The sequence below is a fragment of the Ovis canadensis genome, chromosome 6, assembly GCF_042477335.2.
Source record: "Ovis canadensis isolate MfBH-ARS-UI-01 breed Bighorn chromosome 6, ARS-UI_OviCan_v2, whole genome shotgun sequence".
NCBI lineage: Eukaryota > Metazoa > Chordata > Mammalia > Artiodactyla > Bovidae > Ovis > Ovis canadensis.
The window spans coordinates 96,170,690-96,459,047 of NC_091250.1; the positions used below are offsets into that span (position 1 = coordinate 96,170,690).

The window sequence follows — 288,358 nt, forward strand, 5'->3', positions numbered from 1 at the left end:
CTAAAATGCCCAAGTCGTAAGTGCATATTTTGGTGAATTTTGTGACAAATATACATCCATGTAAATGACACCTCAACGTCACTATCACTGAATGCCTGAACAATGGTGAGCAAAATTAGAAGAAAATGGCACAATCTACATTCAACATTATAAAACTTCACAATGCAAGGCATCAAGTAAAAGTGATCAGGTATGCAAAAACACAGAAATACATGGCTCATACCACGAAATAATCAATAAATAAAGGCAGAATCAGAAAGGATAGATATTAGAAAACAAAGACTTTAAAACAGCTATTATAAAAATGTTTAATATGCTCAAGAAGAAGTGAGAAATACGAATATGATGAGAAGCCAAAAGAAAGGTTTTTAAAAGAGAGAGAGGCTAAAATGAAATTTCTAGAAATGAAAATTAAATCATCTGAAACAAAGAATATACTGACTAGATTAAGAGCTGATTAGATGCTATAGAAGAAGAGATCAGGAAACGATCAGAAAACACAGTTATAGAAAATGTCTAAACGAAGTACAGAAAAGATTAACAAAAACATAAAATAATATATAGCACCTGTGGAACAATATCAAAAAACTCTAACATGTAAAATTAGAGTCCCAAAGAGAAAGAGAGATGTGTGAAGAAATAATAATAGCTATAAGTTTATCAAAATGTAGTGAAGATAAGCCCATATGCAAAAAAAAAAAAAAAAAATCTGTGGAACCCAAGCAGAAAAAATATAAATAAAGAAAACCATGCCAAAGTAATTACAAATTGCTAACAAAACAAAGGTTAAAAAAATCTTCAAAGCAATCATAAATAAAAGGTAAATATAGAGTAATACAAACAAACACAACAGCAGAATTCTTATGATAAAATATGCAAGCCAAAAGAAAAGAGAGAAACATCTGAAAATGTTGAAGTAAACTATTGTCATAGAATTGTATCCCCAGGAAAATTATCTTTTAAAAATGAAGACAAAATAGAGAATATTAGAGATGGAAAAAATACTTCACATAAATAAAAGCTGAAGTGGTCCATCAATAGCAGATCTGCATGAAAGATATTTAAAACAAAACAAAACAAAACAAAACAAAACAAAAAGATTTTCACACACTAATGAAAAATCAGAGGAACTTCCCTGGTAGTCCAGTGGTTAAGACTCCAAGCTTCCACTGAAGGGGCGTGGTTTCAATCCCTGGTTGGGAAACTAAGATCCCGCATGCTGCGTGGTGCAGACAAAAGAAAAAATAAGAGATTGTCAGATTGGATTTCAAAAGCAAGACACCTACCAGACATTCTTTCACGTGCATCTGTGCAGCATCCTAAGTTGCTTCAGTCGTGTCTGACTCTTTGCAACCCTTCGCACTGTAGCCCACCAGGCTCCTCTGTCCATGGGATTCTCCAGGCAAGAATACTGCAGTGGCTTGCCATTTCCTTCTCCAGGGAATCTTCCTGACCCAAGGATAGAACCTGAGTCTCTTATGTCTCCTGCATTGGCAGGAAGTTTCTTTAGTACTGAGCCTCCTGGGAAGCCCATTCTTTCATGTATAAAGATATTTTTAAAAAGTTAAAACTAAGACTATGGAAAACTAGTACCATGCAAAAACTAATAAATGGAAATCTGGAGTGACTAATATCAGACAAAGTGCAATTGTGGCAGTGATCACTCTATAGTATATACAGATGTTGAATTATAAATGCTGTACACCTGACACTTTTATAATAATACTAATGAAAAGGATAATCCATCCAGCAACAGCAGAAAACAAAATCTTTTCAAATGTACACACAACATTCACAAAGAAAAGACCATATTCTGGATCGTAAAACATGTCTCAGTAAATTTAAGGGAATTTAAATCATATGAAGTATATTCTCTGATCATAACAAAATTAAAAATAGAAATTAATACCAAAAAGATTCCCGGAAAATCCTCAAACCTTTATAAAATAAATAACTCAAGTCAAAACTTAATCATAAGAGTAATTAGAGAACACTATGAACAAAAACAAAAATGAAAATATATGTGTGGGATGCAGCCAAAGCAGTACTTAAAGGGAAATTTATAACTTTAAGTGCTTGTATTTAAAAAAGTCTCAAATCAGTTATCTAAGATTGCATCCTAAGAAACTACAAAAGAAAGAGCAAATAAATATAAAGCCCATATGAAACTTATACCTCAGTAAACCTGATAAAAATTTCTTATTCTGTGTTCACTTTGACCCGATAGTTTATCTTAAATCATTTCTTTTTCCTGTTGTGTTTCTATTCTTCATAGCTATAGATCTTTTTGTTGTTGTTGTTTATAGTAAATATTTTTATTTATTTATTAATTTTTATTTTTTTTTAAATTTTTATTTTTACTTTATTTTACTTTACAATACTGTATTGGTTTTGCCATACATTGACATGAATCCACCACGGGTGTACATGCGTTCCCAAACATGAACCCCTCTCCCACCTCCCTTGCCATAACATCTCTCTGAGTCATCTCTGTGTGCCAGCCCCAAGCATGCTGTATCGTGCATCAGACATAGACTGGCGATTTGATTCTTACATGAGAGTATGCATGTTTCAATGCCATTCTCCCAAATCATCCACCCTCTCCCTCTCCCTCTGAGTTCAAAAGTCCGCTATACACATCTGTGTCTTTTTTGCTGTCTTGCATACAGGGTCATAATTGCCATCTTTCTAAATTCCATATATATGTGTTAGTATACTGTATTGGTGTTTTTCTTTCTGGCTTGCTTCACTCTGTATAATCGGCTCCAGTTTCATCCATCTCATTAGAACTGATTCAAATGTATTATTTTTAATGGCTGAGTAATACTCCCTTGTGTATATGTACCACTGCATTCTTATCCATTCATCTGCTGATGGACATCTAGGTTGTTTCCATGTCCTGGCTATTATAAACAGTGCTGCGATGAACATTAGGGTACATGTGTCTCTTTCAATTCTGGTTTCCTCGGTGTGTATGCCCAGCTGTGGGATTGCTGGGTCATAAGGCAGTTCTATTTCCAGTTTTTTAAGGAATCTCCACACTGTTCTCCGTAGTGGCTGTACTAGTTTGCCTTCCCACCAACAGTGTAGGAGGGTTCCCTTTTCTCCACACCCTCTCCAGCATTTATTGCTTGCAGATTTTTGGATCACAGATATTCTGACTGGTGTGAAGTGGTACCTCATTGTGGTTTTGATTTGCATTTCTCTAATAATGAGTGATGTTGAGCATCTTTTCCTGTGTTTGTTAGCCATCCGTATGTCTTCTTTGGAGAAATGTCTATTTAATTCTTTGGCCCATTTTTTGATTGGGTCGTTTATTTTTCTGGAATTGAGCTGCAGGTGTTGCTAGTATACTTTTGAGATTAGTTGTTTGTCAGTTGCTTCACTTGCTATTATTTTCTCCCATTCAGAAGGCTGTCTTTTCACCTTGCTAATATTCTCCTTTGTTGTGCAGAAGCTTTTAATTTTAATTAGATCCCATTTGTTTATTTTTGCTTTTATTTCCAGAATTCTGGGAGGTGGATCATAGAGGATCCTGCTGTGATTTATGTCGGAGAGTGCTTTGCCTATGTTCTCCTCTAGGAGTTTCATAGTTTCTGGTCTTACATTTAGATCTTTAATCTATTTTGAGTTTATTTTCGTGTGCGGTGTTAGAAAGTGTTCTAGTTTCATTCTTTTGCAAGTGGTTGACCAGTTTTCCCAGCACCACTTGTTAAAGAGATTGCTTTTACTCCATTGTATATTCTTGCCTCCTTTGTCAAAGATAAGGTGTCCATAGGTGTGTGGATTTATCTCTGGGCTTTCTATTTTGTTCCATTGATCTATATTTCTGTCTTTTTGCCAGTTCCATACTGTCTTGATGACTGTGGCTTTGTAGTAGAGCCTGAAGTCAGGTAGGTTGTTTCCTCCAGTTCCATTCTTCTTTCTCAAGATTGCTTTGTCTATTCGAGTTTTTTTGTATTTCCATACAAATCTTGAAATTATTTGTTCTAGTTCTGTGAAAAATATCACTGGTAGCTTGATAGGGATTGCATTGAATTTGTAAATTGTTTTGGGTAGTATACTCATTTTCACTATATTGATTCTTCCAATCCATGAACATGGTATATTTCTCCATCTATTAGTGTCCTCTTTGATTTCTTTCATCAGTGTTTTGTAGTTTCCTATATATAGGTCTTTAGTTTCTTTAGGTAGATATATTCCTAAGTATTTTATTCTTTTTGCTGCAATGGTGAATGGAATTGTTTCCTTAATTTTTTTTTCTACTTTCTCATTATTAGTGTATAGGAATGCAAGGGATTTCTGTGTGTTTATTTTATATCCTGCAACTTTACTATATTCATTGATTAGACTCTAGTAATTTTCTGGTGGAGTCTTTAGGGTTTTCTATGTAGAGGATCATGTCATCAGCAAACAGTGAGAGTTTACTTCTTCTTTTCCAATTTGGATTCTTTTTATTTATTTTTCTTCTCTGATTGCTGTGGCCAAAACGTCCAGAACTATATTGAATAGCAGCAGTGAAAGTAGGCACCTTTGTCTTGTTCCTGACTTTAGGGGAAATACTTTCAATTTTTTACCATTGAGGATAATGTTTGCTGTGGGTTTGTCATATATAGCTTTGATTATGTTGAGGTATGTTCCTTCTATTCCTGCTTTCTGGAGAGTTTTTATCATAAATGAATGTTGAATTTTGTCAAAGGCCTTCCCTGCATCTATTGAGATAACCATATGGCTTTAATTTTTCAATTTGTTAATGTGGTGAACTACATTGATTGATTTGCGGATATTGAAGAATCCTTGCATCCCTGGGATAAAGCCCACTTGGTCATAGTATATGATCTTTTTAATGTGTTGTTGGATTCTGATTGCTAGAATTTTGTTGAGGATTTTTGCATCTATGTTCATCAGTGATATTGGCCTGTAGTTTTCTTTTTTTGTAGTATCTTTGTCAGGTTATGGTATTAGGGTGATGTTGGCATCATAGAATGAGTTTGGAAGTTTACCTTCCTCTGCAATTTTCTGGAAGAGTTTGAGTAGGATAGGTGTTAGCTCTTCTCGAAATTTTTGGTAGAATTCAGCTGTGAAGCCGTCTGGACCTGGGCTTTTGTTTGCTGGAAGATTTCTGATTACAGTTCCAATTTCCGTGCTTGTGATGGGTCTGTTAAGATTTTCTATTTCTTCCTGGTTTAGTTTTGGAAAATTGTACTTTTCTAAGAATTTGTCCATTTCTTCCATGTTGTCCATGGAATTGGCATATAATTGCTGATAGTAGTCTCTTATGATCCTTTGTATTTCTGTGTTGTCTGTTGTGATCTCTCCATTTTCATTTTTAATTTTATTGATTTGATTTTTCTCTCTTTGCTTCTTGATGAGTCTGGCTAATGGTTTGTCAATTTTATTTATTCTTTCAAAGAACCAGCTTCAGGCTTTGTTGATTTTTGCTATGGTCTCTTTTGTTTCTTTTGCATTTATTTCTGCCCTAATTTTTTAAGATTTCTTTTCTTCTACTAACTCTGAGGTTCTCCAATTCTTCCTTTTCTAATTGCTATAGGTGTAGAGTTAGGTTATTTATTTGACTTTTTTCTTGTTTCTTGAGGTATGCCTGTATTGCTATGAACCTTCCTCTTAGCACTACTTTTATAGTGTCCCACAGGTTTTGGGTTGTTGTGTTTTCACTTTCATTCATTTCTATGCATATTTTGATTTCTTTTTTGATTTCTTCTGTGATTTGTTGGTTATTCAGAAGTGTGTTGTTCAACCTCTATATGTTGGAATTTTTGATTTTTTTCTCCTGTAATTGAGATCTAATCTTAATGCATTATGGTCAGAAAAGAGGCTTGGAATGATTTTGATTTTTTTGAATTTATCAAGTTTAGATTTATGGCCCAGGATGTGATCTATCCTGGAGAAGGTTCCATGAGCACTTGAGAAAAAGGTGAAATTCATTGTTTTGGGGTGACATTTCCTGTAGATATCAATTAGGTCCAACTGGTCTAATGTATCATTTAAAGTTTGTGTTTCTTTGTTAATTTTCTGTTTAGTTAATCTGTCCATAGGTGTGAGTGGGGTATTAATGTCTCCCGCTATTATTGTCTTATTTTTAATTTCCCCTTTCATACTTGTTAGCATTTGTCTTACATATTGTGGTGCTCCTATATTGGGTGCATATATATTTATAATTGTTATATCTTCTTCTAGGATTGATCCTTTGATCATTATGTAGTGGCCTTCTTTGTCTCTTTTCACAGCCTTTGTTTTAAAGTCTATTTTATCGGATATGATTATTGCCACTCCTGCTTTCTTTTGGTCTCTATTTGCGTGGAATATCTTTTTCCAGCCCTTCACTTTCAGTCTGTATGTGTTCCTTGTTTTGAGGTGGGTCTCTTGTAAGCAGCATATAGAGGGGTCTTGTTTTTGTATCCATTCGGCCAGTCTTTGCCTTTTGGTTGGGGCATTCAACCCACTGACGTTTAAGGTAATTATTGATAAGTATGATCCCATTACCATTTACTTTATTGTTTTGGGTTCAGGTTTATATACCCTTTTTGTATTTCCTGTCTAGAGAATATCCTTTAGAATTTGTTCGAGAGCTGGTTTGGTGGTGCTGAAATCTCTCAGCTTTTGCTTGTCTGTAAAGCTTTTGATTTCTCCTTCATATTTGAATGAGATCCTTGCTGGTTACAGTAATCTGGGCTGTAGTTATTTTCTTTCATCACTTTAAGTATGTCTTGCCATTCCCTCCTGGCCTGAAGAGTTTCTATTGAAAGATCAGCTGTTATCGTTATGGGAATCCCCTTGTGTGTTATTTGTTGTTTTTCCCTTGCTGCTTTGAATATTTGTTCTTTGTGTTTGATCTTTGTTAATTTGATTAATATGTGTCTTGGGGTGTTTTGCCTTGGGTTTATCCTGTTTGGCACTCTCTGGGTTTCTTGGACTTGGGTAATTATTTCCTTCCCTATTTTAGGGAAGTTTTCAACTATTATCTCCTCAAGGATTTTCTCATTGTCTTTCTTTTTGTCTTCTTCTTCTGGGACTCCTATAATTCGAATGTTGGAGCATTTCATAATGTCCTGGAGGTCTCTGAGATTGTCCTCAATTCGTTTTTCTTTTTTCCTCTCTGATTCACTTATTTCTACCATTCTATCTTCTATTTTACTAATCCTATCTTCTGCCTCCGTTATTCTACTGTTTGTTGCCTCCAGAGTGTTTCTGATCTCATTCATTGCGTTATTCATCATATATTTACTCTTTTTTATTTCTTCTAGGTCCTTGTTAAACCTTTCCTGCATCTTCTCAATCCTTGTCTCTAGGCTATTTATCTGTGATTCCATTTTGATTTCAAGATTTTGGATCATTTTCACTGTCAATATTCAGAATTCTTTTTCAGGTAGATTCCCTATTTCTTCCTCTTTTGTTTGGTTTGGTGGGCATTTCTCCTGTTCCTTTACCTGCTGAATATTCCTCTGTCTCTTCATCTTGGTTATATTGCTGCGTTTGGGGTGGCTTTTTATATTCTGGTAACTTGTGGAGTTCTCTTTAATATGGAGCTTCCTCACTGTGGGTGGGGTTCTATCCGTGGCTTGTTGAGGTTTCCTGGTTAGGGAGGCTTGTGTTGGAGTTCTGGTGGGTGGAGCTGGGTTTCTTCTCTCTGGAGTGCAGTGGAGTGACCAGTAATGGGTTATGAGACGTCAAAGGTTTTGGAGTAACTTTGAGCTGCCTGTTTATTGAAGTTCAGGGGAGTGTTCCTGTGTTGCTGGAAAATTTGCGTGGTATGTCTTGCTCTGGAACTTGTTGGCCCTTGGGTGGAGCTTGGTTTCAGTGTAGGTATGGAGGCATTTGATGAGCTCCTATTGCTTAATGTTCCCTGAATTCAGGAGTTCTCTGATGTTCTCAGGCTTTGGACTTAAGCCTCCTGCTTCTGGTTTTCAGTTTTATTTTTGCAGTAGCCTCTAGACTTCTCCATCTATACAGCACTGATGATAAAACATCTAGGTTAAAGATGAAAAGTTTCTTCACACTGAGGGACACCCAGAGAGGTTCACTGAGTTACATGGAGAAGAGAAGAGGGAGGGGGTAGTTAGAGGTGACTGGAATGAGATGCAGTGAGATCAAAAGAGGAGAGAGCAAGCTAGCCAGTAGTCACTTCCTTATGTGCGCTCTATAGTCTGGACCGCTCAGAGGTATTTATGGAGCTATACAGGGAAGAGGAGAGGGAGGAAGTAGACAGAGGTGGCCAGGAGGATAAGAGAGAGGAATGAAAAGGAGACAAATCCTGCCAGTAACCAGTTCCTTAGGTGTTCTCCACCGTCTGGAACACACAGAGATTCACAGAGTTGGATAGAGAAGAGATGGGGGAGGAAAGAGACAGAGGCCACCTGGTGGAGAAAAAGGAGAGTCCAAAGGAGGAGAGAGTGGTCAAGCCAGTAATCTCGCTCTCAGGTAAAATGGGGTAGTGAAGTTTGGGTTTTTAAATGTACAAAATTGACAACAAAAAACAAACAGCAAAGATCAAAAATCTAGAGTAGAGGTTGGATTTTCAAAAATACAATATTAAAGAAAAGAAGTAGAAGGAAAAAAGAAAAAAGAAAAAAAAAAGCCGCAAGAATTATTAAAAAACACCAACAACAACCACACAAAGACTACATATGGTGTTTGTCTTAAAAAAATAGAGTCTTTTTTTTTTTTGAAAAGTAATAGTCGGTTATAGAAATAAAAATTACGGGAGAAATAGAATACAACAGTTAAAAAAATAAGTTAGAAAAAAAAAGAAAAAAAAAAGGAATGATTGTAAAAATAGTAAAGATATTTCTGGCCCTTCTCTGATGTTGTGGGCAGTGTGGGGTCACTTCCAAGGCATTTTCCTCTGTTTAACTTCTTCTGTTTGCTAGTTTTTTAGGCTCACTAGTTCAGTCACGCTGTGGGGAGGGGGTGATGCTGCAAACAAATAGCACTGTCATGTGCACACAGTGTCTCAGCCCCACTGGACCTGTCCCTTCTCGAGGCACACAAACCACTCCGGTTCTACGATGCTCAGCCGGGAAACTTCTGAGGCCAGCCCTAGGCTGCATGCACCTCCCTGGTCTAAGCCGCTCAGGTTCGGTGCTCAGATAGCCCTCAGAGGCACAGATTTGGTTGGGACTGTGTTTTGTGCCCTTCCCAGGTCCAAGTAGCTCAGGAGTTTGGCAAGCACAGTCGCCGTGACTTGTCGCCTTTTCTGCCTCTGCTGCTCAGTTTTCTGGGTGTACCGCTGGTGCCCCTTGTGAGGCAGGTGGTGACTGTCCAGCACCCCCAGAAGTCTTAGCAAAGAAGCCTGCTTGCAGTTTGGTAGGTAAAGTCTCTCTGGGGCTGCAATTGCCCCTTTCCAGCCCTTATGGCTCTGGCTGCCTGTCCCCAGCGGGGGATGGTCTGCAGCTGGCTATTTCCATTCTGTCCTTTGTTCTGTGCGCGGTCCTGGTGGTGTCTTATGTTCGAGCTTTTCTCGTGGTAGCTATCTCACAGTCTGGTTTGCTAGCCCAAGTTAGATCGTTCTGGTTACGCGTGGGGTGATCCTGCCTGATTCTTACAAAGCACTGCAGCCCATGCCTCAGGCGCTTCCCTGACCTGCCCCCACTTGCTAGTGGTGGATGCAGGTGTCTGTGCTGCTTTTCCACTGGGGGAGTTACTGTTGGGCTTGTAATCTGTTGGTTTTAATTATTTATTTATTTTTCCTTCCTGTTATGTTGCCCTCTGTGTTTCCAAGGCTCACCACAGACTCAGCAGGGAGAGTGTTTCCTGGTGTTTGGAAACCTCTCTTCTTAAAATTCCCTTCCCAGGATGGGCTTCCCTTCCCGGGACAGAGCTCCCTCCCCACCTCCTTTGTCTCTTTTTTCATCTTTTATATTTTTCCCTACCTGTTTTTGAAGACAATGGTCTGCTTTTCTGCTTGCCTGATGTCCTCTGCCAGCGTTCAGAAGTTGTTTTGTGGAGTTTGCTCAGCATTGAAATGTTCTTTTGAGGAATTTGTGAGGGAGAAACTGGTCTTCCTGTCCTATTCCTCCACCATCTTAACCGCTGAATACTGAGTTTTAAGGCAGCTTTTTCACCCTCCTCTTTCACTTCCATCAAGAGGCTGTTTATTTTTTCTTCGCTTTCTGCCATGAGGGTAGTGTCACCTTCATATTTGTGGTTATTGATATTTCTCCTGGCAATCTTGATTTCAGCTTGTGCTTCATCCAGCCCTGCATTTAACATGATGTCCTCTGCATATAAGCTAGAGTGAGATATTGTATATTCTTGCTGATTTTTTATGTCTAATATTTTTTTTTTAATTGCTAAGAGGAAGGAGGCTGATGAAGTCCCTAATACTATTGAGGATAGTTTTATTTTTTCCTTTCAGTTCTATAAGGCTTGCTTCATGACTTTTGAGATTCTGTTGTTTGAAACATACCCATTTAAGATTATCATACTTTTCTTGTGGAATGGCCTCATCAGTATGAAATGTTCCTCTTTGTCTCTAGTCATTTTCTTTACTCTGTAATCAAATTTGTGGTTACGTTATTGTAAAGTAATGTTTGCATGGTAAATAATCTTTTTTTCCATTCTTTTACTTTGAACTGACCTATGTTACTGAATTTGTGGTAAGCATTTCTCATAGTTTCATATCATTATAGAATTCTACTCTGCCAATACTTATCTTTTGGTGTATTTTACCATGTGTATTTTTACATTATGTCCTTACAAAGAAACAAACATGCATCTGTATATTTACAGAAGCTTTATCCATAATCAACAAAAACTAGAATTAGTCAAAATCCCCTTCAGTATGTGAATGGATGAGGAAATGGTAGCAAATGTATAAAATGCATTACCACTTAACCATTAAAAGGAAAGAGATATCATGCAACCAAATGCATCAATGAATTTAATGCATATTGCTAAATATTATAAAAGGTGGTGATCTGATAAGGCAACATAATTTATGATTCCATTTATATGATATTCTGAAGAGCCAAAATTATAGGAATTCTAAAACAATCATTGCATGCTAGGATTTGGGGATGGAGGTTTTTAATACATGAATCACTGGGAATCTTTAAAGCACTGAAAGTGTTCAGTATTGTACAGAATTCTTTAATGTCATTATGTGACACTATGCTGTGGTAAAGCCCATAGTACTTTACAGCACAGAGAGTGGACCCTAAGAATTAAAATTTTGAAAAAAAAAAAGTCTTTAAAGAATGCAAAATGGTACAACACTTTGCAAGATAGTTTAGCAGTTTCTTACAAAACTAATCATACTCTTACCATAAGATCTAGAAGTTGTACTTCTTGATATTCCTCAAATGAGCAACAGTTTTGTCCATACAAAAACCTAATGACAGTTGTCCCTACCACCTTTTTTCATATTGCCAAAACTTGGAGACAACCAATATATCCTTCTGTAAGTGAAGAGACAAATAACTGTGTTATATCCAAACAACTGAATATTATTCAGTGCCAAAGAAATGTTGAATATATGACATTATATGGTTGTCAAACATTCCATGTATAAAAACCTTAATGTAAACTTTGAACATTAAGTGATAATGACATGTGACTGTAGGTTCATCCTTTGAAATAAATGTACAATTCTGGAGCTCAATGTTGACAGTGAGGATGGTTGTGTATGTGTGAGGTCAAGGGACATGTTAGGAACACTGTGATTCTCCTCAATTTTCCTGTGAATCTAAAACTGCTCCAATATCTCTTTAAAAATTCATTAAGGTGTTTAAAGAATGCCAGTTGAAAGTTAGCATGTGACAACAAAATTTAACTGTACCACAGATATGTAAAACAACTTCCTGAAGCGGATGGGGAAAGGTGCTGATCTAAGAAACCTGGCAAATGAGTAGATTCTGAGAGACTAAATGCAAGAGGAGCTACAAAGAAGCTTTGTGCTATGGTTAATAAAAGTTTTGTCCCCTAGGATAGCAATTCTGATGTTGTTGTATGTGCATACTACAGTTAAACAATTAAGTAAAAAAAATGTGAGATGGTGGAAGCCAGAACTTTTACTCCTAGAGTGCGAATTTATAAATAAGAGAGGGGAAAGGGCTAGGATTATCCATGTGGCAATGGATTAACTTGGAAACATCTGTGTAAACTCATGTTTAGCTTAATACAAATACAAATGGTTGCATAAAACCAATACAATATTGTAAAGTAAAAAATAAAAATAAATAAAATTAAAAAAGAAAGAAAGAAATACTTATAGATATGCAGCTATATACTGGCTTGTATACTGGTTGTTAGTGTTAGTTGCCCAGTCGTGTCCATCTCTTTGAGACCCCATGGACTGTAGCCTGCCAGGATCCTCTGTCCATGAAATTCTCCAGACAAGAATACTGGAGTGGGTTGTCATTCCCTTCTCCAGGGTATCTTCCTGACCCAGGGATTGAACTGGGTCTCCTGCACTGCAGGCAGATTCTTTACTGTCTGAGTCATCAGTGAAGTCATCATATACTGATTGATAGTAGACATATATATCAATATTTCCTTCCTCTCTCAGCTTAGAGAGACTTGAAGCACAGAGAATGCACAGCAAGGGAAGCCCATCAAGGAACACACCTGTTTTCCAAATCGTGTTTTTTTTAGTACATTCTCAATGAAATAAATCAGTTGGTAATAAACATCCTTGATATGTTGTGATGAAAACACCACTTTAATTTTGGTCTTCCTCCAATCACACACATACACCCAGTCTATGAGAAAATTTTAGATAAACTCCAACTAAGAAACTCTACAAAATACCTGGCTAGTATTCCTCAAATCTATCAACGTTATCAAAAACAAGAAAAGTTGAAATTCATCGCAACTGAAGAGACATGATCAGTAAATATATTTTGGTAACCCAGATTAGTGCAATTGACATTGTTTTGCTAGTCCAGCCTGAAGGAGATCAATCCTGGGTTTTCATTGGAAGGACAGATGCTGAAGCTGAAACTCCAATACTTTGGCCACCTCATGCGAAGAGTTGACTCATTAGAAAAGACTGTGATGCTGGGAGGGATTGAGGGCAGGAGGAGAAGGGGATGGCAGAGGATGAGATGGCTGGATGGCATCACTGACTCAATGGATATGAGTCAGAGTGAACTCCGGGAGTTGGTGATGGACAGGGAGGCCTGGTGTGCTGCGATTCATGGGGTTACAAAGAGTTGGACACGACTGAGCAACTGAATTGAACTGAACTGAACCCAGATTAAATCCAGGAATATAAAAACAACAATAAGCAACAAATAAGGAAATCAAAATAAGCTATAGGTTTTAGTTAAAACTAATGGATGAATAACTTAAACTGCACAATAATAATTAAGATGTCAAGAAATGGGAATACCAGACCATCTGACCTGCCTCTTGAGAAACCTGTATGCAGGTAAGGAAGCAACAGTTAGAACTGTACATGGAACAACAGACTGGTTCCAAAAAGAAAAAGGAGTAAGTCAAGGCTGTATATTATCACCCTGCTTACTTAACTTATATGCAGAGTACATCATGAGAAATGCTGGGCTGGAAGAAACACAAGCTGGAATCAAGATTGCCAGGAGAAATATCAATAATCTCAATTACACAAATGACACCACCCTTATGGCAGAAGGTGAAGAGGAACTAAAAAGCCTCTTGATGAAAGTGAAAGAGGAGAGTGAAAAAGTTGGCTTAAAGCTCAACATTCAGAAAACAAAGATCATGGCATCCAGTCCCACCACTTCATAGGAAGTAGATGGGGAAACAGTGGAAATAGTGTCAGACTTTACTTTTGGAGGCTCCAAAATCACTGCAGATGATGACTGCAGCCATGAAATTAAAAGACAGTTACTCCTTGGAAGAAAAATTATGACCAACCTAGACAGCATATTCAAAAGCAAAGACATTACTTTGCCGACTAAGGTCCCTCTGGTCAAGGCTATGGCTCTTCCAGTAGTCATGTATGGGTGTGAGAGTTGGACTGTGAAAAGGCTGATCACTGATGAATTGATGCTTTTGAACTGTGGTGTTGGAGAAGACTCTTGAGAGTCCCTTGGACTGCAAGGAGGTCCAACCAGTCCATTCTGAAGGAGATCAACCCTGGGATTTCTTTGGAAGGAATGATGCTAAAGCTGAAAGTCCAGGACTTTGCCCACCTCATACAAAGAGTTGACTCATTGGAAAAGACTCTGATACTGGGAGCAATTGGGGGAAGGAGGAGAAGGGGACGACAGAGGATGAGATGGCTGGATGGCATTACTGACTCGATGGACGCGAGTGTGAGTGAACTCCGGGAGTTGGTGATGGACAGGGAGGCCTGGCGTGCTGCGATTCATGGGGTCTCAAAGAGTCGGACACGACTGAGCGACTGAACTGAACTGAACTGATGCTTTAGGAAACTGAGTGATGAATATATGAGAACTCTGTATTATCTTCAAAATGTTTCCATAAGTACAAAATATTCTGAAAATTACATACCCAAAAATTTGGAGAATGATTTAGAGCACAGATTGAAAGGAAACAGAAGTCAAGTGTCTGCTATAATAATCCATGCATCAGGTCATAGTGGTCTGTCTAGGAAAAAAAAAAAAAAACAATAAGGATGGAAAGTTGTAAACATCTTACAGAAGTATTTAGGAATTAGAGTAAAAGTGATTAGCTGTTTACTGGGATATAGTATACATTGTCAAGGAGTCAAGCACTGCATGCAGATTTTTATGACTAAGTGAATATTAGCAAGTGAATCTTGAGCAATGATTTAAAACTAAATGCATTTAAAGAGTTGCCTTACTGTTATGTTAAAAGAAATAGCAGATGAGTGTTTGGCTATGGTCTTTGGTTTTTGTGGTGGGTTTACATTTATTTACATCATGAACATATGCACAAATGATAAGTAATTTTTTTAACTACTTACCCTCATTGAGATGGTTAACATATTTTGAAATTGTTTCCCCATTTAGATGTTCATACATGGTTTCCCTGTTTATGTGTGAGTGTGTGTGTTAGTTGTTCAGTCATGTCCATCTCTTTGTGACCCTATGTACTATAGCTTGCCAGGCTCCTCTGTCCATGGAATTCTCTAGGGAAGAATGTTAGTTGGTGGACGATTCCTTCTCTAGGGGATCTTCCCAACCTAGGGATCAAATCTGGATCTCATGCATTGTCGGCAGGTTCTTTATCATCTGAGCTACAAGGGAAGCCCTGTAGCTTCACTGCTTATAACTCTGAGATAAAAAGAAATAAGAATTTTTATCCTGCTATTGTGTGAAAATTGTATAAATCTTAATTATGTTGAATTGATTCCTCTTCAGGTCTACTAGGTCTTTCTACTTTCCTGTCCATTCTGTTAATTTTTGAGAGTTTGATATTGAAACTCCAACTAAAAATCTTAACTTACCTGCTTAAAAGTAATTGTAATATATAGTGGAACTTTATATAATTCTGTTCTATATTTTCCAAGTCTCCTGTAAATGTATTATCATACTTTCATTCATTAAAAAATAAAAAAGAAAGAAAAACAATATTCAAGTGTAATACAAAAATTTTTAAATGAGTATTGAAAACTCTCAGTATTCTTTCTGAACTTTACATGAGATTGCATGATAAATGATTGAAATGTTACGTGCATTGTACTTCCACTATGGTGTAAGTTGAGTTAAAACTATTTCCACTCTGCAAGGAAATGTGCCCCTTGCTACAGATTTAAGAGCAATTATTATTAGAGCAAAATGTCTTGATCAATTTCATAGACATAAGGTAAATTTTCTGACCCAAACAAACACATCAAAACCTAATGACTTTATTATAAAATAAATTATTCATTCAGTTCATCATTTGAATCTCAACCAATTCTTCTGAAGTAGATTTGTCATCACACATCTCTGGCACAGCTAGTGCCAGAACTAGTAAAAATATACTAATGTTATGATGGAAAACTGCAGGGATCTCAGTCACATCTGATTCTTTGTGAACCCATGGACTGTAGCCTTCCAGGCTCTTCTGTCCATAGGATTTTCTTTTTTTGTTGTTGTTGCTTGTTTTTGTTTTATCTTTTAATATAAATTTATTTATTTTAATTGGAGGTTAATTTCTTTACAATAATGTATTGGTTTTGCCATACAATCTGCCATGGTTGTACCTGTGTTCCCCATCCTGAACTCCTCTCCCACCTCCCTCCCCATACCATTCCTCTGGGTCATCCCAGTGCACCAGCACCGAGCATCTTGTATCATGCATACAACCTGGAATGGCAACTTGTTTCACATATGATAATATACATGTTTCAGTGCCATTCCCCCAAATAATCCCACCCTCGCCCTCTCCCACAGAGTCTGAAAGACTATTTGATACATCTGTGTCTCTTTTGCTGTCACATACAGGGTCATCGTTATCATCATTCTAACTTCCATATATATGCTTTAGTATACTGTATTGGTGTTTTTCTTTCTGGTTTACTTCACTCTGCATAATAGGCTCCAGTATCATCCACCTTATTAGAACTTATTCAAATGTGTTATTTTTAATGGCTGAGTAATACTCCATCGTGTATATGTGCCACAGCTTTCTTATCCATTCATCTGCTGATGGACATCTAGGTTGCTTCCATGCCCTGGCTATTATAAACAGTGCTGCGATGAATATTGGAGCACACGTGTCTCTTTCAATTCTGATTTCCTCAGTGTGTATGCCCAGAAGTGGGATTGCTGGGTTATATGGTATTTCTATTTACATTTTTTTAAGGAATCTCCACATTGTTCTCCATAGGGGCTCTAATAGTTTGCATTCCCACCAACAGTGTAAGAAGGTTCCCTTTTCTCCACACCTTCTTCAGCATTTATCGCTTGTAGACTTTTGGATTGCAGACCTTCTGACTGGCGTGGAATGGTACCTCATTGTGGTTTTAATTTGCATTTGTCTGATAATGACTGATATTGAGCATCTTTTCCTGGGTTTGTTAGCCATCCGTATGTCTTCTTTGGAGAAATGTATATCTTGTTCTTTGGCCCATTTTTTGATTGGGTCGTTTATTTTTCTGGAATTGAGCTGCAGATGTTGCTAGTATACTTTTGAGATTAGTTGTCAGTTGCTTCATTTGCTATTTCTCCCATTCAGAAGGCTGTCTTTTTATCTTGCTTATAGTTTCCTTTGTTGTGCAGAAGCTTTTAATTTTAATTAGATCCCATTTGTTTATTTTTGCTTTTATTTCCAGTATTCTGGGAGGTGGATCATAGAGGATCCTGCTGTGATTTATGTCAGAGAGTGTTTTGCCTATGTTCTCCTCTAGGAGTTTTATAGTTTCTGGTCTTACATTTAGATCTTTAATCCATTTTGAGTTTATTTTTGTGAATGGTGTTAGAAAGTGTTCTAGTTTCATTCTTTTACAAGTGGTTGACCACTTTTCACAGTACCACTTTTTAAGGAGATTATCTTTTCTCCATTGTATATTCTTGCCTCCTTTGTCAAAGATAAGGTGTCCATAGGTGTGTGGATTTATGTCTGGACTTTCTATTTTGTTCCATTAATCTATATTTCTGTCTTTGTTCTAGTACCATACTGTCTTGATGACTATGGCTTTGTAGTAGAGCCTGAAGTCAGGTAGGTTGATTCCTCTAGTTCCATTTTTGTTTCTCAAGATTGCTTTGGCTATTTGAGTTTTTTTGTATTTCCATACAAATTGTGAAATTATTTGTTCTAGCTCTGTGAAAAATACCGTTGGTAGCTTGCATTGAATCTATAGATTCAATCTATAGATTGCTTTGGGAAGTAGACTCTTTCACTATATTGATTCTTCTGATCCATGAACACGGTATATTTCTCCATCTGTTAGTGTCCTCTTTGATTTCTTTCATCAGTGTTTTATAGTTTTCTATATATAGGTCTTTAGTTTCTTTAGGTAGATATATTCCTAAGTATTTTATTCTTTTCAATGCAATGGAGAATGGAATTGTTTCCTTAATTTCTCTTTCTATTTTTTCATTATTAGTGTATAGCAATGCAAGGGATTTCTGTGTGTTGACTTTTATATCCCTCAATTTTACTGTATTCATTGATTAGCTCTAGTAATTTTCTGGTGGAGTCTTTAGAGTTTTCTATGTAGAGGATCATGTCATCAGCAAACAGTGAGAGTTTTACTTCTTCTTTTCCAATTTGGATTCCTTTTATTTCTTTTTCTTCTCTGATTGCTGTGGCCAAAACTTCCAAAATTATGTTGAATAGTAGTGGTGAGAGTGAGTACCCTTGTCTTGTTTCTTGTTCCTGACTTTAGGGGAAATGCTTTCAAATTTTCACCATTGAGAATAATGTTTGCTTTGGGTTTGTCATATATAGCTTTTATTATGTTGAGGCATGTTCCTTCTATTTCTTCTTTCTGGAGGGTTTTTATCATAAATGGATGTTGAATTTTGTCAAAGGCTTTCTCTGCATCTATTGAGATAATCATATGCCTTTTCTTCTTCAATTTGTTAATATGGTGCATTACATTGATTGATTTGCAGATATTGAAGAATCTTTGCATCCTGGGATAAAGCCCACTTAGTCATGATGCATGATCTTTTTTTTTTTTTAATTAACATTATTTATTTATTTATTTATTTTATGTCCAGGTTTGATGCATGTATGATCTTTTTAATGTGTTGTTGTATTCTGATTGCTAGAATTTTGTTAAGGTTTTTGCATCTATGTTCATCAGTGATATTGGCCTGTAGTTTTCTTTTTGGGGGCATATTTTTCAGGTTTTGGTATTAGGGTGATGGTGGCCTCATAAATTAGTTTGGAAGTTTACCTTCCTCTGCAGTTTTCTGGAAAAGTTTGAGTAGAATAGGTGTTAGCTCTTCTTAAAAGTTTTGGTAGAACTCAGCTGTGAAGCCGTTTGTACCTGGACTTTTGTTTGCTGAAAGATTTCTGATTAGAGTTTCAATTTCCTTGCTTGTGATGTGTCTGTTAAGATTTTCTATTTCTTCCTGGTTCAGTTTTAGAAAGTTGTACTTTTCTAAGAATTTGTCCATTTCTTCCAAGTTGTCCATTTTATTGGCATATAATTGCTGATAGTAGTCTCTTATGATCCATTGTATTTCCGTGTTGTCTGTTTTGATCTCTCCATTTTCATTTCTAATTATATTGATTTGATTTTTCTCCCTTTGTTTCTTGATGACTCAGGCTAAAGGTTTGTCAATTTTATTTATCCTTCAAAGAACGGATACAGCTTTTGGCTTTGTTGATTTCTACTATGGTCTCTTTTGCATTTATTTCTGCCCTAATCTTTATGATTTAATTCCTTCTACTAACCCTGGGGTTCTTCATTTCTTCCTTTCTAGTTGCTTTAGGTAGAGTTAGGTTATTTATTTGACTTTTTTCTTGTTTCTTGCTATGTCTTGCTATGATCCTTCCCCTTAGCACTGCTTCTACAGTATCCCACAGGTTTTGGGTTGTTGTGTTTTATTTTCATTCATTTCTGTGCATATTTTGATTTTTTTTTATTTCTTCTTGATTTGTTGGTTATTCAGTCAAGCATTATTCAGCCTCCATATGTTGGAATTTTTAATAGTTTTTTTCTCCAGTAATTGAGATCTAATCTTACTGCATTGTGGTCAGAAAGGATTCTTGGAATGATTTTTTTTTTTTTTTTTCACCAAGGCTAGGTTTATGGCCCTGGATATGATCTATCCTGGAGAAGATTCCGTGTGCACTTGAGAAAAAGGTGAAATTCATTTTTGGGGAGTGAAATGTCCTATAGATATCAATTAGGTCCAACTGGTCTATTGTATCATTTAAAGTTTGTGTTTCCTTGTTAATTGTCTGTTTAGTTGATATATCCATAGGTGTGAGTGGGATAGTAAAGTGTCCCACTATTATTGGGTTATTGTTAATTCCCCCTTTCATATTTGTTAGCATTTGTCTTACATATTGTGGTGCTCCTATGTTGGGTGCATATATATGTATAATTGTTAAATCGTCTTCTTGGATTGATCCTTTGATCATTATGTAGTGTCCTTCTTTGTCTCTTTTCACAGCCTTTGTTTTAAAGCCTATTTTATCTGATATGAATATTTCTGCTCCTTCTTTTTCTTGGTCTCTGTTTGAGTGGAATATCTTTTTCCAGCCCTTCACTTTCAGTCTGGTATGTGTCCCTTGTTTTGAGGTGGGTCTTTTGTAGACAGCATATATATGGTTCTTGTTTTTTTATCCATTCAGTCAGTCTTTGTCTTTTGGTTCGTCATTCAACCCATTTACATTTAAGGTAATTATTGATAAGTATGATCCCGTTGCCATTTACTTTGTTGTTTTGGGTTTGAGTTTATACACGCTTTCTGTGTTTCCTGTCTAGTGAAGATCCTTTATCATTTGTTGGAGAGCTGGTTAGGTGGTGCTGAATTCTCTCAACTGTTGCTTGTCTGTAACGATTTTGATTTTTCCTTCATATTTGAATTAAATCCTTGCTTGTTACAGTAATCTGGGCTGTAGGTTATTTTCTTTCATCACTTTAAGTATGTCCTGCCATTCCCTCCTGGCCTGAAGAGTTTCTATTGAAAGATCAGCTGTTATCCTTATGGGAATCCCCTTGTGTGATATTTGTTGTTTTTCCCTTGCTGCTTTGAATTTTTGTTCTTTGTGTTTGATCTTTGTTAACTTGATTAATATGTGTCTTGGGGTGTTTCACCTTGGGTTTATCCTGTTTGGAAATCTCTGGGTTTTTTATCTCATTTATTGCATTATTCATTATATATTAGCTCTTTTTAAAATTTCTTCTAGGTACTTGTTAAACCTTTCTTGCATCTTCTCAATCCTGTATCCAGGCTATTTATCTGTAACTCCATTTTGTTTTCAAGATTTTGGATCATTTTTACTATCATTATTTGGAATTCTTTATTAGGTAGATTCCCTATTTCTTCCTCTTTTGTTTGGTTTGGTGGGCATTTATCCTGTTCCTTTACCAGATGGGTATTTCTCTGCCTCTTCATCTTGTTTATATTGCTGTGTTTGGGTGACCTTTCTGTATTCTGGCAGTTTGTGGAGTTTTCTTTATTGTGGAGTTTCCTCACTTTGGGTGGGGTTGGACTGGTGGCTTGTCAAGGTTTCCTGGTGAGGGAACCTTGTGTCAGTGTTCTGGTGGGTGGAGCTTGATTTCTTCTCTCTGGGGTGCAATGAAGTGTCCAGTAATGAGTTACCAGATGTCAGTGGGTTTGGGGTGACTTTGGGCAGTCTGTATATTGAAGCTCAGGGCTATGTTCCTGTGTTGCTGGAGAATTTGTGTGGTATGTCTTGCTGTGGAACTTGTTGGCCCTTGGGTGGTGCTTGGTTTCAGTGTAGGTATGGAGGCATTTGATGAGCTCCTGTCTATTAATGTTTTCTGGAGTCAGGAGTTCTCTGGTGTTCTCAGGATTTGGACTTACACCTCCTGCTACTGGTTTTCTGTCTTAATTTTACAGTAGTCTCAAGACTTCTCCATCTATACTTCGCTTTCAGAAAGTCCCTTGATCCGGCTTATACTTCTCAAGATCTATAGGCCCCTTGTTATGTAGCCGGTGCTAACTAAAGGGGTTTAATCTATTGAACCCATCACTTCCAAGGCAGTTCCCTCTGTTTTTGCTTCTTCTGTTTGCTGGTCTCTTCAGTGTCTCATTTCAGCCCTGACACATGGGGGCGGTGGTGGTCACTTTTTTAGGCTCCCTTTTTCAGTTGTGCTGTGGGGAGGAAGGAATGCCTAAACAGATATCACTGGTGGCTGTGGGGAGTGCTCTCAATGTCTCAGCCACACTGGGTTTGCCCCCACTCCCGGTGTTTGTGCTTTCCCTATCTACACTGCTTAGGCTCTAGGTTGCTCTGCCAGGAACTGTCTGAGGCTGGCCCTGGGTTGTATGTACTTCCCAGGTCTAAGCCACTCAGTTTCAGGTACTCAGTAGTCCTCATAGGCGCAGATTCAGTTGGGCCTGTGTTTTGTGCCCTTCCCAGGTCCGAGCAGCTCAGGTGACCAAGTGTTTGGCAAGCACAGGTGCTGCGACTTATTACCTTCCCCACCCCTGCCACTAGGTTTTCTGGGTGTACAACCAGTGCACCTTCTCAGGCGGATGTTGACCATCCAGAATCCCAAGAAGTCCTGGTTAGCAACTAAGCCTGCTTGCAATTTGATAGATGATGCCTCTCTGGGGCCATGATTGTCCTCTTCTAGCTCTGGCTGCCCTCAGCTGCCTGTCTGGTGGGGGATGGGCCAGTCCTCAACCCTCAGTGGGCTAGCTCTGCTCAGTCCTTTGTTCTGTGAGTGGGCCTGGCAGTGTCTTAGGTTAAGTTTTTTCTCTGAGAAAACTATCCCACAGTCTGGTTTGCTATCTCTTTAGTTCCCTCAGATTACCCTTGGGTCATTCAGGCCCTGTCCTTACTGTAAGCAATGCAGCCACACCTCCTTGTCCATCCCCTACTTGCTAGTGGCAGAGGCAGGCATCTGCACTGCTTCTCTGCTGGGAGTTACCATTGGGCACGTAATCTTTGTGTTTTAATTATTTCTTTATTTTTCCTCCCAGTTATGTTGCCCTCTGAGGTTCCAACGCTAGCCACAGACTCGCCAGTGAGAGTGTTTCCTGGTGTTTGGAAACCTCTCTCTTTTAAGATTCCCTTGCCAGGACAGACCTCTGTCCCTACCTCTTTTGTCTTTCTTTTTATCTTTTATGTTTTTCCTACCTCATTTCAAAGAAAATGGGCTGCTTTTCTGAGTGCCTGATATCTTCTGCCAGCATTCATAAGCTGTTTTGTGGAATTTACTCAGCATTCAAATGTTCTTTTGATGAATTTGTGGGAGGAAAAGTGGTCTCCCTGTCCTATTCCTCCACCATCTTAGGACCGCCTTGTCCATGGGATTTTCTAAGCTAGAATACTGGAGTGGGCTGGCCATTTCCTTCCCCAGGGGATCATCCCTACCCTGAGATCAAACCCAGGTCTCCTGCCTCAGAGGCAGGTTCTTCACCATCTAAGCCACCAGGGAAGCCCTAGGAAAAAAATAGAACTCCCTTCAATTACGAAAAAAAAAAAAAGAAAAAAAAGAAAAAGCTATAAAGCTGACTATCATTAAAAACACAGGTCTCATTACTTAATTTTAAACTTTTTGGTTAACATTTTTAGTGAGACAGATGCATCAACAATATGACATAGATAATTTATATGACACAATTCTCTCACAGTACCTGGACTTGCAGATGTTACTTGATAATACTTTTTTTTTTTGCTTTGGGGAGTAATAAGTTCTCAGTTGTAAAGCTGATGTCAGCAAACGCTATGACTTTGATCTTCATAAGGTTATGCCTTAAAAATTTATGGGACAGCTATATATGAAATCAAAATCAATGTACTATTTTCTACAGTGAGGCAAAAATGAGTTATCAATATAAAAGTGTGGAACACTATAAAGGCTGCAGTCTCACGTCACTATTCTTATGCTTTCTTTTAATAAACTGTTCATGCTTTTTCCTTACAGTTTATGATATTAAAAGGACTCTTCTGTAAAATTACAGCAATAAATTTCACCTTATGCTGGACAGATTTTATTTCTTTTCTATCTGACATCCTGTTTTGCAAATAATAAAGACATGACAAAATTGAGTAAAGATTTATCTTGCCTTCATAAAATACAATAACTGCCTTACTTAGTTAAAAAAATGGCAATGTAAAAGCAGAGCTAAGTTTAGATCATGTTGCTATTATTTATCACAACCCAGAGATAAGTGTATTAAGGTAAACCAAAATAGTTGCTTTTATTATCACTGAATATTTAATTCCTTGTATTTCAAGATAAAGTGGATTTCTTTATTACTAGCATTTGGCAAAAGTTGTTAATCAGTTATTTAAAAAAAATGCATTGTTTACTACCATCTGCTGTCACATCTGTTTTACAAATCCATGGCTGCAAAGAGATTATATATAGTTTGAACACAGAACATATAGTTTTCAATGTATTTTGAAATGCTAAACAAAGATTTTTTTTAAATGGTATCTAACACCTAAATTTTCAGGATTTTTGTTATAACACCAAAAAAATCACTGAACCATGTCTTACTTCTGGAATAAACTTTCTTATATATGTTCTGATTTTATTTTTTATAATTTGTTGACTTTTGTACTCAGACCAAAATAACAAACCATCATTTATCCCCCCTTAACTATCTGATCATTAAATACTATTACTAAACATTGGTCACTAATACCAGTAAAAGTCCATCCATTGTTGCTCATTGTTTCTCATTTTCAATGATACTGCTCCCATTTTCTTGGGGTTTTACATGCCTCCTACCTGGTTTCTCTGCCTTTGGTTAATTCGGTAATTATCACAGTCATATTGATTTTACACTAGTAGTTTTATTTTCCCACTCTTCTGCTTCAAAAACCTCCCAATAAAAAACCTCAAACTTCTTATTTTGTTGAATGTTATTCATATATGACTATACAATTTATTTACTCCTAATTCTCACTCTTTAACTATAATGACAAGATATAAACCTCTCTGTACATAATTTAAATTTCTCTGTACTTCTTCCTTGTAAAAATATTTAATTCCTTATTCTGCAAGCATTCCATTTTCACTCTAACTGTTCACCACATAGACACTGCCTACTTCCCTCTCTTCTACACCCAGCATATTTTATACCTGTTATGCCCACTTTCTTGAAAAGCTTTGTTTTATGAATTATAGAATTCACCACTAAAGGGAGACTTATTAGGTACCCACACTCATCCATCACCCAGCATAGCTTGCAATCATTGCTTTACACATGTGAAAAATAAATCAGTTTTTTTTTTAACTTCATCTGTTTTACCTGATATTACTTTCAATCAACACTCTGTGTATCATAATGCTGAGACACAGAGCTGTAGTTCTTTGTAATTCAGTCTGCCATGAAAAAGTATGATATTAAAGGCCACGGAATAACACATGAACTAGCAAGTAAAGAACTTATTATGTCTCACTAAGGTCTCACTAAGGAGGCCTATTTCAAAACAAAACATTGTGTTTTATAAATGGGATAAATTTCCAGGATTTAAGTGAAGGCCACCTAGTTCTGAGATCTCTAGATAATGCTGCCTAATCTCCCACAGTAAGGTCACTTCCATCAGTAATCTATAATATTGGCCTACAAAATCTTATATTTTATAAAGATCCCAATTTTTTCCCCCACTGTGTCCACAACCCACACATTCTCTCAAAAACTTCTGACCAATTTATATCCCTGCTAAACTTGACTACTTTGTCTTTCAGATTCATCCAAGCATCCCCTCATAGCCTAAATCTCTTCTCTACATGTTCCCTCTACCGATTTTGCTCTTTGTCTCTCCTGCGAGGATAGTGCTTCCCCCTTGGTGTTACTAAATATTGGCTAGATTCTCCTGGCTCAATACCTACCAGTAAGTCCCAAAGGTTGAGTGTGGGACTCTTTACTTATCATTGCTATTTTCACAACCCTCATCATAGGTGAAAAGATAAGAATTAAGGTTATAGTTGTCTAATTTAGAATACTAACAGTATGTAGAAATTAATAATTGCATCTCTGTGAATTAGTATTTTACAAAACTAGTGGCAGAATAATTAAAACATTTTCAAATGCTAATATGTCCTTAAAATAAGTTTTAGACTTAAAAACAGAGTTTTAATTAACTGTCTATGGAAGTTCTTTGCAATGTCTGTGCCTGTCCGTCAAGTCTGCAGAATAAGAAACATTCATGTTTTCTATTTGGAGCTTTCAGTACCTTTAAGAATTGTTATTGAAATTAATCATTATGTAACATAATGAAGTTATTATTTTCCTTCCTAATTAAAATGTTTCAGTGAAGCTGTTGCTTCAACAGAAATGACAAAGGAATTTAAAACTATCTTTTTATAATCTAAATATTCAAAACACCTCATATTAAGGACCAATTTAAGATTTGTAGTTCTCTTCAGTATTTTAGTAGTAGACAAATTTGATTGAATGTGGAATGTGAATTAAAAAATAAAACAGATAAGATCTATGTGTCAGTAAAGCTTATTACAGAAATAGTCTCAGAGTCTTCCATTAAGAGGCAACACCTGCTTTAGTTTAAGCTCAGGTTTGTCAGTGTAAATTTAATATAGTGAGCAACTAATCCAGCAACATGCATTTATATAAAACATGATCCATGAAAACCAATTATGGAAAACGTTGACTCTGAAATATGCATGTCTCTGTAAAGCTTTGTTTTTCATTTTGAAACAAATTTTTCTTGGCAAGAATGTCCTATGATTTTATTTAAAGGCAAAACCTTACAGATGTTATATATCCTCATTTTCACTTTATTCTAAATTTTAGTTTTAAAATAAGATGATGTCTTCCTAAAGAAAATTAACATAATTGCATACCATTTTAAAAATGGATAGGAGGAAAAAAAAAAAAAACAACTTAAAGAACTTGCATTTCTGGATCATTCCTGAATAATAGTTATCATTTCACTCCAAATAAAAATAAGCAAGTATAGTTATTTTTAAACATAGCCCTGTTCTGTACTTGAATCTGAGTCTTTAGAAAAAAAGAAAAATATATAATGATTAAATGAGACATCTTAAGCAATTTAGTACACACGTGAAGCATATTTAATACTTAAACATCCACTTTGGCTCTATATGTGCTCTGTAGAGGGCTGCAGTTTTGATCCAGCAACTCTGTTGCATAGGGATCCTACTCCCCGGATTGTGTAGGCCAAGGGCAGAGTCCCTAGTGGCTTTAGGTAGAGGTCAGCTGGCCTACAGGAAGGAAGTAAATTATGGCTCCCCCCTTTGAAGCAAAGGAGGCAGTCCTGACAATCTTTGAGTTGCCTTTAGGGTTTGTTCTTTCCTTTGTCTAGAAATAGTGATCTTTACAGCCAAGTAGCTCTATTGTCTCATCTTGTAAAATCCAAAATATCAGACAACTTTCCTTTTTTCCTTCGGATCTCCTTTTCATGCAATCAAACTAGTAGTTTTCCTGCTTTCTTTATCAGATAGTTAGTTGGCCATGTTCCTAATCTCTTCTGAGTGTGCTTGCTCATTTTCTGCATTATTGATAAGCTGAGAATTTCTGAATGTATGTTCTAGTTCCTTTTTTATTAATAATTTGGTCTTCAGGTTACTTCTCTCTTCTCACATTTTACTGTAACCAGACAGGAGGGACCATGTTATTCCACTACTTTACTTTGAAATCTACTCAGCTAAATATCCAATTGAGTTTCTCACAAATGCTACCTTTCAGAAAGTTATATAATAGGAACACATTTCAGTGATTTTTTTTTCCTTGTCGATTTAAACAAGCATTGCCTTTCCTCCAGTTTTCAACAACATGCTCCTCATTTCCATCTGAGACCTCTGCAAAATCTTCTTAATATACATATTCACAACCATTCTGGGCATGATTATTTATGTATTCTCTAGGAAGGGGGAATCTCTGGAGCTTTCTCCTATTCTTTGAGTTCTAACCAGAATTGCTTTTCAAATTCCCTTCACAGCAGTATCACATTCATCAGTTCAGTTCAGTCACTCAGTCGTGTCCAACTCTTTGTAACCCCATGGACTGCAACATGTCAGGCCTCACTGTCCATCACAGATTCCTGGTGTTTACTCCAGCTGATGTCTATTAATGTCCATTGAGTCGGTGATGCCATCCAAACATCTCATCCTCTGTTGTCCCATTCTCTTGCCTTCAATCTTTCCCAGCATCAGGGTCTTTTCAAATGAGTCAACTCTGTGCTTCATGTGGCCAAAGTGTTGGAGTTTCAGCTTCAGCATCAGTCCTTCCAATGAATATTCAGGACTGATTTCCTTTAGGGTGGACTGGTTGAATCACCTTGCAACACAAGGGGCTCTCAGGAGACTTCTCCAACACCACAGTTCTAAAGCATCAATTCCTTGGTGCTCAGCTTTCTTTATAGTCCAAAACTCATATGCATACATGACTACTGGAAAAACCATAGCTTCAACTAGACAGAACATTGTTGGCAAAGAAATGTCTCTGCTTTTTAATATGCTGTCTATATTGGTCATAGTTTTCTTCCAAGGAGCAAGCATCTTTTAATTTCAGGCTGCAGTCAACATCTGCAGTGATTTTGGAGTTCAAAAAACATAAAGTCTGTCACTTTTTACACTCTTTCCTATCTATTTGCACGAAGTGTTGGGAATAGATGCCATGATCTTAGTTTTCTGAATATTGAATTTTAAGCCAACTTTTTCACTTTCCTCTTTCATTTTTATCAAGAGCCTGTTTAGTTTTTCTGAGCTTTTTCCCATAAGGGTTGTGTCATCTGTATATCTGAGATTGTTGATTTCTCCTGGTAGTCTTGATTCTAGCTTGTGTTCATCCAGACCAGTGTTTCTCATGAGGTGCATATAAGTTAAATAAGCATGGTGACAATTTACAGCCTTTATGTACTCCTTTTCCTATTTGGAACCAGTCTGTTGTTCCATATCCAGTTCTAACCTGACCTGCATACAGATTTCTCAAGAAGCAGGTCAGGTGGTCAGGTATTTCCATCTCTTTAAGACTTTTCCAGAGTTATATCTATTACTTTGGGCAAGAATCCCTTAGAATAAATGGAGTTGCCATCATAGTCAACAAAAGAGTCTGAAATGCAATACTTGGATGCAATCTCCATAATAACAGAATGACCTCTGTTCGTTTCCAAGGCAAACCATTCAATATTACAGTAATCCAAATCTATGCTCCGACTGGTAATGCTGAAGAAGATGAAGTTGAATGATTCTATGAAGACCTACAAGACCTTCTAAAACTAGCACCACCAAAAGATGTCCTTTTCATTATATGCAACTGGAATGACAAATTGGAAGCCAAGTAACACCTGGAATAAAAAGAAAATTGGCCTTGGGATACAGAATGAAGCAGGGCAAAAGCTAATAGAGTTTTGCCAAGAGAACACAGTGGTTATAACTAACAATCTCTCCCAACAGCACAAGAGAAGACTCTACACATGGACATCACCAGATGATCAATACAGAGATCAGATTGATTATATTCTTTGCAGCTAAAGATGGAGAATTTCTATACTGTCAGCAAAAACAAGACTTAGAGCTGACTGTAACTCAGATCATAAACTCCTTATTCTCAAATTCAGACTTAAATTGAAGAAAGTAGAGAAAACAACTAGACCATTTAGGTATGACCTAAATCAAATCCCTTGAGATTATACAGTGGGAGTCACAAATAGATTCAAGGCATTAGATCTGTTAGCCAGAGTTTCTAAGGAACTATGAACAGAGGTTTGTGATATTGTACAGGAGGCAGGGATCAAAACCATCCCCAAGAGGGGGAAAAAGGCAAGATAGTTGTCTCAGGAGGCCTTATAAATATTTGTGAATGGAAGAGAAGCATTCTGGGAGGTGGATCATAGAAGATCCTGCTGTGATTTATGTCGGAGAGTATTTTGCCTATGTTCTCCTTTAGGAGTTTTATAGTTTCTGGTCTTACATTTAGATCTTTAATCCGTTTTGAGTTTATTTTTGTGAATGGTGTTAGAAAGTGTTCTAGTTTCATTCTTTTACAAGTGGTTGACCAGTTTTTCCAGCAGCACTTGTTAAAGAGATTGTCTTTAATCCATTGTATATTCTTGCCTCCTTTGTCGAAGATAAGGTGTCCATAGGTGTGTGGATTTATCTCTGGGATTTCTATTCGGTTCCATTGATCTATATTTCTATCTTTGTGCCAGTATCATACTCTCTTGATGACTGTGGCTTTGTAGTATAGCCTGAAGTCAGGCAGGTTGATTCCTCCAGTTCCATTCTTCTTTCTCAAGATTGCTTTAGCTATTCAAGTTCTTTTGTATTTTCATACAAATTGTGAAATTCTTTGTTCTAGCTCTGTGAAAAATACCACTGGTAGCTTGATAGGGATTTCATTGAATCTGTAGATTGCTTTCAGTAGTATCCTCATTTTCACTATATTGATTCTTCTGATCCATGAACACGGTATATTTCTCCATCTATTAGCGTCTTCTTTGATTTCTTTCATCAGTGTTTTATAGTTTTCTATATATAGGTCTTTAGTTTCTTTAGGTAGATATATTAAGAAAATAAAAGCAAAAATAAACAAATGGGATCTAATCAAAATTAAAAGCTTTTGCACAACAAAGGAAACTATATGCAAGGTGAAAAGAGAGCCTTCAGAATGGGAGAAAATAATAGCAAATAAAGCAACTGACAAAAGCTAATCTAAAAAACATAGAAGCAACTCCTGCAGCTCAATTCCAGAAAAATAAATGACACATTCAAAAAGAGGGCCAAAGAACTAAATAGACATTTCTCCAAAGAAGACATACGGATGGCTGACATACACATGAAAAGATGCTCAACATCAATCATTATTAGAGAAATGCAAATCAAAACCACAATGAGGTAGCATTTCACACCAGTCAGAATGGCTGTGATCCTAAAGTCTACAAGCAATAAATGCTGGAGAGGGTGTGGAGAAAAGGGAACCCTCTTACACTGTTGGTGGGAATGCAAACTAGTACAGTCACTATGGAGAACAGTGTGGAGATTCCTTAAAAACCTACAAATAGGACTGCCTTATGACCCAGCAATCCCACTGCTGGGCATGCACACTGAGGAAACCAGAATTGAAAGAGACACGTGAACCCCAATGTTCATCACAGCACTGTTTATAATTGCCAGGACATGGAAACAACCTAGATGTCCATCAGCAGATGAATGGATAAGAAAGCTGTGGTACATATACACAATGGAGTATTACTCAGCCATTAAAAAGAATACATTTGAAGCCGATTATAGAGAGTGAAGTAAGCCAGAAAGAAAAACACCAATACAGTATACTAACACATATATATATGGAATTTAGAAAGATGGCAATGATAACCCTATATGCGAGACTGCAAAAGAGTCACAGATGTAAAGAACAGATGCTTGGACTCTGTGGGAGAGGGAGAGGGTGGAATGATTTGGGAGAATGGTATTGAAACATGTATCCTATCATGTAAGAAGCAAATCGTTAGTCTAGGTTTGATACAGGATACAGGATGCTTGGGGCTGGTGTACAGTGATGACCCAGAGAGATGATATGGGGAGAGTGGTGGGAGTGGGGTTCAGGGTTGGGAACTCATGTACACCTGTGGTGGATTCACGTCAATGTATGGCAAAACCAATACAGTATTGTAAAGTAAAAAAATAAAAGTAAAAATAATAAAATTAAAAAAAAGAAGAAGAGAAGCAAAAGTTAAAGGAGAAAAGACAAGATACATTTGAGTGCAGAGTTCCAAAGAATAGCAAGGAGAGAAAAGAAAGCCTTCCTCAGTGATCAATGCAAAGAAATAGAAGAAAACAACAGAATGGGAAAGTCTAGAGATTTCTTCAAGAAAATTAGAGATAGCAAAGGAACATTTCATGCAAAGATGGGCCTGATAAAGGACACAAATGGTATGTACTTAACAGAAGCAGAAGATATTTAGAAGAGGTGGCAAGAATACACAGAACTATACAAAAAAGGTCTTCATAACCTGGATAATCATGATGGTGTGTTTACTCACCTAGAGTCAGATATCCTGGAATGTGAAGTCAAGTGGGCCTTAGGAAACATCACTAAGAACAAAACTACTGGAGGTGATGGAATTCCAGCTGAACTATTTCAAATCCTATAAGTTGATGCTGTGAAAGTGCTGTACTCAATATTGTCAGCAAATTTGGAAAACTCAGCAGTGGCTGCAGTACTGGAAAAGATCAGTTTTCATTCCAATCCTAAAGAAAGGTAATGCCAAAGAATGTTCATACTACCGCACAATTGCACTCACCTCACATAATAGCAAAGTAAATTCAAAATTCTCCAAACTAGTTTCAGCAGTACATGAACCATGAGCTTCCAGATGTTCAAGCTGGTTTTATAAAAGGCAGAGGAATCAGAGATCAAATTGCTAACATCCATTGGATCATAGAAAAAGCAAAAATTTCAGAAAAACATCTATTTCGGCTTTTTCACTATGCGGAAGCATTCATATATATGTTTAATTGACTGTAAAAGCTTACATCTTCAAATACTAGGAAAGGAAATGAAGAAATATAGTCTAACCTGGGTAAACCAAGACATAAATATAAACATTATTAAATATGCTATTTAGCATATTAAAATATTGTTTAGAAGAGGCAGTGTGACAGTTCAAAGGAACTGAGGTTCACAGTGGGACTGACAGGGCAATGAGTGTTGGTGGTGGGGGTAAGGGATTCCTGCTTTTAGACACTAGGCACTACCTTAATAAAAAGAAATAAATAATTTAAAAAGAAAAAAAAAAGATTTGGGGCCAAATATAAACTATTACCATAACATAAATAGCAACTAACAAAACAGAAAATATAGGTATTAATAGAAGAAAAATCACTAATCATCACACAATCCAAAAATAAATAGTGTTCAAATTTGCTGCAGGTTTTGCTTTTTGTTTTTCTGTCTTTTCTCCATGAAAATATTTTTTTTCTTATTTTTACATAGCTGTGTTCATACAATTGACTATTCTGAATTTATTTATGTATTATCATAGCAAAAACATTTCCCCATGATCATATTATAATTTAAACATACTTTCAATGGGGTGCACTATAGCAGTATTGAGTAGCTGTATTATAACACTTTAAAAATTGAAATACAGTTAATTTGCAATATTATTTTCAGGTTTACAACATAGTGAATCAATATTTTTGTATATTATTTCCACAAATTTATTACAAAATGAAATCTTTGTTTCCCTATGCTGTACAATATGTCCTGATTGCTTTTTTTTTTTTTCTTTTAAATGCATGGTAAAACAAGGGAAGGCTCTTAAAGTTTCTTTTGTAAAGTATCACAGCTCAATTTTAACCTTTTTAGAATTTTTGGCTAAAGCTTGTAACCAAAGATGGCTACATCTACCTTAATAGAGTGCAGAAGTATACTCCTCTCTCAGTGAAGCACTGCAAGTCACAAGGCAATATGTGGGATGTAGGAATCTTTTTCCAGATACAGCAGATAATAATTTATAAGTATATGCATTGCTTTGGGGGACAATTCACTTGTTTTCACTAACCACTTTCTACCAAAAGGCGTAGTACTTTGAAAATCTTGTTCAAGTCTACTTTGTGTATCTTGGGAGATTTTCTCATTTATGTTGCCCCCCAAAATCATTACATTTAATGTCAAAATAGCTTATCCATGAATTGTTATATTAAATAAGACTTTTTCTCATTGTTATTTTAATTTGAACCATTTAAAATGTATTTTTCCTATTTACTCATTAATAAACAAATAGCTTTTAAAGACTTTAACTAGGAGGCAATATAAAACGTGAAAAAATAAATAAGAAAGTATCCCTCTTTTTAAACAACTGCCCATAATATAAGAGATAAAACATACTCGGGTAGTGTCATTTCTTATGAAATTTAACATAGTAGGTGGTATATATAAGTGGTTTGATTTTATATAAAATGGTTTGATTTTGAATGTAATGAATTTAGGCCAGTATTCCTCCATTGATTGAGCTGAGTAGATTTAATCCATGTGGTTCTTTACTATTCTCTGAATATACCTCCTGAACCAGAAAATCTCATTCAGTAATATGAATATGTATGTGAAAGAAAAATTTTCTATCTGGCGATTTGTTACTTAATATAGATATTCTGAGTAAATATAAAAGTGTCACCCTAGTAGCTCAGTTGGTAAAGAACCTGCCTGCAGTGCAGGAGACTTGAGTTCAATCCCTGGGTTAGGAAAATCCACTGGAGAAGGGAATGTCTACCCACTCCAGTCTTCTGACCTGGAGAATTCTATGGACTGTATAGTCCATGGGTGTCACAAAGAGTTGGACATGACTGAGCAACTTTCACTCACTCACAGATAAAATATTTCAAAACAGATGAAAAAGTGATTAATATACTTCTGATTGGCATAAATACTGGTTTAAAACAAAATGTTTTCTTTTCAATTTTCTGAAGATAAGCTTTCAATCATGTTAGATGGTGGATGCATTAAAGCACCAACACTTGAGATCTCAAAAAATGACACATGGTTTAATTATTCTGAAGTGCAGGTGGTTGAACAAAATTATTGCTGCTAAAATCCAAATATATGTTTCATTAAACTAATAGAAGCACTTAGAATTTGATTTTAGTTTCAATATTTGTGTGTCAAAGAAACTTCTGCCCTTCTGACACCAATAATGTTACTAAATGAATTATTAATGTCAGACATTTTATGAAGTACTTTTTAAATATTTAATACAGCTCCTGTGAAACAGTCTAGCTAGTTCATGGTACAGACTAAAGATCTTCGGTTTAGAGAGTTTATGTAATTGAGAAAAACTCAAAAGGCTAGAAGCCAGAGCTTACCTTCTGGTCTGTCTCTTCCAAAGTACATGCCCCTGCTCAGTTTTGCTTAGTTGTGTCCAACTCTTTGAGACCCCTAGACTATAGCCCACAAGGCTTCTGTGTCCATGGGATTTTCCAGACAAGCATACTAGAGTGGGTTTTCATTTGCTTTTCCAGGGGATCTTCCTCACTCATGGATTAAACATTCATCTCCTGTGTCTCCTGCAGTGCAGATAGATTCTTTACCACTGAGCTGCTGAGGAAACCCCCAAAGTAACATACTAAATATTTATGTTGCATATCATGAGAAATGCTGGACTGGAAGAAACAAAAGGTGGAATCAAGATTGCCGGGAGAAGTAACAATAACCTCAGATATGCAGATGACACCACCCTTATGGCATAAAGTGAAGAGGAAATTAAAAGCCTCTTGATGAAAGTGAAAGAGGAGAGTGAAAATGTTGGCTTAAAGCTCAACATTCAGAAAATGAAGATCATGGCATCCGGTCCCATCACTCCATGGGAAATAGGTGGAGAAACAGTGGAAATAGTGTCAGACTTTATTTTTTTGAGCTCCAAAATCACTGCAGATGATGATTGCAACCATGAAATTAAAAGACGCTTACTCCTTGGAAGAAAAATTATGACCAACCTAGATAGCGTATTCAAAAGCAGAGACATTACTTTGCCGACTAAGGTCCGTCTAGTCAAGGCTATGGTTTTTCCTGTGGTCATGTATGGATGTGAGAGTTGGACTGTGAAAAAGGCTGAGCACTGAAGAATTGGTGCTTTTGAACTGTGGTGTTGGAGAAGACTCTTGAGAGTCCCTTGGACTACAAGGAGATCTAAGCAGTCCATTCTGAAGGAGATCAGCCCTGAGATTTCTTTGGAAGGAAAGATGCTGAGGCTGAAACTGCAATACTTTGGCCCCCTCATGCGAAGAGTTGACTTATTGAAAAAGACTCTGATGCTGGGAGGGATTGAGGGCAGGAGGAGAAGGGGACGACTGAGGATGAGATGGCTGGATGGCATCACTGACTCAATGGACGTGAGTTTGAGTGAACTCCAGGAGATGGCGATGGACAGGGAGGCCTGGTGTGCTGAGATTCACGGAGTCGCAAAGAGTCAGACACGACTGAGAGACTGAACTGGACTGAACTGAACTGATGGTTCTTATGTGTATCTTATGTGTTACATAGTTTGGAAGATGAATAAACTGGAAGTTTGGAAGCTGGCTAGTAAGAGACAATTAATAATAATTAATAATTTTTAAGATATGTGATAGTAACCTGAATTTTAAATTTTCAGTACATATTGATTAAAACAAAAATGTGTAGCTTTCTGCATAATAAACTGTTAAATACAAGTATAGTGCTATTCTAAATGTTCTTTTGGGTTTTTCTGTAACATCGTATGGAAAAACTCTAATGATCATTTTTGCCAACCCAGTAATAAAAAAATTTAGTACTGCTGTTACAAACAGGTATCAAAGAGAACATAAACAGAGAGCATTATATTATAAAGTTAGAAAATTAGTTAGAAAATTATGCAAGAAAAAATTGGATACTCCAATATTATGGAATTATAAACATCATTTTCTGCAGATTTTCAAGGGATTTTAACTTAATTATTAACATTCAGATGATGAATTTAGGTGTAAATTATAGGAAAAGTATATATTATCACTTTTGTTGTTCATAAATGCTAATAAAATGAAACTTTTTATATGGAGTTGATAGGATTATATTATATAATTAATGTCAAATATATCACACATTTTGAATTCTGGCTTTCTTTTCTTGAATTTTAAATGATTCCTAACTTGTATACAGGTTTCTGACTTTCCTGGGTTTATAATTGCAAAATAAGTAAGTAAAATATAACTCCAATTCTATATTTGAAAAACTGTAAATAGATTGTCAAAGTTAGAATCCATTGTATATTTTGGTATTTGAAATATTGTCAAGATATTTTCAATTAAAAACAAAAAGTTAAAATCAACAGGTGTTACCTGAAGTCAAAAAACATTAAATATACACAAATGTATTAATATTGTGTGAAACACTATGCACAAGACATGTATTAACATATTTAAAAATAATCATTTAAAAATGTAACAAGTGATTAATATGTTATATAGCTAATGTCACAACCTGATGAACAACATTAAAATAAAAAAGACTAGTAGAAGTTAAGAAAAAGAAATGAAGGCCATACTGGGCACATACATGATTATTTTTCTTATTAACATTTTTCCAACCAATTTTTTGTTTGTTTCTTGCATTGCATGTGAAATTTCTTTCAGCAATAACTTCAGTTAACATATTTTATTGATATTCACTTTCAGACACTATTTTAACAGATACTGAGGATATAATAGTTAACAAAATAGGAATGTGATGTCCAGTCACAGGACTCTGCCATTCTAATACTATAATTGTGACTGTTGTACTTTTATATTAACACAGATAAAATTTTATTCTACTTCTTCTTTAGAAAATAAAAATGTCCCTTCCATTTCATTGTGTTTTCATCTACTATTTTGATACTAAATGAGAAAAAACTGAATAAGAGTATATTCTGAGTATATTCTAGAAACCATCCTCTGAACATTAAGGAAGATCATACATAGCATCAAATATAATGCTGCATGTAAGTTAAGGTTAGGTGACATCTATTTTCCTTCAGCTCAGTTCAGTTCAGTTCAGCCGCTCAGTCGTGTCAGACTCTTTGCGACCCCATGAATCGCAGCACGCCAGACCTCCCTGTCCATCACCAACTCCCAGGGTTCACTCAGACTCACGTCCATTGAGTCGTGATGTCATCCAGCCATCTCATCCTCTGTTGTCCACTTCTCCTCCTGCCCCCAATCCCTCCCAGCATCAGAGTCTTTTCTAATGAGTCAACTCTTCACATGAGGTGGCCAAAGTACTGGAGCTTCAGCTTTAGTATCATTCCTTCCAAATAAATCCCAGGGTTGATCTCCTTTAGAATGGACTGGTTGGATCTCCTTGCAGTCCAAGGGACCCTCAAGAGTCTTCTCCAACATCACAGTTCAAAAGCATCAATTCTTCGGCACTCAGCCTTCTTCACAGTCCAACTTTCACATACCTTCCTTATGCAACTGCAAAAAACCGTACAAGACATGGCCACATATAGCTAAGGGAGAACAAAGAAAGGTTAGCAGTGTTGTCAGTCTCTAGTACATCTTCACTATCAAGGAATTAATACAAATTGCTGCCATGATCTTTGAAATCTTTTCAAAAAGATTATGCATAAACATAAATAAAACATAAAATTAATGTCTTCTCTTAAAGCAAAACTTAGCTCTACTAGGCTTCCATCTTTTGAATACTTCCTGGATTATCAGGGGGCTTCCCTGGTAGCTCAGCTGGTAAAGAATCCACCTGCAATGCGGGAGACCTCAGTTTAATTCTTTGGTCTGGAAAATCTGCTGGAAAAGGGATAGGCTACCCACACCTGTATTCTTGGGCTTCCCTGGTGGCTCAGCTGGTGAAGAATCCGCCTATAATGCAGGAGACCTGGGTTCAATCCCTGAGTTGGGAATATCCCCTGAGAAGGGAATGGCTACCCACTCCATTATTCTGGCCTGGAGAATTCCATGGACTGTATAGTCCATGGGGTTGCAAAGAGTTGGATACAACTGAGTGATTTTCACTTTCACTCTGATTATCAGGTGTCATATGATTTAATCACAAAAAATCAGAGCAGGCAGAGATTGGTCACAAAGCAGCAGGCACAGTTTGCAGCATAGCAACAACACCCTTGACTGAGGATCTGCTTTCTTGCTCTTCGGGAAGAAAGAACCCTACTTTTGAATATCAGTTTTCTCCAGGCCTTGGGCTAAAGCTATTACAATTAAAATTTCCCGTGTGCTTTTTACCTTCCTAAGATCCAGGAGAAAAGAGGAAAACTTTATATTTGTGTTAAATCTTGTGTTACTTGAAAGAAAATTACTGCAAATAAAGATAAAATATTTCTTTACCAAATCCTGATAACCACTTAAACTGTCTTGTCATGAATTTTAAATAAAATATTTTAATATGTGCAAGAATAAATACAATAATATTCAGTAATGGAATTTGTACTTAATGAGTGACATCTATTTCACATTTTAACTTTTTCAAAATTAAAGAGTAACAAAAAATTTAAGAAATCTCTTCTAAAACTACTTACTTAGATTTTTAGTTTAAAACTCTTATTAAATAATAGGATGAAACTTTTTAACCTATGTTACAGAGAAAGGGTACTTTATAATTTGATGTAAGCAATGGGAACATTATTTTGTTACTATTATAACTCAACTGTGCAAATTTATGATTGTATCATAAGATGGAACGTGTTGAATTCACGTGTTCTCCCTGACATCATTTAAATTGATGCCAAGTTTGGAAACTTGTCATTAAGATTGCAATAGTATATACTTATGTTTAAAACCTCACCAAAAGAGTGAGTTTTATATGACTTATTTATTTATTTATTTATTTATTTTGCCTTAAAACCTATTATTGCAATTGACTAGTGAAAAATGCTACAATAAAAGAGATGCTTTTGTAATTTGTTAATATTTCATTTAAACTGTTTCAGGAATGAATGCTAAATGATAAGAAAAAGCTGTAAGGATGTATCACTGAAAAAGAAAGAACACAATAGAAAAAAAAATATTCTTATCTATATATAAATAATGGCTAAGCTGTTGTATCCTACTGTTCCTGATAAAAGGAGAGGTCATTTTTGTGCATATTTTCTGACAGAATGAGGACGTTCATTTTATCCCTGATTAGCTGAATAATGTCCAGTGGCATTTTCTCCATCGATGCAACATAGCAATGACAGCCTCATCTGCTGTTCATCCTGGCCTTCTTCCCACCCACCCCTTACTACAATCCCTCCCTCAAACAGACTTAAGGAGATCAGTATGTTCCAAAGTCTAAATATAAACTGCAATTTTCTTCTGGCTTACAATACTAAAATGAGACCATTTTCATTAACATTTCCACCTACATTATGCTTTTTAAAGTGTGCTTTTCTAAGAAAGTTATTAAATCTTATAAGAATTAATTCCTCACTAGGTGAAATTTTTGTTTAGATAAGATTTAATTTTAATTATACTTTACCTTGGTTGTATATTTGTATATATAAACTGGATCTATGTTGCTTTTTTATCTTAAATATATTTACTTAATTTAATGTATAAATAGCAAATATGGCTTTGAAGGATATTTGTAAGAGGAAAATATATGAAATAATATTAACTTAATGATAAGCTAAATAACCCATTGAAAACATATCTTTTAATTTTCTTTTTACATCATCGATACATATAAAAGGCAACCTTGAGAATCTTCAGTTCAGTTCAGTTCAGTCCAGTCGCTCAGTCATGTCTGACTCTTTGCGACCCCATGAATCTCAGCACGCCAGGACTCCCTGTCCATCACCAACTCCTACAGTTCACTCAGACTCGCGTCCATTGAGTCAGTGATGCCATCCAGCCATCCCATCCTCGGTCGTCCCCTTCTCCTCCTGCCTCCAATCCTTCCCAGCATCAGAGTCTTTTCCAATGAGTCAACTCTTCTCCTGAGGTGGCCAAAGTATTGGAGCTTCAGCTTTATCATCATTCCCTCCAAAGAAATCCCAGGGCTGATCTCCTTCAGAACATACATAATAAAAGTAAACACATTGCTTTCACCAAAATGAAAAATGTTACTGTCTTGAGTTATAGTGGAATATAGCCTGCTTTCTTAATAACATCATGTAATAGCCATTTAGAACAAAGGGTCTTTCTGTATAGTCTGAACAGCTGCAAGAAATAGATGAAGTGGTCACATCAGGAAGGGAAAGATAGCCTAATACATTTCCCAAAATATGTCTCATGGTTCATTAGTTGTATTGAATGTTTCATGTATGGCATCACAGGTTGTTTTTGTTTCTATAGATTTAGAAAGTACTGTATGAAACAAACTCAAACGCATTTCCTTCTTTTTACTTGATTTAATAGCAGTATTTAATGTGCATTGTGGTTCTTTCATACTTCTAAAATCTAATGAACACGAAACATTTTCCCCAGAGGAGCCCATAGAACTAATTCCCTAACCACATATTCTTCTGGGAAATAATAATTTAATATATCTTAGCATTCTTTAAAATAATAAAGAACAGCAAAATAAATGGAAACTTGAGAAAGAGAGTTATAGTTAGCACATAATTCAATTGATTTCCGAAGTAGAAACTTCATATATTTCTTGTTGTTCAGTCACAAAGTCATATCTGACTCTTTGCGACCCCACAGTTTGCAGCATGCCAGTCTCCTCTGTCCTCCACTATTTCCTAGAGTGTACTCAAATTCACATCCATTGAATCAGTGATGCTATCTAACCATCTCATTCTCCACTGCTCCCCTCTCTGTTTGCTTTCAATCCTGCTCATGATCAGTGTCTTTTCCAATGAGTCTGCTCTTCAGGTGGCCAAAGCATTGGAGCTTAGCTTCAATGCTGGGGGCCAACACGGGAGATCCCACCAATGGCAAGGTCATGCAGAAGAGTCTGGCGGGTAAGGCAGGATCAGAACTCTAGGGGCTCTCTGATTCCACCCATGGCAAGGTCATGCGGAAGAGCCTGATGGACAAGGCAGATCAGGACTCAAAGGGATCCCCTAGATCTGCTTGAGCATCTACCCCAGAATCAAAATCTGTCTGTTTACTGTTTGCTATATTATACTCTTGACATTAATGGAGAGATATCCCTGACCACCTTTCTTTGGAAAATTAACTTAGAGCTCCAGTTAATAGTCTCTTGCATATAAAAGGAGTGTCTTAGCTCAAACCCCTCTGATGGCTCTCTAACTTGCTTGACAGGTTTACCCAGACTTTTACAACTACACATGTGATTATTCACAGCCATGAGAGGCACTGGAAGCTTAAAACATCTTAAAGATATAGGGCTTTTTAAAGAGCTAAGAATTATATTGGTGAAGGGTTTCATTGTTGTTAATATTTGCCACCAGGCCTCCATATCCTTTCTATTTTAGGCACCTGGGAGGATATTAATCAATGTAATTGGGACGTAGAAAGAGGAATATAGTAGTTTTGATATTAGCAATACTAGACTTTTGAGTTAATGAATTCTCTCTTTGTTATAAATCATTATACTCCTTTTTATGTAGAAATGTAACTTTATCATTTTCCAAGGACAAAGCAGATTTCAGAAAAACATCTTAAGGGGAAACAAGTTTTCTGGTTAACTAACCTTTATCAAGAAAGATGGGGCCATAAAATGTTAACAAGGCCTCCTGGCCAGAAGATGATGTAAATCACCTAATACCTGTGTATACAGATAGGTATGCAGAGAGGAAGCCTGGTCTCGATAAGGGTCAGAGCTGCTGACCCTGAATGACTCTGTTTCTTACATTTATCTCTATGTACATCCCAAAGTATAAAAACTTCCCTGAAAAATAAAGTGACCGACCAGTTCCATGAAAACCTGGCTCCCTTGTGTCAATTCTCTCTCTCTCTCTCTCTCTCTCTCTCTCTCTCTCTCTCTCTCTCTCTCTCTCTCTCTCTCTCTCTCTTTCTCCCTCTCCTTCCCTCTCTTTTTCAGGCTGATACCTTGGAGCACAGAGGCTCTCTGCATTCACTTTTTTGCCTGGGCTTCTAAGACTTGACCGGGAAGGTGCTCTGTGTCTTCACTCCTTCAGGAGACTGAGATGGTGCCTGCGGCCTACATGAACAGAGCAAGTCCCTCGTCTGGGGTTTTATTGGCTTTCTGTGTAAACCAAGAAATATCAAGCCTCCATTCTATACTCTCTCTCCCCTCCCCCATTGCTGACGCGGTTCCTCCTGAGGGAATCTCTGGATCCAACCAGGGCTGGTCCCCAGTAATTCAGCATTAGTCCTTCCAATGAATATGTGGTGTTGATTTCCTTTACAATTGACTGTTTTGCTCTCCTTGCTATCCAAGGAATGCCTAGGAGTCTTCTCTAGCAGCACAATTTGAAAGCATCAATTCTTCACTGCTCAACCTTCTTTATGGTACAACTCTCAGCTCCATATGTGAATGCTGGAAAAACCATAGCTTTGGTAATGTGAACCTTGTCAGAAAATGTATGTCTCTGCTTTTTAATACACTGTCAAGATTTGTCATAGCTCTCCTTCCAAAGGACTCTCAAGAGTCTTCTCCAGCACCACAGTTGGAAAGCATCTGAGGGTCATTTCTGTTTTAGCCCAGCCACTTCATTCTTTCTGGAGCTATTAGTAATTGCATTCCACTCATTCCTGGTGGCTCAGTTGGTAAAGAATCTACCTGCCAATGCAGGAGACACAAGTTCAATCTCTGTGTCAAGAAGATTCTCTGGAGAAGAAAATAACAATCCACTACACTATTCTTGCCTTGGAAATCCAATGGACAGAGTAGCCTGGCTGGGCTATAATTCACAGGGTTATAAAAGTTTAGAACAAAGCTTAGTGACTAAACAACAAGAAGAGTCTGGCCTACAAGAGATACTTAAAGCTTTCCAGGCTCTGCAGTGAAGGGCACACAGGAGAAAGGAGGGAGTGGATGAGGGTGTCTATCCACCATATGGAACACACCAATGACCAAGATAGTGCAAGTTCATTATTGAATGCAAATATGACATAGGAAACAATTATGGGTTAAATTGTCTCTCCAAAGCTCATGTATTAAAGTCCTAAGCCCCGGAAACTCAGATGTCTTTATTTGGATGTAGGGTCTTTATAAAGGTAATCTAGTTAAAATGAGGTTATAATCTAATTCAACATGACTGATGTCCTTTTAAAAAGAGGAAAATTGAACTAGAGACATTCTTAGCAAGATCATGATGTGAAGAAACAAAAGTAAAGACAACTGTCTACAAGGAAAGAGGCTTGAAACAAATCCTTCCCTCATTACCTTCAGAGAAATTCAACCTAGCTAACACCTCAATGTTTAGACTTCTGGCTTCCAGCTAAGATAATACATTTTTGTTAGCTAAGCCATGTTATCTGAGCTACTTCGCTATGGTGGCCCTATGAAACTTGTACAGAAACTCACATCCCACTTTATGCTATTTTATTTAGGTCTACATTGTGAGCAAGCACATATCTAAGTTAATAAGTTTTTTCTTCATCTACTTTAAGTGTTGTAATATTTCATAATACAATTAAATGTTTGAATTATAAACCATTTCCTTTTACTCTATGAGGTTTCTGAAAAGTGAAAGTGAAAGTCTCTCAGGCCTGTCCAACTCTTTGCAAACCCATGAACTATAGAGTCCATGGAATTGTCTGGAGTACGTAGCCTTTCCCTTCTCCACGGATCTTCCCAACCCAGGGATTGAACCCAGGTTTCTCGCATTGCAGGTGGACTCTTTACCAGATGAGCCACAAAGGAAGCATTGGGTTTCTAGGTAAGTCAAATAAATCTAATGGTAGAATATCCATTTTCCTTTGATTATCAGTTTATTCTCTAGCTGAATGTTTGCTTGCTATGTTCTTTTTAAATTGCTGGGTGATTTGTATGTCACTAAGCTAAAATAAAAATTTCCCCAAATTCCAGGAAACATAGAGTCTAATTAAGCTATGTTACAAGCAAATAAATGAAATATGATTAAAAAAACATAAATTCAATGTGAATAATTAAAAAAAAATAATAAAAAGAAAAAGGGATAAATTTCTGTAGTAACAAAGAATGATGAACAGGAATTGCATTTATACATATCAAGAAGAAACTGTAAGCTTTCACTTTTTAAATGTAATCATTGAAAAAGAAATCAATGGTGTATCTTAAGATTTAGTTTCACTCTGCTGGTATTCTTTTCACATAAAATCTGTGTATGTTAATGTATATGAATTAGTTTTGACTCAGAGTCTATAGGCATGTTAGTATTATGGTGATTCATAGTATGCATTTCATTTATAACATTGCTGTTAATGATTGATTATAAATAATAAAACAGTCCATAATTTATAAAAATATAGTAGTAAAAATTTTCCATTGACATGCAACACAATTGCACTGTAATTTAAAGCCAATCTGAATTACAGATTTAATGTGTTAGATTCTACACTTAAATGTATATATATTTATATTTTAACACATGTGGGGAGATGATACCAAAATAAAATAAAATATACTCAAAATCCTATTCAGATAACGTGCCATATAACATGACAATTCATATTACATATTACACTGGGTGTGTGTATTTAAATGACAAGTTGAAAGTTATCAAATAATAAATTCCAGTAATTCTTGGGAATGTAAGACAGGCTTTATAAACACACACAAACACATCAGTACTGTTCAGTTCAGTTGATTTCAGTCGCTCAATCATGTCCGAATCTTTGCAACCCCGTGAATTGCAGGCCTCCCTGTCCATCACCAACTCCCGAAGTTCACTCAAACTCAAATCCATCGAGTCAGTGATGCCATCAAGCCATCTCATCCTCCATCGTCCTCTTCTCCTCCTGCGCCCAATCCCTCCCCGCATCAAAGTCTTTTCTAATGAGTCAGCTCTTCACATTCGGTGGCCAAAGTATCAGAATTTCAGCTTTAGCATCATTCCTTCCAAAGAACATTCAAGACTGACCTCTTTTAGAATGGACTGGTTGGACTTCCTTGCATTCCAAGCAACTCTCAAGAGTATTTTCCAACACCACAGTTTAAAAGCATCAATTCTTTGGCACTCAGCTTTCTTCACAGTCCAACTCTCACATCCATACAAGACCACTGGAGAAACTATAGCCTTGAAAAGACAGACCTATATTAGCAGAGTAATATCTCTGCTTTTGAATATGCTATCTAGATTGGTCATAACTTTCTTTCCAAGGAGTAAGCGTCTTTTCATTTCATGGCTGCAATTACCATCTGCAGTGATTTTGGAGACCCCCCCACAAAAAAAAAAAAAAAGTCTGACACTGTTTCCACTGTTTTCCCATCTATTTCCCATGAAGTGATGGGACCAGATGCCCTGAATTAGTCTTCTGAATGTTGAGCTTTGCACCAACTTTTTCACTCTCCACTTTCACATTCATCAAGAGGCTTTTTAATTCCTCTTCACTTTCTATGATAAGGGTGGTGTCATCTGCATATCTCAGGTTATTGATATTTCTCCCGGCAATCTTGATTCCAGCTTGTAATTCTTCCAGCCAAGCGTTTCTCATGATGTATTCTGCATATAAGTTAAATAAGCAGAGTGACAATATACAGTCTTGACGTACTCCTTTTCCTATTTGGAACCAGTCTGTTGTTCCATGTCCAGTTCTAACTGTTGCTTCATGACCTGCATATAGATTTCTCAAGAGGCAGATCAGGTGGTCTGGTATTCCCATTTCTTTCAGAATTTTCCACAGTTTATTGTGATCGACAGAGTCAAAGACTTTGGCATAGTCAATAAAGCAGAAATAGATGCTTTTCAGGAACTCTCTTGCTTTTTCCGTGATCCAGCAGATGTTGGCAATTTGATCTATGATTCCTCTGCCTTTTCAAAAACCAGCTTGGACATCTGGAAGTTCACAGTTCATGTATTGCTGAAGCCTGGCTTGGAGAATTTTGAGCATTACTTATTACACAGGTATATAATTTATAGTAATTCTTTTATAATAGTTTAACTTTGGAGATGAGGATAGGGTAAACCCTATGGCCAAGAGGAGGTACCCTGCGTCCGAGGCCAGGGATGGCGGCCAGGAGGAGCTACTCTTCATCCGAATTCAGGAGAGCGGCTGAGAGGAGCCACCCTGAGTCTGAGGCCAGGGGTGGCATCCGAGGCTAGGGGTGGTGGCTGGGAGGAGTAACCCCACACCCGAGGCCAGGGCGGTGAATGGGAGAAGCAACCCCACTACGAAGGAGCGGTGGCTGCGAGGGTGGAGGAGGGCCTAGAGGAGCCATCCCACATTGAAGGTCAGGAAGAGCGGTGGTGAGGAGATACCCCTCATCCAAGGTAAGGAGCAGCGGCTGTGCTTTGCTGGAGCAGCTGTGAAGAGATATCCCACACCCAAGGTAAGAGAAACCCAAATAAGATGGTAGGTGTTGCAAAAGGGCATCAGAGGGCAGACACACTGAAATCATACTCACAGAAAACTAGTTAATCTAATCACACTAGGACCACAGCCTTATCTAACTCAATGAAACTAAGCCATGCCCGTGGGGCAACCCAAGACGGGCGGGTCATGGTGGAGAGGTCTGACAGAATATGGTCCACTGGAGAAGGGAAAGGCAAACCACTTCAGTATTCTTGCCTTGAGAACCCCATGAAGAGTATGAAAAGGCAAAATGATAGGATACTGAAAGAGGAACTCCCCAGGTCAGTAGGTACCCAATATGCTACTAGAGATCAGTGGAGAAATAACTCTAAAAAGAATGAAGGGATGGAGTCAAAGCAAAAACAATTCCCAGCTGTGGATGTGACTGGTGATAGAAGAAAGGTCCGATGCTGTAAAGAGCAATATTGCATAGGAATCTGCAATGTCAGGTCCACGAATCAAGGCAAATTGGAAGTGGTCAAACAGGAGATGGCAAGAGTGAACGTCGACACTCTAGGAATCAGCAAACTAAAATGGACTGGAATGGGTGAATTTAACTCAGATCACTATTATATCTACTACTGTGGGCAGGAATCCCTCAGAAGAAATGGAGTAGCCATCATGGTCAACAAAAGAGTCTGTAATGCAGTACTTGATGCAATCTCAAAATTGACAGAATGATCTCTGTTCGTCTCCAAGGCAAATTATTCAATATCACGGTAATCCAAGTCTCTGCCCTAACCAGTAACGCTGAAGAAGCTGAAGTTGAATGGTTCTATGAAGACCTATAAGACCTTTTAGAACTAACACCTAAAAAAGATATCCTTTTCATCATAGGGGACTGGAATGCAAAAGTGGGAAGTCAAGAAACACCTGGAGTAACAGGCAAATTTGGCCTTGGAATGCAGAATGAAGCAGGGTAAAGACTAATAGAGTTTTGCCAAGAAAAGGCACTGGTCATAGAAAACACACTCTTCCAACAACACAAGAGAAGACTCTACACATGGACATCACCAGATGGTCAACACCAAAATCAGATTGATTATATTCTGTTTAGCCAAAGATGGAGATGCTCTATACAGTCAACAAAAACAAGACCAGGAGTTTACTGTGGCCCAGATCATGAACTCCTTATTACCAAATTCAGACTTAAATTGAAGAAAGTAGGGAAAACCGCTAAACCATTCAGGTATGACCTAAATCAAATCCTTATGATTGCATAGTGGAAATGAGAAATAGATTTAAGGGCCTAGATCTGATAGATAGAGTGCCTGATGAACTATGGAATGAGGTTTGTGACATTGTACAGGAGACAGGGATCAAGACCATCCCCATGGAAAAGAAATGCAAAAAAAGCAAAATGGCTTTCTGGGGAGGGCTTACAAATAGCTGTGAAAAGAAGAGAGGCGAAAAGCCAAGGAGAAAAAGAAAGATACAAGCATCTGAATACAGAGTTCCAAAGAATAGCAAGAAGAGATAAGAAAGCCTTCTTCAGCAATCAGTGCAAAGAAATAGAGGAAAAGAACAGAATGGGAAAGACTAGAGATCTCTTCAAGAAAATTAGAGATACCAATGGAACATTTCATGCAAAGATGGGCTCGATAAAGGACAAAAATGGTATGGACCTAAGAGAAGCAGAAGATATTAAGAAGAGGTGGCAAGAATACACAGAAGAACTGTACAAAAAAGATCTTCAAGACCCAGATAATCACGATGATGTGATCACTCATCTAGAGCCAGACATCCTGGAAGGTGAAGTCAAGTGGGCCTTAGAAAGCATCACTACAAGCAAACCTAGTGGAGGTGATGGAATTCCAGTGGAGCTATTTCAACTTGTGAAATGTGATGATGTCAAAGTGCTGCACTCAATATGCCAGCAAATTTGGAAAACTCAGCAGTGGCCACAGGACTGGAAAAGGTCAGTTTTCATTCCAATCCCAAAGAAAGGCAATGCCAATGAATGCTCAAACTACCAGACAAATGTACTCATCTCACATGCTAGTAAAGTAATGCTCAAAATTCTCCAAGCCAGGTTTCAGCAATATGTGAACCGTGAACTTCCTGATGTTCAAGCTGGTTTTAGAAAAGGAAGAGGAACCAGAGATCAAATTGCCAACATCTGCTGGATCATGGAAAAAGCAAGAGAGTTCCAGAAAAACATCTATTTCAGCTTTATTGACTATGCCAAAGCCTTTAACTGTGTGGATCACAATAATCTGTGGAAAATTCTGAAAGAGATGGGAATACCAGACCACCTAACCTGCCTATTGAGAAATTTGTATGCAACAGTTAGAACTGGACATGGAATAACAGACTGATTTCAAATAGGAAAAGGAGTACGTCAAGGCTGTATATTGTCATTCTGCTTATTTAACTTACATGCAGAGTACATCATGAGAAACCCTGGACTGGAAGAAACACAAGCTGGAATCAAGATTGCTGGGAGAAATATCAATAACCTCAGATATGCAGATGACATCACCCTTTTGGCAGAAAGTGAAGAGGAACTAAAAAGCCTCTTGATGAAAGTGAAAGAGGAGAGTGAAAAAGTTGGCTTAAAGCTCAACATTCAGAAAACGAAGATCATGGCATCTGATCCCATCACTTCCTGGGAGATAGATGGGGAAACAGTAGAAACAGTAGCGGACTTTATTTTTTGGGGCTCCAAAGCAACTGCAGATGTGACTGCAGCCGTGAAATTAAAAGACACTTACTCTTTGGAAGAAAATTTATGACCAAACTAGATAGCATATTCAAAAGCAGAGACATTACTTTGCCTACTAAGGTCCATCTAGTTAAGGCTATGGTTTTTCCAGTAGTCATGTATGAATGTGAGAGTAGGATTATGAAGAAGGCTGAGCGCCAAATTTGATGTTTTTGAACTGTGGTGTTGGAGAATACTATTGCGAGTCCCTTGAACTGTAAGGAAACCAACCAGTCCATTCTGAAGGTGATCAGCCCTGACATCTCTTTGAAAGGAATGATGCTAAAGCTGAAACTCCAGTACTTTGGCCACCTCATGCGAAGTGTTGACTCATTGGAAAAGACTCTGATGCTGGGAGGGATTGGGGGCAGTAGGAGAAGGGGACAACAGAGGATGAGATGGCTGAATGGCATCACTGACTCGATTGATGTGAATCTGAGTGAACTCTGGGAGTTAATGATGGACAGGGAGGCCTGGCGTGCTGCAATTCATGGGGTCGCAAAGAGATGGACACGAATGAGTGACTGAACTGAAGTGAACTATCTATATCTGTTTTGTATACTTTGTTTTCTTACTAAAGCTAATGTTTCACCAAATATCCTAAGATTAAAGGCAAGATAGATATGCAGATGATAAACGATAGTTGGGTGTATGGATAGATAGATTAAAATTATGCTTTTGAAATTTAAATTTTACATAATGCCACCATGAAGTGGTGTCAATATTTGCCTGGTGAATTTATGATCTCAATAAATATTGATTGCTAATATTAAAAATAATGTTAAAACTCATTTTGATAAAGGAGATGAATATTATGACTGGATTGGGAAATATCTCACTAGTGGTGAAGCAAAATAAGCTATGAAACTAAAGATATACAATGCAAGATTTGGAAATCCTGAATATATCCTTGACTATTTAAATCCAAGAGATTCCTGATAAAGCAAAAACAAATAATCTACTTGTATATGTCTTTTGCTTCAGTCACCTCCAACTCTTTGCAACCCATAGCGTTTTGCCTGCCTGGCTCCTCTGCCAATGGAATTCTCCAGGCAAGAATACTGAAGTGGGTTACCATGCTCTCTTCCAGGAGATTTTCCCCAACTAGTGATCAAACCTGCATCTCCGGCATTGCAGGTGAATTCTTTGCCACTAAGTCACCATGGAAACCCATCTAGTTGCATAATGGAACTCAGTTGCTGGTATTATATAGAATCATCAGTGAAGTTCTTAAAAATGCAAATACTGAGTCTTCACTTGATTATATTGTGGTAAAGTAGATTGAATCAAGCTAATAGTATATGTATCTTTATCAAACTTCTCAGATGTCTGTGTTACACACTAAAATTTAGAGAAAGAATCATTTATAAATAATGTCATTTATGTACATTTTAATGAATCAATTTATAATATTTATACATACATTTTCACAACTGGCTAAAATTTAAATTTAATTAAAATATAAACATTAATTTCACTAGTACACTGGAACTAAAAATGAAGAATTTCTTCTAATACTGAGATATCTTACAAAAACCAATCAAGGATTTATAAGATAAGTATCAGTAATTAAATGTAAACAGACTCTTCTTATATCCTCTGAAAGAGATTAGGGAGAATTGATATAAATTCTGCTTTTAATGAATGGTAGAATTCATCAGAAAGCCCATTTGGGACTTGTGTTATCTCTTTTGGAAGATTATTACTTATTATGTTCATTTATTTAAAAGATATTGGATAATTCATATCAATCATGTATTCTTGTATGAGTTTTGGCAAACTGTGTCTTTCAAATAATTGATCCATTTCCTTCATGTTGACATATTTGTGGACGTCAAGTTGTTCATAGTATACCTTTATTATCCTTTTAATTGCCATGTGACCTGTAGAGATGTTCCTTTCATTTCTGATGTTAGTAATTTGTGCATTCACTCTTTTTTTTCCTTATTTAGCCTAGTAGATATTTATTGAATTTATAGGCCTTTTCAAATTACAACCTTGTTTAAGTGTTCAATTCACTTTGGTTTAATCTTTGTTGTTTTCATTATTTAGAGTAGTTTTCTTATTCACTTTATTTATTTTTTAATTTTCTTTATTATTATTATTATTATTATTTTTAACTTTATAATATTGCATTGGTTTAGCCACACATCAACATGAATCTGCCACGGGTGTACACGTGTTCCCAATCCCGAAACCCCCTCCCACCTCTCCCCCAACACCATCCCTCAGGGTCATCCCAATACACCAGCCCCAAGCAAATAAATACTATTTGTTTTACTTTCTGTTGATTTCAATTTTAGTCCACCATACTGGTTGACTTTGTTTTTGTTGGAAGGGTTGTGAATGTAAAACATCAACACAGCTCCAAAAATAATAAAGAAGCAAGAAAAATGCTCAGACAAGTATTGTTGCTTCTCAATTATATCTATGACATTCTTAACACTAATTTCTTCCATCACAACCATTTCTTCTTTTAGTGACAGTCTGCTGTTGGCACAAGGAGAGAATGACTAATAGACCAATGCTACGTATTAGTGAGTCCAGGAGTAGGAACAAATAGACACACATACATGCATGTACATGTACACTCAGGCATTTGATCATTTGTTTACCAATAATGTATTCTTTGGAACAGTAGGAAAATGATGCTTTTATTAAATAGTGCTAGGTCTGTTGAATATACTTATGGAATACATCAGTGAATATCATTTCTACTTAACATCAGTATAAAAATTAAAAATAATTGCAGCTCTAAGTGAGACAGATACAACAGTAAAATATTTAAAATATAAAATAGAAATATATCTTAATTACTTGAGTGAAGAAAAGATGCTTTCCACTATAAAAACCACTAACCATGTAAGATTGATAAATTTGATTTCTCAACATTTTAAACTTTTGTTCTTATAAGAATATGAAAAAGGCAAGCCATTGATTAAGGAATTACACTTGTAATACATATATTCACAAAAATATTGAAACCAGAATATTTAATAAGCTTCAACCAGTGAAAGTGAAAACAACTGAATGCCCTCATCCCATCATGGACAGAAAAAGGAAACTTTTTTGGGGGGGATAGAAAACTTTTTAAATGCACTTTACAAAATAAGATATAAAATGTCCTCTCTCTCTCTCTCTCTCTCTATATATATATATATATATATATATATATATGCATGCAAATATACCAAAATTGATAACAAAAGATAAATATAAATTAAATGTCATGACATACACAAATTAAATGATATATAACACAGAAAATTAAAAATTAATCAAGATTTAGAAAGAATGCAGAGTAATTATGTTTATATGCAGTGAAATGAGAGTATAGTTGCTACAGTTACTTTGGATAATGACTGACCCTAGTTAGAAAAGCAGGACAGCGTTTGAGACCCATAGTACAGAAGTACCCCAAGTGGCCATTATCAGTAGAATATATATATATATATATATATAACACATTTTACACTGTAATTTTATACAAGGAAAAATGACTGGTTTTTGCAATAATAAACAGTATGTTAGTATCTCTCAGAAAAATGTCTGAGCAAATAATGTCAGACACAAAATCTATTTCTCTATGATTCATTCTTATAAAATGTTCAGTTCAGTCAGTCAGTTCAGTCGCTCAGTTGTGTCCAACTCTTTGCGACCCCATGAATGGCAGCATGCCAGGCCCCCTGTCCATCACCAGCTCCCGGAGTCTACTAACTCATGTCCATAGAGTCGGTGATGCCATCCAGCCATCTCATCCTCTGTCGTCCCCTTCTCCTCCTGCCTCCAATCCCTCCCAGTTTCAGGGTCTTTTCCAATGAGTCAAGTCTTTGCATCAGGTGGCCAAAGTATTGGAGTTTCAGCTTCAGCATCAGTCCTTCCAATGAACACCCAGGACTGATCTCAGGAAGAAGCAAATGTAATAAATGGTGATAGGAACTTGAACAGTTTGGGTTCAAGGAAATGATATGATCCAGGTTTGTGACATACAAGTAACATTTTATGTCTTGATATGTTGGATTGTTATGAGTGTTTTTACTCTAAATCTTCATTGAATAAAAATAATGAATTAAGCATTTTTCTTTAGGTATGTCATTGCTTCGATAGTTTATTTAAAAATACATTGGACTTCCCTGGTGGATCAGAGGATAAAGCATCTCCCTGCAATGCAGGAGACCTGGGTTCAATCCCTCGGTTGGGAAGATCCCCTGGAGAAGGAATTGGCAACCCACTCCAGTACCCTTGCCTGGAAAAATCCCACAGATGGATACGTCTGGTTGGCTACAGTCCATGGCACGCAAAGTGTCAGACATGACTGAGTGACTTCACTTTCACTTTCATAACATAAAACTAAATTAGAACTTAGATAAAAATAACTATATAAACTTGTGTGCTTAATCACTTCAGTCATGTCTGACTCTTTACAAGCCTATGAACAGTAGCCCACAACTCTCCTTTGTCCATGGGACTCTCTAGGCAAGAATACTGGAGTGGGTTGCCATTTCTTCCTCCAAGGGATCTTCCTGACCCAGGGATTGAGCCTTCATCTCAATTGGCAGGTTTTTATCACTAGTGCCACCTGAGAAGACTTTATACAAATATAACAGGAATCAAATAAGATTATAAAATAATGAGCTGAATGGTCAACTCAGAAAATTATTTTAAAAAAAGAAAGAAAGAAAAGTATCTCAGGAAATCTAAAATAGAGAAAGAAATATTTTTTTTAAAAAAAGGTAGGAGCAAACAAAAAAGAAGAAAATAGAAAACAGATTATTTGAGAAGATTAGCAATATAAAGATATAATTGACATAACCCAATACAGAAGAAAAACATTGGTTATAAGTATGTGGTATAGCTTGTACTGTCATTCAAAGAGAAAAAGAAAAAAAAATTAATATGTGATGCTGTGAAGAATGGCTGAAAAAAAAGGAGGAAACCAAAACAAAACCACCTAATTGTTTCAGAATATCACATACATAAGTCAAATTCATATTTATAAAGCCCTTTTACACAGCTGTATCACAGAAATATTCTCATACACTTTCTTTTATTGATTTTTCAGAATTAACATCTATTAATAATACATATTGCATTATTAATTACACTAATAATACATTAATAGATCCTAAATCTGAAAAATTAATTACAGCATTAATATATATTAATAATAGATCCTAACTCTGAAAAATCAATAAAAGAAAATGTATGAGAATATTTATGTGATATAGCTGTGCAAAAGGGCTTTATAAATAATTCTTTGTAACTGTCATGGAAAAAAGGAATATAGTTACAACAAACAACTATTTCTGTTTACTGAAGAATACAATGAATAAAGTTAATGAGCACATGAGATACTGAAAGATAACTATAATGTATAAAAATAACCAGAGAATGGTATCCAAAATGTATAAAAATAACTAAGTAACATAAAGACAACAAATATAATCAAATCAAAAGGACTTAAAGTCTTTTGTATTGACAAAAGAAAACAAACGAGCTAAAAATGTAATGCCATGGTGAAACTAGTTAGTAACTGGAAACATGAGAGAATGAAATATCACTTACAATACTGGGAAAAAAAAATTGAAAGCAAAATGAATGCCATCTGAGAACATACAGCACAAACAAGATATTTCCAGAAGCAGCATTTAAGGATGCATTTCAGAGTGAAGGAAGATAATTCCTGAAATATAAAGAAAGGATGAAGAAAGCATGAAGTAGCATGCATCTGTTGCTATTTAAATGATGCCTTGTATAAAATAATGACAAGAAGTTTATAAAATTTGAAAGTTTTCCATTTGTTTAAAATTCTTGCCAATATTTCAAATTTAAACCTTACAAAAAGAAGAATGTAAAATATGAATTTCAAACCAGAACAGTATAAATTTCAAAGGAAATGAAAAATTTGAATAAAAGAAATTAAGATAAACTCCAGACTCACAATGTTAGCTCATTTTAAAAGGGATAAAATATACAAATAGAAACTGTACAAAATTGAAAATAAAATAAGATGAGAGAAACAAGACCAAATACATTAACAAGCATTACAATTGCAAACCGTGTAAAATTGAACTGTAGTGCTGGAGAGGATGCTTGAGAGTCCTTTGGACAGCAAGGAGGTGATCAAACCAGTCAATCCTAAAGGAAATCAGTCCTGAATAATCATTGGAAGAACTGAGGCTGAAGCTGAAGCTCCAGTACTGTGGCCACTTGATGTGAAGAGCCAATTCTTTAGAAAAGACCCTGTTACTGAGAAAGGTTGAGGGCAGGAGGAGAAAGTGATGACAGAGGATGAAATGGTTGGATGGCATCACCCAACTCGATGGACATGAGTCTGAGCAAGCTCTGGGTGTTGTTGATGGACAGGGAAGCCTGGTGTGCTGCAATCCATGGAATTGCAAAGAGTTGAACATGACTGAATGGCTGAACTGAACTGACAGTTGCAAAGAGACTAAATGCAGAATTCAGAAAATTAAAAACAATTGTTTATCAGAAAATAAAATCCAGCTGCATTCTGGCTATCACACATACACACACCTAAAAATAATAATCCTTTAAAGCTGTAAATAAAAATATTTAAGTATATATTCTAGGCAAATATAAACGACCCCATGGACTGTAGCCTATCAGGCTCCTCCATCCATGGGATTTTCCAAGCAAGAGTGCTGGAGTGGGTTGCCATTTCCTTCTCCAGGGGATCTTCCCGACCCAGGAATCGAAACTGGGTCTCCCTCATTGCAGGCAGACGCTTTACCATCTGAGCCACCAGGGAATGGTAATAGAAGTCTTACATGACTGTATAAATGCCTTTAACATTTGCTTCTATGCACAACATTTATTAATAATGAATGGAGTCACACAGAAGGGGAAAAAAACAAAACAGTATAAACTTTTATGTTCCTTACATGATTGTCCTAAATATTTATAAAGCAAAAATTAATTTAACTGCTGGTTTGATGAAAAATAAACACCCAACTAATTGGCTGCCCTTCATGCAATAACCGAAAGTTCAAATTAAATATAAAAACAACTAGAACAAACTTAAGATTTTGGATGTCGAATTAAAGCTGCCAGTTTCTATAAAGCTGTCAAAACTTTAAAGAAGGGTTGATGAACTAGTGTTCATAAGTACAGAAGTTCTTTTTTTTAATAATGAAAATATTCTAAATTTTGATAGTGCTGTTGATTTTATCACTCTGTGAATACATTGGATACCACTGAATTATGTACTTAGTAATTTTATTCATATATTTGTGTATTGATTGCGCTGGGTATTTATTGCCTCGCAGCCTTTTCTTAAGTTGTGGAGAGCAGGGGCTACTCTCTAGTTGTGGCGTGCAAACTTCTCATTGAGGTGGCTTCTCTTGTGGGGCATGGGCTCAAGGGCACAAAGGCTTCAGTAGTTGCTGCTCCCAGGCTCTAGAGAACAACAGGATGAATAGTTGTGTCACATGGGCTTAGTTGTTCTGAGGCCTGTGGGATCTTCCAAGATCATGAATCCAACCTCTGTGTCCTATATTTGCAGGTGCATTCTTTACCATTGTGCCACCAGGGAAGTCCTGAATTACGTAGTTTAAAATGGCGAATACTATGGACTGTGAATTATAGTATAATTCAATAAAAGTGTTGTGTATACATAAAGAAAAATTTGAGGACAGGATTGGCATAGGATGATTTTCTGTTTTTCTTTGATTTCTAGCTTGAAATTAGGCCTCAGCTGCAGCCCTGTATGGGGCAGATATTTTACCCTGACATTTTACAGTGGGACTAAACTGCTCATATTTCTAACTTATCTCTGAAAGATACAGGCATGAAGCACACAACAATGGCCCAATGAAGGGGGAAAAAGAAAAACAAAATACACACACACACACACACACAGAGACACACACACACACAAAAAAACAGAGCTAGAATTTGAGCCAAGTATCAACCAAGAATTAAGAGGAAATAAAGACATTTTCTGGGCTTCCTTGGTGGCTCAGTTAGTAAAGAATCCTCCTGCAATGTGGGAGACCTGAATTTGATCCGTGGGTTGGGAAGATTACCTGGGGAATGGAATAGCTACCCACTCCAGTATTCTGGCCTAGTGAATTCCATGGACTGTGTAGTACATGGCATTGCAAAGAGTCAGACACAACTGATAGACTTTCACTTTCAAAGACATTTTCAGATAAAGGAAATCAAAAGAATCTATTACTGGGAGATGTACATTATTAAAAAAATTAAAGACATTCTTTAGATGAAGGGAAATCATATTTGAAGGAAAGTCAAATCTTCTTGAATGAATGAAGAATATCAGATATAGCATGTATTGTGGAAAATATAAATGATTTATATTTTCTCTTAGTTCCAGTAACATCCATATATCCTTTCAAAGCAAATTTAATAGCATAATGTATGTGTGGGCTTCCCCAGTGGTGCTGGTGGTAAAGAATCTGCCTGCCAATACAGGAACAGAGGTCCAGTCCCTGGGTCAGAAAGATCACCTAGAGGAGGACATGGCAATCCACTCCAGTATTCTTGCTTGGAGAATCCCATAGACAGAGGAGCCTGGCAGGCTACAGTCCATGTGGTCAAAAAAGTCAGACATGATTGAAACAGCTTAGCAGGCACATATGGATACAATACATAGGATGTAGATGGCATAAAAGTCAATGAGATTGGAAAACGGAAATGTAGGGTACCTATATTTCACATAAGACAGAAATAAGTAACTATTAATGCATTGTGACAGTGACAATCCACTCCAGTACTCTTGCTAGAGAATCTGATGGACAGAGGAGCCTGGTGGGCTGCTGTCCATAGGGTCGCACAGAGTCGGACATGACTGAAGAGACTTAGTATGAGTGCATGCATTGGGGAAGGGAATGGCAACCCACTCCAGTATTCTTGCCTGGAGAATCCCAGGGATGGAGGACCCTGGTGGGCTGCAGTCTATGGGGTCACATAGAGTCAGACACGACTGAAGCGACTTAGCAGCAGCAGCAGCAATGCATTATGAAAAGTTAATGATCCATTTTTTAAATATAAATTTATTTATTTTAATTGGAGGTTGATTACTTTACAATATTGTATTGGTTTTGCCATACATCAACATGAGTCCGCCACAGGTGTACACGTGTTCCCCATCCTGAACCCCCCTCCCTCCTCCCTCCCCGTACCATCCCTCTGGCTCATCTCAGTGCACCAGCTCCAAGCATCCAGTATCATGCATCAAACATGGACTGGCGATTTGTTTCATATATGATATTTTACATGTTTCAATGCCATTCTCCCAAATCATCCCACCCTCTCCCTCTCCCACAGAGCTAAAACAGAGGGAACAGCCTTGGAAGTGACAGGTGAAATAGATTAAAACCCTGTCATTAGTACCGACTACATAGGAAGAGGCCTATAGATCTTGATAAATATAAGCTGGGCCAAGGAACTATCCAAAAATTAACTGGCCCCACAATACCCACAACAACACCAGAGAAAGTCCTAGATATATTTTTACTATTTTTACACTCATCCTTTTTTTAAATTATTTTTTTTTTATTTTAAGTCCTCTATTACTCCTTTAATTTTCACTTTTATAACCTACTACCTTGCAAAAAAATAAAAATAAAAAAGGATCCATGTTTTAATACCTATAGCAATGAAGAAGGAGAAAAAGTAGATGAAGGAGTGAAAGAAGGAAGAACAAGGGAAAGGGAGGAGAAAAGCAGCAAATAGGTATATTTTAAAATATTAGTAATAATCACAAAAGTGGAAGAAAAGGAAGAAGAGACGCAAAACATGGGGTAAACAAAGGGAATTTTAAAATGGTAGCTGTAAATATAGCCATGTAAATAATTACATTTAATGTTTACAAAATTGTCAAAATGGACATAAAAGCTAGTTCCAACTAAATGCTATATATAATAAGTGTATTTAAAAAATAAAAATAGATGTTTTGAAAATAAAAAGAAACATTATATTGTATACAAATCAAAGGAATAAAGAGAATGGGATGGTTATATTAATCTAACATACGTTTTAACACAAAAAGTAGTTCCTGAGATAAAACACTTTTTGTAATGACAAAAGGACTAGAAGAAACGAACTTGCAAAAGTTATACTGAGTGAGTGAAGTCGTGTCTGACTCTTTGCGACCCCATGGACTGTAGCCCACCAGGTTCCTCCCTCCATGGGATTCTCCAGGCAGGAGTACTGGAGTGGGTTGCCATTTTCTCTCCGGGGGATCTTCCTGACCCAAGGATTGAGCCCAGATCTCCCGCATTTCAGGCAGACGCTTTAACCTCTGAGCCACTACCTGACTTCAAATCCTATTATAAAATTTTCTGAGGAGTATTAGTATAAAGCTTGACATATAAATCAATAGGCTAGAATAGAGAACCTAGAAGTAGATCCTCATGTTTATGATAATCTGATTCTTAGCAAAATTACCAACTCAATCCTATGGAGAAAGAAGGACCATTTCAGCAACTGTGCTGACATAATTGAATGTCCACCAAGAAGAATACAGAACCGAACAAAATAATACTTTTACTCTACCTTATACCATACCTCTCAAAATTGAGGTTAATTTAAATATAAATTAACTATAAAGATTTTAAAATAAAACAGAAGGTCCTAGTGATTTGGAAATATGTTTGGAAAAATTTGTTTCCAAAAAGTTTGGAAAAAATTTCCTGGAAAAATTGCAGAAGAGAAAAATCATGTTTGTTTTCCTTTTTAATTGATAAATTAGACCTCATTAAAATTGAAACTTTTGGGGTCATCAAAATATAGCACTTGAGAAGTTTTAAACACATGCCACATAGTGGAATAAAAATATTTACAGAGAATGGATTTGATGAAAATTTACAGTACATAGTTATTTACAATATATATTTGGGATATTTAAAATCAATAACATTAGTAGTAGTGTTAGTCAGTCAGTCATGTCTGACTGTTTGTGATCCCATGGACTGTAGTCTGCCAGGCTCTTCTGTCCTTATAATTCTCCAGGCAAGAATACTGGAGTGGGTAGCCATACTGTCTTTCAAGGGATCTTCCTGATCCAGGGATCAAATCTAGTTCTCCCAGGTTGCAAGGAAATTCTTTATAGTCTGAGCCACCAGGGAATCTCAAAATCAATAATAGCAAAAGAAAATAGTAAAAGAAAAAATCCAGTTAAATAATAGGCAGTATTTTAACAGAAATTTTATCAACAGATAGAAATGCCCAATAAGCACATGCAAAATTACTCAACATGATTAAGTTAGTTAAGCCGGTCAATCGTGTCCAACTCTTTGTGACCCCATGAATCGCAGCACGCCAGGCTTCCCTGTTCATCACCAACTCCTGGAGTTTACTCAAACTCACGTCCATCGAGGCAGAGATGCCATTCAGCTGTCTCATCCTCTGTCATCCCTTTCTCCTCCTTCCCCCAATCCCTCCCAGGGTCAGGGTCTTTTCCAATGAGTCAACTCTTCCCATAAGGTGGCCAAAGTATTGTAGTTTCAGCTATAGCATCAGTCCTTCCAATGAACACCCAGGACTGATCTCCTTTAGAATGGACTGGTTGAATCTCCTTGCAGCCCAAGGGACTCTCAAGAGTCTTCTCCAACACCACAGTTCAAAAGCATCAATTCTTTGGCGCTCAACATTCTTCACAGTTCAACTCTCACATGCATACATGATCACTGGAAAAACCACAGTCTTGAATAGACAGACTTTTGTTGGCAAAGCAATGTCTCTTCTTTTGAATATGCTACCTCGGTTGGTCATAACTTTCCATCCAAGGAGTAAGCGTCTTTCAATTTCATGGCTGCAGTCACCATCTGCAGTGATTCTGGAGCCCCCCAAAATAAAGTCTGCCACTGTTTCCACTGTGTCCTCATCTATTTGCCATGAAGTGATGGGACCAGTTGCCATGATCTTCGTTTTCTGAATGTTGAGTTTTAAGCCAACTTTTTCACTTTCTTCTTCACTTTCATCAAGAGGATCTTTAGTTCCTCTTCACTTTCTTCTGTAAGGGTAGTGTCATCTGCATATCTGAGGTTATTGATATTTCTCCCAGCAATCTTGATTCCAGCTTGTTTTTCTTCCAGTCCAGCATTTCTCACGATGTACTCTGCATATAAGTTCACTAAGCAGGGTGACAATATACAGCCTTGAAGTACTCCTTTTCCTATTTGGAACCAGTCTGTTGTTCCATGCCCAGTTCTGACCATTGCTTCCTGACCTGCATGTAGGTTTCTAGAGAGGCAGGTCAGGTGGTCTGGTATTCCCATCTCTTTCAAAATTTTCCACAGTTTATTGTGATCCACACAGTCAAAGTCTTTGGCATAGTCAATAAAGCAGAAATAGATGTTTTTTCTGGAACTCTCTTGCTTTTTCCATGATCCAGCAGATGTTGGCAACTTGATCTCTGATTCCTCTGCCTTTTCTAAAACCAGGTTGAATATCTGGAAGTTCACAGTTCATGTATTGCTGAAGCCTGGCTTGGAGAATTTTGTGCATTACTATACTAGTGTGTGAGATGAGTGCAATTGTGCAGTAGTTTGAGCATTCTTTGGCATTACCTTTCTTTGGGATTGGAATGAAAACTGACCTTTTCCAATCCTGCGTCCACTGCTGAGTTTTCCAAATTTGCAGGAAATGTGAAGTAAGACTACAGTGGGTCATTTCTTTTAAAACTCACTCTGTGAATGAGCAATACCACTTTCAGGTAGTTATCCAAGAAAATGTAAAATGTATTTCACAATAGATTCATATGAGAATATTCTTAGAAGCTTTATTTTAATAGCCAAAATTGAAAATTAATTTGTTATCCAACTATTGAGGTGGGAGGTGTGCTTACATGAAACACCCATAGCAAACTGAATGACTCTCAAAACCTTATGCTACTGAGATAAACTTTTTTCATAGAGCAAATATTGCATGTTTCCATTTATACAAAGTTTTTAAAATGGCCATTAATGTATAAATGGTCCTAACTAAATTAGTAAATGTGCTCATTTATTTTTTTTCAGCTTTAATAAATGTTTGAATATTTTCAATGTAGAAATCTTATAAATTGGTTATAAAGAAACAACAAAGTAGATATTTCTGTAACCAGATGTCATATATGGATTGCCAAACAAAGAAAACAGAATATTTGTTTAGATCTTGTCAATTTTTATCTGTAAGCAGCATTTAACGTTAACACTCTTGGCTGATACATTTTTTTAACTTGATTTTTAATAAATACATGGGCTCTTTCTTTGTTTTTTAAAATATTTTACCAATCCCATCACAATTTTCTTTGCTGAATGATCTTGTGTTTTTGACCATCACAGGAGTGTGCCAGAATCAAGAGATTTTATTCTCTTCTGTTTATAAACATTATTTTGGTGCATTCATTTTGTCTCTTGCTATAAAATACTAGGTATGTATTTTCAACTCACAGTTGTATGTCTTTTGACCATATCACTCTTCTAAATTCCAGAATTTTACTACTCAGTAATTCCATTTAGATGTTGAATTTCATCCAGAATTTATAATATCCAAATGCTGAGTCACTGAAATTTTCCAAAACACTCTATATCTGCAATCATCCATATTTAGTTCATTACAGTGTCATTATTCCAGTTGGCCAAATTAAAAAAACAAACAAACAAACAAAAAACCTCTTCCTTTATTACTCTTTCTTTTTCTCTAATACCCAGTTCTATATACTAGACTATTGTATTAAATCTGTCTTCAAAATATATTCAGAACTTGGCTTCTTGTCTCAATCTCCACTTCTAGGACCCTAGTTCTAGTTACCATAATTTCTGCCTGGATTTTCTGCACTTTCCTTATGGTTGCCTTTTTTTCCATCAAGTCTATTCTAAGAGCAGATAATCCCACTAAAACAGAAGGCAGAGAATGGTGAATATGTTATAACTCACTATTTGATATGAGTAAAAGCTCAAACTTTACTCCATGATTTAATTCTATTTCTCTTCTCTGACTTCATCTGCTACAACTCTCTCTCAGGCTTGATTACCTCATTCAAGCCATAAGGTCATATTTGCTATTTTAAAAAACTACTAGGGATATTCCTAAATGAGGGGAATTGTACTGACTGTTTCCTATGACAGGGAACAGTATCTGTTTTGATCCCTCCCTCCCATCTATGATGTCTGTGTACAAAAATTACATTTCAATGAGGCCAAGGTTAATCAGTTCATATAGTTCTGTAAATGTTATGTAATGTTAATGATAGCCATTACCTCTTTTTTTTTCTCTCATGCAATTTATCATCTCCAATTTACATTTAATACTTTAGTCAGTATATTAATAATTTCTTACCTGTTATTTAAAAAAAATCAACTCACTGGGAGCTGGGAATGTTGTCTATTTTCTTCATTAACATTTCCCAAGTGTAAACATCAAGGTTTAAGGTATAGAAAGTACCAATAAGTATTTCTCTAGTCACCAAGTTTAAATAACATTATTTAGTGTGTCTGTGTATTAAAAAAAATGAACTAAAGAATACACATTTTTTTAGCATGCAAAAGATATTTCTGTAATTTAAAGGCAAACTGGATCATTTAAGATTGTAAAATTAAATAATTGATATTAAATAGCATGTTCTGATAATAACAAAATTTGGATATACACTAATAACAAAGAAATATATACTTGAAACATAATTATACATTTGAAGACTCACAAACACTGTCATAAACACAAGAGAAGGCTCTAAACATGGACATCACCAGATGGTCGGCACCAAAATCAGATTGATTATATTCTTTGCAGCCAAAGATGGAGAAGCTCTATACAGTCAGCAAAAACAAGACTGGGAGCTGACTGTGGCTCAGATCATGAACTCCTTATTGCCAAATTCAGACTGAAATTGAAGAAAGTGGAGAAAACGACTAGACCATTCAGGTATGACCTAAATCAAATCCCTTATGACTATACAGTGGAAGTGAGAAATAGATTTAAGGGACTAGATCTGATAGAGTGACTGATGAACTATGGACGGAGGTTCATGACATTGTACAGGAGACAGGAATCAAGACCATCCCTAAGAAAAAGAAATGCAAAAAGGCAAAGTGGCTGTATGGGAGGCCTTACAAATAGCTGTGAAAAGAGGGAAATGAAAAGCAAAGGGGGAAAGGAAAGATATACCCATTTGAATAGAGAGTTCCAAAGAATAGCAGGGAGAGATAAGAAAGCCTTACTCAGCAATCAATGCAAAGAAATAGATGAAAACAAGAGAACTGGAAAGATTAGAGATCTCTTCAAGAAAATTAGAGATACCAAGAGAACATTTTATGCAAAGTTGGGCTCAGCAAAGGACAGAAATGGTATGGACCAAGCAGAACCAGAAGATATTAAGAAGAGGTGGCAAGAATTCACAGAAGAACTGTGCAAAAAAGGTCTTCAGGACCCAGATAATCATGATGGTGTGATAATTCACATAGAGCCAGACATCCTGGAAAGGGAAGTCAAATGGGCCTTAAGAAGCATCACTAAGAACAAAGCTAGTGGAAGTGATGGAATTCCAGTTGAGCTATTTTAAATCCTGGAAGTTGATGCTGTGAAAGTGCTGCACTCAATATGTCAGCAAATTTGGAAAACTCAGCAGTGGCCACAGGACTGGAAAAGGACAGTTTTCATTCCAATCCCAAAGAAAGGCAATTCCAAAGAATGCTCAAACTATGACACAATTGCACTTACCTCATATGCTAGTAAAGTAATCCTTTAAATTCTCTAAACCATGCTTGAGCAATACATGAACTGTGAACTTCCAGATGTTCAAGCTGGTTTTAGAAAAAGCAGAGAAACCAGACATCAAATTGCCAACAACCACTGAATCATCAAAAAAGCAAGAGAATTCCATTAAAACATAGTTTTCTGTATTATCGACTATACCAAAGCCTTTGACTTTGTGGACCAAAATAAACTGTGAATAATTCTGACAGAGATGGGAATACCAGACCACCTGACCTGCCTCTTAAGAAATCTGTATGCATGTCAGGAAGCAACAGTTAGAACTGGACATGGAACAACAGACTGGTTCCAAATAGGAAAAGGAGTACGTCAAGGCTGTATATTGTCACCCTGCTTAGTGAACTTATATGCAGAGAAACATCATTAAAAACACTGGGCTGGAAGAAGCACAAGCTGGGATCAAGACTGCTGGGAGAAATATCAATAACCTCAGACATGCAGATGACACCACCCTTATGGCAGAAAGTGAAGAAGAATTAAACAGACTCTTGATGAAAGTTAAAGAGGAGAGTGAAAAGTTTGGCTTAAAGCTCAACATTTAGAAAACTAAGCTCATGCCATACCATTACATCATGGCAAATAGATGGGAAAACTTTGCAAACAGTTGCTGACTTTATTTTTCTGGGCTCCAAACTTACTGTAGATGGTGATTGCAGCCATGAAATTAAAAGACACTTACTCCTTGAAAGAAAAGTTATGACCAACCTAGACATCATATAAAAAGCAGAGACATTACTTTTCCAACAAAGGTCCATCTATTCAAGGCTATGTTTTTTCCAGTGGTCATGTATTGATGTGAGAGTTGGACTATAAAGAAAGCTGAGCATCAAATAATTGATGCTTTTGATCTGTGATATTGGAGAAGACACTTCAGAGTCCCTTGGGCTGCCAGGAGATCCAACCTGTCCATCCTAAAGGAGATTAGTCCTGGGTGTTCATTGGAAAGACTCATGTTGAAGCTGAAACTCCAATTCTTTGGCTACCAGATGGAAATAGCTGACTTATTGTCAAGGACCCTGATGCTGGGAAAGATTGAGAGCAGGAGGAAAAGTGAACGACAGAGGATGAAATGGTTCGATGGCATCACCAACTCAATGGATATTAATTTGAGCAAGCTCTGGGAGTTGGTGATGGACAGGGAGGCCTGGTGTGCTGCCATTCATGGGGTCGTAAAGAGTCGGACATGACTGAGTGACTGAACTGAACTGACTGAAACATCTTCATAATTAACACTTGAGTTAAACTATAGCAATAAAAATTTTAAGTACTGTAAACTATGCTGTAAAGAAATGACAATTCTCAATATTTATATTTGTAAATACCTCATGATTCAAAGAAGAAACAATAATAAAATTTTAAATTAATTTGAGATCTCCCATGAGGGATATATATTTTGACTGCTAGTATCAAACGATTTATAAATAGTAAAAATGTATTTTTAAATGGACTTGTAGGAAATCACAAAAAGAATGACAAAATTAAAAACTGTGGCAGATTTTATTTCCTAAAGCTGATTGATGAACTATGTGTGCTTCCAACAATGTAACTGACTATTGGTGTTCATTTGCTTCCCTTGAATATCAGCAGAAACTTTGGAGTATCCATTTAAGTAGAGGATATTGGAATGATGCTAAGTCAATTCTGAGGCTTAGGATAGAGTTTCCACCTTACTTCTCACTCTCTAATGAGATGACTTGGGGGACCTGTGTGGGCATGTAAAAAAGTCCAAATACTTTGACGTTTCTGTGCTAATGAGATCACATGTAGACACCACATAAAGTAAATATTCCAAAAGAAATTCAGCTGTACTGGTCCTTAGCTCTTTGGGTTTTCTCATCACCAATTACCAGACTTGTAAATGAATACATTTTGAGATGATTCCATCTTCTGGCTTTCAAACCTCAACAGAAGATGCCAAGTAGTACAAAGACAAACATCCCCCTACTGTGTCCTGTCAAAATTTCTGGCTCACAGAATCTGTTAGCATAATAGGTATTTGTCAACTTAGTTAAAACTGGAAACTATATTTTCTATTTTCCTTTTTCATATATATTTCTTAGAGTTAAACAAAACAGGAAAATGGATAAGACTCAAAAGCTGGAAATAAAGAAACATAACTTTTCAAAGGTCTTAGGACCACATCAGAGCTAGACATAGCTAGATTTGGAGTCCAGAATCCAGGTGATATTTCAAACTACTGGCCCCAGCAGTTAATTGTGGATCAAGTCAGCTGCCAATTCTTTCACTGAAATTGCATCAAAAATAGCTAATTCCACAGATCTCTCCACCAGATTTTCTTTCATGGTCTCACTTTGAAAGCTAGACATGCACAGCTTCTAAGATTTCCCTTAAAGCTGAAATCAGTGCAACTGTTTCAATGCCTAAGAATATTATTGACAATAATTTTACCTTATCTCCCAGTTCTTGTCTATTTTATTTCATTTAGCCAGTTCCAATCACATTCATGTAATTCCTGATTTCTGTCATAAACTCTTTAGCCCTCTAATATTTTAAATAGTTCTGTGCTAATTGCTAAGTCATTTCCATTGTGTCCAACTCTTTACCACCTTATGGACTATAGCCTGCTATGCTCTTCTGTCCATGGGATTTCCCAGGCAAGAATACTGGAGTGGGTTGCCATTCCCTCCTCCAGGGGATCTTCTGGACCCAAGGATCAAACTCACATCTCTTATGTCTCCTGCGTTGGCAGGCAGGTCCTTTATGACTAGCACCACTTGGGAAGTCCCTGTCCTAATTAAGCACTAATATAATAATGAGTTTATTACATATTACATAAAAAATGTCTATGGCAAACTGGGTCAGAAAGAGCCCCTGGAGTAGTAAATGGCAACCCACTTCAGTATTTTCCTCTGAAAAATTTTATGGACAGAGTCTGGTGGGCTATGATCCATGGGATTGCAAAGAGGCAGACACACTGAACAACTGAGCATGCACATTCACACACACACAGTCAAAAATAAACCTTTTTCTAGCTTGTCTTAGAGACTGCATCACTGGAAAGGAGACTTTGAACATTAAAAAAGGCAAACAACTTATACTAGTATTTAACCTTCAAGGATTTTCATACATTCAGCATGGAGTTGGCAAAATATTTTTGCAAAAGATGAGATAATGCATATTTTAGATTTTATAGGCCTTATAGTCTCCATAACAACTACTCAACTCTGCAGATGCAGCGCTAAATCAACCATAGACGATACATAAATGAATGACTGTCACTGTGTTCCAATAAAATTGTATTTGCAATAAACTTTTAATATGACAAACTTGGTCCATGGACCATAGTTTGCTGAACATGGTCTGTAGAATACGGTTGAAATAAAGAAAAAGAAAGCAATCTGAAAATCTGTTCTATTTTGGATTCTACTTAATTTAAACTCACAAAACTGCTCTGTGGAAACCATATTTTATTACATATTTCTGTTGCAGCCATTCACTGCTTTCTAATTTGTATTACACATGCATTTTTCTTCTGACACTAAATATCTTAGATACTTCACTTTCACTTTTGAAATACGCAGCCCATTTCCAGCTAAAATCTAACTCCACATATCAATTGACAAATTACATATATTCACAGTCTCTTGTGTATCAGTTCATACCCCTCTGACTATCCTCCTGTATTTATTATGGAAACTTGGTATATGCATGGGATCCCCCATGGTAAAATGTCAGGGGAAACAGTGGTACATGAAACTCAAATTGATTGAGCCCCACAATTCTGAACTTCAACTTGCAAGCATATGTGAGGATTTATTCCCTTTACTCCATGCTAATAATATAGCACTTAAAGAGTGAAAAATATAAAGAATAAATAAAACACTAGTTCAAAGAGCGTGAAGAATTTGTTAACATTCACATCTTGTGGACTTCACCTCTTTTAGGCAATGGAATCTCTGATTTATTTGGTTACCTTTAGAAGAAAACAAATTACTGTGACATTCCAGAAACATTTGTAATTCTGTCCACAGGCAGCTTAGAGCCTCTCTTTCATTAAGACTCTACATTCTGTAGCTGCTGTTGTCTATTAAAGTCACAGTAAACACTTCTGACAGCCAGCTGTTCCTTTCTTATACCCTAACTGAACTGCTTAAAGTAAATCATTAGTTAGATTAAATCCACATACATTATATTTGCCACTCAAATGATAAAAGTATTTATCTGCAAATATCAGTAATGTGGATTTTGAGTAACATAACATACTTCTCTGAGAGAAGAATTACATTTCATGTTACAAAATTTACTCTTAATTGTACACAGACTTCAAATACTACTGAGCATCTATATAACTATGTTTTGGCTTTGAACAGTGACAGGTTAAGAAGATTTATTTGTTATGTGAAATGGTATTATTAGAAATGTTAAAGTGCTATCAGTCAACTGTAGCTGTTGATTGTTCATTTAAACAAAGGTTAAATTTAAGGTGTTCAAAATGAATATCATTCTTTTCCCTAAGTAAAAGATGATATTTTCATCTTTGAATTTAATTCAAGCAGTTATTAATAAGTGAGATGTTTATATATTTTTGGCATCCTTAAATCCCCAGTAATTGTACATGTGCATGTGATTTTTTTTTTTGGTGAAAATAAGTCTATAGATAATAGTAGATTAAAAAATGGAACCATGAACCAAAACAATCATTAAAATAAAAATGATTGTTATGATGTTAAGATCCAAAATATAACTTTTAACCCCATTTCTTTTCATTTAATAATAAAGCAGCAACATATGTTTTAACTTGATTGTGGAAACTTAGACTCTAAAAATAATTTTGTTTCTGGATTTAAATCCTTTATATTTAAAGACAATTTTCATGTCACATGCAAAAGGCATTACATGAGACAATACAGAAATGACAGCAGAATTAATGCCTTTTCTTGAAATCAGTCAATAACTAACATTAGGTAACAAATAAGTATATTGTAAACCAGAATTCTTCATTGTGGTTCTAATAATGACATGTGGCCCTATGATATAGAACAGATTTTAGAGCTTTAATTTTCGAGGTTGTCAAACTTTGGTCTGTGCCAGGGCACCAATTATTTCATACCATTTGAAAATTCCTGAACAAGTGTTTATTGGTAGTTTGATTGACTTTGTTATTTAGATGGCTTTCTCCTTCAATATATTTTGAACCACAAAATCAAGACTTTAGAGCACCCTCATCTAGAAAATGGGTCTGGGTTAGGTTAGGAGAACTAGCAAATAAGGCATATTTATAATTATCCTTAAGAAACATTCAAGTTTAAAATGAAATAAAAACTAGTTTCAGAAGAATGAATGAAACAAAAGACATTTAACCTTCCTGATTCTGTAGTTTTATCATATGTAAAATCTCTTTTTGCTTGAAACTGCTGTGATTTCAGTTCAAAAAAAGTCTAGCAAATGAACCATGAAAATAATATAGCATTGACCAGGATAATGGATTACAAAGGATGTAATAAGAATTGGTGATTCCTTCTAAGAGGAATGAAGCTACCAAACCCCTAAGGGCAATTTCAGTCATCAGCTAGTGAGATATTTTCACTTCAGTTGCCAAGTAAATTTAATTGAGCAGAATCTGGGCCTGTAAACTGGACTTAATAAGGTACAATGAAAACTCTAGGACTTCCCTGGTGGCTCAGATTGTAAAGTGTGTGCCTAAAACGCAGGTGACCCAGGTTCAATCCCTGGGTTGGGAAGATCTCCTGGAAAAGGAAATGACAACCCACTCCAGTATTCTTGTCCGGAAAATCCCATGGACAGAGGAGCCTGCTAGGTTACAGTCCATGGGGTTGCAAAGAGTCAGACATGACTGAGCGACTTCACTTTCACTTTCTTTTTTTTTTATGTGTATAAATTCTTTTTTAAAAATATAAATTTATTTATTTTAATCGGAAGCTAATTACTTTACAACATTGTATTGGTTTTGCCATACATCAACATGAATCCGCCACAGGTATACACGTGTTCCTAATCCGGAACCCTCCTCAGGTTCGATGCATGATACTGGATGCTTGGGGCTGGTGCACTGTCACTTTCACTTTCAGTTGAAACTCTAAGGTAGAGTATCTGATGTTAATGAGGCAAACAACCTACCTATTCCTCCAGGCATATTGAATAGACCTAAGAACAATACTTCATGGCAAATAGATGGGGAAACAGTGGAAACAGCAGCTGCCTTTATTTTTCTGGGCTTCAAAATCACTGCAGATGGTGATTGCAACTATGAAATTAAAAGAGGCTTACTTCTTGGAAGGAGCAACCAACAAAGCCAGCATATTAAAAAGCAGAGACATTACTTTGTCAACAAAGTCCATCTAGTCAAGGCTATTTTTTTTCCAGTGATCATGTATGGATGTGAGAGTTGAACTATAAAGAAAGCTGAGTGCCAAAGAACTGATGCTTTTGAACTGTTGTGTTCGAGAAGACTCTTGAGAGGCCCTTGGACTGCAAGGAGATCCAACTAGTCCATCCTAAAGGAGATCAGTCCTGGGTGTTCATTGGGAGGACTGATGTTGAAGCTGAAGCTCCAATACTTTGGCCACCTGATACGAAGAGCTGAATCATTGGAAAAGACCCTGATCCAGGGAAAGATTGAGGGCAGGAAGAGAAAGAGACGGCGGAGGATGAGATGGTTGGATGGCATCACTAACTCAATGGACATGGGTTTGGGTGGACTCTGGGAATTGGTGAAGGACAGGGAGGCCTGATGTGTTGCAGTTCATGGGGTTGCAAAGGGTCGGACACAACTGAGCGACTGAACTGAACTGAAGAAAAATACTTGATAAATATTTTAATTGGCCAAATGATCCACTCTTCATTGCCATAGAGAAAGAGCAGAAACAGACTCCAGAGGAGGTTTACCAGAGACATGAATCTTCTGAATTATAATAAATACATGAATGCATCTGAGATAGTCTACTGAAAAAAAAAAAAACAAACAATATGACTCCTCATTTTTTAACTATAATGAAACACTTGATTATGTATCCAGTATAGAAATGTATGGATATTTTATTTCCAAAAGTTTTATCTTTTTGTTTATATAATTTATACCAGAAGAATTGACCCCACCTATCTCAGTCAAATGGTACAATTAATTGCTTATATTTTGAAACATAATTTTCAGCTACCACTGTCAATATTTTAAAAATAAGTTCAAGGGTGCTAATGAGGACTATCCTCTATCATGTCATTTAAAAATAAACATGCACAGTTGAGATTAACAAATACAAACACCTGGGTGAAAGAATTACAAATGTAAGAGATATAAATAACTACAACATAATTATATTTTTAATTATTTATGGTCTGTTAGAATGTGATTTTAGATCACCTTTACTGGAAAAGCTATTAAGATTTGTTTTTTCTCTTAATATTAGCCTTTTTAGAAATTTGGTAGTTATAGTTTAAATTAGTAAGGTAAAAGGTATACACATTAATCATATAAATGAATATAAAAATTGAACATCTAAACAGATTCTAGGTTCAAGGATTACCTGTGTTTGAAAATCTGATAATTTGATAGGAAGCAGAAGGTGTTTCCTATCAAAAGCACAGCAATCTAATGCACAGCTTCTTTCAAATCCTGAATAAGTTGCCTTCATTCTTTCCACTTAAGAAAGAACCAGGTTGAAGTACAAAAATTTTTTTTTATTTGAAAATATTCAGTTTCAAGATTTTCCTGTGTAGACAGCAAAGTTTTCTTTCAATTCAGTGGACATAGTTCTATAGCTTACTATTTTCTCTTGTCAGAGAAATGGAAGAACACGGAAACTGAAAATTTGAGGCTACCAAGATATTTATTATGACCTACATTGTAGTGTAGTTTCCAGAGACTCCATTTGGTTAACTTAATACATAATCAATCTTTGGACATGTGACTTGCAGGTCCCAAGCAATAAATACTTCCTGTAACATTAAGTGGACTGTGCTTTCAGGCAAGATTTCAAGACCAAAATAAAATTAATATAAATCATGAATAAAGATGATATTTATAATTACATCATTTAAAACAGAGTGTGAACATTAAGGGAAGAGATTAAAATTCACTTGGCTAAGGCTTTGGAAATGTATCAATTATCAGACTCAGGAATGAATGGATAGAATAAATAGAAAAGTAACAAGAATTATTTTATTGAATGCCTATTATATAATAGAGGCATTATGCATGTAGTGTTTCACCTAATCTAATAATTTTACCATACATTTAGTATCTTAATTCCCATTTTCATAAATAAGAAATCAAAGATAAGTTTAATTTAAAGATTCCATGTGTTCACTTAAATAATGAGGACAGTTAAAATCTCATCTAGAGTTTAGCTTGGAAGGTATAAAGCTCTTCTGCAATTGAGCATGTTTGGGAAGGAACAACGACTCCTATATTCCAATATAAGAAAAAAAATTTTAAATGAGTTTTCTTTAAATTCTCAAATACCTTACCTTGGCAGCCCTTCTCTAATTAAAAATCAACTCTGAAACATAAAATCTGTATCGCCAGTCCAGGTTCGATGCATGATACTGGATGCTTGGGGCGGGTGCATTGAGCCGACCAAGAGGGACGGTATGGGGAGGGAGGATGGAGGAGGTTCAGGATGGGGAACACGTGTTTACCTGTGGTGGATTCATGTTGATGTATGGCAAAACCAATACAATATTGTAAAGTTAAAATAATAAATAAATAAAATAAAAGGTGAAACAAACAAACAGACAAAATCTGTATAAATTAAAGATTTACTCTGCATGCAGTGTTGAAAATGTTGAAAATCTAGTATGCTAACAATATCTTTATTGATTTTAGAAATTTACCTCAAAACTGGAAATGTGCAAAAATTACTCTTCCGGTAAAATTATCTAAAAATTAAATAGGCCTAGAGAGTACTCCCCCCTGGAAGAGGTCATGGCAACCCTCTCCAGTATTCTTGCCTGCAGAATCCCCATGGACAGAGGAGCCTGGGGGTTTACAGTCCATAGGGTAGCAGAGAGTCGGACACAGCTGAAGTGACTTAGCAGCAAGAGCAGAAAGGACTCATAAATGTAAGCTTTGAGCATACAGAATCTCAAATTCAAAGATATATATGTGTGTGAAATTATTAATTATGAAAGCATGAATTTTATGTGTAGGTCTATGTAAGAAACTGATGGGGCCCAACTTTTGTGCAGCAGGCCCTACGTATCTGCAGACACAGAACTCACAGATAAGGAGGGCTGACTATAAGGGACTTGAGCTTTAGAAAATTTTTATATCCACGGGGATCTTGAATAAATGAACAAAACTGATGAATAGCAAACTAAAAGTGTGTGTATTATGTATGTAAAACCAAACCAAACTAAACCAAAAAAATATCCATCAAATTCAGAACAGTCCACTTTAGGAAAGCTGAGTATGCATTTACTGCTGGGCAACAGATTCTTCTTAGTTCTTAGGAGAAACCTTTCCCCTGTTCTGAGTACAGTGAACTTCTTTGTTTTGCTTGACAGTGTGCATTATAGGGCATTTGGCCAGTTCCACCAGTATATCTGTCCCTTCAGGAAGGGGAGAGGATCTTCACCTGCATCATAAGGGGGGTGCATGCTATTCATCACCCCAAATCATCTATGGGGTGAGGCCTGCTGGCCATGGGAGTTCTGCACACACTATAGATACTGATTTTGTTGTATCTCATTTCCTTTCTTATGTAAAGCATTGCTCTACCAGTGACTTGTGAGTTGAGTCTTTCTTGAAAACTCCACACCTGTAAGAGTATGCTTAGTAATGTCTGTGAACAAATACTTCTGATGGTTGGCATTATGACTTTTGCCATCATTTTTATTATGGGAAACCTCACTTGGGACTGGTAGTGTGGATCTTCCTTCCCAACAGATAGACTATCCTGTTTATGTCTGTGATATCTAGTTGTGTGATTCAAGTCCTCTATCTGTTTACTTATCATTTGTCTAGTTGCTCTTCAGTTAAGTTCAGTTCAGTCATTCAGTCATGTCTGACTGTGACTCCATGAATCGCAGAACGCCCGGCCTCCCTGTCCATCACCAACTCCCAGAGTTCACTCAGACTCACATCCATCGAGTCGGTGATGCCATCCAGCCACCTAATCCTCGGTCGTCCCCTTCTCCTCCTGCCCCCAGTCCCTCCCAGCATCGGAGTCTTTTCCAATGAGTCAGCTCCGCATGAGGTGGCCAAAGTACTGGAGTTTCAGCTTTAGCATCATTCCTTCCAAAGTAATCCCAGGGCTAAACTCCTTCAGAATGGATTGGTTGGATCTCCTTGCAGTCCAAGGGACTCTCAAGAGCCTTCTCCAACACCACAGTTGAAAAGCACCAATTCTTCAGTGCTCAGCCTTCTTCACAGTCCAACTCGCGCATCCATACATGACCACTGGAAAAACCATACCCTTGACTAGACGGACCTTAGTTGGCAAAGTAATGTCTCTGCTTTTCCATAGGCTATCTAGGTTGGTCATAACTTTTCTTCCAAGGAGTAAGCGTCTTTTAATTATAGGGCTGCAATCAACATCTGACGTGAGTTTGGAGCCCCCCAAAATAAAGTCTGACACTGTTTCCACTGTTTCCCCATCTATTTCCCATGAAGTGATGGGACCAGATGCCATGATCTTCATTTTCTGAATGTTGAGCTTTAAACCAACTTTTTCACTCTCCTCTTTCACTTTCATCAAGAGGGTTTTTAGTTCCTCTTCACTTCCTGCCATAAGGGTGGTGTCATCTGCATATCTGAGGTTATTGATATTTCTCCCGGCAATCTTGATTACAGCCTGTGTTTCATCCAGTCCAACATTTCTCATGATGTACTCTGCGTATATGTTAAATAAACAGGGTCACAATATACAGTCTTGATGTACTCCTTTTCCAATTTGAAACCCATCTGTTGTTCCATGTCCAGTTCTAACTGTTGCTTCCTGACCTGCATACAGACTTCTCAAGAGGCAGGTCAGGTGTTCTGGTATTCCCATCTCTCTCAGAATTTTCCACAGTTTATTGTAATCTACACAGTCAAAGGCTTTGGCATAGTCAATAAAGCAGAAATAGATATTTTTCTGGAACTCTCTTGCTTTTTCCATGATCCAGTGGATGTTGGCAATTTGATCTCTGGTTTCTCTGCCTTTTCTAAAACCAGCTTGAACATCAGAAAGTTCATGGTTCACGTACTGTTCAAGTCTGGCTTGGAGAATTTTGAGCACTACTTTAATAGCATGTGAGATGAGTGCAATTGTGCAGTAGTTTGAGCATTTTTGTCCATTGCCTTTCTTTGGTATTGGAATGAAAACTGACTTTTTCCAGTCCTGTGGCCACTTCTGAGTTTTCCAAATTTTCTGGCATAACAGCACTTTCACAGCATCATCTTTCAGGATTTAAAATATCTCAACTGGAATTCCATCACCTCTACTAGCTTTGTTCTTAGTGATGCTTTCTAAGGCCCACTTGACTTCACATTCCAGGATGGCTGGCTCTAGATGAGTGATCACACCATTGCGATTATCGGGGTCATGAAGCTCTTTTTTTGTACAGTTCTGTGCATTCTTGCCACCTCTTCTTAATATCTTCTGCTTCTGTTAGGTCCATACTGTTTCTGTCCTTTATTGAGCCCATCTTTGTATGAAGTGTTCCCTTGGTATCTTTGATGATCTTGAAGAGATCTCTAGTCTTTCCCATTCTGTTATTTTCCTCTATTTCTTTGCATTGATCGCTGAAGAAGGTTTTCTTATCTCTTCTTGCTATTCTTTGGAACTCTGCATTCAGATGCTTGTATCTTTCCTTTTCTCCATTGTTTTTTGCCTCTCTTTTTTTCACAGCTATTTGTAAGGCCTCTACAGTCAGTCATTTTGCTTTTTTGCATTTATTTTCCATGGGGATGGTCTTAATCCCTGTCTTCTGTACAATGTCACAAACCTCATTCCTCAGTTCATCAAGCACTCCATCTATCAGGTCTAGTCCCTTAAATCTATTTCTCACTTCCACTGTATAATCATAAGGGATTTGATTTAGGGCATATCTGAATGGTCTAGTAGTTTTCCCTACTTTTTTCACGATAAGTCTGAATTTGGCAGTGAAGTATTCATGATCTGAGCCACAGTCAGCTCCCGGTTTTGTTTTTGTTGACTGTATAGAGCTTCTCTATCTTTGGCTGCAAAGAATATAATCAATCTGATTTTGGTGTTGACATCTGGTGATGTCCATGTGTAGGGTCTTCTCTTGTGTTGTTGGAAGAAGGTGTTTGCTATGACTAGTGCATTTTCTTGGTAAAACTCTATTTGTCTTTACCCTGCTTCATTCTGCATTCCAAGGCCAAATTTGCCTGTTACTCCAGGTGTTTCTTGACTTCCTACTTTTGCATTTCAGTTCCCTTTAATGAAAAGGACATCTTTTTTGGGTGTTAGTTCTAAAAGGTCTTATAGGTCTTCATAGTACCATTCAACTTCAGCTTCTTCAGTGTTACTGGTTGGGGCATAAACTTGTATTACTCTGATATTGAATGGTTTGCCTTGGAAACGAATAGAGATCATTCTGTTGTTTGTGAGACTGTATCCAAGTACTGTATTTCAGACTCTTTTGTTGACCATGATTGCTATTCCATTTCTTCTGAGGAATTCCTGCCCTCAGTAGTAGATATAATGGTCACCTGAGTTAAATTCATCCATTCCAGTCATTCTAGTCATTATAAAATCTGATAATGAAATCTTTATTATTTTAGAAATGTTTGTATCTGTTTCTTGAATTCTGTAACTATATGCTTCGTGTTATATGATAGTTTATTATTAGGGGCATCAGTTCAGTTCAGTCGCTCAGTCGTGTCCAACTCTTTGTGACCCCATGAATTGCAGCACTCCAGGCCTCTGTGTCCATCACCAACTCCCAGAGTTCACTCAGACTCATGTCCATCGAGTCAGTGATGCCATCCAGCCATCTCATGCTTGGTCGGTCCCTTCTCCTCCTGCCCTCAATCCCTCCCAGCATCAGAGTATTTCCCAGTGAGTCAACTCTTCTCATGAGGTGGCCATAGTACCGGAGTTTCAGCTTTGGCATCATTCCTTCCAAAGAAATCCCAGGGCTGATCTCCTTTAGAATGGACTGGTTGGATCTCCTTGCAGTCCAAGGGACTCTCAAGGGTCTCCTCCAACACCACAGCTCAAAAGCGTCAGTTCTTCGGCACTCAGCCTTCTTCACAGTCCAAATCTCACATCCATACATGACCACAGGAAAAACCATAGCCTTGACTAGACGGACCTTAGTCAACAAAGTAGTATCTCTTCTTTTGAATATGCTATCTAGTTTGGTGACAACTTTTCTTCCAAGGAGTAAGCGTCTTTTAATTTCAGGGCTGCAGTCGCCATCTGCAGTGATTTTGGAGCCCCCCAAAAAGAAAAGTCTGACATTGTTTCCACTGTTTCCCCATCTATTTCCCATGAAGTGCTGGGACCAGATGCCATGATCTTAGTTTTCTGAATGTTGAGCTTTAAGCCAACTTTTTCACTCTCCTCTTTCACTTTCATCAAGAGGCTGGTTAGTTCCTCTTCACTTTCTGCTATAAGGGTGGTGTCATCTGTATACCTGAGGTTATTGATATTTCTCCCAGTAATCTTGATTCCAGCTTGTGTTTCTTCCAGTCCAGCGAGATATTTACATTTTCTATGTCTTCTTGATATATTGAAACTTTTATTAACATATGATGTCTCTTTCGGATCTTGCAAACTCTTTTGATTTAAAGTAGTTGATTTGTCTTATATTAGTGTTGCCCAACCTTGCATGGAATACCTTTTTCAAGCATTTCTCTACCTATTTATATCTTTGGATCTAAAGTAAGTCTCTTGTAGATAGCATATATATGAATCATGCTTTTCTTTTTTGTTGAATTCATCCTGCCAGTATCTTTCTTTTGATTGGAAAGTTTGTCCATGTATATTTAAGCTACTTACCGATAAGGAGGGGCTTAATTTTGCTATTTGTTTTCTATTATAACTATCTTGTAGCTTTTTTTGGTCCCTCATTTCCTACATTACTGTCTCTTTTTTGCTGAGCTGTATTTTTTCTAGTGAAACATTTTAATTCCCTTCTGCTGTCCTTTTCTGTATATTATGTAATTATTTTTTTGGTTACTATGGGGTGATATTTAGCATTCTAACATTAAACACTCTAATTTGAATTTATACCAGCTGAATTTCAGTAACATAGATAAACTCTGCTCAGTTACACTTCCATCCCCACTCTTTTCACTTATTGATGCCACCAAGTTACATCTTTGCATGTTGTGTGCCCAAAATCATAAGGTAACCATTTTTAATATATTAGTATCAAATTATTCAAAAAACAAAAAAAGAGTTACAACCCAAAGTTATAATAATACTAGCATTTTATTTTTTTTATTTTTAAAAAATATAAATTTATTTATTTTAATTGGCAGTTAATTGCTTTACAATATTGTATTGAATTTGCCATATAACAACATGAATCCACCACAGGTATACACGTGTTCCCCATCCTGAACCTCCCTCCCTCCTCCCTCCTTGTACTATCCCTCTGGGTCGTTTCACTGCACCAGCACCAATACAGTATACTAACGCATATATGCGAGACAGCAAAAGAGACACAGATGTATCAGTTCAGTTCAGTCACTCAGTCATGTCCGACTCTTTGCGACCCCATGAATTGCAGCATGTCAGGCCTCCCTGTCCATCACCAATTACTGTAGTTCACACAGACTCACAGTTGTTGTATAAATTCAACAAATTCTTCCTATTTGGAACCAGTCTTACTTACATTTATTATAAACTTAAATCCACATGTTAGTTAAGTTGTAAGTGCTTAATAAATAATGACAAGTAGTTATAGTCAGGGCTTCAAAGTTTAAAAGTATATGTGTACCTATTCTTCTCTAATTGATCACAGGTGTGGAGAATTAACCAGGGAAACAGCTTTTTAAACCAAAATAGGTTAAATAGCAAAATAGCTAGATGAATAATTTGCTTTCAATTTTTCTCTTGATGAAATATGTTAGATAGTAATGAGGTTACTTTATTTATGACAATTATATGTTTCAAATGTTAAAGGTGCACAGATGAATCAATAAACATATCTTCTGGACCAATACAGATATACTGGTGGAAAATGTGGAAATGTTCCAGTTGATCCAAGGGCTGGCAGTGTGCAGAAATGAGAAGGTTTTACTGTAATCAAGATCTTCTGTGGTTGTGGGATGACTTCAGGTACTGGGTTTTCAATCACCAGCACAAAAAGAAAAAAAAAAAATCAGTTTATCAGGATAATCTATTAAAACTGGAAAGTCCTCTAATAACATAGGTCTAGATATGTAACATAACTTTTCGTTCATGAAGTGAGAAGCCAAAGTGAAACTGCACAGTTGGTATCAATATAGAAAATCACCAAATGCACTGTTGTGCCTATTGCTGATGCTTATGGATTACATAGTTTGGGGGATTTTCCAAATGAAAATTTTGTGGGTATTGATAGCTTTCACCTCTTGAATCCTAAATACAATTACATGTTTTTGTTTTTGCTTTTTCATGATCATTAAGTAATGATAGATTGTTTTAAAGTCTATAATGATTATATTTTATTTTTCTCATATACCCTATAATTAATTTCAGGACTATTTGGACCAGTTTACTACTTTATAATTTCCAAATTATTATCCATATTTCTTTAATCTCATTGTCTGCTGATGAGTGGGGCTGTGCTCCCTCCCTGTTAGTTGTTTGTCCTGAGGCAGCCCAGTTCTGGGGTCTACAGGCTCTATGGTACGGCTCCTGGAGATCTCCAAGAAGAGGTCTTATGCCAACATGTGCCTCCCAGGACTACTGCTGCCAGTGCCCCTGTCCCCATGGCAGGCTACTGATGACCCACATCTCCACAGGAGACCCTCAAACACTCACAGGTAGGTTTGGCTCAGTCTATCACAAGAATAGATTTGAAAGTTTTTCTTCTTTCTCCATGCTCCTCTTGTGGTCCCACTGCTTGATCCTGTGCTTCTCTCTGGGGAGAGGTGTTGGTCTGGCTGATTCACTGTTTTAAACATTGTGCATTCAGAATCATGGTTCTTTCCTGGGGCTCCCACCTGTCCTGGCACCAGCAAAGGACAGGGAAGCCTGACATGCTAAAGTTCATGGGGTTGCAGAGAGTCAGACACGATTTAATGACTTAACAACGACAATCCTATTTCAGCTCTACTAATAACTGACAGTGTAACTGTGGACAGTTTAACAATCCTATATAGCCAAGATTCTCAATGACAGCACTATTGCTATTTTCAACCAAGTAATACTTCATTGTTCATATTGAGGGCTGTTGGAGGAGGTGTATCGTGTGTATTGAAGGAGGCTTAGCAGCACTTCAGGATTCTTTTCTGTTGTTTCCAGTAGTAACCTCCCAGTCATAGCAATCAAAAATACCTTAAATATCATAAAATATTTTCTGGGGGACAAAAGCACCACGTTTGTAAGCCACTGATATAGACACTCTTAAAATCTACTGTCTTCAACAATACTATTAATATTTGAAGCTTATTAAATGAAAATATGTAGTTCCTGATGGTCAGTAAATGTTAGCTGTTCTCATTGTTTTGATTTTGTTACATGTTAATACATAGATTTGTTTTTCTTTTTGAAATATGTGTCTATAAATTACAGAGATATGTTTCACAAAGGAATATTTTATTATCTATAAATTATACTTATATGTTTCCTGTGCCTGCTAGAAAAATAAATTATGAATAAAGTTGTGACTATATTACATTTTTATAGGAAATGGAAGAATAAGAAGGCATGCCTTATTCAAGTGGGTAGGTACAACTCTGTGCTTTTGAGAAGACAAAGATGGCAAAGCCGCAAGAGGAAGCAATAATTATTCTTGTGAAATTTGAAAACCCTGAATATTACTATTAAACAAGGAGATGCTAATTGGGTGAACGGAAATAAGTAGTAAATGTAGATGTGCACAGAATAGATACTTTTGGAAGTAAGAATATAGATGTTGGAGCTGGAAAAGTTTTGCTAAGTAGAGAGAGGTTACTATATTTCTTTTTAATATAAGCAATATTGCACATCTTTTTTGTCTTTTCATCCTAGCTAGAGTGCAGGTCACTATGACCTATCATCAAAAAAGAGAATCTCAAACTGAGATAAAATAAATCATGTTTTAATCTATTCTCATTTATTAGTGAAAGGGATAACTATATGTAATATGGCTGGGAAATGAGCTCAGCATCTTCATTATTTTGGGCTACTATAACAGCATACCATAGACTGAGTACCTTAGGGGGAGAAATATTTCTCACAGTTCTAAAGGTTGGGATCAGGGTACCAGTGTGATTGAGTTCTGATGCAAATGTTGAAAGGGATGAGGATGTCAAATAAACAACTAGAAGAGTTTGTGCAAAGCTACATATGATAATGTTTATTAATCTTGCATGTTTTGAATAAAAAAAACGAATAAATCACAGCAATTGTACAGTTAGTCTATATTTTTAGAAGTCATGCTCACTTTTCTTTTTGAGAGGTCAGTGGTAACTACAAGATAGCAGAATGGGTTGCAGGGAGGGGGCCTCTGGGATGCTGAAGCATTCTTTTTCTGGAATAATCTGAAAACAGATTAAATGTTACTAGATTCTTCTAAATGTATTCCTATGTCATCTCTTTTACCGATAACAATTTTCCAGAAGAGATATAGAATATCACATTTCTAAAAGCATATCTAAAAGCATATTTCTAAAAGATTCCATTTTAATGCTTGTTACCCAGCATATATTTTTTCTTAGTTAGAATTAATATATATATATACTATACTGTCCTCTTTAAAATTATCTTGATGCAAATTTAAATGTGCCAACTCCTCATTTTCTTATCTTCTCTGACAAATTTAAATATTCTAAAATAATACATCAAAGTAATGTTAGATCCAGACTGGTCTAAGAGTTATGCATGTCCTCTCAATATCTCTCCAAACCCAGTACAGTTTACTCAGTATATTCTAAGTATAGTGGGTGATTTGTTGATCCTCAAACACACCAAGGTTTTGCTGTATCAGTGCCTTATATAAGTCAGTTTTATTTGTCTCAGACATTGTTCCAGCAATACTTCACCTGGTTAAAATACTCTATAAGTGACAGCTGAAAGATCACCCAGTTAGAGAGGAAATTCATGGTCTCACCATATGTCTCATCCTGCCCCTCATATTAGTCTTTACTCTGTCATAGCATATAATTCATTTCCTTATAACATGATCACAGTCTAAATTTACTTTGCTACTCACTTGATTATTATGTTCTCATTTTCTCTCTTAAATGAAGTTCCAAGAAACCAGAAACCCTGTTTACTTTATTCAGAAGGGCTCAGAACTATTTTCTCAGAAACCAAATACCAATAATTATTTTAACAAATTACTTGACATTATGTTGTATAAAAACTAAAAACCAGTAATATAAATCAAACAAAGATGTTATATAATTTTAGAAGTAATAATAATTGAAAATTACTTGACTCTATGACCATTCCCTATAAGCGAAAGGATATTATAGGTTGCTTACCTCAAATACCTCATTTTATAAAAAGAAACCACATATCTAAACAGGTTAAAAACCTTAGCCAATGTATAATATTTAACAATAATAATTCATAAATTACTTACTCTTTTTCTATAAATTTATTTATAATGTAGCAGTACTTGGATTAAAAAATACTCATCAGTATTATATATCCTATTGTACTTTTTATTGAATTAACCAAGAGATGATTAGGTAAAATATAACAATTCCATCCACTTAGAAATCCTGCCAGGGAGTATGAGAGAGCTTTTGGAAAAAAAATCATTTGGTGAATGTATAGCAAGTAGAAAAATGAATTGTAAGTAAGAATTCATTATAGAAATAATATTTATTTCCAGGTTTAGTAGAATGACAGGATATACAGAAAATTTTGCTTTGTCATTGTTGTGAACATATCTTATATTCAATGTAAAAAGTAAAAATTTTAGGTACCAGTCATTTCTCAGTCAAATAATATAAAAATATTACTTCTATATCACCAAGAAAATAAATTTTTATGCTTATACATTCATTTTAAAAAGTATTTCTGAGTATATTTTTCTTACATATTTTTAAAACTTTTATCAAGCTACCGTTAAAAACCAAAATCCCATTTTAGCAAGGAACTTCTGCCTCCAAAAGTGATTTTGTACATTTCCATGATCAAACCTCCTCTGAAGGAAAGCTAATTATAGGTTTCAGTATGCACCTGGGTGAAAATTAACTTTTAAGCAGCCTTTAAAATAAATGGTTTTTAATTATTATCATTATGCAAAAGCTGCATAAATGCCTTTAATTGTACTTATAAAGTAACATTTGTTATAATCACCTCTAATATCCAGGAGAAACTACAACATCTTTTTGGGGGGGAGGGAGGTGGGAGGGGGGTTCATGTTTGGGAACACATGTAAGAATTAAAGATTTTAAAATTAAAAAAATTAAAAAACTAAAGAAAGAAAAAAAAGAAAAGGAAATGCAAAATAAAATAAAATAAAATAAAATAAAATTAGAAGTAATCCTCATTATTGATTTTCAGGTCATTTTATTAGCACAGATATCATAATTGAAATACATCAACTGCTAAAATTTAACATGTATTGATAGTTACTCAAAATTGACCTTAAAATTTCCAGAAAATAAGTTTAATTACTAGAAGAAGAGTAAAAGTCAGTATGCACGATATTCAACTATAATGTTGAATTTTGTGATTTGATTACCCTTCAATATTAAGCATAATATTTTTCAAAGAGAAGTAAAATTGAAGATGCACATTTGAAAAATAAGACTATATTTCATCTATTTAAAAAGATTTTATGCTTCCATTTTGTATTGTATCTTTTAAGAAATGATATTGCTAAAAATTATTGTGTCTGTCTGTGTATGAGTTAGAGAATAATGTTTCCACAATATTTTGCTAAAAAGCAAAATGTGCTAAGGGTCTATTTTTATTTAAACTTAGAAATTTTAAAAATGTGAAAAAAAATTAAAAATATCTTTAAAGTAGCAACTTGAGGTAGAAATGATGAAAGGGTGATCAAGAAAGGCAACAGGTCATGATAATATGAAGTGGTGTAGCAGCTGATTCAACTTTAGTTTCTTTGTATTTCTTTTGATTTATCTCCCTCTTCAGCTACTTTTTATAAGAAATGTGTAAAAGATGAAGATGTGGCATTTTAAAAACACTTTCATTTTTTTTTTACTTTTGTGTTGAAAAAGTATTATTCCAGACAATTATTTTAAAATTAGCTATCAATGACTAAATTTAACTGTGATGCTTCTTTTTAATATTGTATGTAATTACAAATCTAGTATCTGTCAGAAAATTCTAACTTTAATTCATTAAATCTTGAATACCTATATTATAAAACTTCAGTGAAAGATATTAGCTACCACTCTAATACTTCAAATTGAAGACAGAAACTATAGCTTGCAGGCATTCTAATTGTTACATAAAATGATTTGGAGGTAGAGGCTAAGATCTGTGAATTGTGACTCTGCTTACTGCTGTTTAAAAATATCTCCAGCATTTGCTTGGAATAGGGCCTTTATTAGTAAAGACATAATAATTCCTACTTTGACCTTTTTAGCATTCTTTTTTTTAATTTTATTTTTTACATTTAAGCCATACTGTGTGGCATGTGGTATCTTGATTTCCTGACCAGGAATCAAATCCATACACCCTGAGGTGGAATTGTGGATTCTTAGTTTACTGGACTGCCAGAGAAATTCCTAGTAAATTCTACATTAAGAGAGGCAGGTTTATTTGAAAAACTCACTCCAGTCTGCTTTGGCTTGTTTTATCCTCCTGAAAATCCCTTAAGTTGATTCACATAGATTTGTGTTAATAGAAGAGAGTTACTAAACACCAAATAAATGAGTGGATAACTCCATTTATGAAAATATTATTGGACATTAATCATTAGTTCATAGATCTATCTCAGAAGAAAGACTCATGGTATATTTGTATATATCAAACAGCAATGGTATATTTCAAGTTTTTAAACTTTTTTTATTTTATTATTAATGGTATGTCCCACAAAAATGATAGAAATGGAGAGTAAATGCATTCTAATGTAAAATAATGGAGAAATGGCCTGAGAGAAAACTGCTCATGTGAAATAGGACATTTAGTACAACCATGGTAGATAATTTTTAACAGGAATATACAGATTGAGGTAGTAGCCATGCCTATGAAGACCAAGGAATAAAAGAACCAAAATTATCTTTACCAGTTCAGTTCAGTCGCTTAGTTGTCTCTGACTATTTGTGACTCCATGGACTTCTGCATACCAGGCTTCCCTGTCCATCACCAACTGCTGGGGCTTACTCAAACTCATGTCCATTGAGTCGGTGATGCCATCCAACCATTTCATCCTCTGTTGTCCCCTTTTCCTCCTGCCTTCAATCTTTCCCAGCACCAGGGTATTTTCAAATGAGTCAGTTCTTCCTATCAGGTGGGCAAAGCATTGGAGTTGTCTTCATATATGTTTTCAATTAAATTAATTCTACTAGCAATGTATTTTATCCTCATAAGTTATATAGGGGCTTCCCTGGTGGTTCAGATGGTAAAGAATCTGCCTGCAATGCAGGAGACATGAGTTAGATCCCTGGGTCAGGAAGATCACTTGGAGAAGGGAATAGCTACCTGCTCCAGGATACTTGCCTTGGACATCCCAATGACAGAGGAGCCTAGCAAGCTACAGTCTGTAGATCACAGAATCAACAAGATTTAGTGACTAGCAATTACAGCAATAGCAAACATAGTCCAATACTTCATAGGGCTCATTTCCCCAAACACTGAATGAATAAGGGAATATACACACTTTGTAATTTGCATAACCTCATTGTGAATTGATTTCTTGGGCTATAGAGCCAGAAATATTGCCACGGGGAAAACCAAGTGGAGCCTCTGAAATTACACTCATTCTTTTGTAAGTATAAACAAGCTGCATCCCAATGAATGATTCAGTTCAGTTCAGTCACTGTGTTTCCTCCGACTCTGTGACCCATGGACTGCAGCACGCCAGGCTTCCCTGTCCTTCACTATCTCCTAGAATTTGCTCAAACTCATGTCCACCGAGTCGATGATGACATCGAACCATCTTATCCTCTGTCCTCCCCTTATCCTGCCTTCAATATTTCCCAGCATCACGGTCATTTCCGATGCATCGTCTCCTCACATCAGGTGACCAAAGTATTGGAGCTTCAGCTTCAGCCTCAGTCCATCCAATGAATATTCAGAACTGATTTCCTTTAGGATGGACTGGTTGGATCTCCTTGCAGTCCAAGGGACTCTCAAGAGTCTTCTCCAACATTACACTTCAAAAGCACCAATTCTTTGGTTTTCAACCTTCTTTATGGTCCAACTTTCATAACCATACATGACTACTGGAAAAAACATAACTCTGACTAGATGGACCTTGTTGGCAAAGTAATGTCTCTGCTTTTCAATATGCTATTTAGGTCACTGATAGCTTTTCCTCCCAGGAGAAAGCATCTTTTAATTTCATGGCTGCAGTCACCATCTTCAGTGATTTTGGAACCCCATCCAAAATAAAGTCTGTCACTGTTTCCATTATTTCCCCATCTATCTGCTGTGAAGTGATGGGACCTGATGCCATGACCTTCGTTTTGTGAAGGTTTGTTTTATGCCAGCTTTTTCAATATGCTCTTTCATGCTCATCAAGATGCTCTTTAGTTTCTCTTCACTTTATGCCATAACTGTAGTGTTATCTGCATATCTGAGGTTATTGATATTTCTCCCAGCAATCATGATTCCAGCTTGTCCTTCATCCAGCCTAGCATTTCCCATGCTGTACTCTGCCTATAAGTTAAATAAGAAAGGTGACAACGTACAGCCTTAATGTACTCGTACTTCTTTCCCAGTTTGAAACCTGTTCATTGTTGCAAGTCTGGTTCTAGCAGTTGCTACTTGACCTGCATGCAGATTTCTCATGTGGTCTAGTATTCCTATTTCTTTAAGACTTGTCCACAGTGTTGTGATCCACACAGTCAAAGGCTTTAGTGTAATAAATGAAGCAGAAGTAGATTTTTTTTTTTTCTGGAATTATCTTGTTTTTTTTTTTTTTTTATGATCCAGTGGATGTTGGCAATTTTATCCGTGGTTCCTCTGCCTATTTTAATTAGTGATTAGTGCTACGCCTAAAGAGTCAGACTGAACTAAGTGACTAACACTGCCCTGTTAAGTGGCCATATAGGAACTCTGTTTCCTAGTCGATATGGCTGATGATAGCATCTAAATTGTTCCTTTCTCAAACAATGCAACTTATTTTTAACCAATCCCATATTCTTTGATGGTGACATTATATGTTCAGTTCAGTTCAATCGCTCAGTTGTGTCCAACTATTTGTAATCCCATGAACCACAGCACGCCAGGCCTCCCTGTCCATCACCAACTCCCGGAGTTTACCCAAACTCATGTCCATTGAGTCGGTGATGCCATCCAACCATCTCATCCTCTGTCATCCCCTTTTCCTCCTGCCCTCAATCTTTCCCAGCATTAGGGTCTTTTAAAATGAGTCAGCTCTTTGCATCAGGTGGCCAAAGTACTGGAGTTTCAGTTTCAACATCAGTCCTTCCAATGAACACCCAGGACTCATCTCCTTTAGAATGGACTGCTTTGACCTCCTTGCAGTCCAAGGGACTCTCAGGAGTCTGCTCCAACATTCATAGTTCAGTTCAGTTCAGTCGCTCAGTCGTGTCTGACTCTTTGCGATCCCATGAATCGCAGCACGCCAGGCCTCCCTGTCCATCAAAGTAGAGATGAGGCCTATTTGTCTTTCTCTGTTTAAAGCATAGAATTTTTCACTTGCTAATATCTTCATAATCTTTACATTGACATAAAAATCACAATTATTGAAAATATACACACAAGAATTTTAGAATTTGAGAATGTAGTTGCATTTATAAGATGAAAGTATTCACCTATTTGGAAATACAGCAGCATATCTGCAGTAGAGTATTACTGCAAATAAGTGTGATTTCATGCTTTTATGCTGAACAAATATTAAAATATGCTGTTATATTGTTTTGAGATATTTTAATAAGGTGCACTTGGGAGTACTAAAGCTTTTGAATAGAGGATTTTGTTATTTCTTGAATAGTTGGTCACATATCTTAATAAGAAACACCTACAAAATGCATTTAGACCTACCTTTACCAAGAATATTTTGTCAAATATCTAAATATCTAAGAGCTTTAATAATGATATTTTGATATATGTATGTCTACCTATCTATCTATTTAGATACATTTATATCCAATAACTGGAAAGACTCTAGAAATTAACCAGTGTAAAAAGACCCAATTTAAATATGAATAAATTTTTCCTTTAAGCTTTTAACTAATATGTATTTAATTTTTAAAATATAATTCATCTCTTTGTCAAAGTATATTTGCATATTTACATGCACAATCTTACACTCACTACATGTATTTGAGAAGACATAGGAATTTAAAAACATGAAAATAAAGGAAAATATCTTTCCATTCTTAATGCAGAGGTTAAAAGCGTCTGCCTGCAATGTGGGAGACCTGGGTTTGATCCCTGGGTCAGGAAGATCCCCTGGAGAAGGAAATGGCAACCCACTCCAGTATTCTTGCCTGGAGAATCCCATGGGTGGAGGAGCTTGGTGGCCTATAGTCCATGGGTCGCAAAGAGTTGGACATGACTGAGCAACTTCACTTTCACTTTCACTTTATCTTTCCACTCTTAATCTCAACATTTTAATGCATACTTTCCTCATCATCACCTATTGTCCATTTGAAATATATCTATTTCTATATTCACATATAAACATGATCTATATGTAAATATATATATATATCAGCATAGTATATTCAAATGTTTAATGAGTAATGTCTAGAAAATATTTTGAATGTTGTATTTCCAAAATGATATACAATATATATTATGAATTACCAAGATGCATGGCATATTATAAATATTTAACTTTTAATATAGGTAAAATTGAACTACTGACATAATAGTTTCAAGACATCTGAAATTTCTCGATAACATATTGAATAGAAAGAAAAAATCACTCTCAAAATAATATGTAAAATTCAAGTTTTTGAAATATTGCAATATTCACTTTATAGAATTCAAATATTTTAAATTTTCTTAAGCCAATAGTATTATGAAAGATTTAATGAAGTAAGAACATATCATTCAAGTATCAGTCCCTTGCAAACATACTGGATGCTATTTTCAATTAGCTGTATCTATAATTTCAATTTTTCATTTTCCTCAAGTTTATTACTCTAAATTCAGCTAAATTTTGTTCTTATGTATTTTTACTCAAGCAAAAATACTATTGTTTGTGAATTTATGGAACATAATAGGCAATTATCTTTTGTCAAATTTCGTTTAGTGAGTTATTATACTGCTTTTCTGTACATGAGATAAGATCACTTATTTTTCTTACAGTATGAATGGAATCATTGCTGATTTCCTATGCATATAAGAATTGAATTTCTTCAGATAAATCTTATGTTTCTTTTGTGCCCACAGAGACATCTGGATACTCATCAGAAGTGTAAAAATCCCAACTAGAAGAAAAAAAAATATTGTTTCTTTTTTATTTTTATTATGGACATAACAAGTTATGCTTGAAAAATAATAGCTCTTAAAACATTTCCCAAGTGTCATATAGTTCTCTATCAATTTTTCCTTATTTATATTACCTAGCATCATATATATCCTATCAATACTGCATGGTTGAATAAGCATAAAAATATAGAAATTGACATAATTCTACATTTTTTACATCCCAATACCACATAATATTTCCAAAGAAGAAATTCTTAAAATACATTTGAATTTTTCAATAATAGTTTTTCATATGCATATAAAACACTTCTTCTACACACATATATACATATAAGACAAATCACATTTTTGTACAGTGTAACAAGAATGAATGAAATTGAAATAATATATATCCCTTCTAATAAAATGAGTTTATTACAATTTAACTTCTTTGTGTGTTAAAATGACCAGCATTCAAGGTGACACATTCATGCCCCCAGCCTTCCCTTCACAGATGGATGTGAACACTTGAAGACACAGTATGTACAAGTCTGTGTGCATACATGAGAGAGTTTAAAGTGAAGTGTGTTATTACCACTTCTTTTTAACAAAAACTTGTCTCTTAATAAATATGTTTGGACTATATTTTCTAGTTTGGATTAACCACAGTTCGGTCTCCCTGGTGGCTCAGTCAGTAAAGAATCAGCCTACATGTGGGAGACCTGGGTTGGGATGATCCCTTGGAGGAGGAAATGACAACCCACTCCAGTATTCTTGCCTGGAGAATCCTATGGACAGAGGAGCCTGTCAGGCTACAGTCCATAGGGTTGCAAAAGAGTCACACACACTGAGTGACTAGGCACAAGCATGCAATCACAATTATACAGACATGCATAGTAAACAATGTTTCAATATAATTTTATACTGATAAAAAATCCAAAATATAAATAAAGGCAAAAAAATCCCATTGCAAACATGCCTAATTTCAGTACTACAGCAATTTGTTCTCAGAAACCACTTCTCCTAAAGGTGTATCTACTTCAATCATTAGTAAACCTAGGTCTTACCTGGCAATGTTTGAGTCATGATTGTGAAACTAATCCATGATCCAATCTGTTAGATTAAAACATAAATTGACAAATATTAATAGTCAATCTAGAAATTTGTTCACTTGTGAACAATTAAATAGGCATTGATTAGGTATTTTAAAAGCTTAAAACAGTGGAAAATTTTAAGTAAAAATATATTTCCCAAAGTTATCATTTCATTGTTAAGTATGATAGTGATTTAAAAACTCATAAAACAGTATCATTTTCCTAAGAAAATGAAAGATATTATTTGAAATTTTTTTTATAAAATTCAGAGGCTTCTTAAGACATTTAATGTGCTGTTTATAAAATTTTCTTTAAATATAGATGGATAGATCCACAAATACTATTTATTCTGCAGGAAAAATTGTAAGTGAAGTATTCTAATTTTCTATGCCTATAACTTCAATTGAAATCTGTGTCATAATCTATATTTCTGTCTATGCCTGTATCTACAGACTAAACATAAATATATATCAGGCATGATCTATAATACATGTAAGTACATAAACATATGTAGTTAATATATTATCAAATAAAGTTCAGTTATACACATGCATATATAACATACCTCATAGGTGTAATTAGGACATGAAACCAGGAAAAACATCCATGTAAAGGGGTTATAATTTGGACTTGGAAAACAGGCATTATTTCCTTTTAAAAAGTAGAGTACAATGTCAGTAATGTTTCATATTTCAAATACAGTCATTTATTTATTATATACTTATAAATTCCCTACAACAACTATATATCATATGAAATCTTCATATATTTATAGAAACCTGTTTTACAAATTATTCAAAGGAGACACAGTTTCAAATGTCATAAACTTTTGACTCAAAAAATTCCTTATCATTTTCTGACCATGTCTACAGCTATGTTGCAGTAAAATTACAGGATGTCACCACAATAATCAATTTCTTAAGTTTTAAAATTAAAGGATATATAAACATTATTTTATCATAATAGTTCAGCAGTATTGCCTACTGAGATTCACATTATATTTTAATACTGCTAATGTATTATAACAATTGCTTGCCTCTTCTTATTTTCCTTTAGTGTCAAGAGAATATACTTTTGGTTGAGATTATTAAATACCTCAAAACTCTCTTTCTGTTAAATTAGTAATGATCCAGAGGGAATTTCATAAGTGTGTCATTTGTACCAGAAAAGTATGAAAATCTTTCATAAGAGGATTACAGTGTATATCAGAATAGTTAATATTCAGAAAGTGAAGTCGCTCAGTCATGTCTGACTCTTAGGGACCCCATGGATAGTAGCCTGCACCGGGCTCCTCCATCCATGAGATTTTCCAGGCAAGAGTACTGGAGCGGGTTGCCATTTCCTTCAAGGAATCTTCCCAACCCAGGGATTGAACCCAGACTCCTGCATTGTAGGCAGATGCTTTACCATCTGAGCCACCAAGGAAGTCTCATATTCAGAAGTACCACACAAATTATTTCTGCTTAGTAACCAGGATTGTTATTTACAACTCTCATTATACTTAGCATATTATCCTTTATTTCAGTTACTTTTTGCCTTTAAAATTTTTCAAGAAATATTTTGTATAATTGATTCATAATGATATCGATTTGAACTTTGACCTGTGACATTTGTAAAAGTAAATGTGAATTATAAAATTACTGTGTATTCATAGCAAGACTTAATTGGGTAACAGATCAACTAATCTCTTCTATTTAGATTCTAAAGTCTTAATGAAATGTCAATATGCTGTTTTCAAAACTGTAAGGATTGTTGAACTATCAAAGTGAAAATATATTAGGCAATGTGCAAATTTAATGGACTGCTTATTTCAAGATAAGGATATATATATATATGCCATTTAGTAGAACAGATTCTCTTGGTGACATTTATGCAAACACCTTTGTGTAACATTCATGTATTTATCAAGTGAAAGATGATTAAGGAATCTATCCATGTTAACTGACTTTCAGAAGCAGAATGTGAACACAAGGTAATTTGGGTTAAAGCCAGTTTATGTCTGTTCAATCCCTGGAGGTAGTGGAATGAACAGGGTCCACAAATACACATTTCTTCCAGATGTGGCTTGTAGATTAGATAACCAATGTGTCTTATGATACAAAGAAATATATGTATCTAGGTATTTTCTTCAGTGTGTTAGCTGCTATTATTATAGTAATATGTAAGTTTAGATATTCAGTTCAGTTCAGTTCAGTCGCTCATTCGTGTCTGACTCTTTGCAACCTCATGAATCGCAGCATGCCAGGCCTCCCTGTCCATCACCAACTCCTGGAGTTCACTCAGACTCACATCCATCGAGTCCGTGATGCCATCCAGCCATTTCATCCTCTGTCATCCCCTTCTTCTTCTGCCCCTAATCCCTCCCAGCATCAAAGTCTTTTCCAATGAGTCAATGCTTCGCATGAGGTGGCCAAAGTACCGGAGTTTCAGCATTAGCATCATTCTTTCCAAAGAAATCCCAGGGTTGATCTCCTTCAGAATGGACTGGTTGGATCTCCTTGCAGTCCAAGGGACTCTGAAGAGTCTCCTCCAACACCACAGTTCAAAAGCATCAATTCTTTGGCGCTCAGCCTTCTTCACAGTCCAACTCTCACATCCATGCATGACTACTGGAAAAACCATAGCCTTGACTAGACGGACGTTAGTCAGCAAAATAATGTCTCTGCTTTTGAATATACCATCTAGGTTGGTCATAACTTTTCTTCCAAGGAGTAAGCATCTTTTAATTTCAGGGCTGCAATTACCATCTGCAGTGATTTTGGAGCCCCCCAAAATAAAGTTGACACTGTTTCCACTGTTTCCCCATCTATTTCCCATGAAGTGATAGGACCAGATGCCATGATTTCGTTTTCTGAATGTTGAGCTTTAAGCCAACTTTTTCACTCTCCTCTTTCACTTTCATCAAGAGGCTTTTTAGTTCCTCTTCACTTTCTGCCATAAGGGTGGTGTCATCTGCATATCTGAGGTTATTGATATTTCTCCCGGCAATCTTGATTCCAGCTTGTGTTTCTTCCAGTCCAGCATTTCTCATGATGTACCCTGCATATAAGTACCATCCTAAAGATCAGTCCTGGTTGTTCATTGGAGGGACTGATGTTGAAGCTGAAACTCCAATACTTTGGCCACCTGATGCGAAGAGCTGACTCATTTGAAAAGACCCTGATGCTGGGAAAGATTGAGGGAAGGAGGAGAAGGGTACAACAGAGGATGAGATCGTTGGATGGCATCACCAACACAATGGACATGGGTTTGGGTGGACTCCGGGAGTTGGTGATGGACAGAGAGGCCTGGCATGCTGTGGTTCATGGGGTTGCAAAGAGTTGGACACGAATGAGCGACTGAACTGAACTGCACTGAATCTAATACTTAACATTACTATGAAATGTTTCTCAGTGTATAGTTTCTATTTATAATTAATCTTTTATTATATTAAAAGTCTGAATATATTTTTACATTACAATGCTGCAGCTACCCAGATTCTTCTCTAGGTATAAAGGATTTATTCCACAGCTTTGGGATTTACTGCTGGCAGAAAGCCTTTAACTTTCAGCATCCCCTGTGAAGATAACCTGGCTGAAGGGAACAAACTCATGCAAGGTCACACTCACTGTTTGGTTTATCCTTATCCATTATTGGATCAATGTGGCAAATTGATGACTTAATTCAGAACAACATTGTTTGTTCAGCCCAGCTTTAGAAGGCCCCTAGATTCATCTGATACTCTCACTGAAACTGTGTTACTCTCGATTTCCTACCCAGACATGATTTCTTTCTTTCCATCTATCAAATCACCCTAATACAACTCCTGAATGAAAATCTCTGTTTCAGTGTCTGTATCACAGAAAACTGAACCCATGGTATTTGCCACAAGAAATGGCCCCCAAAGCAGATACTGGAATGGCATTTAAGAGTTGAATGACCTACTGACCAGCCTGTGGTGAGTGCCCCACTGTTGATGGCAGGGGCCAAACAAAGGACCACTGTTACAAGGTAGCCTTGCAAACATAAAGCCTTTTATCCTGGTTTGCTGGTATTTTATGCTCTTGGAAAGGATTGCTTTATTTGGTACAATAGAATTTAGTGGTGACACTATCAGTGTTCTTGGTGAAGATAGCTAAAACTGAAATGGATAAAAGCCATTAAAAGCCAACTGTAAAAACTGGAAGACCTCCTTGGTAGTATAATGGATTGGCCAAAAAGTTTATTTAGATTTTCCATAAGATGTTATGGAAAACAGAAATTAACTTTTTGGCCAACCCAATATGAAGAAGCTCTAATCTGCAATGAGAGAAATGAAGAGTAACTGAAGACCAGCCCTGGAACTTAATTGCAAGAGTAATCAAGCACCAAAGAACACACAACTTTATTCCAAACCAGGTTTGGTAAGCTAAGTTGTCATTCATAGAATATTAGGCTGTACAGATTTTCATGAACTGCCTGAGCTTGAGAAGTAGGCTGCTCTTCCCTGTTCAAAATTAGTGCACTCCCTTAGGGGAACTAGTGATGCAATCTATAATTCATCTGACTACAAATCAGAAAAATTAACATACTCCCTTCCTTAAAATTAATAGAGACTATTAAATTGCAATAAAATCCCTATCTTCCTCATACCCTCTCTTAACCTGTATGCTATAGCTAGTGTGACAGTACTAAATGACTTACCACAGGTTATTGTGACCAAATAAGAGAAGAAGAATGTTATTCCCCAAGGGAATTACAGAACCCAGCCAGCGTGAACTAGCACATTATAGGAGAATTTAGCTGTAATTGGATTCTGTTGATGCTGGATAACAGAGAAAGTGAAGTTGCTCAGTCGTGTCCAACTCTTTGAGACCCCATGGACTGTAGCCTACCAGACTCCTCCATCCATGGGGTTTCCAGGCAAGAATACTGGAGTGGGTTGTCATTTCCTTCTCCAAGAGACAAAGATGGAACCTGGGTCTCCCACATTGTAGGAAGCAAGATATAAAAATGGATAAGGGGTTTCTGCTATTGGAACACTCTTATGGGATATAGGAATTCAGTTCAGTCACTCAGTTGTGTCCATCTCTTTGCAATCCCATGGACTGCAGCACGCCAGTCTTCCCTGTCCATCACCAGCTCCTAGAGCTTACTCATGTCCATTGAGTTGGTGATGCCATGCAACCATCTCATCCTCTGTCTTCCCCTTCTCCTCCCACCATCAATCTTTCCCAGCATCAGGGTCATTTCAAATGAGTCAATTCTTCACATCAGGTGTCCAAAGCATTGGAGTTTCAGCTTCTGCATCAGTCCTTCCAATGAATATTCAGGATTGATTTCCTTTAGGATGGACTGGTTGGATCTCCTTCCTGTCCAAGCCACTCTTAAGAGTCTTATCCAACACCACAGTTCAAAAGCATCTATTCTCCAGTGCTCATTTTTCTTTATAGTCCAACTCTCACATCCATACATGACTACTGGAAAAAACATAGATTTGACTAGACTAACCTTTGTTGGTGAAGTAATGTCTCTGCTTGTTAATATGCTGTCTAGTTGGTCATAGCTTTTCTTCCAAGGAGTTAATCTTTTGCTAAGCTAGTACAAACACATTAACATACACCTGAAAGCATGAACAAAGCAACAGTCCTCAGTAAATAAGGGGGAAAAAGTGTTGTGATTTCACTGGCAAACAGAAAAAGGTGTTAAATTGCTTAGAAAAGTGGAGGTCTTTGGGTAGATAGTCTAAATAAGGCCAAAAGGGAAGTTCCCTTTCCATGGAAGGAAAAAAATAATGTTCCCCATTTTTCATATTCCCATAGTATTCCCCATGTTTCATTGGAAAACCTAGAGGACACACCATTTTCCAAAGCTCTAAGAAAAGTGTTAGTGCAAGGGCATCATCATTACTAAGATCAAGGTCGGCTCTCGGACATCCCAGACTGAATATAAGTGATGTCATCTTAGAATGGGATGATTTGTAGTAACCGGGATTAAAGAATTCTTCCCTCTATCCCAAATCAAATTCATTTCTATTTGCGGCACTTCTTATAAGCCAAAATTAATGGGAAGTTCAGAAGTTACTTGATCCACAGAAAGCATGGCTGGTTATAAGAACACAGTGTTCTGAAAGGTTAGAATTGATGGATACACCAAAATGATTTTCTAAATTTAGACAAAATAAATTTGAGATGAATAATCCAGAGACATGGGGAAGCTAGTTCAATACAAAATTCCCTTTCTTTCCCAGGTTTTAGACTTAAACGAGTTGTAAGACACTAAACTCATTGATGAAATAACAGTTTGGGACCCCAAGGAGAAAGACTCCAACATGGAAATAACTGTAGATATATATAAGCATTCTCATAATCATTCATTAAAATAACTTCACTAAATGATATACTGGCATCTGTTCATGGAACTGTGTACTAGTGAGAATAGACTATGCCTACATTTTAAAGACTGCTACAATCTCAACATTCAGAAAATTAAGATCATGGCATTTGGTCCCATCACTTAGATGGGGAAATAGTGGAATCAGTGGCTGACTTTATTTTGGGGGGCTCCAAAATCACTGCAGATGGTGATTGAAGCCATGAAATTAAAAGATGCTTACTCCTTGAAAGAAAACTTATGACCAACCTAGATAGCACATTCAAAAGCAGAGACATTACTTTGTCCACAAAGGTCTGTCTAGTCAAGGCGATGTTTCTTCCAGTAGTCATGTATGGATGGGAGAGTTGGACTATAAAGAAAGCTGAGTGCCAAAGAATTGGTGCTTTTGAACTGTGGTGTTGGAGAAGACTCTTGAGAATCCCTTGGACTGCAAGGAGATGCTATCAGTCCACACTAAAGGAGATGAGTCCTGGCTGTTCATTGGAAGGAATGATTTTGAATCTGAAACTCCAATACTTTGGCCACCAGATGCAAAGAGCTGACTCATTTGGAAAGTCCCTGATGTTGGGAAAGATTAAGGGCAGGAGGAGAAGGGGATGCCAAAGGATGAGATGGTTGGATGGCATCACCGACTCAGTAGACATGAGTTTGCATAAACTCCAGGAGTTGGTGATAGACAGGGAGGTCTAGAGTGCTGTGGTTTATAGGGTTGCAAAGAATTGGACATGACTGAGTGACTGAACTGACAACTTGATGGCTCATTGATTATATAATCTGCCTGCCATTGTAGAGAATATGGGTTTCATCTCTGAATTGGAAGGATCGTCTAGAGAAGGAAATGGTTACCACTCCAGTTTTCTTCCCTGGGGAATCCCATAGAGAGAGAGGTCTGTTGGGCTACAGTACATAGATTGCAAAGAATCAGACATGACTTAATGACTAAGCAGCAACAATAATCATAGTCTACTTCATAGGGCTCATTTCCCAGGCACTAAATGAATAATTGGAATATACATAGTTTGTAGTTTGTATATCCACAGTGTACATTGATTTCTTGAACTCTAGGGCAAGAGCTATGACCATGGGGAAAACCAAGTGGAAGTGTCTGCAATTGTACTCAGTCTTTGATAAATATAAACAATCTGCTTCCCAATGGGTGATTAGTGCTACACTGAAGATCCAAAGCATGCTTGTATGATATTATTCATTATATCATTGTTTAAGTCACTTCACAAGCTCTGCAGAAGCCAGATATATTTTGGAGGGTGACAGTGGAGTACTGCAGACTTATCACATATTATCCAACATTTCAAGTGATGCGCACATGGTCAGTAGCTAAGTCATATTACTGCCAGGTCTTTTTTTTTTTTTTTTTTTCCTGCTTGGTTCTTGTGTCCTTAAAGCAAAGAATTAGGCTGACAGACTAGTCACAGCTCGAGCAGGCAGGATTTACTAAGCAGGTAGTATTCTCTGGAGGTTCTTGCCTCATCGTAGCAAAGAATTGTAAGGCACACTAGTTAGAGCTCAAACAGGCAAGATTTGTTAAGAAGGAGGCATGCTGTACAATCTCAAGACAGGAGAGTGGACCAAATCCTGGAGGAGTATTTTCAACTCCTTTCCGCTTCCCTTTTTATACTTTTTGTCTCTTCCCCTTGGTGGTTCCTAGGGCTTGACTGGCTATTCCTCAAGCAAATTAGGGTTTGTACTGGTGACCAGTCAGGGAAGGGAAGGTAAATAGAGTGTTCAAGGCCAACCCGGGAAGGAGGCCTGTTTTGGGTGTGTTTTCACGCCTGAGGTTCTTACTGTGGCTGTGGTTTTTCTCAGGCCTTTTCTCTTTCTTTCTTTGTCTATTTCATGTTGTTGTTGTTGTTGTTGTTGTTGTTGTTTTCCTTTCTTTTTTACTTTCAAGGGCTTTTTAAACTGCTCCTTCTTCTGAGTGCCATTTTGAACTCTTTTCTTTCTACTCTAACTACCTAATACTACTAGTTAGATTAACCCAGCCTTGGGTCTATGGATATAGACTATGAATTAAAAAGAAAAAAAAATGTGTTTTTCCATCTCTATTACAAAGGGAGGTCAGAATAGTTTACTTTCCTTTAAAATGAGCAATAGCACAGAATTTCAGTTTTTGTTTTTTTCTAGAATTATTATTCCCACCCTTTACCATAAAATAGTCCAAGAAGGCTCTGGCTGGGCATCTCACTGAAAATTACTGTATCAATAACATTATGCTATTCATACTGAGTGAGTGTGGCTAATATGTTGGTGGCCTTTTAAAGACATTTGTGGTACACAGAAAGTGTGGGGGTTGCTAATAAACACTACAAAGATTTAGGGGCCAAATGATTGTGGGGCATCCTCTCCAAAAGGGAGAAAATATAGTGCAGTGTGTACCTCCTATCATTAAGAAGGAAGCAAACTATCTTATAGGCCTTTTCCAGTTTGGCAGGTAGCATATTACACACCAAGGAAACCTTGGAACTAACTGTACACGATGGAGAACAAAAGCTATGAAAATTTAATAGGGTTCAAGGCAGAAAATTGCAGCAGTTTCAAGTTTTAGTGTAAGCACTCCTGCCCTTGGACTTATAATCAGATAGATTCTACATATTAAACTTATCAGTAATGGAAAAAGTTAAGGTGTGGGACTTATGTGTAACCTGCTGTTATATAATGATGTAAAAAGATGATATTTTGCCTCTAGCATTTGGACATCTCATGATATTCTCTCGACCCAAGAACAAGGGCCACAACCATGTCCTGATAAGCTCCCTTCAGGTGAGTGTACACATCACACCATATATAATCCTTGAAGTGTTAATTGTGCCAGTTGATGCTGGAGGGAATCTAGAAGTTTGTGAAAAAGAAAACTGGTGCAAACCAGTTGTTAGATGAAGGCCATGTGCAGCAGTGAAGGCTGTGTAATTTCCCACTAATGTCTCTCTTTTAAATTTCTACTGGTAGCAGAAAGGTTTTGAGTAGTATACCCTCTGAAAGGTTGGCCTTGACAAAAGAAAGCTGCCTTATCCAAGATAATTTCCTCATTTTCAGGGAGCCCCAAATCCAATCTAAATTTTTTCTAGTCATTCCAGCTTAGGCTAATTCAGAACGATTGCTCCAGTTTCAAATAACCCAACAAAAATCACAGAGACCATCCTTGAGAGAGCTTCACAGCTCAGTTTCCTACTTGGCATAAATTTATCTCTCTCTCTCTCTTTTTTTTCAGTACTTAGTAATACAACTTTAAAAGCTTGTTCTATGTGAAATTGTTATTTCCTGGTGAATACATTTTGTAGATCTTGCTTAAACAGTCAGTAAAAGATAGTCCCCATCCATTATTCATGTCTACAGCATATCTAAGATATAGAGATATTAGTATAAATTCCAATGAATACATAAGTGGGGAAATAAAAATCTGGAAGAAACAGAGACTCCATTAGAGCTGACACAGGAACTGAGAGTTGGATAAAAATTTTATGTAAGGAAAAAATTGCAGTGTGTGTGTGTAAATGTCTATATTTCATGATCAGAAGAGGTTTTACTCTCAGAAGAGGTCTAAGAATTGATATTATTGGAACACTAAATATAGAGAAAAAACACACAATGACTTGACAGTAATGAGTCCAGAATTTCTCATCTTATTAGACACTGCTTCCAAGAAATGAGATAATGCTTGAAGGCTTAGAGGGGAAAGAAAGTAGGAAACACTTCCAGAAATTAAGAAATTTAGAAAACAAAAGAGTATATAGAGAATCAAAAGACACAATGAAACATCCCATGTCCTCCAGAGCACACTTTATCCTTTAGAGACTTCACTTCATCACCACATCTGTGAAAACATTTGTTATTTCTGTTCAAGGACAATCCATACACTTAAAATGAACATAATTTGATCAATATTCACATAAAGCTTTTATGTGAATAAAATATAAAGCAATAATTTTTCCCAAGTGATAAAATGAATCCTCTCCAAAATAAAAGAAAAAAAATTAACATACAGAAGCATTTGCAGATAATAGAGAATGTAACAGTGATGAAATCCTAGAACTCAAAAAAAAAAAAAAGATATGTATATAACAGGAAGGAAAAAGAGTTGATTGTTTTTGAGAATTAAATTGTAGAACATTAAAAAAAAGTAATATGGGTGGAACATATTTCAGTTTGTGTAAGGGTGGAATGATCAATAGAATAGGGGATATTTAGTAGATAAACAAAAACAGTAAAAAAAAAAAAGCAAAGAAATGAACAAAAAGCTAAATATTGAAAGCAATAGAAATATAAAATAGAAGCAAATGTAACATGTTCACCCCACTATCTTCTCACCATCCACAGTGTAACAAATAAAATTTAAACTATAATGCAAGAATAATAATACAAGAAAACTTTCTAGAACTTAAACAAGACCTGAGTCAACCAACTAAAATATTACATCATGTCTCTGGGAAAACTGGGTTTCCTGGAGGCTCAGACGGTGCTGAATCTTCCTCCAGTGTGAGAGAACCAGGTTTTATCCCTGGGATGGGAAGATTCCTTTGGAGAAGGAAATAAATGGCTACCTGCTCCACTATTCTTTCCTGGAGAATTCAATGGAAAAGGAACCTTGTGGAACACACTCCATGGGATCATGAAGAGTCAGACATGATCTAGAATTATCAGCTCTAAAACATATTCTATGAAATTCAGTACACAATTAATAGACTTTAGTGATAATGAAAAGTGTTCTGAGTCTCAAGGCAAAAGACCAAGTCAATTAACCAAGGAGAGATTGCACTGGCTTCTGACTTGGCAAGAGCAACATACAAAGCAAGTTAAAGAGTGGATTAAACATACACACATGCACACACACACACAAGTCTTTCTTACATAAATATGTTCAGAGTTTGAGAATGTGATGATTTAAAATTTTCAGATAATGACAGCATATTCTAGGTGAAGAAACTTGAGCAAGTCACCTTGTTAGAGGCTCAGAGAAAGGAATAAACTTTTTGATAGTCGTAGGCTTATCAATGTTGATATTTTTATAAAATTGCATTGTGATCTGTTTTTATGCTTAAAAAAAATCAGACCATCACAAGCTTTTTATCTGGACTTCACATAATTCAAAAGAGAAACCAGTAGATCTATGTATTGGAGTCAAATGAAAATAGTATTTAACCTCTTTGTTAAGTGTAGGTTTTACTTCAACACAAATGCAGAAAAGAGAACACAAAAGTATTTGCAATATTATGTTAAATTTTTTTCAGCAAGAGAAAGTACACATCCTGGGCCATAAATCTAGACTTGATAAATTCAAAAAAAATTGAAATCATTTCAAGCATCTTTTCTGACCACAATGCAGTAAGATTAGATCTCAATTACAGGAGAAAATGTCCAAAGAGCAGTTGCCGCAGGGGCGCAGGAGGGCCTAGAGGAGCAATTACATGTTCAAGGTCAGGAGGGGCGGCTGTGAGGAGATACCTCTCATCCAAGGTAAGGAGCAGCGGCTGCGCTTTACTGGAGCAGCCATGAAGAGATACCTGACATCCAAGGTAAGTGAAACCCAAGTAAGATGGTAGGTGTTGCAAGAGGGCATCAGAGGGCAGACACACTGAAATTAAACTCACAGAAAACTAGTCAATATAATCACACTAGGACCACAGCCTTGTCTAACTCAATGAAACTAAGCCATGCTCTGTAGGGCCACCGAAGTTGGGCAGGTCATGGTGGAGAGGTCTGACAGAATGTGGTCCACTGGAGAATGGAATGGCATACCACTTCAGTATTCTTGCCTTGAGAACCCCATGAACAGTATAAAAAAGAAAATGATAGGATACTGAAAGAGGAACTTCCCAGGTCAGTAGGTGCCCAGTATGCTACTGGAGATCAGTGGAGAAATCACTCCATTAAGAATGAAAGGATGGAGCCAAAGCAAAAACAATACCCAGTTGTGGATGTGACTGGTGATGGAAGGAAGGTCCGATGCTGTAAAGAGCAATATTGCATAGGAACCTGGGCTGTTAGGTCCATGAATCAAGGCAAATTGGAAGTGGTCAAACAGGAGATGGCAAAAGTGAATGTCAACATTCTAGGAATCAGCAAACTAAAATGAACTGGAATGGGTGAATTTAACTCAGATGACCATTATATCTACTACTGCGGGCAGGAATCCCTCAGAAGAAATGGAGTAGCCATTATGGTCAACAGAAGAATCAGAAATGCAGTACTTGGATGCATTCTCAAAAATGACAGAATGATCTCTGTTCGTTTCCAAGGTAAACCATTCAATATCATAGTGATCCAAGTCTAGGCCCCAACCAGTAACACTGAAAAAGCTGAAGTTGAATGCTTCTATGAAGACCTACAAGACCTTTTAGTACTAACACCCGAAAAAGATGTCCTCTTCATTATAGGGGACTGGAATGCAAAAGTAGGAAGTCAAGAAAAACCTGGGGTAACAGGCAAATTTGACCTTGGAATGCAGAATGAAGCAGGGTAAAGACTAATAGAGTTTTGCCAAGAAAATGCACTGGTCATAGCAAACACCCTCTTCCAACAACACAAGAGAAGACTCTATACGTGAACATTATCAGATTGTCAACACAAAATAAAATCGATTATATTCTGTTTAGCCAAAGATGGAGAAGCTCTATACAGTCAACAAAAACAAGACCAGGAACTGATTGTGGCTCAGATCATGAATACTTTACTGCCAAATCCAGACTTAAATTGAAGAAAGTAGGGAAAACCACTAGACCATTCAGGGTTGACTTAAATCAAATCCCTTATGATTATACAGTGGAAGTGAGTAATAGATTTAAGGGACTAGATCTGATAGAGAGAGTGCCTGATGAACTATGGACAGAGGTTTAAGACATTGTACAGGAGACAGGGATCAAGATCATCCCTATGGAAAAGAAATGCAAAAAAGCAAAATGGCTGTCTGAAGAGGGCTCACAAATAGATGTGAAAAGAAGAAAAGTGAAAAGCAAAGGAGAAAAGGAAAGATATAAGCATCTGAATGCAGAGTTCCAAAGAATAGCAAGGAGAGATAAGAAAGCCTTCTTCAGCGGTCAATGCAAAGAAATAGAGGAAAAGAACAGAATGGGAAAGACTAGAGATCGCTTCAAGAAAATCAGAGATACCAAGGGAACATTTCATGCAAAGATGGGCTTGACAAAGGACATAAATGGTCTGGACCTAACAGAAGCAGAAGATGTTAAAAAGAGGTAGCAAGAATACACAGAAGAACTGTACAAAAAAGAGCTTCAAGAACCAGATAATCACGATGGTGTGATCACTCACCTAGAGCCAGACATCCTGGAAGGTGAAGTCAAGTGGGCCTTAGAAAGCATCACTACAAACAAAGCTAGTGGAGGTGATGGAATTCCAGTGGAGCTATTCAAATCCTGAAAGACGATGCTGTGAAAGTGCTGCACTCAATATGCCAGCAAATTTGGAAAACTCAGCAGTGGCCACAAGACTGAAAAAGGTCAGTTTTCATTTCAATCCCAAAGAAAGGCAATGGAAAAGAATGCTCAAACTACTGCACAATTACACTCATCTCACACACTACTAGTAACCTAATGCTCAAAATTATCCAAGCCAAGCTTCAGCAATATGTGAACCATGAACTTCCAGATGTTCATTCTGATTTTAGAAAAGGCAGAGGAACCAGAGATCAAATTGCCAACATCTGCTGGATCATCAAAAAAGCAAGAGAGTTCCAGAAAACATCCATTTCTGTTTTATGGACTTTGCCAAAGCCTTTGACTGTGTGGATCACAATAAACTGTGGAAAATTCTGACAGAGATGGGAATACCAGACCACCTGACCTGTCTCTTGAGAAACCTATATGCAGGTCAGGAAGCAACAGTAAGAACTTGACATGGAACATCAGACTGGTTGCAAATAGGAAAAGGAGTATGTCAAGGCTATATATTGTCACTCTGCTTATTTAACTTATATGCAGAGCGCATCATGAGAAACGCTGGTCTGGAAGAAGCACAAGCTGGAATCAAGATTGATGGGAGAAATATCAATAACCTTAGATATGCATATGACACTACCCTTATGGCAGAAAGTGAAGAGGAACTAAAAAGCCTCTTGATGAAAGTGAAAGAGGAGAGTGAAAAAGTTGGCTTAAAGCTCAACATTCAGAAAACAAAGATCATGGCATCCAGTCCCATCACTTCATGGGAAATAGATGGGGAAACAGTGAAAATAGTGAGAGACTTTATCTTTTAGGCTCCAAAATCAGTGTAGATAGTGACTGCAGCCATGAAATTAAAAGACGCTTACTCCCTTGGAAGAAAAATTATGACCAACCTAGATAGCATATTGAAAAGCAGAGACATTACTTTGCCAAAAAAAATTCTGTCTAGTCAAGGCTATGTTTTTTCCAGTGGTCATGTATGGATGTGAGTGTTGGACTGTGAAGAAAGCTGAGCACCTAAGAATTGATGCTTTTGAACTGTGGTGTTGGAGAACAGTCTTCAGAGCCCCTTGTACTGCAAGGAGATCCAACCAGTCCATTCTAGAGGAGATTAGCCCTGGGATTTCTTTGGAAGGAATAATGCTAAAGCTGAAAGTCCAGTACTTTGGCCACCTCATGTGAAGAATTGACTCATTGTAAAGAACTCTGATGCTGAGAGGGATTGGGGGCAGGAAGAAAAGGGGGTGACAGAGGATGAGATGGCTGGATGGTTTCACTGACTCAATGGACGTGAGTCTATGTAAATTCCGGGAGTTGGTGATGGATAGAGTATCTTGGTGTGCTGTAATTCATGGGGTCTTAAAGAGTCGGACACAACTTAGCGACTGAACTGGCTGAACTGAACAGGAGAAAAAGTATTAAAAATTCCAAAATATTGAGAGTGAACAACACTTTGCTGAATAACCAACAAATCACAGAAGATTTCAAAAAAGAAATTAAAACGTCCATAGAAAGGAATGAAAATGGAAACACAGCAACTCAAAACCTGTGGGACACTATAAAAGCATTGCTAAGGGGAAAGTTCATAGCAATACATGTATACATCAAGAAACAAGAAAAAAGTCATATAAATAACTTATCTCTACACCTAAAGCAACTATTAAAGGAAGAAATGAAGAACTCCAGGTTTAGTAGAAGGAATGACATCTTAAAAATTGGGGCAGAAATAAATGCAAAAGAAACAAGTGACCATAGCAAAAATCAACAAAGCCAAAAGCTGGTTCTTTGAAAGGATAAATAAAATTGACGAACCATTAGCCAGACACATCAAGAAACAAAGGAAGAAAAATCAAATCAATAAAATTAGAAATGAAAATGGAGAGATCAAAACAGACAACACGGAAATACAATGGATCATAAGAGACTACTATTAGCAATTATATACCAATAAAATGGACAACTTGGGACAAATGGACAAATTCTTAGAAAAGTACAACTTTCCAAAACTGAACCAGGAAGAAATAGAAAATCTTAACAGACGCATCACAAGCAAGGAAATTGAAACTCTAATTAGAAATCTTCCAGCAAACAAAACCCCAGGTCCAGACGACTTCACAGCTGAACTCTATCAGAAATTTAGAGAAGAGCTAACACCTATTCTACTCAAACTCTTCCAGAAAATTGCAGAGGAAGGTAAACTTCCAAACTCATTCTATGAGGCCACCATCACCCTAATACCAAAACCTGACAAAGATGCCCCCAAGAAAGAAAACTACAGGCCAATATCACTGATGAACATAGATGCAAAAATCCTTAACAAAATTCTAGCAATCAGAATCCAACAACACATATAAAAAGATCATACACCATGACCAAGTGGACCTTATCCCAGGGATGCAGGGCTCTTCAATATCTGCAAATCAATCAATGTAATACACCACATTAACAAATTGAAAAGTAAAATCCATATGATTATCTCAATAGATGCAGAGAAAGCCTTTGACAAAATTCAACATCCATTTATGATAAAAACTCTCCAGAAAGCAGGAATAGAAGGAACATGCCTCAACATAATAAAAGCTATATATGACAAACCCACAGCAAACATTATCCTCAATAGTGAAAAACTGAAAGCATTTCCCCTAAAGTCAGGAACAAGACAAGGGTGCCCACTTTCACCGCTACTATTGAACATAGTTTTGGAAGTTTTGGCCACAGCAATCAGTGCAGAAAAAGAAATATAAGGAATCCAAATTGGAAAAGAAGAAGTAAAACTCTCACTATTTGCTGATGACATGATCCTCTACATAGAAAACCCTAAAGACTCCACCAGAAAATTACTAGAGCTAATCAATGAATATAGTAAAGTTGCAGGATACAAAATCAACACGCAGAAATCCATTGCATTCCTATACACTAATAATGAGAAAATAGAAAGAGAAATTAAGGAAAACATTCCATTCACCATTACAAAGATAAGAATACTATACTTAGGAATATATCTACCTAAAGAAACTAAAGACCTATATTTGGAAAACTATAAAACATTGGTGAAAAAAATCAAAGAGGACACTAATAGATGGAGAAATATACCATGCTCACGGATCGGAAGAATCAATATAGTGAAAATGAGTACACTACCCAAAGCAATCTTTAGATTCGATGCAATGCCTATCAAGCTACCAATGGTACAAAAAAACTCAAATAGTCAAAGCAATATTGAGAAAGAAGAATGGAATGGAGGAATCACGCTACCTGGATTCAGGCTCTACTACAAAGCCACAGTCATCAAGACATTATGATTGTGAAACAAAGACAGAAATATAGTTCAATGGAACAAAATAGAAAGCCCAGAGATAAATCCACACACCTATGGACACCTTAATAGAGAAGGCTATGGCACCCCACTCCAGTACTCTTGCCTGGAAAATCCCATGGACAGAGGAGCCTGGTAGGCTGCAGTCCATGGGGTCGCAAAGAGTCAGACACGACTGAGCGACTTCCCTTTCACTTTTCACTTTCATGCACTGGAGAACGAAATGGCAACCCACTCCAGTGTTCTTGCCTGGACAATCCCAGGGACGGGGGAGCCTGGTGGGCTGCCATCTATGGGGTCACACAGAGTCAGACACGACTGAAGTGACTTAGCAGCAGCAGCAGCAGCTTGGACACCTTATCTTTGACAAAGGAGGCAAGAATATACAATGGAGAAAAGACAATCTCTTTAACAAGTGGTGCTGGGAAAACTGGTCAACCACTTGTAAAAAAATGAAACTAGAACACTTTCTAACACCATACACAAAAATAAACTCAAAATGGTTTAGAGATCTAAATGTAAGACCAGAAACTATAAAACTCCTAGAGGAGAACATGGGCAAAACACTCTCTGACATAAATCATAGCAGGATCCTCTATTATCCACCTCCCAGAATATTGGAAATAAAAGCAAAAATAAACAAATGGGACCTAATTAAAATGAAAAGCTTCTGTACAACAAAGGAAACTATAAGAAAGGTGAAATGACAGCCTTCAGAATGGGAGAAAATAATAGCAAATGAAGCAACTGACAAACAACTAATCTCAAAAATATACAAGTAACCCCTGAATCTCAATTCCAGAAGAATAACACAATCAAAAAACGGGCCAAAGGACTAAATAGACATTTCTCCAAAGAAGACACACAGATGGCTAACAAACAAAAGAAAAGATACTCAACATCACTCGTCATCAGAGAAATGCAAATCAAAACCATAATGAGGTACCACTTCATGCCAGTCAGAATGGCTGTGATCCAAAAGTCTACAAGCAGTAAATGCTGGAGAGGGTGTGGAGAAAAGGGAACCCTCTTACACTGTTTGTGGGAATGCAGACTAGTACAGCCACTATGGAGAACAGTGCGGAGATTCCTTAAAAAAACTGGAAATAGAACTGCCTTATGACCGAGCAATCCCACTGCTGGGCATACACACAGAGGAATCCAGAATTGAAAGAGACACATGTACCCCAATGTTCATCACAGCATTGTTTAGCCAGGACATGGAAGCAACCTAGATGTCCATCAGCAGATGAATGGATAAGAAAGCTGGGGTACATATACACAATAGAGTATTACTCAGCCATTAAAAAGAATACATTTGAATCAGTTCTAATGAGGTGGATGAAACTGGAGCCTATTATACAGAGTGAAGTAAGCCAGAAAGAAAAACACCAATACCGTATTCTAATGCATATATATGGAATTTAGAATGATGGTAACAATAACCCTGTATATGAGACAGCAAAAGAGACACAGATGTATAGAACAGTCTTTTGGACTCTGTGGGAGAGGGAGAGGGAGAAGGTGGGATGATTTGGGAGAGTGGCATTGAAACATGTATAATATCATATAAAAAACAAATCACCAGGCCATGTTCGATGCAGGATATTGGATGCTTGGTGCTGGTGCCCTGGGATGACCCAGAGAGATGATACAGGGAGGGAGGTGGGAGGGGGCTTCAGGATGGGGAACATATGTATACCCGTGGTGGATTCACGTTGATGTATGGCAAAACAAATACAATATTGTAAAGTAATTAGCCTCCAATTAAAATAAATAATTTAATTTTTTTAAAAAAGAGAAAGTACAGATAGTTTCAAGTCATATTCAGTTGTTTTATATATACAAATGTATAATTTGCTGTCAATCAAAAAGTTAGTTATCAAAATATGTGAATATTATAATAAAACAGTTATGTTATATATTCTATATAGCTTTTTATATGTTCATAGATAGTCTAATATAAATTTCCTTTGTAATTTTACATATTATGTAAAAAAATATTCTGGAACATATTTCATATATCTACTTCTCCAGCCTGCTAGAAACTTTCAAGAAAATGTTGGCAATTTCATGGCAATGTTAAAACAAACTTTAACACACAAACACACTTGCAACTAGATAATGAAAATGTGAAACCCAAATGTTGGCCACTGCTATTTGAAATTACAATTAAGTTATATATAATGTAAAATAAGTCATTGTGCTATAATTGAGCCTGAAGGAGAGTATTGATTTACCAAAAATACCTTGAAATTATATAGACACTCTGTGTGTTCAGTCACTCAGTCCTGTCCAACTGTTTACGATCCCCACGGACTCTAGCCTACCTGGTTCCTCTGTCCATGGAACTTTCTAGGCACTGTAAATATTTCAAATCTTTTAGCAGAATACTAAATTCAGTGTTCTCTCAGGTATTGCTATTCCACTGCCACTAAATTTGTCAGAGAAGATTCACTTTTTTTTCAATCCTGTTGAATTATAACAGATATTGTCCTGAACAGATTAAGATTGAAAGTTAAACTAAGAAATTTGAATAATCATCAATGGATTTCACAGTTCGTTACATCTTAATCATGTTTTTTTTTTAAAATATGCTTAAAGAAAATGTGTGTGTGTGTATGTGTGTGTGTGTGTGTGTGTGTGTGTGCATGTGTATACATACATTTCATTTTAGAGAAACCATAATTAGGGACTATAATTTAGATCAACTATTTTGAAAAATTAGACATAATAAAACAAGAATTGGGGAACACAAACTTTAATGTTTCCAACCATTGATTTACAAAATAATAATTAGCATAATTCACTCTGGAGAAGATTAAAAAAGTGACTAACCTGTGTGACTGGGATGAGCCAACACTACATTGATGAAATGATTTCCAGCTTCACAAATCTGCAAAACATTTCAACATTTTGGTGTGATATACTTGGGTCTCTTTAAAATATATATTTTTATTTTTTATTTATTTATTTTTTATTTTTTAATTTTATTTATTTATTTATTTTTATTTTTTATTTTTTTAATTTTAAAATCTTTAATTCTTACATGCGTTCCCAAACATGAACCCCCCTCCCACCTCCCTCCCCATAACATCTCTCTGGGTCATCCCCATGCACCGGCCCCAAGCATGCTGTATCCTGCGTCAGACATAGACTGTTGTATACATATAGAATCAAAAGAATGAGTCACTTTGAGGTAGAGATTTTGAAGGTATCCTCAACCCCATTTGATAGCTATATTCAGATTGCCTTGTTAATCAGGTTCTGTTGATCATCTGTTCTTTATTTGATACAATGGGATACAGGTCTTATCACTGAAGATAGATTTGGCATAGGTTTACACATTCCATTTGCTAACACACTAGCAACCCTTCCACTGCAAGGGTAGTAGTATGGTTCCCAGCTGGTCTCAGCTTAGTTTAGAAAACCTAGTATAAGCAATACTGCCCCACACAGGCACTTGTTGTTAGTCTATCACGTGACCTTTTAGTCAGGTACACTTCACTAGTTGTTCCTGTTTAGCATGTTACAGTGGAATCAGTGACAGACTTCATTTTTCTGAGCTCCAAAATCACTGCAAATGGTGATTGCAGTCATGAATTAAAAGACACTTACTCCTTGGAAGGAAAGTTATGACCAACCTAGATAGCATATTAAAAAGCAGAGATATTATTTTGCCAACAAAGGTCAGTCTAGTCAAGGCTATGGTTTTTCCAGTGGTCATATATGCATGTGAGAGTTGGACTGTGAAGAAGGCTGAGAGCTGAAGAATTGATGCTTTTGAACTGTGGTGTTGGAGAAGAGTCTTGAAAGTCCCTTGGACTGCAAGGAAATCCAACCAGTCCATCCTAAAGGAGATCAGTCCTGGGTGTTCATTTGAAAGACTGGTGCTAAAGCTGAAACTCCAATACTTTGGCCACCTCATGGGAAGAGTTGACTCATTGGAAAAGACCCTGATGCTGGGAGGGATTGGGGGCAGGAGGAGAAAGGGACAACAGAGAATGAGATGGCTGTGTGGCATTACCGAATCTATGGATATGAGTTTGAGTGAACTCTGAGAGTTGGTGATGGACAGGGAGGCCTGGGGTGCTGCGATTCATGGGGTTGCAAAGAGTCAGACATGACTGAGTGACTGAACTGAACTGAACTGAACTGATGACCTGCCAAGAAGTTTAACTGTTAATTTCTCATGAGTTAAAGCTATTTGAGTTTGCAACATGTATCCTCTGAAGATAATCCCTTTGTCTGTTATATACATTTGACATAATTTAATGCAAAGTATGTATTCAAGATATAAGTATTATGTTATTTATAGTAGGTTATGTTATCCAAAATTTTTGTTGTTTAGAGTATCCAACTTTTCATATTAATGTACCCCATAAATTGCACACTGTTTTAACTTGATGGCTTTCATGCTAAAATCTTTTGCAATATATCTGATTTTTTTTCTTTTCAATAATTTCTGAATTCATTTCTTCACATATACTAATAGTCCTATAGTTTTTATTTTGTAGGTGACTTTAACATAACTGGCATATAATTCTACTCTGTAAATTTTAGGAAGAAATAGATTGAAAGTGAAAACAAGACTCCATTTATCATCACCTAGAACTGTTGTACAAAAAGTCATTTGGAATAACCAACTTCAATACATTAATTCTCATAGAAGAATAATATTAGCAAATATACAAAATGTAATAAAATATTTGAAGAGTTACAAAATCATGATTGTTAGCAATCATATTTGTGCATAAAATAATTGTAGAAAAGACTTCTAGTTTTTTATTTTACCACTAGAAAGACAAAGCGAAAAATTGAATTTGCAGATTATTATTTTATATTTGAAATGATTTACACATTAATGTAATTAAGCTTGTAGGCTTTTTGCTAGATGGACCTGTGTTTGAAACCTGAGTCCTTTGTTTTTCATTGTTAGAGATTAAATGATTTAGATTTATTCTACATTGATTTCACTTCTCTTAGTTTCTGGGTCACAGAGTTTCAGCATTACAAAACATATAATTTAAAAATATATATAATTACCAAGTTTAACGTTATATTTGTCTAAGTTTCAGGTAGACTACTACTAGAGTAGCCTTGTAGCACAAGGCAATAACTTGTCTTTGGGTGTCTTTATTCCACCATCACTACAATCAACCCCAAATATATAATATACTAACATAAGAAATATGAGAGAAGGGAATTTTAAAACTGGTAAATAAACCAAATTTTTTTATTTTGCTATCTATTAATGAAATGTTTTTCTATATATATATTCTAATGGAAAAATCAACTCTATATGCTTAAAGATGCTTAGTTTACCATTAATTTAGCAACTCTACTGGAATTTAAATAACAGTTGTAATATTCATAATTTTTACCTTAAGCACTGGTTTTCAAAGTCTAGGCAATGAATTACTCCAATACATACAGGTGTCAATGCTAATAGATGAAATAAAAGTATTTGATTTAATTTCTTCTTGAGTCAGCACTAAGATTAAGAAATTTAGTCTGTGCTATAAAACTCAGCTTATAGTTTTATCACTGATTAAAATTTCAGGGCACATTAACTTTGAAACATTGGAATATTTCTCAGCATGATTCACATATTTCTCCGGAGTTGATTCTTCCCTAAATTAAATATCTTCATTTGGTTTATTATATGTTAACACAACAATTTCATTAATATTAGAGCTCGTGGGAGTTGCTAATAGTAGATTTTATTTCAGTTCAGTTCAGTTCAGTCGCTCAGTCGTGTCTGACTCTTTGCAACCCCATGAATTGCAGCACGCCAGGCCTCCCTGTCCATCATCAGCTCCCGCAGTTCACTCAGGCTCACGTCCATCGAGTCAGTGAGGCCATCCAGCCATCTCATCCTCTGTCATCCCCTTCTCCTCCTGCCCCCAATCCCTCCCAGCATCAGAGTCTTTTCCAATGAGTCAGCTCTTCGCATGAGGTGGCCAAAGTACTGGAGTTTCAGCTTTAGCATCATTCCTTCCAAAGAAATTCCAGGGTTGATCTCCTTCAGAATGGACTGGTTGGATCTCCTTGCAGTCCAAGGGACTCTCAAGAGTCTTCTCCAACACCACAGTTCAAAAACGTCAATTCTTCGGTGCTCAGCCTTCTTCAAGATTTGATTTAACAGTCCTTAAATTGCAAATTATTGTAGATAACAAAATATATGAATACTATCTACTTTGAGCCATTTATTGCTGTTATGTAGCACGTATTATGAAGGAAGCTGTAGACAATCATAAATAGTAAGGAAAAAATGTCCAAATATATTTACAGAAGTTATACCCAAATATTATATACAAAAGAAGCATGATTTTCTTCACTATAGTAATATAAAAAACAAATATGAAAATATTTCTGTCGGGTTGCTCATATACAAATTGATAGTCTGCAACAATTTTACTTTTTTTTCAAATAGTTTAATATAACTGAAAATAAGTTTATATATTTTAAACAACTGACATAAAGAGAGATAAGCAACTCACAGATATTATCAGAATTACTGTAGTTGTGAAGAACAAGGTGGCCTAGATTTTAAAATTGTACAACAGTCTGAATATGCTTAATACTACTGAACTGTACACTAAAACTAGTTAAGATAGTAAAACTTAAGCAATTTTTTTTACCACAATTAAAGAAGTCACTAGCTAGAGTGCTGTGAGAAAGAACATTAGAATGATAAATGATAAAAATTCAAAAGGACTTATATCTGAATGCCTATGGGTGGCTTAAATTTAAAATTATTCACTTTTGCTTTATTTTATATAAATTTATTGATTACTTGTTGCTCACACTAGCATTCATTTAAAAAATAGCATGGTGTTGAATGATTTAATAGTTCACTTTCTTCTACAGAATTATCATTAGGTGGATAAATATGAAATATGAAATTTCAAGCTAGTAGAATAGAAAAAAATACATTTTTACATACAAAAATCATTTTTTAAACAGTGTTTTCATTCAAAACATTTGTAATCAAAACATTTTTACTTTCTTCAGCACCCTTTGTCCTCTCAGTTCATTGAGATTTCCATTTTATTTTTAATCAGCACAACTAAACATTTAACAATGTAAAGTGTGGGAAATGTTAAATTTTAATAAAACACGAAGAACCTTGGTTAATATATTAGAAGTGACATATGCATTATATTGTAATCCATAGAGTTTTCTGAAAATGCAGGCGTGTGTGTGCATGCTTAGTCATGTCTGACTCTTTGCGACTCCACAAGGCTCCTCTGTCCGTGGTATTTTCCGGGCAAGAATACTGGAGTGGGTTGCTTTTCTCTACTCTAGGGGATATTCCTGATGACCCAGGGGTGATGGAAGTTACATCAGCTGTCTTGGCAGAAGGATTGTTTACCACTGAGCCACCTGGGAAGCCCAAATAGGACTATCCAAATTAAATCCCATTGTTTTCAGGTTGAAAGGTGTGATTGATTCAGAATATACAATATTTCAACCTTAAGATTATTATTGTTTACTACTAGGTGAAGTATACCCTTGACTTTATCTGCAGTTTCACTCTCTGTGGTTTCAGTTACCCACAGTCAACTGTGGTCCAAAGTATTGAAAAGAAAATTCCAAAATTTAAAAATCCATAGATTTTATTTTCTCGAACATTCTAAGTAGCATGATGAAATCTCAGGTCATTCTACTCTGTTTGGACATTCTCTTAGTGTGCTTAATTTATAAATTAAATTTTGCCATAGGTATGTTGAGAAAAAACACAAGGTATGTATAGGGTTCTATATCATGATATGTGATATTTTATATCATATATATCTCTGATATATGAGATCTTAGACATTCAATAAGTGCCTTGAAATGTGTAACCTATAGATAAGGGGAGAGAAGTATATTGTTCCTCAACATGTTGGCATTGTGGCGAATATGCCAGTGGTCAATGAGCAAAAGGGTCAAGGGAGATCAAGTTTCTGGGATATATAGTTTATATATTATTCTCTTAACAAGCTTCATCATGTTAACCATTCTCAGCTTTAAATAGTGAAAGTGATGTATCCACAGGGAAAAAAAGAAAACAGCATAATACAGAATTTATTGCCATCAGCTAGTCAGGCTGTCACATTGTGAATGTAAAATTCTTTTAGTTTCCATAGTAAAAACAAGCAGTCTTTATTTTATAACTGCATAATATTTTTATAGGATAAATATAATCTATCTTATTTCTGCATACATGTTATCCTTACAGTTTATATGTATTATTAATTATTGGCAACTCGAATATCTTATAACTATCAAGCAATTTGATAGTCATTTTACTAACTGATTTGAAACACAGAATCTGCTAAAATGTTTCTATCACTTATAAGCTTGAACTTCAGATATTTTTATTTTGTCTATTTATAATGATGATAATAAAATAATTATAATTTTATCATGTTTATTTTTCCTAATACATATTTCAAGAATAAAGACAATTCAGGATAAATAAATAATTAAGAAAAAGTTTCACCTATAAAATATATCAATGCTTTTGATCTTGGGAATTTAGTTTCCTCTTGTTTTTTCATCTTGTAAGTGTTCATTTATACTTTAAGGGATAAGACATCACATACACTGTAACACTGTATGACAATATAAGCTAATATTATACTGTTTCAGCATTCACGAAGTCTTTTAACTTATGATAATTTATATTACTGTGATCACAAAATTATAGAACTATATATTAGTCCATTCATTAAAAAGATAACATGCATGTATTTCAGAAGAAATGCATTTGATATATTAATTATTAAAATATTTAAATATATATATTGTTGAAAATTATGAATGCCAACCTATAGTTTTTTCATTGAGTTAATTTTTTAAAGCAGTGTAAAATACACAGCAAAGTTGAGGAGAAGTTACACAGATTTCTCATACATCCCCTCCCCCTGTATATTCATAACTTCCTTCTTTAGCAACAATTCCCACCAGAGTGGTACTTATGTTATATTTGATGAACCTGCATTAATACATCATTATTACCCAGTGAGCACAGTTTACATTAGAGTTTGCTTGGTGGTGTACATTCTGTGGATTTGGACAAATGTATGACATCTATGATTCTCTATCATATAAAGTATTGTCACTTTACTCTGTACTTTCCCCTTCCTGTTTATCCCTCTCTCTCGAACTCCTGGAAACCACTGAATTTTGGTTTTTAACTATCACTACAGTTTTGCCTATTCCAGAATGTCATAGATTTAGAATTACATGATATATATAAGCTTTTCAGATTGGTTTAAATATACCTTTAAGATTTAAATATACCATTAAGTTTTTCATGAATTGATAGCTCATTTCCTTTTAACATTGAATGTTATTTCATTGTCTGCATGTACCATAGTTTATTTATCCATTCACCTATTGAAAGCTAACCGTTACTGCTTCCAAAATTTGGCAACTGTCAATAAATCTGCTTTAAACATCCCTGTGCAAGGTTTTGCACAGAGATATGTTTTCAACTCCTCTGGAGAATACTAAGAAGCATGATTTCTGGATCACATGGTAAAAATAAATTCAGTTTTGTAAGAAATACCAGTCTTTTTAAAATGCCTTTACTGTCCTCATCAGCAGAAATGATAGTTCCTGTTGTTTCACATCCTCTTCAACATTTGTTATAATTAATGTTCTGGATTTAGGCTATTCTAATAGGAATATTATGATATCTTATTATTTTAATTTGCATTTCCTTAATGAAAATGATGTGGAGCATCTTTTCATATGCTTATTTGTCATTGCTATACCTTCTTAAATGAAGTGCTGGTTAAAGTCTTGGTCCATGTTTTACTCAAGTCGTTTTGTCTTTTGTTAAGTTTTAAGAGGATTAAAAAAATATTTTGGATAACCATCTCGCATCAGATGTGTCTTTGCAAATCTTTTTTCTAGTCTATGCTTTTTATCTCATTCTCTTGATATTGTCTTTGCAAATCAGTTTTATATTTTAATAAATTAGATTATCAGTTATTCCTTTCATGGATTGTGTTTTGTTTAGTTTAGTGTTTCATTGTCAAGTCTGTGATCCATTTTGAGTCAATTTGGTGATAAGTGTAAGTTCCAGGTCTAGATTTTTTTTCTTTTTAATATGTGTATATCTAGTCATTTCAGCATCACTTATGACTATCTTGGCTCCATTGTATTGTTTTGGCTCTAACCAATATACTTTTCTTCTGAAAATGAAAAACTAAAGGGTTTTAAAGAAAATATCAAACATCATATTTATATTATTGTATGATAAAATGATACATTTGCTAGTTATTTTATTAATTTTTCCATAAATCTAGCATTTTATTGTATAAAAATGCCTATAACAGATGATATTTTAAGTCAGTAAATTGTAACTTAATTTTGGAATTGATTTAATGTTTAAAAATAGGATATATTTATTTCTCTAACACGTCTCATTACCACAGTCTTGGGGATATCTGCATTTTTTTAATCCATAGAACTTTTATGAAATATTGTGTAACATAATAGTATGCACATATACAATAAGAATATAGTGTAAGAATAGCACAATAAAGTAAAATTTTAAAAATAAATATATTTTACACATAGTAACTATGTAGTTCATTATTGTCAAAAAACTAGTGATGATTATTTTTAGGACTTTTTTTACATTAGCTCTGATATTATATATTAATATATGCATATAATTTATAATTATATATTTTTATAGTTATATTTCAAATGACAATAGTAACAGCTGATTTTAATTTAAATCATTATTTTGCTTAGGTATAAGTTTTAGGTGAAAAAATAAGGATTTTTATAATAAATTGTGATGTAATAGCAAAATAAAATATCTGTATTAATTTATATAATCAATTTCTTAAACTAGTTTTTTTAAAGCAAGTTATTTAGGAAGCAGCAAGTTCAGCCTGATTTAGGTACAAAACTTGATTCCTTTTTATGTTATTATTGATATCAGATATATCAGTGACTTTGAGAAGAAACTAAAATGATAAGAAAACGGTCATTGATTTTAAATCTCCAATAAGGAGTAAATGTAAGTTTTTTTATTGATGTCTCCCAATAGTCAGAAAAGTATCAGAAAAATATCGTCACGTCTAATTCTGAGCAAAGTGATGAAAATATTTAAGTTTGGTACATCCTTTTTCCTCTCACATTTATCTTATCCACGAATACTAAATACAAGCACTTCCCTAGCCTTTCTGTGGTTTCCACAGCAGGGTCCCACTCTCCCCCACCTTTATTAAAATCTATCATATATCATTCCCAGAATCTTCTCCCCTAATCAGAAATTACTGTTCCATACATAATGATTTTTTTCAGCTAGATGTTATAAGAACAGCTATAACTTCTTGATAAGAGCCCAATTTATTACTTTTCCAAGAGTATTTGCATTCTAATAATGAGAAAAAAAAAAGCTCAACCTAAATGAGTGAATAAGTAATGGTGACAATAAAGACACAGAAGTAAAACCAGGGAGAAAAGTTATTTCTATCACGCAAATATGAATGTTTCTCAAATTTAGTTTTCAAATTTAAATTTAAATTTTTATTTATTTAATAATTTAATTCAGAATTATTTTTTCAAAATTTAATTTTCCCTCAAAATGTAAATTTTACCACTTAAAATGTAAATAATAGGCTATATGAACTATCAAGTTTGATACCTGGGTCAGGAAGATCCTCTGGAGGAGGGCATGGAACTACATTCCAGTCTTCTCAGCTGGAAAATCACATGGGCAGAGGAGCCTATTGGGCAGTAGTCCATAGGATCACAGATTGTTGAACACGACTGAAGTGACATAACACACATGCATATGAACAATAGGCTGTTATGTTCTTAATGATAAAGTGCATGTGTGCTCAGTCACTCAGTCATGTCCAACTCTGATATGGTAGGAACCTTCATTTTAGGTGATTATATACAAACTTAATAAACACATTAGTTGTTATATTCTAATATAACAACAAATTCTAATTTAGAATCAATTTCCTAAAATTTATATCTTACTATCCTATTTTATTTGTAAAAGTTAAATGGATCTTACCTACATTATTATTAAAAAGTACTAGGAGTAGTGGACCTTCTATTTCATTTGTTTTTTTGTACTTTTCCACTATAATTTATTACAAGATATTGACTATTGTATATTATAGCTTGGCTTCCCTGGTGGCTCAGACAGTAAAGTGTCTACCTGCAATGCAGGAGACCCAGTCCGATCCCTGGGTTGGGAAGATCCCCTGGAGAAGGAAATGGTAACCCACTTCAGTACTCTTGTTTGGGAAATCCCATGGATGGAGGAGCCTGGTAGGCTATACAGTTCATGGGGTCACAAAAAGTCAGACACAACTGAACAACTTCACTTCACCTATTGACTATTGTCCCTGTACTATACAGTAGGCCCATGTAGTTCATATACAGTTGCTTGCATCTGCAATCCCAAACTCCTAATTTATGTCTTCCCCCACATCACTCTTTCCTTTGGAACCATAGATTTGTTTTCTATGCCTGTGAGTCTGTTTCTGCTTTTTATTATGTTTTATATTCAACATATATGATATAATGCAATATTTGTCTTTCTCTAACCTACTCCACTCAGTGTGATAATCTCTATGTCCATCCATGTTGCTGCAAATGGCATTTTTAAATTATTTCTTATGACAGAATAATATCCCATAAATGTATATTTATATATACCACATGTTCTTTATTCATTCATCTGTCAATAAACACTTAGAGTGCTTCATGTCTTAGCTATTGTAAATAGTGCTAGTATGAATACTGGGATGCACATATCTTTTTGAATTAGTGTTTTCTCCAGATGTTTGCCCAGGGGTGCAATTGTTGAAACAAATGGTAACTCTAGTTTCAGTTCTTTAAGAAACCTCCATACTATTTCCCATAGTGGCTGCACCAATTTACATTCCTACCAGCAGTGTAGGATGGTTCCTTATTCTATTGAGGAATATTTTAAACTAGTTTCATGCTGCTGCTGCTGGTGCTAAACAGACAGTGGCACAACCTGCCCCTCTCACAGCCCGCACGGTAGTGTATGTTCTTAACTAAATTATTAATTCTATGTGTATACACACACACACACACACACACACACACATATATATTTGTGTGTATTCATAGATCAGTTCAGTCACTCAGTCATGTCTGAATCTTTGCGACCCCATGGACTATAGCATACCAGGCTTCCTGGTCCATCACTAAATCCTGGAGTTTATTCATACTCATGTCCATCGAGTCAGTATCCACACATAGAGAGGTTCCTAAGAGAGCTTTTTTACAAAGGTAAATGTTCAATTTGTGCCTGTATGAAATGGTGGGGTATAAGTTGTTCACTACAAACTTCACAAAGGATCTTGTCATACATGTGAATCATGTGAGTTAATCAGTGTATTAGGGATAGGAACAGAGTGAGTTAATCTATTACGGGCAAGAATGAGGGAAAATACTAGTGAAGAATAAAAGCATGGAATTAATATATGACATGCAGAACTAACTATGTTCCTAATACAGTAATTAAGGCACTTCAGAAATTATGAAGAATCTTTTGTAATCAGATTTATTCATATCAGCTTCAGGTAATGCATATGTTAAGTTAAATAGAATGATCTAAAGACTTGGACTGAGGACAATTAGTAAAGAGCCCTGTTTCATTCACAAAAATAGACTTTATTTTAATTCAGAATGAATTAACAATTAAGCCAAAGTATTTTGATTGATCATCAGGTAGACTTGTAAAACTTTTTGCTCTTAGTAGTTTGTAAGTTGGTAAATGTGAAGCTGCTATTCATGGCGTCGCAAACAGTCAGACACTACTGAGCAACTGAACTGAACTGAACTGAAATGTGAAGATAACAGGAAGAATTACTGAGTTTAATTTTTTCCCAAATTTTATTGTATTTCAAATAATGCTAATCATCCTTTAAGATGAGTTCAGTTCAGTTCAGTCGCTCAGTCATGTCCGACTCTTTGTGACCCCATGAATTGCAGCACGCCAGGCCTCCCTGTCCATCAACATCTCCCGGAGTTCACTCAGACTCACGTCCACCGAGTCCGTGATGCCATCCAGCCATCTCATCCTCAGTCGTCCCCTTCTCCTCCTGCCCCCAATCCCTCCCAGCATCAGAGTCTTTTCCAATGAGTCAACTCTTCGCATGAGGTGGCCAAAGTATTGGAGTTTCAGCTTTAGCATCATTGCCTCCAAAGAAATCCCAGGGTTGATCTCCTTCAGAATTGACTGGTTGGATCTCCTTGCAGTCCAAGGGACTCTCAAGAGTCTTCTCCAACACTACAGTTCAAAAGCATCAGTTTTTCAGCTCTCAGCCTTCTTCGCAGTCCAACTCTCACATTCATACATGACCACAGGAAAAACCATAGCCTTGACTAGACGGACCTTAGTCGGCAAAGTAACGTCTCTGCTTTTGAAGATACTATCTAGGTTGGTAATAATTTTTCTTACAAGAAGTAAGCGTCTTTTAATTTCATGGCTGCAATCACCATCTGCAGTGATTTTGGAGCCCCCCAAAATAAAGTATGACACTGTTTCCACTGGTTCCCCATCTATTTCCCATGAAGTGATGGGACCGGATGCCATGATCTTCGTTTTCTGAATGTTGAGCTTTAAGCCAACTTTTTCGCTCTCCTCTTTCACTTTCATCAAGAGGCTTTTTAGCTCCCCTTCACTTTCTGCCATAAGGGTGGTGTCATCTGCATATCTGAGGTTATTGATATTTCTCCTGGCAATCTTGATTCCAGCTTGTGTTTCTTCCAGTCCAGCATTTCTCATGATGTACTATGCATGTAAGTTAAATAAGCAGGGTGACAATATACAGCCTTGACACACTCCTTTCCTATTTGGGACCATTCTGTTGCACCATGTCCAGTTCTAACTGTTGTTTCCTGACCTGCATACAGACTTCTCAAGAGGCAGGTCAAGTGGTCTGGTATTCCCATCTCTTTCAGAATTTTCCACAGTTTATTGTGATCCACACAGTCAAAGGCTTTGGTATAGTCAATAAAGCAGAAATAGATGTTTTTCTGGACTTCTCTTGCTTTTTCCATGATCCAGTGGATGTTGGCAATTTGATCTCTGGTTCTTCTGCCTTTTCTAAAACCAGCTTGAACATCAGGGAGTTCACGGTTCACGTATTGCTGAAGTCTGGCTTGGAGAATTTTGAGCATTACTTTACTAGTATGTGAGATGAGTGCAATTGTGCAGTAGTTTGAGCATTCTTTGACATTGCCTTTCTTTGGGATTGGAATGAAAACTGATCTTTTCCAGTCCTGTGGCCACTGCTGAGTTAAGATGAGTAGAACATTTTAAATAAAACACTTAGAGAGCAATGACTTGATTATAGGAAGCTATTTGATTTATTTCATTTAATACCATTATGTATATGTATAAAAATAAATCATATTTTCTATATGACAAATTCTCAAATGCAGTCTATTTGAATTCATAATAATGCCATGATTAGAGCATGAATAGCAAATAATATAAAAAATACATACCAGAAAATTGATAGCAGATACTGCAACTTGCCTGTATCCAAATGCTAGAAAGCAAAAAAAGATAAACAACATTTATTTTGTGGATTTACATACTGTAGACATATTTCAGGCAAGATTTACTGACTATCACTACCCTCTAAATTGAAAGCACTGTGTGATATGTAATTGAGCTTTTGGAATGATACCTTTGCAATCTGCAGAGATGGCAATATTCTTGCTTTCTACATACACTTTTCTTCTAGTGACCTAATGATACTTAGAATATAAATGGAGTCTATTTGTAATTTTATTATTAAACTTTTTAAAAGCAGGTTTGATCTATCCTGTTTGCCACTAATTCTTAATGAATTAATTTAGTTTTATTTTTGGCTGCATTGAGTCCTCTTCCCTGTACACAGGCTTCTCTCTAGCTGTGGTGTGGGGGCTTCTTGTTGTGGTGGCTTTTCTTATTGCAGAGCACAGGCTCTAGGCACAGTGGCCTCAGCAGTTGTGACTTCAGGGCTCTAGAGAACAGGATCAGTCATTGGGATACACAGGTTTTGTTGCTTTGCACCATGTGGGATCTTCTCAGACCAGAGATTGACCAGTGCCCCCTGCATTGCAAGATGGATTCTTAACCACTAGACCACTTGGGAAGCCACTTGTTTGTCACTGTAAAAGAACATTAGTATGACCTAGTGTGTAAATGAAATCAATAGTATTATCTTTTTAATGTTCAACAATAAAAAGAAAAATGCTAATAATAATAATTTTTTATGTCAATGTATGGCAAAAACCAGTACAACATAGTAAAGTAATTAGCCTCCAATTAAAATAAATAAATTTAAAAATAATAATTTTTATTTTTCATTGATGTTTTCCAACAGACAGTATTTTAAGTGTTTTATATATTTTCAACTTGAAAACAAATACATGGAGCAAATACTATTTTTCTCACCATTTGATAAAATATATATATGTATATATACTTTACATAATTTGTCAAATCTTGAAGAGTAATGAACAAAATGGAATTTGAAGCAGAGTTCTACATTCATCTTGTTTATACTGGACAAGTTTGAATATAAAAAATAATGCAAATGGAGTTTTCTAATAAGCTCATTATCTATTTAATAGTTGCATTTCTTCTAGTTTTATGTATTGGACTGGCCAAAAAAATCCATTCATGTTTTCCAGTAACATCTTATGGAAAAATTGGAAACTACTTTTTGGCCAACCAAATAAATTGTGTTTATTTTTGTAAACATATCTACAAATTACACATTAGTGTAATTACTCAGTTTGAATCTTGGATTTTTTAACATAAGAATATATTTATAGAATTTTCTGATATTATAAACGTTCATTGTCAAAGGTATGATAGAAATTGTATAATGTAGTGCATAAAATTTAATATGAATATTATATACTTATTAATACAATGTAATTATATTAAATGTATTCTAAATATTGCATAGGAGGACCTATGCAATATTTAATTTAAGAGCTAAAAGGAGGGATTTGTTGTAATCAGGAAGATCAGGGAGGACTTTGAATACGTATCTGAACTTTTATCTAAAAAGTGAATAGATGTTAACACAGAAGAGAGGGGTTCAGAACCATTCATGCATCAAGATATGCTTTGTTTTCATTTTTTGTTTGGTTTTCATTTTTAGTGAGAATAAATAACGATGTGATAAAAAGGTATTGGACCTAAGAATGTAATTTTAAAATATTTTTATATTTATTTCCCAAAATAAGTTGTAGATAATATAATTTGAAACAAGCTTTCTAGAAAAAATATTAGATACCATTAAAACTGTCTATAATGTTTTTATAATTTGTATAATACTTCACATATAGATCGACAAAACATAGGTCATTTTTTCTTGAGTGCTTTTGAGACTAAACATTTTTATATATTTATTAAGTTTCCTGTACACATGCATTCTGGTTTGTAGTTAATAGAATGTTCTTGCCACTGGGCAGTTCAATTATGATAATATATTTTCCGTATTTATTTCAAGCATTGTTCAAGTATATAAAATGATATTCCTAATGGTATGTGTGTTGGAAATACATACCAATAGATTGCTTTTCATTTAAGTTAATGTGTGTAAATATGCAGATGTTATGTACTTTATGCAGTCAAATCTATTGAGAATAAGGCTATAAAAATGTGAAACTATTTGTACAGAGAATATAGAAAGAAGTGAATAAAATAATTGATACAATGGGTAAAGAACAATAATTTAAATTATAACAACATAAAAATAACAGAAAATTTTAATAATCATGTTTGTAGTAAATAAAAAAATATCCTGAATTAAACACGAGTATGTATTGGGTTGGTCAAAAAGTTCCTTCACATTTTTAAGTTAAAAATAAAAGACAAATTTTTCATTTTCACCAAGAACTTTATTGAACATCATATTCACCATTTTGTTCCACTATTTTTCAAGAAACTTCATAATCCCATCTTCCCAAACCTTTTTATTTTCTTGAACAAAGAACTATCCCAGGTGCCTTTTACAGCCTTAGAGGGAATAGAATTTTTTCCCTTAAGAGAATTCTGTAAAGATCGAAATAAATGGACACCCAGAGGTGCAACATCTGGTGAATATGGCAGATGTAAATCTTTAACAGTTTTCACCTAGTCATCAAAGAAACATGCAGTCTTATGTTATCCTGATGGAAGATTACACATTTTCTACTGATAAATTCCAGACAGTTTTCATCAAGTGCTGCTTTCAGTTGGTCTAATTGGGAGGAATACTTTTTAGAATTAATCATTTTATTTTTCAGAAGGAGTTCATAATAGAAGCTTTCAATCCCACCATATACACGACATTGCATCCTTTGGATGAAGACCTATCTTTGGTGTGGTTGGTGGTGGTTCCTTTCCCTTGCTACGTAGTCACTTCTGTACTACATGATTGCACAGTATCCACATATCATTGCCTGTCACAATTTGTTTTAAAAATGGAGTGTTTCTCTATATATTTAAATAAAGAATCACATGTGGAAATGTAGTCAAGAAGATTTTTTTCCCCTCAACTTATGTAGAATACAAACACCAAAGCTATTAACATAACCAAGTTGGTGCAAATTATTTTTGGCACTTTATTTAGATAAATTGAATGTATCAGCTATCTCCCATTGATTTTTTCAGTTAGTGTCTCAGTTTGATGACTATCAGTTGCAACTGGTCTACTCAACCATGGAGCTTCGTCCAGCAAGAAATCTCCAGTACAAAACTTTGCAAACCATTTTTGACACATTTGATCAGTCACAGTACCTTCTCTATACATGGTGTAAATCAATTTTTGTGTTTCAGTTGTATTTTAACCTTTCTTGAAATAATAACATAAAAGGTGCCAAAAATGTTGCATTTTGTGTTCCATCTTCAATATTAAAAAGCTACATAAAAATTCGCCAATTTCCATAAGTAATTTTGTTAAAAAACTGCACACTGTAATGACAGCTGTCATAATAAAATATAACAGAATTGTTTTGAATGAAGTTAAAGACAATTAAGCAGACTACAGATATCTTATGGGAAAAAATAAATGAAATTTTTGGCCAGCCTAATGTCAAAAGAACATATATAAAGTGAAAGCACAGAAAAATATGATGAAAAAATCAGACACACATAAAAATACAATCATTGTTTCTTTCATTTTTATAATTGTAAGGTTAAATGAAAGGTTACATTATATTGTAAGCATTCAGCTTTTACAGAAAATTTTCAAGGGAAATAGTACAAAAATTAGCTCAAATCTGCAACTAAGTATCTGAACTTAATACAGCACATAGTTTGATTACAGTGTTTTAATCTAAAATAACTTCTAACTTGTTTAATTAGTATGCTTTTTTATTTTCATTAAATATAATTATTTAATAAGATTCTAAATACTTGGCTGAAAAAGTTTTTATATGCATCTTTACTCTTTTTTTCATAGTCTCTTCTATAATGTTAGTATTTTTTTTTATTTTACTTTATTTTACTTTACAATACTGTGTTGGTTTTGCCATACATTGACATGAATCTGCCAAGGGTGTACATGTGTTCCCAATCCTGAACCCCCCTCTCACCTCCCTCCCTATACCATCTCTCTGGGTCATCCCAGTGCACCAGCCCAAAGCATCCTGTATCCTGCATCAAACCTAGACTGGTGATTCATTTCTTATGTGATATTATACATGTTTCAGTGCCATTCTCACAAATCATCCCACCCTCTCCCTTTCCCACAGAGTCCAAAAGTCTGTTCTATACATCTGTGTCTCTTTTGCTGTCTCACATACAGGGTTTTCATTACTATCTTTCTAAATTCCATATATATGTGTTAGTATACTGTATTGGTGTTTTTCTTTCTGGCTTACTTCACTCTATAATATGCTCTAGTTTCATCCACCTCATTAGAACTGATTCAAATGTATTCTTTTTAATGGCTGAGTAATACTCCATTGTGTATATATATCACAGCTTTCTTATCCATTCATCTGCTGATGGGCATCTAGGTTGCTTCCGTGTCCTGCCTATTATAAACAGTGCTGAGATGAACATCGGGGTACACGTCTCTTTCAATTTTGGTTTCCTCGGTGTGTATGCCCAGCAGTGGGATTGCTGGGTCATAAGGCAGTTCTATTTCCAGATTTTTTAAGGAATCTCCCACACTGTTTGCATTCCCACCAACAGTGTAAGAGGTTTCCCTTTTCTCCACACCCTCTCCTACATTTATTGCTTGTAGGCTTTTGGATCACAGCCATTCTGACTGGCATGAAATGGTACCTTGTTGTGCTTTTGATTTGCATTTCTCTGATAATGAGTGATGTTGAGCATCTTTTCATCTGTTTGTTAGCCATCTGTATGTCTTCTTTGGAGAAATGTCTATTTAGTTCTTTGGCCCATTTTTAGATTGCATTGTTTATTTTTCTGGAATTGAGCTGCAGATTCAATGCTGATTTAGGAATAGATTTTAAATATCTAGTTTTAAATTTCTTGCTCAAAAATTTTTATGTTTGTCTATATTTTCAGATTTAATTCAACTCATTCAAAGATAATGTAGTTTGTACCACCTTTTTTTTTTAAAGATTCCACATATAAGCTTATTTACAAACCATAAATAGAGTCACAGAATAGAAAACATAATTATGGTTACAAAAGGGCAAAGTGGGAGAGGGACAAATTGGGAGACTGATATTAATATATACACAACTCAGCTGATAAAGAATATTCTTGCAGTACAGGGAACACCAATTTGATTCCTGGGTCAGGAAGATCCGCTTTAGAAAGGATAGGCTACCCACTCCAATATTCTTGGGCTTTCCTGGTGGTTTAGATGATAAAGAATCCACCTGCAATGTGGGATATCTGGATTTGACCCATGGGTTAGGAAGATCTGGAAAAGGGAGCGGCTACTCACTCTAGAACCTTGCCTGGAGAATTCCGTGGAAAGGAGCCTGGCAGGCTACAGTCCATGGGGTCTCAAGAAGCAACTTTCACTTCATTTTATGTATAAAATAGGGGCTTCCTTAGTGGCTCAAGGGTAAAGAATTTGCCTGCAATGAAGGAAACACAGGTTTGATCCCTGGTTTGGGAAGATACCCTGGAGGAGGGCATGGCAACCCACTCCGATATTCTTGCCTGGAGAGTTCCATGGACAGAGGATCCTGGAGCACTACAATCCATAGGGTCACACAGAGTCTAACACAACTGAAGCGACTAAGCAACAGAAGCATATATAAAAGAGATAACAAGAACCTCCTGTATAACACAGGAAATTCTACTCAATATACTGTAATGACATTTATAGGAATAGAATCTGAAAATGAGTGGATATATGTATAACTGATTCAATTTGCCTTATAGCGGAAACTAACACAATGTTGCAAATCACTATACCCCAATAAAGAATAAATTAAAAAAAATAAATAAAGATAGCGTAGAGTAGTCCTGCTTTGGAGGAACAGTGTTGGATTTTCCCTGTGGCTCAGTTGGTAGAGAATCTGTCTGCAATGCAGGAGACTTGGGTTCGATCCCTGGGTTGGGAAGATCCTCTGGAGAAGTGAAAGGCTAACCACTCTAATAATCTGTCCTGGAGAATTCCATTGACTGTATAGTCCATGGGATTGCAAAGGGTCAGACAGGACTGGGCAACTTTTTCATTAATTTCGTTTTCAATGTAAAATCAAAAAGTTTAACCTTAAGCTCTAAGCAAACATTATAAAAGGGAAAGAATCACTCTTTAAACATCTTTTGCAGATATAATGAATGCAGAGTAGATCTTTTTGTAGATTAAAGCAGAAAAGTGAAATTCTGAGGAAAAAATTAAATGTAACAAATGTCATAATCATATGACAAAGTTAGATCTGTTGGATCCCATTATTAGGCTTCAATGTGGGCTAATTAGCCTAGGCCCACACCACTATTGCTACAGACTTAATGGTGCTCCCTAATAGTTAGATGTTGAAGCCATAAATTTTGATATAATGATATTTAGAGAGTCCCTGATTCTTCAGTTGGTAAAGAATTCTCCTGCAATGCAGGAGACCCCAGTTCAATTGCTGTGTGAGGAGATCTGCTGGAGAAGGGATAGGCTACCCATTCCAGTACTCTTCCCTTGTGGCTCAGCTGGTAAATAATCTGACTGCAAAGCTGGAGACCTTGGTTTGATCCCTGGGTTGGAAGATCCCTGAAGATGGGAAAGGCTACTCACTCCAATATTCTGGCCTGGATAATTCCATGGACATAAGCTAATTATTGTAGGGATCCCATTATTGCTATAAGTTTAATGGTGTCCCCTAATAGATGTTGAAACCATACACTTTAATAAAATGGTATTTAGAGATGGAACTTTGGGGAATTAAGTTTAGATGTGGTCATGAGGAGAGGGCCCTTGTGATGGGACTAGTGTCTTCGAGAAATGCCAGCAAGCTTGCTTTTGCTCTTCGCCATGTGAGCAGTCACTGATAAGGGAGTCATCGACAAATCAAGAAGAGAGTCCCCACTAGAGAACCCCACCTGCCAGCACCTTGATCTTGGACTTTTCAGGCTGAATATTTGTGAGAAATAATTCTTCTGGATTAAGCCAATCTGTGGTATTCTGTTAGAGCAATCAGTGCACACTAAGAAGCTATCAATTTAAGAAGATGAGGCTTTTTCTCAGTTCAATTCAGATGCTCAGTCGTGTCTGACACTATGTGACTTCATGGAATGTAGCACTCCAGGCTTCCCTGTCCATCAACAACTCCTGGCACGTGCTCAAACTCATGTCCGAGTCAGTGATGCCATCCTGCCATCTCATCCTCTATTGTCCCCTTCTCCTTCTACCAATCTTTCCCAGCATCAGGGTCTTTTCCAATGAGTCAGCTCTTAGCATCAGGTGGCCAAAGAATTGGAGTTTCAGCTTCAGCATCAGTCCTTCCAATGAATATTCAGGACTGATTTCCTTTAAGATGGACTGGTTGGATCTCATTGCAGTCCAAGGACCTCTCAAGAGTCTTTTCCAACACCAGTTCAAAAGCATCAGTTCTTCGGCTTTCTTTACAGCTCAAACCTCACATACATACATGACTACTGGAAAAAACATATCTTTGGCTAGACAGATCTTGTTGGCAAAGTAATGTCTCCACTTTTTAATATGTTGTTTAAGTTTCTCATAGCTTTTCTTCCAAGGTGCAACCGTTCTTTAATATCATGGCTGTAATCACCATCTGCAATGCTTTTGGAACCCAAGAGAATAAAATCTGTCACTGTTTCCATTCTTACCCCATCTGTTTGCCATGAATGATGTGACCAGATATGATGATCTTAGTTTTTTGAATGTTGAATTTTATGCCAGCTTTTTCACTCTCCTCTTTCACTTTTATAAAGAGATCTTTAGTTCTTCTTCACTCTCTTCCATAAGGTGGTGTCACCTCCATATCTGAGGTTACTGATATTTCAAATCCCAGCAATTTTGATTCAAGCTTGTGCTTCGGTCAGCCTGACATTTCTCATGGTGTTTACTCTATAAGTTAAATAAGCAGGGTGACAATATAAACCCTTGACATATTCTTTTCCCAATTTGGAACCACTCCTTTGTTCCATGTCCAGTTCTAACTGTTGCTTCTTAACCTGCATACAGATTTCTCAAGAAGCAGGTCAGGTTGTCTGGTATTACCATCTCTTTAAGAATTTTCCAGTTTGCTGTGATCCACAGAGTCAAATGCTTTGACATTGTCAATAAAGCAGAAGTATATGTTTTCCTGGAACTCTCTTTCTTTGTCTATGATCCAATGGATGTTGACAATTTGATCTCTGTTTCCTTTGCATTTTCTAAATCCAGCTTGAACATCTGGAAGTTCTCAGTTCATGTACTGTTGAAGTTTGGCTTGGAAAAAAAATTCAGTATTACTTTGCTATCACGTAAATGAGTTCAATTGTGATGTAGTTTGAACATTCTTTGACATGGCCTTTCTTTGGAATTGGAATGAAAACTGACCTTTCCCAGTCCTGTGGCCATGACTGAGTTTTCTAAATTTGCTGGCATGTTAGGTGGACCACGTTCACAGCATCATCTGCAATTCACATGTGTGGTAACTGAAATCTGAAGTGTGGATTTAGGGGCTGGTATTATTTAACTGAACTATAAGAACTGAAATACATGCATATCAGAGCCATGCAAAGCATGCAGTGCCTATACATGATATTCACTCTCCATTTGGCATAGTTATTGTAATGCTCTATGTATCTTCACAGAATTGGAATCCTACTTACATCATATTTATTATAAAGTCTTAAGCATGGTAAAATTAAGCTTTTAGCATCTTAGTATTCTAATATATAATGGGGATTATTACCTGTTACATAATGATATTTTTTCTCATTTAAATTTTTTTGTACTTTTAAATTGGAGGATGATTTACAATGTTATGTTGGTTTATGCCATACATCAATGTGAATCACCCATGATTATATATATATACATATATATATATATATATATATATATATATACACACACACACACTCCCTTTCCTCTTGATTCTACGTAACCCTCAAATGGTGTTTCTAATTACAAAACAAATAGCGATTTTACAGTTCTTGCCAAATAATAAATTTTCTATAAGTATTTTGCACACATTAAGCACAGTTAACCTCTATTATTTTGCATCATATATATGAATGCTGCAATTTTCAGAGGCTCCTTTTCTTAAATACCATGAATCAACAATATATTTATTTATTTTTCTGTTCATATTCTAAAGTTAGAAAGCACATTTTCAGATAAAATATTTTAAAATATCAGAGTTTTGTGAGATCAAGATTGGGGAATTTTTTTCTTTCATATTCATAGTTCATTGGTTAGTATTTTGTTGTTCAGTTGCTCAGTCATATCCGGTTCTTTGTGACCCCACTCAGTGCAGCACACCAGGCCTCCCTGTCCTTCACTGGAGCCTGCTCAAACTCATGTCCATTCAGTGAGAAAAGACAGCCAACCATCTCATCCTCTATCATCCCCTTTCTGCCTTCAATCTTTCCCAGCATCAGGGTCTTTTCTGATGAGTCAACTCTTCGCATCAAGTGGTCAAAGTATTGGAGCTTCAGCTTCACCATTAGTCCTTCCAATGAATATTCAGGGTTGTTTTCCTCTAGGATTAACTAGTTTGATCTTCCTATTCAAGGGACTTTCAAAAGTCTTCTTCAACACCATAGTTCAAAAACATCAATTCTTTGGCACTCAGCCTTCTTTATAGTACGACTCTCACATCCACACATGACTACTGGGAAAACCATATCCTTGACTAGATGGACCTTTGTCACTAAAATAATGGCTCTGCTTTTTAAATGCTCTGGGTTGCTCTTGCTTTTCTTCCAAGGAGCAAGAGTCTTTTAATTTCATGGCTGCAGTTATCAATGACAGTGATTTTGGAACCCAAGAAAATAAAGTTTGTCACTGTTTTCATTGTTTCCCCATGTATTTGCCTTAAAGAAATGGGACTGGATTCCATGATCTTAGTTTTCTGAATGTTGAGTTTTAAGCCAGCTTTTTCACATTCCTCTTTCACTTTTATGAAGAGGCTTTTTATTTCCTTTTTGCCCTGAGAGTGGTGTCATCTGCATATCTGAGGTTATTGATATTTTAAATCCTGGAAATCTTGATTCCAGTTTGTGCTTCATCCAGCCTGGCATTTTGCATGATGTACACTGCAGAGAAGTTAAATAATCAGGGTGAAAATATGCCATACTCCTTTCCCAATTTTGAACCAGTCAAGTTGCTTCTTGACCTGCATATTCTTAGGAGGCAGATGAGGTGGTCTGGTATTCCCATCTGTTTACAGAGTTAAAGTTCTGAACACTGAAATCATTTACTCTGATGGCTGAAGTAGATTTGCTGAATTTTGGCAAAAACTCTGAATAATGTAATTCTCTGTCTTACTATTTCAAGTAAGGATATTAATTTAACATCTTTAAGTTTATCTTGTTTTATAAAATCTAAAATAAAGCTTGAATACATAATTTATATTCATTTTCAAACTTAAAAAGTAGAAATTGACCACAAAACACTCTCAGTTAAGTGTGAAACATCACATATAATACTATGTGTATTATAATACATAATATATAATACAAAGGATCTGCTATGAGTGCCTTTTGGACTACAGGAAAAGATGATGAAAGGTCCACTGAAGATTTAAAACAATGTAATTCTTTGATCAGGACATGTATTTCTCCCCCAAGAATAGGAAATAAGGGTTTAGGTTTTGTTACAGTGTGCATTGCACTAAACTGGTTCATCTGCATCAAGGGATAAGACATTTAATAAAGTTATAGGGAGCAATATGTCACAAGGGGAAAAAAAAGCCTTTATTTTTCTTTTTGAATTATATTTAAAAAAATAACAATTATTTATTTAAAAACTCCTGACAGTTTATTGTACATAATTATGTGATTATGTGGAATTTTTTTTTATCTTTACCTTTTCATTTTACTATCTGTCATTTTTGAGATTTATAATCAACTTATATTTTTGCTACAGTTTCTATGGAGAGAAAATAAATCAAAATATGTCAGTCAAATTTGATCTTCTAATCCTACATAAAAATTTAATGGAGTATGTGTGAAAGCAATTTAAATTTATATTTTTTCATTATTTTCTTATTCATTTATGTGTGCCATGTCATGCATCATTTCTATGTAGTTTAGAACAGAGTTTTGATGTTGGCAATTTAGTATGGGGATAGTTAAGAAGAAATTCTACATACATGGTGGTGTATACCGTGGATGATTAATGTAGTAGGCAATCCAAGAAGTGAATCCCCAATAAAAGGCACAACTCTACAAATAAAACAAAATAAAAGTTAAGGAATATATATACACATAACATCATTTGAATCCACCCCAGACATTAATATTCCACATCACAGTATTTTGGTATAAAAAGGTTATAAATTTTCTAAGCCTGATAAATGGAATGCTTCTTCATCGAGTCAAGTAACTAACATCTTAAAAACACCTATCTGATATTATTAAGAAAATACATTTCTTTGCTCAAACCTTGTTAATATAAATGAGTGTTTAGATATAGGGAAATGTAGAAATGTATTTTGGGAAGATTTTTCAAGAATAGCTTTTGTCTGTCAAGTAATAAATAGGAGGGAAGTAATAAAAATAATAAATTAATCTATTAGATAAGATTTACCAATAGTCATATCCCCAAAGTAAATGAATAAAAGCATGAGTTACTCAATGTTTTTTGATTGATTATGAAGAGAAATGGACTAGTTTGGGTTTACTAGGTTATGATGCTGATGTGATGAATGTTAATACCTTCTTTCAAAAGAGAAGCTAGTCTAAATGATTTTTTTAGGTTTCTAAGAGTTCAAGAGTTTACTCCTTCATTTTAATGACAAAAATAGAATAGCTCCCTCTTCAAACATTTTAGAAAGTAAATATTTGCTAAAACCCAGGAAGGTCTTAAAGATATAATTCATTTTGAAACCAAATTTTAAATAGGAAAATTTAAACTGGAAAATTGAGTCATACCATATTGTCTAATGTACATTTCCATGTCAATATTCCACAATGTTTTCTGTTTTCTTGATAACTATTTGACGATTAATAGCATTTATATTCATTATTTTGGGGGACAGCAAAGATCCTGCCATTACACTGACAACAACCACAAATAGAGGATATAGCATCATCATTTTAGTCATACAAATTTATATTTATTAGGGGGTTTATGTATCAGATTCTTCCCCTTTAAGTGGTACTTAGTCTGAATTCAATGCTAAGTATTTTCAAAATTAAAGGTGCCTAAAAGTACCTTGTAACATAAGGTCATGGCAAATATTTCATGTAACATTATTTGTTAAGGGCAGCTCTGATGAACCAGATCACTCACAAAATGGCATTTTAGCAGTTTAAGGTACGCTGATACACCTGAACAGAAAAATCTAAGCTTGAGAGAAATAGCATGATTAAATGATGATGCAGATGATCCTATACATAAAATTTATCAAAAATAATTAAAATTACAGAACATATCAGTGCCCACCTTTAGCAAAATTTTCAAAGACGTATGTCCTGAAGAAACCTTGTGAACAAATAAGGTTTCCAAAAGGTATCGGATATAATGTATACAATGACAGAAGCAGGCCAAGCTAGAAGGAAATAAAACAGAACTCCATTAAATTCCCTTCCAAAAATCTGGATCACCTTATGCATAAGATGTTTTCTTTTTTCTTTCTTTTTTCTTTTTTTTTAGTTTGCTATTACTTTCCTTTCTATTTTTGAAGATAAATCTCTTAAAGTTAATTTTATTGGAGTACAGTTAATTTACAATGTTGTTAGTTTCTGCCTTTCAACAAAGTGAATCAGTTATACATATCCACTATTTTTAAAATTATATTCCCATATAAATTATTACAGAGTATTGAGTACAGAGTTCCCTGTGCTATATAGTAGGTTCTTATTCACTATCTGTGCTATATTTAGTAATGTATATCAATCCCTGTATCCCAATTCAACTTTTCCCCATCTTTCCCTTTTGGTAACTATAAGCTTGTCTTCTACATCTATGAGTCTATTTTTGTTTAGTAAATAGGTTCATCTATATTAATATATTGTAACTTTCTCTTTATCAGGAAAATACTGGTTTTGATAACTAAAAGACAAATGTTAGTTTTCATGTTTTTATTTTATTTATTCTACAAAATTTCTAAATTTAATAATATAAATACTATTACAACAGTTTCTTTAAATTTACTTCTGATGACACTCAATATATTTTATAACACCAATCATAAACAGTATGTTCACATCTTTCCAAGGAATGACTATGCATATATACATATATATATATATACATATATATATATATAAAGTACTTATAAATTTGATTATATGAAAATGGTTTAAATTTGAAGCAGAAAATTTATAACCTACTTAGAATACATTTGACATGTTATAATATTGAAACTAGCTTTTCATTGCCTGGTTGTTCTTTAACAAGTACTGCAGATTGAAAAAGTTTAATTCACTTCCTATGGGTTCAATGCAGCTTTTTGTTTGTTTGTTTGTTTTCTTGCCTAACATATTGCAATATTTTGTATCTCTTTATGTCATTTGTTTTTGTTGCTTTTCTAACTCATCACCTCTTCTTGTCATTTGTATAATTAATATTTAAAAAGTGAATGTCAAATACAGTTTACAGTTGTATGTTTCCTTGTTTATACTTAAAATATATTTCCATTAAAATACACACCTATTTTATGAATAAACATGTAAAATTTCAACAACTATGATTGCTATTCAAGAAAATCAATATTTATCAAAGATTATAAATTTAAACCAATAAAGGTTAAGCATAAAAATCCGCATTTCATCTATGACACATAAAATCAAACACTGTACATTTATAAAACCACAATGAATTGATGATTTCTGGTACTAATGAGTGATTTGGGAAAAACAGATAAACAAAAAGCAACATACCTTAATCATTAGTTAATATATCACTGTTCATTAATTCATAAAAATAAAACTGCACCTGTTATGGGAGAGATGTTCTATGTGGTGTAGAAATTTATGAACAATAGGTAAATTCTGAGAGAAGTGAGAGAGTAGAGTGTATATATTTGGGGACAAAGCTTTCTAGAGAGTAACAGAAACAAAAGCAAAGGTTCTGATATAGGAAGTTGCCTGTGGGTTCAAGGGACTGACAAAGTCAGTATCTCTCATAACTTGTTGGTTTAGTTGTAGAAGTATTTGTATAAATACCTGAGAAATATAATTTTACTTTTTTTTTCTACTTTACAATATTGTATTGGTTTTGCCCTACATCAACATAATGATAACCCTGTATGCAAGAGAATTTTACCTTTTCTAAGAAAGCAAAAAATTTATCTTTTGCCCAACAATGAAGCAGAGCACTGAATGAGAAATTGTAGTTTAAGCTATGATTAAGTAAGTTCACTTATTTAATTTTTATTCTACCATTAGGGCATAGAGATTAGCATAGCAGATAGCAATGCCTTAATAGTTGGATATACACCATTTTGTACATTATTGATAGCTCACCAAATTTGATTTCACTTCAAAATATTTAATTATGGTCAAAAAAGTGAAAGTCACTCAGCCTTGTCCAACTCATTTGAGACCCCATGGACTATATAGCCCATGAAATTCTCCAGGCCAGAATACTGGAGTGGGTAGCCATTCTCTTCTCCAGGGGATCTTCAAAACCCAGGGATTGAACCCAGGACTCCTGCATTGCAGGTGGATTCTTTACCAGCTGAGCCACCAGGGAAGCCCTAATTATAGTTGACTTCCATTCAAACATAAAATCTTTCTCTTTCCAGTGCTAAGCTAACAGAACATCCATAAGTAGATTTGGATTCATTTATTTTTCCCAATTGTAATATTTGAAGATTTCTTATGTTTTATCAACGAAGTTTCAAGATATGTGAAGTGAAGCGAAGTCCCTCAGTCATGTCCTACTCTTTGAGACTCCATGGACTGTAGCCTACCAGGCTTCTCCATCCATGGGATTTTCCAGGCAGGAATACTGGAATGGGTTACCATTTCCTTCTCCAGGGTATCTTCCTGATCCAGAGATGAAACCCGGGTTTTCCACATTGGAGGCAGGCGCTTTAACCTTTGAGCCACCAGGGAAGCCCTAATTATAGTTGACTTCCATTCAAACATAAAATCTTTCTCTTTCCAGTGCTAAGCTAATAGAACATCCACAAGTAGATTTGGATCCATTTATTTTTCCCAGTTGTAATATTTGAAGATTTCTTATGTTTTATCAATGAAGTTTCAAGATATGAGGACTGTTAAAAATAAACTTTATTAAGTTGCAAGGCAGTCATTGTATCAGGTTTCTTTTGAGGAAGAATATGAAAGCAATATTTAGATAAAAGTTTGTCAGTGTAAGAGAATTTGCTAACAGTGATACTGAATTGCAGAAGGCACAGTGTAAGAATTCCAGGAATTGAGGAAAGTTCAGTAAAAGCAACAAATAGATGGTTTTAGGGCATATTTAAATGGAGTGTGAGATATGAGGGATGATCTGAATGTGGGGAGTTCATAAGGGCAGTGACCTAACCAAAGACAAAGTATCCAAATATCAAACGCTGTTTTGTTGCTTTTTGTTTGTTTGTTTTGTGTTTGTATTTAAGGCAGATATTCAAACTGTGGATACTGAGCACAGGAAAGTTTTCTCTGGCTACTTTTTCATCCCTGATGTTGCAGTTAAAGCTTAAGGAGATGCACATAAGGCATATGTGCATCTAGATCACTAGATCCCTCTGCTGGGAGGGACCATGGCAGTTCTAAGTATGTGTCTTCTCTCTAAAATACTATTGACTGAATAAAGAACATCTGCTTTGCATCAAGCCGTGGGCCACCATTTCACTACTTGAGGAGCATAGTGATCATGTTATTTGTCCTTAGTCCTAGTATGCAGATTTGTCCTTAGTCCTAGTATGCAGAGTTATGTAAGAGAGTCAAAGAATTTGGGGGCAGTTGAGTCACAAAAGGAGTGTAACCTAGCAGAAAAATGCTCTGGAATATGATTCAAAGTGAGTTAGAAGAAGTAACATTGGATTATATGTCAGGTGGATATGGAGTTTGAAATTTTATCTTTTTAACTTTGAGAAATGACATCATCCATCCTGAAACTGAATTGCCTTAGAGATTTTGGGATTATTTTATAAACCTCTACTAGACACTTAAATTTCAAAAGTAGTTTGTGTGTACCTACTCTGAATGATTTCATATAAACTTAACATATTTTTGCTTTAGGAAGAATGCATTTATCACTGAGATGTTACAAAGCATGCCATGTTTGTGTTTAAAAATAGCAACCAACTATTAGTCAATTCCTTTGAGAATGTCACTAGGTAAAAGAAGAAAAAGGTCTTCTTTCCATACATATCTGATACACATTATTATTATATGTCTGATCTAAAAAATGAGGGCAATTACATTCTCCAATAAACTCTCCACCCCAGACTCTTTCTAAATGATTTTGGCATTCTCTTCACTTAAGAAAAAGAAAGACTGATTTTCATGTTACTAAAGGACTTGAACAACTTGTCCTATACTAACCAGACAATGATCCCTGAGATCCAACCTTCCCTTGCTTCCTGTGCACATGCTCCACATGCTTTCTCTATGCTCCTACAAAGCATCAAACTTCTATGTACCACAGATAATTTCCATATGAATATTTCTCAGATTTACTAGTTTGGCAATCTCACATATCTTCAGAAAACATAGAAAATATTTAAGCATAACTTTCTTTAAAAAGCCCATCTCAGAACACACATCCAGTTCAGGTTCGTTTCTTTTCATACTCTAAAAAGTCCAATGAAAAATAAATTTGTATGTAATTGTTTCATGCCTCTATTCTTTCAAAACATTACTATTGAGCATTTTTTTAAAAATCATGTAATGTATTATTAACAGAAAAGATTGAACATCAAAAGACACTCATTATATAACTTAAATTCATAGAGTGAAAAACACAAATGACTATGTAAATATATAATTTTAAAGTAATAAAATGTAGGGAAACATTTAGTAACATATTTCTCATGGAAGGAATAGAAATGCTAATACTGATAAGAAATATTGAGCTTTATGTGAAGCTTGAATAAGAGATAAGAAAGTGAGAGGCCATAAAGAAAGGTTGGAGGAAGAGGGATGGCGTGTGTAGATGCCCTTGTGCCAAAGGGCATGGCAAATATAAGAACAAGAAGGGTGGGCATTGTGGCTGTAGTACAGAGGTAAGAGTGAATGAAAGATTAATTTGATATGGGACATCAGGAGTCAAGTTATTCTCTATCATATAGCATCCCTATGATCTGAATTTTGCTTCTTAATTCACTTAGAGTTTAGGCATTTGCTCAGATTCCTTTTCCGAAAAAATGAATTGGTAACTCTACATATCAAAGTAGCATCTTGAACGACTATTCTCTTTAATTTGATATGTGATATAGGGGACAGAGGTAAAGAATCCACCTGCAATGAGAGACCCAAGTTTGATCCCTGGGTTGGGAAGATCCCCTGGAGAATGGAAAGGGTACCCACTCCACTACTCTGGCCTAGAGAATTCTATGGACTATTACAAAGAGTTGGACATGACTGAGCAACTTTCACTTTCACAGAGAAAGAGGTTATTTCCATAGTATGTAAAGAATCATATATTCATCTTTGATAAGTGTCCCTGGTCTTTTTTTTTTTGTATTTTATATGAGAGTTAAATTTGATTTTGGCCTTTAATTTACTAAATGTAAATTTTAAAACCTTTTTTTGTTCTTCCAGTTTATCAGTTCACTTATTATTGATTTTCTATGAAATTTTGCCCATATTTTTAGAGAATATTTATATTCTGAGCCCTATATATGACCTCTAAACTTTGTAACATTAAGCATTTCATTTGCTTGTTGCTTGTGATCATAACTATCAGAACTTACCTCCACTCTAAGGTATACTTAATATACTAAGTATATTAAGTAATAGGTACTTGTTTATAAACTTGCAAAAAGATATTTCCCTAAAAGTGAATTCATGTTCATTGAGTTTACAATATTTGATAACATAATATACTGTGTATTAGTCTGTCTCCTTCTTAATCTATATGCACCACTTGAATGTATTACTTACTGTACCACTGGGTGACATAATCTTCTAGAGCTCTCTTTCATGTCATATATATATGGGATCCTCAAATAAAAGAGGAGATATATTAGCAGAGGTCCTGTGTATTCAGCCAAAAATACCTGAAAAAAGAAAGTGATTTAGTTTAAACAGTACATTTTATAGCTTCCCTGGTGGCTCAGACAGTAAAGAATCTACTTGCAATGCAGGAGACCCAGGTATAATCTCTAGGTCTGGAAGATCCCCTGGAGAGGGGAATGGCAATCCACTCTAGTATTTTTGCCTGGAAAATCCCATGGACAAAGGAGCCTCATGGATGACAGAACACCTGGGATCTCAAAGCACTGGACATGACTGAGCTGAGAGACTAACACAGAACCATGATAAACATGTCCCCAGACTTACCCTGTTATATGAGCTGGTGAAATGGATAGGTGAGCATCTGTTCTCTAAAAACAACTAGACCAAGTGCTGTCACAAACAACAGGAAATCTTCCTTAGAAAAATTAGCCAAGAGTTAAGGTAAAGGACAATTATAAATAATAAAATAAAAATATTAGACATAAATATAGTGATGTCTTCATAAATAGTACACATTTAATCATATGTTTTTAATATAAATTTATTTATTTTAATTGGAGGTTAATTACTTTACAATATTGTATTGGTTTTACCATACATCAACATGAATCCGACACAGGTATACAAGTGTTCCCCATCCTGAACCCCCTCGCTCCTCCCTCCCCGTACCATCCCTCTGGGTTAAATAATTTCATTTAATCAAATGCATAAGCGCATTTCTCATGTCTTTCCAGCCCCATACTAAATAAGTCTTCTATATTAACCATCCCTGTCACTAAATGGAATGGGAAATAGCTTTTTGCTGCCATGTCATCTAGAAGTCAATCAGTTTGAAAGTGAAAGTGTTAGTCGTTCAGTCCTATCTGACTCTTTGAGACTCCATGAACTGTAGCCCACCAGGATCCTCTTTCCATGGAATTCTCCAAGTTAGAATACTGGAGTGGGTTGCCATTCTCTTCTCCAGGAGATCTTCCTGACCCAGGGATCAAACCCAGGTCTCCCGCATACCAGGCAGATTCTTTGCCATTTGAACCACCAAGAAAAATCAATTTGACCGTTGTTCAAACTGAAATAATTCACTTCTCTCTCCTGGAAATTTTAATTTTTACTGAGTCTGAGTGAGTAGTTTTAGAGGATTGCTTTCTGAATTTTGGAGATTCTTTTGGAATCTGCCACAAGTATGGCAACCATGTATGTGGAGAGAGATATCCAATCTATAGAGAGACAATCATAAGATTTGGAAAGATAATTGGAAACGAGACACATGATTTCAAAAAGATTAATTGGCTGATTTTCTGATGGCTTTCTGAATCTGGTGAGTGTTCATCATTTGATTTTGTCTTGATGCTAAAACCAGCTTAAAGTCACATTCTGAAATTTTCAGTCAGAAAAGGGAAAATAATTTCCCTACGAGTTTTCAAAGAGAAAAGCAGAGAAGAGAAAGAATACAAACATGACAATGATAAATTCAACTGCCACTTCTATTTTCCTTTGTCTTTGCCAATTTTCATCATTTCTAAGGAAGGAAACTTGAAGCTGTACATATTTTGCTCAAATATGCAAGTGGGCACATTGATTTTTTTTATTATTAATTATGTTTTTATCTCTGTTTATAATTTTGTGGAACTACATGATTAAAGTATATGATATATAGGCACTACATATAACCATATGTATATACATACAGATGTATAAATATTTATATTGTAACTGTCTTGTTATACATTTTTAACAATATTTATTATCTCACAAGGTAAGAAATATTTTTATATGAGGACAAGAACAATGCAATAAGTTTATGTTTATAAATCCAATAAACTCAGTACTAAAGCAACCTTTTAATGTATTAATTTATGGCATAAAACATTCTTGATTATTCAGATATAAATAACAATATCTTCTGAATGTCTGAAAATATAATCTAGTTAATACTCTGGAATAATTAGTATAATGATTGTTTTAAAATATTTATTTCGATGTCTCTGACCTAGTCAAGTCAATTTTAAGCAAATTCTATAGTAAGATGTCAGAAATGAAAAACGTTGTAAACAATAGTCAACATGACCAAATATCACTATTTATTAAGTTGATAGACATATTTTATCACAAATATTGTTCATTCTGAAACACTGGGATTAGAAGAATGCCAAAGTATAAAGGATATATTCTGATTTAAAAGCCCTGGAGGGTAATTAAAAAAAAAAAAACCTTTTGGACAATGCATCTTTCAAGAAAAGTGTATATTTGGGTGCAGATGAGATGTTTGATTAAACCTAGAAAGTAATCAGAAAATAGATATATAATTTTAAAAAGCCAGTTATATAAATGTTGATAAAACAGATTTCTGAAGCAGAAATTTCTCTTCTACTAAAAAAAGAATAAAAACAAAACTAAAGATGAAATAAATATACAAACAAAATATATATTTATAGGTATGCAGCCTGGTGGATGAATTTACAATGATGGAGAAAAAAAAATCCACTTTAATCCAAAATTTATTAGATATTTTATTTTCAAAATAAGCAAGTACGCTTTCTTATTTTTAGTTTGACAATATATACTACTTCTAAATTCAATTTATTTCTAATATCAAATTGTTTTCATACTTCCCCTTTATAAAAGTTCTCTGTTTCAAAATAATGTGTTGCTTTTAATGTAAAATTCACTATTTCCACTAATAAAATTCACTAATTCCACTATTTCCACTAGCTATGACACTGGGATTTTTTAGAACTTCTCTAGAATATTCAACTTGTTGTGTTTAAAAATTGAAAAGGAATAAGACAATAAACTGTTTTAGAAAATATAAATTGTATTCAACTGTAGTTGTTGTAAATATTGTAAAGTGATTAACCTCCAATTAAAATAAATAAATTTATATTAAAAAATAAAAGAGTCTCCAGAGTAGTAACTAACCAGGGGTATGAAATTTGGTAAGAGCCTGATGTAAAGACCAATCTTTTGAGGGTACTTAAGAATGGAAGAACCATAATTACTGCTTCTTGTCTTTCAAAGACTAAGGTGGCTATAAAAACCCCAGAATTTGGGTTGGAACATAGAACAGTTAAAACTTAAGAGTGAGGATCCAACAGGTCTGTCTTCATAGGTACTTCATATGTACATATGAAACTCAGCCTGAAGTCATTTCAGTCATGGATTGGAATGAGATGACCTGTACTCAATAGTACCAGTAGTCCATCTGCAGAATGATGAATTATATTTGTAAGGTAAAATAGCCCAAGGCTTCTTCAAGTAATCTTTAAAATTATTAATATAATTTTTCTGCAATGTCAGAAATCTGCAGTTACACAAGTAGTGACGATATCCTGACCATAACCAAAAGCAGCAGCAGGCATTGAAAATAGGTGAACTAAAGGTTCACATAACAGAATTATCAAGCACTTACTTTTAGAAAATAATCTTTTAATGTTCAAAGAAAAATAAAAGTTTGAAATTTTAGTGATATTTGAAAACTTTGGAAAGAAAAATATGATAATGTAATATGAATCCCAAAAGGAGAATACAAAGAGAATAATGGAGAATCAAAAGAAGAGATTATGCAGTTTTGTCAAATTAGATATAACTATAAAACCAGGAACTCAGATAAAACAATAAACCCAAAGCAGAATAAATAATACCACAATCATAACTATGTGTACCATAATTAAATAAAATTAAAAATTTGAATAAACCAGGGAAAGACTTTAAGGAGTACAGTAGACTTTTCAACAGAAATAATGGGAGTCAGAAATCAAACTAATAGTGTTTTGAAATAAAGACAGAAATAGCTGCCAATGTGTTTTTCTGAAAAAATATTCTCCAAGAATATAAACTAAATGAATACATTTTAAGATGAACAATAATTGGGAGAACTAATCAAAGACAGAATGGTAATACAACATTAAGGTGTTTTTCAGAAAGAAGGACAATGATACCAGATGTAACCTCAGTATTAGAAGGAAAAATTAAATTGCAGTAAAGAAAAATTAAAGATTGACCATATGAAAAATTATAGCAGTGTATTTTTGCTTTAAAATATGTAAAGAATTAAAATAATTCACAATAGAGAACTCAGAAGGAGACCAAATACCTCAAATAAAACTCATTCAACTATTAATGCATTATCTTCACATTAGTAAACAATTTTATTAGTGTTCAATAGTTTAAATGCACAGTGTAATCTCTTGGGTAATCATTAGAGTTATTGAAACATAGGATATAGCTACATCTAATTCTACTTCATTGACTATGCTAAAGTCTTTGTGTGGATCACAACAAACTGTGGAATATTCTCAAAGAGATGGGAATGCCAGACCACCTTACCTGCCTACTGAGAAGCCTGTATTCAGGACAAGAAAGAATAGTTAGTACTGGACATGGAACAATGGACTTGTTCAAAACTGGGAAAGGAGTACATCAAGACTGTATATCCACACCCTGCTTATTTAACATATATACAGAGTACATCATAGGAAATGCTGGGCTAGATTCACAAGTTGTACTCAGGTTTGCCAGTGGAAGCATCAACAACCTCAGATATGCAGATAATAATTCTCTAATGGTAGAAAGTGAAGAGGAACTAAAGAGCCTCTTGAAGCTGAAAGAGGAGAGTGAAAAAAAAGTTGGCTTAAAACTCAGTCAGTCAGTCAGTTCAGTTGCTCAGTCATGTCTGACTCTTTGTGATCCCATGGGCTGTAGCATGCCAGGCTTCCCTGTCCATCACCAATTCCTAGAGCTTGCTTAAACTCTTGTCCATCGAGTTGGTGATGCCATCAAACCATATCATCCTCTGTCATCCCCTTCTCCCTCTACCTTCAGTCTTTCCCAGCATCAGGGTCTTTTCTAATGAGTCAGTTCTTCGCATCAGGTAGGCAAAGTATTGGAGTTTCAGTTTCAGCATCAGTCCTTCCAGTGAATATTCAGGACTGATTTCCTTTAGGATTGACTGGTTTGATCTCACTGCAGTCCAAGGGACTCTCATGAGTTTTCTCCAACATCACAGTTCAAAAGCTTCAATCAAGAACAAGACCAGTTTCCCCCACAGTCAGTTTCTCCCATTAGGAAGTTTCCATAAGCCTTTTATCCACCAGAGGGCACACAGAATGAACACCACAATAACAGAAAACTAATCACACTGATCACAAGGACCATAGCCCTGTCTAACTCAATGAAACAATGAGCCATGTCAAGTAGGGCCATCCAAGATGGACAGGTCATGGCGGAGAGTTCTGACAAAAGGTGATCCACTGGAGAAAGGAATGGCAAACCATTTCAGTATTCTTGCCTTGAGAACAGCATGAACATTATGGAAAAACTTAAAACTCAAAATTAAAAAAAAAACAAGGATCATGCCATCTGGTCCCATCACTTCATGGCAAATAGATGGGGAAAGAGTGGAAACAATGTCAGATTTCATTTTCTTGAGCTCCAGAATCACTGTGGACAGTGACTGCAGCCACAAAATGAATAGATGCTTTCTCCTTGGAAGAAAAGCTATGACCAACCTAGACAGAAAGCAGAGACATTGCTTTACTGACAAAGGTCCATATAGTCAAAGCAATGGTTATTCCAGTAGTCATGTATGGATGTGAGAGATGGACCATAAAGAAGGGTGAGTTCCAAAGAATTGATGCTTTCAAACTGTGGTGCTGGAGAAGCCTCTCAGGATAGAAGCCTCTCCTATCCTTGAACAGCAAGGATATCAAACCAGTCAGTTCTAAAGGAAATCAGTCTTGAATATTCACTGGAAGGACTGGGGTTGAAGCTCCAATACTTTGGCGAATTGATACTAAGAGCCAACTCATTGGAAAAGACCCTGATGCTGGGAAAGATTGAGGACAAGAGGATAAGTGGGCAACATGGAATTAGATGGTTGGATGGCATTACTGACTCAATGGACATGAATTTGAGCCTACTCAGGGAGATAGTGAAGGACAGGAAAGACTGTTGTGCTACAGTTCATGGGGTTGCACAGAGTCAGACACGACTTAGCAACTGAATAACAACAACCAAAATACCAGAGAAGCTAAGAGTATGGCAATTAATCCAAATGGGACAAGAAAAAAAAATTAGAAATTGATTATAAGATATGTGAGACAAATTAAAAGAAAACATTAGGCCTGGTGATTAAAAATAGATAATTATTTACAATAAAAATTCTATGATTAAAATGTAAAATATAAAAATGTTAAATGATTAGAAAAGCTCAGAAGAAGAACTCCTAGGCCTAGGAGAGGCAAATATTTCTTACATAAGAAAGTGAAGACAAGATCCTTTAAAGAAAATGTTAATAAATTATGCTGCATTAAAATTGAAAACTTTTTGTACAGCAACAAAAATCTTGTTAAAATGATGAAAAGACAAGCTAAAACAGAGAAAATATTTGCAAACCATGCATTAGACAAAAGACTTGTATGTAGATATGTAGAATATTAAAGGTAATCTTACAACTCAACAGTGATTGCAGAAAATTAAAAACCTATTTTCATATAAACACCAACACACAGGTAGGTTGTTGCTTTATTTGTAACAAAAAATACCGAGGACCATTCAAATGTCTGTCAGTGGGTGAATAAACAAACCCTATTATATACATATAACCAAGTACTGTTCACCAATAAAAAGAAGCATAAGTATTGATATACATGCAATAACCAAGATGGATCACAGAGTCACTATACTAAGAGAAAAATAAACATCAGTCTCAAAAATTTTTCGATTCTGTTTATAGAACAATCACTACATGGCAATAATATCGAGATGAAAAACAGATCAGTGGTTGCCCCAGGATAGATTTATCTGTGTAAATACAGAGGAGTAAGATGAGGGAGTTCCTTTTGAAGGATTGAATAATTCTATATCTGAATTTGGTAGATACATGAATCTATGCAAGAAATAATATACATAGCAATAGTAGTCATGTCCAATTCTTGTGACCCCATGGACTGTAGCCTGCCAGGCTCCTCCTCTGTCCTTGGGATTCTCCAGGCAAGAATCCTGGAGTGGGTTGCCATTTCCTTCTCCAGGAAGTCTCCTTAACCAGGTATCAAACCCAGGTCTCCTGCATTGCAGGCAGATTCTTAACCAACTGAGCTATGACGGAAGTTCATCATTTGCATAGGACTATACATACACATGCTTCCCTTGTGGCGCAGATAGTAAAAAAAAATCTGTCTGCAATACAGGAGACCTGGGTTTGATCCCTGGGTTGGGAAGATCCCCTGGAGGAGGGCATGGCAACCCACTCCAGTATTCTTGGCCAGAGAATCCCCATGGACAGAAGAACCTGGCGGGCTACAGTCCATGGGATCGGACACAACTGAGTGACTATGCACAGCATGTACAGACACATTAATGGAGATAAAAATGATGAAAACGGAATGTGATCTTTAGTTAATAAGATTTGTATGATGGGAATTATTTTTATTTTAATTATATTAATTTATAACATTATTTATCCTAAGCCTTCCAATTTATCCTAAGTTCCACGAGACAAGAATTTTCTCAACATTCTGCAGCAAACTCTTGCTTCTTGAAAAATCTTATTAAATTACTAATTTTGACCTTGCTAAATTAAAGAGATTGTTGCTTACAAAAAAGAAAGCATAATAATGCTTTTATTATAGGAGTGAATTTTAATATTTTATAAATGTGTTCAGTTCAGTTCAGTTCAGTCCAGTCGCTCAGTCGTGTCCGACTCTTTGCGACCCCATGAATCGCAGCACGCCAAGCCTCCCTGTCCATCACCATCTCCCGGAGTTCACTCAGACTCACGTCCATTGAGTCTGTGATGCCATCCAGCCATCTCATCCTGGGTCGTCCTTTTTTCCTCCTGCCCCCAGTCTCTCCCAGCATCAGATTCTGTTCCAATGAGTCAACTCTTCCAATGAGGTGGCCAAAGTATTGGAGCTTCAGCTTTAGCATCATTCCTTCCAAAGAAATCCCAGGTTTGATCTCCTTCAGAATGGACTGGTTGGATCTCCTTGCAGTCCAAGGGACCCTCAAGAATCTTCTTCAACACCACAGTTCAAACGCATCAATTCTTCGGCGCTCAGCCTTCTTCACAGTCCAACTCTCACATCCATACACGACCACAGGAAAAACCATAGCCTCGACTAGGCGGACCTTAGTCGGCAAAGTAATGTCTCTGCTCTTGAATATACTATCTAGGTTGGTCATAATTTTAAGAATGTTAATTTTGGTAAAATATTACTTTTATTGTACAATTTAGTTGATATAAAGTGGGTGTGATTGCAATGTAATGTGTATATTTTTATCATTTAATAGGATTGACTCATTTGGAGCAAAAAAGTGTGAACCATAGGGTTGATTTTAAAATATCCAGCCTATTTTCGTAGTTCTCTTTGTCACCTAAACGACTTTCCTCTCAGATAAGCTATAATTTTCTAGCACAATTGTCACAGAATTCCACCTTAGCTTTTTTTTTCCCTTAGTGCTTATCCCAATGATGCAGCTGAAATTTATTATGAATTACAGTTACTGCCACTCACTCAGACACAGCTTCTGTAGATAAAACTCCTTTTTCATCATAAATGTAGGCAAAGATTCTTTGAATATTTTAACCTTTGAAGATCAAAATCTCTGCTTGTCTAAAATCTCTTTTAGCAAGGGTCTGTAGATATCACTTTTAAACTCTAAACCCTTTGTTACAATATGTATGAGTTATTAGCTTTTTGGTAAACATTATGATATACTACACAAAGATTCAGAATACTCTATACTTCAGTTCAGTTCAGTTCAGTTGTTCAGTCATGTGTGACTCTTTGTGACCCCATGGACTGCAGCATACCAGGCTTCTCTGTCCATCACCAACATCAAGTTGGTGATGCCATTCAACCATCTCATCCTCTGTTGTCCCCTTCTCCTCCTGCCCTCAATCTTTCCCAACATCAGGGTCTTTTCCAGTGAGCCATTTCTTCCATCAGTTGGCCAAATAATTCTAAACTTAGTTTTATTTATTTTTTAATGCAACAAATTAGTACTCAAAGGCTCAATAAATCTTGGAAACTAGAGCAACCATTTAGCCAAGCACACTAAATGTAATTATCTAAATGCAAGAAGATAATACAGGAAAAATTGGTGGAAAATTAAAGCATGTGACATTTTGATTAATGAATATAAACTTGAATTTCTCATTATGAGATTTATATAACAATGTATAAATTATCTTGTGTCTTTAATAATTTTAAAAGTTGATTGTTTAACTATACAGGGAAAACTCAAAACACTATGCTGGCAAAAGAAAGCCATTTTGAATAGAAAATATTAAAAGTAATCACATCACAAATATGAATTTGAATGTAACCAGAAAAAAAAACATTAAAAGTCTGAATAACATAAAGAAAATAGCTTAAATTTCATTGAAAAATGAATGATTGCACTAATTTTTGTACATCAGTGTCAAAGTTACTCATCAGATTAACTCCTTCACTTCCTGTCACTAAATACCACATAGCTTCTTGCTACTGAAGATATCCCATCTATCTATTCATTACTCATGAATCCTTCAGTACTTGTGAAGTAGTATCAAGTATTTTCTGTTTCTTACTTCTCCTGTTTTTTAATATGGTCTTCATTCTTCTAATGCTATTGGAATCAGTTGCCACCACTTTGAAATACCTCTTTCAAGAAAGTTGAAAGAACATCCCAATCCCTCCAACTCAAATAAGTCTTATTTCTTCACCCTCAGTTTTTAAAATGTCCTCTCCACTGTCTTGGGACATTTTTTTTTTGAATATTCTATCTCCCCTCTTTCCAATGACAAATGTGTCTTCTTTATACTGAGGCTCCTAGAAGGAAAAGATGAAGAAATACCAAGTAACTGACAAGACATAGGGAAAATAGAAATGAGGCCATCAGTCATGAGATAGATTGACATTTAGATTATAATTATCTTTCTTCTTTCAACCATTTTTTTCCCCATTTCTCCAGTTCTTGAATGGAAATTTGGCCATTGATCATGGTAAGAATGGAGAATTTAAAATACTTTTAGTGCAATATTTTGTTTCACTATGAATTTGTTTGATAGAAAATATCCTCTCTCAACAAATCATTCACATCAAAATGTGGGACATCTATATTGTATTTTAAATTGATACTTACTGTAGTCCAACTGACTTGTTGACCTAGGTCTGTAAAATAGAGTGTGACAATGGAGGAAGCTGCAACACTTTGAACGGTTAAGTTGTCCTTCAGAAAGGGCCCACCTTAAACAATAAGGAAGTCATATTTTAATACAATTTTGAGGGAAACAGATGATAAATATTTTTAATGTGAAACCAGTGAGAGCTAAGGATAAATTTTATATAGAAATTGCAATTTATAGTAAATCTTTAAAGTAAGATAGCATAGGAATAAACCAATTTTATAAAGTATATCTGGCAAATTTTCAAATACATAGTGGTTTTCTAATGCTATTTAAACAAAGTAGAGGTTACCACTAGCTACTATTGTGTTCTGAGAAAAATGTAATTTTAGATAATATCATAATCAAATATGATAAAGTATATTTTGAAGTATAATTTTGGTTGTCGGTACACATACATATCAACTGTTCTATAATTGATTTTACTGTAAGATGAATTAGATGGAGTCGAATTTTAAAAGTCATTGCAAAGCACCTGGGGATGGGCTTGATTCATCTTTCAAAAAGATCATTATGGTTGCTATATGGTAACTGGGAAGAAAGGAAGCAAGATTACTTAGGAGAAAGTCAAAATTCACCAACCAGGGTATGAGGCTTATTCGGACTTAGATGGCACTGGTAGAGATGTTAAAAATTCATCAACCCCCCCCCCCAAAAAAAATCATCAACCCCAAAAAGTTTGATCTTAGAGCAAGTTTAATCTGTGAGATTCAAGTTGAGGTAATTTTTTGTCCTGAGCACTTAACTGCATTTTAATATCATTAACTGACAAAAAGAAGAGTGAGGAAAGAGCAGATTTGCACTGGATGACACAGAGGGATGGTACAGGGAGGGAGGTGGGAGTGGGGTTCAAGATGGGGAACACGTGTACACCCATGGCAGATTCATGTTGATATATTGCAAAACCAATATAATATTGTAAAGTTATATATATATATATATATATATATATACATATATATATATATACATAAACAGCAAAATATACAAAAAAAAAAAAAGAAAATTTCAGTTAGGATACATTTAGTGTGAGATATCTATTAGCCCTTCAATTGGGAGCTGTCAAGTAGGCAGTTGGGTGGCTGTATCTGAAGATATTTTCAAAGTCATTAACAGTTAAAGCCATGGGGCATGGTGAGATTATTTATGCATACAGTTTGAAATGAAGGAATACAAACTGAGACTGAGTTTCCTAGCACTCCAGGCTTTTGAAGTCAGAAGACAAACATACAGCAAAAATTATTGAGAAGAAGTTTCTCATGAAATAGGAGGAAACAGAAGTGATGATGGAAAGTATGTGAAAGAAATGTTCTGCTCTTAAAAATGAACACTAGGTAAGTTTGCAGTTGTTTACTGAAAGATATGTACAAAGATGTCTTTTTTAGTATTGTTTGTAATAGCAAAACATTGTAAAAATCATAATATTCATAAATAAGATATGGATAAATATAATCTGTTTCTTTCAAACAAAAGTATATTATACAGAAAGAAAAATGAGCAGATTAGAACAATGTATACCAGCATAGATACATCTCACAAGTACAATGATATTAATGTTATTGTTTTTATTTGTATTATACTTTATGCTAAACTATTTATGAATTATATTAACTCTACTCATGTACAAATTTCCTTTCATTCTTTATTATTGAAAGAAACAGGAAGATATTAAATTTTGACTATCAGGTGATTTTCAAAATATAATATTTAGATTTATAATTATGCTTATAGGTATTGTGTATAAGATAAAAATAGGCAATTGTTATATATTAATTTTGATAAACCCAACATGAATATAGTAAACTATGACTTCCTTGCCTAGTTTATGATATATGGCTTCAAAAGAGATCATCTTGGTGGGCCAGAGTTAATAACAAATTCTTTAAATCTGAATGGAGTCAGAAATATGGATACCAAGATTCAATATACTGGGAAGAGTCACTATACTATTGTTGGTTTAAAAATGCAGAGGGCTACATGGCAAATAATTAAAGTGACTTCTAGGAACTGATAGCCATCAAGGAATTAAGGATCTCTGTCATAAAAGCTAAAGGTGGATTCTGCCAATAAGACTGAAGGTAGAGGTAGATTTTCTCAGAAGTCTAGATGAGAATTCAGTGTAGCTGATACCTTACTCTAAACTTGCATACCTTGAGTAGAGAATCCAGCCATATTATATCTTTGAGCTAATAAATAATTGTTGTTTTAAGCTGCTGAGTTTGTGGTAATTTGTTGCATATTGATGAAACATGGTTCAAGGTAAAGACTTTGATATACAGCTGATCAGAATGTCATTGTGACAGTCACTCATAACAAGAAGAAATATTGATAAGGACTGCTGAAAACTTCTTTCCAAAATGCACCTATTGACATCGTAGTTTCCCACTGTTCTATCCCCTTTGCTGACATCAAAGAACAGAATATTGGCATTTTGTTTTTAAAATATGGAAAATCAATATAGTATTTGGGTGAAACAATGTGAGAGAACCAGACATATCATTAATCATATCACTCTTAGACACAGTAATCAGGAACCCCTTTCCTTGGCATTCTATATCTATGTCCTTTTCCAGTGGGAGAGGAATATGTGGGACCAAGAGAATGAACCTAATGGAGCCCATGCCATTTATACCATAATTTGGCCTCTTAAGGCCCCTAAATTTTCTGCCTAAATTTGCTCAAGTAATATATCTTTTGGGAACATTTTCTCCCAAGAATGGGCCAAACCCTGAGGTGCATACTTCTAACCGTAGAAGATTGTATAAAGGGTATGTGGATGGTTGGAATCGGGGATGGGAAGAGAAGGACCAATTCAATATATACTTAAACCTTCTATTAAACAAATCTAATGTTTCTAAGAATTAGAAATTTAACCCCATACTTCCAGGACATTATAAATTATATTAATCACAGTTACGAGAGAACACATTTTAGTTACCAGTTTGTATGACAGATTTATTTCAACAATGCCTGCAATTATTCACAATTAGCTTGTTCTTTTATTTGTGTTTTAGCAGTCTTTTGTGTACAGAAACTGTAAAAGACTCTAAAATAACATGATATAATTATTCATAGTGCACTCAGTCTGGCAAACATACTCTGGCAGCAGATATGTAATATTCATGCCTTGCTTTGTTTTGGTGTTATCTTTTTCCTTAGTATTAATAGTTATGACTATGTTTAATGAGGCATTAACCATGCACAAATCATTTCAGTACTTTATAAACATAATCTTACTTACACACTAGCCACCACCTGTAAAAAGCACACATACACACAAACACACACACACACAAACCATAAGTTAGATTCTTTATTAGCTCACTTTACAAAAGAAGATTCTGAATATAAGTAAGTAAAAAGATAGGTTTTAAATTGCATTATTCCAAGTAAACTTTGTGCCATATCCTGCTTATATCACTAAATTCATAGATTCCTTTTTTCAAATATTTCATCACATTCTTATCAAAGAACACTTGGAGGGTTATACATTATTCACATCACACACTGGTACTTCCAACCAGGTATATGAGTGAAGGGAAATAAAATGTCCACATTCGCCAGAAAAGTTGAAGTAACAGAAATTCCTCAGTCCCTTATAATGTCCTTCAAATTGAAATTACATCTGACACTGACGCTTGTGGTATTCTGTTTTGTTATTTTTTTTAAATTTATATAAGAATCAAGTTCAGAAAACAATACCATTATTTCATTTTATGTTATTTCAGCATCCATGTGTTGAAAGGCACATACTTTGCCCCATAGAAGCAAAAAGAAACAAGACAATGATTCGTCTCTTTAAAACTCTAGCTGGATGAGAATTTGTCTTGAACACTTGAGTTTAGAAAAATGTGAGACCTCAAGAAACAGTGATTTATAAAAATATTCTAGATAACTGTGTTTTCAACATAGACATCTCAGAAAAAGTTGGAATATTTAAGATAGCAATGAAAACAACAAAATATCTTAGAGAAATCCAGAGAAATCATTTGTCCCTAAGTGAATATGATATCTAAGAAATGAAAACCTGAATATTAGCAAAGTACCAGAAAAATACAATGCAGGTCAGGATTGTGTAGAACAATTTAAAGATTGAAATTTCTTAAAAGATATCTCTGTAGATTTATTATCATGAACCTGAACTGAATATTCCTCAGAAATTTCCAGTCTACCCAGAGCTTTTATTTAACAAGTTCAAATGTAAGGTCAAGTGATGTGATGTCAATAACAATGATTCTTAGCAGGACTCACATTTGTGTATTTTTAGCATACAATTTTTAAATTTTATGATCAGAAACTAAGGTTTGAAATTTTGAAATACTTGAAGCTTATTAATGGAAACAATACTTCTCCCTACAATTCATTAATGCTATTCCTCCTTACCTCCCTTATTCTGCTTTTGAACAGAAAAATGGGAAAGAGAACTGAGCTGTACCCCTGACACTATATTAGGAGGCAGTAGACTGAGGGGATATAGCAATAAAAGCTTTTGAGACAGATGTTAGTTCAGATCCTGCCTTCAATACACAATGACAGTGAATGTATGAAATTTATTTCTGTGAGACTAAAATTCTTCATAAATGTGAAACACTAGCTTTTGAGGAGGCTCAAATAAAACAATATATATAAAGTATGTATTATAATACCTGCCATTTGATAAGCAATAAAAAAATATTGCCTATTGATGACAGAAAAGGGATTCTAAATTAAATAAATAGATGAGTGAAATTATTTCTTACCACGTTCTAGCTGCAGGCCTACTCGAGAAGGATACCACTGTGGACCTATTCAATGAAAAATGACATTTAATTGTAAGCACATGTGTAAGCATATTTTAAAAGCAATAGTTTCCATTAGAAGACAGATTAGATCTCAGGAGGTGATTAAAAATGATTATCCATTGTTAGAAATGGAGATAGTAGTTATCCTTTACAGGGTAAGCACTATGGATAATTCTGGAAGAAAGCATGATGGGCAGATGCTTTAGTCATGGTGATTTTCTGGTTTCGATCTAGGAACTTGTTACACAGATGAATTCAATTTGTGGACATGTAATAAAATAAGTGGCCTATGTATGGTGGTGGATTTAGTCGTTAAGTTGCGTCCAATTATTGTGACCCCATGGACGGTAGCCTGCCAGGCTCCTCTGTCCATGGGATTTCCCAGGCAAGCATACTGGAGTGGGTTGCCATATCCCTCTCCATGGGATCTTCCTGACCCACGAATTGAACTCAGGTCTCCTTCATTGCAGGTAGATTCTTTACTGACTGAGCTATAAGGGAAGTTGATCTACGTATAGCTTGTGCAATTCGAAAATTATTCTTAAAAAAAGCCTTAGATAGCTTCATTTAAAACTGGAGAACTTTGACCTCAGTCAAAATTTATTTAAAATTAACATGCGGAACTGAGTTATTTTCTCTATCAGGAATAAGCCACTCTATCAGAATAGTGTGTACTACTTACTTTTAGTATTATGAGCAAAATAATTATAGCAGAAATATCACTTTACTGTCTTCTACATATAATAATATTAGTAATAAGTAGAATACTGAAATTTCTATATGATTAGGAAAGTCAAAATATTTTTATTACACACTTCCATAATAAAAAAGTTGATTCACAATTATCAGAATATTTTTATTTTCTCTTAAAATGAAATGTTTATTATTACTTTAAAGGCTGTGCTGAAAATTTAATTATGAGGTACAATTTTAAGCAAATTCAATTCATAAATAATAATTTAAAGTATTGTCAAAAGAATATTACACAATTGTTATTTCATTTTCAAAACATTACTTTCTAAATTGTCAGTAAGAGTAATGATAATGTAATACAACAGAATTGCAGTCAATTCTTTCTAGATTTACTGCAAAAATTCCTGCAATTTACACATGCAAGTTTTCATGAGTAAATAACTCATAGGTCAAAACTTGTAATCAGAAGTTAAACTTTATTAGGCTTACATCTAAACAAAATTTAATAATAGTGTGGCAAATGAGAAATATATAAACATTTAACTCTGACATTTGATTTTTTTTAATTAGAAAACATTCAGGTAAAGAAACTTTTTTTTCTGTATTTACTAGTATTTGTTTTATTTATATAGCCATTTGTTGTTCTGAAATGCATGCTAAAAGTATTTGTTGAAAAGAATTTTTAAATACCTATATTTATTACTCATACTGAAAATATGCTACCAAAGAAGTATGATGGATACAAATGCAAAGAGATATCTACAGTTTAAAATGAGTTTGCAATTATGGATATAGAAGAAAATGTAAAACTTATGAAAATCCATTTATATTTGACAAATAGTCATTGACCACCTATGATTATACATGTTGTCAAGTTCAGTTCATTTTAGTAATATTGGTGTAAGACATTATTTTCAATAGCACGTTTTGAGGTTTCTGGGCTTTGGTGACTCAGATGGTAAAGAATCTGCCTGCAATGCAGGAGACCCAGGTTTGATCCATGGGTTGGGAAGATCCCCTGGAGAAGGAAATGGCTACCCATTCTAACATTCTTGCCTGGAAAATTCAATGCCTAGAGGAGCCTGGCAGGCTACAGTCCAAGGGGTTGCAAAGAGTCAGATATGACTGACTGAATTTCACATCACTTTTTCCACATTTATAACATCTTTTTAAAAATGGGAAATATCAATGCAAAAATAGTTCAATCATTCTAGGCAAATAAATCAATCTGTGACCTAGATGAGTCAATTCTGGCTGTATCCACAATGATCAATCAGATAATTTAGAAGCTGTTAATGCCTTCAAGGAAAACCGCTTCCTTTCAACCCTCTCAATGAGATATAAATCTCAGTTCAGTTCAGTTGCTCAGTTGTGTCTGACTCTGCAACCCTATGAACCACAGCATGCCAGGCCTCCCTGTCCCTCACCAACTCCCTGAGTCCACGCAAATCCATGTCCATCGAGTAGGTGATGTCATCCAATCATCTCATCCTCTGTCATCCCCTTCTCTCTTGCCCTCAATCTTTCCCAGCACCAAGGTCTTTTCAAATGAGTCAGCTCTTCACATGAGGTGGCCAAAGTATTGGAGTTTCAGCTTCAGCATCAGTCCTTCTAATGAACACCCAGGAATGATCTCCTTTAGAATGGACTGGTTGGAATTCCTTTCAGTCCAATGGACTCTCAAGAGTCTTCTCCAACACCACAGTTCAAAAGCATCAATTATTCTGCACCCAGCTTTCTTTATATTCCAAATCTCACATCCATACATGACCACTGGAAAAACCATAGCTTTGACTAGGCAGACCTTTGTGGACAAAGTAATGTCTCTGCTTTTTAATACGCTATCTAGGTTTGTCATAACTTTCCTTCAAAGGAGTAAGTGTCTTTTTATTTCATGGCTACAGTCACCATCTGCATTGATTTTGGAGCCCCAAAAAATAAAGTCAGCCACTGTTTCCACTGTTTCCCCATCTATTTCCCAAGAAGTGATGGAACTGGATGCCATGATCGTGGTTTTCTCAATGTTGAACTTTAAGCTATGACTATAAATCTACTTATAAAATAAACATGGAATTTAAAGTTTATGATCTTTGAACACTGTGTCCCAGAGAAAGAGCTACTAACTGCTACGTAAACCTTTAGATTAGTTTCAATCATGTTTTCTTTTTTTTTTAATATAAATGTATTTATTTTATTTGGAGGTTAATTACTTTACAATATTGTATTGGTTTTGCCATACATCAACATGAATCTGCCACAGGTATACATGTGTTCCCCATCCTGAACCCCCCTCCTTCCTCCCTTCCTGAACCATCCCTCTGGGTCATCTAAGTGCACCAGCCCCAAGCAACAAGTGTCATACATTGAGCCTGAACTGGTGATTCGTTTCATATTCAAAGAGCAAAACATAACATTTTCTGATATTCTCTATGCTTGTTGAGCTTAGATGGAATAGGCTGGAAAAACATCAAGAAAAATAGACAGTGTATAAAGGATAAAGACATACATTGCATAATGAATTTTAGCATGTGTGAATAGTCCTGAAAATTATAATACTGAGTACATTGAACTCGGACAGCTGGCTCACAGCTGAATTAAGACTATGTAGTAGCTCTAATGCATCTACTAGTATCTTAATTTATTTAAGATGTTGAACTCGACTTGTATAATTCCTAATGTACACTGACTGAAAATCAAAGCAATCTTCATTTTGAAGTGTCATCTTCTCTTTAAGCAACAACAATGAAAAATTTTTTGATTGGTTTGTGACATGCAACAAAAAGTGGATACAACTGGCAATGACCAGCTCACTGGTTAGACCAGGAAGAGGCTCCAAAATACTTCCAAAGCCAAACTTGCACCAAAAAAAAAAAAAAAAAGGTCATAATCACTCTTTGGTGGTCTGCTGCTGGTCTGATCCACTATAGCTTTCTGAGTCCTGGCAAAATCATTATATCTGAGAAGTAGGCGCAGCAAATCGATGAGATGCACAGAAAACTGCAATCCATGCAGCCTGCACTGGTCAACAGAAAGGACCCAATTCTTCCCTATTATAATGCCCAACCTCAGGTCACACAACCAATGCTTCAAAAGTTGAACAAATTGGGCTACAAAGTTTTGCCTCATCTGCCAAATTCACCTGACCTCTCACCAACCACTTCTTCAAATATCTCGACAATTTTTTGCAGAGAAAACATTTCCACCACCAGCAGGAGGCAGAAATTTTATGCTACAGGAATAAATAAACTTACTTCCTGTTGGCAAAAATGTGTTGATTTTAATGGTTCCTGTTGATATTTTGATTAATATAGGTGTGTTTGAGCCTAGTTATAATGATTTAAAAATCACAGTCCAAAACCACAATTACATTCACATCAATCTAATATGATTAGAATTCTTCTGTAGAATGTTGATCAGCAGTATAGATTTTAACTTAAATACTTAAATTCATGTCTCCAGATATTCAATTTTAGAAATAATAAAAGTCAGCAATAGACTTTATTTTTAATAATGAAAATCAGAAATCTTTAATTATTGACTCACTGATGGCATGTGTTCTGTCTTTGTTTTTATGAGAAGCAGGAAGTATTAGGCACTCAGTCATGTCCAGCTCTTTGCAATCTCAGGGACTGAAAACTTAGAGTCAGTTAATATTAATAGTTAGATTGTACAGACTAAAGCTTGCATAGGTTAAATTATTTAATGCCATAATTTATAAAGTATCAAAATTATTTTTCATCAATCTTAATTATAGATGGAGTTGGATACTAACTGAAACCTATATTCATAGTAATACTGAAAGAGGAAAAATTTAGGAGAAAAAATACTGAAGGAATTTTTCAAAAATAATAGTATCCTTCATGACCTAAAACTTGAGTCCCGTACTTAAGACTTGGTATACCTGCCACCTAACCTGTACCCTTATTATTTGATCACTAATCCTACTAGGAAGAAGATGGCTTCCCAGGTGACACTAGTGGTAAAGATTCTGCCTGCCAATGTAGGAGATGGAAGAGACATGAGTTTGATCCCTGGGTCAGGAAGATCTCCAGGAGTGGGGAAAGGCAACCTGCTCCAATATTCTAGCCTGGAAAATTCCATGAAAAAGGAGCTTGGCAGGATACTGATCATGGGACTGCAAAGAGTTAGACATGATTGAATGACTGAGCACTCACATTAGGAGGGATAAATTTCAAGAAGAGTTAAGGATTAATTAAATAAACCACTTCACTAATGCGGTGGAATATTCCTGGTGGACCATGCAGAATATTTGGGGAAAGAAAGGAGTGATCAATTTTGGTTGTCTACATCTTGAGTGCTTTGAGACTGCTGTGATGAGATAGGATGAAGAGCAGAAATAGAGTTCTGTTCTTAAAAGTATGCTATGCAGGGCTGGCATCAATGACATTAATAACCTCAGATATGCATATGACACCACCCTTATGTCAGAAAGCAAAGAGGAACTAAAGAGCTTCTTGATGAAGATGAAAGAGGAGAGTGAAAAAACTGGCTTAAAAACTCAACATTCAAAAAAAAAAAATAGTGAAGATCATGGCAAGTGGTCCCATCACTTCATGGCAAATCGATGGGAAACAATGGCAACTATGACAGACATTATTCTCTTGGGCTCCAAAATCACTGCAGATGGTGACTTCAGCCATGAAATTAAAAGATGCTTGCTCCTTGGAAGAAAAGCTATGACCAACCTAGACAGCATACTGAAAAACAGAAACATCACTTTGCCAACAGAGGTCCATCTAGTCAAGGCTATGGTTTTTCCAGTAGTCATGTATGGATGTAAGAGTTGGATGATAAGGAAGATTGAGCTCCAAAGTACTTATGCTTTTGAACTATGGTGTTGGAGAAGACTCTTAAGAGTCCCTTGGACCATCAAACCAGTCAATCCTAAAAGAAATCAATCCTGAATATCCATTGGAAGGACTGATGTTGAAGCTCCAGTACTTTGGCCACCTGATGCAAAGAGCTGACCCATTAGAAAAGATCCTGATGCTAGGAAAGATTGAAAGCAGGAGAAGAGGCTGACAGAGGAAGAGATGGTTAGATGGTATCACTGACTCAGTTTACATGAGTTTGAGCAAGCTCTGGGAGATTGTGAAGGACAGGAAAGCCTGTCATGCTGCAGTCTGACAAAAAGTCAGACACGACTGAATGACTGAAGAACAACAATGCAGGGCTGGCTCTGTTGAAAAGTTTGGTGGAAGTAAGAAAATGTTGTACAAGTTCCTATGCGGCTCGGTTCAGTTCCTAAAATTCCAGAACTTCATGTCAGAGAAAAAAAGTGAATTTGTATGGATTGTTCACTGTGATATGCCACTAGATGCAGGTGTTTCAGTCAATCTGGGAGATGATAAGTGCTGAGAGGAAGAAGCAAAGAATCTATTTTCTAGATAATTAATATATACAGACTATTAGGAAATATATTTGAAATGCTCAGAAAAATAAATATGCTACGTCAACAACCTTTAGTTAGTAAAGACTCAAAAAATGTAACATCATAGATTTAAAATGTGCTAATTATTATTTTCAATAACCCATTTGTAGAAAGCAAACTATATGATTAATGTGTTCCTATGTAATATAGATGTGTTGATATTATAAATATTCATTTTTCAAATATATGTATATATAAAAGAATTATATATATATAAAACAATATAAATTCATTTAAAGTTAAAAAATTGATAAGGATAGTTACATCAATGGGTGAATAACAGGACCTTAATACAAAAGAAACATTTTTTGTTTCAAAATTCTATTTGTAATGATAAAGTCTGGTAAAGTGTGAATATGCACGAAAGTTATTATAATGTAAAATCTCTTAGTGATATTCCTTGTGTGAAAATTAATAAAGGAAGGATATCAACAATAGTTGATTAAGATGTTTGAGATTTTGGTGATAAATTGTTGAGCATAGAATACTATATTTCACATTCAATGGACTTTTTTCTTACCATGGAAAATGATATTAATAATACAAACGTTAAAATAAACAAAATTAGAAGGCCATTAAGATCCTATAAGAAAGAAATGTTTAAAAAAACTTTAACTCATGAAACAAAGTGGCTTTAATCTAAAATGACTTCCTGAAATGAACTAAAAAAACTGCAATTGTAATTGAAAAACAAGTGTCAATCCAATAGTTATTAGGTGCATTTCAAATGACATTCCATTTCAGGATAATCTTGTAAGGCAAGCAAATAAAATAAGTGTATTGTGAAATAAAGAAACTACAAGCACAAAGTAAAATAAAGAACTTAACTTTCCAGAAAAGAGATGGTAATAGTCTGCTATGCTTAAATTTTATGAAACCATATCTGAGCTTTGAACATATATCTACATGCAACACTTTGAAGAAAACAGGCAAGAGGCAGTTCATAAAAAACATCAAGCATGGTGACTGATCTTGAAATTTTGCTTTTCATGTGATGATTCTGAAACATTGTATACATTTTATCTAAAGAAAAAGATTTAGGGGAAAATGAAAGTAATTTTTAAATCCTGAAAAACTATTAAATAGAATACAAAGTATTAAAAACACCTTTAGGGTTATTTGGAAGAAGGAATATTTGCACAAGGTCAAATTTCATTGAAAGTAGTTCAACCACTGTTTTCTTCTCATGCATGGGTGAGTGAGTGCTCAGTCATGTCTGACTCTTTACAGCCCCATGGACTATAGCCAGCCAGACTCTATCCATGGGATTTCCCAGGCAAGAATACTGGGCTGAGTTGCCATTTCCTTCTCCAGGGGATCTTCCTCACTCATGGATGGAACCCATGTCTCTTTCATCTCCTGCATTGGTAGGCAGATCCTTTACCACTGAACCACCCAGGAAGTCCTGGTTTCCTCTCATAGACATATGTTAATGTGAATATTTACAAGATAATGTAGCATAAATAGCTGTATTTGGTGGGAAGGCAGACTGAAAAACTTTTAACCAATATATCACTTCTCAAAAAAATATTAATTCAGTTCAGTTCAGTTCAGTTGCTCAGTCGTGTCCGACTCTTTGCGACCCCATGAATTATTATTAAAAAATGAATACCTGAAACTTTGCATTAGCTTTTGTCAGTTATCCTAATAGCATATATTTTTAATCCTTGTTAAAGATAAATTAAATTAAGAAAACTGATTGGCCTAATAAGCATAAACTGCTACACATAGCAAGCATAATACTTATGCATAATAAACTGATAAATAATTTTTCATCATAGATATATAATAAATAATTTTTCAATACTTTTACATTATTCATGCTATACTGTAAATGTGTTTAAAATATATCTATTATTAATCACATATGTGTCCATAAGTTCTTACAGGCTGTTCCATAACATCTTACTGGAAACTTTTTGGCCAACCCAATATATGAACAATAAAAAAAAATAAGGCCAAGAATGGTTAAATTATAGGACTAAATTTAATCAATTTAATCAATTTGATTTGATGTAATGGCTAATCTTGTCTAGCATCTAAGGATCTCAATTCTCAATTTACTAATTTTCTAATGTATCATTTTTTTTCTGAGTGTTTTCAGTCAGTAAATATCATGATAAAGAGGAGTAAAATAAAAACAGTAAGTGCAGGAAAAGGAAAATTAATATATTTAGCCACTGTTATTCTTCAATTTCCTGATTGTTTCAAGGTTTACCTGGGACTTTTATTTTATTTATTTATTATTTGTTGACATATAGTTGATGAACAATATATGTTAAATATATACAATATAGTTATTCACAGTTTAAGGGTTGAGCTCCATTATTAGTTATTATAAAATATTGGCCATATTCCCTATGTTTCATTGTGTTTTTTTAGATCCACATATAAGTAATATTATAGAGCATCTTTCTGGCTTATTGCACTTCTCATAATAACCTCCAAGTACATCCATGTTGCTACATGTGACAACATTTCATTCTTTCTTATGACTGTTTCCATTTTACATCTCTATATCACATCTTTATCCATTCATTTGTTGGTAGATATTTATGTTGCTTGCATATCTTGGCTGTTGAAGTAAATGTAGCTTTGTAGAAATTATGTTACTTCTATAAAAATAACAAATTAAAATAGATAAGACAAAAAAAATAAAATAAAATAGATAAGACAGATGATGGACTCTATTCATAATTAGTTTGTGACTCTCCAAGGCCAATGATTGTATTTGTTTGAAAATTACATTTCCATTATCATGATTCACTGCATTCACACTGATAATAAATAAAGCCTCCAAGGTATGTTTATGATATAAATAGTCAATAATATGCTCAATCATCAGTGTTTTTTTTTTAATAAACATTGGAAATGCAGCATACAATGTAATAAATTATCAAAGCCCAAGATTAATTTCAAAGAGAATTAGATGTATAAAGTGTCTCATTAACTTTATCACCTAAATTTATTTAAAAATGAGTAAAGATGTAAAATAAAAAAATCAAAAACATGAGAAAATGTGGATGGTACTATAAACACTGTTTCATTTGATAAAGTACCAAATAAAATGTATAGAAATCAAACAATTTTATGGCAATAAAAATGTAATGGAATGATGGTATAGCCAATTAGACTAAGCAGAAGAATTTGTCAATTAGAGAATGAACCAGAATAAATTTCTCAGAAAGTAGAAAATTAAAAGGAATAAGAGAATATAAAAAACAAATCATGTGGGCATGCTAAGTCGCTTCAGTCATGTCTGACTCTTTGCAACCCTATGAACTGTAGCCCATCAGGCTCCTCTGTCCATGGGATTCTCCAAGCAAGAATACTAGAGTGGGTTTCCATGCTCTCTTCCAGAGGATCTTCCTAACCCAAGGATCTCTTATGTCTCATCTCTTATGTCTCATGCATTGGCAGGCAGGTTCTTTACCACTAGTCCCCCCTGGGAAGCCCTCAAAAAAAAAAGAAAAAGAAAATTGAATGATATTCTACGTATTAGGTATCCTTAAGCATAAACAAAGAATTCCATCAACTTTAACAGTAAACTGCATGTTCTACCCAAAACTTCCTTTTGAGGACAACTAGGAAAGTATGACAAAATATTTTATCAAAATCTCCATAGAGTTAATAAGAAAGTGAAGTATTAGGAAGCTAATAGTTGGAAGGAGGGGAACCCCAGAAAGCCGAGCCCAGAAAGTGAAGCCACATTCCCCTAGAGACATCTGCTTATATCAGAAGATACAGTTGAGCAAGGCTTTCCATAGACCCACAAGCCTAAGCAAACAAAAAAGCAGACTTTATTTCCAGTTAAGAAGGATAATCCTTTTGGCTTTTAAACAAAAAATTCACTGATATCACAAAATAAAGAAGTCAAAAAGAGAGCAGTTCTCAGAAGGAATTAAGCTGAATTTTGAATCATCTTACCACTTGTTTGGATTCAAGTGATCTGTAATTTCTAAAGTCCAGCCCTAAAGATTGAGGAAGCAAAAGTAATTCTTCTCTGGAAAGATACAACTTTATCCAGAGTCTTTAATTACCTCTACATTGTTTGATATTGTCATGTTTCATGGAGGGCAATTAGACCGAGAGCAGGGTTCTAAATGATGGCAATAAGAGATTTTGTCCAAATGGCTTCTGAATGACGTGTTTTTAAAGAAAATGTAAATCAATAACATTATTAGTTAGACTGATCTTTTTTTTAATTTTTAAAATATAAATTTATTTATTTTAATTAGACTGATCTTATACTCGAGACCCTTTTTTTGTCTGTTAATAGATGACATCCAAAGGATCAACTTTGGGAAAAAGAAATTGATTCCAGAACTGAAATGAGATAAGCTGAACAATACTAAGCAAAAAAACTGAGACATAGTAGGTCTCTATAAAAAATAGCAGAATATATATATAATATGAATATATAAAATAACGATAAATAATAATTTATCTTTATATACAAAACCAAAATACTGAACAGCAAAAGTATGTAAAGTGGAAAGTATTCTTTGAATAAAATGTCCTGGATGCTTTGTAAAATTTAGGAAGGATGTAAAAAATAATCATTAATCTCAGATTTTGATGAAAGATTTATTAAAATTTTAATAGTATTATTAGTAAAGTTTTATATATCTGCAAAGCCAAACTTTTTCTTAATAGAAGCCACCTATTTTCCTTGTTCTGGCATCCAAAGATGTATACAACTTTCTCCTTTCTTGTCTTATAAAAGCTCTGTTCTAGTGGGAAGTTCTCATGTGTATAAAGCAAAATTAAGGGACAGCAAATATTAACCAGGCCATGGAAAGCTATATAGGAAATGTGGTTGTATCACAGAATGTCCTGTGCACATTGAATTATCACTTTAGTTACACTGCGTTAGTAGTATTATTGTGTTCTTTCCAAACAGTAAAAGACTAACAACCTGAACAGAAGGGCATGCACATGAGTTCTATTACTTTTTTTTAATGAGAAATAAACATCAAGTATCACTAAAAAAAAACAACAAAAAAGTCTTTCTTGATGTACTGAAATACTTTCAGGTGATTTAATATTGTTGAATCAGTTATTTGTGAGAAATGATTCCTTCATTGTAATTCACTCAAACTAAATGAACCATTTTATTTCCTGTATACCATTTCTTTGCAGTCTTATAAATGCCACCTACATAATTAAGTGATAAAGATAAAATGGAATCAAAAAACCAGTAAAAAAAAAGTAAAAATATGTGTGATAGTGTTTAATATCTGAAAAATAAGAGAACTATTTCCAATCTCATACCCTATAACAACAACAAGAAGTTATAACACTCAGATCAGCATGAAACAATGTGTATAATTTGCTGACCTTGAAAAGACAAGACATCTGCTAAGGCATTTGCTATTAGAGAGCTCTCAAATAAAAAAGACAAAGTGCTATAATGCTGTAAAATCAGCAATCACAAAGCAAATCCTCTGTGGGAAAACAGACATGATTATAAAAATATGTAAAAGCTGTGTAAACAAGTATTTCAGTTCAGTTCAGTTTAGTCACTCAATCGTGTCTGACTCTTTGCGACCCTATGAATCGCAGCATGCCAGGCCTCCCTGTCCATCACTAACTCCCAGAGTTCACTCAAACTTACGTCCATCGAGTCAATGATACCATCCAGCCATCTCATCCTCTGTCGTCCCCTTCTCCTCCTGCCCCAAAACCCTCCCAACATCAAAGTCTTTTCCAATGAGCCAACAGTTTGCATGAGGTGGCCAAAGTACTGAAGCTTCAGCTTTAGCATCATTCCTTCCAAAGAAATCCCAGGGCTGATCTCCTTCAGAATGGACTGGTTGGATCTCCTTGCAGTCCAAGGGACTCTCAAGAGCCTTCTACAAAACCACAGTTCAAAAGCATCAATTCTTCGGTGCTCAGCCTTCTTCACAGTCCAACTCTCACATCCATACATGACTACTGGAAAAACCATAGCCTTGACTAGATGGACCTTAGTCGGCAAAGTAATGTCTCTGCTTTTGGATATGCTATCTAGGTTGGTCATAACTTTTCTTCCAAAGAGTAAGCATCTTTTAATTTCATGGCTGCAGTCACCATCTGTAGTGATTTTGGAGCCCAAAAAAATAAAGTCTGACACTGTTTCCACTGTTTCCCCATCTATTTCCCATGAAGTGATGGGACCGGATGCCATGATCTTTGTTTTCTGAATTTTGAGCTTTAAGCCAACTTTTTCACTCTCCTCTTTCACTTTCATCAAGAGGCTTTTTAGTTCCTCTTCACTTTCTGCCATAAGGGTGGTGTCATCTGCATATCTGAGGTTATTGATATTTCTCCCGGCAATCTTGATTCCAGCTTGTGTTTCTTCCAATCCAGCGTTTCTCATGATGTACTCTGCATATAAGTTAAATGAGCAGGGTGACAATATACAGCCTTGATGCACTCCTTTTCCTATGTGGAACCAGTCTGTTGTTTCATGTCCAGTTCTAACTGTTGTTTCCTGACCTGCATACAGATTTCTCAAGAGGCAGGTCAGGTGGTCTGGTATTCCCATCTCTTTAGAATTTTCCACACTTTATTGTGATCCACACAGTCAAAGGCTTTGGCATAGTCAAAGCAGAAATAGAGGTTTTTCTGGAACTCTCTTGCTTTTTCCATGATCCAGCAGATGTTGGCAATTTGATCTCTGGTTACTCTCCCTTTTCTAAAACCAACTTGAACATCAGGGAGTTCACGGTTCACATATTGTTGAAGCCTGGCTTGGAGAATTTTGAGCATTACTTAACTACCATGTGAGATGAGTGCAATTATGCGGAAGTTTGAGCATTTTTTGGCATTGCCTTTCTTTGGGATTGGAATGAAAAGTGACATTTTCCAGTCCTGTGGCCACTGCTGAGTTTTCCAAATTTGTTGGCATATTAAGTGCAACACTTTCACAGCATCATCTTTCCGGATCTGAAATAGCTCCACTGGAATTCCATCACCTCCACTAGCATTGTTCATAGTGATGCTTTCTAAGACCCACTTGACTTCACATTCCAGGATGTCTGGCTTTAGGTGAGTGATCACACCATCGTGATTATCTGGGGCATGAAGATCTTTTTTGTACAGTACTTCTTTGTATTCTTGCCACCTCTTCTTAATATCTTCTGCTTCTGTTAGGTTCATACCATTACTGTCCTTTATCGAGCCCATCTTTGCATGAAATTTTCCCTTGATAAACCTAATTTTCTTGAAGAGATCTCTAGTCTTTCCCATTCTGTTGTTTTCCTCTATTTCTTTGCATTGATCACTGAAGAAGGCTTTCTTATTTCTTCTTGCTATTCTTTGGAACTCTGCATTCAGATGCTTATATCTTTCCTTTTTTCCTTTGCTTTTTGCTCGTCTTCTTTTCACAGCTATTTGTAAGACCTCCCTAGTCAGCCATTTTACTTTTTTGCATTTCTTTTCTAAGGAGATGGTCTTCATCCCTGTCTCCTGTACAATGTCATGAACCTCATTCCATAGTTCATCAGACACTCTATCTATCAGATCTAGGCCCTTAAATCTATTTCTCACTTCCACTATATAATCATAAGGGGTTTTATTTAGGTCATACCTGAATGGTCTAGTGGTTTTCCCTACTTTCTTCAATTTAAGTCTGAATTTGACAATAAGGAGTTCATTATCTGGGCCACAGTCAGCTCCCGGTCTTGTTTTTGCTGACTGTATAGAGCTTCTCCATCTTTGGCTGCAAAGAATATAATCAGTCTGAATTCGGTGTTGACCATCTGGTGATGTCCATGTGTAGAGTCTTCTCTTGTGTTATTGGAAGAGGGTGTTTGCTATGACCAGTACATTTTCTTGGTAAAACTCTATTAGTCTTTGCCCTGCTTCATTCTGCATTCCAAGGCCAAATTTGCCTGTTATTCCAGGTGTTTCTTGACTTCCTACTTTTGCATTCCAGTCCCCTAGAATGAAAAGGACATTTTTTGGGGGGGTGTTAGTTCTAAAAGATCTTGTAGGTCTTCATAAAACCATTCAACTTCAGCTTCTTCAGCGTTACTGGTTGGGGCATAGACTTTGATTACCATGATATTGAATGTTTTGCCTTGGAGACGAACAGAGATCATTCTGTCGTTTTTGAGATTGCATCCAAGTACTGCATTTAGGACTCTATTGTTGACCATGATGGCTACTCCAATTCTTCTGAGGGATTCCTGCTCGCAGTAGTAGATATAATGGTCATCTGAGTTAAATTCACCCATTCCAGTCCATTTTAGTTTGCTGACTCCTAGAATGTCGATGCTCACCCTTGCCATCTCCTGTTTGACCACTTCCAATTTGCCTTGATTCATGGACCTGACATTCCAGGTTCCTATGCAATATTGCTCTTTACAGCATTGGATCTTGCTTCTATCACCAGTCACATCCACAACTAGGTATTGTTTTTGCTTTGGCTTCATCCCTTCATTCTTTCTGGAATTATTTCTCCACTGATCTCCAGTAGCATATTGGGCACCTAATGACCTGTGGAGTTCCTCTTTTGGTACCCTATCATTTTCCCTTTTCATACTGTTCATGGGATTCTCAAGGCAATAATACTGAAGTGGTTTGCCATTCCCTTTATATGGTAAATGTTATATGATCTGTTACTTAAAAAAAAGATTAAATTTCATTTACTATTCTTGAAATACTCAGAATTTACACGCCATCCAACTTTAAATCTAGTTTTAATTATAATGATGGTAGAGTGCGGTGTATAGAGACATGAGGGTGAAAATCACTGATGTTCTCCAGGAGGGACTTCAAGATACAAGCAAAAACAATGATTACAAATGTTAATGAATAAATAGAGAATATGCAGCGAAGGGACTTTTACCATTTTTCATACATTAAAGAAGTGAAATAGGCGAAAATATATATTTGTTGCACATGCATATATGTAATTTATAGTTTTATATGTATCTCTTCTTCAGGAAAGCCACTGGTCTTTCTCCTTAGTCTTGCTGCTGTTGCTGCTAAGTCACTTCAGTCATGTCTGACTCTGAGCGACCCCAGAGACGACAGCCCACCAAGCTCCCTTGTCCCTGGGATTCTCCAGGCAAGAACACTGGAGTGGGTGGCCATTTCCTTGTCCAATGCATGAAAGTGAAAAGTGAAAGTGTGATCGCTCAGTCGTGTCTGACTCAGTGACCTCATGGACTGCAGTTCACCAGGCTCCTCCGCCCATGGGATTTTCCAGGATAGAGTCCTGGAGTGGGTTGCCATTGCCTTCTCCCTCCTTAGTCTTAACAGCTAATATTACAATTGTAGTTTTCTTCCTCTCATCTTTTCACCAGTCTGATTGTTCATTACAGTATCACCAGCATGATCTAAAAGATGACTTATACCAAAGCAGAACTGAAAAACATGGACCTTATGAAGACATAATAGTCATTTTACAGAATGAGAAAAATCACAGTAAAGTGAGTTCTAAAATAGAGCTAAGAAAAATATTAAACTGACACAAGTCAGAGAGATAGGAGGAAGACAAAAAACAAAGATCAATTTTCAGTAGTCATGTGTGGATGTGAGAGTTGGACTATATAGAAAGTTAGGTGCTGAAGAATTGATGCTTTTGAACTGTGGTGTTGGAAAAGACTCTTCAGAGTCTCTTAAACATCAAGGAGATCCAAAGAGTCCATCCTAAGGGAAATCAGTCCTGAATATTCATTGGAAGGACTGATGCTAAAGCTGAAACCCCAATACTTTGGTCACCTGTTGAGAACTGACTCAATGGAAAATACCCTAATGCTGGGAAACATTGAAGGCGGGAGAAGAAGGGGACAACAGAGGATAAGATGGTTAGCAAGCTCAGGGAGTTAGTAAAGGACAGGGAAACCTGGCGTGCTGCACTTCATGGGGTCGCAACGAGTCGGACATGAATGGGCAACTGAACTGAACTGAAGAGAACAAATGATCGAGATAAAAGACATACAAAGGGAAATTTTCCTCTCAAGAAATCTACTCTTGTGATAAGAGTTATATATAATTTTCTTTACAAAATTAACACACATTCTTATTATAATTCCAAGGCCTAGAAATAAACAGCATTTGAAGTATATTAAAAAAAAAATCACTTGGTGTCAGAAACGTAAGAAGTGACTATAAAAAATTTATAGTTCTAACACTTTAGTTATATTGTATATGCAAAATATATAACTACACATGTAATATATTTTTATTGTTTAAATAATTTATGAATTTAAATAAATGATATTAGCAAATTTTAAAATATGTTAAAAAGATGAAATATTAAGGTGATCAACAGATCACTCTTTTTATGATTATGTATACAGTCACTTCCTAAGTCAAGTTGGCCTGAGAAAGAATCACTGCAAACAAAGCTAGTGGAGGTGATGGAATTCCAGCTGAGCTACTTAAAATCCTAAAAAATGATGCTGTGAAAGTGCCACACTCAATATGCCAGCAGATTTGGAAAACTCAGCCAGGGGCCACAGGACTGGAAAAGGTCAGTTTTCATTCCAATCCCAAAGAAAGGCAATGCCAAAGAATCTTCAAACAACTGCATAATTGCACTCATCTCATGTGCTAGCAAAGTAATGTTCAAATTTCTCCAAGTGAAGTTTCAACACTGTGTGCACAAAGAAATTCCAGATGTTCAAGCTGAATTAAGAAAACGCAGAAGAACCAGAGATAAATTGCCAATATCTGTGGATCATCAAAAAAGCAAGAGAGTTCCAGAAAAACATCTACTTCTGCTTCATTGCTATGCCAAAGCCTTTGACTGTGAGGATCATGATAAACTGGAAAATTCTTCAAGAGATGGGAATACCAGACCACCTAACCTGCCTCCTGAGAAAACTGTTTGCAGGTGGAGAAGCAACAGTTAGAACTGGACATGCAACAATGGACTGGTTCCAAATTCAGAAAAGAGCATGTTAAGGCTGCATATTTTTTACCCTGCTACTTTAACATATGCAGAGTACATCATGCGAAATGCCAAACCAGATGAAGCACAAGTTAAAGTCAAGATTGTGGGGAGAAATATCAATAACCTCAAATATGCAGATAACACCATCCTTATGGAAGAAAGAAAAGAAGAATCAAAGAGTCTTTTGATGAAAGTGAAAGAGGAGAGTGAAAAACGTGGCTTAAAACTCAGCATTCAAACAACAAAGATCACGGCATTCAGTCCCATCACTTCATGTAAATAGATGGGGAAATAATGGAAACTGTGACAGACTATTTCCTTGGGCTCCAAATCACTGAAGATGGTGACTGCAGCCATGAAATTAAAAGATACTTGCTCCTTGGAAGAAAAGCTATGACCAATCCAGACAGCATATTAAAAAGCAGAGATATTACTTAACCAACAAAGGTCTGTATAGTCAAAGCTATAGTCTCTCCAGTAGTCATGTATGGTGTGAGATTTGAATCTTAAAGAAAGCTGAGCACCTAAGAATTGATGATTTTGAATTGTGGTGTTGGAGAAGACTCTTGAGAGTCCCTTGGACTGCAAGGAGATCCAACCAGTCCATCTTAAAGGAGGTCAATCCTGGGTGTTCATTGGAAGGACTGATGCTAAAGCTGAATCTCCAATACTTTGGCCACCTGATGAGAAGAACTGACTCATTAGGAAAGACCCTAATGCTGGGAAAGTTTGAAGGTAGGAGGAGAAAGGAATGACAGAGGATAAGATGGTTGGATGGCATCACCAACTCAATGGATATTAATTTGAGCAAGCTCTGGGAGTTGGTGATGGACAGCAAAACCTGGTGTGCTGCAGTCCATGGGGTTACAGAGTCAGACACGACTGAATGACTGAACTGAATTGAATACAGTCATATATTGTTGGATTTAGCAAATTTTTTTAGTGAATTAAGCATAATTTAATTGACATCTAGATATTTCTCTGTTATGCAATATGGAAAAAATGGTTTTGTGTTTCTGTATTTTTTGAAATCTGAAGACCAATACTTTTTTGAAGTGCATTCTAATAAATGCAACATTTTATGGATATCCTCTTTCTTTAAGTGACAGATATACTTTTAAAGGAAAGGTAATTTTGAAAAAGTAGAAAAATTTACAATTTACTTAAAGTTGTTAAAGTTTAGAACTGGTCTTTGAAAAGTTATAAAAATAACAGTTGTCAAGAAATCCTTAAGTATATATGTCTTACTACCTTTAATATAGGTATTAAAACTAATCATATTGTCATATATTCAACTGTCCTGTCATAAAACTGGATATTTCTAGGAGTTCTCACAAGCTAATACACCTCACTTTCCTAATTACTAGAAATAAGTTCTAGACAATATAAATGTAGTGTGTGCTCAGTTGCTCAATTGTGTCCAACTGTTTGCCATATCAGGAGTTGTAGTCCTCCAGGCTCCTCCGTCCAAAGAATTATTCTGGCAAGAATAGTAGAGTAGGTTGCAATTTCCTCCTTCTGGGTATCTTTCCAAGCATAAATTGAACCTATGTCTCCTGAATATCCTGCATTGGCAGGCAGATTTTTTACCAGTGAGCCACCAGGGAAGACAACATAAATGTAGAGGTGGTTAGTCGCTAAAGCATGTCCAGCTTTTTGCAGCCTCATGGACTATGGCCCACTAGATTCCTCTGCCATTGGATTTTCCAGGCAAGAGTACTGGATTGAGTTGCCATTTCCTTTTCCACAGGATCTTCCCCATCCAGGGATTGAACTAGGGTCTCCTGAATTGCAGATAGAATCTTTACCAACTGAGTCATAAAAGAAGACACACATAAATGTAGAACTGGATCTAAAATTTTGTTGACATATAAATAAGTCCATAGGTAGATACAGACTAACATAAAAATAGTCACAATATCACACATCAAGGTGACTGCACATTCTTTCTAAATATACATTAGTTTCTGATTAATTTCTTTGTTTTCAGACAATAATACAAATAATACATTTATACTGTCATTATTAAATGAAATAATTTTGTCTTATCTTTTCCTTTACAGTGAGAAAAGCGTTTCTAAAATGTTTTCACAATTATTATTGTAATCTAAACTTTCTGAAACCACTTTACTAGATAGAATTACTAAGTCTTTCCAAGGATGGCAATTCGATTGCTAGCTTAACAAAACAACTGCATTTGGAACCTAAAATAAACGGGAGATAATCATGGAAATAACCAGGGCAACATCTTTCACATAAACTATGTAAGATATAAATTTGGAGTTTCAATAATTTAGAAAAATATTGGCATAAATATACAGAGAATTTTTAATTACCAACCTAAAAGAATTAATCCACTATAAATCTCTTCACTTCTCTTGCTTTATTCTTTTTCTATCCACTATATAATCCATTTCTGTTTCTTTTTAACATATCCAAATCCAACATGTCTTTATGGAAAATATCAGAACTCACCTTCCTCTAGAATTTTAAACTGCCTAAACCAGTTTTCCCCTTCATAGATCATAGCCTTGTTAAGCGAAGGGGTTTGTGTAACTCTGAAGCTATGAAACATGCCATGTAGGGCCACCAAGATGGAGTGGTCAAAGTGGAGAGTTCTGACAAAACATGGTTCACTGGAGGAGGGATGGCAAACTACTTGAGGATTCTTGCTGTGAGAACCCTATAAAGAGTATAGGAAGGCAAAAATATATGAAACCAGAAGATGAACCCACCAGGTCAGAACATGTCTAGTATGCTACTGAGGAAGAGCAGAGGGTAATTACTAATAGTTCCAAAAAGAATGAAGAGGTTAGGCCAAAGCAAAAATGATACTCAGTTTTGGATGTGTCTGGTGGTTAAAGTAAAGTTCAATGCTGTAAATAATAATATTGCATAAGAATCTGGAATGTTAGGTCCATGAAACAAGGTAAATTTGGATGTGATCAAACAGGAGATGGCAAAGTGAACTTTGACATCTTAGAAATCAGTGAACTCAAATGGGCAAGAATAGGAGAATCTAATTCAGATGACCATTATATCTACTACTGTGGACAAGAATCCTTTAGAAGGAATGGAGTAATCCTCACAGTCAATAAAAAAGTCCAGAATGCAGTACTTGGGTACAATCTCAAGAACAAACAAACAAAAAAATGATCTCCATTTGTTTTCAAGGCAAACATTAAACATCACAGTAATCCAAGTCTATGCCCCAACCACTGATGCTGAAGAAGCGTAAGTTGATCAGTTCTATGAAGACCTACAAAACCTCCTAGACTAACATCAAAAGAAAAAGAAAAAGTCATTTTCATCATAGATGATTGGAATACAAAGGTAGGAAGTCAAGAGATTTCTAGAGTAACAGGCAGGTTTGCCCATGGAGTACAAAACAAAACAGAGCACAGATTAAGAGTTTTTTCAAGAGAACACACTGGCCATAGAAAGCACCCTTTTCCAGCAACAAAGTAGACATCTCTACACATGGACATCACCAGATAGTCGATACCAAAATCAGATTGTTTATATTATTTGCAGCTGAAGATGAGGATGTTCTATAGAAGACCTGGGGATAACTGTGGCTCAGATCATAAACTTCTTATTGCAACATTCAGTCTTAAATTGAAAAAAGTAGGGAAAACTACTAGGCCATTTAGGTATGACTTAAATCAAATTTCTTATGATTATACAGTGGAGGTGACAAATAGATCCAAGAGATTATATATGATAGACAGAATGCCCAAAGAACTATGGATGGATATCCATTACACTGTAAAAAAGGCTGAAGCCAAAATCATCCCAAGGAAAATTAAATGCAATAAGTCAAAGTGGTTGTCTGAGGAAATTTTACAAAAAACTAAGGAAATAAAAGCAAAAGGCAAGGGAGAAAAGGAAAGATATACACAACTGAATGCCAAGTTCCAGAGACTAGCAAGGAGAGGTAAAAAGACCTTCTTGAATGAGCAGTGTAAGGAAGTTAAGGAAAATGATAAAATGGGAAAGACTGGAGGTCTTTTAAATAAAATTGTAGATACCCAGTGAACACTGCATGCACGGATGGGCATGATAAAGACAGAAACAGTAAGGAACTAGCATAAGCCAAAGAGATTAAGAAGAGGTGGCAAGAATACACAGAAGTACTATACAAAAAAAGCTCTTGATCTGGATAACCATGATGGTGTGGTCACTCACCTAGAGGTAGACATTCGGGAAAGTAAAGAAGAACTAAAGATCCTCTTGATGAAGATGAAAGAGGAGAATGAAAAAGTTGGCTTAAAACTCAACATTCAGAAAACTAAGATCTTGCCTCTAGTCCCATCACTTCATGGCAAATAGAAGGGGAAACAGAGGAAACAGTGATAGACTTTATTTTGGGGGCTCCAAAATCACTGCAGATGGTGACTGCAGCCATGAAATTAAAAGATGCTTACTTCTTGGGAGGAAAGTTATGACCAACCTAGCAATGGCAACCCACTCCAGTACTCTTGCCTGGAAAATCCCATGGGCAGAGGAGCCTGGTAGGCTGCAGTCCATGGGGTCACAAAGAGTCGGACACGACTGAGCGACCACACTTTCACTTTTCACTTTCATGCATTGGAGAAGGAAATGGCAACCCACTCCAGTGTTCTTGCCTGGAGAATCTCCAGGATGGGGGAGCCTGATGGGCTGCCATCTAAGGGGTCACGCAGAGTCGGACACAACTGGAGCGACTTAGCAGCAGCAGACAGCATGTTAAAAAGCAGACAGACATTGCTTCACCAGCAAAGGTCCATCTAGTCAAAGCTATGGTTTTTCCAGTAGTCATGCGTGGATGTGAGAGTTGAACTATAAAGAAAGTTGAGCACTGAAGAACTGATGCTTTTGAACTGTGGGGTTGGAGAAGACTCTTGAGAGTCCTTTGGACTCTCCTTGCAAGGAGATCAAACCAGTCCATCCTAAAGGAGACTGGTCCTGAATATTCTTTAGAAGGACTGATGCTGAAGCTAAAACTCCAATATTTTGGCCACCTTATGAGAAGAACCAACTCATTTGGAAAGACCCTGATGCTGGGAAAGATTGAAGGCAGGAGGAGAAGGGGACAACACCGGATGAGCTGGATGGCAATCACTGACTCAATGGACATGAGTTTGAGTAAACTCCGGGAGTTGTTGATGGACACGGAGGCCTGGGGTGCTGCATTTCATGGGATTGGAAAGAGTTGGACGCGACTGAGTGAACTGAACTGAACTGAACTGAATTGATTACATACACATCCAGTTTTGATGATGGAATTCCATCTGAGCTATTTAAAATACTAAAAGAAGAGTTCTTGTTAAAGTGTTGCACTCAATATGTCAGCAAATTTAGAAAACTCAGCTGTGGTCACGGACTGTAAATGTCAGTTTTCATTCCAATCCCAAAGAAGCATAGTGTCAAAGAATGTTCAAACTACAGTACAGTTGTGTTTATTTCACATGCTACTGAGGTTATGCTCAAAATCCTGTATGTGAGGTTTCAACAGTACATGAACAGAGAGCTTCAAGATATATAATCCATATTTAGAAAAAGCAGAGGAACCTGAGATCAAATTGCCAACATTTGTTGGATCATAGAGAAATTTTGTAATGATTCCAGGAAAATACTTAATTCTTCACTGACTACACTAAAGCCTTTGACTATGTGGATAGCAATAAACTGTGGAAAGTTCTTAAAGAGATGGGAATACCAGACCACCTTACCTGTTTTCTGAGAAACCTGTATGCCTGTCAAGAAGCAACAGTTAAAACTGAACATGGAATAATGGAGTTCCAAACTGGGAAAGGAGTATGTAAAGGTGACAAGTATACTGTCACCCTGTTTGTTTAACATATGTGCAGAGTACATCATGCAAATGCCAGGGTGAATGAATCACAAGCTGGAATCAAGATTGCTAGGAGAAATATCAACAAGATATATCTTTATATATATAATATACATATAGTATATATATTATAGTGCATATATTTATATAAAATAAAATATAATGTAATACTATTAATATAATATAATATGTGATATATATTTATATATATATTTATTATATATGGAATCTTCTTCATGAGAAAATTTTTGAGGGCTAATGAGAAATTTTGTTTTCATTTATTCATTATGCTTATCATAATGTCATATACACAAAAAGTATTTAGCAAATATTCTGCATCTTTTCTGAAAGAAAATAATGAAATAATTATCCTAGTTTGCTCAAGTATTTTTTTAATTGATATATTAAATTATGAGCTTTAAGTATTTTCTGAAAAGAAGCATTGCTGAAATAAATCTAGAAGTATTGAAAATGCTCCTCTTCAAAATCTATAGAATGTGCAACACCGAAAATGAATTCTAATGTAAAGATTGTAACTACACACTTAGGGCAATAATGATGTGTCATTGTAGGCTCAGGGAGTATAACAAATATACTCTTTTGAATGCTATGGTGGAGAATGCTGCCCATGGTCTTCTGTGTTTGCTCAGCACAAACGAGGGTTTGATCGCTGAGTCAGGATGATCCCCTGGAGGAGGAATGAAAATCCACTCCAGTATTCTTGCCAGGAAAAATCCCACGAAGAGAGGAGCCCATGGGATCCCCAAAAGTCAGACATGACTGGGACTGAGGGTGCATGTTGTCCATGTGTGGGATAGGGTTATACTGGAACTCTGTGTATTTTCTGAACAATTTATTGTGAATCTAAAAATGCCCTAAAAATGAAGTTTATTAAAAATTGTTAACTGGTAATTATAGGCAACATCACTATGTTAACAATTATAGGTAAACTATTCAAAAAGTTGAAAAATAAAAATTAAACAAATTTCATATTATATATATATTTCTCTATAAATAATAGGATATCTATTAATGAGGAAAATCTAGCTATTAATAAAATTAAATAACAAATGCAATTTTAAGTATTCCTATGTGATAGATATTTAATCAGTATAAATACATGAAATTTAAAAAATGCTCTATATTTGCTTAAATATAAAGAAATACCTTATATTGATTAATGACTTTCACATATAGGATGTTTCCTGTTAGAATGGAAAAGTTCAAATAAAACTGAGTTTTGAAAATTAAAGTGTGAATTAAAGAGGTAGATATGAAAATGTTCACTATGAAGGGGTATTTAGCATAGTATTATTTCTGAGTTCCATGTAAAAATATGATTTCCATGTAATCTTTCCATCATAATATTGAACTTATTCTTATAGTAAATCTGAACCAATTTGAGAAAAACACTGTAATATAAATTCAAAATTGTATATAAAACTTACATGCTTTGTGAAATTTCTGCTTGACATCATGAATGGTAGATTTTTGTGTCACCTGAAAAATGGAGAGAATGATTAAGAAAAAGTATTCATTTGTTTGCTTCATATTCCTTTAATAAGAAAACATTTGTTTAATATGTTTAAAATATACAATAAGTACAAAATGTCTAGATTTTTGGTTTAGCTCTCTAGTCACTACCTCTCTGATGATTTTGAAACATTGCCTCTTTAAGGCTTTTGCAAAAGTTTTGTATTTATATATTACAGCAATAATGTAACTATGAGGTCATCCAAATTCTTATTTCAAAAGTTATCTTTACTAATTTTCTCTGCCTGTGATATTCAGTTTCTGATTTCCAAATTGATGGGACTATCAATTCAAATTATGAATGAATTCAAAAGAAATAAAGTAAAAGAGTTATCAGAGGGATCCAGGAATATAAAATTTATTTGCACAAACAAAAGAGGGAAATATTTACTTCAGAATATCATGTAAAAAATAAAAATATTCAAAGCTTCATAGTTATGTTTTTAAAATTTTCACCCAAAGATGCCATAGGACCAACAGAAATCTGTTATATATATATATATATATATATATATATATATATATATAATGGATATATATATATAATGGATATATATATAATGGAGATATATATATATAATGGATATATATATAATGGATATATATATATAATGGATATATATATAATGGATATATATATATCCATTCTTTGAGTATATTATTATTACTTGGTCCTAATCTACAGAAATTAAATCTTTCCAATATTAGGTGGTACAGTGATAAAGAATCCACCTGCCAATGCAGGAGATGCAAGAGACACAGGCTCTATCCCTGGGTCAGGAAGAACCTTTGGAGTAGAAAATGGCAACAGCAGAAAAGGAGAAAAGTGTGGCAGAAGATAAAATAATTAGTTAGCCTTGCCAACTCAATGGACTAGAACTTTAGCAAACTCAGATAGTGAAGGACAGGGAAGTCTGGTGTGCTGCAGTCATAAAGAGTTGGACATGATCTAGCAACTAAACAATAACAACAAAAATGCTAGAAAAGAGAATAAGGGAAAATGTTTCTTCATCTAAATAGGAAAATTCATTAGGATAAGAGTTTTATCAAAACACCCTAAACCATTACAGTACTTTCTGACTTTCTGATTCAGTCCCTAGCCAGCTTGCAAACTGAAATTCCCCTCTGCTTCTGATTTCTCATTGGCTTGTGAAAAACCCAACAATCCTTCAAGGACTATGTCAAAGATATTTTCATATTCATGCAAGTCAAATATATTTCCTTTCTCTAAACAAATATAGAATATTGTGTACATGGTTTATTTTAGTTTTTGCTACATTAAAATCTTCTTATGGCTATTTTGGGAGGATAAAATTAAAAAAACAAAGTGTCCAAAAGGATGGTACATAATAATATTAATATTCTAGGCAGTTGTTATTGAAATTATTATACTTAATATTGTGTTATATATCAAAAGCATAACAAAGAGTACATTATTTTACTATATTTCATTCCCTCCTGCAACCAAGTGTGACAAAACATTCAGAATTATTTCTTATTTCTTCTATGTTTATAGTCTACTAAACCAGAAAGTTTCAAGGACTGAAGGCTGATATTTTTTCCATTTGTGTTATGCTTTAAATTACAAAAGAAACCTAAATGATTCTGTTAGTGTATCATTGTCTTTTCTAAATGTAGGAAAATATTTGAAAATTTTAGAGAAGATAATAGGTATTTGTATGCTTAAACATAACATATTTTGATTTTGATTATTAAACTTTGACACTTGAATTATATTTTTTAAAGGTGATGGTTTGTTTTAGTAATAGTCACTTCATTATTTCATTGTTATTTAATAATTATCAGTCGGTTCAGTTCAGTTCAGTCACTTAGTCGTCTCCAACTCTTTGCGACCCCATGAATTGCAGCATGCCAGGCCTCATTGTCCATCACCAACTCCTGGAGTTCACTCAGACTCACATCCATCGAGTCAGTGAGACCATCCAGCCATCTCATCCTCTGTTGTCCCCTTCTCCTCCTGCCCTCAATCCCTCCCAGCATCACAGTCTTTTGCAATGAGTCAAGTCTTCACATGAGGTGGCCAAAGTACTGGAGTTTCAGCTTTAGCATCATTCCTTCCACAGAACACCCAGGGCTGATCTCCTTCAGAATGGACTGGTTGGATCTCCTTGCAGTCCAAGGAACTCTTCAAGAGTCTTGCAGTCCAAGGGACTCTTCAAGAGTCTTCTTTAAAAGCATCCCTTGCAGTCCAAGGGACTCTTCAAGAGTCTTCTTCAAAAGCATCAATTATTCGGCACTCAGCTTTCTTCACAGTCAACTCTGACATCCATACATGACCACTGGAAAAACCATAGCCTTGACTAGATGGACCTTTGTTGTCAAAGTAATGTCTCTGCTTTTCAATATGCTATCTAGATTGGTCATAATTTTTCTTCCAAGGAGTAAGCATCTTTTAATTCACCATTATATGTTGTGGCCTCTGACAAAGATGCCAAAGATTAACGTACTATTCTCTAGAGTAACAGATATCCGTTCTTCAGTCTTTTCAAGAGCCATATATTTAAAAACATAATAATATATAATATAGCGATAATTTTCATGATTAACAACTCCTCAGTTAGGGTTCACTGTGGGCTCAACTCCCGCTATTTGAGGGCACATAATCTTGACTGTGTGGATCCCCCAAAAATGTGGAAAATTCTGAAAGAGATGAGAATACTAGACCACTTGCCTCCTGAGAAATTTGTATGCAGGTCAAGAAGCAACAGTTAGAATTGCACATGGAACAACAGACTGGTTTCAAATAGGAAAAGGAGTACATCAAGGCTATATATTGTCACCCTTCTTATTTAACTTATATGCAGAGTACATATGAGAAATGCTGGACTAGATGAAGAACAAGCTGGAATCAAGTTTGCCAGGAGAAATATCAATAACCTCAGATTTGTAGATGACACCAAATTTATGGTAGAAAACGGAGGGAAAAAAAAAAAACACTAGAGAGCCTCTTGATGAAAATGAAAGAGGAGAGTGAAAAAGCTGGCTTAAAACTCAATATTCAGAAAATTAAGATCATGGCATCCAGTCCCATCACTTCATGGCAAATAGATGGAGAAACAATGGAAACAGTGACAGGTTTTATTTTTTGGGGCTCCAAAATCACTATAGATGGTGACTGCAGCCGTGAAATTAAATGACGCATACTCCTTGGAAGAAAAATTATGACCAACCTAGACAGCATAGCAAAAAGCAGAGACATTACTTTGCCAAAAAAGGTCTGTCCAGCCAAGGCTATGTTTGTTTCCAATATTCACATATGGATGTGAGAGTTAGACTACAAAGAAAGCTGGGCACCGAAGAATTTGGTGCTTTTGAAGTGTGGTGTGGGAGAAGATTATTGAGAGTCACTTGGATTGTAAAGAGATCCAACCAGTACATACTAAAGAAAATCAGTCCTGAATATTCATTGGAATGATTGATACTGAAGCTGAAACTCCAATATTTTGGCCACTTGATGTGAAGAACTGACTGATTAGAAAATACCCTGATTCTGGGAAAGATTGAAGACAGGACAAGAAGAGGATGAGAGAGGATGAGATAGCTGGTTGGCATCACTGACTCAATGGACATGAGTTTGAGTAAGTTCCAGGTGTTGGTGATGGACAGAGAAGCCTGATGCACTGCAGTCCATGGAATCGCAAAGAATCAGATATGAGTGAACTACTGAAATGAACTGAACTGAATCTTGTGTATACATGCCAGTGGTTCTAACAGTCTATGAAATTCTTGAAAACAATTATCTGGTGTATTGTAGTTTGTGTTTCAATGTGTAGCATACCATATAGCATATAATAAAGTGTTAGGTTACTTTTGTTGAAGTGAAAAATAAAGCTATTAGCAGAAATTTGCATGGAAACAGAAGCCCCTTGATTTGATATGAAAAATCTTTCACAAGTAGATTACTGTGGAAAAGCTGTATGTTTTGTTTTTCAAACCAGCATACAGTAAATCTCGATCTTCTAACTTGGCATATACACATTTTCCCCAATGAATTTATAGACTTCCAAGACTAAAAGTATGCTACCGTGAAAAAATCTACTTGTGGAAACTGGGTTATTATTATAAGCTTTTCTAAAAGTTTTCAATTTAATATTTTTATTAAATTACATTTAAATTTCACTTGTTAAAAAAAAAAGCTGCTGACTTTGAATAAATCTTTGAGAACTGCCCTTTTCTAGAATAATTTTAGTCAAATACAGCAGAAAAATATATGATTAACCATGAAATGATTCAGACAGTAAGTGTTGCTCAATTAGCCACAAGCTTGTGCTTGGTCAACTCTTTCAGTACTTTAGTCGCACTCAGCACAAAAAGAGGAAAATATGATCATTAATAGAGCATATAAGACTTTCTTATTACTAAATAAATGTCTCTGTAGATTCATTAAGAAATTTTTTCATAATAATTTCTACTTTTAGCCAGTTTAAACAACAGGGACCAGATATCTGTAATAATTCATTCATTTTGGTAAATCACAATTAATTGTGCTGTTGGGAGAAAAATATTCTGTCATCTGAAATCCTAAAATTCTCATTAATCTTTCTTTATAATCAGAGTGACTTAATCTTAAAATATTAGGTACACAAGGTAATTGATGTTTATTAGTTGAACCAAAAATTTATCCTTAAATTTCAACTAATCATAATTGAGTTTTGTGTCATCATTATGTTTTCAACATTTAGGTTGATGAACTTAGAAAAATATTTTCACATTAAAGTACAATTTAGGGTTTGCTTGAATACCCTCCTTATGAAGATACTGCAGTATTTCACAAAATAAGTCTTTTTTCACTATTACTACCTTTTGAAATTTGAAAGTGGCAATTCTTTTACCATCTGAGCCACCAGGAAAGCTCTTTATATACTACAGTGTGTTATTTTAAAAAAGGTTTTGCACAGTCAAAAAAAAAATTTATACCTTCCATGTATTTCAGATCTTATTATCATAGCAAATGGCTCTTTATATGTTACAATAGCACATTTGGTCAATTATTTATTAAAAATAAAAATAAGCATAAATATATAAATTATTAAAATTTTCACCATGGAAAGTTTCAAAAATATATCCTTCTGAATAATTTTCTTTTAAATAAATATTTGGCTACTATGCCAAAGCATTTGACTGTGTGGAACACAATAACCTGGAAAATTCTGAAAGAGATGGGAATACCAGACCACCTGACCTGCCTCTTGAGAAATCTGAATGCAAGTCAGGAAGCAACAGAAGAAACTGGACATGGACCAATAGACTGGTTCCAAATAGGAAAAGGAGTGCATCAAGGCTGTATATCGTCATGCTGCTTAGTTAACTTATATGCAGAGTATATCATGAGAAACGCTGGATTGGAAGAAACACAAGCTGGAATCAAGATTGCCGGGAGAAATATCAATAAACTCAGATATGCAGATGGCCCTACCCTTAGGGCAAAAGTGAAGAAGAACTAAAACGCTTCCTGATGAAAGTGAAAGAGGAGAGTGAAAAAGTTGGCTTACAGCTCAATATTCAGAAAACGAAGATCATGGCATCCGGTCCCATCACTTCATGGGAAATAGATGGGAAAACAGTGGAAACAGTGTCAGACTTTATATTTTGGGACTCCAAAATCACTGCAGATGGTGACTGCAGCCATGAAATTAAAAGACACTTATTCCTTGAAAGAAAAATTATGACCAACCTAGATAGCATATTCAAAAGCAGAGATATTAGTTTGCCAACTAAGGTCCTTCTAGTCAAGGCTATGGTTTTTCCTGTGGTCATGTATGGATGCGAGAGTTGGACTGTGAAGAAGGTTAAGCGCCGAAGAATTGATGATTTTGAACCGTGGTGTTAGAGAAAACTCTTGAGAGTCCCTTGGACTGCAAGGAGATCCAACCAGTCCATTCTGAATGAGATTAGCCCTGGGATTTCTTTGGGAGGAATGATGCTAAAGCTGAAACTCCAGTACTTTGGCCACCTCATGCGAAGAGTTGACTCACTGGAAAAATCTCTGATGCTGGGAGGGACTGGGGGTAGGAGGAGAAGGGGATGACAGAGGACGAGATGGCTGGATGGCATCACTGACTCGATGGACATGAGTTTGCGTGAACTCCAGGAGTTGGTGATGGACAGCAAGGCCTGGCGTGCTGCAATTCATGGGGTTGCAAATAGTCGGACATTACTGAGCAACTGAACTGAACTGAACTGAACCAGTAAATTATGTGTAAATATACATTTTACCTAGAATTATAGCTTAAATGTTATTTATTTTCTCATTACATGTATATATATAAGTATTGTAAATATAAGAGTAGAAAGAAAAGTATGGTTGAAAATATGACTCTGAGTATCTGATTTTATTCTATATAACTATTATATGATTATAGCATTGTAGACATAAATAGAGTGTCAATAACCACTCCAAAACTAACATTTAATTTTTGTAATCCTTCAATATAATTAAATACACTTTAGTGACTAAAATATCCATTTATACTGTCTATTATCAAGCCATTTCATTTCATTTAATATGAAAATAATAGTCTTTATACATTATGTACTGAACAAGTGGCTATTTCTTTACATTATTTTTTGCCTTATAGCTAGATATTTCTAACATATGGAAAATATGAAACAATATGTAAAATTGCAGATAGAGTTTGATGCCCAACTCAGCAGTGGCCACAGGATTGGAAAAGGTCAGTGTTAATTCCAATCCGAAAGAAAAGCAACCCCAAAGAAAGCTCAAACTACTGCACAATTGCACACATCTCACACGCTAGTAAAGCAATGTTCAAAATTCTCCAAGCCAGGCTTCAGCAATATGTGAACTGTAAAATTCCAGATGTTCAAGCTGGTTCTAGAAAAGGCAGAGGAACCAGAGATCAATATACCAACATGCGCTGGATCATTGGAAAAGCAAGAGAGTTCCAGAAAAAAACATCTATTTCTGCTTTATTGGCTATGCCAAAGCCTTTGACTGTGTGGATCACAATAAACTGTGGAAAATTCTGAAAGAGATGGGAATACCAGACCACCTGACCTGCCTCTTGAGAAGATGTATGCAGGTCAGGAAGCAACAGTTAGAACTGGACATGGAACAACAGCCTGGTTCCAAACAGGAAAAGGAGTACATCAAGGCTGTATATTGTCACCCTGCTTAGTGAACTTATATGCAGAGTACATCATGAGAAACGCTGGCCTGGAAGAAGCACAAACTGGAATCACGATTGTCAGGAGAAATATCAATAACCTCAAATATACAGATGATGACACACTTATGGCAGAAAGTGAAGAAGAACTAAGGAGCCTCTTGATGAAAGTGAAAGGGGAGACTGAAAAAGTTGGCTTAAAGCTCAACATTCAGAAAACTAAGATCATGGCATACAATCTCATCACTTCATGGCAAATAGATGGGGAAACAGTGAAAACTGTTGCTGACTTTATATTGGGGGCTCCAAAATCACTACAGGTAATGATTGCAGCCATGAAATTAAAAACATTTACTCCTTGGAAGGAAAGTTATGACCAACCTAGACAGCATATTGAAAAGCAGAGACATTAGTTTGCCAGCAAAGGTCCATCTAGTCAAGGCTATGGTTTTTCCAGTGGTCATGTATGGATGTGAGAGTTGGACTATAAAGAAAATTGACTGCTGAAGAATTGATGCTTTTGACATGTGGTGTTGGAGAAGACTCCTTGGACTTGAGAGTGGACTGAAGGGACATCCAACCAGTCCATCCTAAAGGAGATCAGTCCTGGGTGTTCATTGGAAGGACTGATGTTGAAGCTGAAACCCCAAAACTTTAGCCACTTGCTGCAAAGACTCATTTGAAAAGATCCTGATGCTGGGAAAGATTGAGGGCAAGAGGAGAAGGGGAAGACAGAGGATGAGATGATTGGATGGCATCATAGACTCAATGGGCATGGGTTTGGGTGGACTCTGGGAGTTGGTGATGGACAGGGAGGCCTGGCATGCTGCACGTTTCATTGGGTTGTAAAGAGTTGGACACAACTGAGTGACTGAACTGAACTGAACTGAACTGAAAATACAAAATAAATAAATAAAAAGAAGTGTTTCTTTTTATTAAATTAGAAAATAATGTGCTGGATTTTAAGACCACAATGTTTTCCACGGTGAATAACCTTTCTGGAATATTTTTTAGAATATATGTTTTATTACCTAAGTGAGAATATTTAGCACTAAAGGAGACCATAAAGACCAAAGAATTATAAGCATATTTGTGAAATTAATGTTTATGATTATTTCTTTGATGACGTTGATTATGCTTTCCTATTGCAAGTTTGTGAAGTCAAAATAATCCTTGAACTCAGGGAAGTTTGCACTTATCACTGTATTACTGAAATAAGGAAGCCCAAATCATTTTTAAATAAAGTGGCTTCTCCATACATATTGGAGGACTCTTTCAAATAAAATAGTATCACCTATGAGAAAAATAAATAATCATTTAAAAAATCTTATAAAAGCTTGTGATCGAATGACAATTTTATTCCTTTCCAAATAATCAACACATATCATTAATGAAAATTAATTATATGAAGAAAACCTTTAGCAAATGATTGATATTCTTTTACTTATTGATTAATTATTCAGCCTCATAATCATTGGGAAGAAACTATATATATATATAATATGCATTATCCAAATTAATTTATATTTATTTCTTTGACAAAGATTATTGTTTCATAAATACTAAAATTCTACATCAATACGCAGAAGAATTAATGTTTTTGAACTGTCGTGTTGAAGAAAACTCTTGAGAATCCGTTGGACAGCAAGGAGGTCCAACCAGTCCATCCTAAGTGAGATCAGTCCTGGGTGTTCATTGGAAGGACTGATGTTGAAGCTGAAACTCCAATACTTTGGCCCCCTGGTGCAAAGAGCTGACTCATTTAAAAAGACCCTGTATTGGTGAGAGATGGTATGGTGAGGGAGGTGGGAGGGGGTTCAGGATTGGGAACTCATGTACATCCGTGGCAGATTCATGTTGATGTATGGAAAAACCAACACAGTATTGTAAAGTAAAATAAAGTAAAATTTTAAAAAATTAAAAAAAAAACCTAAAAAAATATAAAAGATCCTGATGCTGGGAAAGGTTGAAGGCAGGAGGAGAAGGGGATGGCAGAGGATGAGATGGTTGGATGGCATCACTGACTCAATGGACATGGGTTTGGGTAAACTCCAAGAGTTGATGATGGACAGGGAGGCCTGGCATGCTGCGGTTCATGGGGCCACAAAAAGTCGGACACAAACAAGCAACTAAAATGAACTGAAATGAACTACAGTTCATCAAAATGTAAATTCAGATAAAATTAAAGGGGAAATAAAATGCCCATATGGTATATTTTAAATCTAGTTTGAGTTGTCTTTATTACAATCTGAAATGTTTCAGGGCCACATTTAAGTGATATAATTGCCTAATAATTATCAGAATAAAAGTCTTGGAAAAAGTAAGGATTTATGTGCTTAGTTACTCAGTCTTGTCTGACTCTTTGCGACCCCAGGAACTAGCTCCTGCCCGGCTCCTCTGTCCATGAGGATTCTCCAGGCAAGAATATTGGAGTGGGTTGCCGTGCTCTCTTCCATGGGAACTTGCCAACCAAGGAATCGAACCCAGCTATTCCACATTGCAGGCAGATTCTTTATCCTCTGAGCCAGCAGGAAAGGACAAGGATTTGTAGTCTATTGAAAAAATGTTAATTAAAATATAATTGGTTATCAGTTGTTGATTTTCAGTGACAATGACAAAGACATTTACCAAAGCTGCTTAGCCTTTAGATGTAAAAGGAAAATATGATGTTTATGAATACTTCAATAAGCATTGCCATGAAATATATGTTGAATAAAGGCTGAAATATAGTGAAAATACCAATGGAAGTGATAAGCAATAATGATTTCAGCATTAGAAGTATCTATCAATCTGCATTGTTTGTATGTATCAGTTCAGTTCAGTCACTCAGTTGTGTCTGACTCTGTGCAACTCCATGAATCTCAGCAGGCCAGGTCTCCCTGTCTATCACCAACTCCCAGAGTTTACCCAAACTCATGTCCATCGAGTTAGTGATGCCATCCAGCCATCTTATCCTCTGTCTTTCCCTTCTCTTCCTGCCCCCAATCCCTCCCAGCATCAGAGACTTTTCCAATGAGTCAACTCTTTGCATGAGGTGGACAAAATATTGGAGTTTCAGCTTCAGCATCAGTCCTTCCAATGAAGACCCAGGACTGATCTCCTTTAGGATGGACTGGTTGGATCTCCTTGCAGTCCAAGGGACTCTCAAGAGTCTTCTCCAACACCACAGTTCAAAAGCAACAATTCTTCAATGCTCATCTTTCTTCACAACGCTCATCTTTCTTCCACTCTCACATCCATACATGACCACTGGAAAAACCATAGCCTTGACTAGACAGATCTTTGTTGGCAAAGTAATGTCTCTGCTTTTGAATATGCTATACAGGTTGATCATAACTATCCTTCCAAGGAGTAAGTGTCTTTTAATTTCATGGCTGCAATCACCACCTGTAGTGATTTTAGAGCCCCAAAATATAAAGTCAGTCACTGTTTCCACTGTTTCCCCATCTATTTCCCATGAACTGATGGGATTGGATGCCATGATCTTAGTTTTCTAAATGTTGAGCTTTAAGCCGACATTTTTACTCTCCTCTTCCACTTTCAACCAAAGGCTCTTTAGTTCTCCTTCAGTTTCTGCCATAAGGGTGGTGTCTTCTGTATATTTGAGGTTACTGATATTCCTCCTGGCCATCTTGATTCCAGCTTGTGCTTCGTCCAGGCCAGTGTTTTTCATGATGTACTCTGCATATAAGTTAAATAAGCAGGGTGACAATATATGCTATTTATTGGTAATAAAAGTACTCATTATTCTCTACTATTGTGCTGTGATAAAAACAGTCACAATATTTTGCAAGTCCTCCCATCAAGAAGTAGAATTATTGCCCTCAATGTTAAATTTAAGCTAGCCTTGCTATTTGCTTTAACTAAAAGCATGTTTTGAAAGTGAGACTGCTAGTCATGAAGCTAAGATTCAAGAGGCCATGTATTTTCCATTCTTTTTGCGAACACCCTGATCAGCACCTTGTAACAGAACCTAAGTTAACTTCCTCAGTGATGACAGACACATGGCCCTGTTGCACCTTTTCCTAGAGCTCACTCTCAGATCAATCACCTAGCTACTTGGCAGCAAGCTGGAAGTCTTTGCCAACCCAGCAGACATCATCAGAACTGTTGAACAACTGTATGCTAAGTTCCCAAACAGAATAATGAGGTAAATAAATGGCTTTTGCGTTGCTAAGTTTTAGAGTATTTGCTCTCAAGTGTAAAAGAGCTATTAAAAACATTAATCATGTAAGGAGGACAAGGAAAAGAAATACATAGCTCATTTATTTCATTGTATAGGCTACAAACATTCAGAAGAGTGATGTTTACTTTTAATGTTTATATCAGGTTTGTAAATCAACTGAGATATTAACTCTGTTGTGTGTGTGTATATATATATATATATATATATATATATATATATATATTGCTTTTTCTCTACTGATGATGTTAAAGAGACATGTAGATTAAATTAAAAAAATAGACTCAGCTGTCAAATTCTATATACAAAAAAATTTATGTAATATGATACCACTGTGAACTATGCTATCTGTTTTTTTATAATAAATCTGAAAATATTCTTGACTTACATAAACATGTAACCTCTATATTTAAGATACTTAGTATTTGCTTTTGAAAGCTGCACAAGACAATAAAACTGAATTTCAGCAAAAGCTAAAGCAACACAATATCAAAAGCAATAACAAAAACAAAACCAAAAATGTATAATGCATAAAGTCTTAAAATGTGAGATTTATTCCCTTGAGATTCAAGGAAATCCTCATTTTAAGATTAATAGTATCTCTTGGAAAATGAGTCGTTACAGGTAACCTAATTTCTGAAAACATAGGAGTTCATTTATCTCTTTAAGCATCAGATATGTAAATCTATCCAATTTGAATACTTTTATTCCTAAAATATATTATATTTATTGTCATTTCAAGAAAGGAATAATTTAAATGATTCTTGGGAAATGAAAATCTTTGGCAAATTAGTAATGTTTAGCAAATATTTGTTGTATTCTTCATTTCCACTTCTTTAGAAAGTGATGTTTGTTGTGTTGGACTTGGCTCTTTGACTTGCTTTGAACAATGGACTGTGGAAGAACTGGACGGTGTCAATTTCAAACATTAGAAATCACCCCATCTATGTCACCTTTACTGCAATTAAAACTAAGACACCCCATCTCTGTTCACTCTACTTGGAAATAATGGTAACAAGTTTGCTTCATCAACCTGGTTTTGTGGAACAGAAAGCTAAGAGCACAGTCATAGCTCATCCACATTGGCATACTATGAGTGAGAATGAAATCTTTGTTACTGTCCATCATTGGTTATTTGGAGTCATTGGTTAGTCTGTAGTCTGGACTGAAAATTGCTCTATATACATTCAGAAACTGATGGGACTGTCTTTTAGATAACTAGATTAAACATATTGGTGTGGAAGGACTTCATGTCTTATAACCTTGATCGATAGATAGATAGATGTTTCCAAAACATCAAAGGTTACTTCACATTTTGCAGTGATTCTCATAAATATCTTAACAACTACACAAGATTTATACTACATTTTAAAAAATATAAAGAATGTGAAATGAGTTTCAAGCAAAAATAATTAGGGAGGAAATATCTTTAGAAAGTTCATATTTGTAATTAATTGTTTAACATCAAACCACAGAGATAGGTGCTAAATTTTTTTCTGCATCATTGGATCACTATAAATGCTACTCATAATGCTACTGTAGAGTGCTGGCCACTGAAAGTAATCACATTACTTTTCAAATTTCACTGTGTGTATTGCATGTTCATGGACCAATTTATCTTCAACAATTAAACAAATTAATAGTTTATCTAATCTTAGAACAATGAAAAATTAATTATTTAATGTGCCTTAAAATCTGAAAAATGTTTGATGATTAAAAAGAATCATGAAGCTTAAACATCTTCATTACATCACATTATATCACATCCTGGATAAAGATAAGACATGTTTTTATTAAGAAAGCTGGTCTAATATATTCTCATAGCTTCTAATGCCATATATTTTCATAATCCTCAGGCGTATATCTCCCATACCATCCTGGTTCATAGCTGCAAACTTACATATACAACTGAATATTTAACACATCTACATGGGTGTCTGAGAGTAATCATAACTTTAAACATCCAGTACTGAATGATATATGGATTAAGCCAAACACTATTTCTAATCTAATGACACAAATATTCAAATGTTTTTTCAAACCAAAATCATTTTATTAACCATAAATTTTCAACTTCATTATCTGAAAAATCACAGAGTTCTATTGGTCCAACCTATTCTATTGATTGTTTAGAATCATCCCTTTCTGCTGACCATTACAGTTATTTTCATCTACTATAATCACTAAAGAAATTAATGTCACATGGAGAGATTGAATATCAGTCAATTTATTGAAGTGAAGTGAAGTGAAGTCGCTCAGTCATATCTGAATTTTTGCGACCCCATGGACTTTAGCCTACAAGGCTCTTCCGTCTGTGGGATTCTCCAGGCAAGAGTACTGGAGTGGGTTGCCATTTCCTTCTCCAATTATATGTATAATAAAATAAAATATTTAAAAATTTACAGTTTATGCATGTTTATGAAAATAGTTTATTTAAAATTTGTTTTGGGTTTATTGACATATAATGGCAAGTTAAATAATAAGATATTTAAAATGTATAACATGATTTGATATACATATATGTTATTAAAAGATTTCACCCATGAATTAACTAACACATCCATTTTCTCATATATTTACCATTTTGTTTTGTTTTCGGTGAGAACATTTAAATTCTACTGTCAGCAAATTTCAGTTCTCAGTTCACTTCAGTTCAGTTGCTCAGTCATATCTGACTCTTTGTGACCCATAAATCGCAGCACAGCAGGCTTCCCTGTCCATCACCATCTTCCGGAGTTCTCTCAAACTCATGTCCATCGAGTCGGTGATGCCATCCAGTCATCTCATCCTCTGTCATCCCCTTTTCCTCCTGTCCCCAATCCCTCCCAGCATCAGAGTCTTTTCCAATGAGTCAACTGTTCACATGAGATGGCCAAAGTATTGGAGTTTCAATTTAGCATCATTCCTTCCAAAGAAATCCCAGGGCTGATCACCTTCAGAATGGATTGGTTGGATCTCCCTGCAGTCCAAGTGACTCTCAAGAGTCTTCTCCAACACCACAGTTCAAAAGCATCAATTCTTTGGTGTTCAGCTTTCTTCACAGTCCAACCCTCACATCCATACATGACCACAGGAAAAACCATAGCCTTGAATAAATGGGTGTTTGTTAGCAAAGTAATGTCTCTGCTTTTCGATACGCTATCTAGGTTGGTCATAACTTTTCTTCCAAGGAGTAAGCGTCTTTTAATTTCATGGTTGCAGTCACCATCTGCAGTGATTTTGGAGCCCATAAAGATAAAATATTACACTGTTTCCCCATTTATATCCCATGAAATGATGGGATCAGATGCCATGATCTTCGTTTTCTGAATGTTGAGCTTTAACCCAACTTTTTCACTCTCCTCTTTCACTTTCATCAAGAGGCTTTTTAGTTCCTCTTCACTTTCTGCCATAAGGGTGGTGTCATCTGCATGTCTGAGGTTATTGATATTTCTCCCAGCAATCTTGATGCCAGCTTGTGCTTCTTCCAGCCCAGCATTTCTCATGATGTACTCTTCATAAAAGTTAAATAAGCAGGGTGACAATATACAACCTTGATGTACTCCTGTTCCTATTGGGAACCAGTCTGTTGTTCCATGTCCACTTCTAACTGTTACTTCGTGACCTGAATACAGGTTTCTTAAACAGGCAGGTCACATGGTCTGGTATCCCATCTCTTTCAGAATTTTCCACAGTTTATTGTGATCCACACATCAAAGGCTTTGGCATAGTCGATAAAGCAGAAATGGATGTTTTTCTGGAACTCTCTTGCTTTTTCCATGATCCAGCAGATGTTGGCAATTTGATCTCTGGTTCCTCTGCATTTTCTAAAACTAGCTTGAACTTCTGGAATTTCATGGTTCACGTATTGCTGAAGCCTGGCTTGGAGAATTTTGAGCATTGCTTTACTGGTGTGTGAGATGAGTGCAATTGTGTGATAGTTTGAGCATTCTTTGGCATTTTCTTTCTTTGGGATTGGAATGAAAACTGACCTTTTCCAGTCCTGTGGCCACTGCTGAGTTTTCCAAATTTGCTGGCATATTGAGTGCAGCACTTTCACAGCATCATCTTTCAGGATTTGAAATAGCTCAACTGGAATTCCATCACCTCCACTAGCTTTGTTCGTAGTGATGCTTTCTAACGTCCACTTGACTTCACATTCCAGGATGTTTGGCTCTAGGTGAGTGATCATACCATCGTGATTATCTTGGTCATAAAGATCTTTTTTGTGCAGTTCTTCTGTGTATTCTTGCCACCTCTTCTTAATATCTTCTGCTTCTGTTAGGTCCATATACCATATGATAATATCAGCTATAGTCGTCATGCTTTACAATAGATCCTCTGGCCTTATTCCACTTATAACTGAAAGTTCATACTCTGTTAACAATCTCTCTTTATTTCTCCCAACTCCCAGCCACCAACATTCACTTTTCTATTCTCTGTTTCTGAGTTCAACTTAAATTTATTTTTTTTAACATATAAGTGATACTATGCAATATTTACCTTGCTTGTCTGATTTATCTCACTTAGCATTATGATCTTTAGTTATATCCATGTTGTTACAAATGGCACAAAATCCTTCTTTTTAAAGGCTGAATAATATTTCATTTAATATATATATAATGCATATATATGTGTATATATATGTATATTTATCCATTCATCTGTAGATAGACACCAGTTATTTCCATATTCCAGCTTTTGTAAATAACGGGAATACGGATATCTCTGAGAGAATGATTTCACTTCCTTTGGCTATATACCGAAAAGTTTGATTTTGGATTATATAGTAGTTCTATTTTAAAGTTCTTGAGAAGTATCCATACTGTTATCCATAGTGTCTGTGTCAATTTACATTACCAACAAATAATTCACAAGGGTTCTTCTTTATTGCCATCTTGGCCAACATGGTATGTCTTGTCCTTTTTTTTTTTTTGTCTTGTTTTTTGATGATGGATGCTATAACAGGTATGAGAAAATGTCTCATTGTGGTTTTGATTTACGTTTACCTGATTGCTAGTGATTTCAATAATCATTTCATGTACCTGTTGGCCATCTGAATGGCTTTGGAAAAAAAAAAGTTTATTTAAGTCTCATTTATTTTAAAGTTGGGTTATTTATTCTTTTGCTATTGAGGTACATGAGTTTCTTATACATTTTGGATATTGTTCCCTATTGCCTATGTAGTTTGCAAAATTTTCTCCCATCTTACAGGTTGTCTTATCTTTTTCTGATGGTTTATTTTACTATGCAGCAAGCTTTAGTTTAATGTAGTCCTGTCTTACTGCAATCTTACTGTTTTAAATAGAAGAGGAAACATTACACATTTGTTGTTCAGTCATTAAGTTGTGTCACACCCTTTGCAATCCCATGAACTACAACACACCAGGCACCACTGTACTTCACAATCTCCTGGAGGTTTGCTAAGATTCATGTACATTAAGTTGCTGATGCTGCTGGCCCCCTTCTCCTTTTGCCTTCTGTCTTTCCCAGTGTCAAAGCATTTTTCAGTGAGCCAGCTCTTCACATCAGGTGCCCAAAGTATTAGAGTTTCAGCTTCAACATCAGTCCTGCCAGTGAATATTTAGGGTTGATTTTCTTTAGGATTGACTGGTTTGATTGCCTTTTGGTCCAAGGGTCTTTCAAGAATCTTCTCCAGCACCAAAATTCAAAAGCATTAATTCTTCAGCACTCATCCTTCTTTCTAATCCAACTCTCAAATCTGTACACGACTACTGGAAAAATCATAGTTTTGACTATATAGAACTTTGTTAGTAAAGTGATGCCTTTGCCTTTTAATATGCTGTCTAGGTTTGTCATAGCTTTCCTTCCAAGAAGCAAGCGTCTTTTTAAATTTCTTGGCTGCAGTCACCATTGGCAGTGATTTTTGCAGCCCAAGACAAGAAAATATGTCACTTCTTCCACTTGTTCGCCTTCAATTTGCCGTGAAGTGATAGGATTGGATGCCATGATCTTAGTTTTTATAATGTTGATTTTAAAGCCAGCTTTTTCCTCTTCTCCTTCACCTCAAGAGGCTATTTAGTTTCTCTTCACTTTCTGCCATCAGAGTGGTATTATCTGCATATCTGAGGTTGTTGATATTTCTTCCAGCAACCTTGACTCCAGTTTGTGGTCCATCCAGCCCAACATTTCACATGATGTATTCTGCATATAAATTAAATAAGCACAGTGACATTATACAGCCTTGTCATACTTCTTTCCCATTTCTGAAACAGTCCATTGTTCCATGTCTGGTCTAACTGCTGCTTCTTGACTCACATACAGGTTTATCAGGGACAGGTAAGATGGTCTGGTATTCCCATCTCTTAAAAAATTTTACACAGTTTGTTGTTATCTGCACAGTCAAATGCTTTCATGTACTCAGTGAAGCAGATATTTTTCTATAATTCCCTTTTTTCTCTATGATCCAACAAATGTTGGCAACTTGATCTCTAATTCCTCTGTCTTTTTAAAACCCATTTTGTGTATCTCTGGAAGTTCTCAGTTCACATACTGCTGAAGCCTATTTTGAAGGATTTTGAGCAGAACTTTACTAGCATATGAAATAAAAGCCATTGTACAGTAAGTTGAATGTTATTTGGCATTGCCTTTCTTTGGAATTTAAATGGTAACTGACCTTTTCCAGTCCTTTGGCCACTGTTTCTTAGTTTGCTAACATATTGAGTGCAGCACTTTAACAGTGTCATCTTTTAGGACTTGAAATAGTTCAGCTCTAATTCCATCAGTTTCACTAGCTTTGCTCATGGTAAATTTTCCGAAGGACAGCTTGGCTTCACACTGCAGGATGCTTGGCTTTCGGTGAGTAACAACACTGTCGTGGTTATCCAAGTGATTAAGGCCTTTTTTTGTATCATTCGTCTGTGTATTTTTGCCACCTCTTCCTAATCTCTTCTTCGTCTCTTAGGTCCTTACTGTTTCTGACCTTTATTGTACCCATTTTTGAGTGAAGTGTTCCCATAATATCTCTGGTTTTATTAAAAAGATTCAAGTTTAATGGAATACACCTTTCAGAATATTCTAGATTGTGCTGCAGTTTTAAAGCATATACGCTGTTTTCACATGCATTACATGTATATCACAGGCTAACTGAAGGAACTACCCTGCATTTTTCCCAATCTAGGCTCTTCATTGATGTAGCAAACATCGCATGGAACACTGCTTGTTTCCAAGGTAGACGTTAGGGGGCAGAAATTGTGTGAAATTAGACTAGGTTCCTAAAGCTTCCCTCAGGAAATAAATATACATCTTTCACTCTCATTTCACAGAACAGAATACATTATTTCAAAAAAGGTATGAAAGTTTCATTTTACCATACTTGTGTGTGAGAACAAGAAAAAAATCTTAATAAATAACACTAATATTTACCATCTGATCAAATATTTGTTCCCCAATCCTTTACTCATGTTGTATGTTTTCAAAATATAATACCAGGTCCTCATGAAAGCAGTGAAAATTTCCTTTCATTTATGGTATCAATCTCAAAGCCTGAGATATTTGAATGATGTGAAGGATTGTATACCTACTCAACCCAGAAAGCTGTGAACTAAATGACAAGGAGTCTGCTCTCAAAGAGCCCACTTCCTCCCAATGGGTGTTGAGAAACCAAAAAATTATTTTAATACTTTTAAAGTAAATCTCCAAAATGATTACAATTTTATTTTATTATCCATGCACCATGTCCATTGTTTCTGTGTGTCAGAAATAAGATTACACCACACATGTTATTTTACTCTCATGATAGATATATAGATACAATGTTGCAAAAATATTTCAAACATTATTTTATACATGTTTGAGAGAGAGGGAGAGAGAAAGAGTAAGAAAAGAGAGGCTGGATTTTTTTTTTTTTTAATACTGGAGAGACAGAATATGAAATATAATTAATTTTCCCTGTTTTATGTAAGACGCAGTGTTTCCATCTTTGAATCATGTAAAACATGTTTCCTAAACACATGATAAAAATCAAATATAGTGATCTCTCCATTTTCATTTCTAATTTTATTGATTTGATATTTCTCCCTTTGTTTCTTGATGAGTCTGGCTAATGGTTTGTCAATTTTTTTTTTTATTCTTTCAAAGAACCAGCTTTTGGCTTTGTTGATTTTTATTATGGTCTCTTTTGTTTCTTTTGCATTTATTTCTGCCCTAATTTTTAAGATTTATTTCCTTCTACTAATCCTGGGGTTCTCCATTTCTTCCTTTTCTAGTTGCTTTAGGTGTAGACTTAGGTTATTTATTTGACTTTTTTCTTGTTTCTTGAAGTATGCCTGTAATGCTATGAACTTTCCCCTTGGCACTGCATTTTATAGTGTCCCACAGGTTTGGAGTTGTTGTGTTTTTATTTTCATTTGTTTCTATGTATAGTTTGATTTCTTTTTTGATTTCTTCTGTGATTTGTTGGTTATTCAGAAGCGTGTTATTCAGCCTCCATATGTTGGAATTTTTAATAACTTTTCTCCTGTAATTGAGATCTAATCTTAATGCATTATGGTCAGAAAAGATACTTGGAATGATTTCTTTCTTTCTTTTTTTTTTTTTTTTAATTTATCAAGGCTAGGTTTATGGCCCAGGATATGATCTATCCTGGAGAAGGTTTCATGAGCCTTTGAGAAAAAGATGAAATTCATTGTTTTGGGGTGAAATGTCCTATAGATATCAATTAGGTCTAACTGGTCTATTGTATCATTTAAGATTTGTGTTTCTTTGCTAATTTTCTGTTTAGTTGATCTGTCCATTGCTGTGAATGGGATATTGAAGTCTCCCACTATTATTGTGTTATTGTTAATTTCCCCTTTCATACTTGTTAGCATTTGTCTTACATATTGCGGTGCTCCTAAGTTGGGTGCATATATATTTATAATTGTTATATCTTCTTCTTGGATTGATTCTTTGATCATTAGGTAGTGGCCTTCTTTGTTGCCTTTCACAGCTTTTGTTTTAAAGTCTATTTTATCTGATATGAGTATTGCTACTCCTGCTTTATTTTGGTCTCTATTTGTATGGAAAATCTTTTTCCAGCCCTTCACTTTCAGTCTGTATGTGTCCCTTGTTTTGAGGTGGATCTGTTGTAGACAACATATAAAGCAAATGAAGCAACTGACAAACAACTAATTTCAAAAATATACAAGCAATTTATGCAGCTCAATTGCAGAAAAATAAATGACCCAATCAAAAGTGGGCCAAAGAACTAAACAGACATTTCTCCAAACAAGATATACTGATAGCTAACAAACACATGAAAAGATGCTCAACATCACTCATTATCAGAGAAATGCAAATCAAGACCACAATGAGGTACCATTTCACACTAGTCAGAATGGCTGTGATCCAAAAGTCTACAAGCAATAAATGCTGGAGAGGGTGTGGAGAAAAGGGAACCCTTTTCCACTGTTGGTGGGAATGCAAACTAGTACAGCCACTATGGGGAACAGTGTGGAGATTCCTTAAAAATACTGGAAATAGAACTGCCTTATGACCCAGCAATCCCACTGCTGGGCATACACACCAAGGAAACCAGAATTGAAAGAGACACGTGTACCCCAATGTTCATCGCAACACTGTTTATGATAACCAGGACATGGAAGCAACCTAGATGTCCTTCAGCAGATGAATGGATAAGAAAGCTGTGGTACATATACACAATGGAGTATTACTCAGCCATTAAAAAGAATATATTTGAATCAGTTCTAATGAGGTGGATGAAACTGGAGCCGATTATACAGAGTGAAGTAAGCCGGGGGTGGGGGGGGGAATACCAGTACAGTATACTAACACATATATATGGAATTTAGAAAGATGGTAATGATAACCCTGTATGTGAGACAGCAAATGAGACACAGATGTATAGAACAGACTTCTGGATTCTGTGGGAGAGGGAGAGGGTGGGATGATTTTGGAGAATGGCATTGAAACATGTATACTATCATGTAAGAAAAGAATCACCAGTCTATGTTTGATACAGGATACAGGATGCAAGATGCTTTGGGCTGGTGCACTGGGGTGACCCAGAGAGATGATATGGGGAGGGTAGTAGGAGGAGGGTTCAGGATTAGGAACTCATGTACACCTGTGGCAGATTGACGTCAATGTATGGCAAAACCAATACAGTATAGTAAAGTAAATAAATAAATAAAATAAAGAGCAAAATAAATAAAATATAGTCAGTTTATCAGGTTTTAAATAAATATAAATCAACTATTTTATTACATGAATTACAAAGTTACCTCCATCATCAGGGTGGCCTTACATATAGTGTCCATAAAAGCATGATTGCAAATAATAATAAAAATTTCTTCCCAACAGTATAAATCAGGCAGCTTAGTCTCTGTTTCTCATGGTCTAGAAGTTGTAGTTATTAAGCATGATAACATCATCATTCTTCTCATTGTTGTACAGTTAACATTTTTTTGGAAACTATTATCAATCTCTTTTGAAAATAGAAAAATTAATCTTTTGTAGTTGTACAGGCCATAGGCTTATACAGCACACTCATCTCAGAGACTGTGTAGAAAAGGCAAACACAGACCTCCTAGCCTTAAGTAAGACAGTTTTAAATGTAAAAACTTTGTTTTATTAAACACAGGATAGCATAAGAATAAGAAGCATTATATAAGTAAGTAATTATACCTCTGGACATATGATCTCTGGTTTCTGTAACTGAACAGACTTTAGGTGACAAAGTGATAATGCAATAACAAAACTATTTGTAATAACAAATAGCAAATTCTATTTCATCTGGTGATCTTGTGGAAGCCTTATGGCTGTACCTACTCCTATAGAAACTAGTATATTTACCTTGTATATTGTATATTTACTCTGTTTTGCTACATATACTGTGGGTGTTCCATGAAGACTGATGTAGAATGTAGATTAGTCCATATGTCAGAGATGATGATAATTTAAACTAGGATGTTTACATTCAGTGAGAAGATATTTTGTGTATAGAATGAAATGATTTACTGATTGGATGTAGTAAAGACAGAGAGAGATTCTAGAGAGTCAGCAGCTTGATAAACTGGCTAAGCTGAAACTTTCTCCCACTGTTCATTTAAGAAGTCTCTTCACAGGTGAAATCTCTGTTGATGGGGATACTTTAATCATGTGGCAGTCACTTTCTGATTGTTGGATTCTTCAACCTCCCAAATAAATAACTTTGAGTTAATGATGTGACCAGATATGAAAAAAACTGCACATTCAGTCATATGTGCATTTTGGCACCCCACAAGTCGGACCCTCATTTTAGGACTAATGAGATAGTGAGTGGTGTGTATAATTAGAAGATTCATGATTAGGAAAAGGGGTAGTGGGTGTGTTCATGAAAACAGGCAAAGCTAACCTAGAAGTCCAGATTTTTTTCCGTTACAATACAGTATAGCCTTAATATCACTCTACTAGAAACTTAAGTATTTTAGCCAAATTGTGTTTACATATTAGGTTGGTGCAAAAGTAATTGCAGTTTTGCATTGTTGAACTTTGCCAATTGACTTTGGACTGCATTCTTAAATAAATGTGGTTATGTTATACATCATTTTAATGCTCATTTCTAGCTTTATGTTTATTTTTGCTAATGACTTTTTGCTTGCTGTTTATTTTACATTTATTATAGGCTATGGAAATAATGTTAGACAAAAAACAAATTTGAGTGATTTTTTAATTCAAGTTCAGAATTGGTCATAATGCAGCAGAGACAATTCACAACATCAACAATACATTTGTCTCAGGAACTGCTAATAAATGTACAGTGCAGTGGTGGTTCAAGAAGTTTTGCAAAGGAGAGGCAAGCCTTGAGGAAGAGGAGTATAGTGGCAGGATATCATAAGTTAATAACAACTAATTGAAATCAATCATAGAAACTGATCCTCTTAACAACTACACAAGAGGTTGCTGAAGAACTCAATGTCAAACATTCGATGGTCATTCGGCATTTCAAGCAAACTGGAAAGGTGAAAAAACTATAAGTGGGTGCCTCATGAGCTGACTGAAACAAAACAAAATCACTTTGAAGTTTCATCTTCTCTTATTCTATGCAACAATAATGAACAATTTCTCTATCAGATTGTGACTTGCCATGAAAAGTGGATTTTATATGACAACTAGTGACTATTAGCTCAGTGACTGGAACTAAAAGAAGCTCCAAAGCACTTTCCAAAGCAAAACTTGCACCAAAAAATGTCGTGGTCACTGCTGGTCTGCAGGTCTGATCCACTATAGCTTTCTGAATCCTGATGAAACCATTATATCTGAGAAGATGCACAGTAAATCAATGAGATACACCAAAAACTGTAATGCTGCATCAGTCAACAGAAAGGGCCCACTTCCTCTCCACGACAATACCCAACCACACATCACATAACCAGAACTTCAAAAGTTGAAAAAATTAGGCTAAAAAGTTTTGTCTCTTCCACCACATTCACCTGGCCCCTCACCAAACACTACCACTTCTTCAAGCATCTTGACAACTTTTTGCAGAGAAAACGCTTCCACAACCATCAGGAGGCAGAACATGCTTTCCAAGAGTTTGTCAAATCCTAAAGCATGGATTCTTACACTACAGGAATAAACAAGCTTATGTCTTATTGGCAAAAATGTGTTGATTGTACTGATTCCTGTATTGACTAATAAAGAAGTGTTAGAGCCTAGTTATAATGATTTAAAATTCATGCTCTGAAACTGCAATTACACTTGTATGAACTTAATACTTAAACTATGACATATATGTACCATTAAGTTATCTAATTCTATTATCAACAGTGACCTAGGAAGACATTAGGTCTACACAACGCCAGAAGTGCTATTTGAAAAGTGAAAGCAAGTAAGTAAATTTATGGTTCTATCTATTTAAAATTATGAAAAACCTATTTGATCTTTTTTGCCCCACTTTGAAGTAAAGCAGGTTTTATTTTATCAATGAACACCACAGGCTTTATGGTTTTTCTTGCTATTTATGTTATCATGTCAACAGTTAAAAAAATTCTACATAAAATAGCTTTTCAGATAAAAGTAGTTCTCAGGAATTTTAGAGTGAAATCTTTTTGAAACTTTTCTATCTATTAAAAAAAGTAGTAGCATATGTCTATATGATTGCCTCAGGATTCTTTGTTAAAGTCTGATTAAATTAAATTTAGACTATAACAGGATTTTATTAAATAAAGTTTATGAGAAGCAGATACTATATATTCATTTAATGACACACAGACCAGTATTGACAAATAAAGGATCCAATTAGACAGGCAGTAATTAATCAAATGTTTTGAAAAATAATTAACTACATTTTTAAATTTAAAAAAAAAAAACAGTCAAATCAGAAAACTAATCAGAAACACACAACATGAAGTAATGTTACATGGTTATTTGGGAGACAATAAAAATATGTAATGAGAAAACTTAAACTGCAATTTAATAAAAAGTACAGGTAATAATTAAATTATTCTTTTAAAAATACAATGTTAGAATTATGAGTTGATAAGAAAGCAGAAGTACAACATTCTTCAGTTTAAGAGTAAGATAAATTCTCAAAATATGTGTTTTAGTAGGAAGTTAAAAATAAACTTGTCTTAAAGAGAACTAACTTCTCATAGGAAAATACATGTGTGTGATATTCATAAATTTTATGTGGTGACAGACTGGTAGGCTCAGGCTACTTTTTGAATCCAAGTTGATCAACAGGGATTGAAAATAACTTGACCTAGATAGCATATTCAAAAGCAGAGAGATTAGTTTGCAGACTAAGCTTCGTCTAGTCAAGGCTATGGTTTTTCCTGTGATCATGTATGGATGTGAGAGTTGGACTGTGAAGAAGGCTGAGCGCTGAAGAAGAGATGCTTTTGAACTGTGGTGTTGGAGAAGACTCTTGAGAGTCCCTTGGACTGCAAGGAGATCCAACCAGTCCATTCTGAAGGAGATCAGCCCTGGGATTTCTTTGGAAGGAATGATGCTGAAGCTGAAACTCCAGTACTCTGGCCACCTCATGTGAAGAGTTGACTCATTGGAAAAGACTCTGATGCTGGGAGGGATTGAGGGCAGGAGGAGAAGGGGATGACAGAGGATGAGATGGCTGGATGGCATCACTGACTCGATGGACGTGAGTCTGAGTGAACTCTGGGAGTTGGACATGGATAGGGAGTTATGACTAACCTAGATAGCATATTCAAAAGCAGAGACATTATGTTGCCAACAAATATCAGTCTAGTCAAGGCCATGCTTTTTCTAGTGGTCATGTATAGATGTGAGAGTTGGACTGTGAAGAAAGCTGAGCTCCGAAGAATTGATGCTTTTGAACTGTGGTGTTGGAGAAGAGTCTTGAGAGTCCCTTGGCCTGCAAGGAGATCCAACCAGTCCATTCTGAAGGAGATCAGCCCTGGGATTTCTTTGGAAGGAATGATGCCAAAGCTGAAGCTCCAGTACTTTGGCCACCTCATGAGAAGAGTTAACTCATTGGAAAAATCTCTGATGCTGGGAGGGATTGGGGACAGGAGGAGAAGGGGAGAAGATGAGATGGCTGGATGGCATCACAGACTCGATGGACGTGAATCTGAGTGAACTCTGGGAGATGGTGATGGACAGGGAGGCCTGGCGTGCTGCAATTCATGGTGTCACAAATAGTCGGACACTACTGAGCGACTCAACTGAACTCAACTGAAATGAATGGAGATTTCAACTAATTATTATTGGGACAAAGATCACATCTGCTTATAGGATATAATACTAGCATATGAAATGGTTGTTGTCTCAGTTGAACCATGAAGAATGAATGTGAATTAGACATAATATTGTAACAGTACACTCCAGGGACATGAATCAAATTTGATCAAAAGTGAAACAATGCAAATTATAAGACTATTTTGGGACAGCTGAGTAGTATGGAATATTGCAACATGTAGTAATAAAGAAAATGTAGAAGATAATCCCAAGTGTATGAATTGAAATAACTAAGAGTACAAAGTTGAGGAATAAAGACAAGTATATTTTTCAAGAACCCCTCCCCCTTCCCCCAAAGAATAAAAATTTTTATTCTACATTGCTTGGCAGTACCATCCCAGACTAGATTCCCCCCAAATTACTGTATCTAAAGTGGTCTCATTAAATTCAGCAATTAATGCTGAAACCTTTAATATACGAGACACTTACAGCATTCCTCTTCTCCGTTCCATTCAGTCGCTCAGTCATGTTCGAATCTTTGTGACCCCATGAATCGCAGCACACCAGGCCTCCCTCTCCATCACCATCTCCGGGAGTTCACTCAGATTCATGTCCATCAAGTCCGTGATGCCATCCAGCCATCTCATCCTCAATCGTCCCCTTCTCCTCCTACCCCCAATCCCTCCCAGCATCAGAGATTTTTCCAATGAGTCAACTCTTCTCATGAGGTGTCCAAAGTACTGGAGCTTCAGCTTTGGCATCATTCCTTCCAAAGAAATCCCAGGGCTGATCTCCTTTGAATGGACTGGTTGAATATCGTTGCAGTCCATGGGACTCTCAAGAGTCTTCTCTAACACCACAGTTCAAAAGCATCAGTTCTTCGGTGCTCAGTCTTCTTCACAGTCCAACTCTCACATCCATACATGACCACTGGAAAAACCATAGCCTTGACTAGATGGACCTTAGTTGGCAAAGTAATGTCTCTGCTTTTGAATATGCTATGTAAGTTGGTCATAACTTTTCTTCCAAGGGGTAAGTGTCTTTTAATTTCATGGCTGCAGTCACAATCTGCAGTGATTCTGGAGCCCCAAAAAATAAAGTCTGACACTGTTTCTACTGTTTCCCCGTCTATTTCCCATGAAGTGATGGGACCGGATGCCACGATCTTTGTTTTCTGAATGCTGAGCTTTAGGCCAACTTTTTCGCTCTCCTCTTTCACTTTCATCAAGAGGCTTTTTAGCTCCTTTTCACTTTCTGCCATTAGGGTGGTGTCATCTGCATATCTGTGGTTATTGATATTTCTCCTAGCAATCTTGATTCCAGCTTGCATTTCTTCCAGTCCAGCGTTTCTCATGATGTTCTCTGCATATAAATTAAATAAGCAGGGTGACAATATACAGCCTTGATGTATACAGCCTTGACGTACTCCTTTTCCTATTTGGAACCAGTCTGTTGTTTAATGTCCAGTTCTAACTGTTGCTTCTTGACCTGCATACAGATTTCTCAAGAGGCAGGTCAGGTGGTCTGATATTCCCATCTCTCAGAAATTTCCACAGTTTATTGTGATCCACACCTGTCAAAGGCTTTGGCATAGTCAATAAAGCAGAAATAGATGTTTTTCTGGAATTATCTTGCTTTTTTCATGATCCAGCGGATGTTGGCAATTTGATCTCTGGTTCCTCTGCCTTTTCTAAAACCAGCTTGAACATCAGGAATTTCATGGTTCATGTATTGCTTAAGCCTGGCTTGGAGAATTTTGAGCATTATTTTTCTAGCATGTGAGATGAGTACATTTGTCCTGTAGTTTGAGCATTCTTTGGCATTGCCTTTCTTTGGGATTGGAATGAAAACTGACCTTTTCCAGTCCTGTGGCCACGGCTGAGTTTTCCAAATTTGCTGGCAGCACTTTCACAGCATCATCTTTTAGGATTTGAAACAGCTCAATTGGAATTCCATCACCTCCACTAGCTTTGTTTATAGTGATGCTTTCTAAGGCCCACTTAACTTCACATTCCAAGATGTCTGGTTCTAGATTAGTGATCACTTCATCATGACTATCTGGGTCGTGAAGATCTTTTTTGTACAGTTCTTCCATGTATTCTTGCCACCTCTTCTTAATATCTTCTGCATCTTTTATGTCCATACCATTTCTGTCCTTATCGAGCACATCCTTGCATGAAATATTCCCTTGGTATCTCTAATTTTCTTAAAGAGATCTCTAGTCTTTCCCAATCTGTTGTTTTTCTCTATTTCTTTGCATTGATAGCTGAAAAAGGCTTTCTTATCTCTTCTTGCTATTCTTTGGAATTTTACATTTAGATGCCTATATCTTTCCTTTTCTCCTTTGCTTTTCGCCTCTCTTCTTTTCACAGCTATTTGTAAGGCCTCTCCAGACAGCCTTTTTGCATTTCTTTTCCATGGGGATGGTCTTGATCCCTGTCTCCTGTACAATGTCATGAACCTCATTCCACAGTTCATCAGACACTCTATCTATCAGTTCTAGGCCCTTAAATCTATTTCTAACTTCCACTGTATAATCATAAGGAGTTTGATTTAGGTCATACCTGAATGGTCTAGTGGTTTTCCCAAGTTTCTTCAGTTTAAGTCTGAATTTGGCAATAAGGAATTCATGATCTGAGCCACAGTCAACTCCTGGTCTTGTTTTTGCTGACCGTATAGAGCTTCTCCATCTTTGGCTGCAAAGAATATAATCAATCTGATTTCAGTGTTGACCATCTGGTGATGTCCATGTGTAGAGTCTTCTCTTGTGTTGTTGGAAGAGGGTGTTTGCTATGACCAGTGCATTTTCTTGGCAAAACTCTATTAGTCTTTTCCCTGCTTCATTCTGCATTCCAAGGCCAAATTTTATTAGCTGCATTTGACTCTACTGATCTCTAATCAATTTTTTTCTCAAATCAATTTTTTATTCTTCTGTTATATAACATTTGACATATTTCTTCTAAATCTCTGGAGCCTTCTCTTAATTTATATCTTTATTTAAAATCTTCTTCATCTCTTTATTTAAAATCTTTACATTTTGGAATTCTTAGTTTTCTACAGTTGATCCTTTTCCCTTCCAATCAATCACATTGTTCTTTCTTAATTTTATCTTCTCTACTCAAAAGGCTGCAAAGACTACCTATATGATTCTAATCCTCAGTTTAATGTATTTCATCAGGACCACTGTCCTGAGTTCTACATCTTCAAACACAACTGCTTACTGGTTATCTCCCAAAGTTCTCCAACTTAAAATGTACAAACTTGAGTGTTTGCTTCCTCCCTTACTCTCAACTAGTCTGAAAAATAACAAGAAAGCAAACTAATAGCAAACATAAAAATCCACAATAAACATTCAATCAGTTCAGTCACTCAGTTGCGTTCTACTGTTTGTGACCCCATGGACCACAGCCCACCAGGCTTCCCTGTCCATTGAGAGGGTAACAGGCAGGAAGGCCAGGGGTCTCCAAATGGAGAAAATAACCTGCAAGTGTTAGACATTTTTATCTCCCTTAAGCGTCAGGAGGAAACAAACTAGCGATATTTTTTTCCTTCTCTATACAAATTTAAAAAGAGGTTTCTCTTAAAATTCTGTGTTGCCATGACACCTGGTTTCACCTAAAGTTAACCAATGCCTTTTTCTTATGGAAATGTTCATCTTAAGCTATGCTAATGTACTATGCATTTACCCCAAACTCTGTCTTCAAGTTGGTTCCACCTTCTGGCTCAGAACCTACTTGATAAACCAGTATGTTATACTCGGATATTGTTCCTCTAATCTATGTAAATGACAGTTTGTATGGTGCTCTGCCCTTCTTCAAGATTCAAGTTAATCCTTTTATGGCCCAAGATGAACCATTTGGAGCCAAGATTACCCCAAAATACATCTTATGTGTGAGGGGCCTAGGGGCATGGTGCCATTCTAAGTTTTGAGACATTCCTTTCTTTCATTAACAGACTGCTGATGACTATATAACATTCAGCTAAAGACTAGCAAGGGGGTACTCTTTCTGCCCTCTTCTGATGCCTATGTCAGAAACTTTCTCTATCTCCTTTATACTTTAATAAAACTTTGTTACAAAAAGCTCTGAGCAATCAAGGCTCGTGTCTGGCCCCGGATTGAATTCTTCTCCTCCGGGGGCCAAGAATCCCGGCGTCGTAATTCAACAACGACCTTTCACCATTACCAACTCTCAAAGCATGCTCAAACTCATGTCCATCCAGTCAGTGATGCCATCCAATCATCTCATCCTCTGTCATCCCCTTGTCCTCCTGCCTTCAATCTTTCCCAGCATCACAGTCTTTTCCAATGAATCAGTTCTTCACATCAGGTAGCCAAAGTATTGGAGCTTCAGCTCATGAGTCATTATAATGCAAACTGAAGACCCCCAGTAAGTACAAACTGATGAGTCCTTCCAGTGAAAACCAAGGGAGTGATTTCCTTTAGATTTGACTGGTTGGATCTCCTTGCAGTCCAACGGACTCTCAAGAATCTTCTCCAACACCACAGTTCAAAAGCATCAATTCTTCTGTGTCTGGCTTTTTTTATAATCCAACTCTCACATCCATACATGATTACTGGAAAAATTTTAACTTCGACTAGGTGGACCTTTGTCTGCAAAGAAATGTCTCTGCTTTTTAATATGCTGTGTAAGTTCGTCAGAGCTTTCCTTCAAGGAGCAAATGTATTTTAATTTCACAGCTGCAGTCACCATCTGCAGTGATTTTGGAGTCTAAGAAAATAAAGTCTGTCACTGTGTCCATTGTTTCCCCATCTATTTGCCATGAATGATGGGACTTGATGCCACAATCTTTGTTTTTTGAAAGTTGAGGTTTTGTTTGTTTTTTTTTTTTGTAAGTCAAATTTATTTCAATTAAATAAACAAAGATAATAAAATAAACTACATCAAAGAATTACAAATTGTTTCTAAATGAGTATGAATAATAAATTTGAGGATCAGGATCAGAGTTTGCTCAAAGAAACAGAAGAACAGCACACACAAATAAACGTATATGCACACGTGTTTAACCAGCAGAATTTGATGTTGTACAAGCCAGCTTTTTCACTCTCCCCTTTCACTTCATCAAAAGACTCTTTAGTTCCTCTTCCCTTTCTACCATAAGGGTGGTGTCATCTGAATATCTGAGCTTATTGATATTTCTCCCACAATCTGTATTCCAGCTGTGCTTCATCCAGTCCACCATTTCTCATGAAGTACTCTGCATGTAAGTTAAATAAACAGGGTGACAATATACATTCTTGAAGTACTCCTTTCCCTATTTGGAACCAGTCTCTAGTTCCATGTGCAATTCTAACTGTTGCTTCTTGACCTGCATAGAGATTTTTCAGGAGGCAGGTAAAGTGGTCTGGTATTCCCATCTCTTGAAGAATTTCCACAGTTTGTTGTGATGTACAGTCATAGGCTTTGGTGTAATCAGTAAAACAGAAGTAGATATTTTTTCTGGAACTTTTTTGCTTTTTCGATGATTCTAGCAGATGTTGGCAATTTGATATCTGGTTCCCCTGCCTGTTGTAAATCTAGCTTGAACACCTGGAAGTTCTTGGTTCAAGTACTGTTGAAACCTGACTTAGAGAATTTTGAGCATTACTTTGCTAGTGTGTGAGATTAGTGCTATTGTGTGGTAGTTTGAATATTCTTTGGCATTGCCCTTCTTTGGGATTGGAATAAAAACTGACCTTTTCCAGTCCTGTGGCCACTGCTGCATTTCCAAATTTGCTGGCTTAATGAGTGCAGCAGTTTCACAGCATCATCTTTTAGCATTTGAAATAGCTCAACTGGAATTCCAACACCTCCAGTTGCTTTCTTCCTTATGATGCTTCCTAATGCTCATGTGACTTTGCATTCCAAGATGTCTGGCTCTAGGTGAGTGATCACACTATCATGATTATCTGGGTCATGACATTCTTTTTTGTATAGTTATTCTATGTATCCTTGCCACCCCTTCTTAATATCATCTGCTTCTTCTAGGTCCATACCATTTCTGTCCTTTAGTGTGTCCATCTTTGCATGAAATACTCCCTTCAGTTCAGTTCAGTTCAGTTCAGTTCAGTCGCTCAGTCGTGTCCGACTCTTTGCGACCCCATGAATTGCAGAACGCCAGGCTTCCCTGTCCATCACCATCTCCCGGAGTTCACTCAGACTCACGTCCATCGAGTCCGTTGTGCCATCCAGCCATCTCATCCTGGGTCGTCCCCTTCTCCTCCTGCCCCCAATCCCTCCCAGCATCAGAGTCTTTTCCAATGAGTCAGCTCTTCTCATGAGGTGTCCAAAGTACTGGAGCTTCAGCTGTAGCATCATTTCTTCCAAAGAAATCCCAGGGCTGATCTCCTTCAGAATAGACTGGTTGGATCTCCTTGCAGTCCAAGGGACCTTCAAAAGTCTTCTCCAACACCACTGCTCAAACGCATCAATTCTTCAGCACTCAGTCTTCTTCACAGTCCAACTCTCACATCCATACATGATCACAGGAAAAACCATAGCCTTGACTAAGCAGACCTCAGTCGGCAAAGTAATGTCTCTGCTTTTGAATATACTATGTAAGTTGGTCATAACTTTTCTTCCAAGGAGTAAGCGTCTTTTAATTTCCTGGCTGAAGTCACCATCTGTAGTGATTTTGGAGCCCCCCAAAATAAAGTCTGACACTGTTTCTTCTGTTTCTCCATCTATTTCCCATGAAGTGATGGGACCAGATGCCATGATCTTTGTTTTCTGAATGTTGAGCTTTAAGCCAACATTTTCACTCTCCTCTTTCACTTTCATCAACAGGTTTTGTAGTTCCTCTTCACTTTCTACCATAAGGGTGGTGTCGTCTGCGTATCTGAGGCTATTGATATTTCTCCTGGCAATCTTGATTCCAGCTTGTGTTTCTTCCAGTCCAGCGTTTCTCATGATGTACTCTGCATATAAGTTAAATAAGCAGGATGACAATATACACCCTTGACAAACTCCTTTTCCTATTTGGAACCAGCCTGTTCCATGTTCAGTTCTAACTGTTGCTTCCAGACCTGCATACAGATTTCTCAAGAGGCAGGTTAGGTGGTTTGCTATTCCCATCTCAGAATTTTCCACAGTTTATTGTGATCCACACAGTCAAAGGCTTTGGCATAGTCAAAGCAGAAGCAGATGTTTTTCTGGAACTCTCTTGCTTTTTCCATGATCCAGTGGATGTTGGCAATTTGATCTCTGGTTCCTCTGCCTTTTCTAAAACCAGCTTGAACATCAGGGAGTTTATGGTTCACATATTGCTGAAGTCTGGCGGTATCTCTAATTTTCTAGGAGATTTCTAGTCTTTCCTATTCTATTGTTTCCCTCTATTTCTTTGCATTGATTAGTGAGGAAAGCTTTCTTATCTCTCCTTGCTATTCTTTGGAAACCTGCATTCAAATGGTATATATTTCCTTTTCTCCTTGCCTTTAGCGTCTCTTCTTTTCTTAGCTATTTCCAAGGCCTCCTCAGACAACCATTTTGCCTTTTTGCATTTATTTTTCTTGGGGATGGTCTTGATCCTTGCCTCCTCTACAATGTCATGAACCTCCATCCATAGTTCTTCCGCCACTCCATCAGAGCTAAACCCTTGAATCTATTTGTTTCTTCCACTGTATTATCATAAGGGATTTTCATCTTCAGGATCTTCAGTTGCTCAAAGATGTTATTATTTTAACATCATATCTACACCCTTCCTGTCCCTCATTCTTGACAACCAAACAACATGTACTGTTGTTTCTGATTCTTAAGTGTCTATCTTATCCTCCTACTTCTCATTTTATTCACTATCTGGGTCACACATAAACACCTTTTCTCCAGGAAGATTTTCCTGTTCAACAGACCAAGTGATCTTCCTATGTTTACCACCCCAAATTACCTTGCTTTTCCTCTCACATTCTATATATTTTTGCATGTAAAATTACTTTTACAGTGTCATCTCCCACAGGAGAGAATTAAATTAATGAAATTAGGAATTGTATCTGTTTGTGTTAATGCATTATCTTGAAAATGTAATAGAACACTGGACAATATATTAATAAATATATTTTGGATCAATAGATACTTGATTTTGATACTATAAAATGTCAAAATACAGAGTGAGAGAATGACTGAATCAGGTAAATTTCAACCATTTTATTTCTAGAGGCATCCTCTAAAACCTAATCATCCATGTTTACTTTCTAAATGGAGTATCATGACCTCATGTATTAGGATATAAAAATGACATCTTAGCCTTACTGTAAACAGTGATACCAATGGAAAATTGAAATATGTACACATAAATTGGTTAAACATTTACAACAATGTATATTAGCTTTGTAAATGTCATTCATGAATAGTTTCCTAGAATAAATTAATTTTTTCTCTACTAAGAAAGTGACAGGAAATGCTTGTACATCTATTGGCATCTCTCATGGTATAACATAGTATAAGTAAGCATGCATATTATTTGGAGTATGAGGGTGGGATACAGACTTCTAGAATTTAATTCTGCATAGATGGGAGCCTGTGACTATGCCTTCTCATTCTAATGCTTCCTAATCAGTCTTCTCTGACTCTTTGCAGCCCGATGAACTATCCAGTCCATGGAATTCTCCAGGCCAGAATACTGGAGTGGGTAGCTTTTCCCTTTCCCAGGGGATCTTCCCAACCCAGGGATTGAACCCAGGTCTTCCACATTGTAGGCGAATTCCTTATCTGCTGAGGCACAATGGAAACCCAAGAATACTGGAGTGGGTAGCCTATCCGTTCTCCAGCAAATCTTCCTGACCCAGGAATCCAACAGGGGTCTCCTGCATTGCAGGAAGATTCTTTGATGACTGAGCTATCAGGGAAGCTCTTACTAATCATTTCAGAAAGGAATAATAATAACTATCATTTAAAGGACTAAATTTTTACAGTCATAATGAAAAATTATCAATTTAGTTATTTTCCCACTTCAGTGGAATAATATTTTAAAATGTATCACCACTATCTAAAATAATGTTCATTTGCAGACAAATAACTGTGTGACACACATGGTACAACATTTTTCATAGAAATATAAAATCCACAGATACTCCTGGAAGATAGATGTTTACCCTACTTTGGATTGATATTTACCCTACTTGAAAAACTAAAAATCAGAATAGTTAAGTAATATGTTAAGGTGAGAAGACAATGATTTGCAAAGCTCAAATGCAGATACAAACATATCTGACTTCAGGGCATAAATCATTGCACCAAATTATCTCTTTAATCACATTATATATTTAAACTACATACCATGAACAAATGTACAAGATAGGTATACCTTTTCTGAGAGAAATATAAGACAGGGCAGAAAATATTAAACAATGATTATTTTGAAATCAGAACTTCATGCTGCATTATGGAATTTTCAATCATATATAAAAGAAGAGTAGGCACTGGGGATCCCATGGGTTCATACAAAATGATTATCTAATTACCTCTTTTGGGGGGAACCATTCAATTTCTTAATTTAAAAAAATAAAACACAATTTGTCTTTATTATTAGAGAAAATTTTAAGTAGTTTTAGTTTTTGGGTTTGAATATTAACTAATGTTATTTTATGTATATATATCTTTACTGTCTGAGCCACTAGGGAAGCCTGTAAAATATGTTTTAATATACTTAAGAGTCTTTCTTTATGTTAAGTGGAAAGGCAAGTAGACATCCTTATAAAATAGGACTAATGGCCTGAAACACATTTTACTGGACGTCAGATGCCTCAATCATGAAATTAAATAGAAAATGAGAATTTTGGCTAGTACAGAATTTTGGCTTCCACATAATAGTGTATGGTAGTTAAGAGCAAGCCACAGACTGTATATTGACCAGATTCAAAGTTTGGTTCTAAAACACACTAAGTTCTTTTCAACTCCCAGTGCCAATTTTTCTTCATCTATACAGGGGGAGAAGATTAATAATATCTAGATACTTTTCTAGAAAAAGATAATAAGGGACAGATATATTGGACTATATCCAAGGAAAAAGATTAAAAAAAAAGCAGGACAAATTTATACTAAAATATGGTGTATTTGAGTTCAAAATTCATAAACTTTCAATTATATGATGCCACATCATAAGAAATAGAATGGAGGAGATAAAGTGGAGAGGAGAAAAAAAGAGAGTAGGGATGTGAAGAAGAGAGTGAAAAAATAGAGGAGAAAGGAATAGGAAACAAGAGAAGGAGAAAGAAGAGGAGGAATGGAAGAACAGGAAGATATTTGTATTTGCATATGCATGAAATTCTGAAAACTTCCATTAGACCATTTTAAGGCAAGTGTCATTCTCATTTTACAGATTAGCAGATTAAGGCACACATACGCTAAATTACATGTCCAAGATAAAATATTAAAAGTGGCAAATTCAGATATTAAGAATTCTCAAATTTTCTAGCTTAAGTAATAAAAGTACAATTTTTGTGAACTCTTACTAGCCTATTATTTTCTTCACAGTTTCCTAGTGAACACTGGTATTTTTGCCTTTAAAAGGATTGCAGAATTACTGAGTATTCATAAGAAGTCTTTAAAAAGTTTTTGACAATTTTTTCATAGAGTATACAAAATAAGAGATAGACGTCTCCTGAGGTCAAGTTCCTTGGAGAAAAGATTAAAGAAAAAAGAATGTGATGGTAATGGAAATGTTAATGAGCCAGGTTTTTAGAGTTCTTTCCATGCTCTTGAATCATTCACTTGTCACCAGATAAGCTTCTGACATTTTAAAAAATAGAAGTGAGATAGGAATAGTTAGCAACTAGAAACTACTCATTGCTAATTTTAAAAATGTACTTTTCATCTGTATTTTTAATGTTCAAAAAATGCTTAAAATTATATTTAACAGTAGTTGTTAAATCTTCTCACTTTTATCATTCTTTATCGTCATACTTGGCTTCCCAAGTGGTGCTAATGGTAAACAGCCTGCCTCCCACTGAAGGAGATGTAAAAGACACGTGTTCAATCCTTGGGTAGGAAAGATGCCCTGAAGGAGGGCATGGCAACCCACTCCAGTGTTCTGGAAAATCCCTTGGATAAAGGAGTCTGTAGAACTACAGTCCACAGGGTCACAAAGAGTCGTACACAATTGAAGCAATTTAGCATACATGTGCGCACACACACACACATATACATACACACGAATAGTCGTATTGCACATTTCTGGTGGCTCAGTGGTAAAGAATCCGCCTGCCAGTTCAGAAGACGCAGGTTCAATCCCTGAGTCAGGAAGATACCCTGGAGAAGAAAATGGCAACCCAATCCAATATTTTTGTCTGGAAAATCTCTTGGACAGAGGAGCCTGATGGTCTATAGCACATGGGGTTGCAAAAAGAATCAGACAGGACTTAGCCACTAAAGGACAACAAGAGAGGCATATTATCTGCAGTTTAATTATTCATGGGAATTAACTATACCAATTAAATATTCCCATACACATTGCCTTTTTATGAAAGGCTTGTTAGCATCTGTAATCAGAACATGACTATTTGTTAGTAAATTATACACAATAAAAAGTTAATTTCTATACATCTTTTTGGGAGCAAGCCAAGAGTAATCTGTGCATTCAATGAAATGATTTAATTAAATGTTTTTCTATGAATATATTTACACTTATTTGATTTGTAATTAGATTTAAGTAAGTGTTAGTCACTCAGTCATGTCCAACTCTTTACGACCCCATGGACTGCAGCTTACCAGGCTCCTCTGTTCATGAGGTTTTCCAGACAAGGATACTGGAGTGGGTTGCCATTTCCTTCTCCAGGGGATTGTCCCAACTCAGGGATCGAATCTATGTCTCCTCCATTGCAGGCAGATTCTTTACCAACTGAACTACTAGGGAACCCCAAATTAGATTTAGAAAATTGTAAAAAAACAGTATTTTTAAATATCGTACTCCTCCATCCCAAAACTACCACTGCTAAACATGAGTGAATCGTCAAATCCACATATTTCTTGAACAGGCATTGAGTTATTTAACAAATAATTGAACAAAGTTGTTTTTTTTTTTTTTTTTTTTTTTTTTTTTTTACCAAACACCGTTTCAAGTGTTAGAGAACAGGAGTGGAAAAAAAAAAAAAAAAAATCCTTGACTTTGTGAAACTAGCATAATAGGGTTAGGCCAAATAATAAACAAAATGAAAAAAGGACAATAAACAATATGTCAAATAGTAATAGATTTTAGTAAAGAAGTAGAACAGGGAAGGGTAATAACAAACAATAGCAGATTTTGCAGTTTTAAGTAGGTAGTCAGGAAAGGCCCCAAGGAAAAAGTGACAGGAAGTAACGACTCAAAGGAGCACATTGACTAGTTATGAGTGGGAATGATGTTCTCTGACATGATTTAACAGTCTAGTTCTGGTTGCTATGTAGAGAATATATTGAATGTGCTAAGGACAGAGCAAAGGAAAGATTTAGGAGTGCTGGTGGGAAAGGTGGTGAAAATATGTCATTCTGGATATATTTGAAAGTATCATGAAGAAGATGGATTGTATGTAGGCTGTGAGATGAAGAAACTACTCATGATGCCTCTAAGTGTTTGGCTTGACCTATTTGAAGGGTGTAGTTGCTACTTGTTGATTTGGAAAACCCTGTGGAGAAATTTTCAAGGAAGATCCAGTGCTCAGTTTTAGATACTTTAGTTTGAGATACCTAGTAAAGATCCAAATAGCTGGATAGAGAGATGGATGAATACATAGCTACATAGATACATATATACATAGATAGGAAGATAGACACAACCATAATTGGATTTACATTTCAGGGGAAAACATAAGCTATGATTACATGTTTATGAGTCATCAATAGAGAGATGATATTTAAAGCTACAGCACTCCGTAGGTAAATGATTAAACATGGAGAAAAGTCCTGATGACTGAGTTGGTGACAGTCCACATCTAATAAGTCAGTTAATAAAGAAGCAGCAAGAAAAAAGGAAGAGGTCAGCGATATTGTCTTTTTAAAAATGCATGTGTATTTTCCTAGAGCTCAAGTATCAAACATATTTTATGGAGGATGATGTAGTTAACAGTGGCAAATGGTATCCATATACTGAGTAAGTAAAGAATGAAAATTGACCTTTGGATTTAGTGAGGTATTTATCACTGCCTCACTGGCGAAACTCGGCAAGTTCATGTTCTGAGAAGTGATGGAGGCAAATGCCTGAACGCAGTGGGTTTAAAATAGAATGAAAAGAGGAAAATGTGGACAGACATCATGACCACAATGAAAGTAATGAGAAAAATGAGATAGAAACTGGAGAAGATAATAGAAGGATTTGTATTTCCTGGGGTGTTTGTGTGTATGAATAAAAGAATGTGATTCAATGCTTTCTTTAATCCAAAGAATTCTTTTAATATTTTTGTCTTATGAATATCTTGAGCAAATATTTTTTGCCCATTCCTCAGTTAAAGTTGTAATTACTAGATGCAACAAAATTTCTACTAGAGTTCAGCACATATTACTAAATACATACATCTTATGCATATTTGAAAATTCATATATAACATATTATAACAAATCATGTCAATAGGTAACTTTCAAGTGTTCCATCACTTATTTTTTTCTTGGATTTGTAGGCATAATAAATTTCTCCCTCCAAATGATTATTAAGCTAAAAAAATATTGCTTTTCCCTATTATGTTCAAGACACTATGCTAAATGTGTTACATATCTTATTCTTACTCTTCACCATAGGCTTATAAAATAGATTTTATTAACCTATGTTCTAAGTAAGAGTCCTGGTGATCAGTGCTTCAATCGTTTTCCTGAGTGTTTGATAGATATGACTGATGTAGTAGGTATTTGGTCACAATATACTTAGTTCCAAAATATATAACCTTTAACTTTTACTACTTTTTAACTTTAATTACAGTTACTGAAAGACAGAGATCAACTTTAAGTAACACGATCTTTATATACTAGGTAGAGCCAAGTATAATGAGAGGCAATTAACATGACCTACTATTAATACAGCTGTTAATTTGTTTAAGAAAAAACTGTTAGACAAGAAACACTATTTTTTCATGTTTACAATCATAAAGCAAACTAGCAAACTAATTTTCTTTTATATGTCTTGCCATCATTATGAGACAATTTACCAAGTTGCAAAACTAAAAGAAGACAAAACAAAACCCATTGTACTGACAAGTCAAAGATTTGGATGCAGCAAGTTACACATCAGATGGTGTTGATTATGCAATAAATCTGTGAGGAATCCCAAATTAATCCTGTAGCTAGCCTAATGTGCTTCCCTAAAGATTTGCCATTGGAGATGCAATTACTGGGTCTCTTAGAGTTCAAATGTGAGATTCTGAAAAAAAAAATCCTTATCTGAAAAGAATACTGGTTTTCTGTATGCTTAAATTTTGTGCAGTTTAATTAATACCTAAAAAAAAACCCCTGCATGTTAAAAATATCAATAATAGGAAATTTAAATGCAGTAGGGAAATAATTAGTAGCTCAATATTTTCTCATTACTTTAAAATAAATTTCATGTCAAAGTTTAGATACATATCAGAAAAGACACAATAACATCTTATTTTAGAATCATGGTCTTTGGAAATCCTTGGCTAATATTATATATATTCCATTTATTGTTTTATTCCACCTTAATTTTATTATATTTTCCTTGTAAGTTTTCAATTTTAAGTAATGAGAACCTACAAACATCAACAACTTCTAAATAGTAATTTTATTTTCAAAATTTATCCTACTACTGTATGATATAAAAAATCAAACATTTTACTGAAATACTTAAATTGTAACATGCCTGAAGTTTGTAAGTTTAAAATATATTATACAAAAATATATATATTATAATGCATATTTATCATTTATACATGACTCTAGTGGTACTATAGAGAAATAATATGATTTAGAATTCTGAAGTAAAGGTTTTCAATTTCATACATTCCGCATATGACCTGCATGAACTTGTAAAAGTTCTCTCTTTCATTTCTACCTATAAATAGAAGTATTTTCCAACTAATAGACTGGTCACAATGTTTAATTACTAATAAGAAGGTATATATTATGTTCTTGGCAGTTTAAAGCAAGTAAATAGTTTCTTCTCTTTTCCTCTTATCTAGAAACATAGCTAGAGCATTGATAAATGGAATCAGTGATTGAATTTTCATTTTAGAACAATAGCAAAATACTTACTCAACATGTCTTTAGAGCAAAATAAATAAATGTTTTATAAAATGTCAGTCTTTCCCATAATAAACTGAAGTACTCATGTTTTTTTTCAAACTTTAGAAAAATTGAAAATGATTGGAAGATTGTGCATACATGTCTATCTACAATGCACATATATACTTGTGTGTTATTTTTCTAACCTGGGAAGTATGTATCTTATCTTTCCTTAGTGAAACATCAGTGATGTGAGTGTAGAAGAATGATATATTAAGCAAGACATTCTTCTTAGGAACTCAGACTCTGTAGTTTTAAGCAGTAATTTAAGTTCCTAAGCACTGTAACACTGTAGACAATTAAATCAATTCTAAATAATTTTCAAATGGCTAGATTTTATCCCATAAGCTAAATATTATTTTAATAAATTTAGTGCCTTTTGCCTGCTGTTTTCTATAAGCACTGTTAAAAATATGGAAATTTGAATATGCAAGGAAGTGCATGAAGAGAAAAATCTAGGCAAATATCACATAGGCTGAGAAGATGAGCACTGAAATTTTGCCTCCTGACAATGGCCCAATGTTAGGAAGAAAATCGGAACCTAATAATTATTAGCTACCCTTTAAATTGAAAATGAAAGATGCAGTGGGTATCTTTTATAGAAACAAAGTATGCAAAACATAGTTTAAAGTATATGCTAAAGTATCCATCCTACTCATCATAAAATTGATACGAAAACCCAAAAATACATTTTGGTATAGTCTTTTTCAGCAGCAATCAACTGATCAATGATCTCTGAGGAAGAAAAGAGAAATTCAAATAAATAAAAAAAACTCACCTTGTCCACAATACATATCTGCTTTTTGGTTTGAGCATCAAGTATTTCAATCTCAAAGTGAGTAGTTTTTGTATGTTTAACTGCTGACGTTGATTTTAGAGGGCCTGCTGAGAGTATAAATTGTGACAAAAAATGAAAATTTCTCATGTCATCCTTCAGTATGGACCGTGTAGCTCTTGGAGAAATCAACTCTCTCCTGCGTTCTGAAGCAAGAGACCTGTGCCTTTTGAACATTCTGCGAACTACCAGGAGAAGCTGTCTTGTCAACAGAAGACACATGCAAGTGTGCTCCCTTTGAACAAGTTAAATACTGCTTGTGAAACTTGGAAAGGTCAAGTGACATGCCATTCCAAGAGTTCAGTTTTATTTAGCAGCCTTGAAAACAATGACTGATCTCTTTCTATATATAACACACTATTGTGAATTGCTGCAGTGTAGATTACTAGCGTTCAAATTATTTCTTGCTTTCTCCTTTTATCTCAGGTTCTTAATATGGCCAGTAGTATCTGAAATTCCAAAGCAAGAAAGAAATTGACAAGAGTTTTTATGATCTCTGGATTCTGGATGCACTAATTTTCAAACACATGAATTATTCTTGCATTCATATATAGATGTACGAAAAATTATCATACTGCTATCTTATATCTTATACTGCTGTTAGTAATATACTAATACTTAGTACATTGTTACATAAACACATTTTTTGGCAAATACTTCCTAGAATAAAGATTTGTGCCATATTTTGAATACTCACATATACATCTGATAGAAAATGGATAAATTCTTCATTCCGTATGGAGAACAGAAAAACAAGTCATCTATGTGATTGGGATATATAGAGAAGAACTTTATAATTTAAGGAAAAGGAAAAAAACCTTATTTTAACACTTTTACATACATTGTATCACAGGGAAATCATTAAATGTATATGCAAAATCAGTACTAAACCTCAAAAGCATCATAAAACTAGGTTATGGCAAATTCAAATAAGTTCAGATGAACAACGAAAAGTAAAACACAACCTGAAAAGAGGGGTTTGTAAAAGACTCCAAGTACTCTAAGACCTGTAAAGCAGGTGAAGGAATAACAAAAATCCAAATTATAGAATGTTACAAAATGTTACAAGAAAATATTCTAGGATACTATTTTCAATGAAAACATGAAAAAGAAAAGAGTTACAATAGTAGAGGGGAAATCTATATATCTATATTAGGAACTAATCTTTAATTTTTTAAATAAAATAAGGCAATTAAAATATTTTGGTCTGTGCATTGTGTGCCAGAGATTCACATGCACATTGTTCAGTAATCGTTTTCATACTCTAGACCACAATTCCACTCAATATTTATTATTAAATACTAGAAGTCAGAGATGTATGTTCATATATGTTTGCACATACACACACACACACACATTGTCAGTTTTATCACCATAGTTGTCCAGCACTTTAAACTTGAAATTATCCTTAACATTTCCCTTTCTCCCACACCTCAGATCTAATCCATCAAAAATCCAGAGCACCGTCTTACCACCATCCCACAGCTAATTTCAGAGTATCTTTTCACCTGTATTGCTTTTCCAAACTGACCTCCCTGTGTGAACATTGGTCAGTCTATAGTCTTTAATGAAGCTGCTGAAAAGATCGGTCTTCATATTAAAACAAGCAACGTGATTAACTTCTCAGCTCATTCCTTGAGGATTCATATTTTATTCGTATATAATTAAAAAGCCAAAGATTTCTGAAGAGATCTACGATGCTCTCCGTCATCAGCATTTTGTCATATCTTTGATGCCATTCCCTAAGCTACCCACAGTGCTCAGAGGAGTGTCTAGCACATAGTAGATGTCCCATACACATATATTAAAGAATCAACTAATAAATAGTTGATCAATAAGTGTATCTTGAAGGTGTAGTCAGAAAGATGTAAATTAATTACGTGGTGAGGTGAACTATTAATGCATTATACAAAAATAACATTACTTTGTAACCCATATAATATAATCTTCAGAGATAGCTTCTATTAAAAACAAAAAAAAGGAATAGTCAATGGACACAGGTGCCAAACTGAAAGAGCTGCCATTGCCAACACTGAAATAATTCAAAAACATAAATATTGATGATAATGTATTCTGACTCAAAGAACTTTGTAAATATCTATGAGTCCATACTGCTATAAATAAGTTAAGGAATAAGTGATAAATAAATAAATGGGGACAAGAGATGAAATTTTCCTACATAAGAATTCCAAATTGTATATGCAGATAATCTCCACATAAGTGTAAGTTTCACTTAAGTAACACAATGAATGGGAGCAGAAAATAGAAGCTTTACAGTGAGTAAAGAAACTGGCAAGGAGACATATTTTAACCTAGAGATAGAGTCTAATATCACCATGAAGAGTCATGTTGATATTAAATACTGAAAGATATCATGAGATGAGGGCACATCAGTTTTGTGGTATTCTTCCAAAAGTTCATTACATAAGTTTAACCCTGAGAAAACAGCAAACACAAATTGAGGGACTGCTGCTACTGCTGCTAAGTCACTTCAGTCGTGTCCAACTCTGTGCAGCCCCAGGGACCCACCAGGCTCCCCCATCCTGGGGATTCTCCAGGCAAGAGTACTGGAGTGGGTTGCCAGTTCCTTCTCCAATGCATAAAAGTGAAAAGTGAAAGTGAAGTCGCTCAGTTGTGTCCGACCCTCAGCGACCCCATGGACTGCAGCATTCCAGGCTCCTCTGTCCAGGGGTTTTCCAGGCAAGAGTACTGGACTGGGGTGCCATTCACTCTACAACAATACCTAATAGTCTCAAACTGTTAAAAATAAGAAAAACAAGTAAACAATTGAGATAAAGTGATAGATCAAGAGATACTATATAAAGACACAAATAGAAAATGCAATGTAGTATATTGATTGTTTTTTAAAAGAGAAAATAAATGAGAATAGCATCTGAAATTTAACTAATTGTGTAGTACCAATATCAATATCTGACTTTTGATAAATACGATTATGAAAGATGTTGAAATTAGGGGAATTAGGTAAAAAAAAATACACACAAAACAATTATTCTCAATGTTTTTCTAAAGTTATTCTAAAGTAAAAGTATAACTAAAACATAGCCACACATGCAAAAAAAAAAAAATTGAAGAAAGAAAACATGGGTGTAAATGGCATTATTTATAAGGGAGTAAATTGCAGATTTTTTTTCTATGCCAGTAACCTATATTAAAAGTTTTCAAAGAAAAAAAATCATTTTTTGTGTTAGGCTATTTATTATTTCATTAGTATTTTGAAGTAGCTTTAAAAGTAAAATATTTTCTACTTGCTAAGTTTTTTTTAATTATTGCTAAATAGATCATAATGAAATTAACATCATTAATTACTACTGGTTTAATGCTAGACCTGGGATACCACTTTAAAATATATAATAGTTTGAAAATGTTTTTAGTGGAAAACTATTATAAAATGATGCATGTAAAACAGGAATCTTTATTCCAATTGAACACACTTATAGTAAAATGTGAAGGGAGGCCTTATTGTATCATTGTTCTTTACCCTCATATTTTTCATTTCTTTTTGACAGAAAGCATATCATTTAAATTTATTTTCCATTTGAAGTGCTACCTCTTAAGAGATCACTTTAAATAATAAATACAGCTATTTTATATAGCGGTTTTAGTTCACACAGAATTTAGTAAATATATTTATTCCATTCCCTCCTGATATACTATATATCTTATTATTAATATCTTGCATTAGTGTGAAACTTCATTACGATTAATGAACCAATATTGATAAACTTATGAATTAAAGACAATATTTTATTTTAGGATTTAGACTTTGTGTTTTATAGTTCTGAGTTTTGACAAATAAATTCATGCATCCACCATAATAACAGCATACAAAATATTTTCATTGACCTGAGAATGTCCTATGCTCTACATATCCATTCCACTCTTTACTCCTCCTAAATTCCTGGTAACCACTAATCTGTTTTACTGTCTTCACAGTTTTATCTTTTCCAGAATGTCATTAGTTGAAATCACACTGTATATAGTTTTTCCAGACAGACTTTTTAAAATTAACAATACACATTTAAAATTATAGCTTATTTAAAAAATCATTGAATAATATCTCATTATATCTTCTACCATAGTTTACTTATTCATTCATCTATTGAAGGACTTCTTTGTTGTTACTTTGGAACATTTGTGTTTTAGGTTTATGTGTGAGCATAATTTTAAATTTCTTTCAGTAAAGAACTAAGAATCTGATTGTTTAATTGAATAATAGGTCTTTGTTTAGCTTTGTAATAGTCAGACTGCCTTTCAAAATGCACCATTTTGCATTCCCACCAGCAATGAATGAAAGTTCCGGCTGCTCTGCATCCTCCACAGATTTGGTATTATAACTGTTCTGGAATTGGCCATCCTAATAAGTGTGATGTAGTATATCATGTTTAAATGTGCAATTCTCTAATGACAAATGATGTAGAGTATCTTTTCTTATGCTTACTTGCCATCTGTACATCTCTGCTGAAGTGCCTGTCCAGATCTCTTGTCCATTTTGTCATTGCTTTCTTATTCCCTACTGTAGAGTTTAGAGAGTTCCTCTTATATCCTAGAGATAAGTCCTTTATCATATATGTGTTTCCCAAATATTTTCTTACTGTTTGGTTTCTCTTCTAATTCTCTAAAGAGTACTTTTTGTAAAGCAAAAATTTTAAAATTTAATGAATTCCAATTTATCTTTTCATCATTCATGGATTCCACTTTTCTGATGTTATTTTCTATAAAATGTATGATTTTGTATTTTACATATAGGCCCATGATCCATTTTGAGTTAATTCATGTGAAAGGTGTAAGGTCTATAAATAGATGTTCTTTTTGCATGTGGGTATCTAGCTGCTTCGGTACCATTTGGTAGAAAGACTATCCTTTCTCCAATGGTCTGCCTGTACTTGCTTGATTATATTTATGTAGATCTATTTCTAGACAGTCTGTTCTGTTCCACTGATCTATCTGTCTATTCTTTTGGCCTAAACTACATTGTCCTTCTGATGGTAGCTTCATAATAATACTTGATGTCTGGTAATTTCAGCCATCTAATTTTGTTTTTCTTCTTCAGTATTGCAAGGGATAGTCTGAGTCTTCTGTCTCAGATACAGATGGGTATCTATGATAGATACCCATGTATTGGAGCTTCCCTGGTGGTTCAATGGTAAAGAATCAACTTGACAATGCCAGGAGCTGCAGGAGACGTGGATTCAATTCCTGGGTCGGGAATATCCCTTGAGGAGGAAATGGCAGCCCACTCCAGTATTCTTGCCTGGAGAATCCCATGGACAGAGGAGCCTGACAGGCTACAGTCCACAAGATTGGAAAAAGTAAACACGATTGAGTGGCTGAGCACACAAGCATGCACTCCATGTGTTTCCACAATTGCACTGTGGATTTAATAAATCATAGTTGATTTTCTAAATTTGAATATCTGCATGTTAACAATGAATATTCTCATAAGATTATAATATTAGGAATTTCCAGAATTGATGAACTTTTACTCTAAATCAAAGGCAAAAATGCAAGAAGAAAGGAAATTATACCCATCATAGGAAAAATTGTTCTTGGCCATTTTACTGGAGAATAGTTTATTTCACTACATGTATATTTTCGCTGATAATTTATCAAGTAATGGAAATTATAATCATACATACATGTACAACTTCCCTGATGGTTCAGACGGTAAAGCATCTGCCTACAATGCGGGAGGCCTGGGTTCAATCCCTGGGTTGGGAAGATCCCTTGGAGAAGGAAATGACAACCCACTCCAGTAGCCTTGCCTGGAAAATCCCATGGACAGAGGAGCCTGGTTGGCTACAGTCCATGGGGTCCCAAAGAGTCGAACACAACTGAGCGACTTCACTTTCACTTTTTTCGCTTTCATACATGTTTGTGCCATTTAGCCACCAGATCATAAAATTCAAGAGGCAAAGACTAGATCTAATTTTGTCCATCACTCTACCTTCAAGGCATAGTATAATTACTGACATATAAGTATCCAACACTGTTGAATGAATAAATCATCATGTGAATATTTTTTCTCTTTAAATTGAGATTCTAATCAATGATATCACAATAATGTAGTCACCTTTTTTTTCCCTAGTGTAATTATTTTATTAACAAACAGAAACTATGGGTTCAGACAAGAGTACAAATTACAATATTTTTCCCATGGGTTAAATTGCTACATTTTTATAACAAAAATAAAGAGTCTTCATAGTTAACTTATCAAAACATAAAGTGTGCCTATTGAGTTTCGATTTGTGCAAAGCAAATACAAGAAAATAAAGTTGTGCTTGTGAAAGTTTTGTCCTAGAAATAGACTCACACAAGTATAGTGGAAAGGACTTTATGATAAGAACTATGGTTTTAATCTGTACTAAATGTCACCTGAGTAAGTCCTTGAAGACACTAAACCCAGAGTTAAGTGAGTTAAAGAGAAATGAATAAGAAGACAAAGACAAACCCTCATGTCCTGGATATTTTTGGTCAATGTTCATGAGAAAATCTTGTATATTAGGTGCAAAGAATTAGAGTTTACGAAGTTAAGATGGAAGCAGAATATTAAGCATTAAGGCTTACTATTATTGGACCTAGGAACATATATAAGCAAGTAACATGTGTCTAGAAAATGACATTTTTTTTAGTGCAAATAGTATGGATTCAAGAAGTTCCTTGTTAAACAGTCATGTAATATCAAGTTTTCCATTATCTGTCCCATTTTGATAACATTATGGATTTCACAAGACTTATGAAATACAAGACCCTATATATAAATTAAACAGAGATGTTTCTGAAAAATTTGGAAGGCATTCAATAGACACATACAACATATTTTCTCAGTGTTGGTCTCCAAAATCAGATTTATGCCTCCTAAAAATCAGATCTTTAATTTTTCTTACCCCATCGCCCTAATTAAACATTCAAATTATTCCCCTTCTCTACTTTTCTAAATCTAGATGGTTACAATCATTGGAAAAATGAAATTTACTTATCATTACTACACTGATGCCTGTAAAGATTTCTAACCTAATGCTATTGGCTCCCTAAAGTATTCAAAAGTATATTTATTATTGTTTTCCCCTATAAAGTTTATATAGTCTTATTTTTATCCACTTTTCTCAATTTTAGTGATACCAATGAACTATAAAATGGGCTCTGAGTCAGCAGGCTAAAGGCAGATAGAAAAGTCTTAGCAATATGAAAATAAATTGTTTTCTGAGTCTCCAGAGAATATGAGTTTTCCCAAAAGAATGTTTTATATTTGTTACACAAGATTCTTAAAGTTCTGAAACTAAGTAGTTAAACCACTTATGTTAACATTTGAACTAATACATAATAATTGAAAAATCACATATATTTATTGTGTATTTATTCAGGTTACATAAAATAAATTACTTATAATAGAGAAAAGTATTAAAAGGAGGATACATGTTCTTACCATGACAAAGTTTGTTTTACATTTTTGATAAACAAATTAGGATAGTTTGTCAATTCGAAATAATGATGAATAAATAAATCTGTTCAGATTATAGATAAATAATAGTTGTTCTGTTAAAAAATACCATAGCTGAGATGTAGGGGAAAGAACTCTGGAGTTAAGTTCAAAGATGCAAACTCTTGGTCTACTCTGAAAGCATGTGCTGTATGATACTGGATAAATTGAGAAACCTCTCTTACTTCTAGTTGTATCATTCATGAACACTTTCTTAGCATGATATCTAATGATCCTTTTAATTGTAATTTCTGGGTAATATTTAATTTTTTTTCCTATTTAAAGCCAACCATTACAAAAAAGTAGAAATAAGACCTATATAGTTGCCATTCCCTCACAAATTTACTGTACCATTATAGTAATGTTAGTAAAAATGGACTGCATAATTCAATACATTAATTAATAAATTAGACTGGAGTGAGAGTCTCTGTACTGTACTTCACTGACTATGGTAAAATTAAATGGTTTCCTGAAAAGCAAATCAATTGGACTGAGATACAATCATTTTTTTTTAATTGAGGGAAACACTGTCATCTTGTATGTACGAGGTTCAAGTGACTTGTAAAATTAAAATATCCATAGGAAAAGAAAAGTAAAAAGGGGGTGACAGAACTTAATTCATATTCAGTTCTGAGCAGACTATATATTTCTATTTATCTTGTCTTTTTTTGAATTTTGAGTTGAATATTTACCAAAATGTCTTCTTTGAACCATATATAGAAATTACAAAGTCCTCACAAACCATTCAATCCAGTATTTAACTCAGCTCTATATGCTTTCTTTTTCCTTGATTGCACACTGTGTTTTCATGAGAGCAGTTGGCTATGCCCTCTTCTGTGTTCTCTGATTCCACCCTGGAGAGTTTCCAGACATTCAGGCCTGCCATTCCTAAAGCTGGCCACATGATTGCAGTTGTCCTCTGATGTATTCTGGCAAGTGCTGTCCTTTATTTTGGGAGCTCAGGCCATGCCTCTTTCTCCTCTCTCAAGGATTTCTTGTCATAAATAGAATAGACTATAGAGTTCCTCTCTCAACTTTGAAAGAAAAACTTGAAAAAGAAAAATCTGAATATTTTGGGATCTATATATTTAGCAACAAACTCATACACGTTCTTTGCAGTTTTATCTCTGCTCTGTTAAACTGTGAGGAAATCATAGTCAAACAAAAAATTAAAGTTTCATTTGAGAAATAACAACTTAGTGTGTTCTTTTTTTAATTTCAATTCATTTATTTTAATTGGAGGCTAATTACTTTATAATCTTGCATGGGTTTTGTCATACATCAAGATGAATCTGCCACGGGTGTACAAGTGTTCCCCATCCTGAACCCCCCTAACACTTCCCTCCCCATACCATCCCTCTGGGTCATCCCAATGCACCAGTCCCAAGCATCCTGTATCCTGCATCGAACCTAGACTGGCGATTCGTTTTTAAATGATAGTATACATGTTTCAATGTCATGCTCCCAAATCATCCCACCCTCTTTCTCCCACAGAGTCCAAAAGACTGTCTCTTTTGCTGTCTCGCATACAGGGTTATCGTTACCATCTTTCTAAATTCCATATATATGTGTTAGTATACTGTATTGGTGTTTTTCTTTCTGGCTTACTTCACTCTGTATAATAGGTTCCAGTTTCATCCACCTCATTAGAACTGATTCAAATGTATTCTTTTTAATGACTGAGTAATATTCCGTTGTGTATATGTACCACAACTTTCTTATCAATTCATCTACCGATGGACATCTAGGTTGATTCCATATCCGTGATGTGATGAATAGTGGGGTATATGTGTCTCTTTTGATTCTGGTATCCTCAGTGTGTATGCCCAGCAGTGGGATTTCTGGGTCATAAGGCAGTTCTATTTACAGTTTTCTAGGGAATCTCCACAGTGTTCTCCATAGTGGCTGTACTACTTTGCATTCCCACCAACAGTATAAGAAAGTTCCCTTTTCTCCACAACCTCTCCAGCATTTATTGCTTGTAGACTTTTGGATCGCAGCCATTCTGACTAGTGTGTAATGGTACCTCATTGTGGTTTTGATTTACATTTTTCTGATAATGAGTGATGTTGAGAATCTTTTCATGTGTTTGTTAGCTATCTGTATGTCTTCTTTGGAGAAATGTCTATTTAGTTCTTTGGCCCATTTTTTGATTGGGTCATTTATTTTTTCTGGGATTGAGCTACAGGAGTTGTTTGTATATTTTTGAGATTAGTTGTTTGTCAGTTGCTTCATTGCTATTATTTTCTCCCATTCTGAAGGTTGTCTTTTCACTTTGCTTATAGTTTTCTTTGTTATGCAGAAGCTTTTAATTTTAATTGGGTCCCACTTTTTTATTTTTGCTTTTATTTCCAGTATTCTGGGAAGTGGGTCATAGAGGATCCTGCTGTGATTTATGTCAGAGAGTGTTTTGCCTATGTTCTCCTCTAGGAGTATTATAGTTTCTGGTCTTACATTTAGATCTTTAATCTATTCTGAGTTTATTTTTGTGTATGGTGTTAGAAAGTGTTCTAGTTTCATTTTTTTTACAAGTGGTAGACCAGTTTTCCCAGCACCACTTGTTAAAGAGACTGTCTTTTCTCCATTGTATATTCTTGCCTCCTTTGTCAAAAATAAGGTGTCCATAGGCAGATGGATTTATGCCTGGGCTTTCTATTGTATTCCATTGATCTATATTTCTGTCTTTGTGCCAGTATCGTACTGTCTTGATGACTATGGCTTTGTAGTAGAGCCTGAAGTCAGGCAGGTTGATTCCTCCAGTTTCATTCTTCTTTCTCAAGATTGCTTTGGCTATTCAAGGTTTTTTGTATTTACATACAAATTGTGAAATTATTTGTTCTAGCTTTGTGAAAAAATACCTTTGGTAGCTTGATAGGGATTGCATTGAATCTATAGATTGCTTTGGGTAGTATACTCATTTTCACTATATTGATTCTTCCAACCCATGAACATGGTATATTTCTCCGTCTATTAGTGTTCATTTTTCATTACATACAGCTTCATTTTTTTATTTTTTTATTATTTTTTTATTTTTTACAGCTTCATTTTTTAATTGGGCTTGGGAAATTGAGCCCAGTACATTTTTTGGGTCACAGATTTTCCGAAAAACTATAAAAACATTGGAGAGATAATAATAAGACAGTACCAACAGGATGAGGATGTTAACTCTTCATCCTCATAATTTAAAAATCAATAGTATTACTATTATTTATGTTTCTCATGCACATTTCAAATAATTTAAGTAATATGAACTGAGATTGTTGAGGTACATTTTCATCTGGATAGAAAGATGTTGACTAGCACTTTTTGAAATACTATCTTGTTTTAGGATTATCTGGAGTTGTAATGTTTTCATTTCTGAACATTTTATGCCACAACGTTTACATTGTTTAATCTACTTAGAAAACAGCAGAAGTTATATCTGTAGTGAAATAATTGGTATTCACCGAGTAATAGTCAGTGACCATGTGAAGCTTATCATGACTCCTGCAATGTACTCAGTGCCTATCCACATAACTGTATTAGATAGTTTTTATTATAGATGCAGAAACTGAGGCACAGAGAGTTTAAGTAACTTCACCAAGTGATAAAGTCAAAAGTGGTATAACTAATGCCAAATCACTATAAGTTATTAATAACGTTCCAGCATCAACTTTATGGCTGCATATACACACATCCAGAACTAAATGCATATGTAGGGATCTATTATTTATCATCACAGAATTAAAATCATACAACACCTATATATGTATACACTATCAAAGTATAATTGTGTTTTGCAATTGTTGATTGCAAAAGGATAGCTGCTTATTTTTCAATGGTAAACATAATATCTTCTCTGTGTTAGTATATTTGTGCTTACAAATGAGCATGAATGAATGTGTGTGTGTGCATGTGTGTGTGTTTGTATGAGAGAGAGAGAGAGAGATGACATAGTAATTGATGATGCTCTTTGGGGAACTTGTCCTTAATCAAATAACAAACATACTTGTCCCTCTACAGATACATATGTTTATGCTTGTCTGACTCTCATTCACTCTAACTTTTCCCTGTGAGTCGATTTTCCTGCCATTTCTACATCCTAGACATTCTGGAATTACTTGTGCCATAGTGATACCCAGAGTTGCACAATTTTCATAAGGACTTAGGACATCACAGAATCCTTCTGTTTACTCTGCAAGGACATTAAAGTGCACCATACTCAAATCATGTTATTTGCCTTTTGATGTGGTATGTTATGCAGTTTGGGATGAGTTTTCCCAATGGCCCAATGGTAAAGAATTTTCCTGTAGTGCAGGAGACACAGGAGATGGGGGTTTGAACCTTGGGTAAGGAAAATCTTCTGGAGTAGGGCATACAATGCACTCCCTGAAAAAGTCTTGCCTGAAAAATTCCATGGCCAGAGTAGCCTAGTGGGCTACGGTCCAAAGGGTCACAGATTGTACATGACTGAGTGACTGAATACAGAATAGCATTTTGCAGGTTTTCTAAAGGAATTACATTTTCTTTAAATATCAGTATTTATCTTAGATAATTTGTTTTTAAGAATATAGCACAATACTAATGTAGTATGACAGGTGCTGAATAAAATTTAATGAATGTACAAATAAATGGCAATATAAGTATTATGTTTGACAGTATAAAACAATAGGTAAACTGTACAGTTTTATATTAATAAGTAGAGTGAATATTAATATTTGGTTAGATTGCATGCTGGGCCAGAATATTTCTTTGAATATATTAGTAAAGAAAGATCTAGTCAAGTTTAGTTATACTCAAACTCTGAAGTGTCTGTCTCCTGGTAGAATGTACTGACCACAGATTAACTAAGACATATCAGATATTAAAAAGATATAAAATTCAGGAAATTTTTTGTATCTCCTCTCTTGTCTACACAATCACACAAATAGTGAAGAATGGTAATTCTTTAGAGTAATATCAACTAATAAAGAATAAAAGAATCACAAAAAACTATTTTACTATCATATTAAAAACTATTTTCTGATAAGAATGTTCAATGGACATAAAACAGGATATTTACATAGTTTTGACTTATCTACCAAATAATCACAAACTAAAGAAGGAAAATGGTAATGTTTCCAACAATATATGATAAATTGGTGTCTTGTATCTCCTAATATGATACACTTAGAGGCCTGTATTAATTCTAAAATATTCCTTCCGAAAATAAATTTTCACTTTAATCATAAAGAAATATCAAATAAAAATAGACAAGACCTCTGAAATAACTTTCTCAAAATTACAGTATAAAATAATGATTCAGTAACCATTCCAGATGAAGAAAGACTAAAGAAACCTGAACAACAATTAATATTTACTTCTCAGTTGGATGCAGGATAAGGTAGACACTTGTATAATGCTATAAAATATAGATTTGAGATAACAGAAGACACATTGAACTGTATATTAAATACTATCTTTGTAAGAATAATGTTTTAAGTTGGATAATTTTTAGCACAGTTATATAAGAAACTATATATGATAGCACTCTTATGACTATCATAGTGAAGAAATTGAAGAGGAATTAGAGACTCTTGATGAGTATGAAAGAGGAGAGTGAAAAAGCTAGCTTGAAATTTAACATTCCAAAAGCAAAGATCATGGCATCTGGTCCCATCACATCATGGCAAATAAAAGGAGAAAAAGTAGAGGCAGTAACAGATTTTATTTTCTTGGGCTCCAAAATCATGTGGACGGTGACTGCAGCCATGAAATTAAAAGGCACTTGCTCCTTAAAAGGAAAGCAGTGACAAGCCTAGACAGCATATTGAAAAGCAGAGGCATTACTCTGCCAACAAAGGTCCATGTAGTCAAAACTATGTTGTTTTTTTCCAATAGTCATGTATGGATGTGAGACTTGGACCATAAAGAAGGCCAAGTGCTGAAGAACTGATGCTTTTGAATTGTGCTGCTGGAGAAATCTCTTGAGAATCCCTCTGCCAGGACATTCAACCACTCAATCCTTAAGGAAATCAACCCTGAATATTCATCGGAAGGACTAATGTTAAAGTTGAAGCTCCAGAACCTTGGCCACCTGATATGAAGAGCTGACTCTTTGGAAAAGACTCTAATGCTGAGAAAGGTCAAATGCAAAAGAAGGGAGTGGCAGAGGATGAGATAGTTAGATAGCAACACCAACTCAATGGATGTGGATATGCGCAAACTCCAGGAGGTAGTAGAGGATAGCTGAGCCTCCTGTGCTTCCGTGGATGAGGTCATAAAGAGTAGGACTAAGCAACTAAGCATGGCACAACACAGCAACCTTGTATAACTACTTAAAATTCAGAAGTATTTTTGTTATAAGTGGAAAGTCCCAAACTATATCACTCAAGAGAGATGAAAGTTAAAGATAAAAAGATACAAACTTTTAATTTATCATATTCTTCTCATTTACAATGAGATTAAATGGAAAAAAGTAGTTGAAATCAAGAATTTTCTTCCAGGTATCCATGACATCTTGAAACTTTCAATCCCCTAGTAAGTGTATTAGTAGCTTTTTTTTTTCTGGCTTGTCTTCAGAGTAATGAGTTTCTGTTATGACATTATATAATTAATGTTTTAGTGCATTCTGCATACAGAAGGCACTGAAAAATTATAGAAATGAATAATTACTATAAAATGTACATTATACCAATACCTTATAATGGGAAAAAAATGATATTTGCCATAGAATACTGATTGATTTTCTCTTAATTTTAGAATAATTTCTCTTGACTTTTCTTTGTCTGTAAATATTAGTAAATATGCAGAATAATTTTAAACACACCCTAAACTTTGTTTCTAAATATCATATAGGTCATCTGCTAAGGGATGAATATTAATGTGCTTATTATTTAACTCCTCATTGATATAACACAATTTAAAATCTTTCAATACACAAATATGTTTCTGTTAATATTATTTTAAATCTATTCAAGTTAATATAAAAAAATATTATGTTTCAGTTCAGTCGCTCAGTCGTGTCTGACTTTTTGTGACCCCATGAATTGCAGCACGCCAGGCCTCCCTGTCCATCACCAACTCCCGGAGTTCATTCAGACTCGCATCCATCGAGTCAGTGATGCCATCCAGCCATCTCATGCTCAGTCGTCCCCTTCTCCACCTGCCTCCAATCCCTCCCAGCATCAAAGTGTTTTCTAATGAGTCAACTCTTCACATGAGGTGGCCAAAGTACTGGAGTTTCAGCTTTAGCATCATTATGTTTATTAACTTATTAATGTCTTATTATTATACCTGTTATCATTAAAAACAGTTAAACTAGATAAGATATCAAAAATTAAAACTTTTGAGGCTTCAATACTTATGTAAAGATAATATATATTTGCAAAGGTGAAAAAATACATATATCAAACTATATATTTTTGATATATATTAATACATATTCATATATATCAAACTATGGATAAAATTGATTTCTTGATAAAATTTATTTCTTAAGAAAATGTTAGGAAATTATTATGTGATAAAATCATAATTATTCACCACTGCGCACTGAAGAATTGATGCCTTTGAACTGTGGTGCTGGAGAAGACTCTTGAGAATTCTTTGAATAGCAAGGAGATCAAACCATTCAGTTCTAAAGGAAATCAACCCTGAATATTCATTGGAAGGAATGATGCTGAAGCTGAAGCTCCAATATGGTGGCAACTTGATGTGAAGATCTGACTCATTGGAAAAGACTCTGATGTTAAGAAAGATGGAAGGCAAAAGGAGTAGAGGTCACAGAGGATCAGATGTGTGGATTGCATCACCAACTCAATAAACATGAGTATCAGCAAACTCCAGGAGATGTAAAGGACGGGGAAGCCTGGTGTACTGCAGTCCATGGGGTCCAAAGACACAGATGCAACTTAGTAAGTCAACAACAACAACAACAACATAAAATCATTACTCTTCTGTCCAATATGTACAGAGAGAGACTTTTTTTGGAAAAGATAATCCATAAACTCTGCTATTGACTCTCTACACTTCTATATTTAATTGTCTGGAACCTTCTTTTTCTTTCTTAACACCTTTATCCCACACTTCTCTCTCTCAGCTATTGAATTTTCCTCAAATGCCAATAAGAAAATATAACCAGTGATAAGAGAAGTTCCACATCTGTTAATAAATCTGATTCTTTTTTTTTTAATTTTAAAATCTTTAATCTTACATGCGTTCCCAAACATGATCCCCCCTCCCACCTCCCTCCCCACAACATCTCTCTGGGTCATCCCCATGCACCAGCCCCAAGCATGCTGCACCCTACGTCAGACATGGACTGGCGATTCAATTCTTACATGATAGTATACATGTTAGAATTCCCATTCTCCCAAATCATCCCACCCTCTCCCTCTGAGTCCAAAAGTCCGTTATACACATCTGTGTCTTTTTTCCTGTCTTGCATACAGGGTCGTCATTGCCATCTTCCTAAATTCCATATGTATGTGTTAGTATGCTGTATTGGTGTTTTTCTTTCTGGCTTACTTCACTCTGTATAATTGGCTCCAGTTTCATCCATCTCGTCAGAACTGATTCAAATGAATTCTTTTTAACGGCTGAGTAATACTCCTTTGTGTATATGTACCACAGCTTTCTTATCCATTCATCTGCTGATGGACATCTAGGTTGTTTCCATGTCCTGGCTATTATAAACAGTGCTGTGATGAACATTGGGGTACATGTGTCTCTTTCAATTCTGGTTTCCTCGGTGTGTATGCCCAGCAGTGGGATTGCTGGGTCATAAGGTAGTTCTGTTTGCAATTTTTTAAGGAATCTCCACACTGTTCTCCATAGTGGCTGTACTAGTTTGCATTCCCACCAACAGTGTAGGAGGGTTCCCTTTTCTCCACACCCTCTCCAGCATTTATTGCTTGCAGATTTTTGGATCGCAGCCATTCTGACTGGTGTGAAGTGGTACCTCATTGTGGTTTTGATTTGCATTTCTCTAATAATGAGTGATGTTGAGCATCTTTTCATGTGTTTGTTAGCCATCCGTATGTCTTCTTTGGAGAAATGTCTATTTAGTTCTTTGGCCCATTTATTGATTGGGTCGTTTATTTTTCTGGAATTGAGCTGCATAAGTTGCTTGTATATTTTTGAGATTAGTTGTTTGTCAGGAATATATCTACCTAAAGAAACTAAAGACTTATATATAGAAAACTATAAAACACTGATGAAAGAAATCAAAGAGGACACTAATAGATGGAGAAATATACCATGTTCATGGATCGGAAGAATCAATATAGTGAAAATGAGTATACTACCCAAAGCAATTTACAAATTCAATGCAATCCCTGTCAAGCTACCAGCCACATTTTTCACAGAACTAGAACAAATAATTTCAAGATTTGTATGGAAATACAAAAAATCTCGAATAGCCAAAGCAATCTTGAGAAAGAAGAATGGAACTGGAGGAATCAACTTGCCTGACTTCAGGCTCTACTACAAAGCCACAGTCATCAAGACAGTATGGTACTGGCACAAAGACAGACACATAGATCAATGGAACAAAATAGAAAGCCCAGAGATAGATCCACACACATACGGACACCTTATCTTTGACAAAGGAGGCAAGAATATACAATGGAGTAAAGACAATCTCTTTAACAAGTGGTGCTGGGAAAACTGGTCAACCACTTGTAAAAGAATGAAACTAGATCACTTTCTAACACCGTACACAAAAATAAACTCAAAATGGATTAAAGATCTAAATGTAAGATCAGAAACTATAAAACTCCTAGAGGAGAATATAGGCAAAACACTCTCAGAAATAAATCACAGCAGGATCCTCTATGATCCACCTCCCAGAATACTGGAAATAAAAGCAAAAATAAACAAATGGGATCTAATTAAAATTAAAAGCTTCTGCACAACAAAGGAAAATATAAGCAAGGTGAAAAGACAGCCTTCTGAATGGGAGAAAATAATAGCAAATGAAGCAACTGACAAACAACTAATCTCAAAATAAACCTGATTCTCTGTCCATACATTCATACTTCTCTGCACTCGTAGTGCAAGACTGACCTCCCACTGAAGGACAGAGCCTCCAAATGTATAGTAGTTCACATTTCGTTTTGCTGGTTAACAATACTGTTCCACCACTTACTTCTTTGTTTTCTGTATTATCATTTTAAATTCTTCTTACATTGTCATTAATATTAGCGTAAAATTCCATAGACAAAAGAGCCTGGTGGGGTACAGTCCATGAGGGTGCAAAGAGTTGGACATGACTGAGAAACTGAGTGCACACATACACACACAGACACATAAATGTTCTGATATCACTTACAATGAAAAATAATCTCTCTTTACCCCATGTCTTCTTCCATCTAGCTATCCCTTATCTGTATCAGTTCAGTTCAGTTCAGTTCAGTCCCTCAGTCCTGTCCTACTCTTTGTGATCCCATGAACTGCAGCACTTCATGCCTCCCTGTCCATCACCAAGTCCCAGAGTCCACCCAAACCCATGTCCATTGAGTCGGTAATGCCATCCAATCATCTCATCCTCTGTTGCCTCCTTCTCCTCCTGCCCTCAATCTTTCCCAGCATCAGGGCCTTTTAAAATGAGTCAGGTCTTGCATCAGGTGGACAAAGTATTGGAGTTTCAGCTTCAACATCAGTCCTTCAAATGAACACCCAGGACTGATCTCCTTTAGGATGGACTGGTGGGATCTCCTTGCAGTCCAAGGGACTCTAAAGAGTCTTCTCCAATACCACAGTTCAAAAGCATCAATTCTCCTGCACTCAGCTTTCTTTATAATCCAACTCTCACAACCATATATGACCACTGGAAAAACCATAGCCTTGACTAGACGGACCTTTGTTGGTAAAGTAATGTCCCTGCTTTTTAATATGCTGTCTAGGTTTGTTATAACTTTCCTTCCAAGGAGCAAACATCTTATTTGCATGTTTCTCTCTATATAGAAACTCTAACAAATTTTATCTGAAATCCTTGCCCTGTCTTCCTCGTCTCCTTATAAATCAAATTTTCTGTTCTCATTCTTCAGTTTTCAAACCAGTCTGCAGGGTTTAACTGAGTAAATCAAAATCTCTATAGCATTTTTAAGTTTTGGCCTCTGAGAGTTCATCTCTTCTTGTTCTCTTTTATCACTTTGCATTGTCTCCCAGGGATTTTTTCTAGGATTCCTTTGAATCCCTAGATGCCAGCTCTTTTCCCTTGTGTTAATTAAAAGACTTGCTTTCACCACATAAAATCGCTCTCTAAATAATATGATTCTATCTTATGGCTTTTCTTTTAATCATCAACTATTAAGCACCTGTTCTGTACCAGGCAATAAGATGAATGGCAATGTTGCCTCAAAAACTTTTTGGATCTTTCTGAGTATTTATTTGAAACTGACCTCTTTATGTAGAGGGTAGGGAAAAACCTAAGAAAAAGATAGACCACTCCAGATTGGCAGGCGGCAATTTTTAAAGCAAGATAATTTACTCACAAGTTTTGTCTTGAATGGCCACAAGACAAATAGATTTCCTCATCTGCTTACCAGAATCATAAACGTTTATTTAAAGGGCTTAACTGTGTTCACATACCATTCCAGATAGCTTCTGCACTACGTTTCTATTCCAAGGTTGTATGCTTAGAGCAGCTTTTGGGAGCAGGGAAGGAAATGTGAAAGCACATTCCAAGGACTGGGAGAGGATGTGGAGCCTCCAGTTGCCCAGGTCCAGCTCATAGGTAAACTGCTGATCACATATTTTTGATGGCTTCCTCCATCAGGTAGAGAAATATGAATGAGCAAAATAAACATGTAGCCTGCCTCCTGGTGTGCACATTCTATTGGGTAGAGAGACCTGTAATATATAGCAAGTTATATAGTGTAGTGCATGCTAGGCTATAGTGAAGTGCACTAGTGAAGTGCACTTCATTCATGTCTGACTCTTTTTGTGACTCTATGGACCGTAGCCTGCCAGGTTCCTCCACCCATGGGGTTTTCTTGGCAAGAATGCTGGAGAGGGTTGCCTCACTCTCCTCAAGGGGATCTTCCTGACCCAGGGATCAAACCCACATCTCTTATATCTCCTGCATTGGTAGGCAGTTTCTTTACCACTAGTGCCAGCTGGGAAGCCCATATAGTTAGTAGAAGGAAGTACGTATTATGGAGAAAAATAAATCAGTGCTAAGAGGAGTTTTGTAATTTAAAATAAAGATGACATGGAAGATCTTGAAGTGTGGGTGTTATTTGAGCAAAGGCCTGAAGAAAGTGGAATAATGAGCAAAGAATTCAGGAAGTCTTATATTTTAAATGGGGAAAATATCTCAATTTACAGCTCCAGCTCTGCGCTATACACATACAGCACATTCCTGTACCCAATTACCTACTTATATCTCATGCGGATAAATAACCAAAGAGACATCTCAAGTATGCCATGTTGAAAAGAGAACAAATGTTCAAAATCCTGATTTTCTCTGACAAACATTTTCATTTACATTTCAGTAAATGACATGTTCAGTTTTTCTGGCCAACATGCATGTATCAACATTTTTTCTCACAACCCATAGCCAGTCCAACAGCAAATACTGTCGATTTCATTGTTTAAAAGCATCTGGAGTCCAATCATTTTTATAACAGACAATGCTGTGAAGACACCATATCTCTCAAGATATCATCATCTCTCATTTTGAATAGCCTCCAGACTGCTATTTCTTGTTCTAATGTTTCTCAAAAGCCAGTCCCTGCAGAAACCAAATCTATCTTATCATCTCCCTAAAAAGTAAATGCAAAAATAATGCCATACACTGCAGAGTCTTGTATTGCTAGAGCCCCAATCCTATTTCTTTCCCCGCTGTTCTCTTTGCTCATTCTGCTCCATCACCCTGATTCAGCTGTTTCTAGAAATCACCAAGCATTTCTCCCCTCAGGTTTGCATCTTGTCTTCACTCTTCTTGGAATCCAATTACTCAGATATTTGTATGAGTACTTAAAAATTGTTCCAGGCTTCTGCTTAAATATCATCATTTTAAAGAGGACATTCTTAATCACTCTGTTTCTATTGGCCAAAAGTCTGTGTCCGTATCCTCCATTATTTCCTCTGAGCACATATTATAATTTGGCACATTAAAAATGCATTTTAAATTTCTCCTCCCACTTCCACTAGAATAAAAGCTCCACAGAGTAGGATATAGTCTGTTTTGTTTACCATTGTATCTTCAATGACAAGAATAATTATCAGCCATATAAGTATGAGAAAAATATTTGTTAAATGTAATTGAATAAGTTAAAGATGAAACAAAGCAGATAGTTTAAATAGGCTGCAGATCAGTGTAGCTGAAAATATTCTTAAGATTTAGTAGTTTTGTAACTCTCAAAACCAAAATGGACAGGAGACACAATAATGTGTGCATATGTAAGTATATTTCTATTTACCTCTACATTAAGAAAAGATTTTAGACTAGAAGCTCTTCTCAAAAGAGTTTCTAGGCTTTTTTGTTTGTTTGTTTGTTTGTTTAGGTAGATTACATTATTCAGGAGAATAGATAGGATAAATACTATTTCTTGGATGCAAATCTAAATTGGTGTCTTGAATTTTCCATAAAAGTGAGAAAAAGAATAGCTATAGACCGTCCCATTTTTGAGAACAAACACGAACACTGATGAACTGATGCTCACCAACAGTTTAAAATTTTTACAAATGCTTATATGCCACAGTGCTTTAGAAAAGTCTTTTAGTAATCATGAGACTACCCTTTCCCCTGTTATGCATTAATATATTTTGTTTAATGTACTAACTCACAATCTCTCATTTGCCCCCATTCCACATCATAATTATATATAATGCATGTGTATGTGTTCAGTCTCTCAGCCGTGTCCGACTCTTTGTGACCCATTAGATTGTAGCCTGCCAAGCTCCTCTGTCCATGGGCTTTTCCAGAGAATACTGGAGTGAGTTTCCATTTTCTATTCCAGGGGATCTTCCTAACCCAGGGATCGAACTCACAGCTCCTGCATCTCCTGCACTGAAGGTGGATTCTTTATCACTGAGCCATCAGGAAAGTGCATTATATATACAGTACTTTTGTCAAATTCCAGATATTCATTTTTCTCATAAAAATCAACTTCTGTCATTTAGTATTTCATATTCTCTACATTGATGCTTACTGGATTTGCAAAGCTAAATGATTTATTATTCCAATTACTTTGATAAATAATAATATTGAGTAGAATGTTTACATGAACATTTAGAATCGATAGAAAATGGAAAATAAATACATTACTAGATGTAGTAAGCAGTAATGGGGGCATGAAACATTTTGCCTGGTATTAAAAAAAAAAAAAAAGACTGCTTACCTTTTTCAGAGTATCAGTATATTTTTAGGATAAAAACTAATATGCACTAATGGCTGCTTCAGTAGGTTCACAGATTCAGATCTGGGGTTTTCTCTTAAAAGTTGCTTTCCCTTAAGTTTTTATGGTCTGTACTAGTATGGCATTACATAAAGTATTAAAGTTTTACATCAGTAAAACAACATATTTATCACATGCACACACATGCTTCTTGGACTCACATATTCATTCTAGACTACTTTTCAACTTTAGAGACAGTCCAGCTAATTTTTAAGGTATGTTTTTTAGACTACTAGAGCAGTTAATATCCACTTATACTGTGTGTCATAAATTTGTAAATTCTGTGTCTGAAATATTTTAAAGAAAGACACTTCAGAATCATAGTATTTTACCCTTTTGGTTCCAATTTAATTAAGAAAAAACTAAGCTCATTTTAAAATATAGTTTAATCATCATATTTGGTTGCATATTCATTTCACTTAATATATAGTTTTGAAAAAAGGAAATACAATGTTGTTTGGTTTTCTAATAGTTGCATTCTTTAATTGAACATATTAATGCCAACATGAAACAAATAAACTGATATTTTAATAAGTTCTCTGGCCTCATCATTAGTCATAATCTTCAACTGTCTGTGGCAGATCATTCTGGATGTTGAAAACTCCATTGTGTGGAATAACTGTTTGCGTATTGAGTTATTTCCATTCTATCATCTTGTTTAGCAAATGACTAAGTACTATGCTATTAGATAATGTTTGCTTTTATTATGGAAGGACAGAGAATAAGTTATTGGTTCAAAATTACTTTAATACAATTTCAATATGCATTTCCAAAAAGCATGCAGGCTGATTTTGAAAAACAACGATCAAATACATCACCACATTTTTTGTATTGTCATATCATACACTATTAAATAGCAATCTATCTATCCATACATATACACAGTACATACACACACACACTACAAACACAGACATACATGTTCACATCCTATTGTTCTGTTTCTTCGGAAAAAACCTGACTAATAATATACTATATAATAGACAAATTGTGAATCATGCTTGCATTCTCCCTCTGACCTAGTCTGCTCCAACTGGAGACCTGAAGTGAGCTCAGCTGATTTTCTAATTTTCCCTTGCCTTATGCATCTTTTTCTCACAATATCTCCAACTTGCTGAACATGCTTTATAAGCCTTCCAGTAGTTGGAGTAGTGGCCAGGCCAGGTACGGTTGACCAATACTGTCATGATCTATCATATGAACGAAGGATAATTGGATAATTTTACCATATAAAAGTAAATATAAAATCTATGGTGTTAACCTTAAATTGCATCAAAAGATTAAAAAAAAAAGCTCTATATGCAAAATTCGTTGTGGGAAATAATTATTTTGCTTTAATCAAGGCTTAAGATAATACAACATAAGAATGGTAGCAAGGTGAAGCAAAATCTCCCTTTCTTTCTCGGCTATTACCAAGAAAGTAATTATTTGTATAATCGATTACACATTTAGAAGGAAAAAAAAGTCTATCTTCTTCAGCAAAAAATCTCATGCCCAATCTAAATTCCATACAGGTGAGTCTCAAAAACAGTCTATTATTGGTCATGAGAACCAAGTAAACCATATTACATTTTTACTCTACTCTCTTAGTTGTCTTTCTCCAAATTTTTCATCCTTTCAGACTCCAAAGTTTCTTCCATATGCAGGTCATCAATATATGGACAAGCTGTGATTTCTTAGTAAAACTAGAATCAATAAAGAGATATTTCACATATTCTTCTAATCAGGAATAAATTTTGTTTCCATGTAAATTGCTTCAGCTACTGTTAAGATGATTAAACTCTTATACTACTTTCTAAGGCCAGTCTCCTTTTATACTAGAGCTCATCTCTTGTTGCATAACAAAGACACTGCTCCAGGTAGTATATCCTTTCTCATCTATCGTTTTGTTTCTCTAGTGTATCATTCTGATAGAGCAAACATATGCTATGAATATAATAGCAAAACATTCAATAACATCTCATATTTACATATATATATAATCTTTTATTGACCTTACTTTCCCCTTCCAGCTTCCCTTGTGGCTCAGCTGATAGAGAATCCACCTGCAATGCAGGAGACCTGGATTCAATCCCTGGGTTGGGAAGATCTCCTAGAGAAGGGAAAGGCTACCCACTCCAGTATTCTGGCCTAGAGAATTCCGTGGACTTTATGGCTCATGGGGCACAAAGAGTCGGACATGACTAAGCGACTTTTACTTTCACTTTACATTGCTCTTCAGTGACTATTTCATTTTTCCTTCACTCTTGAAACCAAACTCCTAAACAAACTTTTCTTACTCATTGAATCCATTTCTTTACCTCCAACTGCTTTCTAAACTCATTCTAATGAGACTTTCATGCCTACCAGTTCAAAGAAATGTTTTGTCAGGGTCGCAAATGGAGCTTCTTTGACTTCTCTTTTTTCATTTACCCCACAAGCAAGTCATGTTAATAGCCAGTAATTTTTTTTTTAATTAACACACACATACATAATCAAAGTATGTGTATCAGTTTCCATACAGCAACCAGGATTATTTTTTAATATAAATTTATTCATTTTAATGGGGACACATGCAACCAGGATTTAAAAATATATATTTTAACAAAATGAAATCATACCAATAGTCTTCTTAAAGCATTGCAATGGCTTCCCATCTTATTCAAAGTATAAGTCAAAGGTTTTCTAATGATACAAAGCTATTTGTAATCTTCTCCCCAATGCGTATATGGCTCTCTAATTTCATTTTCAATCTTTATTCTGTAGTTTATTATTTTCCAGTACTATTTACTCCCTTTATGGGCACCGAACACACCAAGGATATTTTTATTCCAAGTCCTTGGCACATGCTCTTTCCTCCTCCTGAAATCCACCCCGTGCCTCCATGCGGGAGATGCTCACTCTGGCACTTCTTTCTTTTATCTGCTCTAATGTGACATTGTCACAGAGTCTCTGTCTCATCACCCTAGATGTCTGTCTCTGTTACCAGTCATCATATAACTATCCAGCACACATGATATATGTGTTTATTTCTTATCCCACCTGAACGTGAGACTCAGGATGGTAAGAACTTTATCTGTTTTGTGCAAAGACACAATACTTGCACCAAGAATATTATCTGACACTCAGTAGATATTCAATAAATATTGCCAAAATAATGAACAGTGATAGTTAGAAGTAATCAGATCAAGAAGAGGTGTCACATGATCTTCGTTGGTGAAGATATTCACAGAGTTGAAGAAAGTCCTTTCCTTAAAGCAGAGGAACCCACCCTGCAAAGCATTTCACTGATGAGGAGGTTGAAAAGCTGAATCATATAGTTAATTCTAAGGCTTCAGGATCTATGACAATATCTGTGCACAAAGACGGTCTGCCACAGAGACAGGCCTTTCTTCTTTGGGCCAGTTCGAGCCCTTATTAAAGATATGGATACAACTTTAAACCAACTGTCTTTTGTTTCCTGACTTAATTTATGCAGATTCCTCTTAACAACTTTAAACCAACTGTCTTTTGTTTCCTGACTTAACTTATGCAGATTCCTCTTAATAATGTTATTAAACATTTCAACTTTTTCTGAAGATTGGTGTCTCTAGGAACAGTGTAAGTGATATTCAATTCCTAGAGATTTTGACATCACTTGGGTTACAGTAGCTTTAAAGATGGAGCCATTGTTGCTCTGGAGGATCTGTATAGCACAGACCTGGGAATAATTTCATGGATTAAAATTTTTATAACTTCCTTAGCCTGTTCACTATGGCAGGGAAAGGCCACAATCCATCCAGTAAAAGTGTCTACCCAGACCTGTAAGCAAGAAAATCCGTTTGTTTTGGGCATATGAGTAAAAGGAGCCCTAGCCTCATTTATTATTCATAAATCTTGAATTAGTTTCCATTTATCATTAGACTATTTCTACACCAAAATAGGAGTGTTGCATGGACTGTTATGGGGAATTAATAGCACTTGCTCCTTTAAATTTTCAATGATGGGCCATAACTCCTCCTCAACCTCAGGCTTTAGTGAGTACTGCGTTTGATGTGGAAATAGGTGAGGGTCTTTGAGCTTGATAATGACAGAAACAGCATTTTGTGCTTGACAGAGTTATTCCATCTGCCCACTCTAGGATTTGCATTTTGTTCAACTGAAAAGAGTGAGTTTCATATTTATAAAGACAGAGGCCTGGGCCTTGTTCAGTATATCCCTCCCCAGAAGGGGTAAGGGAGATTCCAGCACAATCAGAAATTCACTAGAAAACAGCACAGAGTCCCAGCTGTGGCTTGAAGGATTACTGAAATAATAGCATTTGGTTCATCCAGGAGCCCCATTACAGTAGTGGATCAGGAGGAAAGCAGATGAGGGGCTTCAATGAGCCCAGAGAAAGTTCCCCAGGATCCAAAAGAAAATCTACTGATTGGCCCCTGCAGTTATTAATCCCAGACTTCCTCAGGTGTTGTTGAATGGGGGCTTATGTGGGGATTCCCCTGGCATCTTCAGTCCTGATTGTCTTGAGAGTCCAACCCCTGGGGCCTGTGCATCAGAGCACAATTTCTTCTCCAATGTGGTCCTTGTAGACCTGACATGGAGCCAGGGACAGCTTAGACACCTAAGGGCAATCCAACTTGAGATGCCCCTCCTTTCCATAGTAATAACAAGTCCATCCCTTTTCACCTGGGTCCCTCTGAGTGTTTTTCCTCAGGCTGCTTCAGAGCAGGTCTAACAGCCATTGTTGGGGTTTCAGTCTTTCCCTTATCTTTTTTTGCCTCATTTTCCTCCTCATATTTTTTTTTTACCATAATATGCTATCTGAGCCAGCTGTAACAGTTTTTCTAAAGACTGATTTGGTCCAAATGCCTTTTTTCCTAACTTATGGTGGATACCTGGAGCTGAAAAAGTGAGAAATCTATCTTTTAAACTCATTCCTCTCTCTGCACTTTCAGGATCAGCATCAGTAAACTTTCAGAGAGCCTCCCGTAGTCTATCTAGGAATTTCCCTGGAGTTTTCTTCTCTCACTGTTCTGTCAGCCAGCTTAGCATAAAGTCTTAGCACATGCTCACTTGAGTCCTATAAGAATACATCCAACAAAGTGGCTCTGTTATGGGAACCATTTGGCTCCCAGTAGGAAGGAGGACTATTTTGTGTTACCTCTTTTCCCTTGTCTCATGTTCAAGCCATTCATCTCCAAAAGTAGTAGCTTCCACAGAAACTCGAGCTCTCAAGTAACGAGTTAGCGTGTGTCTCAAGACATGTATTATATCTCTCCAAGCAACATCATAAAGTAAAATTAGTCCCTTAAAGGCTTCTATGTACTTTTTGGATCCTAAAAATAGTCTCAACAATAATTGGGACTGTCTGAATTTCTACTTGAACTGAGGCAACCCCTCCTAGAAGGATACCCTAATTCTAAGTCTGTTCAGTTGGGAGTCCCAGATACAGGGGCACAGTAAGAGGACAGGAGGAATCTGAAAGTTTCACACCCAAATCTGTACCCTTAGGACATAAGTCTGGCATGTTTCACAGACAGATAAAGAGCAACACACATGTCATTTCTACCCATTTCCCTTGTTTTCTACAGAACCGGTCTAATTGTAAAACAGCAATAATTGAGACTTTTCAACCAGCCAGTGTTCCCCATCTTCCATTCAGTATCACAGAAGATCAGGCATGCCTTTTTTTTTTTTTTCAAATTCTTGGGAACAAACTAGTCCCAACTTTTTAAAAATACGTTTTAAAAGAGTAGTTCTGGAGCTGTCAATTTTCATCAGTAAGAGAGAAGAAAGTGGCATCCATTGCTGTGACTCCTTTCCTCTAGTGGTGTCCCTCCCTGCTCTAGATGAGTGTGTAGATAGACTCTCCACCAAAACTTTCCTTCCCTGATCAGACTTTGTTTGTCCCTTACCAATGCAGGTGCTTTCCTTATCCCCCCCATGGTCCTACCGTGGAAGTGGGGTGGAGATGCACCAAGTGTAGTTTTCCAGGCTAGTACTACAAGGGGAAGCATCTGTCTTCTATGTGCCCATTTACAGTCCTAATTGCCATAGAAGCAATGAATCATTGCCATGTCAACAAGCCACTTGAGAGCTTTATCTTGTCTGCTAAGAGCTAGTACTGCCAAAGGAAGAAGCCCACTGTATTCCTAAACAGGGATTCCTGACCTGTGTTCTCAGAAACCTCATGCTCACTAACAATGTTTCCATCCATATAGTTTGGAAGCACAGCAATAAAAAAGTGCCTCATATAGTGAGGCACAATGATTCATTCGTTTCACTTAGTTCTTAAACTCACTCCTAGTAAATCTGGGTTCCCATGACTACCAAGCTTGGGGTCTAAGTAAAAGTATATAGTTATGGCATGAATCACAAGACCATTGAAAGTCTACGATCTGATAGATTAGGTTAGTAGTTCTAATTTCCCACCTAATTATGAAATAGTCAAAGAGACTAGGAAAAACTGACCAAGAAAGGAAAGTTCGGCCCACACACTTCACCCATTTCTGGTTGCTACCCTCTCAGGGACCTTGGGTGTCTCTTGGCATTGGCAGGTCAGTATAAACCCCCAACAAGACTCCCCTTTTGGGGGCTGCCTTCAGTCTTTATGAGGCACCACAAAACCACAGAGCAGGGCTCATCACTTGCTGCATGCAGGGTATGTCATTCATTCACACAAGCACACCAAAGAGTTAGTAAAACAGAAAACGTGTATACTGAGAAAGCAGAGAGGCTAGAGCTCTGAGTGTTTTTACCTTGTCCTGAAGATCCTGGACAAGCCCTCAAGATGATAGCTTACGGTGAAAGGTGTCGATATATTGATCTCTGAAGATGATTTAACTTCGGGACCAGGGACCAGGCTTGCTCACACAAGAGCTTCTGTGTAGCAGTGTTTTATTAAAGTAAGAAAAAGGACAGAGAAAGCTTCTGCTATAGACATCAGAAGGGGGACAGAGAGTGCCCCCCTTGCTAGTGTTAGCAAGGGAATTATATACTTTTTGAAATTGGTTATTACAGTTAATCAAAAGAATGTCTCAAGGTCGTAAAATTTTTACCAGACCCACTGACAATATATATTTTAAGATAACAGGATTAGTCAGAAGGTTTTCAAGAAGGAAAAACTGTCCTCAAGAAGGATGTACATAATCTTTAGTACAGACTTTAAACTGAGTTGTTTGCTGTGTAATCACCAGTTCTGGGCTTGAGGAAAAAAACGTTTTGTGTGACTAAGACTAGGGAATGTAGAGAAAAATGAAGTTTGTCCTTTCCTCCTTGAGAATTCCAGACACCTATCTCCTCTTCAAGAGCCCAGACCCCTCTTTCCTCCTCCCAAGCTTCTTATCAACCTGCCTAGGAATTGACTCTCCCAGATAGATGGATGTATGAGCAAATTAGACAGGTTGTGGTATCAGAAATTGGAACCATTATGCTCTTTCATAGACCAAACTTCAAGGAGTAACTAAAGCATCTAGAAACATATGTGCATTTGAATCAGAGGACATTATCCCATTTACAGGATAACGTTCAAGAATAGAACAAAATTACAAATAAAAGTTGGTTTACTATGAGTTTATGCAGACCGTGTCTCACAGGCTTACTAGTGCTGGGCCAGGGGAAATATAGTTTTAAGTTTAAAGTCACCTAGCACAGGTGGCACTAGTAGTAAAGAATCTGCCTGCAGTCACAGGAGACAGAAGAGACATGGGTTCAATCCTTGTTTTGGAAGATTCCCTGGAGTAATGGCAACCCACTCCATTTTTTTTTTGCCTGGAAAATTCCCTGGGCAGATAAGCCTGGCAGGCTACAGTTCATGGAGTCGCAGAGTTGGACATGACTGAATGATTCAGTACACATGCAGAAATAGCAAAGAAAGTTAGTGGGACTGAAGTGGACAGAAAGGTGCTCCCTTGTAAATTAGCAGAATCCCAATGAGATCTTCATGTATAGATGATGGAGGTGAAGGAGTGGAGTACACAAGGTGATGGATTTCTCAGAGAATCTCCTCAGGTGTTAATGGTATTAAGTATTGCAGGGACACCTTTTCTTTCAGCTTTGGCACAATTAAACAATTTCTCCAAGATATAGGATGAAATGCATTATGACTGACTACATTATTGTCTCTTACTGTTAATTTTCTGAACTCTTCAGAGTATAGAGGGCTGGTTTGTGGGAATGTCTCTAATTGGCTTAATGAAAGCCTCAAAAATGTGTTATAGACATAGTATTAATAGATTTTATAAATTATCATGATTATAATTTTATAAATTATATATAATTATTATCCATTTAATATTACTATTGGCATTTTATCTCATGATGGCTAATATTTATCCATCTGCTCAACTTGCTTTTTGATAGAGTTAGCTTAAGTTAAAAATATTACCTTCCCTATTGTGGAATGATTTGTTATTTTCCTGTTTGTCCCCTTTCTAAATCCAGTGATATTTTTAGTAATAAACTTAGAAAAAAATGTATATGCATATTGTTGTTTGTTGTTTCTTAGTTGCTAAGTCATGTCCAACTCTGTATCCCATCAGACTCCACTATTCAGGGATTTCCCAGACAAGAATATTGAAATGGGTTGCCATTTCCCTTTCCACAGTATCTACCTGACCCGATGATTGAACACATGTCTCCTTCATTGGCAGATGGATTCTTTATCACTGAGCCACCAGGGAGGCCTATATATGTATCAGTTCAGTTCATTTCAGTCTCTCAGTCGTATCCGACTCTTTGTGACCACATGGACTGCAGTACACTTGGCTTCCCTGTCCATCACCAACTCCCAGAGCTTACTCAAATTTATGTCCATTGAATCAGTGATGCCATCCACCATCTCATCCTCTGTCATCCCTTTCTCCTTCCTTCAATCATTCCCATAATCAAGGTCTTTTCAAACGAGTCAGTTCTTCTCATCAGGTGGCCAAAGTATTGGAGTTTCAGCTTCAGTCTTTCCAGTGAATATTCAGGACTGATTTCCTTTAGGATGGACTGGTTGGATCTTTTTGCTGCCCAAGGGATTCCCAAGAGTCTTCACCAACACCACAACATATATGTATACATGTCATTGAATTATTTTGATAGAATATTGAAATTATACAATCAAGCATAGAATCTTCTACAGATTTGAATGGGAGACATTTGATCAGGCCATCCCAAAGATTAAGGAAAAAAAAAAAAATCAGGAGTTTAGAAGACAATCAACCGTACAAACATTATATTTTCCCACAAAAATAAAATGGATAGGTAGGTTTTTTAGCTAAACAACTATTTTACATAAGCACATGAAATTGATTGAATAGGAAAATTAATTTCACCAGATAGTTTTCAATATGATTAAATATGTGAAGTAATATGGCTCGTTCTCCTTTATTAATAGTTTTTTATTTTAATGATACTGAAAATAAGAGAGTTATAAACATATCACAGCATCCTAGGCATTCTTTAGGGGTAGCAAGTATGTCATTTTGAAAGCTAAATAAGAATTTATATAAAGTAGTTTGATTTCATAACAGCAGAGATGAATGGAACAATTTAATGAATGAAGTCTGTCTAAATAAATAAGCTTCTTCATCCTCAAATCTACACAAAAGTTCTAACTCATATCAGACAAAAATTAAAATTGTGTATAGAGGGCAGGAAAGCTTATGATTCATTCCATTTTCATTGATTAATGGATTTCTCATTTTTGCCAGGAGATAGCTTCAAAATTGCAATCTATGTGAGTAATTAATTGGAGAATCTTGTTATTTTTCTGTCTAACAGGAATGAGCAAGATACACCTAAAGTTTAGGTAGGATAAATAGACTTCTTTTTATCATCTTGGTAACATTTTCCCACTATTTTCTTTTCAATTAAAATGTAAATGAAAGTGCTAGTGCTACAGAACAGATATTATAACAGAAAAGAGATTTAGCACATATCTGGTGTGCATTAGAAACACCATAATTTTTATAACAGAGAAAAATAGAAGCAATATTATATATTTCCCATTTTATCATAGAGATCTAAAAGCAGATCAATGAAAGTAAGTTATATTATACCCATTTATAAATATTATAATACAGAAATATTCCATTATCTGTCATTTAATAGAATTACATACAGCTTTTTAATCTACAATATTTCTTGAGAAATTTATTCAAGTGTTGGTAGAAAATTGCTCTTATAATATACAATCAGTATTTGCTGGCTTAATTTATATAGGATACTTTATAAAAATACTTGTTGAGGAGACGCTATAGAAAATCGACAAAATCAACTAACTAATACTTAATTATTTCTTATATCTAATCTTTTTCCATTATAAGATATATCTTTAAATATTTATACAGACACACAAACATATATATATATCACACATGGGCAAATGTATTTTCTCATAAACACCTTAGTTAGTTTCTCTTTTTTTTTTTTATTGTTTAGTCACTAAATCATATCTGACTCTTTGAGACCCCATAGACTGTGACCTAATTTCTCATATTAAATATATACGGAAGACATAACATTGTGTTGTAGGCCAATTATACTTAAAATACAAGCACACAAACTTATGGGAAAGAGGTAGGATTTATGGTCATCAGAAAGGTGGAGGTAGGGCAAAGAAGTATTGGATCAAAGTGGCCAAAAGGTCAAAATTCCAATTATAAGACAAACAAGCACTAGCGATGTAATTTGCATGATAAATATAATTACTGCTGCATGTTATATACAATGAAAGTTGTTAAGAGAGTAAATCCTGAATTTTCATTACAAGGAAAACTTTTTTTTTTCTTTCACATTGTCTCCATATGATATGATGGATGTTCACTAAACTTATTGTGGTAATCATTTCATGATGTATACAAATCAAATCACTAGCTGTACATCTTAAACTTATATAGTATCATTATATCTCAATAAAACTGGAAGAAAAATTATATACTACTGTAGATTTATAGTTAGTGTGCATGTTCCTTGTTATAATTACCAGTATTCTAGGGTTACTTGGCTAGACACAATTGAAAATCATTTGTCGAGATTAAGGTGAATCATTAAATGGAAACTTTAAAAGTATTATTTTTTTGAAATATTGACAATAAATATATGTTTATAATAAATTATTTCTCCTAGTAAAATGTATCCAACAGAGAAAACCAGAATCAATGATGCTTGATGTTCTTGAGAATGCATGAAGCCTACTTTCAGGTTTTGCATGACCTACACATATATGCACTGATATGTGTAGAAACTGGAAAAAAACTTTGGGGCATATTTAAAGGACTGATGCTGAAGCTGAAGCTCCAGTACTTTAGCCATCTGATGTGAAGAGCTGACTCACTTGAAAAGACCCTGATATTGGGAAAGACTGAAAGTGGGAGGAGAAGGGGATGACAGAGGATGAGATGCATGGATGGCATCACCGACTCAATGGACATGAGTTTGGGTAAACTCCAAGAGTTGGTGATGGACAGGGAAACCTAATGTGCTGCAATCCATGGGGTCGCAAAGAGTCAGACACAACTGAGCAACTGAACTGAACTGAACTGAACTGAACTGAGGTGCCAAGGGATAAATATTTATTGTAATACAACTGACTCACGAGAACTTTTGGCCAAAATATTAAAACAAATTGTGGCTATAAATATAGCAGCGGACATTCTGAGATTAGAGATCTAGGTTAAAAATTGGAACAATGGGCCTCTGGTTTTATTTTACTCCTGATCCACATTAGCAAATAACAGACTCTAAATAAATGTGCTTCAAACGTGAATGGATAAAGGTTTTTAGATTTATTTTCTTCCATGTTAATGTGAAATAAAATTCCAAAGTCATTTTACACCTGATATTTTTTTTCCTGTTAATAGCTGTGGGAACTAATAAAATATGCATAAGATACATTTCTAAATGGTAAAAATATGTTTTATTCATAAAGCATTTCTACTACTTGTCAAAGAAAACTCAAGTTAACATGTTGAACTTGATATGTGCAGCAGATTTACCATAAAGATTGTATTGTATTACAGGTGAGCTCTATGTATAATTATAAAAAGAAATAAGAAAATTTTTATCATTTACTGGAGAGTCACTGAGGCAATATTAGGACTGTGGATAGGTGCTTTGGAATGAATATTCTCAAGCACAAACATAACAAAAAAGAGGTCTACACAGTACTTAACTATAAAGCATTCTGAGATTTCTCATTTAGACAAGCAAATAAGAGGAAACATTCAAAGATAGAAAGAACTGACATTAGGGGAACTAAACCAAATCTTGGACTGGCCTTTAAGCTGTGTAAGTCTTAATTTTATTTTTTCACCTTTTGATTTGGTACTTTTGATTGATTTTTAGTACTTGATTTGCACCTAGTAAGTTTAATACAGTATAGAATAATGAACATTATGGCTAGCAGGCAATATGAGAAGTAGGATGTTTTCGGCAGCACAATTCACTGTGGTGATAAAAAAAAAATAATAACTGAGATAAGCTCCAAAATAAATTGAAAATAATTTGAGCATATGGGGCATAAGGCAAAAGACAAGCGAAAGCTAAGCAGGATTCCAGGATCATATAAAGAAGGCCAGGTTCAGGGTAAGGCTCTATTATCAAAATAAAGTAAAATGTAAATCAGAAAAGACAAGCATCAGTATTTTGTCAAAAATAAATGCAAAATGAGCAGTCAGGAAAATTTCCAGAAAAGACAAAACCATTTAGTCCATATTAGAAAAACTAAGTTTAGCTTATTTCATAAACATTAATTGAAACTTGGGTTATTTCTTGTTAATATCTCTGAAAATAATAAAGTTAAACTTTTCCTTCAAATTAGCATGAGGTAACCATGTTTAACCAATCCCTTATCAGTAGGAAAACTTTTATGCCACAGCCCATCATTGGAAAGAATAAACAGCCTCTGCATTTTCACTGTCCTGTAACAACGTGCCTCTGAGCCTCATCCTACTATTGACTTGAGAACTCCAAGTTCACAAAATATTCATACATGCATAATAAACTCTTGTTGAATACTATTTTATTGATCTGGTAGCTTTAACTTTGCTATTTATGGAGTTTCAACAGCATGGACTGGGACTAGGAGAGCAGGCTTCAGGCCTATCACTGCCCTGTGGTCACCACAGCCAGATTTGCTGAATCTGCTGGCTGAATGCCAGATCTGCTACAGGGAGGTCAATGCCACGTGAACACTAAACTCACATAACAAAACCAGAAACAAAGAGTCCCCAAACACTCCTTGTCTGATTAGAATTGTTTAAGGAACTTGGAATATTTGAACTGAGTAGATATTTTCCTGTTTTCCATAAATTAAACATATTCCACAAGTGCTGTGCTAGTCTCACAGTCGTGTTTGACTCTTTGAGACACTATGGACTGTAGTCCACCAAACTCCTCTGTCCATGGGATTCTCCAGGAATGAATACTGGAGTGGATTACTATGCCCTCCCCTAGGGGATCTTCCTGACCTAGAAATTGAAACTGCATCTTAATGTATCTCCTGCATTAGCAGGTAAGCTCTTTACCACTAGCACCATGTGAGAAGCCCATAATCCATAAGAGACATAGTTTATTCACTTTACAGTAGATCAGCATCCAGAGGCCTGAGCTTGTTTCTCTATGATCTCTTATAGTTTGGAGTTAAGTTGATTTTTCTATCTTCAGTCTTTTAGAAATAGCTTAAAGTAATTTTTGGCATAATTTTTTGAATTTGTCATTAAAAATAAGTGGATCAACACTACCTGCATCAGGAACAAAATCGCCAATGTCAATATGAGTACAAATCTTGTGAAAACCCATTGTAAATGGGTAATCTTCCATCTAAATAAGAAAAAAATATTTTAGAGTTTCTCTCAGTTGCCATATAATTGAAGATTATTTATGCCTTATTTTATCCTACCTGTTTTATTTTATTTATTTTATTTTTTTTTATTTTTTTAATTTTAAAATCTTTAATTCTTACATGTGTTCCCAAACATGACCCCCCCTCCCACCTCCCTCCCCACAACAACTCTCTGGGTCATCCCCATGCACCAGCCCCAAGCATGCTGCACCCTACATCAGACATGGACTGGCGATTCAATTCTTACATGATAGTATACATGTTAGAATTCCCATTCTCCCAGATCATCCCACCCTCTCCCTCTCCCTCTGAGTCCAAAAGTCTGTTATACACATCTGTGTCTTTTTTCCTGTCTTGCATACAGGGTCATCATTGCCATCTTCCTAAATTCCATATATATGTGTTAGTATACTGTATTGGTGTTTTTCTTTCTGGCTTACTTCACTCTGTATAATTGGCTCCAGTTTCATCCATCTCATCAGAACTGATTCAAATGAATTCTTTTTAATGGCTGAGTAATACTCCATTGTGTATATGTACCACAGCTTTCTTATCCATTCATCTGCTGATGGACATCTAGGTTGTTTCCATGTCCTGGCTATTATAAACAGTGCTGCGATGAACATTGGGGTACATGTGTCTCTTTCAATTCTGGTTTCCTCGGTGTGTATGCCCGGCAGTGGGATTGCTGGGTCATAAGGTAGTTCTATTTGCAATTTTTTAAGGAATCTCCACACTGTTCTCCATAGTGGCTGTACTAGTTTGCATTCCCACCAACAGTGTAGGAGGGTTCCCTTTTCTCCACACCCTCTCCAGCATTTATTGCTTGCAGATTTTTGGATCGCAGCCATTCTGACTGGTGTGAAGTGGTACCTAATTGTGGTTTTGATTTGCATTTCTCTAATAATGAGTGATGTTGGGCATCTTTTCATGTGTTTGTTAGCCATCCGTATGTCTTCTTTGGAGAAATGTCTATTTAGTTCTTTGGCCCATTTTTTGATTGGGTCGTTTATTTTTCTGGAGTTGAGCTGCATAAGTTGCTTGTATATTTTTGAGATTAGTTGTTTGTCAGTTGCTTCATTTGCTATTATTTTCTCCCATTCAGAAGGCTGTCTTTTCACCTTGCTTATATTTTCCTTTGTTGTGCAGAAGCTTTTAATTTTAATTAGATCCCATTTGTTTATTTTTGCTTTTATTTCCAGAATTCTGGGAGGTGGATCATAGAGGATCCTGCTGTGATTTATTTCTGAGAGTGTTTTGCCTATATTCTCCTCTAGGAGTTTTATAGTTTCTGATCTTACATTTAGATCTTAGCCAGACTCATCAAGAAGCAAAGAGAGAAAAATCAAATCAATAAAATTAGAAATGAAAATGGAGAGATCACAACAGACAACACAGAAATACAAAGGATCATAAGAGACTACTATCAGCAGTTGTATGCCAATAAAATGGACAACGTGGAAGAAATGGACAAATTCTTAGAAAAGTACAATTTTCCAAAACTGAACCAGGAAGAAATAGAAAATCTTAACAGACCCATCACAAGCACGGAAATTGATACTGTAATCAGAAATCTTCCAGCAAACAAAAGCCCAGGTCCAGACGGCTTCACAGCTGAATTCTACCAAAAATTTCGAGAAGAGCTAACACCTATCCTCCTCAAACTCTTCCAGAAAATTGCAGAGGAAGGTAAACTTCCAAACTCATTCTATGAGGCCACCATCACCCTAATACCAAAACCTGACAAAGATGTCACAAAAAAAAAGAAAACTACAGGCCAATATCACTGATGAACATAGATGCAAAAATCCTCAACAAAATTCTAGCAATCAGAATCCAACAACACATTAAAAAGATCGTACACCATGACCAAGTGGGCTTTATCCCAGGGATGCAAGGATTCTTCAATATCCACAAATCAATCAATGTAATTCACCACATTAACAAATTGAAAAATAAAAACCATATGATTATCTCAATAGATGCAGAGAAGGCCTTTGACAAAATTCAACATCCATTTATGATAAAAACTCTCCAGAAAGCAGGAATAGAAGGAATATACCTCAACATAATAAAAGCTATCTATGACAAACCCACAGCAAACATTATCCTCAATGGTGAAAAATATCCTACCTGTTTTAAAACTTACAGGAACCTAATGGGAAATGTCTCAAGAGTCATACTTTACATAACTTAGTAAGAAAATGTAAACTTGCTTTCATGGGGGCCATATCACTTTTTTCTCTTCATTGCCAACTGACAATGGAGAGGAGTGATTGCATTCTTGCATTAATTTCTGTGTGATAGCACTGTGAGAAGAACACTGGCACTAAGAAACAAAAGTAATGACAGACAGTTGCCATAGGGTGGTTAAAGAGACCTGGACAAGACCAATATGTAAGCAGACACTGCCAAAAGGAAGCCCTTGGCACTCACTATGCAAAAATAGTAGCATGTCTGTCAGTACTCCTCAATTCTGAGAGTCGACGTATGAAAGCTTCTAATTAGACATTAGATCAGTTTCATTCAGTTGTAGGGTGACAACAGCAACCTCTAAATCTCATCTGGAAAATAACACACACAAAAAATTGGTGACATTTATTTATTTCCTATGTTGAAAAAACTTGTCAAGATGGCAAAGTATATACGTTGCATATCTTCTTCTTTCTCCTCTGAAATTTTTGCAGAGAAAATAATAAAAAGATACTTCAAAACACTATGATTAAAAATCATGTATAGAATTGAGGAGATTGTGCCTTCTTGAAATACAATGAGAAAATAAATATGAAATATATTTTAATGTTGACTTTATATTCTTAAAAGGATTAAAAAACTATAAGAAAAAAGAATCCTCAAGTGCTTGTGTGTCCACACACACACATACACATGCAAACACTCATATCCAGATTCTATTCACAATAGTGAAGATAGTATAAATATATAATAAACATGAAAACAGTGCATAGAAGATAGAAGATTGGATCAAAATTTCAAAACATTCTGAAACTTAAGAGAAAAATTAAATAGCTAATTTCAATTTACCTAAAATGCTTCTTTTGTGAGAGACACCATTATTCTATATATTGCTAATATCATAGAACCCAAACCTAGTAAAACTGCAATATTAATTTTAAAATGTGTGTCCCTATATCAAAATGTTATATACTAAAATATGTTAGAATCAGTTAAACACAGCAAATGAGGATATATACCAGTTTATAGAATGGAATGGCATCATTGAAATTATATCAACTACTCTCACACCTTATTTATAAGAATATATTTACTGACATGTGAGTAAAATTAAAACTCCAGGTACTTTTTGACCTTAGAGAAATTCTTCTGGAAAAGCAAATCACATAATAAAAGGAAAATTAGTTCTTATACATAATAGTAATTAAAGCAGGTCTTTCCTACTAGATGTTAAAATACATATAAAAGATACTAGGATTGTAAGAGGACAATATTACAATAAGATTAGTCAATGGAAGTTAAAATAATATGAAATAAAAACTACTGGGAGTAAAAAATAGATACACAAGAAACATATCAGTAACCTACAGGATGAAAATGAGTCATTTTTAAAAATATATCAAAAAGGACTTCATCCAGAATTTTAAAGATATAATGGACAATGTAGGATGTTGGAATCAAATCTACTCCTTGGGATATTCCTTTAGACTTTGGTTTCCAATATTATCTATAGTAACAAACATTTTTTTTTTCATTCTGTATTTCATTACTCATAAAGTAAGGATATTATGAAATAATCTGTACTTATCTTTGTATTTCCCTTTATACCTTCCTTCACATTATTAATAATAGTTTCCAAACTCTTTCTTGTATGACTTCCTCTGTGGTGAGTGTAGAGCCAGATTCAATCCCTGGGTCGGGAAAATGTCCTTCCCAGAGAGACGGAAAGAGAAGGAAGGCTACACATTCTGGTATTCTTGCCTGGAGAATCCCATGAACAGAGGAGCCTGGCAGACTATAGTCCATGGGATCATAAAGAGTTGGACATGATTGAGCGACTAAACACGCATACACATGGTGAGCCTATGTCACCTCTAGGAGTAAGACCAGGGTCAGCTGAGCAGAACTGTAGACAGTTAGTCATCTACTTTACTCAGAGAAGCCCTGCATTTACCTATTTAGCATCCTGGCCTAAGAAAAGTAGAGAAATTCACCTGCCCACGAAGATTGTAGCATTACTATTTGACAAGGTAGCATATCTGAAGGATATGCTTGGATATTCAGGATATATTTGGTGATGCCAATTCACAGTAGTATTCTTTTTTTTAACTTAACTGCTGTCATAAATTTCCTAAGATTGTAAGAATGTTAGTTCAGAATTAAGAAAGAAATCTTGTTCAGTGAATACATTTAATGGGAAAAGAAAAGAGAGAGAGAAAAAAAAATCTTTGTTTTAAATTACAGCCAATAAACATTGTCTGTGTTAGTATACAGCTATATTACCTTAGATAATCTACAGGCCTAAAAACCTTTTCTAAAATTAGTGGCAAAAATTCTTAAGTGGCCTAAAAGATCCCCATCTATTCCTTGCTTTCTCAATAGCTTGATCATGTGTTGTATTGACCTTGATATCCATGTGCCAGCCATACTGTCTTCTTTCCTTTTTTAAAAAAAATGTCATCTTCAAAATGTCTTCTTCAGAAGTCTACCTGGTGGCCATGTATGGCTCTTGAGACCCTTAGATGTCTGACCGTATATGATGACTCCATTTCAGCAGTTTATCTTAGAATACTCAGCAAAAGGACTTGTCCACACATTATTTTTCTCTTTAATAGACTTTCATGCTACTTTAGACTATTCTTTAATACATGCCTTTAATTGTGCAATTCATTGGCAAGTAAGTATCTCTCAGTTAAATATTGTAGCATGTATTTTCAAATTTTATTTTATTCAGCTAAACCTAAAAACAGATTTAAAGTATAAAAATCCAATAGTATGTCTTTTAACTGTAAGAGATTTGGAATCATATTAAATGCATATACCCCGATGTTCACTGCAGCACTGTTTACAATAGCTAGGACATGGAAGCAACCTAGATATCCATCGGCAGATGAATGGATAAGAAAGCGGTGGTACATATATATAATGGAATATTACTCAGCAGTTAAAAAGAGCACATTCGAATCAGTGCCAGAATTCAACTCCAGCAGCCAGGGATTCAACCTGAAGAGGTGAACAGTGTCAGCGAATGAGACAGCCTCTCAGTTTTCTATGGACTGTCTGTTTATTTCAAGTTTTAAAGATTCTCTTTTACACTTTTACAAAAACATTAGGCCAGAGGTTTGACATTTTCCGTTCCTCCTTTCCAAGATTTATCATATCCATAAATCATTGTTGCTCTTCAAACAGAGTTCCTGCTTCAGTGAATCTCTGGGAATCAGCCTTATCATCTATTATCTACCTCTTCAATGTGTCCTATAGTTAACTTGTGATTATATTGTAACTCATGCTACATTCCTCAGTTTACTACTTATCTTCCTAAGTCCTGTTTGCCCCTAACATCCTGAGCTCAGTATCTCTTAAAAAGTTTTCTAGTTATAGTATCTCTAAAAATTCCTAACTTATATAAGCTATAGTAAAATATGCTAATTTTACAACATTCCTTAAATCTTTAACTTCTAACTATTTTAATTATTTCTAAGCCCTAAATTCAGTAAACTCCTTTGCCATAAACATTCTCCTCACAAATAAGCTTCAGATAGCAATCCCTCCCATGGTCTCAAGCTATAGCCTATGTGCTCATCCTAGAACACTCTTTTGCAAAAGTCCTTGAACTAATGTCAATGATTAACTTTATGAATTATTTTCTGAGCACAGCTGCAGAAGGCTTTGTGCCTTCCCATGATCCTCTCAAGAACAATAAGCACGTTAATATTCTTTTTCAGATAACTCAGCCGAGGAGAGGAAAAGACAAGTCAGAATTACAAGGCCTAACTCCTTCATCTGGGTTCTGTGCCTGCAGAATGAGGAGAGGGGACTAGGGGCCATGCCTCCATTTTGTCAGTAATGCCTAATGCAGCTCCCAACAAATCAGTACTAATGAGGTGGATAAAACTGGAGCCTATTATACAGAGTGGAGTAAGTCAGAAAACAAACAAACAAAAAAACCATGAATACAGTATATTAATGCATATATATGGAATTTAGAAAGATGATAATGACAACCTTATATGCAAGACAAAAAAAGAGGCACAGATATAAAGAACAGACTTTTGGACTCTGTGGGAGAAACTGAGGATGGTATGATTTGAGAGAATAGCATTGAAACATGTATATTACCATCTGTGAAATAAATCACCAATCCAAGTTTGATGCACTCAAAGCCGGTGCACTGGGACAACCCAGAGGGATGGGATGGGAAGGGAGGTGGGAGGGGGATTTGGGATGGGGAGGGGGCTGTACATACATGTACAGCTCTGGCTGATTCATGTCAATGTATGGTGAAAACCACCACAATATTGTAAAGTAATTACCCTCTAATTAAAATAAATTGATTAATTAAAAAAATGCATATAAGGTCATATTACTCCTACGAGTATATTTAACCTAAATACAACTATTAAATCATATTTACTTAAGCAACAAAGGTTTTATAATTTGCATTGCATCAGATAATGCAAAAATAAATATTTAAAATATAGCACATCCTTGTATGTTTCTATTCATTGTATAGCTGTATATATCCCCTAAAGTAGCATAAAATAAAATAGCAACAATCTAAGAGATTTTTTATATATGAATAATTTCAGTGCTCTTAAAACGTTCTATCAATTATGTTTACCTTGTTATTTGGGGGTGATATAAATAAAGCAAGTACATTTCATAACTGCTTAAAAATATATAACACTTCTAGGGCACTTGACTACTTGCTGCATAAAATCAAAGAGAGAAATAAATATTTTGAATTAGATAGATACTAATGAATGTATATTATAACCTATAAACTTAAAATTGTAATCTATGACAATAAATCCAAATTTTAAGTATTTTTTCACATTTCTAGCATATTTTTTGAAAGACAATGATCAAGGAAGAAAAGTATTTGTAGGAATTCAAACCTTCATCTAATTAACTTGATATCAGGGGGAAAGTTATTTTCTTCCAGGTACCAATAGGGCAAATGGCACAAACACAGACATATATACTTCTTCTGGGGTGATGATCAAGCTAATGCATCCTAGCAGAGTAGTTGACACTTCGTTCCACTTACTTGCTACTTACAGAGAATGAGACTTTGGTTTTAGTAAAATATTAAAACAAAACGAAACAAAACAAAACAAAACACTATATGGGTTTATTTTCAAGTATGAAGTGTGCATAGTCAGAAGATTTGTAGTGAAATTTAAAACCTTCCTGAATTGATTTTGATATAAAAAAGTATAGTCAGTTTAAATTGTGGCTGTTAATAAATGATCACCCAGATGACATTTGTTATTTCAGAGGAAGAAAATGACTTTAGAAGAATGGAGATGCGTCCATATCATAAGGAATTAGTAAGGGGGAAAAAAAAAAAACAGCAAGGAATACAGTCAAAATTAGTGTCCTTCAGGAATGAAGTATTAGGATCAGGCTATGGCAAAACTGGGGAAGAATAAAGGAAACTCAGCATATGTCTCTCAAAGGACATTAAAAGAAGAGATGAAAGTAAAGGATGTTACAGCTGCTCGGATGTTACTTAAAACAATCATGTGATAGTCACAGATCATTTTAGTCAGTTCAGTTCATTCTCTAAGTCGTGTCTGATTCTTTGTGACCCCATGGACTGTAGTACCCCATGGACTGTAGTACCCAGGAACCCCTGTCCATCACCGACTCCCAGAGCTTACTCAAACTCATGTCCATTGAGTCTGTGATGCCATCCAATCATCTCATCCTCTGTAGTCCCCTTCTCCCCCTACCTTCAATCCTTCCCAACTTCAGGGTCTTTTCAAATGAGTCAGTTCTTTGGATCAGGTGGCCAAAGTATTGGAGTTTCAGCTTCAACATCAGTCCTTCCAATGAACATTCAGGACTGTCTTTCTCTAGGATGGACTGGTTGGATCTCCTTGCTGTCCAAGGGACTCTCAATAGGCTTCTCCAAACCCACAGTTCAAAAGCATCAATTCTTCAGTGCTCAGCACTTTTTATAGTCCAACTCTCACATCCATACATGACTACTGGAAAAACCAAAGCTTTGACTAGACGGACCTTTGTTGGCAAAGTAATGTCTCTACTTTTTAATATGCTGTCTGTGTTGGTCATAACTTTTCTTCCAAGGAGTAAGCCTCTTTTAATTCCATGGCTGCAGTCACCATCTGTAGTGATTTTGGAGCCCCCCAAAATAAAGTCAGCCACTGTTTCCAATGTTTCCTCATCTATTTGCCAGGAAGTGATGGGACAAGATGCCATGAACTCAGTTTTATGAATGTTGAGCTTTAAGCCAACTTTTTCACTCTCCTCTTTCACTTTCATCAAGAGGCTCTTTAGTTCTTCTTTGCTTGCTGCCATAAGTGTGGTGTCATCTGCATATCTGAGATGACTGATATTTCTCCCAGCAATCTTGATTCCAGCTTGTGCTCCACCCAGTCAAGCATTTCTCATGCTGTATTCTGCATTTAAGTTAAATAAGCAGGATGACAATAAACAGCCTTGCTGTACTCCTTTCCCGATTTGGAAGCAGTCAGTTGTTATGTGTCCAGATCAGTTAGACTTTGTTATTCAAATAATTGGAAAATATTTAAGAACAGACTTAAAAATATCTAATGGAATGTTGCCACCAAATCCAATATTTCTTATTCATTTAAATTATCTGTTTATGTTATCCATTCTGGGATCATATACAACTTAACAAAAATTAATTCACCCACAGTTTCTTTTATATTTTTCAACCATTTGATTTTTTTGATATTTATTTTTAATTTATAGTTTATTGCTTTCTATATATCAGCTTTAACATCATCAATAAAACCACATATTTCACCATTTTCAAGATATTTAAAAATTCCTGCTTTGATTGAACTATTATATTTAACATTACAATAAATGTTATTATAATGTTATTATAAAAGTTATAAACATGGAAATAAGAGTAGTAAAGTGTTTATGTTGACAATTTTATTTAATTTTTATAGTTAAAAAGATAATAAATTATGATTATTGTAGACAGGTCATCAATAAGGTAATTATTTAGCTAGGTTCATGTTAGTCTTATATTTTTTCCTTAAAATATTTCTAAGAAAGTAAATGGATGTCTATCAACCATGAATGAGAAAAGTATGATACCCAGATTTGCTAAATTCAAATTGCCTTTGTACAATGCCAGTTAGAAGAAAAAGTTACCATTTATTCTTTCTCTGATAAGTATTAAGAACATATACAAAATATGTGTTACCTTTAAAAATATTAGTATAACATACAATCACGATATACGCCTTGCCCATTTCAGTTCAGTTCAGTCGCTCAGTCGTGTCCGACTCTTTGCGACCCCATGAATCGCAGCACGCCAGGCCTCTCTGTCCATCACCAACTCCCGGAGTTCATTCAGACTCACATCCATCGAGTAGTAATGCCATCCAGCCATCTCATCCTCTGTCGTCCCCTTTTCCTCCTGCCCCTTATCCCGCCCAGTGTCAGAGTCTTTCCAATGAGTCAACTCTTCGCATGAGGTGGCCAAAGTACTGGAGCTTTAGCATCATTCCTTCCAAAGGAATCCCAGTCACTCCTAATTAATCCCCTACACCACTAAGTTATGATATATGACTATTGGAATTTTATAGGGCAATTATACACATTAGGTAATAAGAAAAGCAACACACATAAATGTAACATCTTTATTACTTACGGTAACAATACTTGATGTAACATCTCAGAATAATATCTAAGTAGAAGAAAAATTACATCTTTGTTACTCATTGGAAAAGACCCTAATGCTGGGAGGGATTGGGGGCAGGAGGATAAGGGGACAACAGAGGATGAAATGGCTGGATGGCATCACCAACTCAATGGACATGAGTTTGAGTAAACTCCAGGAGTTGGAGATGCATAGGGAGGTCTGGTGTGCTGTGGTTCATGGGGTTGCAAAGTTGGACACAACTGAGTGACTGAACTGAACTGAGCTGAACTGAATGGAATAAAGTCTCCATGTTGACTATCCTGATTTCTACAGATTAATTGCAAATAAATGTGAGCTAGAAGTCTTCAGATTAAAAATTTTAAAAAAAGAATGCATGGATTAGTAAGCAACATGAGTAAGAGTTAGCAGAAGTATTAGCAAAGATTAGAAATAGATAACAGAAAAAGTAGCTATTTAGTTACAATATATTCAAATACCACAATTAACATATAAATCAAGTTGAAAAGAGATAAATATAAAAATAAAAGTTGACCTTAAAATATGAGCAATGAAACAAGAAACCTTAAAAATCAACAGTTTACTTTACAAAGAACAAAGTAGAATTCCTAGGGAGCATAACTATATATTTCACAGTTAGTAATTTTATCAATGTCTAAAACAGTAAACAGGGTAGATATAACAGAACTAAGAATTAAGGTATATATTTAAATTGAGAAATAATCACAAGAAATATAAAGTATAGCAAAGAAATAAGATAAATAAATATAAGTAAATTTTGAGGGGAAAAAAACCACCTGAAAAATTGTTTTAAAATGTCTGATAAAACAATATGGAAAGGAAATAATAAGAATTTTTAAAAAAAATGTGAAGCTATGTTAATATGAAAAATGTCATAATGAAAAAACATTAAATAAAAATGGGTACCTAGATAATATGAAGGACGACCTAGATGGTGCTAGTGAATCCACCTGCCACACAGGAGATGCAAAAGATTTGGGTTCAATCCCTAGGTAGGAAAGATCCCCTGGAGTAAGAAATGGCAAACAACTCCAGTATTCTTGCCTGGAAAATCGAATGGACAGAGGAGCCTGAAGGGCTAGGGCTACAGTCACGGAATTGCAAAGGGTCGGACACAACAAGGCACACATACACACGCACATACACACTCATTCACTCACAAACAATGTGAAATGTTTAATCTGAAAACATGATTTCCTTTTTGAACAATTCAAAGTTCAGTTCAGTTCTGTCACTCAGTAGTGTCTGACTCTTTGTGACCCCATGAAGCCTGGCACACCACTTCACTCAGACTCAGATCCATCAAGTCGGTGATGCCATCCAGCCATCTCATCCAATGTCGTCTCCTCCTCCAGTCCCCAATGCCTCCCAGCATCAGGGTCTTTTCCAATGAGTCAACTCTTCGCATGAGATGGCCAAAATATTGGAGTTTCAGCTACAGCATTAGTCCTTCAAATGAAAACCCAGGACAGATCTTTAGGATGGACTGGTTGGATCTTCTTGCAGTCCAAGGAACTCTCAAGAGTCTTCTTCAACACCACAGTTCAAAAGCATCAATTCTTTGGTGTTCAGCTTTCTTCACAGTCCAAATGTCACATCCATACATGACTACTGGAAGAACCATAGCCTTGACTAGAGGGACCTTAGTCAGCAAAGTAATGTCTCTGCTTATCAATATGCTATCAAAGTTGGTCATAACTTTCCTTCCATGGAGTAAGCATCTGTTAATTTCATGGCTGCAATCACCATCTTCAGTGATTTTGGAGCCCCCAAAAATAAAGTCTGACACTGTTTCCACTGTTTCCCCATCTATTTTCCATGAAGGGATGGGACCAGATGGCATGACCTTTGTTTTCTGAATGTTGAGCTTTAAGCAAACTTTTTCACTCTCCTCTTTCACTTTCATCAAGAGACTTTTTAGTTCCTCTTCACTTTCTGCCATAAGGGTAGTGTCATCTGCATGTCTGAGGTTATTGATATTTCTCCCGGCAATCTTGATTCCAGCCTGTGCTTCTTCCAGTCCAGTGTTTCTCATGATGTATTCTGCATATAAGTTAAATAAGCTGGGTGACAATATACAGCCTTGACGTACTCTTTTTCCTATTTGGAACCAGCCTGTTTTTCCATGTCCAGTTCTAACTGTTGCTTTGTGACCTGCATATAGGTTTCTCAAGAGGCAGGTCAGGAGGTATGGTATTCCCATCTCTTTCAGAATTTTCCACAGTTTATTGTGATCCACACAGCCAAAGGCTTTGACATAGTCAGTAAAGCAGCTGCTGCTGCTAAGTCGCTTCAGTCGTGTCCAACTCTGTGCAACCCCATAGACGGCAGCCCACCAGGCTCCCCCATCCCTGGGATTCTCCAGGCAAGAACACTGGAGTGGGTTGCCATTTCCTTCTCCAATGCAAGAAAGTGAAAAGTGAAAGTCAAGTCGCTCAGTCGTGTCCGACCCTCAGCGACCCCATGGACTGCAGCCTTCCAGGCTCCTCCGTCCATGGGATTTTCCAGGCAAGAGTACTGGAGTTGGGTGCCATTGAGAAATAGATGTTTTTTTCTGGAACTCTCTTGCTTTTTTGATGATCCAGCAGATGTTGGCAATTTGATCTCTGGTTCCTCTGCCTTTTCTAAAACCAGCATGAACATCTGGAATTTCATGGTTCACGTATTGCTGAAGCCTGGCTTAGAGAATTTTGAGCATTTCTTTACTACTGTGTGAGATGAGTGCAATTGTACATTAGTTTGAGCATTCTTTGGCATTGCCTTTCTTTGTGATTGGAATGAAAACTGACCTTTTCCAGTCCTGTGGCCACTGCTGAGTTTCCCAGTTACTAGTAGTGGTAAGAATAATCTTTTTGGTTGTATTTAAACATCACAATACCTATTCCACTCCCACAGTCTACTTACCACATTTTCCAGTCCTGTATTATACACTAATCATGCTCATAGAAATATCATTGATTTTAGAGGAAAATTCCATTTGGTGACAATAAAGTTTTATATTGTTCCCTTTCTTAGAAAGTTTAACATGGCAAGAATCTCCAGTGAGATGACTAGTAGTTTTGCCTTTTCCTACTGTTCATGTGGTTCTCGTGGCAAGAATGCTGGTGTGATTTGCCATTCCCTCTTCCAGTAGACTGCGTTTTGTCAGAACTCCTCACTATGACTGGTCTGTCTTGTGTGGCCCTGCATGGCATGGCTCATAGCATCATTGAGTTACATATGTCCCTTCATCATGACAAGGTTGTGATCCATGAGGAGGCATGGATGATTATTGTTATACTTTATAAAACATTATTAAATTAATGTACTTTAAGTCTGTTGGTACATTTTCAGTATAACTAGATGAATGCTTTTGACATTATTATAGAGAGTATGGTTCTCTCAAAACTACAAAAGTGAATTTCTAAATACTGGCTATTTATTCAAAAAGAATGCCATGTAATTTGAGCTATGATTCATCTTAAATGCAATAAAAACTTGAAAATAAGTTTCATACTTTAACTGAAGAAGAGAAAACCAGATGGTTCAGTTTAGTTCAGTTCAGATCAGTTCAGTTCAGTCGCTCAGTCGTGTCCAACTCTTTGCGACCCCATGAATCGCAGCACGCCAGGCCTCCCTGTTCATCACCATCTCCCAGAGTTCACTCAGACTCACATCCATTGAGTCTGTGATGCCATCCAGCCATCTCATCCTTGGTCGTCCCCTTCTCCTCCTGCCCCCAATCCCTCCCAGCATCAGAGTCTTTTCCAATGAGTCAGCTCTTCGCCTGAGGTGGCCAAAGTACTGGAGTTTCAGCTCTAGCATCATTCCTTCCAAAGAAATCCCAGGGTTGATCTCCTTTAGAATGGACTGGTTGGATCTCCTTGCAGTCATACTTATAATTTTGAAGGAAAAATACATTTTAAAAAGTGCACACTAATGCTGTATCACATTATTTAAAAAATTAAGCATTTACCAGTAGTTTAAAAATAATAATTTTAGAGTTTCTGCATTTAAATCAGCCATGTCACAGTTTAAAAAATGTTATTAGTATGTCTCTTGGCAGATTATAAGAGAAAAGGATTTGAATTATAAATAGATACTTATTTCTTTGATGACACATTCAAAAGTATGGTTGAGAAATCTGGATAGTTAAGGACTTGTAGAAAATGATTAATATTTATTAAGGAATCATTATATGTCATGCATCATTCAAAGCATAGATGTTCTTTATGTAGTGCTACCTTCATCATAACCATACAACTTCCTTGTGAGAAACTTGATACTTTGAAATGGATGAACACAAAATTAGTGAATACAATCTCTTAAATTTCAAAATCCAAATTCTTTGTATAATGTATTAGTTCACTTTAATCACTCAGTCATGTACGACTCCTTGCAACCCCATGAATCGCAGCACCCCAGGCCTTCCTGTCCATTACCAACTCCCAGAGTTCAGTCAAATTCATGTCCATTGAGTCAGTGATGCCATCCAGCCATCTCATCTGTCCTCCCCTTCGCCTCCTGCCCCCAATCCTTCCCAGTATAATGTATCATGTATCCTCAAATTATCAAATTTATTAACACTTGCTCTTTGGCACCACATAACTTTATAGAAATAACTATATTGCAGTATAGGAGCTGCTTTAAAGAGAAATTCATCAGCACACTTAGAGAGAAAGTATATCATTTCTTACAGAATAAATTAAAAATAAAAGCTTACCAAGTTATGAAAACAAATTTCAATACATGTTTATGTTTATATTCTCCTTTTTTTTTTAATTTTAGCAAGATTGGCATCTCTAAAATACCCAGATATACCAGATTTGGTACTGATATATGTAATTTAACAATAGGAAACATGTTCCTTCCAGGGGAAAACTTTTTATTTTATTCTCCTCTGTAAGACCTGGCTGTAGAATGATAATATTAAAGGACACAACATGGAGTTTAACACATCAAGCTTTAATTTGGTAATAGAGAATTTGCAGCAGCACAGCTATAAAACTTCTCCTTAATAGTCAATAAAACCGACAAGAGTCATTGCTTGCTACCTGATAGCTAGTCAGTTTTCAAATTATAAAATTCATTTGTCACACTCCACTTAGCATATCTATAACTTTCCAAAAAGAAATTCCATCTTCAAGCAGTTATTTTAATGAGTGAAGGATTAAGTGCTAAAATAAATGGTGATATAAAGGAAATGTGAAAGGGAATTACATCCTGTATCTTAAGACAAAAATGGGGATCACCTGGAGGTTCATATCTGTTTTCTCAAATATTTTATTTAGGAAGACATGAAATCACAAGAAAATAAATACCACTGCACTATATTCAAGCATGGTTCAAATGCATCTGTGAATAATATACTTGTGTTGGTGGTATTTATTATAAGTAATCTCAAGCAGCATACAAGGACAGAAGAGGTGACTGTTACTATCCACTGAAGCAAATCTACATCTGTATGGAAATGTAACTCTTGCTGTTACATGTATCAACACAGTAAAACAAATCTACCAGAACTCTTGTCACATTAAATCCTACTTTTTTCTTTTTATTCAATAGTATTTAAATAAATGCTTCAATTTATTAAAACATTTAATATACACTTTAGATTATATAAATTTCCCCAGAACAATTTTGTTACTCACTGTGTTGCAGGAAGTGGGAAACCTTCCAGGGCCTGAGAGTGGGTTTTTGTCTAACACTTGGAAATGAATTGTCCAAGGAGACACACATGCTGAGAAAACAAGAGATTTTATTGGGAAGGTCCACCTGGAGAGCAGTAGGGTGAGGGAACCAGGAGAACTGCTCTGCCAATGTGGCTCACAATCTTGGGTTTTATGGTGATGGGATTAGTTTCCTGGTTGTCTTTGATCAATCATTCTGACTTAGAGTCCCTCCTAGTGGTGCACGCATTGCTTAGCCAAGATGACTGCCAACGAGAGGGATTCTGGGAGGTTGTCAGATACATAATGCCTCCTTTTGACCTTTCCTGAACTTTTCTGGGGGTAGTGGCTTATTAGTTCCATGTTCCTTACCAGGACTTCGTGTTATAAAACAACTCATGCAAATAATTACTACGGTGTTTGGCCAGGGTGGGTGGTTTCAGTTACTGTGACTCCCAGATAGTAATAATTTACAGTTTAGAGCAGAACTAAGTTGAAAAAAAGAAACTATTACATATTAATAATACACTTTGTTCTAAGTGTTAGGAGAAAATTTTCTGAGTTGCTCTACTGTGACAAAGTTGTCATGGAATGCTGAAAATAATACAAAAGGGAACAATTTGATGCTATAGTGCACATTAGCAGTATGTTACAAATTCTTACCATTTTTAGGCTGTGAAAATTGCCTCAAACTGAAGATGGACAGATTAGTTATACCAGTTGCTTCTCTGTGGTACTGAAAACTAGGCTCTTCTCATTGTATATTAAAAAAAAAAAAAGTGTGTACTTTGTGTCAAAATATTGTTTCCCGTAATCACATTCCTTCCCTGTATCTCTTGTGAAATGAAATATTTTCTGCTTTATGCTCTACCAGTAAACAAGCCTTTCCCAAATGCAAATTTCTGACCCCAGGGGAAACAAATCCAGCTATTTGGAAGCCATCAACTACTACCTTCCCTTAAGATTGGGGCTTCCCATGTGGCACTAGTTGTAAAGAACTCACCTAACAATGCATGATACTTAAGAAACTTAGGTTCAATCCCTGGGTCAGAAAGATCTCCTGGAGAAGGAAATGGCAACCCACTCCAGGATTCTTGTCTAGAAAATCCCATGGACATAGGAGCCTGCTGGCTATACTCCGTAGGGTCAAAAAGAGACACGAGGACATGAGTGAAGTGACTTAGCTCAGCACAGCGCAAATGCTGAGGAGCTGGGGTGATGTGAGAGGCAGCCATCTGACACATTTTCCATGTCTTACATCTCTTATGGTAAACAAGGAATTAGTATGTGAGTTAACTGGACTTCTCTGTTGAACTATGGGCTTCTCAGATGGCTCATATAGTAAAGAATCCACCTGCAATGTGGGAGACTTGGGTTCAATCCCTGAGTTAAGATCGCCTGGAGGAGGGCATGGTCACCCACTCCAGGATTCTTGCTTGGAGGATCGCTATGGACAGATGAGCCTGGAGGGCTACATTCCATGCGGTCACAAAGAGTCAGACATGACTGAGAGACTAACCAGAGAGTATGCAAACTGTAAAGGAAGCAAGATTGGCCCCAGGTAATTAGATGCATATCAAAGAAATTATCTTAGCAAGCCCTGACGCTTGCATCTTCCCATACATAGAATATAGCTCAATCTCTTCACGTGAGAGATTCAGTTTTCTTTTAATTAACAGTAATCTTTTATTTTTTTAATTTTTAATTTTTAATTTTTTAAATTTTAATATCTTTAATTCTTACATGCGTTCCCAAACATGAACCCCCCTCCCACCTCCTTCCCCATAACATCTCTCTGGGTCATCCCCATGCACCAGCCCCAAGCATGCTGCATCCTGCGTCAGACATAGACTGGCGATTCAATTCTTACATGATAGTATACATGTTAGAATGTCATTCTCCCAAATCATCCCACCCTCTCCCTCTCCCTCTGAGTCCAAAGGTCCGTTATACACATCTGTGTCTCTTTCCCTGTCTTGCATACAGGGTCGTCATTGCCATCTTCCTAAATTCCATATATATGTGTTAGTATACTGTATTGGTGTTTTTCTTTCTGGCTTACTTCGAATCAGTTCTGATGAGATGGATGAAACAGTAATCTTTTAATATTCAGATTACCTGCCCCTTGCTTCAAACTTGTATATAACCTTGCTCCTCCCCTGACTCCTTGTAGTCAGCTCTCTCGGGGTCACCTGAGATATGGTCTCCTGGGCTTGAGTCCTAATATTCGCAACAAATAAAATCTGACACTTAACTTTTAGGTATGGCATATTTTTTTAGTTGACACTCTTTTTATTTGAAAATTTATTTGTCAAAATTATTACTCGTGTTCATATTCTTGCCATCAAATTCCAGTATGCACTGATGGCGTTGTGATTAGAGTTCCTCTATGTATTAGGACTTCAGAGGCTGTTGAGCTGGACTTCTACAATGTCTGAAAAGCCTTTGAGAACGTAAATTCTTTTTTTTTTTTTTTAATTTTTATTTTTACTTTATTTTACTTTACAATACTGTATTGGTTTTGCCATACATTTTTTTTTAGTTTTTTTATTTTTTAAATTTTAAAATCTTTAATTCTTACATGCGTTCCCAAACATGAACCCCCCTCCCACCTCCCTCCCCACAACATCCCTCTGGGTCATCCCCATGCACCGGCCCCAAGCATGCTGTATCCTGCATCGGACATAGACTGGTGATTTGATTCTTACATGATAGTATACATGTTTCAATGCCATTCTCCCAAATCATCCCACCCTCTCCCTCTCCATTCACAGATAATCATCTAAGGACAAGAGTTTGTTAACAAAAGCATGGTTAGTATGTATGTTTTTTGATCTTTCTTCATCACAGAAATCTTATCTCTGTTACTATATTCTAACAAGGGAAAGAAGACAGTTGAAATAATGAATGAATGTGACTGAAAATAAAATTCTTTGTGTATATATATATATATATATGTGTGTGTATATATATATATGTATATATATATATATTGTTTTTTGTAAAGGATGAATGACATAACAAGATGTCTGAGGACCAGGGAAATAGGTAGAATGTGAACTTGACCATACGGAAAGAAAACTGGACCTGGGTCTGCCCTTAGATACCAAAGAGGGGCACTAGGAATAGGTACTTGTTGTATATTTACACTGATGTTAATGTATGGCAAAATCTCAATTTTTCTTGTGATTTTATAGCACAATTACATTGCTAGTCTCATTACTTTAATACAAATTTTGAATACAGGAAAAAAAAAGTTCTTCTCACAGAAATTAGCACTATCACAACCAAGCAGGAATATTTTTCTTCCCACATTTTCTAATTATCATTTAAAATCTGAAATTTTCAAAAATAACTAAAAGCTAAATGATTATTTTAGGTTCTTGAAACTTGTTTCTGTAATTATTTTCTTCTTTTTGCCAAAAAGTCCATCTAGTCAAAGCTATGATTTTTCCAATAGTTATGTATGGATGTCACAGTTGGACTATAAAGAAAGTCAAGCACCAAAGAATTGATGCTTCTAAATTGTTCCGTTAGAGAAGACTTTTGAGAGACTCTTGGACTGCAAGGAAATTAAGCCAGTCCATCCTAAAGGAAATCAGTCCTGAATAGTCATTGGAGGGACTGAGGCTGAAACTGAAACTCCAATACTTTGGCCACCTGATGTTAATAACTGACTTATTTGAAAAGACCCTGATCCTGGGGAAGATTGAAGGCGGGAGGAGAAGGGGACAACAGAGGATGAGATTGTTGGATGGCATCACCGACTGGATGGACATGAGCTTGAGCATGCTCTGGTAGTCGGTGATGGACAGGGAAGCCTGGCGTGCTGCAGTTCATGGAGTTGCAGAGTTGGACATGACTGAGCGACTGAACTGAACTGACCTGAATGATTCCCTGCTAGGTTGATGGCTTTTCAAATCCACACATGTAGCTCCACCTGCTGATTATAATCCACATTCTTAATATGGGTAAAAAAGAAATATGTGATTCTTTTTTGATTTCCCACATATATCTTTGGCAACAGCTTAAAATTTATGTAAATTTAATATTTAATGAATAAATAAAGATAAAACTTTCATCAGTCATTTTGTGAATAACTGTACCTTTTGGCCAATTTATCCCATATATGTTTCTCTAAAGCTATATCACTTCTACTTTGGCTTAGTTCACTCATTATATGCTCAAAGCTCTCAATGGAAGAAATGTACCTATAATTCAATAACTTTAAAGACCTCTATAATCAAGAAAATATGATTGTAGAGCTTATCATCACATAGCACAAAAGCAAATTACACATTTAATGTTAAAATTGAATTATCAGCTAAATGTATCAAGAATAGACTTGGAAGGAAGGTAAGCTAAAGGGAAACATTTTCATGCAACTTTACATGAAACATCTGACTTATAATAACTTTTACCATTCATTCATATGTTAAAATGTTAATACAGTGTCAAATAATTCATTCCAAAGTATTTAATTCATGTGAAATTACTTCAAATAATTTAATCTGAAATTATTAACAAATAATAAATGTGTTATCACTGAAAATTTAAAGTTAATAAACACTCTGAGGGCTTACATTAGAAACCAGTGTATCAGAGTTCAATTGGAGAAGCTAAGTCACTTGGTGATATTTATATTAATAGATATAACATGGAATTTGTCACAGGAGGTCCCCCTACACAATTGTAGGAGTCATTCAGGCATTCCCTGTAAGGTTGCTCTGCTCATGTCTGATGCTGGAGCCTAGAGTTGCAGGACTGGTAGTGAAAGTGTGTATAATAATAATGGAGAACAAAGACAAGGAGGACCCCATGAGAATGGACTGAAGCCCATGTCAGCTTTTGCTGTTTCTGGTGCTGATGCTATATGTATCTTGCAGGAGAAGCTTCTATCATTTCCTTGGGAACTAAATGCCTGGCCCAGAAGGTGAAAATCTGAGGACTATTCAGAGGACAGGCAAGAATTTTAGTCCTGGGTCTGTAGCATCATGCTAGGAAGATGAGCCACCAGTTAAGTGACAGCATGTATGAACTACACATACCTGTTCCTTCATTGTAGCCCTCCAAAACTTGCACAAGAACTTCTAATGTGGCCAATCTAAAAAGAAATCATTGAGAGAGTGGGAAGCTGGGAAATGTATGTTTGCATAGCCAATCTGACACATTAAAAAGCTACCAGAGCCAATAAAATCTCTGATTCTACTTCTAGGTCCTGAATTTCAATCCCCAAACCATCTCTTTTATTAGTGTCAATAAATTTCTATTTTGATTCCAATGACAAATGTATGCATTAACACATAGGCAAGTTACTTCCATGTGGTACGTAAAGATGATCATTTTCTTAAAGTCTGAAATTATCAAATAGAACTTCTCTAACATTTATCAGATACAGATTATTTATACAATATTTATATAAGCGTAAGAGAGCTAATCACAGTTTTCACTGATTAGAGGGAGAGGGAAAGAAAACTATTTTCTTTCTTGTTCAAAGAACAAAATTTAAATAAAAAATAATCTGAGGTGCCTGTCCACCATCTTTACTGGGGGCATGAAGCAGTCCACAGGTTGAAGGCATGGTGTGGCTGAATTAGTTAACCAGCAGAAGAGAAGCTGGAAGAGACGCCCATCTCCAACTACACTACACTGCTGGAGTCTCCTGCTGAGCCAACTGGGAAGCCCAGCAAAGGAAGAGAACATGGGATTTGATGTTGGACAGACCCAAGTTCAAATCCTATCTCCTGCATTTGGCTACTGCTGCATGGTGATCTCTTCCAAGTCTTTGTCCAGATAGAAGAGACAGGCTCCAGCTGAGTGACAGCCCCTGCCCATATCTTGCCCTGAACCAAGAGATCAAACCCTGAGCCTTTGGAGTGGAAGCACTGACTTCAAGACCCTAAACTATCAGAGAACTAACCCTGCTGCTGCTGCTGCTGCTGCTGCTAAGTTACTTCAGTCGTGTCAGACTCTGTGCAACCCCATAGATGGGAGCCCAGCAGGTTCCACCATCCCTGGGATTCTCTAGGCAAGAACACTGGAGTGGGTTGCCATTTCCTTCTCCAATTCATGAGAGTGAAAAGTGAAAGTGAAGTTGCTCAGTTGTATCTGACTCTTAGCGACCCCATGGACTGCAGCCTACCAGGCTCCTCTGTCCATGGGATTTTCCATGCAAGAGTACTGAAGTGGGGTGCTATTGCCTTCTCCGAAACTAACCCTAGGGAGTACCAAATAGCAAGAACTCACAAAAAAGAGACCACTTGAATACAAGGCACAGCATCACCCAACCACCAGTAGCACCCTGTTCAGGACACCTCATCTAAAAAAACAAGCAAAACAAAAATATAAACACAATCATCAGCAGACAAGATTATCACCTCCTTCAGCCTTGCCCTCCAGAGGAAAAACAAACAAATAAGCAAACAAACAAACAAAAATTCAGCACAAATCTCACCCAAGCTTACACAAACCACTGGGCCAAACTTAAGAGGGCAGAAACCAAAAGGAGAAAGAATTCAACCTTGAAGACTGGGAAAAGGAGACCTCAAACATAGTAAGTTAAAAAAAAAAATTTAAAGGCAGGGAAATACTACACAAATGAAGCAACAAACTAGAAACACAGAAGTCCAAATAAATGAAGAGGAAATAGGCAAATTGCATGAAAAGATAATTCAGAATAAAAGTGATCAGAAACCTTGAAAACAAAATGGAGAAAATGCAAGAATCAATTAACAAAGACCCAGAAGAATTAAAGAATAAACATACAGAAACAGATAACACAATTACTGCAATTAAAAATACTCTAGAATGAATCAACAGTAGACTATCTGAAGCAGAAGAATGAATCAGTGAGCTAGAAGATAAAATGGTGAAAATAAATTCTTAAGAGGAGAATAAAGTAAAAAGAATGAAAAGAGCTGAAGATCCTCAGAGAACTCTGGGACAAAATCAAACACACCAACATTTGAATTATAGGGGTCCCAGAAGAAGAGGAAAAGAAAGGGTATGAGAATATTTCTGAGGACATTATAGTTGAAAATTTCCCTAACATGGAAAAGGAAATAATCAAGTCCAACAGGCACGAAGACTCCTATACAGGATAAACCCAAGGAGAAACATGCCAAGACACACACTAATCAAAATAACAAAGATAAAACACAAAGAAAGAATATTAAAAGCAGCAAAGGAAAAGCAACAAGTAACATACAAGGGAAATCTCATATGTTTAACAGCTGATATTTCAGCAGAAACTCTGCAGGCCAGAAGAGAATGGTAGTATATATGTAAAGCACTGAAAGGGAAAAACCTATAACCAAGATGATGGTACCCTGCAAGGATCTCATTTAAAATTGACAGAGAACTCAAAAGCTTTTCAGACAAGCAAAAGTTAAGAGAATTCGGTACCACCAAATCAGCTTTACAACAAATATTAATGGGACTTATATAGTCAAGATATACAAGAGAAGAAAAAAAGATCTACAAAATCAACCCCAATTAAGAAAATGGCAATAAGAAATATATATATATATATACATATATATATATATGTATGTATATGTATATATATATAATTAAATGGAAACGGATTCAATACTCCAACCAAAAGACACAGACTGGCTGAATGGATACAAAAAGACCCATATATATGCTGTCTACAAGAAACACACTTCAAACTTAAGGACACATATAGACTGAGAGTGAGAGGATGGAAAAATATATTCCATGTAAACAGGGAGCAAAAGAAAGCTGGAGTAGCAATCATCACATCAGACAAAATAGACTTTAAAATAAAGATTAGAAGAGATAAGGAAGGATACTACATAATGATCAATGAATCAATCCAAGAGGAAGACATAATAATTGCAAATATCTATACACCCACCTTCAAAGTACATCGATACATAAGACAAACACTAGCACACATAAAAAGAGAAATTGACAGGAACACAATAATAGTAGGAGACTTTAATACCCCACTCACACCATGGACAGATCATGAAAACAGAAAATTAATAAGGAAACACAAGTCTTAAATGATGCATTAGATGAGATGAATCTCATTGATATCTTCAGGACATTCCAAATGCAGATGAATGCATCTTCTTTTCAAGTGCACATGGAACATTCTCTAGGATAGACCACATCTTGGGTCACAACAAACTTCAGCAAATTTAAGAAAACTGCAATCATATGAAGCATTTTCTCCAATCACAACACTATGGGACTAGATATAAATTACAAGAAAAAAAAATATAAGAAACACAAACGCATGGGCATTAAACAACATATATCTAAATAACAAAAAGGATATGGAGGAAATCAATAAGGAAATCAAAAACTTTATAGAAACAACAATAAAAACACAACTTAAAACCTATGGGATGTGGCAAAAGCAGTTCTAAGAGGGAAGTTTATAGCAATACAATCCTACTTCAGAAACGAGACAAGCATTGACTAGGCAACCTAACTTTATACCTAAAACAACTGGAAAAAGAAGAACAACAATAACAAAAACAAACAAACAGACAAAAAAAACAAAATTAGTAGAAGGAAAGAAATTATGACTATTTGAGCAGAAATAAATGAAAAAGAGATGAAAGAAACAGTAGTAAAGATTAATAAAACTAAAGGCTTATTCTTTGAGAAGATAAACAAAATTGATGAACCTTTAGCCAGACTGATCAAGAAAAAAAGAGAGAAGAATCAAATAAAGAAAATTAGAAATGAAAAAGGAGAGGTTAAATCAGACAATGCAGAAATAAAGAGGATTATAACAGACTACTATGAACAACTATATGGCAATAAAGTGGATAACCTGGAAGAAATGGACAGATTCTTAGAAAAGGTAAATCTTCCAAAATTGAACCAGGAAGAAATAGAAAAGATGAAAACCCCAATTAGTAGCACTTAAATTGAAGCTGTGATCAAAAATCTCTCAAAAAGCAAAAGCCCAGGACCAAATGGCCTCACAGGGAATTCTATCAAACATTTAGAGAAGAGCTAATGCCTATCCTTCTAAAACGCTTTCAAAAAGTGTGGATGAAAGAACACTTTCAAACCCATTCTATGAGGCCATCATTACCCTGATACTAAAACCAGACAAAGGCAACACAAAAAATAAATCTACAGGCCAATATCACTGATGAACATAGTTGAAAAATTCCTCAACAAAATTTTAGCAATCAGAATTCAGTAAAACATCAAAAAGCTTATACACCATGATCAAGTTGTTTATTCCAGGGATACAATGATTCTTCAATATGTGTAAATCAATCAATGAAATCCACCATATTAACAAACTGGAAGATAAAAACCATATGATCATCTCAATTAGTGCATAAAAAGCCTTTGACAAAATGCAGCACCCATTTATGATTTGTCTGACTCCTAGCGACCCCATGGACTGTAGCCTACCAGGCCCTACTGTCCATGGGATTTTCCAGGCAAGAGTACTGGAGTGGGTTGTCATTGCCTTCTCTGCCATTTATGATTAAAACTCTTCAAAAAGTGGGCATAGAAAGAGGCTACCTCAACATAGTAAAGGCCATATATGATAAGCCTACAGCAAACATTATTCTCAATGGTGAAAAATTGAAAGCACCCCCACTAAGATCAGGAACAAGGGTGTCCACTTTCACCACTATTATTCAACATAGTTCTGGAAGTTCTAGTTACAGCAATCAGAGAAGAAAAAGAAAATAAAAGGAGTCCAGATCGGAAAAGAAGTAAAGCTCTCACCATTTGCAGATGACATGATACTGTACATAGAAAACGCTAAAGATTGTATCAGAAAATTACTAGAGCTAATGAAAGAATTTAGCAAAGTTGCAGGATACAAAATCAATACATAGAAATCACTTGCATTTCAATATATTAACAATGAAAAATCAGAAAGAGACATTAAGAAATCAATTCCATTCACCATTTCAAGAAAAAGAATTAAATATCTAAGAACAAACTTGCCTACAGTGACAAAAGTACTCTACACAGAAAATTATAAGACACTGATGAAAGAAATCAAAGATGACATAAACAGATAGAGAGATATTCCATGTTCCTGGGTAGGAAGAATCAACATTGTGAAAATTATTATACTACCAAACAAAATCTACAGATTCAATGAGATGCCTATTAAATTACTAAAGATATTTTTCACAGAACTAGAAAAAAAATTTCACAGTTTTTACGGAAACTTAAAAGACCCTGAATAGCCAGAGCAGTCTTGAGAAAGAAGAATGGAGCTGGAGGAATCAACCTTCCTGACTTCAGGTTATACTACAAAGATACAGTCATCAAGACAGTATGGTACTGGGACAAAAATGGAAATATAAACCAATGGAACAAGATAGAAAGCCTAGAAATAAACCTATGCATCTATGGGTACCTTATTTTTGACAAAGGTGGCAAGAATATACAATGGGGCAAAGACAGCCTCCCCAATAAATGGTGCTGGGAAAACTGGACAGCTACATGTAAAAGGATGAAATTAGAACACTTCCTAACACCATACACAAAGATAAACTCAAAATGGATTAAAGACCTAAACATAAGACCAGAAACTATAAAACTCTTAGAGGAAAATATAGGCAGAATACTCGATGACATAAATCAAACAAAACCCTCTATGACCCACCTTCTAGAGTAATGGGAATAAAAACACATGTGGGACCCGATTAAACTTAAAAGTTTTCCACAGCAAAGGAAACTGTAAGTACGGTGAAAAGACAGTCCTCAGAATGGGAGAAAATAATAGCAAATGAAACAACTGAAAAAGGATTAATTTCTAATATATACAAGCAGCTCATACATACAGCTCAATACCAGAAAAACAGACAACCCAATCAAAAAATAGGGAAAAGACCTAAACAGACATTTCCCCAAAGACATACAGATGGCTAAAACCATGAAGAGATTCTCAACATCGCTTATTATTAGAGAGGTGCAAATCAAAACTAGAATGAGGTATCACTAGACACCAGTCAGAATGGCCATTATAAAAAAAAAAAAAGAAAAAAAAGAATGGCCACCATAAAAAAGTCTACAAAAAATAAATGTTGGAGAGTGTGGATAAAACGGTACACTCTTGCACTGTTGGTGGGAATATGAATTGATATAGCCACTATGGAAGACAGTACAGAGATTCCTTAAAGAACTAGGAATAAAAGCACCGTATGATCCAGCAATCCGACTCCTAGGCATATACCCTGAGGAAACCAAAATTGAAAGACACATGTATCCCATGTTGACACTTGACAGAAAGCAACAAAAGTCTGTAAAGCAATTATCCTTCAATTAAAAAATGAATTAATTAAAAATAATCTGAGAAGCTAAGCATAATATATCAGAAACTTTATTGTATATATCTTAAACAATCTGTAAAATAAATTCTAAAATTGTGCTATTTCTTAAATTTATAATTTTATCTGAGCTATATAAATCATAGTTTATAAGCTATCATTTTTTTTCACAAAATAGAACATAATGTATTATATAAAAATTTTCTTTTTCAGATAATGAAAATACCAGTGATTACTTAGTTTAAAAGTGAAAGGGGTATGTCTCCTTTGTGGAAGGAATATCTGTTATTGAGTATTTCCTTCTTGTAAAAATTCTGATACACATTGTAGAAAGTTGCCAATGGAATACAAGCTTATAGTGCCCTACTTTTGTGTCTCTACATCCTTTAAAAAATTCTATCCAGGTTGATGTTTATAAATTCTCTATACTTGTAGAAAATGTTTGATTAAAAAAAACTATATTGTAATTCTTTTCTTAGACAACCTGATAAGAATGATAATTAAACATATGAATATTGAAAATATCAATAGCTCTAATCAACGTGTGTATAAAACTAAGATTAAATAACATCTGATCTCCAATGTTAACCAGCCCCCACCTCCCTAAGAATTCTTCAGCACCTAACTGGGGATGTTTGAAGAGTGTCTAATATCTTAACTAACTTGGCTTCTGTCTGGGTAATTGCTGGCCTCAATTGCTTCTATTTTTTCCATTTCACCTCTTCCTGGCCTCTGCTATCTCAGGATTTCCTGTCAACACTCACCCTCAACCCACTGCTCTGATTGCTGGCTCCATCAAAAGAAAGTCCTCTGCTGACCTCAGCTAGAGATGAACTCAAACTGTTACCTCTAATCTTCTGAAAATGAAGAGATAGGTAATGTCATAATCAGTTACAAGATTCTCATAAAACTTTTCATGGAACTTATGAATTTATATAGTTATATTATCTAGCAAATAATTGTAACAGATTGTTTTAAAACATGTATTATTGTTATTTAAAGGAACAGAAGTAAGAAATAAATCATATTCAAAATTCCATAATTTCAATTTAGTTATTCCACCTAGCAGAAATTTATACAACATGAAACTTATAGTTGTATATTCAGCAGATTTGAAATCTGATCCTATTTTATTAATTACTTTATATTTCATAGAAATTGCTTTTATAGTTCAGTGAAATTACTTAAATAGCTATGCATTCTAACTGAGTGAGTATGCATTTCTCATAGAGGCCCAATTAAAATATACCCAATTACTTATATGAATATTGATTAAACACAAGACTAATTTCTTATTGTTTTTATGGTAAATATATTTATAAATACTATGAACTTGTGACACTATTTTTTATTGATATAAGTATTCTCTGAAATAAAAACTCATCCCTGATTCATAAAACTGAGTAGAATAGATACTAATTCAGCTGAACAATAATGAGCAATAATCGTGATAATGATATAATAATTATTATTTGTATGGTAAATTCAGTATGCTAGGAACTGTTCTAATCAAAAGGGGCTCAAATTATAGTTTGTAAATTGTAAAATGAATGGGCATGCAGTAAGAGGGGATATTAGGGCACAGTATATAACCAAGCTGGGCTGTGTTTGTTAAGGGAGTCCTCAGTTGAAAGTAGCCTTCTATTTGTTCTGTTTCTTCTTTTATCCATCAACTCATGTTTCTTTAAAAATCAAGCTATAGAAAACACCGTTACCTACTTTATGGAATAATTTTTCTCCCCACGGCAGCAATAATCCAATTTTTACTGTTTGTCCTCCTCTGTGCCCTGGGACAATGACTCTCCAGGACTGCATTCTTCTTTGCCAGCCAGCTTCTGTTTGGACTTGGCAATGGAATATAATGATATTAATAGAAAACTGGAGGGGAGAATGGAGAGGTTGCGTCCGTGATTAGGGGCACATTTTCTGGCCTTGGAGATTTCCTTCTGGACTGCAGCTTCTGGGCTCTAGGAATGCTTATTCTTCCCATTTCCCCCTGATGTCTAAGGGTGATAACAATGTTCCACAATTGCCTTTCTCAGAATGTTTCAGTTCAGTTCAGTTCAGTCTCTCAGTCCTGTCCGACTCTTTGCGACCCCATGAATCGCAGCACACCAAGCCTCCCTGTCCATCACCAACTCTCGGAGTTCACTCAAACTCACGTCCATCGAGTCGGTGATGCCATCCAGCCATCTCATCCTCTGTCGTCCCCTTCTTCTCCTGCACCCAATCCCTCCTACC

At 35.6% G+C, this 288,358-nt stretch overlaps 1 protein-coding gene across 3 annotated transcripts; it reads right to left on the reverse strand.

Moving 5' to 3' along the window:
* Positions 1-82,169: 82,169 nt before the first annotated feature.
* On the reverse strand, positions 82,170-223,865 carry TECRL (trans-2,3-enoyl-CoA reductase like). 3 transcript variants are annotated; one of them, XM_069593118.1, is made up of 13 exons: positions 223,580-223,865; positions 181,555-181,606; positions 157,193-157,237; positions 152,411-152,514; positions 142,214-142,329; positions 136,596-136,701; positions 135,301-135,373; positions 124,072-124,115; positions 111,388-111,445; positions 92,033-92,118; positions 91,441-91,486; positions 90,270-90,393; positions 82,170-82,380 (listed from the first exon to the last, which is right to left on the reverse strand). In XM_069593118.1, the coding sequence occupies exons 1-13, from the start codon at positions 223,856-223,858 to the stop codon at positions 82,254-82,256; spliced, it is 1,260 nt and encodes a 419-aa protein (XP_069449219.1). In that variant the 5' UTR covers positions 223,859-223,865; the 3' UTR covers positions 82,170-82,253. The 3 variants fall into 3 exon arrangements, with proteins under 3 accessions (XP_069449219.1, XP_069449220.1, XP_069449221.1); XM_069593119.1 differs by lacking the exon at positions 82,170-82,380 and adding an exon at positions 87,898-88,587; XM_069593120.1 differs by lacking the exons at positions 82,170-82,380; positions 157,193-157,237 and having other exon boundaries at positions 89,677-90,393; positions 223,580-223,857.
* Between the last annotated feature and the right edge of the window lie 64,493 nt (positions 223,866-288,358).

Bases quoted from the DNA above. Each gene is read 5' to 3' on its own strand.
- TECRL (XM_069593118.1), bottom strand. From the start codon at position 223,858: ATGTGTCTTCTGTTGACAAGACAGCTTCTCCTGGTAGTTCGCAGAATG. The intron at 142,330-152,410 runs GTAAGTATCAAT...TTCTTTTTTCAG, and splicing joins AACAAGTCAGTTGGACTACA to GTATTTTTGGCTGAATACAC. The intron at 124,116-135,300 runs GTATGTAGAATT...TTTGCTTTCTAG, and splicing joins TCCACGGTATACACCACCAT to CATTTGGATACAGGCAAGTT.